The sequence below is a fragment of the Lagenorhynchus albirostris genome, chromosome 11, assembly GCF_949774975.1.
Source record: "Lagenorhynchus albirostris chromosome 11, mLagAlb1.1, whole genome shotgun sequence".
Classification (NCBI taxonomy): Eukaryota; Metazoa; Chordata; class Mammalia; order Artiodactyla; family Delphinidae; genus Lagenorhynchus; species Lagenorhynchus albirostris.
Window position 1 is genome coordinate 53707991 of NC_083105.1, and position 288358 is coordinate 53996348.

The window sequence follows — 288358 nt, forward strand, 5'->3', positions numbered from 1 at the left end:
TTTTTCTCTGAGATAGAGAGCTATTATGCAAAGATCTGACTTCATGCGCCATCTGACTTAGGTTTAAACAGAATCACTTGGGCTGCTGTATTGAAAGTGGACTGGAAGGGGGCATGGATGGAAACAGGGAACCAAGTTAGGGGGCTACATTGGTAATGAGAGATGGTGGCTTGAAATAGAATGTTGCTGTGGTGGTGAATTCTGGATATGTTTTTAAAGGCAGAGCCAGCAGGATTTGCTGACAGATTGGATGGGAGGGGTAAGACTAATAAGAATTCAAGAGTGACTCCAATACTTTTGGCTTCAGGAACTGAGTGATATATATGTGGTAAGACAAATAACAACAAAAAAGGGAGAGATGACAGCAACAAACTTGACTGCAGTATTTTTCTCTGGAGGTTAGTAGGGGTTAAGACTAGGGAGGATCCCACATACAACTTCAAATATTGATAGTGGTTGAGTTCTGAGATTGGATAAAGGGTTCCATGGTGTTTATTTTCTTCTTCTTCTTTAAACTTACATAGTCATTATATAAATATTCTTTTATAAGTATCAAACACTACATACTTTTTTCTAAAAATAACAATAAAATCCCAACAGTAGATAAAAGTGAGAATATAAAAACTAATCACATGTAGGACTATTTCCTAAAATAATTAGCAATGTGCACAAGGGTTTATATACAAGGAGATTCCCTCTTCCTCATTAGAAATAAGAGTAATACATTGGGGGAAATAGAGGAATGGTTAAACTATGACACAATAGAATATTATACAGCCATTAAAAACCATATTTTCAAAGCTATTTACATGGGCACTGCTCCCCTATTTTAAGCAATAAAACTATGTGGTAGGATGATACTTATTGTACTATATATATATATATATATATATATATATATATAAAGAAAAGAGACTGGATATTTGAATGTAGTTATAGAACTACATATAGATCTAGCATACTAGTTTGAACGAAGTGTGGCTGTGAGTTACAAAAATACACAAAAAAAGTGACTTTAACAAGATTGAGGTTTACTTTGCCCTCATGTAAACAGAATTCCAGCTTGGGACGGTTGTTCCAGGGTAATCAGAGACACAGGCTCCTTGCATGTGATTGTTCTGTAACCTTCAGCACGGGGCTTCTTGCAGTCTAAGCTGGCTACTCCAGCTCTAATCATTATGTTTGCATTCTAACTACGGGAAAGGAAGAGAAGGAGATGGAAGGGTATGTCCCCGCTTCACGAAAATCTGCTAGAACTTTTCATCATTGCACTTGTAGCCCATTGGCTAGAACTTAATTTGTATGGCCACACCAGGCTGCAAGTTGAGGTCATATGGTGAGCTAAAAGCTTGAGATCTTACTATATAGAAAGAAAAGGAGAACAAATCCTGGGAGACAACTCTTAGTCTCTGTCACATCCAGTGTGATTCCACTTTTCTTAAAGACAGAGACAGCCAGACCAGAAAGTTGTAGAGCAAAATATGAGTGCTGGTTATCACTGGTTGGTAGAATGTTGGACAATTTTTGCTTTCAATCTTGTATTTTTCAAATTTTTAATATATAACATGTACTATTGTTAAATATTAAAAATAAAATACTTAGAATTAAGAAGAAACTATATAACAAAAACAAGGAAATTGAAGAGTATTCTTCTCTGTACCAAATCTGTTTGTTTTAAGGAATGTTTAGAAAGCACCAATAAAGACTATAGAAAGCACCTTGAGTGCTAGAGGATAATTTCCATGTTGAATAGAAACTCAAAACATATCTTTTGTAAAACAAGTATCAAACAAAGGGATAAAAGGTAAGTTCCTTGGAAACATTCAAGAACCCCAACTTTTTAACACAGTTGAGGTGGGTCTGACTTTTGGGAAGGCCCCTGTTGTGACAGCTGTGAGTGCAGAAAGCCAAGAGATTAGAAAGCAAGGTCATACCCTTGGCTTAGCCGTTCACTGTCAACTGGACATGTCTTCCTAATGTCCACAGTCCCTGAAGAGTGTGGTTCCCTGGGCAGTCCAATATAGCCTTCACCCTGGTCTTTGCAAACTTCTTCAGTAAAAACTCAGGGAATTTAAATGAGAAGCCCAAGATTGCTGGTGAGGCCTGATGTCTTGGGAGTGTAAGTTTTTCCATCCATCCCTGTCTCCAGTTGAAATTATCTGCTGAATATAAAAAGGCAGAAAATTTTGTTATTTGGATGTCTAAGGAGAGGCTAAATCCTTGTGTGAAAACAAAATCAACATTCATGATCAGTAGAAACTTACTCCAATTTGCCAAATTGGAATTGTTTTAACATGACAATACCAATAGTCATTTTTGCTATGTAACAATTATACAGCTTAAAAATTGAAAGAATTCCACAGAACAAATTAAAAGAACTTTTTTTTTTAAACTAACTTATGGTTACCAGGGGGTAAGGGGAGGAGAGATAAACTGGGATATTTGGATTGACATATACACACTATTATGTATAAAGTAGATAACTAATAAGGACCTACTGTAGAGCACAGGGAAGTCTACTCAATAGTCTGTAATGGCCTATATGGGAAAAGGATCTAAAAAAGAGTGGATATAAGTATATGTATAACTGATTCACTTTGCTGTACACCCGAAACTAACACAACATTGTAAATCAACTATACTCTAATAAAATTTTTTTTTAAAAAGCACTTTTTAAAAGTAGGTCTTAGAAACATTTGAGTAACTGCACTGATTTATACAGCTGGTCACTCCTGCCCCCTGCTGGCTAGAATTGGCTACAACCAGACTATCCCAGGTTAACTGTACTCATACAGTAAGTTCTTCCTGTACTTTGGGAAATCTCTTAATTTCCTTCAAGAGGCATACACACAGAGACAGAGGAAGAGAGGGACAGAGTCAGACAGAAAAAGAGACAGAAACACAAAGAATAGATAGACACAGAATACCTTGTGTTCCTGCCTTCCCCTCCCTCTTTCTACCTTATTGCACTGCAATAGCCTGCTCAAGTACTGATTTGTTTCATTATATTGGAAAAAGGGAGGGAAAATGCTTTTCTGATTCAAAATATAATCATCAGCCTAAAATAGTGCCTGGTACGCAGAAGGTGCTCAGTAGATATTTGTTGAGAGAATGAGAGGGAGCCAGAGAAAAAGTTGCAGAGGGATTGAGAGAGAGGAGGAAGAGAGACAAGACCTATTCTTTCAAGGACTCCTCCCACCTCTATTTGAGAGACAAATTTATATCAGAAATACTAACATCACAGTACATTGCAGACATAGGAAATAGGAACTCAATTAAGTTGGCACACACAGGCATTGACCTAAGCCTTTTACTATTATTCTTATATTTTCCTTATAATAATCCTATAAAATAAACACTATTATATCCACTTTAGAGATGAGAAGCCTCAGGCAGGAAGAGGTTAAGTTAAATTTCCCGAGGCTACTAAGTGGTGGGGCTGGGATTTCAACCCAGGAAGTTTGACTCCACAGTTCACACTTTTAACCAGCAGCAAGGTGCCTCTTCAAAGGATGTGAAGAAGAGGGCAGAGCAGAGATAGAGGAAAAATCTATCGTTGGGAGTATTGTACCAATCCTTCCATGTAAGTCATCTGCCTGCTGGAGAATAATTTTATCAGAGATGACATAACTATAGCAGAGAACCAACTTCTTCAATCCAGTGCTTCTTACACTTGATCACTAAAGGAGAACTAATAGCAGAGGTGGATCAGAGTGGTTTAAAGGACCCGAAACAGTCTCAGGGGAGAAATTTCTTGTTAGTTTTCTATTATAGCCTAAAAATTCATTAAATCTTTCAACTTTCAACAACAGATAGTTTATCCAGACAGAAAATCAATAAGGAAATGTTGGACTTAAACTACATTTTAGGTCAGATGGACCTAACAGACATTTACAGGAAATTCCATTCAACTGCAGCAGAATCTTCTTCTCAAGCACATGTGGAACATTCTTTAGGATAGATAACATGTTAGACCACAAAACAAGTCTTAATAAGTTTAAGAAGATTGAAATCATATCAAGTATGTTTTCTGACCATGATGGTATGAAACTAGAAATTAATTATAAGTGGAAAACTGGGAAAATCACAAATATGTGGAGATTAAACAACAAGCTCCTAAAACCAATGGGTCAAAGAAGAAATCAAAGGGAAAACCAAAAAATATCTTGAGACAGATGAAAATGGAAACAACATACTAAAACTTAAGGAATGTAGCAAAAGCAGTTCTAAGAGGGAAGTTTATAGTGGTAAATGCCTTCATTAAGAAAAATAAAAGATCTCAAATAAACAGCCTAACTTTATACCTCAAGGAACTAAAAAAAAGAACAAACTAAGCCCAAAGTTAGAAGGAAGGAAATAAGGATCAGAATGGAAATAACTGAAACAGAGACTAAAAAGACAATAGAAAAGATCGGTGAAACTAAGAGCTGGTTCTCTGAAAAGATAAAGAAAATTGACAAACTTTAACTAGATTCACCAAGAAAAAAAGAGAGTACTGAAATAAATAAATCAGAAATGAAAGAGACCTTACAAGTGATAGCACAGAAATACTAAAGATTGTAAGAAACTACTATGAACAATTATATGCCAACAAATTAAAAACCTTGAAGAAATGGATAAATTCCTAGAAACATACATCCTACCAAGCTTGAATCATGAAGAAACAAACAATCTGAACAGACTGATTACTAGTGAGGAGATTGAATTAGTATATAGCATAATGACAGAAGTAAGTCCTTCCTTATCAGTAATAATTTTAAATGTAAATGGATTACTCTCCAATGAAAAGGACAGAGATTGTCAGGATGGTATTATGCCAGATGGATAAATACACATGATCCAACTATATGCTGTCCGTGAGAGATTCACTTGAGATCCAAAGATACAAACAGGTTTCAAGTGAAAGGATGGAGAAAGATATTCCATGCAAATAGTAACCAAAAGAACCACTCCTGTTATGCTAATACCAGACAAAATGGACTTAAATCAAAAAAGGCTACAAGAGACAAGACATCATGCATTAATAAAAGTTTAATACAGCAAGAAGTTATAACAATTTTAAATATTTACACACTTTATGAGAGACCATCAAAATATGTGAAGTGTATTGTTCTGTAACAGATCTCTAGGAAATTTTTCATTTTGGAAAACCGAAATTCCATATACACTGAGCAACAACTCATTGATTTTTTAAATAACCTTGCATTTCTGGGATAAACCCTACTTGGTTATGATGTACAATTATTTTTGCAAATTGCTGGAGTCCTATGCTAACTTAGTGTGTGTGTGTGTGTGTGTGTGTGTGTGTGTGTGTATTTCTGCATTTATGTTTATTGGGTTTGACAGGTTTTAGTATCAAGTGGCCTTATAAAATGAATTGGAGGGTGTTCCCTTTATTTTCTGGAAGAGTTTGTGTAAGATTAGTGTTATTTCTTCCTTAGTGTGTGATAGATAGAATTCAAAAGTGAAACTTCAAGCCTTTTGTTTGTTTGTTTGTTTTTCTGGTCAGTTAAAAAAATTTTTTTTATAGTTAGGTATAATTTATATACAGTAAAAGTAACTTTTTGTGTGTATACAACTATGAATTCTATGAACCTATTAATTAAATTAGTTTTCATTTCTCCCAAGTAAATACTTGGAAATGGGATTGTTGGGTTGTATGGTTAACTTTATAAGAAACTGTCAGACTGTTTTCCAAAATGGCTATACCATTTTTTCTGCTCTGTTCAATTTATTCTTTTTTAAAAAAATTTTATTGAAGTATAGTTGATTTACAATGTTGTGCTGGTTTCTTCTGTACTGACTCAGTTATACATATATATTCTTTTTCATATTCTTTTCCATTATGGTTTGTCACAGGATATTGAATACAGTTCCCTGTGCTATACAGTAGGACCTTGTTATTTATCCATCCTATATGTAATAATTTGCCTCTACTAATCCCAAACTTCCAATCCTTCCCTCCCCCTTGGCAACCACAAGTCTGTTCTCTATGTCTGTGAGTCTGTTTCTGTTTTGTAGATATGTTCATTTGTGTCATATTTTAGATTCCACATATAAGTGATATCATATGGTGTGTTTCTCTTTCTGACTTACTTTTTAGTATGATAATCTCTAGGTCCATCCATGTTGCTGAAAATGGCATTATTTCATTCTTTTTGATGACTGAGTAATATTCCACTGTACATATGTATCATATCTTCTTTATCCATTTATCTGTTGATGGACATTTAGGTTGATTCCATGTCTTGGCTATGGTAAATAGTGCTGCTATGAACATAGGGGTGCATGGATCTTTTCAAATTATAGTTTTGTCTGGGTATGTGCCCAGGAGTGGGATTGCTGGATCATATAGCAACTCTATTTTTAGTTTTTTGAGGAAACTCCATACTGTGTTCCATAGTGGCTGTACGAATTTCATTCCCACCAACAGTATAAGAGGGTTCCTTTGTCTCCACTCCCTCTCCAGCATTTGTTATTTGTAGACTTTTTAGTGATGGCCATTCTGACTGGTGTGAGGTGATACCTCATTGTAGTTTTGATTTGCATTTCTCTAATAATTAGCAATGTTGAGCATCTTTTCATGTGCCTATTGGCCATCTGTATATCTTCTTTGGAGAAATGTCTATTTAGGTCTTCTGCCCATTTTTCGATTGCGTTGTTTTTTTGTTGTTGAGTTGTATGAGCTGTTACTATATTTTGGAAATTAAGCCCTTGTTGCTTGCATCGTTTGCCAATATTTTCTCCCATTCTGTAGATTGTCTTTTCATTCTGTTTATGGTTTCCTTTGCTGTGCAAAAACTTGTAAGTTTGATTAGGTCCCATTTGTTGATTTTTGTTTTTATTTCTATCGCCATGGGAGACTGACCTAAGAAAACATTGGTACAATTTATGTCAGAGAATGTTTTGCCTATGATCTCTTCTAGGAGTTTTATGGTGTCATAGATTATGTTTAAGTCTTTAAGCCATTTTGAGTTTATTTTTGTGCATGGTGTAAAGATGTGTTCTAACTTCATTGATTTACATGCGGCTGTCCAACTTTCCCAGCACCACTTGCTGAGGAGACCTTTTCCCATTTTATATTCTTGCCTCTTTTGTCAAAGATTAATTGACCGTAGGCATGTGGGTTTTCTCTGGGCTCTTTATCCTGCTCCATTGATCTGTATGTCTGTTTTTGTGCCAGTACCACATTGTTTTGATTACTGTATAAAATGGCTATACCATTTTGCATTCCCACTAGTAGTGGTGTGTTCCACCTGCTCCACATCCTCACTAACACTTGGTATTTACTTTAGCCGTTCTAATAGGTCTATAGTAGTATCACACTGTGGTTTAATTTGCATTTCTCTAATGATTTATATTGAGCATCTTTTCATCTGTTTATAGGCCATCAATATATCTTCTTTAGTGGAATAGCTATTCAAATCTCTTGCCCTTTTTAAAAAAATTGAGTTGTTTCCTTCCTTACTGTTGAGTTTTGAGAGTTCTTTTTTATATTTTGGGTACAAGTTTTTTTTTTTTTACCAGATATATCAGTTGCAAAGATTTTCCTCCCAGTCTGTGGACTGCCTTTTCATTCTTTAACAGTGTCTTCTGCAGAACAGAAGTTTTACAATTTTTATAAAGTCTAATTTATCAAATTTTTTCATTTCATATTATGCATTAGCTGTCATAACTATGATATCTTTGCCTGACCCATAGTCAAAAAGATTTTCTCTTCATTTTTCCCCAAAGTTTATAGTTTTAGATTTTTACCTTTTGATCTGTGATCCATTTTGAGTTAATTTTAGCATAAGGTGTAAGTTATGGGGTGGGGTTTGCTATTTTCCATAGGAATGTTCCATTGTTCCAGCACTCTTTGTTAAAATGACTATCTGTTCTCCATTGAATTGCTATTAAACTTATGTAAAAAATCAATTGATCAATCAATTGATCTATTTCTGGACTCTATTCTGTTCCATTGATCTTTGTGTCCATCTTTTACCAATACTGCACTGTCTGATTATAGGGGGGTTTTTTGTTGTTGTTTTTTTGCCGTACGCGGGACTCTCACTGTTGTGGCCTCTCCCGTTGCAGAGCACAGGCTCCGGACGCGCAGGCCCAGCGGCCATGGCTCACGGGCCCAGCCGCTCTGTGGCATGTGGGATCTTCCCGGACCAGGGCATGAACCCGTGTCCCCTGCATCGGCAGGCAGACTCTCAACCACTGCACTACCAGGGAAGCCCTGATTATAGTTTTATAGTAAGTTTTACAATCAGGTTGTGTGAGCCCTCCAACTTTGTTCTTTTTCTTTTTTTCTTTTTGGCCTCGTTGGGTCTTTGTTGCTGTGTGTGGGCTTTCTCTAGTTGCGGCGAGCAGTGGCTAGTCTTCATTGCGGTGCAGGGGCTTCTCATTGCAGTGGCTTCCCTTGTTGTAGAGCATGGGCTCTAGGTGCACAGGCTTCAGCAGTTGCAGCACGCAGGCTCAGTAGTTGTGGCACGTAGGCCCTAGAGCATGTGGGCTTCAGTAGTTGCAGCATGTAGGCTCAGCAGTTGTGATGCATGGATTCTAGGATGTGCAAGCTTCAGTAGTTGTGGCATGGAGGCTCAGTAGTTGTGGCTCATGGGCTCTAGAGCACAGGCTCCGTAGTTGTGGTGCAAGGGCTTAGCTGCTCTGTGGAATGTGGGATCTTCCTGGACCAGGGATCGAATCCGTGTCCCCTGCATTGGCAGGCAGATTCTTAACTACTGTGCCACCAGGGAAGTCCCCTCCAACTTCGTTCTTATTCAAAATTCTTAGGCTATTTCTTTTGATTTTCTATATAAATTTTATAATGATCTTGTCAATTTCTATTAAAAGTTTTGCTGGGATTTTGAGATTGTGTAGATTCTATAGATCTCTTAGGATAAAATTGACAGCTTAACAATATTAACATATCCATAAATATGATATATTCTTTTATTTAATTGGGTCAGAGATCATCAGTGTTTTATAGTTTTCACCATACAGTTTCAGCACATTTCTCTGAGATTTACTCTTGAATTTATACTTGATACTTTTACAAATGGTACTTTTAAAAATGATTTCCAATTTTCATTCCTTATATAGAGAAATACAACTGATGTTTTATACTGAATCTTGCAATCTTGTTAAACTATGTATAGTACTATTTTTTGATATTCTTTGGGATTTTATATGTAAACAATTATGCTCTCTTTGAATACAGACAGTGTTATTTCTTCTTTTCCAATCTATGTGTCTTTTATTTCTTTTTCATGATTTATTACACTGGCTAGACCCTCCAACATGTGGGCACATTGAGAGGAGACATCCTTGATGTCAGGCAGAACACTGAACACTGGTTACCAATGTCAGGGGAGGTCTCCAACAACATGGAGGATAGCAAAGATCATTACTATGAAAATCACCAGGAATAGAAGCCCAAATACTTCCACTCACTTTCACTCCACTATACTTGGTAATGGATTTGCCAAGGAAAACATAACACAGTCAAACACTAGGTGGAACAACAATTTTACTTACATGGAGAAGAGACAGAGAAAGATCAGCTCCAATTGTGTGCATTGGTTCCCTGTGGCCAGTGGGTCCCACTAGGCAGCCAACACAGGGCAATTAGCCTGCATGCACCCCTCTTGTGCTGTAGCAGAAGGACACCTCTTCCTCCTTCGTGGAGTCTGAAATAAACGAAGGCTGGAGAGTGCCTGAGAGTCATTGACGCATTGAGTATAAATACTTAAGCAGAACAAAGGAATACACATTGAGTCTGAAAAAGAAGATATTCCCATACAAGGTGATAAATCTGGCACTGACTATATGGGTTCCTTATCTCTTGGTAAAGAAGTATTCCAGGCCCAAGCCCTGTTCTTCTGAAACTAGATGGAGGGGGGTCAACAGGCAGTGCACATTAGACTGCCTTTCCCAACATTTGCCTTGTTAGTCCTAGGGGGAAACCGTGGAATCTTTGATCGTTAAGTGTCCCTGCATCGGCAGGCGGACTCCCAACCACTGCGCCACCAGGGAAGCCCTGTGTCTTTATATTTAATGCAAGTTTCTCATAGGCAGCATATATTTAGGACTTGAATTTACCATCTATGAGTTTATCGTTTATGGGTTGAATTGTGTGTCCCCCAGATTCACATGTTGACATCCTAACTAGTACCTCAGAATGTGACCTTATTTGGAAATAAGGTCTTTGTGGATATAATTAGTTAAGATGAGACCACGCTGGTGTAGGGTTAAGCACCTAATCCAGTATGGCTGGTGTCGTTATAAAGTGGGTTGATGGAGAAAGACATACATACAGGGAGAATGTCATGTGAATACGGAGGCAGAGATTGGGGTGATGCAGACAAGCCAAGGAACACCAAAGATTGCCAGCTAACCACTAGGAGCTAGAAGGGGAGCAGATTCTTCCTCACAGCCCTCAGAAGGCTCAACCCTGCTCACACCTTGATCTCAGACTTTTAACCTCCAAAACTGTAAGAAAATTTCTGTTTGAGCCACTCAGGTGGTGGTACTTTTTTAACAGCAGCCCCAGAAAACTAAAACACCATCTAATCTAACAATCTCTATCTTTTAATTGGTATGTTTAGATCATTTATATTAATGTAATTATTGATATAGTTGGTTTAAGTCTTCTACTTTGTTTACTGGCTGTCTCCTCTGTATTTTGATCTTCTTTCTTACCTCCATTTCTATTATTTGAATACTCTCATATTCCATTTTAATTTATTGGCTCTTTGGCAATCTTTTGGGTTCTTTGTCTTAATGGTTTCTCTATAGATTAAATTACACGTACTCAACCTTTCCCACTATATCCAGGTTAATATTTTACCACCTCAAGTGAAATGTAGAAGCCTTACAACCATGTAGGTTGCTTTACCCCGCCCTCTTTATAGTTGTCATATCTATCTACATATATTGATATTCCTACCAGGCAGTGTTACAGTTTTGAGAGGGGATTTATTTTAATCGACTTTCAAGCTATTAAGTTAGCATGCTACCATTTCATGGATACTGAACACACTAGAATCCTAGGTAAGGTACACTAGACTGTGTACAGTAGACATGCACACTAGACTCTGAAACTTACGGTGACAGCAGAGGCAAGAGTATTTTTATGCTGATTACCTGAGCCACAAGACCCACAAGGCAATGCAGAAGGCCTGATGAAGCCTGCAAAATTAGTGGACTTTTGGGCCACAGGAAAGGAGCTTTAAGGGGTCTACCACTTTTATGGCAATCAGTAAGCAGATCAGCTTTTTATGTGATGGAAGATATTACCTCACCTTTCATACTTTCCAGCTGCAAAAACAATCCTGAGAAATGACCTGGATAAAAGAGTTGTCAGGGTCTTGCAATCCTTTACACGCTTAGCAACATGTGTCAGAGTTAGAGAGACCCATTGACTATGTCCCAATCATTATTGCTTTCATCAGTTATGCATATTTTAAAGAATCTAATAGGAGAAAAATAGACTGTTAAATTTACTCAGATCTTTACCATTTGTGTTGCTTTTCCTTCATTTTTCAACGTCTAAGTTTCTCTTTGGTATTCCTCTTTAGCCTGAATCATTTCCTTTAAGTATTCTTCTCGAATCAATCTGCTGCTGATGAATTCTCATAATTTTCTTTCATCTCAGAATATATTTATTCTGATGGATATTTTTGCTGGACATAGAATCCTGTGTTGACCACTCTTTTCTTTGAGCACTTTAAAGATGTTCTTCCATTGTCTGGGTTTCATGGCTTCTGATGAGAAATCCAAGAGCATCCCAATCATTGTTGCCCCATATGTAATGTTTCATTTTTCTCTAGTTCTGTTAAGATTTTTAAAAATCTTTTTACAAAAGTCTTCAGTAGTTTCATTAAAATGTGTCTAAGTATTATTTTCTTTATCTTGTTTGGGGTGCATCAAACTTTTTGACTCTGTAAATGTATGTCTCATTAAATTTGTGATGTTTGGGGCATTATTTCTTCAAATAATTTTTTTGGCCCCAATCTCTTTATCCTCTCTTTCTGAAACTCCAGGGGCAAGTATGTTAGATTTTTAAAATATTGTTCCATAGACCCGTGATGCTATGCTCTTTCTTTTCTCTTTCTTTCTTTTAAAAATCTTTCCCTGCTTCTGTCCTTCAGATTCTATAACTTCTGTTTATCACTCTTCAGGTTCATTGAGTGATTATATCTTTAATTTTTGAGAATGTTTTAATTTGAAATAATTATAGAATAAAAAGTTTCAAAGGTAATACAGAAAGGCACTATGCATCTTTCATCCTGTTTACCTCAATGGTTACATCTTATACAATTATAGTACAATATCAAATGACATTGACAGGAAATGACATTAATATGGTGTGTATATATAGTTCAATATCATTTAATCACATGTATAGATTTGTGTAATGACTACTGCAGTCAAGATACCAAACTATTCCATCACCACAAAAACCTCTCTGGTGCTATTGTTTTATAATTACACCCCTACCTTCACCAACCACTAATCTTTCCATTTCTGTAATTTTTTCATTTTGAGAACCATATATATATATATATGGAATTATACAGTATGAGTTTTTGGAATTGGATTTTTTTCTCACACAGTACAATGCCCTTGAGATTCAGTGAAGTTGTTATATGAAGAGATTGTTTTTTTCCTTTTTACTGCTGAGTAGAATTCCATAGTCTGCATATATCAGTTTAACTATTCACCTACTGAGAGATATTTTGGTTGTTTCAATTTTGGGCTATTACAAATAGAGCTATGAACAATCATGTTCAGGTTTTAATGAAGACTTATGTATTCATTTCTCTAGAATAAATGTCAACAGTGATTGCTGGGTTGTATGATAAATGTCTTTAAAGAAAATGCAAAATTATTTACCAGAGTGGCTGTACTATTCTATATTCCCATCAGCAATGTACAAGACTGTTTTTCTGTATCTTCATCAGCATTTGGAATTGTCACCATGCTTTATTCTCTTGTGTTATCTTCTTTTAGCTTTATAGTTTTATACTTTGCTTTTAAATCTATGATTCACTTCGAGTTAATTTTTGTATAAGGTGTGAGTTTTAGGTCTAGGCTTCTTCTTTTGCTTATGGATATTTAATTACTCCACACCATTGTTGAAAAGAGTGTCCTCTCTCCATCAAAATGCTTTTGCAACTTTGTCAAATATCAGTTGGCCATACTTGTGTGATGATGCTATTTTGGAGCTCTCCCTTCTGTTCCATTGATCTGTGTGTTTATTCCTCTGCCAATACCACCATCTTGATTACTACAGCTGTATGTCTTGAAATCTGTTGGTTGCCTTTGCCTGGTTAATTAGTCACTTTACTCATACTTTATATGCTAAGTAACTTTGAATTATATCCTGGAAATTGTGACTGCAATACTGTGTAGACTGTGGGTTCTCTTATAATCTTATGGAGGATGTTAATTTTTTTTAGCCAGTCTATCAACTCAGTTTAGACTCAGACCAAAAGTTCTGTCTTGCCATACAACCATCACCCAGGATTAGTCTGAGATTTGGGCCCTGGTTTAAATCATAGTTCAGGTCATAAAGCATTTGCCATACTGTTTTGGGTCCGACCTGCACATGTGCTTTTCAGGGGTTAGTATGAGTCTTGAGCAATGGTCAAAATGTTAAGTGTTATGATGTTTTAGATTTGTCCTGTCCATGCACAACCCAGGGGTGAGCCTGTTACACCAGATTAGGTAATCCCCTTCCCCAAATCCAGAATTCTTGTTACACTTTCTGACCTGCAAGTTTCCCTTTTTGTGGTTCCTTTGGACAGGAAAACAAGGTTCTATTGGAGGCTAGCCATCTACATGATCACACATTTCTACAACTGAGCCTGCCCTTGGGGGCATAGCTATAAAACAGAAACTCAGAATATTTACTCCTTTATGGATTGCTTTTCCAACTGCTGACTTCCTTCCACAATTTTTTGTTTACTTTTCAGAATGCTCAGGTAGTTGCTTATGAATATTCTCAAGAGATTTTAGTTGTAATTCAAAAAGAGATAAGCTGTAGTGGACTTCAGTGTCCCAATGGAACCAAAATCTTCCTTTTATCTCTCTGGGAAGGTTTTTAGATACAAATTCAGCGTGTTTAAGATGTAGAGCTTTTCAGAGTTTCTATGTCTCCTGTGTCAATTGTGATAAGTGGTATTTTTGTTAAGTTGTTCTCTTTAAGGAAACTGTCCATTTAATTGAATTTATTGTCAGTTGTTCATAATCTTTTATCCTTTTAATCTTTGTAAAATCTAGTCATGTCCTTGCTTTCATTCCTGATATTGATAATTTATTCTATCAGTGTTATGGGCTGAATTGTGTTCCCCTCAAGTTGAAGGCTTACCCCTCAGTACCTCAAAATTGACTGTATTTGGACTGTATTTTGAAGAGGTAATTAAGTTATAATGAGAGCATTAGAGAGGGCCTTAATCCAATTATGACTGGTGTCCTTATAAGGCTAGAACACACAGAGAGACACCAAGGGTACACTGCATGATGACCATGTGAAGAAAAGGCAAGAAAGTGGCCATCTGCAAGCCAAGGAGAGAGGCCTCAGAGGAAACCAACTCTGCCAGCACCTTGATCTTGTACTTCCAGTCTCCAGAACCATAAGAAAATAAATTTCTGTTGTTTAAGCCACTTACTCTGTGCTATTTTGTTATGGAAGCCCTAGCAAACTAATGCAATCGATCTTGCTAATTTACTGCAGGCATACCATATTTTATTGCACTTTGCAGATATTCCTTTTTTTACAAATTGAAGGTTTGTGATAATCGTTCATTGAGCAAGTTTACTGGCACCATTTTTCCAACAGCATTTGCTCACTTCATGTCTGTGTCAACATTTTGGTAATTCTCACAATATTTCAAACTTTTTACATTATTATTGTATTCGTTATGGTGATCTGTGATCAGTGATCTTTGAATGTTACTATTGCAAAAAGATTAGGACTTGCTGAAGGCTCAGATGATGGTTAACATTTTTTAGCAATATAAGTATTTTTAAATTAAGGTATACACATTGCTTTTTTTAGACATAATGCTAAATAGCACACTTAATAGACTACAGAATAGTGTAAACATAATTTTTATAAGATGTGTTAGCTTCACTCCGCAAATTTTCATGCAGTTTTCTTCTCTGACCCATGTTAATTTTCTAGGTATCTTGTATCTGCTGGGGATTGGTTTCAGGACACCCCCCCACATACACAAAAATCAAAATCCATGGATGCTCAAGTCCCTTATTATAAAATGGTGTAGTATTTGCCTTCAGCCTTTGCACATCCTCCTGTATACTTTAAATCATTACTTATAATACCTAATCCAATGTAAATGCTATATAAATACTTGCTGGTATGCAGCAAATTCAAGTTTTGCTTTTTGGAACTTTCTGGAAATATTTTTCAAATATTTTGGATCCTAGGCTGGCTGAATCCACCAACGTGGAACCCGCAGATACCGAGGGGGCTGACTGTATTTCTAATTTAATTATTTGGTCGTGCGAGAGCATATTCTATAGGACATCAATCCTTTGCAATACACTGAAACTTAATTATGGACCAGCATTTTGTCTTAGAGACTATTCCATGTGCATTTGTTGTGTGTAGTGTTCTATAAGTGTCAATCACCTTATATTAATATGGCCACACTAAATTCCCTATGCTAGGTGTATCATTTTCCATTTTTTACTTATAACTTGTTTGGTCTTTATAAAGTGTCTCTCGGAAAAAGCATATGGTTGGATCTTTCTTTCTCCTGCCTTATTCAGAGTTTAGTCCATTACATTTAATTAATAATATGGTTGGATTTAAATCTACCATCAACCTTTGTTTACCATTTGTTCTTTTGTTCCTTTTCCCTCCTTTTCTACCTTTACTTTTTTTGTGTGTGGGGGAGGGGGTGACATGAGTATTATTTATTATTACATTTTATCTGTTTTACTGGCTTTTAGTTATGCCTCTTGTTCTTTTTCTTTTTTGTGTGTGGTTGCTCTAGGGTTTATAGTATACTTTTTTTTCTTTAAGATTTTTTTGATGTGGACCATTTTTAAAGTTTTTATTGAATTTTTTACAATATTGCTTGTTTTATGTTTTGGTTTTTTGGCCACAAGGCATGTGGCATCTTAGCTCCCTGACCAGAGATTGAACCCACACCCCCTGCATTGGAAGGCGAAGCCTTAACCACTGGACCACCAGGGAAGTCCCTATAGTATACATTCTTAATATATCATGATCTTTTGCAATCATATTATATTAATTCACATATAAGAACTTTATAACAGTATAATTTCACATAAACCACTCTCCTTTGTCTGATGTCATATATTTTATTCACACGTTACAAATCCCACAGTACATTTTCATTCATTTTGTTTTGAACAACCATTTGATTTTTATCTAAGAAAGAAAAAATTTTCTATTTATCTACATACTCTACTCACCATTTCCATAGGTTTTATTCCTTCCTGTAGATCTGAAATTTCCATCTGGAAATTCTTTGAGCATTTCCATAAACACTTCTGTATTATGGGTTACTGATGGACAAATTATTTTTAATCTGAAAATGTTTAATTTGCCTTCATTTTAGAAGGATATTTTCTTGTGTATTAATTCTAAATTTGACAGGTTTCCCTCCCCCTTCCCCCACCTTAGCACCTCAGAGACGCCATTCCATTTTCTCCTGGCCTTTGTTGTTTCTAATGAAATGTCAGCTGTCACATTATTTGCTAGTAATGTGACTTTTTTCCCCCATGGCTGCTTTTGAGAATTAATTTTTATCTTGGATTTTTATTGACTATTTAAGGGTATGGATGTGGTCTTCTTTTCTTCTTATCCTGCTTGGGGTATGCTGGCTTAAGTTGATATTTTCAGTCAAATTCGGGAAAACTTCAGCCATCTGTTTTCAATTATTTTTTTCTACTTCATTCTTCTCCTGTTTGGTTCTCTCTCACAAGTCTTTGTGTTCCTGTTAATTTAGGGAAAAAAAATCTCTATGCCTTATTTTGGATAATTTCTAGACTTATTTTTAAGTTGTGTTCTGCATTAATCCCATCCAATTAATAGATTTTTGATTTCAGTTATATTTAGTTTTAATATTTACATTTGGTTATTTCTTATAGTTTTCACATGTATTTCCTGAAATTCCCTATTTCTTACGCATTCCATCTTTTCCTGTGGATTCTTTAATGTATTTATTATAGTCATTTTAAAGTCCTTGTTTACCAATTCTAACATCTGGGTTATCTTTGGATCTGTTTCCATTTACCATGGGTTTACATTTCCTGTTTCTTTATATTTCTAGGAATTGTGAATGATACATGTTATTTTCTATTTTACGACATATGGAGGCAATGTACGATATCAATGCCTCATCAAGGCAACTGAAATGAACATTTTAATGAATATTCTTGGAATGTATTTCTCATTTTTTTAATGATATACTAATTTTCATTGAATTATTTGGACCCTGACCTTTTTTCTCCAAGAACTTGGTTTTACTATATTTGAAATTACATGAAGAAAACAACAACAACGTGACAGTTGTGGAAATACATCCACAAAATATTTACTATAGAATAACATCCCTGATCCTTGAAGTTAACAGTCTAGTTACAGGGCGTGTAGTCTATTACAGTTCTCCTATGGGTTTCCTATGGGCAGATTTACAGAGTCCAAGAAAATATACCTTAGGCAAAGACAGAGAAGACAAAAAACAGTAACCTTGATTTTTGGGGTGAATCCCAACATTACATTTTGAAAAACCAAACCAGAACTGCGGAATACGAGCAAACATCAGAGTCTGAACAGATAAGCCATGCCCTTGGAAATCCAATGTAGCTGTGGAAACAGACAACAGTAACAGAAGGATGACTAGGTAAAAATTCAAGTTTACCAGCTAAATACCAGCTAAATGTAAGGGTAGAAACAAATAGGCCTTAAAAACTTGAAGTAAATAGAAGTGACCCAGAATCTGGAAAGAGTATGTGTGGGTCCAGTGACAGGAGAGGGAGATATAGCTAGCATCTAAGACAAGGAGCTGTCTTCTCTCTGCCCTGGTTTTAGGTTGTCTCACACTTTGAGGGCAGGCTGTTAGGACTCACTGAACTCTGAAGCTAAATTCTGTATTTGCTAATAACTGTAGTATGAAAGTGGTTTCCAGAGTTACACCAATTTCGCTAGCACCAAAGAAAACACCTGGTCTTAGCACCACTCATTGTGAGCCTCACATGTATTAAAATTACACAAATAGGGCTTCCCTGGTGGCGCAGTTGTTGAGAGTCCGCCTGCCGATGCAGGGGAGATGGGTTCGTGCCCCGGTTCTGGGAAGATCCCACATGCCGCGGAGTGGCTGGGCCCGTGAGCCATAGCCGCTGAGCCTGCGTGTCCGGAGCCTGTGCTCCGCAACGGGAGAGGCCACAGCAGTGAGAGGCCCGCGGATAGCAAAAAAAAAAATAAAATAAAATTACACAAATACTTCTGTACTATACTACTTATTTCTAGAGTATGTATCAATTAGATGGTTTGCCATGTGTTTCAAAAAGCAGATTTTGAACAAGCTAAGCAGTTTAATTTTCCTTCTGGGTCTATCAGTGGGGGTTTAAAAATCTTGTTAATGGATTGTGTACAAGTAATTCCGGTTGGGCTATTTTATTTTTACACAATCACAATTGGTGTCATTATATAGTTCATCTTTTGTGTGCCGTTTTTAAGAAAAGTGGGAAGATCCAGGATGTTCCCAGTCTACCTGGTTGTTTAAAGGGAATTTTGAGGAATCTGTCCAAGAAAATATTTTCTCTAGAGCTTAAACCACCCACGAAAGAAAAAAAAACACAGAAAATCTCTCCTTTCCAATCAAACTTGACTATCTTCTCTTTCCTTAACATTTGGCTCCTTTTGTTTTCAAAATTAATTTACCCTGTTGGGAAACTGAGTCTTACCCTTGGCCATCAACAAGACTCTTTTTTGCCTCAAAAGTGAGGTTTTTTTTTTCCCCCCACATTACTTCTTGTTTAATTTTTATTTCTTATCGGAGTAAAACTGAAAAATGATGTCTTTTTAAAATGGGAATTCAAGTCTGAAAACTATGGACTGTTTCACTTCCCAAATTAGTAATTTGTACACCTATCTTTGTATATTCCAACCAAATATTATATAGTATTTTTACTATTTCAATGTGCTTGAGGGTGATTTAGGGACTTCTATTTTGGGACAGCAGTAACAACTCATCCAGGCTTATTAATACTATACAAATTGTGGGCTCTCATGGGGATGGGGTCTCAAGGCAGTATTTGTTTAAAAATAGTATCACTATACAGGTTGCTTGGAAGCAATCAGTAGGTAAACTCTCATAAGTATTTAATAACTCTGAGACCCTTCTCAGAAGATGCATGAAGACAAACTTGGTGACTACATTGTTGGTCAATGCAGAGGCATAAAGGATCTAGATCTAACTTTTTTTTTTTTTTTTTTTTTTGCGGTACGCGGGCCTCTCACTGTTGTGGCCTCTCCCATTGCGGAGCACAGGCTCCGGACGCGCAGGCTCAGCGGCCATGGCTCACGGGCCCTGCCGCTCCGCGGCATGTGGGATCTTCCCGGACCGGGGCACGAACCCGTGTCTCCTGCATCGGCAGGCGGACTCTCAACCACTGCGCCACCAGGGAAGCCCTAGACCTAACTTTTGATAGTTGTTAATTCTCCTGGAAAACCTTGGACTCAAGAAAAATGGACAATATTAAGGGAAGGTAGACTTCAGAATGTTGTATATGTGATACTAGATAAGGAGGCTATGAGCCTAGTCACAGAATGGTTACTTTGCCATGGAAACCAGACAAAAACTGGGTTGGAAGACAGATTTCTTTGCAATAAAAATGTCTTTAGAAAATATAAATGAAATGTTGCTATTCTTTACATTTAATCTTGAATATTCTAAATTCCATAAATACTGAATTTATTATTCTTAATAATACTGAATTTAGAATGTTACTGTATTTTAAACATATCTATTTTTAATGCACATTCATAAGGTAAATTTACTTTGAAAGCTTTAAAAATACTCAGTAATACATCAGGGATAAAACAAAATCACAGTAATACAGTGATGCTTCAGATATTGAGGCAAATCCTTCATTTAATAATTATCACATTAGGAACACATACTATACCCAACACCATCTTAGCATCTTTGAACAAGACTCTTCCATCAGATTAATTCAGTCTAATGGGGGATGAGAGATATGCATAGCCCAAGGTGACAACTGATGTGTCAGGAAGAGCAAGCCAGTGTATGTTGGGATTGGTCCTGAAGAATGTGTGTAGGAGTCTGCCTGGTAGGAGATAAGGCAGACCATTAAACAGAACAGTATGTGGGAAAGGCCAGAGTTGTCAAATTGTATATGTTTGAGGGAAGGTGAGGAGTTCGATAAGGGCTAGTTCTCAATCTTTTCCCTCAAGCACCAGTTGAACAGGCAATCTGGGTGGAATAATTGTTACCCTATTCTTTGTTCTCTTGCTGAAGAAAGCTTATTGGAACTTGAGTGTGAATGATATTGAATAATGATAATTAGTCTCATTTGTAAAGAGAGAACAATCATTCCCACAATTGGGTGTACTTGTTAGTAATAATACCTGCTGCGTTCTTCATAATGATCAGGACACAATTTATACCTCACAATTATTCTAAAAGGTAGGGTAATAGTGCCAGGAGTGGATGGCTTAGGTAGATGGGGAGTTTGGTTTCCTCACAAATATCTATTAATAGCCCTCTACAACAAGTAAACTGTACATTTCAAGAAAAACCATGTGCTTGCTGAGCAAACATGCAGTTTTAAGAGTCTCACACTTCTTTCTACTCGGACTGTTCACCCCAAGCCCTCCTAGATGGAAATTCTGGAGCTGCTCTAGTTTGCAAATTGGGAATCAGAGAGGTAACAAGACTTACAGAAAAGTGGTAGGCCCAGAACTCAGGTGGTTAAAGTTCTAAGCCTATGTTCTGAACCACTCTTTTATTCATGGAGGGTCTGGAGGAGGACTTTAAGCTAAAGAGAGGAATAGAATCTGACTTTTACTAATTCTATCCCAACAATAAAATTCGTAACCTCTGAAGTTTGGATTTTACTTTACTCAAATGATTTTAGATACTGATAAATAAAATTGGAGGAAAAAGACAACATAATCCATGATTGCTGAAGGCAGAGAAAAGGGTTTTAAGTGTAAAATGTTTAGTTATGCTCATAAATAGCTTTAAAAAAACAAATCTGTTAGTATGGAACTGGATTCTAGTATCCGTGATGAAATTTTAATTTTCAAGCTTACCATCACATTAAGACTTCTGCTCCAAGTCTTTTAGAGGAGCTAGGAGAACATCTTAAAAAAAAAAAATGAAAAAGCAAATATTAATTTGATCCATCCTACTGGTTATTCTTCTGCTAAAAATATATACTTAACAATAACTTTAAAAGCTGAATTTGAGCCTTCAATTGAAGAAGTCTTTCATCAGCAATGATAGAGCACTCTAGTTTTCCATAATAGGAAATATGCCTTATTTTGCAAAACCTCGAAGTTTATACCTCTATATCCATTAACTCTTAATCCTCACAAGAAACTGGTATTTTATGGTTGAGAAAACTAAAATTCAGAAGCCAATGACTTAAGAGCTAGCTGTGGTAAAATGGTTTTAAATACAGAATGTTTCCTACCCTATCTCACTGTCTCCCAACAAACATCTTACCCAAGTATTTGTGATTATTGATGTTTACTGTTTGAATTTGCAATATTACAACTCACACAATAGATACATGGCACAAAATTGAAATTGTTTTATAAATCGAGTTTTATCTTACTGAAGTCACTCAGTATGAGTCCTACAGGAATAAAAAGATGTACTATCAATAATTTCTCCATATTTAGTTTATTTTTTGGTTTTCTTAAGTGAGGGCAATTCTAAAATAATTCATATATGCTTGGAGGTTGCTCTGTCTTAAGTAGTTTTCAGGACACTGATAATTCACTACAGGAGTTAGGGAGCTCAGGGGATGAACAATGATCTGGACGTCTGGAACTTCTTTGGGAAATGACTTAAAAAGTCATGATGTGATTAATTCTGACGAACTCAAGAGAATTTTAAAATTGCCCACTTCATATAATCAAAAGATTGTTTTCAGTATAGAGAAAGTGAAATACTTTCACTACTTATAGGGATAACTCAAGGTCAGAAGAAAAGCAGGCCAGATGAAAGAGTGAAGGCACACATGTAAGGCCAGACTAAGAAGAACACTTTAATACGTGAGTCTAAACTATTCAAAACCTAGCATACCTAAGAATCAATGAATAGAGGAGGAATAAGGAGTTACAATGCCTGTTAACCTACAATATTCTTTCATAAAGTTTAAAAGAAAAAATAAGTGTTAATGAGAAAACTTGGTTTGAGATATTACAAAGTTTAAGAATCCTGAAAGATTTTAACTAAGAATTAAAAAGCAAGGTAATACTTAAGGTTTAAAACAGTTTGGGAAATGTAAAGAATTTGTCATTACTGAGAAAAATGTAAGAATACACATTATGGGAAAAGACTGTTGGGATGTTTCCGTATTTATTGTTTTACTTGTATGTATGTAGATTTAACTCCTAGCAACGGATTTGAAGGTCACAGCAAATAAAACTATTTTTTTTTTGTTTCATCAAACTATACAGAACAAACTACAAGTTCCTGATATGAGGGAAAACTTTGAGCAAAATGAGCACCAACTTCAACCATGATTTTCTACAGTAGAACATAGTTAATTACCAAAACAATTTAAACATTTAAAATATTTGATTTTGTGCATACTGAAAATGTGCAGTCTTATTTTTACAGCATTTCCATTTAAAAGAACGATTTCCAAAGAGATAGCTGTATTTTTAGCTGCTTTGTATAAGATTTAATAGGCATTTCTAGAAAAAAAATGACATCAAAACCCATTTGACTGATTTTTCTCTCTGTCCTTTGAGACTCTAGTCCACAATATTATGTCAACTCTTGATTTTCCCTGAATGGTTTATCCACTTTCTGGATTCTCTTAATAACTCAGAGTCTCTTCCCTTTCACTATCCTGGCAATTTCCAGGCTTCCAAAGATAGAGCTGATTATAATTAGATCATGGTATGATGTAGTGTATGTTTCCCAATGCATATATTTGCCAAAAATAATTTTTGTACTGTTTTATATTATCCATTTAAAAATTCTTTACCCCATCATTAGTGCAAATAAGGCTTGATCAATATTTGAATTTTTACTATGTACGTTTTACATGTATATTTTATCTTCCTGATTCTGATATTTAAAAACCTATTCTATGCTGATTAAAAATTTGAATATACCTAATCCAGTTTTAAATGAAAGTGTTATCTGAGCTATTTTGAAATTCTTTTGCTTTAATATATGGTAAATATGAATTAAACACATGAAAAATTATATAGAATTGAAATGCCCAACCTAGAATAATGCTAAGAAAAATTATACATGTTTCTCATTAAAAAACTCTGATAATGAAACAATAGACTATATAGCTCTACAACTTAATACATGTCAGCAAGAATATAAATACACTCTCCTTCCCCCTTTCTCTTACCTCTGGCACTTAAAAAAAAGTATTTGTGAGTTATCAACATAGTTACCTTTTCAAGAGAAGCTGTTTCAAATAAAAATTTAAAAAATTACTTTATTGTAGAGCAAAAAATATGACCAAAGATTTCCACTATTCTTCTTTGGCTTCAGAAATAAAATTTATTTTCCTTTCCTTCTCACTCCTCTGAGATTTTAAAGACTTTTGGTTCCTTCCTCTGTATACAAGAATTCTCCACATTTCTACCTTACAAACTAAATTGGAGAGAATGTGCTCATCTATACTGCACAAGCAAAGATCAGAACCATAGCTACAAGTAGGGAGGATGGGAAGCAGGCAGTAATGAAATGTATTGTCTGTAAAGTACTTAAAGATAATAAAACAGACTAAAAGTTGGCTTACTTTTTGTTATCACCATGTACCAGTGATAGTGTCAGAGACAGTACATTCTTCTCTGGGGTGAAAGGTTCCTACTGGCATGCTCCCCACCCCCGCAAACCATGCCCCCTCCCCCCAACTCCCTTTCATAAGCCACTGAAGGAGACTCTACTCATTTTATCTCATAGTCTCCTGGCTTAATTCTCATAAGATGTCCTCACCTCAATGAAATTAGTTGATGAACAAGCACTGTCTTTATACTGTAGCAATGGCTTTGACACTTAACTAATTTTCTTCATACCCAAACCACTGTTTTGTGTGGCTTTATATCTAGCTGCCAGAAAAGCAAGGACAAATATAGGACTAAAAGAATACAGATTATAAGAGAAAGCAGGATATTTAAATAAAACATTAGGCTGCAGCTTTTTCATATAGATTAATTAAAACTAAATCATAGATGAAGGAAAAAAGTCCTGAAAATCAGGGTTGCATTTGGGGAAATGTAAAGAAGGGCACAGTTGAGTTAGATGAACAAGGAAAAAAATGTCACATTTAAAATTTAATTAAAATTGTAATAAATGTATGCAAGTTGAATGAAGTTAGTTTTAAAAGGGAATGGTTAGTCAATGTTTCAGCTGGTATTTTTCTTATTCAGTACTCAGATATTCACCTGAAGTTACTTTTGGGAGCAAAGTTATTAGACTTCAAGATGACTTTGTATTCAGACTGAAAAAGTCAGTAATGAGTATACCACATAGCTTACAAAGCACCTTGCCATAAAATGCATTATCTTGTTTGAGCTCCAAACAATCCTGTGAGTCAGACACTATAACTAGTGGGAAGTAGCACATGTACCTGAGGATAGAATATTGGCCACCACATAGCAATTGTGTGAACTTGGGAATATTGGCTGCTTTGTACCTTGGTTTCTCCGTATGAGAAATGGGGATGATGAATGTTCCTACCTCGTAGCTATTGTGGAATTATATGAGGTAATACATGTAACACTTTAATATAGTACCTGGTCCATGAAAATGCTCAATAAATGCTCCTATTATTATTATTATTTTACCGGCCAGGAAACAGACCAGGAGAGATTAAATTCAAAGTCATGTGATTACTGAGTAGCAAAGCTAGAAGCAGAATTCTAGACTGGATATATTCCTACTACCCTGTACTATCTATGAATATCTACTTTTAATTAGAGTATGGATTAGCCTTTGCACTATTTTTACAGTTTTCTTTTTTGCAGCTGAAAATGCCATTTGAGTTTGACAAATTCAATGGTATTATTAACATCATTTTCTTTTCTTTCAGTGGGAATATAAGTTAATCACAGGAAAAAGGAATGGTCCCTATGGACAACTAGGGTAGAGACTACAATCTAGAGCTAGAAAAAATTTTGTCTTTTCTTTAAACCTCAGAAAAATGGAAATAAAGTTTGCTAGTTGGTAGGTAGCAGAAAGACTGCAAACTCTGTGAGCACAGGGATATTTGGTTACTGCTAAATCTCAAGACTCTAGATTAGTAGGTATACAAACAAACATTTGCTCAATGACTAAATATTTAAACTGAAAACGTCAACTTTAAAACATGTCCTTAACAGTAGGATTTACTTAGCTATGACATGCTTTTCTTTCTATTTTTAACGGTATAACTAAAAAGTCTATGGTCACCTACCATAAAATAGAGGATTTTTATTAAAAGATTCAGAGTAAGAAATAAAAGACTAAATAAGGCCTTGAATAGCTTTATTGAAATCTGTATAAATAAACATGCACATTTCAAATGTAAACGCAAGTGAACTCAAGTGCAGACAAAATTTTAACCTCTGTCATGCAGGAGGTTAGTTTACATTTAAAAAAAAAAAAAGAAAGAAAAAAAGAAAAGAAAAGAAAAGAAGAGAAAAAAGGAAAAACCCAAAGCAGCTTTAAAAATACCAGGATGAAAAACCAGCTTTAATATCACGGTATAAAGCAAAGCCATGATCAACATACCTCATTTATCCTGGTCAAATGCATTTCTCTTTCACTTTTAAATGCTAACATAAATAAATAATTTACCAAAATGTGCACTCACAGAGTGAACTTTTATTTACAATACACAATTTATAATCTATTGTATTTGATTAGTTCAAGTGAAGAACATTATACTTTTTGCTTTAATAACAGTGGGACACAAAGCAATTTCTCAGGTAGTCGATATGTGAAATGTGCCCCAGCATTTATTTTCTATTAAAGGCAGTATTGTATGCCAACTGACAATACATTCTTTCAACTAGATCAAAGGGAAAAAGCAGCAAATGAAAAATGTTTCAAATGTTCACACATATTTTTGGCATCCTGGATCCTTGAATGTGGTGAACTAAAATAAAATTCAAGGTTTGTATACTTTATATACTGTACAGGTTCTGACTCTGGAACATGCAAATGCCAATTCTCTTGTAACAAGTTACCTTCTGAGAAAAGCTGTAAGGCTATGGTGAATTCCATCAGGAACACACAAAGAAAGTTAACAGACCTACCTGTAAAGCCAATTGTCCATTAGTGATTTAAAGGCCAGTATATGAAAAAAAATTCTCATCTAAGCTTGATGTAATTATTACTATGGATACAGAATACTATTAAGTTTGTCCTTATATTACAATACTTGGGAGAGCTGAAAGTTGCCAAATTACCAAAAAATGGGGTAGAGAAAAACAGACAGCCAAAATTTTAATTTTGGACCAACACCAGATTAAAGATATGCATTTTAAAGCAAGTCAAAAAGAATTTGAATATCTAGGGATAGATCCCAATAGCAGTAAAAAATACTTACATTTAACTGAAAAGTGACTTTCGATGAAGTGTGAAATCTAGAACCTGTTTCCACAGTAGTAATAAGATGAACATAACATTCTGGATTTTTTATGATACTACAAAAGGAAATAACTTTTTCAAGATTATTTCTTGTATCATGATTTGGTTTTATAACAGGCCCACATTGACTACCAGGTAAAGATTTGAAAATTTGGTTTTCCAAGAATACTACTGCAGTATTTATGCCACATGGATACCGCAGCTAAATATCATAGTAGTATATGTGGCAGCTTAATGCACATGAATTAATTATCCAAAAACTAAGTTCAGCCAGTTTTCTTGCAGTATTATTTGAGCAAAATAAATGACCAACATCCACAAATTTAACGTTTGTCATCAATTAACTCACATCCAAAAAATTAAAGAAAACATAATTCATCAAAACAGCAGCAAACTTAAAAGGGATTTATTTGTGATTTCCTATATATATTTAGCTTGTAAATACAAGACTGTAAATGTATTAAGAGACAATTTCTGTTAAAGTTTTCATTGTGTTTCACTTCAAGTACTGCACAAGTTAAAATCTGATAAAGGATTTACATTCAGTTATCTGAAACTCCCCATCTCAGACTTTTGTTTAATGTGGTGGGTAACTTCATCATTTTGATACCACCAGCAGGAAAGTCTCTCTTTTATGGCTTCTAGGACTTTCATTAGTTAGTGTGCATACAGTTTTCGTTTTCTATATCATTGTCATTATCATTGCTATCTTCATCACTTTCTAATGGGATGCCTGTGGCAGCTGAAGCACCTTTAGTTTCTCGGTCAAGAGGAAAAAAGCCAGTTCCACTGAAAGTGTCTTGCCTCTGGTAGAAGAGTACATATGCTGCTTTGGACTGTTAAAACAAACAAAAAAAAGAATGTTAAAATGGTTATGATTCTTAAAGGTAACATTAAATACTGTATGAATTTTTAGCTGGTAACCAATTTTGGTGACAGGACATAAATCAAGAAAACCACACATGGTCAAATGGGGGTTACTAAAACTGAGTAAATATAAGATGACTTCTATATATAAAGGAAAAATGGTCACTGGATTTAACATTTTTTATTCTCTTCTAAGTTAGCTGGATAGATAAATAAATCCAACTGTATCACAGATTAACCTAGTTACTCTAAAATGAAATAGAATTCTATGCTTTCTTCCCTTCTGTCTCTAAGAGAAAGGTAAGCTTCTTTCTAATAGTAATAACTTCATTCTGTATTTGCTCTAGATTCTAACTTTTCTTACCATCTTAAGGATATTGCTCCATCAATCATCACTGTGTTATCTTTAATGAGTTCTTATCTACTGGACTTTTGGGCATAAAAAATACTTAAGTCTTTTCCCATCATAAATCCCTCTCCATTCTACCTCTTCTTCTAGCTGCCATATACCTCTTCCTCTTCCTCACAGCCAGGCTGGAGACAGAAAATCTAATATTCATCATTCACTCTCACGTACACTCCTCAATTCAATGTGACTGCCGCAACCATTCTAATGAAATGGCTTTCACTAGGCTCAAAAACCTCCTATTAACAAATTAAATGGATGCCTTTTTTAGCTAATCTTTCTGTAGCATTTAATGCTTTATTACTCCTCTTTCCTGCATAAAAGCATTTTTGGCTTCTGTTACACCACTTTTCCTTAGATCTTCCATCTCTACAGTTTCTTCTACTTTTCTGTGGGCTCTTTAAATGCTGACCTTCAAAAAAAATCATGTTCTGTCCTCAGCCTACTGCTCTTTCTCAATCTGTATCTTCCCATAGGTGACTCATTCGAAACTATGGTTTTAACTGCTACCTAAGACAGACAATTCAGATTTATAACTGAAGCCAGATCTCACCCTTGAGTTAACTCACCCTAGTTCTATTAGTCCCATTTCCAAATGGAAATTTCCACATAGCTATTATACATGTATCTCAAACTTCACAGCAAATTTTCTTCCTATGTTTACTACCTTAGTGAATGTTGACGAGTCATCTTCATCTTCTCCCTCTCTACATCTTTATATCTAATCTTAATCAAGTTCTATTATTTCTATCCATTAAGTAGCTCACAAATCCATTCTCCCTTTGTCTATATACTTACTACCACTACTTTAAATTTAGAAGCTCTTGTTGCTTAACTTACATGACAGCCTCCTTTCCTCTGGAGACAATAATGACCTTTCTGCTTCTTTACTCAGTGCCCTCCAACCTGTCTTCTAAAGTGTTTGTAAGACATGTTAAGATGCAAATTTAATAATGTTCTTCTATTACTTAACAACCATCCAATATTTCTTACAAACTTTAAGAAAAGGTCTAGGGCTTCCCCAGTGGTGCAGTGGTTGAGAGTCCGCCTGCCAATTCAGGGGACACGGGTTCGTGTCCCGGTCCGGGAAGATCCCACATGCCGTGGAGCGGCTGGGCCTGTGACCCATGGCCGCTGAGCCTGTGCTCCGCAACGGGAGAGGCCACAACAGTGAGAGGCCCGCGTACCGCAAAAAAAAAAAAAAAAAAAAAAGGTCTAAACAACGAAAAATGTCATCTTTCTTGATCTGAGTGCTAGGTTTAGCCCCAGCCTAATTTCTGCTCCATATCCCCAACAAGAGTCTTTCCTTTCAGTAACACCAAATTATTTGCTGTTCCCCTAAATGCTATATTCTGTCATGCCTCCTTGCTTTTGTAGGTACTGTTCTTTTTGCCTAGAATACCTTTGCATCTTTTGTCTCATTTACTACTATTTGTATCTGTAACTCAGGTCAAACACCACTTTCTCTATGCAAACTTCCCTGCACTGGCCCTGTCTCCTTAAACCCCAAATCAGTTGAGACAGATGCCTCCAACCTATACAGCCAAGATACTTAATAGTAATTATTATATACAATTGTCAATTCATTTCTCATCACCTTTAGATTGTAAGCCTCTTGAAATCACAGATAGCTGTCTTTTAACCTTGTTTAGAATAAAGCGCTATATATATAGAAGGTACTCAAGTACCTGTTGACTAAATGAAGAATTGTCATTGTTAAAATGTAAGGTAACATCAAATTCACTTACTGTATATAAACAAGATATATTATTTATTTGAAAGCAAGATTAGGGCAGTGTTGTCAAATAGACTTTGAAGGACAATGTAGGCAACTTCAGGATGTTTTGTGTTGGTAGATTAAAAAGGAGAACAGAATTGAAAAGTGAGGGATATGATATGAAATTAGAAGTCTAAATATAAACTGAAAATGTAGTTAACTTAGGCATATACACATTTTAAAAAATATTAAAATATTAAGAGTTCAAAAGTCTTTTTGTTCTTTGTTACAGCTGTAGGGAGATAAGCAACGGTACATAATTTAATATATAAATATATATAAATTATATACACATATATAGATAAAAATATGAAACATCTACAGAGAAACAATTCAAAATAATTTCATATCTGTTCATCCAATGACCAATTAAAACTATGCCAGTAATTGGGCTCAGAAATTTATTAATTTATTAAATTGAACAATTTTAGTTGAAGACCTTTAAAGCATTATAAACTAAAAAAGTAAAAAACTAGTCTCTGCCCTCAAGGAATATATAATTTGAATCATGAAATAAAGTAAAGCAGTCAGTGCTCCCCCAACATCACCAGAAAACCTCTGTATAGGAAATATCATCACATAAGCAAATACCTTAATTCTCATACTTTGTAATACTGTCATCAATAAGTAAAATATACAGAAAGGCAAAATTTATAGAATAATAAATTCTTATCAAGCAATTCTTAGTTTTCTTCTTAGAACATACCAGTTGTCTGTTCATCAATCCATATCTGATAATAAAAATGTGCTCTGATGGGAAACAAAACAAATGCCAGTATTTTGGCTCCAGCTGTGGCTGATAAACTGATGCACGTGTGACTAGATGTTAACTTCCTAATTTTTCTACTATTCAGAAAACATCAACGTAACAAATACACAGCATTAATTTTTTTAAAATCTGTAATTTGTTTTATATAACTATATCATTTTGAGTTTGAATATGTAATTGTCAGAAAGGATAAGACTTTAAAAATCTGAGGTATGGTAAGGCCCTTAAAGATTTGTTTTTTTTTCTACTTTAGCATTCTGACTTTAAGCAGTCAATGTCTAGAATGTCTGAGCCTATTTTTCAGGGGAAAATGTAATATTTTCATTAGAACTCTCCAGTTTTCATGTTGAAAACCAGAAAAATTTTCATGTTTCAACTTATGCTTCTGTTAGTGGGCAAATTTAGTAGACAGATTTCCACTTAGAGGACAATTTTACATTTCTTTAAAGCAGAGCAAGTCTCTCACCTATTAGAATTGCTAGAATATAGACTATAGTGTTCCATGGGCCCCTTTTAAAACAGTAGATTCCTTGATTTTCAGGAATAAAAGACACACTTACCACAATCTGGTCTTCAGATGCAGTTGAGACACTACTGTCATCGAAGTAGTACCATTTTCCATCATCTTTATTTTTTGCGAAAGCAGTATCTAATGAAAAAATATAATCGCTTCTGTGACTTAAATGAGCTGTGGTTTCCTGGGAGGGAACCCTCAAAACTTTAAAACCATCTAATATAGGGAATACCTATTAAAATTACATGATAATCATCTATATAAGACCTGTCTATCATGTATTTAACTGATTCCAATGATTAAAGGTTTTTAGAATAATTTGCTACAAACTAGAAGCCTACGATACTTTCATATAAGTTGAAATATGTGACTTTTTTCATCCCAGGCACAAACAGGACAGATTTATTATTTTTTAATTCACCGAATAACAATACTAATGACAATAACTTGTGATTAACATTTATGTAGTGCTTCTGGTGTATCAGGCATAGTGCTATGTACTTTACATGTATTATCTCAAAAGAAGGTACTATGATTACTATTCTTCTGATTTTAGAGATGGGGAAAGGGAGGCATCAAGAGAAGTTTAATTTGTCCAACAGTATAGCGGTTAGGTAGCAGAGTCAGGATTTAAACTCAGGCCTGTTTCTGATTCCAAAGTTTGAATTTTCAACCAAAATTTAAATTTTCTATGACTAATATTTTTCCAACAATATTATCTCATTGATTTGTAGAGGTTTTTACACCAGAATCTTTTCCAGTCTTTAACAAAAGTACAGAGCAAAGGAAAGGTAAAAAACGATCAATTGATCTGCACAAATTTTAAAGATCTACTTTATCTTTAAGTTAAAAAAAAAATGCCCACTGTTCCCATCCATACTTTGTATAAACTATCCAGTAACTGAGGAAACAAAGTTGCAAAATGTACTCAAAACAATTATTTGCTGTCATAGTTTCTAAAAAGTGACTTTATAGGCTTTGTCTTCTAAATAGTTCTACCCCTCTTAAAATTATTGTTCTTTTGGGTGGAGCCCAATATGTATTATAAATTTGTCAATCTGAAATCAAGACCACCACACTCCCAAATTTAAAGAAACATATTTTCAGACCAATAAGTCTGAAAATAAAAAGATAAGATTTAACAATAATATAGATTTATAAGAGACAAATCTAACAAAAAGGCACACAGAGTTTGCAAATGAAATCATGGTATCAAAAGAAAGCTAAATTAATATTTGTAATTCTGAGAAAAAGACAAAACGAAAAATGAATATCAAATTCTGGTAAAAGGAACAATAGAGAAAGAAGAGCTACCCATTTTAAACATAAATGCAACTAATAATGCAAAAGAATTAATAAAACTGTTAGAAGAAACAGATAAATCAACACTTCAGTAGGAGTCCTGACAAATTCCTCTCAGAAAAAGAATGAACATCAAAAATAACCAGAGATAGTAATGATTTGCATACAACTGATCAGATTAACTGTAACGGAAATACAGAACTCTATGCTTAAATGGGGAATATGTATGCTTTTCAAGTACACAAACATTTAAGGAACAGACCATATATTAAGCCCCATGGAAGCCCTAATAAACTCCTAGGATTAATATAATATAGATAATGCCCCTAAATGCTATGAAATAAAATTAAAATTAAGAAACAAAGGACAGCTTTATAAAACCATATATTTGAAAAAGCATATGATGAGATAATCTTGGGATAATCAGAAAATTATAAAGGAAACTAAAGACATATATAGAATTGAAAGACAATGAATACTACATTTCAATATTTACGGAATAGTGATAAAGGAATATTTAAAGGGAAATCTACAGCTTTAATTATAGCCTTCAATAGAGGGGAACAAAAGGAAAACAAAAAGTTAATAAGCATTCAACACAAGAAGCTGGAAAAAGAGAAACAGAGCAAACCCAAATTAACAAGAAGAAAAATATATCAAAGGGAAGAGAAGAAATCAATGAGATAGAATACATACATGTATAACAATAAGAAAAATGTAATAAAATAGAAAGCTAATTCTTTGACAAGACAGAAAAGAACAAAAAAGGGACAAAAATACAGCACAAGGGCTTCCCTGGTGGCACAGTGGTTGAGAGTCTGCCTGCCAATGCAGGGGACACAGGTTCGTGCCCCGGTCCGGGAAGATCCCACATGCCGCGGAGCGGCTGGGCCTGTGACCCATGGCCGCTGAGCCTGTGCGTCCGGAGCCTGTGCTCCACAACGGGAGAGGCCACAACAGTGAAAGGCCCGCGTAACGCAAAAAAAAAAAAAAAAAAAAAAAAAAAAATACAGCACAAGAGTATTACAAACAACTACTCTCAAATATATTGGAAAACATATATTTTTAGAAAAATGGAGAATGCCAAAATGTACACATTTTGGAAAAAGAAAACTGAATATACTTCAGTAAGCATGACATAAATAGAAAAATTTATGACTGTAAAGCCCAGATAGTTTTACAGGTGAATTCTACTAGACTTTCATGAATAGTTAATTCCTATATTATACTAGCTGCCCCAGGAAATAGAAAAAGTGTAAAGTATCCCAGCCTGTTTCATTAGGCTAGACTGTAATCTTGATTCCAAAGTAAGAACAATATAAAAAAATTGCAGTATCATTTCATTTATGAATTAAATTTTAACAATCCTAAATAAAATCAGCTAACCAAATCCAACTGGGTATACTAAAAAATACTTCAAGACTAGGATTTATCCCAGAATGCAATGCTGGTTCAACAGAAAAACCTATCAATTGGAGAGCACAGACTGGTATAACCGTCCTGGAGAGCCATCTCACAGTACTTTACTCTATAACCCAGCAATCTTACATCTGGGTATGTAGCTCAATGAAATTCTCACGTAGGAGACCATAATGATGTTTATTGCTCTTGTGGTGGTAGAAAGTTAAAGGTAATTTGGATGTCCACCATGAAGCGAATAGAGAAATAAAATATGGTAGATATATAAATCATGAGTGGTTAGAAGCAATGAATTAAATTGACACAAAGTAATATGGAGAAGTCTTAAGTGTCAAGAGAGAAAAGTAAGATCCACAGCAGAGTAACAGTCATGTAAATTAACAATGATGCACGATTCAGGAGAGCTCATACATCAAACAAGTTAGAAACGGAAGGGGAAGGAGAATGGGGAAGGACAGGAGCTCTGAATGGACCAGTGATTTCCTGTCCTTTGAACTATGGAGTATGATTAACTCAATCCTCTACTCTTGATGTTAAAAAAAAAAAGGTTCAAAAGCTGATTCATTCATTAATCAATATCTATTGAATGACTACTATATGTAAGACACATCTCACATTTTCCCTTTAAGAAGTAATAAATACCTTAAGGAAAAAAGTCTGGAGTTATCAAACACCATGATTTTAGTGAAACGGTAAACTATCAACTTACAGTGTCCTCCTCCCATCCCTCCATAGTGGTTGGAAACAGCAATCAAATTATAGCGGCAAGGACCTGCATTTGGGTTAATTAGGAATTCCGACATATCCAAATCACTGTTTAAAAAAGAGATCAAGTTAGTTTTATGTTTTTCCCTAAATGTAATGAATTCTACTCTCCTTTGTCAGTGTTGTTTGACTCTCATTTAAGTGTATTCCCATCTATCTATCTCACTAAAGAAATTACTAAGAGCCAAATAACTTTATAAAACAAATTATATAAATACCCTTGAGATTTGAATGTTTTGGCAAAAATTTTCTTAGGGATTGAGAATTTAAAAATTCTCCAATGATTGTTGTTATTCAGATTAATGTTTTCATGCTAATACATTTCTCTCTTAGTATATGAGGAAATACAGACATCACCATTTACCATTTGGGTTCTTTTATTTTTTAAAGTCATTTTCAGAAATGATTTATTTAAGGAAGAATAAAGGGACAGTGAAAAACAACTTTTTTAGAAATTTTATCATAATTTAAATATAAGTATATATTTAAATATAACCCCAATATCTATTCTATATTTTTCAGGTTTTGATGACCTCTGTAACCTAAACGGGTAACATTCTCTGCAATACAACCCACTGTTTATATAATCTAGCATGCATGAAACTGGAATATGACCATTTTATAGCTTATCATTATTTCTGGTTATTCTGCTTGTATTTACATAATTAAAAAGCAATTATGATTCTAAATTTCAAATACAGCTCTAAAAGGTCCTAGCTTATCATTACTTTTGTTTCATCTTGTACTCACATTTTCAAAATGCTGTATTCTTGAAAACTTTGATGGCTCATAATTTTGTTTTGTTAAAGAGAAAATTAGCATTTTTTGTTCTATAATTGCAAAACGTTTTCAATTTTAAATTTATAAACACCAATTAGAATAAGCAATCCAAAGAATGTTTTCAATATTACATCACCTATTTCCTTCTAATCACCTCTGCATGCACACACACCTGCCTTCAGTATTTGTTTACTTACTAACTGTATTAAGTAAATTTGGTGCACAAATATCATGAAATATGAAAGAATACTACCAATTTTTTTTTAGCGAAATGGGAGAGTAGCATGTTCTTGTCACAAGATAGCGTGTGATAAAGTCCTGGACTCCATGAATGAAGATACACTATTCCCTTTTTGTCCTTCTGAATTCTCAATTATGTTTAGTGAAAGCTTAAAAGAAAAACAAAAAAGGCTACCAAGATGCTGTCTCCAGACTTCTTTACACATTTTTACAAATAGGATGTCATACTCTGGATGCTGCAATAAGAATACTGAAGGATGACAATAGGGATGACTTACTACACTACTGCATCATCCTCCTTCTAAGCAATTCCATTATTCTGTTTTCACATTAGTCTTTTTAAAAAATCATTTAGAAATAATTGAGGAGTAATGATGAAATAAGTCCTGGGAAAAAGAAAATCACTAAGATCCCATGAAGTATCTTAGATTTATAAACAGGGCCAGTGAACTCATAAGATAATGTAACATAGAAAGAGTCTTACTCTGTTTTTTTAAAAAATATATTTTCTCTTTGATCTTTGAAAGATCTCTTAAGAAGGAATAAAAATTGTTACCGATCCATACAAATTGTCAGAAGTACCCAAAAATACACTCAAAAACTGAGATTGGACGCTAAAAAAACAAACGAGCAAATATAACAAAACAGAAACAGACTCACAGATACAGAGAACAAACTGGTGGTTGCCAGAGGGAAGAAGGTGGGGGGATGGGTGAAAAAGGTGAAGGGGATTAAGAGGTACAAACTACTAGTTATAAAATAAGTCAAAGAGACTTAGTATGTAGCACAGAAAATATAGTCAGTAGTATTATAATAATTTTGTATGCTGTGTAAGGTATAAAAACATCAAATCACTATGCTGTACACATGAAACCAATATAATATTTAAAGTCAACTATATGTAAAAGTAAATAGACAAAAAAAAAAAAAACCCCTAAAATTTGTGTGCAAAGTTACCTAATGTCTAAAAAAAAGCTAGAGGTGCCCAATGTTTATGAAGCACAATCAGAACTTACTTGATAGGAAAATCAACTAAGGTATCCAACTTGTCTCTCATGTATCGACTGTAAGAAAATCGCTTGAGATGTACCACAAGTACTGGAGGCAGGGACCATAAATCTAATTTCTTTGTGGCTTGCTGATGTTCTTTACAATTTGGACAATACCTAAAAATAAAGAGAAATATTTAAAGCTTGTTAGAGATAATGTTAGAGGTAATATTAGGTAATGCCTAATATATAACAGATAGGAACTTCTATTTTTATCATCAATAGATTTTCCAAATAGATTTAACTATTAAAAATGAATATGTAAATAAGTATTCAAAGAAATAATGAGGGCTAGATTATTTACATTACAGTATGCTAAAAAGACATGGATGTATTATAAAACTGTGCTGAGATACAGGCATTAGAAAAATCTCAAAACTTCTGGACTCTAATGGAATTAGTAATACCACAAAACATATTGTGATTTTCCTAAAAAAGCTTCTCTTAAAATAGCTGCAGAGCTAAAAGTTCTTGGGAAAATGTAACTAAAATTAATTATTCACAGTAAAATGGCTATTATGGAAAATATAGTAACAAAATTAAAGCTTAACATTATAATAATACTTTTAAAGACATTTTCATCCCTCTTAATACATTATTAGCAGATAAAGAAATGCTTATTGTTAAAAATATCAAAGGGAATTTAATTATCACTTTTTCAATTTGATGTACCACATACCTCAGTATAAATCCTTAAAAAATAATTAGAAACAATTATTTAATATTGTCTCTTACCAGGGATCTTCAGCACCCAGCTTTTCTTTTGTTGTAAAAAGCTCAATGCAATCTTTTAATTTCACAAAGGGTTTTTTAGGAGGTTTGTATTCCACACTTTCATGTTTTTCAAAATCCTAAAGAGAAGTATTTCTTGAGTTAAGAAAACAAATGAAACAAAACTCATTTTAGTGATACCATATTACTATGAATAGTAATGAAAAACTCCTAAATGTTCTCAAAAAACAATCAAAGCATATTTCAGCTGAGATTTACACTACACTTCTAATAATTCCTGTATACACACCTATATGGACAACCAGGAAGTTTAAACAGAAAGCAGTTTCAAAACCAACAAGCCTTTTCTCTTTTAGTACATAACCAATTTTTTACTGCAAAATAAACATAGCTGGTAGAAGCAAAAGAGTGTAACAAAACAGTGTGATCAACAGGGAAAGATAAAGAAGGAATGATTGATGACTTACCTCAGCAGCATTTTCATCAAAATATCTTTTTTTCAAATCAGGATCCCAATCCAAAGCAAGAAAAGATCTTTCTAAGGTGGAAAACATATTTTTTCTTTAAGATTTAATATGCCTTAATGTTAAAAACGAATATATTTTAATGTTAAGATATATACCAGAATAAACAAATAGCAGTCTCTTCTACTTGCACTAGGTGATCAGGGTAAATAGCTGTTTCCAAGCCATTAAGATACTTTAGAGCTAAAAAAAACTTAAGCATAAGTCCAACCTTCATTTAATAAACACCGACATGTGTTTTAGTATACTTAGAAATGAAGGCTTTTCATTTAAAAATGTAGATAGATACATAAATGTTATTTTTCATGATAGTGTTGAATTTCATGGTTTCACCTAAAAAAAGTAACACGCGCTCAAGTTTAGTGTTTAAGCCATTTTCCACAAATACTTACCATCTAGCCTAAGCTGCCTATCATCAAATCTTATATGCCTGGTATCATCTTTGATGTAGTTGATATCAGTATTGCCTAAGTTGTTGAACTGGAATGTAAACAATCGTTTTTTGTGTCCCATGAGTTGACCTTTGCAAGTTTCCTCAGTACATAATCCATTTTCAGAATCATTATCTCCTCCAACTGAATCTTCAGACTGACTGTTTTCATTCTCAGAGGGAAGTTCTTGATCCTGGCTGGATTCATCATCTGGCTCATCTGTTTCCATTTCACCTAAAATTAGATATTAGAAATCTTTAAATAAACCCAATGTTACATTTAAAACTTATTAATACTAACACTGTTTTTCCCAGGCTTGCAAATATTGTTTAGTTCCTTAATCCCCATCCTCTTAATTTTTCTCTGCAGCAATAACCCAAGTGAAAAGTTTTTACAATTTAATAGGGAAGTCTTACTTGGTGAGCCTTCTTCATGTATGCCATTTGGGCCATTCCCATTAATATTTTGGTCCTTACAGCAGTGTAGGGATCCTTCGGTTTCTTCAGAGTCCGTAGATATTTTGACATATCGGCTTAAATAAAATCAGAAATCAAACAAGTTCAGTTCTATAAAGGCAAAAACTTAAAAAAAAAGTTTTTCATTCTTTTAATAAAACAAAATCTCTAAATACAATTAACAGTGGTCATTAGTGGATTCAATGATAAATTCAAACTCAAGATATGATACTGTAATCATTTGTGTTTGGCTGTCTTTATAAAAATAAGTTAATTTGTTACTTTTAGGGTTTTAACATCTTTCTATGTTAAAAGTTTGTGGCAAATAATTTCTTGACATAAAATTATTTTATAAAGATCCTCATTTAGATGATATATATATATTATTGCTAAGACCACTTATAGTTTATAATGTCATCTTTATGTATGGTTTATGGGACTACAATATTAAAATAGGTATGCAAGAAAGAAAACTAAATATGTTAGCTATAAAGGATAAAAGAAAGGGAGCAAATGGCATTCTTGATTACGTTATAATTCAAATCAAGGTTTTAGGAAAACAAAAAGGTGTTGCCTTGCAAAAGGATCAACCATGAAAGTTTATCCTTTTAAATAAAAATATTTATTAGTATGAGTTCTTGTTATCAGTATGAGCACGGTGTATAAAGAAATGAAGCACATGACATTTGTTATGATTTCAGAGTGCAAACATGATAAATTCCTATTTTCTTCCAACTGTAAACTTTTGGTGTAAAACAACTAAAAGAATTTATGCTTCCTGGGTTTAAAATTACCTCAGTAATGTGGTTTACATGATCAAGAAACTGGATTAGACTATAATGTGATTTCTTACGTTGCTACCCATCTAAACAAAGCTGAAATAATACAGACAACTAATTATATTCTGATAGTACCTTGCATGTTTACCTTTATTAGCTATTTAGTATTTTATTTTGTTAATGTAGACTTGTTTGGCACTTACCACATTCTCACAAGCAGAAGATTATAGAGTTTATCTTCAGTGTTGTTTCGTGGTACAGCCATAAGAAAAGGCTGACCAAAAAGTGAAGAACCAGTATGGTGGGTGTAACTTGAGTGTCTAAATTTTTCTCTCAGGCAAACAGGAATAATCACATGCTCTGTATCTTCTGTTCTATTGATGTTAATCTCAAACCTACAAGGATAAAATTGACTATAAACTCTGAAAATTTTATGATATTTCTTTTCAATTTTTTCTCAAGTAATATTTGCACAATAGATTTCATACTTACACATAAATATCATCCCGTTCCATAATACTACTAAGGTTTTCATCCATTGCAAATATTCTGTGAAATCTATGATTGTATATATCAGTAACTATCATCTAAAAGGAAATAAATTTCTATTAAGCTGGTTTTACAACAGTGAAAAACTAAATTCCAACTTACATACTTTAAACCCAGGAACATCCTACCTTATCTGCAGGTACTCCTGACAAAGCAGACAACGCTGTACAAAGATCAAGTATGTTTCCAATTTTGGGGACAACCACTTTGTACTAAAAAACAAAAAAAAAATTAATACATTTATTACTTTGGAAAATATTCACTAGGTGAGATGGACCTTTTGGTTGCTTCCTCACATTCACGGTGGCATCTGGCTCACTGTGTCTTGTCTCCAATCTTGGCATCATCCTGGGTGACAAAGTCCACATGGATGGTTTATCTTATTGTTCCCTGACTCCTCAATTCAAAGACCTATACTTGCTTCAACTGTAGTTCACTTCCTGGACCTTGCCATCTCCTGCACCACTTCTGACATCTTAGACTCTTAACTGTTTAATCACTATTTACTTTTCCTGGAAACTCATTCTTTCCTATTCTTGGCTTGCACTGAGATATCTAGTCCTTCTAATTCTCAATTTTCTCCTAGTTTATCAGCTCCCTACTATGTCCATGCCCTTCCACCCCCATGATTCATCCCTTTAACCACTCATTGCAAAAACTTTACTTTGTTATTCAGTTTTATTCCTGCTATACTTTCTCAGAGTTGTTTAGATTGCTGGAGTAAACTGCTCAACTTCAGAGACTGGTGTACTACAGACTCACAGTGCTCAATCTCAGCTGATCCTTCAACACCAGCCAGAAATTCTTCTGTGTAGCCTTTATTCGCTTATTCTCTTATTTTTCTCAATAACTATTTAAAATCTTCACCATTTCTTAGGCTTTTAATTTTACCACTTCTCCCCTCACTATCAGCAGAATACCTATTTCACTGAGAAAAATATAGGCTACTGGATAGGAAAATCTCCAACTTACTGTTCCCCTTACAAACTTGAGTCTAAAAGGTCCTTTTCTCTGTCTCTTTTGACACAAGGAAAGAGAATCAGGTGTTACTCTTCCCCATTCAAGGCTAACACTGGTATCTATCCTTTTCTGCCTCCTCTAGAACAGGGGTCCCCAACCCCCGGGCCGCAGACCAGTACTGTTCCGCAGCCTGTTAGGAACCAGGCTGCACAGCAGGAGGTGAGCGAGCGAAGCTTCCTCTGCCGCTCCCCATCGCTCCCCATCACTCCCCATCGCTCACATTACTGCCTGAGCCATCCCCCACCCCATCCCACCCTTGCCTCCATTCCGTGGAAAACCTGTCTTCCATGAAACCGGTCCCTGGTGCTAAAAAGGCTGGGGACCGCTGCTCTAGAACATAAGCCCAGCAATTATCCTTTATTTCATTTTATCTTGACTTATAAAAGCACTGAACTGTATACAAGTCTCAAAAAACAAAACAGTCTCTCACTGTTTTCTAATAATTTTCCACTAATTATCTCCCTTTCTCCTCTGCTTTATAAATAACCTTGTAAAGTAATGTCTACACTGACTATCGTAACTTCTTTATCTCTCATTCACTTATTTATCCACTCCTGGCTTTTGCCTTCACCTCTTTATTTAACCTGTTACCAAGGCTGTCAATACTATCATTTAACCAAATCTTTACCAGTCCTTACTTTATTGAACTCTCTGCAGCATTACTGCTGACCACTGCCTCCTTCAAAATTTTCCTCTCCCTCTGACACTACACTTCTTATTCTTTAATGTCCTGGCCACACCTTCTTTTGAGTAAAGAACTATCCTCTAGCATTATCCTTCAGAGTTTTATCCTCAGCCTTCTTGATTCTATATGCTTTCCTTAGACTAGGTGACAATATATCCCAGTTTGCTTTGGCGAGTCCTAGCTTAGCCTGATGTCCTGGTATAATTATTAATATGGCCCTTTTTTTTTTAAAACAGTTCTGATTTAGATGATCATTTGGGTGATCTCATCCTTCTAAGACATTCACTACCATCTTCACAGAGCTCACCACCCAATTTATATCTCAAGCACAGACCTCTCTCCTCTAGTCTACATACATAAAGTCAAGTCTTATTGATATCTCTCCTAAATTTTCCTCATGAATCTCAACTTGTCCAATGCTAAACACAGATTTAGGTCATGTTAGGCCAACATATCCAATACTAAAATAGGTTTCTTCTTAAACCTTTCTTCCTATATCTCCCATTAAAACAAATAGTACCATTCTCTCTCAGTTTTCCAATTCAATAAACTTGAATACTCTTAATACATTTTCAACTCCTATATTCAACTGGTTCTTCTATCTGACTGCCATCCTGCCACTTAGCTTAAGAGTTCAAGCCCTTGTCCTCTGTCATCTCCTCACTGCAAAAACCTCCTACCTGGTCTTAGTACATCTGATCTAAGCCCATCCAATCCAATCTCTGCACTAGCCAGAATGTTCTTTCTGAAATACAAATCTGACCACACAATCTCTTTATACTTAATACACTTTAATGGCTCCTTTAGTCTTTTAGGATGAAGTCCAAACTTCCTATGAAAGCATCAACGTTCTTTGTGATCTAGCTTCTGCTTACCATATTATCTGCTTGTAGTTTCCAGAAGTGGGCCACATTCTCTTTTGCCTTCAGCCCTTTGTACGTGTCACTCTCTTGTTCTATATAATACTTTATTCCCAACTTTCATGTGATTAATTTTAAAACCTAATCACACTTCAGGATTCAGCAAAGGCATCATCACCACTTTGGGTAGGTTATTCCTTCTGTATATCCCTACAGCACCCTGTCAGAGCACTTTTCACACTGTATGAAAAGCTTCTTGAGAACAATGACTAGGAACACCCTTGTACTTCCAGCATCTTGCACAGTATGTGAGTCCAATACATAACACATGTTCAACACAATTACAAATAAACTTCCATGACTCAAATCACCTTCAGTGATGGGAAACCTCATCAAGTGGGCTAACCTAGCTAATTCCCTTTTCCTCTAGAGCTGGTTAAAGCACAGTGTTAATGAGGTGATCATTTTGTATTTGAGTTGTTACTGTCTCCAAGAGGAAAAAAAAATCACAATTCCTCTGTGCTGATCACGGCTCTAACCTCCACAAATTTATGTTTCTGGTCACCAAGTGAGAAAAGAGGTAAATTAGTGAAATTCACATTGCTGGAAAAATAATTTATAACCCAAATTACAGAAGACCATTCAACACATACTTTCCAGGTTAATCTGTAATTTGATTTCAATTTGCTTCTACATAATAGATGTTATATTATTGGCATGGGAAAGTACTATCTTTAACAAATGAGTATAGAGAAATAGAGTACATTTATTTTATGTTGCAATAAATTTTTACTCATTTTTTATACTCCTCTCTTATTCCATTATACTCACTGGCATATATTTGTAAAGTTACAAACTAGAGAAGTTAAGGATGTAGTTTAGTATTGCTATACCTTCTCTCCATTGAAAAGAATGTTAAAAATCCTATACTTCCAAACAAGTGAATAAGTGAGTATCTAAAGGATGTGATTTTAGACATGTGAACATATATGCCCCTGGCCAAAAATAAAAGCAGGTATTTATTAACCTTGCTCATGGATAAGGGCAAGTGCCATGTCTCTCTTATTCTCTAAAATATTCTCAGCACTGCTGGATGAAATACTGACATGAAGATACCAGGTTCAATGAGCTCATGAAGCAAATAGATAAATAGCAAAAGAAATGGGTGAAATTTGCATAACTGAGTACATGACTAGTCTCTACCAACTTTAATTATTTTGGATGAAAGTACTATATTTTTATGAATACTTCATATTCTGTGCCCTGTTGACAGTAAACCCAAACACTTCCACTAAATGAATGGCACGATGACAATTTTGTTCAAAGCATACTTTTCATAAAGATTTCATGAACACTGCTATGGACTGAATTCTGTCATCTCAAAATTCCTATGTGAAGCCCTGACAACCAATGTGATGGTATTTGGAGATGGAACCTTTGGGAGATTTAGATAAGATCTTGAAGGTGGGGGCCTCATGGTGTGATTAGCATCCTTGTAAGAAGAGACACCAGAAAGCTTGTGCTCCCAGTCTCTCTCCCTGCCCTGTGAGGACACAGCAGAGGAGGCAGCCATCTGTAAGTGAGGAAGAGTCTGCACTAGAAACCACCAGGCTGGCTCTCTTGTCTTAGACTTCTAGCCTCCAGAACTGTGGGGAAATAAATTTCTGTTGCTTAAGTCCTTCAGTCTATGGTATTTTGTTATGACAGCCCGAGCAGACTAATACGACTAACAGGCTCTAACAAACTGCACTTCTGGCTGGAACCCTAAACTAAGATCTTTAGTAAAGAATCTTCTAAAGTTGGAACTATGTCTGTTTTGTTTACCAGAGCTTTACAGTCAGTAGGTGCCCATTTGAATGAATAAAATTTTTGAACACTTCTAAGTCATGAGGGTTGGAAATACAAAGATATACAAAGTCCTTTTCTTCAAAGAATTCATGGTCTGGGGACAAAAGTTAAAGTAAACCAAAGGTCATAATAAAATTTGGTAAGTGCTATAATAGAAATTAGGGTAACAGAAGGAAGAAAAGGAACGAAATACTTTTATTAGGGAGGGTCAAGCATCAGAAAACGATTAACTGATTAATAAAGGGAGAAAATATAGTGTTTTGCTCCATAAAATATAAAATAATCCAATTATAACACTAGGCAATGGAATCAGGCAGACAACTGATATTAAGGTCTAAGACAGGGCTCTTGCATAGACTAAGTGTTATTTGATAACCTAAACTGTTAAAAGATTAGAACATTATTGAAACAAGTATTTTTAGCCTAACTAAATTTCCACTTCTTTTCCAGGTTCTTAAGATGCCTAAAAATTACAGGTATTTGAATATACCATTATCGAAACCATTTCCTCTAAGATCAGGAACAAGGCAAGGTTGCCCACTCTCGCCACTATTATTCAACATAGTTTTGGAAGTTTTAGCCACAGCAAACAAACAAAGACAAAGAAATAAAAGGAATCCAAATTGGAAAAGAAGAAGTAAAACTGTCACTATTTGAAGATGACATGAAACTATACAAAGAGTCCTAAAGATGCTACCAGAAAACTACTAGAGCTAATCAATGAATTTGGTAAAGTAGCAGGATACAAAATTAATGCACAGAAATCTCTTGCATTCCTATACACTAATAATGAAAAATCTGAAAGAGCAATTAAGGAAACACTCCCATTTATCACTGCAACAAAAAGAATAAAATACCTAGGAATAAACCTAAGGAGGCAAAAGACCTATATGCAGAAGACTATAAGACACTGATGAAAAGAAATTAAAGATGATACAAACAGATGGAGAGATATACCATGTTCTTGGATGGGAAGAATCAACATGGTGAAAATGACTCTACTATCTAAAGCAATCTACAGATTCAGTGCAATCCCTAACAAACTACCAAGGGCATTTTTCCCAGAACTAGAACAAAAAATTTCACAATTTGTATGGAAACACAAAAGACCCTGAATAGCCAAAAGCAATCTTGAGAAAGAAAAACGGAGCTGGAGGAATCAGGCTCCCTGACTTCAGACTATATTACAAAGCTACAGTAATCAAGACAGTATGGTTCTGGCACAAAAACAGCAATACAGATCAATGGAGCAGGATAGAAAGCCCAGAGATAAACCCACCCACATATGGTCACCTTATCTTTGATAAAGGAGGCAAGAGTATACAATGGAGAAAAGACAGCCTCTTCAATAAGTGGTGCTGGGAAAACTGGACAGCTACATGTAAAAGAATGAAGTTAGAACACTCCCTACTACCATACCCAAAAATAAACTCAAAATGGATTAAAGACCTAAATATAAGCTCAGACACTATAAAACTCTTGGAGGAAAACACAGGCAGAACACTCTATGACATAAATCACAGCAAGATCCTTTTGACCCTCCTCCTAGAGAAATGGAAATAAAAACAAAAATAAACAAATGGGACCTAATGAAACTTTAAAGCTTTTGCATAGCAAAGGAAATCATAAACAAGACAAAAAGACAATCCTCAGAATGGGAGAAAATATTTGCAAATGAAGCAACTGACAAAGGATTAATCTCCAAAATATACAAGCAGCTCAGGCAGCTCAATACAAAAAAACAAACAACCCAATCCAAAAATGGACAGAAGATCTAAATAGACATTTCTCCAAAGAAGATATACAGATTGCCAACAAACACATGAAAGAATGCTCAACATCACTAATCATTAGAGAAATGCAAATCAAAACTACAATGAGGTATCACCTCACACCAGTCAGAATGGCCATCATCAAAAAATCTACAAACAATAAATGCCTCAGAGGGTGTGGAGAAAAGGGAACTCTCTTGCACTCTTGGTGGGAATGTAAATTGATACAGCCACTATGGAGGTTCCTTAGGAAACTAAAAATAGAACTACAGTACAACCCAGCAATCCCACTACTGGGCATATACCCTGAGAAAACCATAATTCAAGAAGTCATGTACCACAATATTCACTGCAGCACTATTTACAATAGCCAGGACATGGAAGCAACCTAAGTGTCCATCGACAGGTGAATGGATAAAGAAGATGTGGCGCATATATACAATGGAATATTACTCAGCCATAAAAAGAAATGAAATTGAGTTATTTGTAGTGAGGTGGATGGTCCTAGAGTCTGTCATACAGAGCGAAGTAAGTCAGAAAGAGAAAAACAAATTCTGTATGCTAACACATATATATGGAATCAAAAAAAAAAAAAAGGCAGGGGCAGGACAGGAATAAAGATGCAGATGTACAGAATGGACCTGAGGACACAGGGAGGGCAAAGGGTAAGCTGGGATGAAGTGAGAGAGTAGCACTGACATATATACACTACCAAATGTAAAATAGATAGCTAGTGGGAAGCAGCTGCATCGCACAGGGAGATCAGCTTGGTGCTTTGTGACCACCTAGAGGGGTGGGATAGGCAGGGTGGGAATGAGATGCAAGACAGAGGGGATATGGGGATATATGTATACATATAACTGATTCACTTTGTTATACAGCAGAAACTAACACAACATTGTGAAGCAATTATACTCCAATAAAGATGTTAAAAAAATAAATATACCATTATCTTATCATTATATGAATCAAAATGTATAGCAAGTATTAGTTTCTCTTCCAACAGCCAGCAGGAAAAATATTACAATGAACATTAAAGAAAGTTCAAGTTGGAAAACTGGGAAATTACTATGTTATTAATCTTTGTAAGCTAATATTCATACCAATATTGTAAAATCAAACCACCTCTCATTTTTCTTTGGTAAGAAAAAGTCTTTGAGAATTTTGTTTTTACATGACAAATAATGGTACTTTGCACATCCCTCACCCTTTCAAGGTTCTGAAAAGTTGTACTAATTAGTGTATAAAAATCTCTTATGCAAAACAGCTTATTATCGAATTGTACTTGAGGCATAAGGACTCAACACTAATCTTTTATAAAAATAACAAATGCAAAGAAATTAATCACTTCCTACCTGCATAGGTTTCGTAAGTGGATCCATTCTAACTAAATAAACTTCCAAGGTACGTTCCTTTTTCATGGGCAATGGAAGTGTCAAGTAACAAAAAGGATCAAATGTTACTGAAATCTTAGCACATTCAGGACAAACTAAAGTTGATTTAAAAAGGCCATGAAATATATCTACTATGATAGAATCATTTCTTTTTAAATGGTTTTCCCAGGCTTCTTCAGCAACTACCTGTAAGGAAAACAGACACATATTACAAAGAGATACCACATTATTATAACAATGGTGACAATAATATGGTTAAATTTACCTTATCTGGTCTTCCATCAGCATCTTTTAACTGTATATATGGTTTTTTCCTAATTCTATTCAAATCCTCATGTAGTCCATCTAATAGGAAAGCTAATAGTTCTTGACAGTCTTGTTGCTGGTATCCAGAGAACTGAGGTGCAAAACGTCCTACCTGTGTCTGTAAGAGAAGCAAAACTATAAAATCAGTTCTAGGGACAAGATTGATTTAAAAAATATATAGTCAATTTTCATTATTCACAGATTCCATATTTGTGAATTCACCTACTTCCTAAAATTTATGTGTAACACTCAAATCAACTTGTGGCGCTTTTGCAGTCATATGCAGATATGATAATTACATATGGATAAATACATGTAAAGAATTACATATCTAAAAATATTTTAATAATGATAACTAATCTGTAAAATAGAAAAGAAATGCTGACCTAAGGAGAGAACATTGAGAAAATATGGTATAGTTTTGTACGAAAGATTGGGAAACACTAAAGACTTAAAATTCAGTAACATTTCTGGGTCACTTGAAAAAAGTACAATGCAAAAAAAAAAAGTACAATGCTCTCATTTAAATTTTGTGTGTAAAGAGAGGATAAATCTCATAGAGATAAAAAGAATATTCATGTTCATATATAATTTTCCTAGTCTTTGCAGTGCTAAGTATTTTTTTGATGAGACTGAAAAGAAATGCAAAAGAAAAAAGTCAGATATCAAGGACCTATTTACACATAATTGAGAACATCTTGTAAAATGAAACTAATTGGAATCACGGATAAGGGTTGAGAAATGACTTGTCTGAACTAGTTTGTCCTAAGTTTGGAAAGTTAAGGAAGATAAATGCAGGACTTCTTTTGATTTGTCTTTTATTTTTTAAGAACTAGTACATAGTTAATAAAATGTGGCCCAGTCCATGTTCTATATGAACATCATTTAAGTTGTATAAAAAACGGTTGAGGGCTTCCCTGGTGGCACAGTGGTTGAGAGTCCGCCTGCCGATGCAGGGGACATGGGTTCGTGCCCCGGTTCGGGAAGATCCCACATGCCGCGGGGCGGCTGGGCCCATGAGCCATGGCCACTGAGCCTGCGCGTCTGGAGCCTGTGCTCCGCAATGAGAGAGGACACAACAGTGAGAGGCCCGCGTACCACAAAAAAAAAACAAACAAAAAAACGGTTGAAAACTGCTTATTTTCTTCAAACGTTTAAAATCTCATAAATCTCACCCATGTAATTAATTAGGAAAACTTCAACAATATAAAGCTAAATTTCAGTTCAATTCTTATTTGAATGACAAACTAAATTACTTGAGATTTTGATTCTAAGAATTAACTACCTCACAAATAAGAAAAAACATAGAAGTTTAAGAATTATATTGAAAATATATTTAATTAACATTTAGTGCTCACTTTGCAGACCAGTTTCATTTCAATAATTTTTCAAACCAATAATGACTCGCAAAATAGAGTTCTTAGAGTTTAATGACATGCCCAAATTTAGTCTTTACATTTGTATAAAATATTTATATAGGTTTCTTAGAGATGTGCTGTATTCTAAAACAATCTGCAAATGCTCACTGCTGTCTGTAGTCATTTTGAACCATACCAGTGTTTCTCAAACTTTATTTCATTATTTCCTTTACCAACCTCCAGAACTCTTTTTGGACAGTTTAAATTAATCATCTATTATGTGCCCCACCCTGAAACTTTAATACCATATATGCTGTGTATGTATTTATGTGCTGAGTCCCTTTGGAGGGCCACAAACCATTGTAAGCTATGATTTTTTACCCCTTTCCCAAAGATTTTTGTCCTCTTGGGTGTGATATAGGCCTTGTTGAAAATGTATTTACCATACTAACCTTAAAGGCTCTTGGTGTGACGTAGCTAAATTTTCCAGACCACATTTGCTTGATCAATTCAGCATAAGATTTAGCTATTTCACCTCTCATTCCTAAGGGATTGTCAAAATTCAGTTCTTCTTGATACTTATCATTCAGGAAATATTCAGTAAGTGGAGGTGTATTGCTCAAACACTGCAAAGAATAAAATATATTTTCAAGTAAAAGAAACCACACATTAAACATGTTAAAATGTAGAGAGAAACAAAGTGATAATATACAGCAAAAAATTTACATGATGGCCTCTTGCACTAATAAGTAACTGATCAAATAAGCACTCAAATGATGTACTCAACTATTCATTTCCCAAATTTCAAGTCAATTACTTATAGTAAATGAAAACGCTAATATTTGTTGCTGTAAAATCTGCATTAATTTTAACCACAGCAAACTACTGGTTAACTGGGAGAGAAGCTCAGAATTTTCTTTCCTTCTTTTACTTGACTGGTAGAAATTATGGATTGTCTAATCGTCCCAGGCATCTGCAAATTAGCCTGAGTAGGTAAAAACTGAGACAGAGGGCAAGCAAGAAATGAACTTTAAAGAGGTATTTACTGCTTCCATTGTCAGTTCCTTATCATGAAAGTGCAGCCTTCTAAACTTTCCTTTTGGATCAACCATTTTTAGAAGGGAGAGTACAGATCAGCTGAACCTCAGAAAACAAACTTTTATGTGAACTCTGGCTGTGTTCTTACTTCTTCTAGCTCTTCTTTAATAACACAACAATCCAACTTTCCTTTATGGCAAGATTAAAATTATGAATAAATTAATTCTCCAGCTCTGTTCCATTTTGAATTAAATAATTTAGGATTTAAAATAAAATAGACGGCGGAGGTAGTTTTTCCACAATATTTTATCTCAAGATGAAATAATTTTTTAAGTTGATAATACCATAAAATGTGACTTCATTTTGAACCGAATATTACTTTATCAAGTAGATGTCTAGAGCCATTAATTAGAACATGTAATGACTGACACAGACATACGGTCATATAGGTTAACTTTTTTTTGGCTGCAGGAAGATATTTGTCTTGGAGTAAAGTGACAAAGTGCCTTAAGTGAAGCTAGTTGCTTGCACATAGAGTAGTAGAAACCTGTTCTTATGACAGTTCAGACTTATATTAATGGAAATAAAAGTTTTTCAAAGCTTGCTTACCACTCATATGGAATAAGTTAAATAGTTTTGGTAACTATGAAAGGTTCAGCCTGCTGAGTTCATGCTGATAACTTGGATGCTATAAACTATGACTATATGTCATATACTGTTTGGCTAAAACTCCAAAATTAAGCATATTCAATTCTTAAAAATAGATTACGGCATTATATTTTGTGGTTTCAATTATAAATCAATTTATGTGTACTCATGTAACTATGATATCTATTTTGGAATTTTCTAATAAAAATAATACTGTCCAAACTGGTAGTCTGGCCCCTACCTCAAGGTAAAAGGGAGAACCCTTTATAATATCATGGAACTTGTTATTGTATTATTCTTAGGCAATAAAAATATTATCAACAGTTAAAAAATGTTTGAGGTGGGCTATACAGCCTGTAAAGTTATTTACATGTCTTTTTCAACAGTAAAATATTTTATGTGAACAAGAGGTAAGCTACAGTGTAGGAAGTAATTAGGGAAGGGACTTTTTTTCTACCTTTCCTCTTAATTCCTTTTATATCTCAAACTTTCATAATCTTACAGGCCTTCTGAGTTTCATTTTCTCTTTTCTTTTTGTAATATATGTCATTTTAATTATAAACCCAGCTCTGGAGGTAGGGCCAGGCAACCTAGAATATACCATGACTACATAGGGCATAAATGCCATCACTTAGCAGTATCATCTCATTTAGTACAAAAAGGACCAACACTAAATAGTCGATGAGGCAAACTGGAGGTCAGACAGCATTTACAACAATTATTAATTAGTTTTCAAATCCTTATATTTGATCAGCTCAGGGTTATACTAAGAATATAATATTCTACTACTGCGTGTAACAATTATATAAAGAACCTAATGCTTTACCGTTTAAACACTTCAAAAAATCAAGTTGTGCAAACATGAATAATTCTTGAGCTTTGTTTTTACCTAATTATTCATGTTTATCCTTATCTTGCAAAGAGCTTCCAAATATAATTGAAAATCTTTTTAGCTTTCCATAGCATCCAGAGTGATCTTTCTAAAATTTGTCACTAAAATTTATGACTTAATTATGTCACTTCCTTGCTACAAATCCTTTAATAGCAATTTCAGATTAAAATTTCAAATCTTTAGAAGGGTCTGTCTTTTGCCCATCTATTTAGCCTCATCCCTTGTCAATAAAATACCTTTAAAAAAACAAAAAACAAAAAAACTTCCATCCCAGCCTTATTTGATTACTTGTGGTTCTTTGACCTCCATGCATTCTCTCACTTTTTAAGTTCTCATTACTCTACCTATATGAAATATACCTTCTTTGCCTTACTAACTTCTACTAAACCATTCAGGTATCCTGTCTGGGAAGGATTCCCAGGTTCCCTTATAGCGTTTCCTCCTGTATGTTTTCTTATTGCTTAGTGCTTACTTTTATTACAGCATTTATTTTATAATATAGTGTAACTTTAATTTTTAGGTTGTCTGTCTTGCCAAATAGACTGAGACTTCCACGAGAGCAGGAATCATGATATCCTTTAAATTCATGTCTCTAGCACTGAGCACAATGTCCCTTGGCATTTAGCATGTATACAATAAATGCATGCTTAGTTAAAATGTTTTTTGCCTATATTTACTAATGTATTTATCCTCCATTTCTTCTTCTTCTTTTTTTTAACTCTTTTCTTTCAATGTTTGGCACAGAGTACTCAAATTTTGTTGAATGATATATCACAAAGTAAGGCAAAAATATTTTTGCTTGTAATGAATAATTTCAAAAGTTTCTTCAAGCACTTCTACCTGAATACTAAATCCAAAAAGACAGCACCTATTAAAAACTCCCTGGTCCCCTTTTGTTTGACTTTCATTTAATCTACCATCTGCTTTGTAGTGGGCCTCTACTTGGATTTTTAAAAAGTCAATGACACAGAGACCAGTGCTTATTTTCATAGTGACTCATGCCAGTTTGAAGCTGATTATAATTCACTGATAACAAACTAAACAACAAAGCACAAATAGTCTTAGTAAGTAACTGCCTGTATTTCCTGTCAAGATATCATAACCAATATTTTGAGATAAACTTTATATTTAAATGTAAACTATTAAATCCTAAATGGTCCCCCAAAGCAACTTATTTGCTGAACATAATGTTTTAAGGAACTCACAACCTTAATTTTTCTAAAAATTTTCTGAAACACAAATACAGAAATTCAATAGCCAGTTTAACTGTTCTACTACATAGATCATAATAGTTTAAAAACTAAACTGATGTTAGACTTTTTTTCCTCATCTTGAAAATACCATAATTTTCTCCTTCACCTTGAATATAATGTTATTATAGGAGTCACTATATTCTTGAAATAATATGAAAACCAGTTAAACATTAAAAGTTCTCTTTTGGTATAAATTTCAAGGAACTATTGTAATAAAGCTCAAACAACTAAAATATTTCCTCCAGGTGACATCAGTATTCAATGCCATCATTCTGGTAGAAGAAAGAAGCCCATTTCTTAAATTTGGTCATAATACAGCTTGATTTTTAATTTATGCAACTCATTATTCAATCTTTTAACATGAGGCTATCTTAGAAACATGAACATCTTCGACAATTACAAGAAAATTGGATACCTGGACTGGCTGCCATTAAATACAATGTTTTAAAGAATAAAAATAACTTTCATTAGTTCAATAATAAAAACTATAACCAGAGTTCTGAAGCATTTCTCTCAAAGATTCTTCTATTATAAAAACATCACTTTCCTATCTGATTGGGACTGTTCCAGAACAATTCCTTTCTTAAGGCATATATATATATATTAGAAGTCCTACATATGTAGACATAGGAAATGTCCTTTTTAACTCATGATACTTTACTCCAGTAATGTAATATGGACTAGAAATCATACAACATATGTTGTGCCTATGTGGATATATCTCTTATTCTCAATGTTTCCTGAACTGCAAAAAAAAAAAAAAAAAAAAAACCCTCATCCTTAACATACATGGTTTTCTTAGCAAAAACTGAGAATAAAAACCCCCCCACAAAACCTGAGAATATATATGAATGTATGATAAAAGCAAAAAGGATTATATAAACCATGTTAGTATGTTATTTTTATAGCTACTTATGAGTTTTGTGACATTCTAATAGTCACAGGCTATTTTGAGCTTCACCTGTTAATTCATTTGATTTCAACTGCCTGACACTGACAAATGCCAACACTTTCATAGTTTAAGAACTACCTCTTACAAGTCATCACCAAAAAAATGAGGTCCATATATGAAGTAATGTGACTGATCATAAAACACATATCTCAAGCCACATTTTGTTTGTATGACAATTGTGTCTAGAGTTGGTCCTAATATTGGGTAGAATTCTGTCAAATACCATGTTAAAAATAAAGCAATAATCAGACTGAAGAAAAAGATTCTGTACTAGTAGTTTCAATTCTTGATGCAAGAGAGAAAAAGTAAAAAAGCTACATTAATCAACAGGCAAATGCACTTGTTAACTAGGCAAATTATTTATTTAAATGATTTTTATGATCCTTAGGCAAGTTAATAGTGTGCAAAACTGACAAGAGCATTTGAAGATCTAAGGATTAAAAAACTAAATTTCACATTTAGTATATGGTAATATGAAATACTAAAATTTCATATTTAGTGTATGGTAGACTTTTGGCATTCATTAATTTAGCCTTTGTGATACAGCATCTTCACAGCTGGCTAACTGGAAGGTTGAGGATATAAGCTAGCATGAAAAGATGTTGATCCATGAGGAATGATGAGAATGGTGTATTATGTGCAAGCCAATCACTTTGTGAGCAAATGTATCTGTTCCTCAAAATGGCTTTGTAGTTCTCTACTTGTGCTCACATATGCATTTAAAATGGAAATTGCAAGTAAGAGTATTCTTGAATGTGAATTTGAATAAGGGGTCTTAAGATATATTCCTTAGTTTAACCTATTAAGACTGAGCCTTAGCATGTACTCCTCCCCTTCTTAGAACATTCTTCCCCTGTAAGAAATTCCTATTTATTCTTTAAAACTCATCTTAACATCTCAGCACCTCAAGGAAGAACTAACATTCCTTCTTCTGGACTAATGCTGTACCTTGAACTCACTTAGACTGTCCTTATCTTGAGAGCAGAGTCCATGTCTTATTCACCTTTGTAACTTAGCATCTAGCACAATGCCTGGCACATACCGTAATAAAGGTGTGATAAATGAATAAAAACTTATACAGTAAATCAGTCCTTAGAGACTGAGAACACTGGGAAAACACTTGACTAAGATCTGAATTGCACCCTGTTGTATAACTATAACCTGTTTAAAGTCCTACAAATTCAAAAATAAAGTCCAAATAATGCCTAAAGAGGCTTTCCTAATGAAGGAAAAATAACTATTGTGAATACTCCAAAAAATAACTGTCAAGATAAATCCATATAAGTAAAAGATATGTGAAAGAAAAATATTTGGTAATATATTTTCATGAAGACTCTTTTTCCCAAATCAACCTGGAACTAGACACCACAATTCTTAAAAAAATTCTTCTAAATAATCAAGTATCTCATCCAGTGGACATTCTATATGGCTCAATGTATAAAGACCTTTAATCACTGTCACCATGAAGAACTTTTTTAAAAAGAATGCATATACCATTGGACTATTTTATAAAGTATTAATTATCTATGAAAAACTCTCTGGTTATAAATTTCTGCCCTTAACCCAACATCCTAAAATTGGAGTATTATGTGAAGTATGATTCTCTCTCATTCCAGGAAAGACTACAATGTTTTGTACATAACTTTTCCTTACATACACATGCAAAAATCCTATTCCTCTTACATTACTTTCAAAAAGTTCTTCCATTAAATATGTTCTGATCAGTAAGACTGATGTTTCTCGAGTTCTTTGAAAGAGTGACTCATGTAAGAGTCTCAATTTTGTATTTCACTATAAACTTCTATATATTTTAAAAAAATTGATGAATTGAAATAAAGTTCTACTATATAACCAAATCTCAAGTCTATAATCAACATATTTTAGGAAATGAATAATTAATAGCCATCCCAATAACTTGTAATGAATCTGGAATTTCCCCAGTACCTGGAAAATAGTCAAAGTAATCCCCTTCAAAAAGAGAAAGTTGTCTTTTGTAATGCTGAATATGAACCACTCCCTTTCTGTTCAGGTGCTCCAGAAGCCCAATTTTCAAGTGATCATGTATGCTCACTATTTTAGTAAACCGGTAACTAGAACAGGAAAGAAAACAAACTTAATTTTTGATTACCTAAAGCCTTTGAGTTGTGTAACTCATTCTGTAACTGATCAAAATGTAACGCCACTCACAACTCTTAAAGTAGCTACACTTTCAAACTGACCAATACTAAAAACCCAATCTAAAATGAGGAAACCATTTTATTTTCTTATGATTTAAAAAATAAAACCTAAAGTAATCCATGGTTAAAGTAATCTTAGAATTCCCCCAAATATCTTATTTTGGATTTTAAGATTAGATGGATAAAGAATTTTCGAATTTGTCATGTTATTTTTCAATTCGTCATGACAAGAGTATAAACGTTCTAAAAAGGTACTGTATAACTCCAAAGCATTTTATTAAAACTGGGATACTGGCTCAAATTCTGTAAAAAAATAGTGGATAAGACAGAAAACTATGACGTAGACTTTTACAATGAAGAACTACAAATATAAGCCTGGCCCCTCACCACGGAGGTTTGGAAAATGAGATATTTTTAAGACACTTCATGTTTTATTTTTTTTTTCCTAGGAAAGGCAAATCTCATTATATTTGAGATCAATTCTGAAGTTTCTCCATATATTTTAGGAAAACAAATACAACTATAGCTCTATTTTGCTTTACATTTCCATTCTCTCTTCAAGCTTTCTTTAAAGAACAAATTTGTGTAAGTAAAATATAAGTGGATATAACTTTCTTTTTATTTATTTAGTTTTAAAAACTTTATGTTTTCTTCCCTCTCCCACCTAGTTAGTGAAGAGAGAACTGCCATACACTTGACTTAAAATATTGAAATTTTACATAAAGTAGTTCTAAAGGCAGTATTTTTGAATTGGACAAAGATGTTGTAACATTTTCATGTTTATCATTAATCTGGTCACTATGCTTTGCACATGAATAAAATTAAACTTCATTTAAAGTCCCTGCTGTCACCCCTTCTTCAAATTCTATTTAATCTCTCTTCACACGCTACTTGAATTTAATTAAGAATTATTATGAAAGCTTGGGAAGTATGAGAACTAATGGGAAACCTTTTGGCTAGCAAAGAAATGTCAATGCCTATCCCCTCCTCATCTATGGGATTGAGGAAGGAAAATTTTGTCAAAAGGACTACCCTGTTACTTGCAGTGAGTAAGTCCTATAACTAGAGATGTCACGCTTAAAAAAACATGATTATATAAAGACCAGTGATTTTTTCATATTAAAAGCTAAAAGTAGAAACTGGATAGAAGATCCACTTGCAATAGAGAGAAATTTGAAAGTTTCTGGGATAATGATTAGATCAACAATTGATGCTAAGGTAAGCTTAGGTAGTTGTATGATGCTTTAAAACTACTAGATTGTAACAGCAATTGTTTAATTTTTTTTTTTTAAGTAACAGGCGATTTATTGAATGATTTTTATGTTTAGATATTCAGTTTATGGGAAGCATGCTTAAGCTAAATGGTTCTAATAACATTAATAAATATTAGCATAAGTTATATTTATTTTAAAGAACTAAAGCTTATTAGTTCAATTTTAATGTTTAGTAGCTTATTAATTACCTATTAATTACCCTATTAATAATTTAAAACTGGCTCACAATGAAATAAATTCCAATATTTTAAGCAAGCAAGATAGTGAAAGGTTTTAAGAAAAAACAAGTGTTTTAAAGTTTTGTTCAGTCCCCTGAACATAATATTCAGTAAAGAAACATTTTCGAATAAATTAGTATTAAGAATTATGTGATTTGTTCATCTTTTAGTTATCCTGCTAAGGCATAAAGAAAGGGACAGCAGAATTTTTTTAGAAAGTTTAACTGACTTACTACATTCTTTGAAAGAACTACCAAGTCATATACTTCTCTGCATCATTTCATTACACTAGGCCCATAATTGACAAGGCTGAGTTGAAACAGAAATTTAAGGACTATGTGATGACATAACTATGAAGGTTTCTAATTATTTTCATAATAAAAGAGAACTTTAAATTTATTTGATTAATCACTCAACAAATATTAAGAACAGAAGACCATTATGTTAAGAGACTAGAAATACAGAAATACTGTTCTAAAATGTTTTCATGCCATTCACTGTGAAATCGTTCAAGAAACAATTTGCAGAGTAGTAGGGTATGTTCTGCCAAGCTGTGATTAACATGGCAGCCCAATTCAAGTACTATCAGACTGGCTACATCGGCAGAACATAAGCTGTAGTGTTTATTAGACTTTATATAAATTGGTAGGTCTTTGCAAGAAGTAAATATATATATTAAAAGCTATAATTCTTTTAAAAATTGTTGTGCTCTTTGACATTCAGACAGCTCCAGAAATATCATTAATCTGGTACAGGTCAAGTACTAAATATTTCAGGTAAATTTTCCTAATGCAGTGCTTCTCAAATCATCTATGTGGAAGGACTAGTATCTTTTTAAATTTTCAAACTGTCACAGACTGATACTTCTATAAAGATTTTTAGAAAATAAAAATGAACCACTAGAAAAATGAAGAAATAACATACAGAAAAGAAAGACCCATTTTAAAATTATTAGATTTAATAGATATGAAACTAACCTAACTGCTATAAAAGTTCTGGATCACTCACTTATGCTTAATTTCTATAGTTATTTTATTGTTGACCTGCACTGTCTCATCCAAACACTGTGAGAAACACTGTTCTAATGTAGTTACTATTATGTGGCATTATACCAAACATTGGGGATATAAAAGAAAACCAAAGATAGCCTCTAATTTCATGATTCTTACTGTGTAGTAGGTATTTGTCCAGAAGAGATAGAGGAAAAGGGGTGTGTGTGTGTTTGTATGTGTGTGTGCATGCATGCATGTGTGTGTGTGAAAGGCAACTAGGGAAGAGGTAACATTTTATATATAAAGAGATTTGAAACTTAATGAATTCCAAGAACTTTTAGTTTTGGTTAAAGAGCTAGGTAGGGTCCGGTTTGGATTTTATCCTTTAGGTGATAGGAAATGAGGTTTTTTTTAAAAAATTAATTAATTAATTTTTGTCTGCGTTGGGTCTTCGTTGCTGTGTGGGCTTTCCCAGTGGGGGTGAGGGGGCTCCAGGTGAGCAGGCTTCAGTAGTTGTGGCACGCAGGCTCTAGAGTGCAGGCTCAGTAGTTGTGGTGCATGGGCTTAGCTGCTCTGTGGCATGTGGGATCTTCCTGGACCAGGGCTCGAACCCGTGTCCCCTGTATTGGCAGGCGGATTCTTAACCACTGTACCACCAAGGAAGTCCTGGAAATGAGTTTTAAGCAAGGAGGTATTTGCTTTTAAAAACTGACTCTGGGAGGAGTGTACTAAATGGATTAGAAGAGGATAAATGATGGAACAAAGAGATGAGTTAGATGAATTTTTCAAAAGTTCACTTAAAAGATACTCAAGTGTTAAAATACTGTACTGACAGGAAAGGAAAAGATAGATACAAGTGACACTTAAGAGGTAGTAGAATGAATACAACTCGTGGTAAGTCTCAGGTTTTGACTTGGGTTAATTAATGGTTGCATCTATAAGGGAGTATAATAAATAAAAGCATCGGGTTTCTAGGAAATACGTTTAGTCATACACATGCTGAGTTTGAGTTATCTTTAATATTGTTTAGGCAGAAATGTCCATCTAATAGTTATATTTTGGAGGAAAACTCAGGAGGGAGAAGTATGGTGGAGACAGATCTGGGATTTGTCACTTTTAAGCAGATGTCAACTTCTCAAAGGTAAAGGGGCTACAAAAAGCCTAGGAAACGGAGTCAAGAACGACCTTACCAAAAACAATTTCTGTGGGGTGGTATGATGGTCACAGTGATGATATAACAGCAGTTGATACTTGCACATTGTTTGTTATGTGCCAAGTACTTAAGCATGTTATCTCCATTTAACAGATAAACTAAAAAGTTTCTTATCCAAGGTCACACAACTTACAAGTAACAGAACTAGGATTTGAATCCAAGCAGTCAAGTTGCAAAATCTAAGCTTTAACTACTGTGCTGAGCTGCAGACATGAGGGCCACTGAATGGGACATGAGAAAGTAGGGAGGACAGACCACCCTCTTCAAGGTCAAGGGTACTCCTCACTCCATCTCCCTCCCACCCCATTAAAAAAAAAAGAGTTGACCATGCATATACGAGGAGAGGAAGACAGTGAAGAGGTGAGGTTAAAGATATAGAACAAAGAAGAGACAATTAATGGAACAAGTCTCAGGGAAGGTAAGAGAGGTCTCAGGAAGATGGTGGCGTAATTATGATGATATAGATACTTTTGGTATGGTATTCAATAAATGTAAGAGGAATCATAAAGTATATTATATCTTGGTATTAAGAATTTCCTTATGAACAGTTAGTAATATTTTGGTCAAGAACTTGTTTTTAATTTCTTTTAAAAACAGTTACTGAAAGCTTTCTCTTGGGCAAGGTACATAAGGCTTAGAAAAGCCCTGGGCAATTACTGAAGAATTACACAAAATACCTTAATCATATACCAAAACTATTTAAAAATATATGTATTCATTCATATATGCATAATAAATATGTACATGTGTATGTATATTGGTGTGTGTGTGTCAGTCAATGATTGAGTTTATATTCAAAACAAAACCTCTCTAAATAGGACTTCCCTGGTGGCACAGTGGTTAAGAATCTGCCTGCCAATGCAGGGGACATGGGTTCGAGCCCTAATCTGGGGAGATCCACATGCTGTGGAGCAACTAAGCCCGTGCGCCACAGCTACTGAGTCCCTGTGCTGCAACTACAGAAGCCTAAGCACCTACAGACCACGCTCTGCAACAACAGAAGCCACGGCAATGAGAAGCCCGCACATCGCAACGAAGAGTAGCCCCCACCTCGCCACAACTAGAGAAGGCCTGCACACAGCAATGAAGACCTAAAGCAGCCAAAAATAAATAAATTTATATATTAAAAAAATCTAAATGAAGACATATTTTTAATTATACATGGGATTTGATTATAAAGCAAAGAGTGATTTTTCCAGTAAACACTTCAAATTCATATGAACATCATTTTTGACTTAATTACTTTAGGAGACTATATGTTTGTTTCATTGATATTGTCACTGCTCAAAATATTTAGGTACTTCTCTTTTTAGAGTTGGCAGACGTATGAAAAAGCATTGCTGTCTAGCACCCAGGAGGTGTATGTGTTTATTGAGTGTATGAACAATGTGGTTTTTACTATGGTAAAATATGATTTTTTAAAAATATTTTTATTGGAGTATAATTGCTTTACAATGGTGTTTTAGTTTTTGCTCTATAACAAAGTGAATCAGCAACACACATATACATATCTCCATATCTCTTCCCTCTTGTCTCCCTCCCTCCCACCCTCCCAATCCCACCCCTGTACGTGAGCACTGAGCTGATCTCCCTGTGCTGTGCGGCTGCTTCCCACTAGCTATCGGTTTTACATTTGGTAGCGTATATAGGACCAACCACCTCACTACAAACAACTCAATTTCGTTTCTTTTTATGGCTACGAAATATTCCATCGTATACATGTGCCACATCTTCTTTATCCATTCATCTATTGATGGACACTTAGGTTGCTTCCATGTCCTGGTTATAGTAAATAGAGCTGCAATGAACACTGTGGTACATGACTCTTTTTGAATTATGGTTTTCTCAGGGTATATGCCCAGCAGTGGGATTGCTGGGTCATACGGTAGATCTAGTTTTAGTTTTTTAAGAAACCTCCATACTGTTCTCCATAGTGGCTGTATTAATTTACATTCCCAACAGTGCAAGAGGGTTCCCTTTTCTCCACACCCTCTCCAGCACTTATTGTTTGTAGATTTTGTGATGATGGCCATTCTGACCGGTGTGAGGTGATAACTCACTGTAGTTTTGATTTGCATTTCTCTAATGATTAATAATGTTGAGCATCCTTTCATGTGTTTGTTGCCAATCTGTATATCTTCTTTGGAGAGATGTCTATTTAGGTCTTCTGCCCATTTTTGGATTGGGTGGTTTGTTTTTTTGATATTGAGCTGCATGAGATTCATCCTTTTGTCAGTTGCTTCATTTGCAAATATTTTCTCCCATTCTGAGGGTTGTCTTTTCGTCTTGTTTATGGTTTCCTTTGCTGTGCAAAACTTTTAAGTTTCATTAGGTCCTATTTGTTTATTTTTGTTTTTATTTCCATTTCTCTAGGAGGTGGGTCAAAAAGGATCTTGCTGTGATTTATGTCATACAGTGTTCTGCCTATGTTTTCCTCTAAGAGTTTGATAGTGTCTGACCTTACATTTAGGTCTTTAATCCATTTTGAGTTTATTTTTGGGTATGGTGTTAGGGAGTGTTCTAATTTCATTCTTTTACATGTAGCTGTCCCATTTCCCAGCACCACTTATTGAAGAGACTGCCTTTTCTGCACTGTATATTCTTGCCTCCTTCATCAAAAATAAGGTGACCATATGTGCGTGGGTTTATCTCTGGGCTTTCTATCCTGTTCCATTGATCTATATTTCTGTTTTTGTGCCAGAACCATACTGTCTTGATTACTGTAGCTTTGTAGTATAGTCTTATGCCAGGGAGCCTGATTCCTCCAGCTCTGGTTTTCTTTTTCAAAATTGCTTTGGCTATTCGAGGTCTTTTGTGTTTCCATACAAATTGTGAAATTTTTTGTTCTAGTTCTGTGAAAAATGCCCTTGGCAGTTTGATAGGGATTGCACTGAATCTGTGGATTGCTTTGGGTAGTATAGTCATTTTCACAACACTGAGTCTTCCAATCCAAGAACATGGCATATCTCTCCATCTGTTTGTATCATCTTTAATTTCTTTCATCAGTGTCTTATAGGTTTCTGCATACAGGTCTTTTGTCTCCTTAGGTAGGTTTATTCCTAGGTATTTTATTCTTTTTGTTGCAATGGTAAATGGGAGTGTTTCCTTAATTTCACTTTCAGATTTTTCATCACTAGTGTATAGGAATGCAAGAGATTTCTGTGCATTAATTTTGTATCCTGCTACTTTACCAAATTCATTGATTAGCTCTAGTAGTTTTCTGGTAGCATCTTTAGGATTCTCTATGTATAGTATCATGTCATCTGCCAACAGTGACAGCTTTACTTCTTTTCCGATTTGGATTCCTTTTCTTTCTTCTTCTTCTCTGATGGCTGTGGCTAAAACTTCCAAAACAATGTTGATTCATAGTGGTGAGAGTGGGAAACCTTGTCTTCTTCCTGATCTTAGTGGAAATGGTTTCAGTTTTTCACCATTGAGGGCGATATTGGCTGTGGGTTTGTCATATATGGCCTTTATTATGTTGAGGTAAGTTCCCTCCATGCCTATTTTCTGCAGGGTTTTTATCATAAATGGGTACTTAATTTTGTCGAAAGCTTTCTGTGCATCTATTGAGATGGTCATATGGTTTTTCTCCTTCAATTTGTTAATATGGTGTATCACATTGATTGATTTGTGTATACTGAAGAATCCTTGCATTCCTGGGATAAACCCCACTTGATCATGGTGTATGATCCTTTTAATGTGCTGTTGGATTCTGCTTGCTAGTATTTTGTTGAGGATTTTTGCATCTATGTTCATAGTGATATTGGCCTCTAGTTTTCTTTCTTTGTAACATCTTTGTCTGGTTTTGGTATCAGGGTGATGGTGGCTTCGTAGAATGAGTTTGGGAGTGTTCCTCCCTCTGATGTAGGGATTTTTGTGGTGGAAAAATGTGGTAACAAGCATGAGCTATAATGTTATAGTTGTACCTCTGGTAAGTCACTGCTATTTTTATAACCAGATGAACCAAACATAAGTCATAATGAATAATATACTCAATCAAACGAAATCAAGACCCAACTCAAGTGTCACCTCCTTGGTGAAGCCTCACTTATTTCCCAATGGCTCTCTTTTTTTTGCTTTCAAAACATTTGGCTGATCATGCTTTCTATCATGTCACATATTACATCTTATTTATTTATATGGCTATCTCATTCACCACAGCACGACATTCAAGAGGATAGGCACAGTCTTGTTCAACTCTGTACCACCAGTGTCTAGAACAATGCTTGGCATGGCGCAGGTCTCAGTGGATGTTTACTGGATTAGCTAAATAAGAAAATTCGTCTAGTTGCTCTTAATTCCTTTGACCTTTTCTCTCTACAGCCCTAGATGAACCCAATCATTTTCATGTATGAACCCATCTATTTTATGCACCATGTAGCTAAACATTAAGATCTCAAACAATGAGATCTCAACATTGCTGAGCAATCTTATTCTTTCATTCTTAGATTATGATCTGGTCTCGTACTTTTAAGATAATGGAAGTCATTACAAAATCTAGAAACTACTTGCGTCCATAATCCATTTCTTTTTTTCCTGTTGCAACAGTAGTGTCTTTCCTCCTTTCAAATGTTAGATTCAAATGTTAGATTCAAATGTTATATTCAAATGTTATATTGTAAGGCTTAGTCCTGGGATGTCTTTTTCACAGATGGCCTCACTTCACAGATGCAATCATTTCCCTGATTTTAAATACCATCTACAGTCATATTTTTATTTCTAACCTAGGCCTCTGGTCTATATTCCATACTAGAATATCCAACTGCCTATGATATATCCACTTGGATGTTTCATTGGTATGACAAACTGAACATGACTAAAATTAACTCATAATCTTCTCCTTACCCCAAACCTACTTCTCCTGTGTCTCTCCTCCCACTGTTACCATTATGTTCTCATTATGACGTACAAGCCAAAAACCAGACACACACTTGTGATTTCCTTCACTTTTCATTAATTTGAATGCCTTCTACAATACATGCCAGACACTGTTTGAGGTAATGGGGCTATAGCAGTGACTAAAACAAAACTCCTGTGCTCATGGAGCATGAGTTGGGAGTAGAGGGAGGCAAACAGATAAACAAAAAACTCAAATATATATATACAGCATATATCAGGTGGTCATGGAATGGGAGAGGGCAGTTACCATCGTATACAGTGAGTGGGGAAGGATCTGACTGATTAATAGAGACCTAAAGGAAGTGAGAAAGAAAGGATATAAACATTTGGAGAAAGAACATTCCAAGTATAGGAAATTATAAGTTCAGAGACCCCAAGGCAGGAACATTCGTGCAATATGTGAGGGGGGGCCACTGAGGATGGAGCAGAGTGAGCATGGAGGAAAGTGGTAGAAAATAAGACAGAAGCCAGATCATACACGGCCTTATATGCCTTATATTCTCTTTTAAGAACTCTAGCTTCTGTTGAGTGAAATAAGGCGGCATTTAGTGATATGGACAAAGGGTGACAGGTGCCTTAAGTTTAAAAACATCGCTCTGGCTGTTCTTGTGAGGACAGACCATAGGAGTTAAGGGTATAAGCAGAGAAATCAGCTAGAAGATAAATTCAATAAACCAGATGAGATGATAGCAGCCTGGAACCTTCAATGCCTTTTAATACATTACAATCCATATTCCCCCACATGATCTGGCTTTTGCCTATTTCTCTGAACTCATTTTATCCCACCCCCATTTAAATATTATCTCACAGGTTACTCATCTTTGGTTCCTCAAACTTGCCCACCTTAGGGGCTCTGCACATGCTGTTGCTCCATCTGACTTCAACTCTCACCTGCCCAACTAACACCTATTTTTTGGTCATAGCTCAAAGGTTACTTCTGGGGAACATGGTATCCAATATAAATTAGGTGCTCTCCCAGCTCTTGTTATACTCAGAGCACTCTCCATGATTTTTTCTTTTCATGATGCTTAAAATATTCACAATTTATTTAACGTTTATCTCCCCTACTAGACTACGATCCATGGAAATAGTACTGGTTTTGTTCACCATGGTATAGTTATTGCCTATCAGAGTGAAAGGCACTTAGTGGGCCCTTGATGAATATTTGCTGAGTAAATGAATGGATGACTGCACAAGTATATTTATTATTTGAAAAAAATTATCTAGCTTGATCACCTATAATATTCTGCAGATAATGCTCTGAATAACATCAGGTTTTTGAAAAATCAACTTTGTCATCAAAGGAAGAGAAATATCCATCAGTGAAATTCAGAAGAATGAAAGCAATTCCAAAAGGAGTTCTTAAAATATTTCGAACACACCATCAAATGAGTAAGTGTGTAAATAACCTCCCAGGGAAACTGTTTGAATCATGCAAACAGTTATGGGAACACCTTATGGGAACATCTTGTATTATGGGGGCCATATATTTGGCATAAACATAAAAACATTTTTAATGGTTGCACAACAATGTGAATATACTTAATACCACTGAAGTTAAAAATAGTTAAAACGGTAAATGTTATGTTATGTATATGTGACAATAAAATGAAACATTTTAAAAGCATTTCTTACAAGCTGACTAGTATAATTATGAAAGATACATTATCTCAGGATATCTGAATAACAGCCCAGTTTTAACTCATTTATTAACTTGTCTTAGTGAATGACAAGTCACTTAAACTTTCCTTGCCTCAATTTCCTCATCAGTGAAATAAGGATAACAGATGCCCTAACCCAGGGGTCTCTGTGAAGAGGAAATTAAGAAAGTGACAATGATAGGAAAAACAATCTTTACTATGCAAAGAAGGATACTGTTACTATCAGATACTGCAAGTTCATTACTGGGCTATTAATATTTTAACATGAATTTATAAGAATTAGTAATTTATTTTAAATGTTATTATTAATTAAGCAATGGTTTTCAGTAACCAACTCACTGACACTCTCCCAGTATAGTATAGTTTACAAATTACTGTAAAGAGGTGATTGGTAACACTTAGCAATTGGTTTCCATATATACACTACTAAAAAAAAAATACTGAACTAAGCATCCATTATTGGCAAAGTGAAAACACTAATGAAGTTGATCATTGGTAACATGCATCACCACAAACTATTTTTACTCACAAACTAATATAGAAAGATGATCTTAAGTGTGATATTAGAAGCAAAAAATCTAACAGACAAGGGTCTTTCAGTAATTAAAACAGCATAGCCGCAACTGACCAGAATTTAAATGTATACGTTAGAACAAATAGGCAAAAGACAACAAACAAGGCTTTAAGAGAAATTTAGCATGTCTTTCTCCTTTGAAAGGCTCTATCAGTCCAATATCTTATATTTTCTAGTGACACTATTCAATAATACCAATTTATAAAATTTAGAACATAACCCTGATATACTTAAGAATATTCCAATCATAATGTGTTGAATGATATGCATAACTTTATTAAAGGAAGAAAATGTATTTTAGAAAAGATTTTGACATCAAGAAAATGAACTGTTTTTGATTTTTAGGTAACAGAAGTAAATCTGGAACCGCTTTTTCTTTTCTTTTCTTTTGTTAGAGGGGTCAAGTTTGTAGTTACCATTATATATTAAAGATGAACATTTCTTATGTTTTCAATTACAGATACTTTGAGTAGTTATTAAAATCAATACAAGATACTTCAGTGTGATTATATTAAAAACTGCTGCCATAAATGTTAGCACTGCAAGTAATTCTACCTAGTGAATATAATGTAAAACAATTCTGTATTAAAATCAGATATAATTATTTACAACTCCTTGAAATAAGCCTTTCCCCTGTAACCTCATTTCCTATTATAGAATTAGGGACTGACAAAACATTAGAAAGTTTTTATTAACAGAAATAGAAGCATTAATCCTAGAGAAATTTGTATATTAATTTGGAAGAATGTGAAGAACAGACAAGTAAGACTGTTGGTTAAGAAAGGCATATATTTTCATGACTAGAAATCATTTTAGCCAAGTTACACAGGTACAAGGCATTCTTTCAGAGATACCGTTTCTACTCCAGTTATGAAAACTAAATACTTACAGAACTTTGCTATATATACTCTTTCCACAAATAAGCTGCCTGAGAATTCAGGTTCTCTTTTCCCAGCCCCTTTTCTTTTTCTAAAGGGAAGGGATACTTCTCCCTTTCCCTGCAAACAAGGGAGAAGTAGAAACATTGGTATCTGTGATGGGAAAGTGAATGGTTCTAATACAAGTAAGGCTGTTTCCATTTCTTTACCTTTATCAAATTGGAAAGATCTGATTGAGTTGTCATTTGATAATTAAACATATTTTTGATGCTAGTTTGCCATGTAATTTTTGGCACATGGTATGGAAGAAACTCAAATAATTGAGTTTAATTGCTTGGATAGATAAAAATCTGCCCTAGGAATATTATTTGAACTTTTAATCAGCCACATTCTCAGTTTTATCAGAAGTCATTTTCTTTAAAATCCTAAACTGTTTTTTAAAATTCTTATGTCTCAGGGGTTAGGTGTTTCTTTTTGTGATTGAAACTATGTTCATTTATTCAGCTGTAAGTTTGGTTAATTTGAATAAAATTACAAAGCTTCATGTTAAAGTGTGTTTCCAAGAATTTGTTCCAATAAATGCAAAATGAGTCTCAGGTAAGTGTAGAAAAGCATTACACTTAGTCACATTCAAAGCTATGAAGTACTAGAACACAGAAATAATAGCTTTAGTAGTGCCTTTTTTACTGTTTTACATTATAATGAGAATCTAGTTTCCTAAAAGAATATTATTTCTGTGTAGTATCACTCATTCTCTTTAATTAAGTCTTATAAAAAAACTTTCAATATTCTTCTGAATTTACAGAAAGATTTTTTCCCTAACCCAACAGATCACAGGAAGAAGCTGACCTTAAAAATGCCTGGAATTTCAACTGACTTTGCATTGTGTGACAGGGATAATGAACAGGTCCCTTGATTACTATCAGTTTTTTCAGTGAATTCCTAGAGTCTATTTAAGGAGACCTATTACTTCCAAGTAAAGAGTTTGAAAACAACTATCTCATGCCATGCAGCTTTCCAGTGAAAAGGACCATATATCACTCCCCTGCTTCAAATCCATCTGAAGAGTTGCTTCTTTCAGGAGGCCAATCATGAGCCTCCTAGGCCTTGACAATGAAAAAGACAAGGGTTGGAGTGCTCCTGAAATCTACTCAACTAATGCTAATTAAAATTACCTCCAATAATGCAAATTTCAAAAACTAGACATTCTCTCAATGGAATAATACATTTAGGGCCCTAGAAGAGTACTTTGTTAACTTATTTGTACCACTGGGACACGGTGGTATATGCCTGTAATCATAACTACTCAGGAGGCTGAGGCCAGAGATAACCTGAACTCAAGAATCTTAAATTTCCTGCAGATTGCTTATTCATGAACAGTTCTATGTTGTTATATCCCTTGCCTATCAGTATGCCTAGGAGAGCTGAATTAACACAGCTCAGAAATGGATAATACTGATTTATAATGATAAATACCATTATTGTAATACTACTAAGCCAAAAAAAATTAGAAGTACATTCAAGTCTTTCTTCATTCACTAGGTCCTGACAAAGTGGAATAAGACTTGTAGGAAAGGAGAACAAATAAATACAGGAACTATGGATGGTAGAATTTTCCCGAAGTCATTCTGCTTGACTCCTTCAATTTAAAAAGATAAAATAATATGAAATCTAATACCTATTCGTTTACAATGTGCCAGTCACTATCCTAAGAGCTTTATATTCATCAACTCACTTAATCCCCACAAAACTCCTAAGATATGGGTACTATTATTTTCCTCACCTGAGGAGAAAAATGAGTTATAGAAACAACTTATACAGGGCAGCACAGGTGATCAGTATCAATCCAGATAGTGTAACTCCATAGTCTGTGCTCTAACTTTTATTGCTAATTTTTAATGTGTTGTTTTCTTTTCTCTAGCCAGAATATGGTTTTTAAACTGTTCCTCAGAGCCCTGGGATCCCATGAGAATGCTTCTGGGGCCACTCAGTAGAAGAAAGCAGATGGGACTCCGGGCACTTCACTCAACCAAAGCAACTTCACTACATCTGTTTAAATATTGAGGATACAATTAAACTTTTCAAAGTAATAATTAAAAAAAAATTTTCATGCTAAAAGTAAAACGTGAAAAATCACAGTATCAAGACTATACTCTTCATAAGTCAGGATCTATGTCTAAAAGTATCTCACATGTTTGCCATTCAGTAAATATTAACTTGATAAATTGAAACTGTATGGCAGTACTGTGCTCATCGGAAAAATTTAATACTCAGTTGTACCATTAAAGCAGAGAAAATCTTGAATATCAATATAATTCAATTGAATAATAACAATAATGATATTAAATCACACTCAGATTGGTGCTTCTTAAGTTTTTGATCACAAGCTATCAAACAATTTCATCATCTTAAGGCTACTGATGGGTTAAGCATAACCCATTCTCACAAAGAAAAAATAGGTATGTTTTCATATCCATATTGTTAACAATATATCAATAATTACACTGCCTGATGTACTAAGGACCACTCATATTTTTAGAATTATTGAATTAATAAAAGGAATTATATTAAAATACAAATTATCAGATTTTTTTAAATAATATTTTCTGAAGTTCATGAATTATCTTCAGTTTCACAGAAGTCACAGAAGTCACTTGAAAAAACAGCATAACTGAGGAAACAGTATCTAAAAACATTATTTTAAAAAATCTACTCTATTAACTATCTTTTACCCTTTTCATCTGTGGACCTAAGAACTTACATGGTGTTCATGAAACAGAATAACATAGGCTACTGCCACCATTTTATATTCCCTCCTATGGTGAATTTTCAACTTGAGAGCTGACATCTAAAGCAATTAAAAATCACAGATGCTTTCAGAAAATAAAACTGAAGTACTAGCTTTTCTAATTCTGGATTTGGATTAAAAGTCAAAAGCAGCAAAAATTGAAACTAATTTTTTCTCTTCTCCAACTTGATTGGAGAGTTTTATTTTAGAAAAAGTACAGTTTCCAACAAGATACAGACATAAAATAATATCCACTGCTTAAAATATTTTGCTAAAATTTTCATGAAAGTTTTTTCTTACTTTATGATATTATCAGAAAATTACAAACTATCACCCTAACAAACCTCACCCTCATGGCTATATCTCAGTTGAAATGAAACATGTAAAGATGAAATATATTAAGAGAGAAGGTCAGCATTAGACATACCTATTGTAATAAAATTGCTTTGAACAGAAGCAAAAACTAATAAATGAAGTTTCTTACACCTTAAACATACACAAAAAAGTTCAACAAATGCCAAATCTAGCTCAACATAGCTGATTAGAAGATTTCATTTTAATACTTGTTTTTGAGAAATTGAGTTAATCATAAGGAGACAACACTAAATAGACGAAAACAAAGGCACAGGAAACGAGAATGTAATATTGCCCTAGAAGGAATTTAGTTTGAATGTAAGCTAGAGACTACCATGAATGATTAGCAAGAACACTAACTCTTGTTCTAATAGACTCAAATTTTTTATGCTTATGCTATTAAAACTTTTTGAAAATCCTAGTCTTAATCCTTATGAAAAAGCACCAAGACCGGTTTTCCATACTACAATGTTAAAAAAAAAAACAAAACCCAAAAGACCTCAAGAATATCAAGCCTCCAGAACCAAAGTAATTTTGGTAGTGCAAGGATAAGCAGCTGTATAACAATTAATATGATTGGTGATATGAGAAAGGGTTTTCTGATACTGATGTAACCACCGATTATATAAAACATTTTTCAGAGGTGGTGCTGAAGATGATTTTTCAGTGATTAGGCAGGGTAGTCCAACAGATATACAAACAAAATTACAATATGTCTGCCCTGTTCCTACTCTGAAAGCTCAGCACCCATGCACTTTACTTTGTTATCTAAATAACTGCCAGGATAACAGTATGTTTTGGCTTGCTCTTCTCAGATGAGTTCCCTTTCTCCTCTTCCAGAAAATAAAGATAAAATATTTTAAAATTTAATTGTCTAGTGCTAGGATCCTAGAAAAAAATTTTGGATAAAGTAATTCACATTAAAGTATAAGCAATATTACTCATCAAAGAAAGTTTATAAAGGAATAGTTTATTAACCTATACAGTATCTGCTTCAGCTATTTCCTGAGTGGCTCAACTCTAAACCAAGATATCAGGAATTAATCAATTATACATCCCAGTGCATGTCTAAGAAAAGTTGCCAACTCCTGGGTCAAGAGTTATGACAGTTAAATTTCTAGTTTTTCAAGAATGCTATAAAGACAATGGTTCATTTAGGAAACAACTGGATTAATGACTATGTACAAAGGATTTATTTTGAATTTTGGATGATAAAGAGTCCTATACTTTTCTCAGATAGTCAAGATTTGCAATAATGTCGTTATCAATCCATAGCTGTATTTAATTTATATCTTTGGAGGGTGCCTCCTGGGCACAGGAGATTCAGTATTAAAATATAGAGAACAGAATACTGCAGATTTAAAAATAGAAATTCAGAATTGCACACACACACACAAAAAAAGGAAAGAAACAAAAAAAAGACTTCCAAAAGAAGGTTAAAATTCAAATATCAAAATAGTATACCATTATTTTGGGCTTTTTGAAATACAGAATTTTATTTGTAAAAGGGGAATAAAATAACCAGCTCTAATTTTATGCACAGTAACAGTGATATTAAAGTATACATGGATCTTGTTACTTCACAATCAATCAAAGACATAAATATTTCACAAGTAAAACTGGAAGAAGGTACAGACAGAGCAGGAAGAAAAGGGAAGCTCTATGGAGAGACAAAGGGAAAAAAAGGGCAGTGATCTGTTATATCCCCAAATTGAAAGAGTATTAAGGGAAAGTGATTTGTTAAAAATATGTATACAAAAGGTTCATAAAATTTTCTAATTTTTACAAATCTTAATTTCACATTAAGGTAAAAAAAAGATTTAAAATTAATTTTATTTAGAGTTAGAACACTGGTGACCATAAAATAATCATTCTCTGAAACTCCCACCAATGTCTAAAGAAAGCAAGAGACTTCATATAAAGGAGAGATCTCACTAGCTTTATTTTCTTCTCAGAGAGCCTAGGTTTTCTGTTTGGAATTATATTTTTTGTATGAACTTATATTTAATCTTCTACTATATGATAATCAATCACATGCCACCTAACCGAGAATCATGATAAGATATTCTTAGAATGAATGATTCAAATGTGTATGCTTAAATCTTCCATGAAAACACAAACTCTCCAAACACATATAATACTCATATTCTGACAAGTAAAACCCAACTCTATTCCTCTTGTATTATTGATTACCATAAAACATATGAGTTTCACTTTGTTTGGAAAGACCTACCTGAATAGCTGAGTTCATGAAACACGTATTTCCCAAGTTACTTAGGCCACAGAGGCCGGGCTGTTCATTGTTTCTTCCAGGTTCTGAATAATCATAGTTCTTATAAGCAGTATATGATGGGAGACAATAATTTGAGTTTTTCACACTGGAAGAAAACAAAAAATCTTTTTCATAATTCAGCCAATTATCATCATATAGTTATAATGAACAGAGTACTTTAAACCTATTTGAGATACGTGGTCAGTCATTAATTTTTTTATAAAGCACTTAACTCAGGTACTTTTAACATGAACCTAAATCAAAATAACCCCCTTAATTAATATACTCCTCATTCAATCAAGAAAATCACGGCATCATATACCACACCAACCAATACAAACCACATTATGTCTTTCTACCCTTGATTAACTGGAGCAGCTTCACAGCTTGCTCCATTCTTCATTGCTCCATCAAATGTAAAACATTCAGATTTTAAACACCACCCGCAGCAATAAATCATCTCACTGATGTCCCTTTTACATCCTGCTACTGTAATAGAGTGAGAACAGTAGAAGCAGGAAGAGTTGTGCTTTAGTTACAGGTGAGAGCAGAGATTTCCAGGGCCTTTGTGACATCACTGTTCTGATGCACTGAAGATTCTATTTATAGTATTCTACGCTAGACCAGCAAAATCTGGTATTCAAATGCAGAAAACAGCCTGGGGTGATCAGCAATGCAAAAATGAAATGATTCGAAGCGAGTACACACTTCAGTATTATTATTATTATGGAAAGAATCTTCTAGTTTGTCAGATTAATGCAGTTTATTTAACTAGGTAAATACAACCTCAGGATAATTTGTACTACGAGTATAATAAATATTAATCTTAAAAAAAACCCTACATAATATTCAACCTTAGAGAATCAGGGTAATTTTACAAAGAACTAAGAGAAGTCAATAAGTTAGATCCCTCTTTCTTTTTACATGTAACTAAAAAAAATTTTGTGGAAAAGGATAGATTCTTCCTTAATTTTTAATAGGTTATCTTATAAGATATTTATGATGGATGCTTTGGATATAATTCAAAAGCATACTTTCAATCATTATTTTTTTTATTCACTAGAACAAACCTGAACAAGAATCAAGGTTATTTGCTAAAAGCAAATAATGATGTAAATAAATGAATACAGTGTTACAAATAAACATGGTAAATCAGTAACTCTGACAATCTCAATTGGCTATAATTTATCCCTGGTATTATTTTTTTTAAGTTTTTACTTATAATTTCAAATACTTCCTATTGTAGCTTCTATACTCTCACTTTATAACAGTTAAAATGAACTGTACTACTGCTTGTTCTAACAAAGCCTTTAGTAAACATACACACCCTAACAAACCAACAGGTAAAACACACAAAACCATATCAACCAAAATTTACGCACACAATGCTATCCCACTAATATTTTTGTATTTTTAAGAAAACACCCCCCTTCATCACAAATAAAAGATCAACTCTCAGACTGAAAAACCAAGCTATCGCAAAGTTAAACAAAAAGAGCAGGCTCCAAAGAAGTGCAACCTTGAGCAATTCATAGACTTGTAGCTATTTACTTGTTTTAAACTTAAAGAAAAAAAAAAAGGGTTCAAGCATCTTTTGGATTTTGCAGATCACTAGCCTTATAACTCATATTTTATTTTAGATTAGCAGTAACAAAGTTCAAGGCACCTATCAGCAATTCCATATAGTCACTCAGTGACTGGATTCTTGAATCTAACTTTGAGGACATGTAACAAGAAACTGAATCCTGGTTTTCCTTTTACCCCATTAAGAAGTGCTTAGGGGGCTTCCCTGGTGGCGCAGTGGTTGAGAGTCTGCCTGCCAATGCAGGGACACGGGTTAGAGCCCTGGTCTGGGAGGATCCCACATGCCGCGGAGCAACTGGGCCCGTGAGCCACAACTACTGAGCCTGCGCGTCTGGAGCCTGTGCTCCGCAACAAGAGAGGCCGCGATAGAGAGAGGCCCGCGCATCGCGATGAAGAGTGGCCCCCACTTGCCGCAACTAGAGAAAGCCCTCGCACAGAAACGAAGACCCAACACAGCCAAAAATAAATAAATAATAATTAAAAAAAAAAAGTTAAAAAAAAAGAAGTGCTTAAAATCAAGGTCTGCTATATATTACAAAAATGCAAGGCCTACACATTTTCAACATGTTAAAAAAAACCCATATATATCAGCTGTAAAATTATAATAAAACTTAAGTCAGAGTACAGAGGGAAAGTATGCCCAAATATATGCTCATGCATACACCCACACCCACACCAACACCCATGCAAGTGATCCGAATCCTTAAAGGATATCTACATTTTAGTTTAAGTGACAGGATAAGTATAAACCTTGGCCAAAGAGTAAGATGGCAGTCTACATGCTCAATGATAATAAAGAAAACTAACAAATTAAAAATATTTTAATACTATCTTCATTGGTCACTTATAATCCACATCTTATGTGTTCTTTAAATCAAATAAAGTCTGTCGTGGAAAATATCAAAACCAACGGCTCTTTAAACACTTCGACAAAGTACATGTAAACCTAAACCCAAAAGACAGCCTCTGTATCTTTCATGACTACTGCTGCTATTTTTTCTTCTAAAGGTTGTAAGCTAGTCCTTATCCCATAAGGTTATGTTACTTTGTAAAAACAAATAAATTTGCCAGTAATCTTAATGGGAATTTTAATGCTATGCTAGATTAATTCATTTTAAATGAATATACATTTAAAAATATAACATTTTATAGCAACCGAGCCCTTATCTTTCTATAAATATTTGAAACTTTTTAAAATTTAATTTTATGTATTTTTATACAGCACGTTATTAGTTATCCATTTTATACATATTACTGTATATATGTCAATCCCAATCTCCCAATTCATCCCACCCTCCTCTCCACTTTCCCCCCTTGTTGTCCATACATTTGTTCTCTACTTCTGTGTCTCTATTTCTGCCTTGCAAACTGGTTCACCTGTACCCTTTTTCTAGATTCCACACATATGCGTTAATATATGATACTTGTTATTTTCTTTCTGACTTACTTCGCTCTGTATGACAGTCTCTAGGTCCATCCACATCTCTACAAATGACCCAATTTCATTCCTTTTTATGACTGAGTAATACTCCATTGTATAGATGTACCACACCTTCTTTATCCACTCATCTGTCGATGGGCATTTAGGTTGCTTTCATGACCTGGCTATTGTAAATAGTGCTGCAATGAACACTGGGGTGCACGTGTCTTTTTGAATTATGGTTTTCTCAGGGTATATGGCCAGTAGTGGGATTGCTGGGTCATATGGTAATTCTATTTTTAGTTTTTTAAGGAACCTCCATACTGTTCTCCATAGTGGCTGGATCAATTTACATTCCCAACAGTGCAAGAGGGTTCCCTTTTCCCCACACCCTCTCCAGCACTTACTGTTTGTAGATTTTCTGATGATGCCCATTCTAACTGGTGTGAGGTGATACCTCATTGTAGTTTTGATTTGCATTTCTCTAATAATTAGTGATGTTGAGCAGCTTTTCATGTGCCTCTTGGCCATGTGAATGCCTTCTTTGGAGAGATGTCTATTTAGGTCTTCTGCCCATTTTTTTGATTGGGTTGTTTGTTTTTTGATATTGAGCTGCATGAACTGTTGTATATTTTGGAGCTTAATCCGTTGTTCTTTGATTTGCTTGCAAATATTTTCTCCCATCCTGAGGGTTGTCTTTTCATCTTGCTTATAGTTCCCTTTGCTGTGCAAAAAGCTTTTAAGTTTCATTAGGTCCCATTTGTTTATTTTTGTTTTTATTTCCATTACTCTAGGAGGTGGCTCAAAAAAGATCTTGCTGTGATTTATGTCAAAGAGTGTTCCTCCTATGTTTTCCTCTAAAAGTTTTATAGTGTCTGAGCTCACATTTAGGTCTTTAATCCATTTTGAGTTTATTTTTGTGTATGGTATTAGGGAGGTTCTAATTTCATTCTTTTACATGTAGCTGTCCAGTTTTCCCAGCACCACTTATTGAAGAGGCTGTCTTTTCTCCATTGTATATTCTTGCCTCTTTTATCAAAGATAAGGTGACCATAGGTGCATGGGTTTATCTCTGGGCTTTCTATCCTGTTCCACTGATCAATATTTCTGTTTCTGTGCCAGTACCATATTGTCTTGATTACTGTAGCTTTGTAGTATAGTCTGAAGTCAGGAACTCTGATTCCTCCAGCTCTGTTTTTTTCCCTCAGGACTGCTTTGGCTATTCAAGGTCTTTTGTGTCTCCATACAAATTTTAAGATCTTTTGTTCTAGTTCTGTAAAAAATGCCATTGGTAGTTTGATAGGGATTGCAATGAATCTGTAGATTGCTGTGGGTAGTATAGTGATTTTCACAACACTGAGTCTTCTAAGCCAAGAACATGGTATATCTCTCCATATGTTTGTGTCATCTTTGATTTCTTTCAGCAGTGTCTTATAGTTTTCTGAGTACAGGTCTTTTACCTCCATAGGTAGGTTTATTCCTAGGTATTTTATTCTTTTTGTTGCAATCGTGAATGGGAATGTTTCCTTAATTTTTCTTTCTGATCTTTCGTTGTTAGTGTATAGGAATGCAAGATTTCTGTGCATTAATTCTGTATCCTGCAACTTTACCAAATTCACTGATTAACTCTAGTAGTTTTCTACAGTAGTTTTCTAGTTTTCTGGTGGCATGTTTAGGATTCTCTATGTATAGTATCATGTCATCTGCAAACAGTGACAGTTTTCCCTCTTCTTTTCCAATATGGATTCCTTTTATTTCTTTTTATTCTCTGATTGCCATGGCTAGGACTTTCAAAACTATGTTGAATAACAGTGGCGAGAGTGGACATCCTTGTCTTCTTCCTGACCTTAGAGGAAATGCTTTTAGTTTTTCACCATTGAGAATGATGTTTGCTGTGGGTTTGTCATATATAGCCTTTATTTTGTTGAGGCAGGTTCCCTCTATGCCCACTTTCTGGAGAGTTTTTATCATAAATGGGTGTTGAATTTTGTCAAAAGCTTTTTCTGCATCTATTGACATGAACATATGGTTTTTATTCTTCAATTTGTTAATATGGTGTATCACATTGATTGATTTATGTATATTGAAGAATCCTTGCATCCCTGGGATAAATCCCACTTGATCTTGGTGTATACTTTTAATGTGTTGTTGGATTGTTTGCTAGTATTTTATTGAGGATTTTTGCATCTATATTCATCAGTAATACTGGTCTGTAATTTTCTTTTTTTGTAGCATCTCTGTCTGGTTTTGGTATCAGGGTGATGGTGGCTGAAACTGACTTTTCAATTAGCATTTATATTTAACATTATAAACACTATAAATTTATAATTTAATCCTCATAACTGTAATTATGCTCACTTTGCAGTTAATGAAATGATACTTTCAGCAACTAACTTGTCAAAAGCCAGATGGCTAGTCTCTGGCAGTCTCCAAAATCCAGTTCCTTTTCATCGCTTAATCTCTTACAGGGAATCATTTCCATTTCAAATAAAAGAGCTTTAAATGAATTAACAGAAAAATAGAATGTGCCCCAATGTGGAATGCCAAGAGTTGAGACAATAAATACATTAAAGAGATTTTTTCAGAGGAAGTATTATAGTAAAGCAAATGCAGCAAGACAGAAGAAAAATGCGGAGAGTGGAAAGATTTTGGTACATATTAAAAATGTACTTAAATTATAATTGAGGCAAGAATTAATACTGTACGGATTAACAAGTAAAACTACTACACAGGGTGAATGAACAATATTCTGGCATCTGATTCTTCATAATATTAGTCTTTAATAAAAACTTAAACTTTATTAAACTTCAGTGAAATAATTCCAAGTACACTTTGTTATTACTTTTATAACAAATATTCTTATTTCTGGAAATGAAAACTTTATATCTTAATAATGCATCAGTTTAAGTCTTGAATTTGTAAATAAATGCCATATAAACGTTGTGTCACAACTACTGATTTTAATATGCAGTTTACACTTGGAGTATTATCTCCACATATATGAAGTTTCATAAACGTATTTAATCTTAAAAGGTCATTACCCATTTTACATACTTTTAAAGAAACTATGCTATTTCCATCTGAAGTCTTAAGCAGCTACTTATTTCCAGAAGTCGAAAAGAAAGTCAAGAAATAAATTTTATGTGAAATAATTGTTATAACATTAATTCAAGTTTTTTAAAGTAAAAAAAAACTCTCCATTTTGTAAATGTTTAAATTTTGTTCCTTACTAAGAAAGGTTAAGTTTTACTTTTAAGTAAGGTGGTACCAGTAGCTGTTTGCTATTAAAATTTCCTAATATGAAAGGACTATTTTAGTGTCTAAAATAGACAAATATAAATAGCTAACAATATAACCTAGTCATAGAATCATTAATTAATCATGTTCTAAACTTTTAAGACAACACTCCAATTCCTCTCTTAATATTTTCTGCAGTCAGAGGTTTTGAGATCAAATTGTACTGTCATATTTTTACTGTGAGAGGGAAATAAGACAAAAACAGAAGCACCAGATCACATATACTAATATAGCAACTCTGGTCAAAATACAGCCTATGGTCAATACAGTCTATATACAATGCTAAAAAATCTCTCCAAAGAATAACTAACTATAAATACATGTTATACCTGGAACCAAATTCTTTTATAGTAAATGTGGGAGCCATCTGCAATTAGTAGAAACACAGATAATATTTTATCTCATATGAGAAAATGACTTTTGATGAATTACATTAAAAGACACCATGTAAAATACAAACCAGATTACAGGAGGATATTTCCCTTTACTCTTTTGCCTGTGGATATACATTTTTAAATAGAAGAGAACACACTACACTGCAATTTTGGATATCCAGTGTCTTCAATATTTCACCATTATACTACAGTGCACGTATCTTGTTACTACTGAAGTAAGGAATTAGTGTTTTAAATCTTCCTGATATATATAGCAAACTCTTTTCTACGAAAGTTGGACTAATACTCCAACCACTCAAACAGAATCCTTACAATAACAGATACCATCACTTAACTTTTCCCAATGAGACTGAGGTGGGGGAAAGTGGATGGAGTTGTTTATGTTTTTAATTTACATATCCCTAGTTAATAGTGAACTTGAACATTTAAAATGTTTGTTTTAATTCTCTTATTTTCATTGCCCAGCTGCATCATTTAACTACTTTTCAAGTTGTCTTAAAAAATTTCTCACTGATTTTTATGAGCTTGATATACTAAGAATATCTGCCCTTCCTTTGTCATTTGTAGCAAGAATATTTTCCATTTATTTGCTGTTTAATTTTTAATATGCCTGACAATTAAAATTTTAATTTAATTTAAAGTTTTAAAGAGAAATAGCAATCCAATTTTTCCAATAGCATTTCCTGGATAATCTGCCCATTCTCCATTAGTCTAGGATACTTTCTAATCACATTATATTCTTTTATATATAAAGGTCTGTTTCTGGGCTCTCTTTTCTATTCCACTGATCTGGAGGTATATTCTTGGGTCAGTACTATGCTGTTTGAATTCTTATATCTTTATAACAGGTTGTGCTATTTAGTAGGATTAATCCTTTCTCATTGTTTTTCCTTTCCAAAGTTATTTTGGCTATTATATATTTATAATCCAAATGTATGTTAAAATTAGAATCATTTTGTCAAGCCCCACCTCTCCATATGAATTTTAAGGGAACACTAATTAAACCTATAAATTCAATTAATGGTGCTTTTTAAAAGATTATTTCACGAATAGTTTCAGTCCTTTTGAATTTACCCTTTGGAATAATCAGATGCCATTTATGAACTGGACAAGTAGTGTAAATATTTAACTACATAAATCCTGTAAACCTAATACATAAACTACAATGTATATCTCCAAGAAGTAAAAGGACAATAATCATCTCTGGATTAAAATTCTTCCCATAATTGAATGGACTAATTATAAATAGAGTTTTCTTTTTATCCTTTTATATAAAACCATGCCAATTTTCAAGGTAATACATCCATGTCAGACGTTATAGTGAATCCCAAGTGACTTTGAATCCTTTTTCTTATAGCAATATGGCACACATTCTCATGTAATTTTTGTAAATCCTAAGAATCTGAATACTATTCCTGATGGAGCAAGGGAATTGTTTCTCCAAACTTTTTCAGAAAAAGTAATTGTCTTTTTGATAAACATAAAAATTTGTATGTCTTCCAGTTGAGAATCACTGATAAACACTTTTAAAAAACACTATGTATTGTCTGTGATTACATGTCTAGTTCTAAAATGACATCTGAAATTTATACTGTTCCTAAAAATTTGAATTCTAACAGACTTGTACATATATTTCAATAATTAGTGTTTAGAATATGAAATTCTGAAAGTGCTTTATTTCTCTTTTAGTAAATTATTGTAGTATATATATTAAATCAAGAAGTTTATACCTCTGCTTGCTTTCTTGTGAAGTTACTCCTTGAAGAACTGACCAGTGATTTAAAAGAAAATCAATTTTAATGCATTAAGACTTTTATCCTAAATTTTAGATACAAGAGATTTTTTGCAACCACAATAGGGCGATCAATTAAACAAAGAGTTTTTAAGATTCAGTGCTTACTTTCTGTTGTTGATGTTGTTATAATTATTTGATAGAGATGAAGGAGAGATCTTTGGTAAAGTTGAAAAATTGGATGCACCTGGGGACCTTTAAAAATATGAAAATGTTAAATTAGATAAAAAATGCTGAATTTTGAAATTAATTATGAAATAAAGAAAAGAACTACAGATGACAATGTATGTAGTAAATGAATGCTGGAAAACAGATTTATGAGCAAAATCACCATATACCCTTTGGTTTTCAATTTCCAATGTATTTGTTCATATAAAAAGTAATAGTATATAAGGGAACTATTTTCAAAGGAAATTTATCAAATTAAATATAAAACTTGATATTATTCTTAAAAATCTACTAATGCAATACACCCAGTTCTGAGTTCAGGTAACCATTATTAATATTTTACAATCAATAATTTCCTTAAATCAATGGAATTAAAATATTAATTTTTAAAGGAAGCATGTAAAAGAAATCCACTCTGTGTCTCAGTAGGTACTATGGCATTCCAATTATATACAACACAGACACAGATATCATAGATTTTACCAATTTTTAAAACTGTAAGGCAAGAGGGATGAAATAGCAAAGAGAATTCCAAACATAATCCTGAGATGTAATTTTTGGCCAAGGTTATCCCTGCAAAAACTGAACAGATATAAATCTCACTATCTATTACACACCTCACTAATTCAGAATGTTTTTGGAGAAATCTAAATTACTAATGGCTTTTAATCAACAAATATGCTTTATAGGTATGATTTATAGTAAACAAATCCATTACATAGGAATGATTATTTTAAAGTAGTACTTAAAAGTCTCTAAAAGATTTAATTTCCCTTGTAATTTTGTATACAATTTTAATTTACTAGGCAACATCTAGGTCACGGGCTGTAAGAGGCTAATACTTTCAGTCCAGTATCTCAGTCATCATAAATTCTAAATTAGTGAGGCCCAAAGTGATTACTGTTTAAAAATTATTTTATTTCCTCTACTAAGGTGCTAATGAACAGCAAAATGGTCATTGGGCAGGAAAGTGTAACCTACAAAATTTGCTTTTAGGTAATTTGGATTTTGCTAAATTAAGTGGTGGGTAATAAAATTTCTTACATATAAAATTTTATTTAACTTTTGAAGTTTTATATATTATGAAATATTGGTAAAAGTTTTTCCTTCATTTTAAAGGAGAGTTTTTTTGTTGTTGTTGATGCAAGTTATATACAGGTAGATTACATTAAGTGGGACTTCTATTTAGCTGCCTTTCTGATGGAAGACCCTTACAAGATTTTATTTAACTGTACCACCCTCAAATCCAAAAATACAAGCAACCAAGTTTTAATATAAAACAATGTCGAAAACAAATTTAAAAGGTAATTTTAATATACTAATATTTTAAGGTACTAATTTTAAGATATTAATAGAATTAATATTAATATAGAAGTATTCTGGCATTTTCTGCCTTCACATTAAGAATGCTAACTTAGGAAAACAATCTAAAAACACCGAGACTGACTTATAATCAATGAAGGAGGTTAATTTTTCAAAATGTATCCATCTGACTACTATTTAATTCAATTCACTACAACTTTTCAGGTATACAGATAGAAACTGAAATATTCCCTTGAATTTTACTTATAGTAAAAATTATGAAAATAAAGATTATTTTATTTATATTATATTTATTACATATTATATATGGCTGAGGCATATATATATATATTTTTTCCCTTTTTCTGCCCATCTGTGGCCTTTTTACTATTCATTAGCAACTCTATCCCAGAACAGTAGTAGAATTTTCTATGAAATTCATTAAAACACTCAAACATTTATTAAATGATTACATTATGCCTTGCCCTTGTTAAGTACTAGGAGTACAAAGAGAGAGACAGTTCCTGATCTCAAATAGCTCATACTCTAATAGGGGAAAATGATACAAGCAAAATAACTATAAAACAGTATAAGTCCTAAAACAAATTTTAAAATTATAACAAAAAGGGCTTCCCTGGTGGTGCAGTGGTTGAGAGTCTGCCTGCCGATGCAGGGGACACGGGTTCGTGCCCCGGTCCTGGAAGATACTACATGCCGCCGAGCGGCTAGGCCAGTGAGCCATGGCCGCTAAGCCTGCGCATCCAGAGCCTGTGCTCCGCAACGGGAGGGGCAACAGTGAGAGGCCCGCGTACCGCACACACACACACACACACACACACACACACACACACACACACACACAAAATCTAATTTTGTGGGTAGTAACATGAAGTGATTTTAAAACGATGTGCACAGTTGGAGGGGTAGTTGGAAACTGGAAAGTTAGAGTACTCCACGTGGAAAGAATAGCATGTGAAAATGTGTGGGACTATAGAAAGCATGATGTGTTTAGGGAATTACCAATGAACTGGCTGAAAGAGTAGGGTGTAGTGATAGGCACAGAGGTTAGTAAGGTAAGTATGATAATGAAGAACCTTTTTATGTTCTCTGAAGGAATTTGGATTTTATCCAATTGTGCTGTGGCATGTTGAAAGATTTTAAGAGTATCAACATAATCAGATTTGTATTCTAAAAAGGTAACTTTTGAGGAAGAGAAAGAGACTGAAGATTGGAAGAGCATTTAGGAGACTATAAAAACAACAAAGGTGAGAAGTAATAAAGGCTGGGACTAGGACAGTGGAGTGGGCAAGGGCAACATGTCTTGGAGGTTTAGGAAGCAGTTCTCAAAGTACAGTCCATGGACACTGAGGGGGATACAAGATCCTTTCAGGGTAGCTGTCCATGATCAAAACTATTTTCATAAAAACACAGACGTGTTATTTATTATCTGACCTCCTTCACTATACAAAAACAATGGCAGGTAAAACTGCATAGTGCCAAGGAGGTAGCCGTGAAAAATTGTGGTATCATGGATTCAAAATAAGAGAATTTCTTTAGGAGATAGTTATCAAAAAGAAGTATTAAAGAGAGGTCAAATAAACTAGGTTTAAAAAAAGTTAAATAAGGACTTCGTTAAATTCTGAATATTTGGTAAGGAATGGTAAGCACTGCCTTTTTAAAGAAGTTGGCTATTAGAAGAAAAACTAAGTGGTATTCAGAAGAAGCTGATGGTCTTGTTTTAAAAGATGGGAGAGATCTGTTTATATCTATAGGTTAGCAAGGAAGATGATACTGGAAAAGAAACAAAAGCATGAACTAATGTTAACTGAGTGTCTACTATACATGTGGCAGTATGCTAGGCATTTATATGTACAGGAGAGAGGAGATAACGAAGGAAAAACGAGGTCTAGGAAACATTGAGATAAATACTATTGGTAGAGAGATTGTTCTTAAAGAGCATGGAGATCAGAGAGAGCAGGATGGATGTGGTGATCCACAGCTAAATAAAAGTATGATAACACTTTTTACCTCCTGTTACAGACATTATGGTTAATAGTTAGATCACTTATCTATTGTGATTCCAACTTCTGACCGAGATTACACACAGCCCAACCTAGCTAACATTTGTGGAGTTAGTGCAGGGGTTGACTAGTCAATCTGTGGATTATAACCTGAGTTCTTTAACTCTCTTTCTTTGATATAACTTGGAAATTACACTGTTTATTAGCAACTTCGCACTAGTAGCTTTCTGAAGAGACGAGTGAAGAAAATGCTTAGAATATTATACATAAACTAGATATTAAGCCATTTATCTAGTGTTAAAGTAATTTTGGCTAGTTTGGGCTAAGTGTAATATAAGGCAGTGAATCGTCTCTTAACAAGACAGAAGGTAAAACATGAGTTTAGCTGAAATGATTTCATGAAGAGAGAAAATTAAACTTCATCCCTGACAACTGAATGCAGTATTTTAATTTCCCTATTCCCAATGTTTCAACTAAAAGCCTGCAATTCAAGGCTAAGCTGAACTTCTTACTTGAACAGAAAAATACAGCTTATTCTTTGTAAGTTACCTACATAGTCAACATACATGGAAATCTAATACCATGCTGAGCAATCAAAATATAGAGAAATTAAGTCTGAAGGCTGACATAGCAAAAACAGTTATTTAAAACTTTTTATAGTTATTTTCAAACCTGATATAAAACAACCCGAATTTGTAAATTTTGACATTATAAAACAAAAACTATCTTATTAAGAAAAACAAGACCAACCTTAAACTTTCCCCATTTCTAACAATCATCCTAGGGTAAGTTCTTAGAGAAAAAGAGAAATTTAAATCTCTTGAAAAATTAAGCACTTTTACTCTTGTGAGATACAGATTAGTTCAGTTCAACAAGCATTTGCTATGTGTCTCCTCTGTGTCAGGCAGGGTGTTAAATACTTAAACAAAAGACAATTTAAGGAAATTTATATATAAAGTGTTTCTCATAACCTGATTTTTGTTCCTCGTTTTGACTGCTCTATATGGTATTTGACAAAACATTCCACTTAAAAAAAATAAAATTAGTTACTCTTCTTTAGCCATTATCAATCTCAACACCAAAACTGCAACCCATTTTTATTTTTGCTGTTATTACAGATAGCTCCAAACATACACAAGTCCTCATGTACCCAATATCAGTCATTCAGCTTCAAAAATTATTAACATTCTACCACTCTTGGTTTATTTATAATCTCCTTGGCCTCCACATTCCTTCATGTTTTTGCTGGACAATTTTAGAGCAAATCCCAGACACTTATAATTTCACCTGTAAACACTACAGTATGCATCCCCAGCAGGTAAGAAATCTTTTTTTGATACTATTGTCCGTCCCAATCTAATAGTCAGTTCATGTTCACATTTTTTCCCCAGTTGTCTCAAAAACTGGGTAGTTTGAATCAGGATCCAAAATAAGTTCATACATATGCAGATTAATTTTAGTAACTTCAAAAGCCCTTACTGTTCCCTACCAGCTAACTTCTCCGGTTTCATCTTACTATGACAATTGTTTATTTTCCATTTGTTCTGACTTTTGTATCTATTCATATAGTTAACTTTGACTTACATGTGTTACTGTAAATTGCTCAAATCTTTTTTAGAACAAACCAGGGGAGAAAGGAAGAAATAAAATAACCAATAATTATTTGTGAGTACCTCTGAATCAAGCATCTATATGAGAACTGAATACTTAAGTTACATTCATTTATGCATGAAATATACTATGTAAATGTCTTAATTTCAATTAAATTTGGATATGGCTTTTAAATATTGAAGCTAACACTAACTAAGAAGCTTGACTGTGACCATGCTATCTTTGGTAAAACTTGGAGACACAGTACTAGGTTATACATTATCTTATCACAACAGAAAGTAGGTAACAGTGTTTACATGAAGGAAAGATTTATTTAATCAATGTGCATTTTCAGCATTTCAAAGGAAAATCTGCATACACACTCAAGATCTTAATGAATATTAAATTGAGGAACCTCAAAGTACAGAGTTACGTGAAGTGTGTGTTTATGTACAAGCACAAGCTTTTCCAAAGATTTGGAGTTTGGACCACCAAAATAAAATAACCAGAAAAAACCAGTTTATCGGTAAATACAGTACACAAGAACTTCATTCTACCATTATGCTGCCTTCATCGTTAGGTGACAAACACCCAGGAAAGGATGTGTATATATAAATAACAAACAGATTTACATACAGTTTCTTTTTCTCTCCAGGAATCCTGCCTTTCCAACCAACTACACCTTAGTTATCTTTCTTCTTTCAGTACATTACATGATGAATGATCTATACCAGGTGTTCCATTTTCTGACTAGGTATTCATCCCCTCTTTTCCTACTATTTGTCATTCTCATCATGCTGACATCATTTGTCAAATACACCGAATCTCTTCTGTCTCCCCCCAATTTCTGCATCGTTTAGCACTGCTTACCATTCCCTTTCTTCTAGAAGCTCTTTTTTCCTTTGGCCTCTATGACAAAACAGAATCCAAGTTTTCCTTAATCTACACGATTACCTATTTGATCTTTGTTTTATATCATTACTTAGGGATACCCTTTAAGGTTTAGTGTACAGTTCTTTACATTTTTAATTAGATAATTCACATACACCTTATATTTCTCACTTCTAGGAATATAACTCCATACCTGCAGTTCTCATTACTCTCCAAGCTTTGGCTCCCTATATTTAACTTCATCCTAGGCAGTTCTGTTTGGCTGTTCCATTACCTCAAACTTTATAGAGTCTCAGAAAAAGTCATTCTATGTCTTCTTCTTTAAAAAAAATTTTTTTTGGAGTATAGTTGATTTACAATGTCGTGTTTTATGTCTTTTTCTTAATGAGACCAATAATAAGAATAAGATAAAATGAGATGAAGCATGAAAGAAAATTTATAAAGACTCAAAATGTCTTTAAGGGCTTCCCTGGTGGCGCAGTGGTTGAGAGTCCGCCTGCCGATGCAGGGGACACGGGTTCGTGCCCCGGTCCGGGAAGATCCCACATGCCGCGGAGCGGCTGGGCCCGTGAGCCATGGCCGCTGAGCCTGCGCGTCCGGAGACTGTGCTCCACAATGGGAGAGGCCACAACAGTGAGAGGCCCGCGTACCACAAAAAAAAGAAAAAAAAAAAAAAATGTCTTTAAAAATGACAAGAAATTGCAGGTTTTAGAATGTTACCCTAGATTTATGGCTCACAGGTTGCATTTCAAATTGAAGACATGTTATTAACTTAAAATATATGAATATGCATGAAGGACAAGAAATGAAAAACTGGCTCTTGAGCCATCCTCTCGACCGCTACATCCAAAATCACTCAATCCCCCATTTCCAGTATTTGAACAAGGTTAAAATTGGTAACAAATTTGTATACTTTCATAGAAACTTTAAGAATGCACTTTCTGTGAACTACAATAACCTGTTCTTTTAGTACCAAAATAAAACTGTCATAACCAAATCTAATCTTTCAAGTAAGCAGAGACTATCATGCTTATAAATACTTAAAAAGTCTCTGTACAGTTTATTGTTAAAATGAAAACACTTTATCTGACAAGAGTTTCCTAATATGAATTTTCAATCTAATAGGTCTATCCACCATTTCTGAATCCATTTATACAGTTAACTGTGCAATTACTATATATGCAAATTGGGCTTAATAACTCTTTAAAAAATTCTAAAGTATATGCTAAGTTTTTCTACCTGTATTTAAACAGGTACAATAGCATAACAGCTGGTGTAAAAAAAATAAAAACAATACTGCAGAGTCACCTAGATGTTTATTATTTATCCTAACTGAAAAATAGTATGCAATGGTTTTATTTATAAAGTGCTTCCTCTCTCCAAGAAGAGCACTCAGGGACAGAGTGCTGTAAAAATACTAATATGCCACTAGATTAAGTTTACACTTAGTGCTTCAGTCACTAATTTGGAATTCTGTTAATCAGAACACCACAGACGGCAGGGGGACAATATATGAGTTAAGAACTACTGGCTTAGTTTTCTATTTGATTTTTTTTTAGCCTCTCATGCCTTACCTTGTTGATTTTGGATTCTTCTCTGAATATTTTCTAGCCCATGAAAACTGCCTCTTCAGTTATCAATGACGCTTATCTTCCTCCACCAGATTTTTACTCACATGTCTCGTCAATATTTTTGAGCAATTAATGAAAACGTCTGAATTAAATCAACTTCTCATGTTACCCTCAAGAATTTTTACTTATTTCAGGAAAACAGCAAAATTTGGACCTTTTTATTTCCATAATGTTAGTAATCTCAAAGGCATTCTTTGAGATAGTTATACCTAAATGAAACCATACAGAAAAAAATTAATAGTACAATTTAGTCAATTAATGAAGTTGTACTGCTTCTAACTGAGGAATAAGGTGTTAACATTAAAAAAATTTTCTGGTAAGTAAGGGATAATCTATTGATTAGGTTTCTCCTCTCTTCAGGAACACCCAGGATTCTACAATTATTCTACTTTAAAATAATTAAAAAAAAAATACAGGATGTGGGCTTCCCTGGTGGCACAGTGGTTAAGAGTCCTCCTGCCGATGCAGGGGACACGGGTTCGTGCCCCGGTCCGGGAAGATCCCATATGCCGCGGAGCGGCTGCGCCCGTGAGCCATGGCCGCTGAGCCTGTGCGTCCGGAGCCTGTGCTCCGCAACAGGAGAGGCCACAACAGTGAGAGGTCCGCGTAACGCAAAAAAAACCAAACACACACACAAAAACAAGATGTAACTAGCCACACATCTCCAACTGAGTAATCAGACTATCCACCCAATGCCAACATCTTTGGAAAATAGTCAAATTTAACAGAATAGAAAAAAAGTTAGAGTGGTTTAAGCTTTTCTAAGGTATCATTAGAAAATACCACGTTTTTGAGAGGTTTTAAGAAATGAGATGCTTAAGAACTAGATTAGAAATGCACGTTCTTGGTTTTCCCTGGTGGCGCAGTGGTTGAGAGTCCACCTGCCGATGCAGGGGAGACGGGTTCGTGCCCCGGTCCGGGAAGATCCCACATGCCGTGGAGCGGCTGGGCCCGTGAGCCATGGCCGCTGAGCCTGCGCGACCGGAGCCTGTGCTCCGCAACGGGAAAGGCCACAACAGTGAGAGGCCCACGTACCGCAAAAAAAAAAAAAAAAGAAATGTACGTTCTGATTAACAGAATAGAAAAATAGAGTGGTTTAAGCTTTTCTAAGGTATCATTAGAAAATATCACGTTTTTGAGAGGTTTTAAGAAATCAGATGCTTAAGAACTAGATTAGAAATGCACGTTCTGAAAAAAACTAAGCATTTTAATATTTTAAAAATACAGCATGAATGTAAAGATGAAAAATTCAAATTATAAATTGATATCTAGCAGAAAAATCCAGATGGAAAACTTTTGAAAATTTTTTAGGTAGGTTCTTAGGTTTCTAATATAGATTTTGGATTGTCTTAGGGTATATACATTTTTATAAATAGGACTACATGTTTTGTTTTGTTTTTTGTGGTGTTGTGGAGCACAGGCTCCGGACGCGCAGGCTCAGCGGCCATGGCTCACGGGCCCAGCTGCTCCACGGCATGTGGGATCTTCCCGGACCGGGGCACGAACCCGTGTCCCCTGCATCGGCAGGCAGACTCTCAACCACTGTGCCACCTGTGAGCTTAGCATCACCTGTGAGCTCAGTAGCAATGCAAATTCATGAGCCCTACCCAGATCTACTGAAACAGAAATTCAGGGGATGGGGCTGAGGAAACAGTGTTTTAACAAACTGAACAGGTGATTCTTCGTTCTATCACCATATTATAGCTTTTAATGATTTTTCCTTGGCTTTTGACACTCTAGGTAGGAAATGGTTATGTGCTAAGCAGTATGAGCACTGGACAGACCCCAGGTTAGTGATTTTATTAGAACTAGCATCTTCATACCATGTTGAGGACGAGGGGTTGTCTCCTGACAGATATGATGACAATTATAAGCATATAAAACAGGCTGTTCTGTATCTTAATAACTTGAAGTTTCTTTCTTGAGGAACTTAAAATTACATGCCTTCTGCTGGAGTTGAATTTGTCTAAGTTACATCTGCTTGTAATGTAACTTCAATGAACACACACAGAATTCTACTTTTCTTTTAAAGTTGCCATTTACCCAAAAAAAAGAATTTGCATCCTTACTTCAATTATATACATATAAATAAATGTTAATTCCTCACTTTTTTAATCTATACTATTTTCCTCCACTACAGGTGTTTTCTCAATGTTCTTGAATATTATAATTTTACACAGTATGTTCTAAGTTTACCTAAATGGTACTGAGTGCAATCTCATTTTGTTTTTATTTTTTCTCTCAACTCTATGTTTTAAAGTTTATCCAGTTTCAAAGATCTCACCACTGTTACTTCTATCTGCTGCACTGGCATTCCACAATATATCACCATCATTTGTCTTATTCACTCTACCAGAGACAGATACTTAGCTAGGCTGTCTTCAAATCCCCACTACCACAAACAACGCAGCTACAAAGATTGTATATTCAGGGACCTGTGAAAAATTCCACTGAGTGATGGGTCAGAGGGATTAAGCATTCCTGATTTAATTAAACACTGATATATAGCATGGTAGTAGTTTGTACTCCCACCATCAGTACTAAGACTTCTCCTACAACCCTCCAAACACTTTTTATTAGCATCCTTTTAAGTTTTTGTCATTCTGATGGCTATTAGATTGTATCTCATGCTTTAATTTTTCTGATTACTAGTGAGTTTGTGCATCTCCTCAGCTACCTGTCAGCACTTGGGCTTCCCCTTCTTTAAACTATTTATATCTTTTATTTTTTAAAAGCTTGTTTGCTTTGTTTCTGTTAATTCACAGCAGTTCTTTGTACACTGTGGGTATTATTCTCTTGTAGGTTTTAGATTTTCTAAAACCGACATTTGACTTTTAACTTTGTATATCGTTCCTTTAACAGAAATACTTAATTTAATGCAATCAAACATTAATTTTCGCACTATGTTCTGTGATCCCTAAGTCACAGATATTTTCCAAAATATCTTATTAGCTTTAAAGCTTTACATTTCTTATTTGAGTCTTTAGTCCTTCTGGAGTCTTTGTATGTAATGTGTAAGGCAGTGATTCTGCTTTCTTTTCTCCAAATAGTACTCCTAATAAAATCTAAGCACCTATCTGCTTTAAGCAACCTGTTTTTCACTGCCGAGCAGTGCCACTTACCATACATACAGGAGTTTTTCTTAGCTCACTAGTTTATTCCAGTCTATTTGCCTTTCTTTTGCTAGTGTCATAGTGTTTTTATTACCATAGCTTTGCAGTAATCCTCACTATCTAGTAGGTAAACACTTCCCTTCCTCCTCTTTGTCAAAACTGACTTAGCTAATCCTGGATCTTTATTGGAATATGTTAATTTTAGAATGAGTTTCTGAAGTTTCTCACACACACAAACAGAGGGAAAAAAAAGGTCAGGATAGAATTTTGTTTCTGTGTTTTAAAATTTATTTTATTTCCTTTTGGCTGCTATGGGCCTTCGTTGCTGCGTGCAGGCTTTCTGTAGTTGTGGCGAGCGGGGGCTACTCTTCATTGCGGTGCGCAAGCTTCTCACTGCAGTGGCTTCTCTTGTTGCGGAGCACAGGCTCTAGGCATGAGGGCTTCAGTAGTTGTGGCACGTGGGCTCAGTAGCTGTGGCTCGCGGGCTCTAGAGCGCAGATTCAGTAGTTGTGGTGCACAGGCTTAGCTGCTCCGCGGCATGTGGAATCTTCCTGGATGAGGGCTCGAACCTGTCCCCTGCTTACTGCTATATCAGTAGTTATAGTTGAGTCAGACCCTATGGCCCATAAAGCTAAAAATACTTAATCTGGTTCTTCATAAAAAAGAATGCTGACCTATGGGTATGGAAAACACCTATTAATTTTTACAAATTAATCTTGTATTAGATAATGTTGCTGAATTCTCTTAGTTCTAGAAGTCTGCTGATTGTTTTTGGATTTTATGTAGATTGCATCATATGTAAATAGTGAATTTTATTTCTTTGTAAAATTCTAATCTTATTTGGTTTGTGTTCAAAATTTCTCAATTAAATGTTTGCTACAGATTTTGGGTTTATAGGCTTTAACAAGTTAGGAGAATTCCCTTTTATTCTTAGTTTTTTGAGAGTCTTTTCACACACTAGATACTAATTAAAATTTTTTTTGTATTCTAATGAACTATCACTTGGCAATTTAGTTTATTAGCTAGGTTAGCAATTACTAAATTATTTATTTATTTATTTAAGAATCATTATTTTAAGGTTTCAAAACACAAATTCACAACCTCTTATCAGAAAATCTGAAATTCCAAAGTTTCTGAAAACTTAAAAAATTTTTCATAATTCACTTCAGGGCAATCTAACCTGAACTGAAATGATGCTATTTACACTCCTTCTTTATCTTACTTAGTGTGGATACTTACTGAATATTAATGTGCTTCACTATAAGAGTCCCCCTGGACTCTACAAAAATAGTAAAATAATAGGTGGCACACGTACCATATTACTTCTCAGAGGTTTAGAAAGTCCAAATATTGAAATACAACTAGCCCTAAGTGTTTCTGATAATCCTAAAACCCTTAAAAATATTTCCTCCCATTCGTCATGTTGCCTTTTCACTCTGTTAATTGCTTCCTTTACTGTGTGGAAACTTTTTAGCCTGATGTAGTCCCTTTTATCTATAATTGCTTTTGTTGCTTGTGCTTTTGGTGTCATATTCATGAAATCACTGCCTAGACCAATGTCATGAAGCTTTTCCCCTAAGATTTCTTCTAGATGTACAGATACAGGTTTTTTTTTTTTAACATCTTTATTGGAGTATAATTGCTTTACAGTGGTGTGTTAGTTTCTGCTTTATAACAGGGTGAATCAGTTATACGTATACATATGTCCACATTATCTCTTCCCTCTTGCATCTCCCTCGCTCCCACCCTCCCTATCCCACCCCCCCATCACACCCCCCCCATCCCACCCCTCTAGGTGGTCACAAAGCACCGAGTTGATCTCCCTGTGCTATGCGGCTGCTTCCCACTAGCTATCTGTTTTACATTTGGTAGTGTATATATGTCCATGCTACTCTCTCACTTCGTCCCAGCTTACCCTTCCCCCTCCCCGTATCAGGTCTTATTTTTAAATCTTTAAACCACATATCTGGTAAGGGGTTAATATCCAAATATATAAGAAACTCATTACAATTCAACAGCAAAACCCCCAAATAACCAGATTAAAAAATGGGCCTGAGACTTCTTTGAATAGACACTTCTCTAAAGAAGGCATACAGACAGGTAATAGGTATATTAAAAAGATGTTCAACATCAGAAATCATTGGGGAAATGCAAATCAAACCACAATGAGATACCACCTCACACCTGTTAGGATGTCTATTATCAAAAGAACAAAAGATAATAAGTACTAGCAAGAATGTGGGGAAATTGGAACCCTTGCATACTGTCGGTGGAAATGTAAGATGGTGCAGCTGCTATGAAAAACAGTATGGAAATTCCTCAAAAAATTAGAAATAGAACTAGCATATGATTCAGAAATCTCATTTCTGGGTATATATCCAAAGGAAATGAAATCAGTATCTTGAAGAGACATCTGCACTCTCAAGTTCACTGCAGTATAATTTACGATAGTCCAGATAATGAAAACAACCTAAATGTCTATTGACAGATAAATGGATAAAGAAAATATGGTATATATATATACAATGGAATTTTATTCAGCCTTAAAAAAGCAAGGAAATCATGCCACATGTGATAACACTGATGAACCTAAGGGACAGTATGCTTGGTAGAGTAAGCCAATCACAGACAAATACTGTATGATTCCACTTATATGAGGCTATGTAAACTAGTCAAACTCATAGAAACAGAGAGTAGAACGGTGGTTCCCAGGGGCTGGGGGAAGGGAGAAGTGAGGAATTACTCTTCAACAGGAATAAAGTTTGTTATACAAGATGAATAAATTCTAGAGATTTGCTGTACAACAATGTGCCTACAGTTAACAATACTGTAAGCGCACATTTAAAACTTTGTTAACAGGGCAGATATTAAGTTATGTTTTCTTACAATTAAAAAAAAAGTTAAAAAGGTTTCTAATCACTCATTTATCATCAAAAGCAATTCTTATACTCCTTTATCTCTACTTGTGCTGTTATATTCTAAAACACGTATCTAAATAAATAAAATATTGCTTTCACGATTAGATTTAAAATATGTTGCTTTCACATCAGATTCATTTTCATAAAGAGCATTCTTTTAACAGACACTTTTAAAAATACCACAAAATGCTTGAAAAATATTAAATAAAATGTTTAATAGTGATTTGATTGTATTAGACAATGCACCATTACATTTATAACGTATTTATACTGTACCTTATTCTAAAAGAGATTAGAATTGGAAGGCTTTTAAATTACAGCATATTCATTTAAGTGCAAACTTAGATAACTTCTATACGAGAATAAAATATTAAAATATAAAGAAGTTATATATATTTACAATTGCAATACACAATTAGGTTCTTCTATCATTCTGGATTTTATTATCTGAAATCAAAGCTTCAACATCATGCACTGAGCCATAAAAAGTGGGAGCACTTACTTAGGAGTAGAAGGACCCCTTGGCCATGTTCCGTCTTCATTCTTCTGTTCTATCACTAACACCTGCAAATAAGACACAATAAAAGTGTTTTTCCTTAACCCTGAAGTTAAAATAGCTTTAGAAGATTAGCTGTATATGCTAAGAAACTAAAGTAACTCTGCGATGACTTAAAGGACACAGTAGACAAGGTGAAGAGGTATTTGCATTTTGATTCCAAAGCTGGCCAAGGGAGATAAAGAGACCTTAAATATAAGAAGTCAGCAATGACGGTCAGAAAGAAAGAAGGTAAAACACTACAAGGAAAATCATTGGTTCTATGACTTTAAGTATAAAAAACTAGATGCAATATAAGTTCCTTGAGTTTAGGGCACACTTTCTATTTCTTTTCTATTTGTAGCTTGTAAAAGTACTGTGCAAAAAACAGATGCTGAATAAATGGTTATAGTTGTTGTTAAACATACTGATGTATGATCTCAGTCAGCTATTATTATGCAAATACTGAGGAACAGTGGCAAAGATAATCCCAAATTACAGAGTATACATAATTACACATAATTTGTTTGGGGCTTTGAAATTTGTCTTTATTTACATTATAAAATTATAAAATCTTTTAACATAGAAACGATAGAGCCATGTGTGTGAGAATCAGACTAAGTTCCCTACTGCAGCATGGTCAGGGTAGACAAAAAACACCTCTAACAAATGAAAAGTACAGGCTAAGGTGAGCTATACTTTATTTTAAAACATCCCAGAATCTTTTTTCATATGTTTCAGTCTAAAAAAGAAGGCTTTCTTCTAGTTTTTACTAGGGGCAAGTCTGTGCAAAGAAGAAAAACTAACCAAAATAATTAAGTTAACAAAAGAAATATGTGATCATCTCAACAAGTTAATACCTAAATTTCCACAGGAAACCTATAATATAGAAAACATGCCTTGAAGTAAATTAAAGGCATTAAAAATTTGTATATATTCTACATATTCAGTTTCATTAACTCTTGTTTCTTAAAATTGCAATTTTGTAACCTGTTCTGTATACTCTTAGTAATATACTTTTGAGTATATGTTTCAGGCAATTTATAAGCTGGCATTTGGATCTTAACCATGTAAACTGTAAGCCTGATTCAGAACACATATACCAATGAAATAGCGATTTAAAAAATTCATGGAATCTTGCTGTTGAAAGAGTATGCTAATTAAAATACTAAAGTTGTCTTTTAAAAGAAAAAGTTATTTCCTACATTCAAAAAACACACATGAGGGACGTCCCTGGTGGTCCAGTGGTTAAGACTCTGCACCCCCAGTGCAGGGGGCACGGGTTCAATCCCTGGTCAGGGAACTAAGATTTCTGCATGCCACATGGTGTGGCCAAAAAAACAAACAAAAAAACACACACACATGAAGTATATGTAACATATAATGAATAAGTGCACTGTATACCTGCCATCCTGATCCCTCCCTGATCATATTTCTCTCCTTACCTACCACAGACAATTAACCATTATGCTCAACTGGCATCATTCTGATATATATTTACATATTTTTACATATTTATAAAATTAAATTTAGTGAGTAGTTTTTAACTTCTGAAGAAAGGTTTTCCTTTGCTACAACTTATAACTCTACAGACATCTACATAGAAATTATATTATATAAAAAAAGATATATACATACATACAAACTTTGTCTCTAGGAGGACTTAAACCAGTTATAAAACAAAAGATTTTACCTACAGAAAATTTCAAAGTTATGCATTTAATATAATTATTTATGGCTTGTTATTTAAAGGAAGGTCTTAAAGCTGAAGAATCAAGTAAATATTTAAAGTTCAACTGTAACCTTTAATTCCTAGCAGTATTTGTACTTTAAATTCTTTTTGTCTTTTTTATCTTCCCGGACTGGGGCACGGACCCATGTCCCCTGCATTGGCAGGCGGACTCTCAACCACTGCGCCACCAGGGAAGCCCCAAATTCTTTTTGTCTTTACAGTCACAGATATTAATGTTGAATGCCACCAGAAATGTTAAAACTCACTTGTTTATTCAAATGTATCATTTTCTGAATAAAATTTTGCTCATGGTTAAAACTTTAACTCAAAATGAAATTATTTTTTAAAAGATTTTAAGATTTAATTAAATTGAACACACACATACAAGGGAGAGAGATAAAGACCACCCATTTTGGGAGATAAACTCTTCAATAATGTATCTTCGTTTCACTTTCTAATGAGGATACTTTTATTTCAGTAAAAAAACAAAACAAAAAAAACCAAACTTCTTTTAAGTCTAAGATAGTGTTTAGTTCATTTATCATCAGTCAGAAAATAACTGGTACAAAACCTAGAAAATTTAATCCATGTTCTTTGAACCATTCCTATTTCAAAAGATCAAATGTCCCTAAAGATATTTTATAAGAATAATATATTTAATAAGATAATCTTCTTATTAAAATAATTTATTGTCATCTTCATTCTGATAAATGCATTCCTATCAAGAATAACAAATTAAATTCTCTAAGCCTTGGTTTTCTAATGTACATGATGAGTAGAATAACAGCCATTACTCAGAATCAATTACTGAAAAGATTTAAAGATATAATCTTATATATTTTAAATTGTACTCCTGGAGCTACCTCAAGGCCTGATGGATGGTAACCAAGGAGAGAAGTGTATGTCTATTTGGAAGACAGAAAGAGGAAGTTGGCTGGCTAAGGAGGGGAGTGTTGACTAACCAGTAGAGTTCCAAATGTCTCACACACTCAGCTTCAACTGGGTAACTCTTTTTTTTTTTTTTTTTGCGGTACGCAGGCCTCTCACTGTTGCGGCCTCTCCCGTTGCGGAGCACAGGCTCCGGATGCGCAGGCTCAGTGGCCATGGCTCACGGGCCTAGCCGCTCCGCGGCATGTGGGATCTTCCCGGACTGGGGCACGAATCCCAGGCAGCAGGCGGACTCCCAACCACTGCGCCACCAGGAAAGCCCTGGGTAACTCCTTTTAATTGTAATACATATTATTAGATTTCATAAGATTTCACGTAAGAATATAATGGCTAAAATAAGTCTGAAAATCACTGTTTTATAGCCGAGTACAATACTTGATATATAGTAGGCATTTGCTAAAAAATTAATTTCCTTCTGTTCCTCTGAGTTTAATAACTTACATCATGTATCAGTATCAATTTTAAATAAAACAGAACAAAACAAAACAAAAAACTTCCATATACTAGAGTGGCAGGCTCTGGGTTAGGTACTAAAATAAAAATAAATAGGACACAAAGTCCAACTAAAAACAGGACCTCACAGTCTAGTTGGGGAGCTTAATATATAAATAACTTAATGAATGATACAAGACACATATGTAAATCACTATGGAAGTTAAGGGAGAAATTTCTTCTCCAAAGTAAAACAAATCCTATACCTCAACTAGATACTGAGATAAATAGATCAGGGAAGGCTCAAGAAATGATGTGACAAATTTTGAATTGGAATTTGAAGGATGAATAATCTGATCTGGTTAGATTATATGAAAGGATGGGATGCTTAATTTCAATATTTGGATGTTTAAAAGGACTTTTTCTGGATGAATGCAGGGACTGGGGCAACAGGCAGATGGAACAACATATATGAAAGCACAGGAGTATGGAAAAGCATAGCAGGCTTAGGGAACTATAAGTAGTTCAGTTTGGTATTATTAGAGTGTAGATCTAAAGGCAAGGATAATCGAAAGATGCTGGAAGACTAGGCAAAAGGATAAACCATGACTTGCATGCTGCATTAAGGTGCCTGGACTTTATTCTACAACTATTAAGGAGCCAGGAAAGGTTTATGAAAAGGAAATAATAAGGTTTACATTTTAGAAAGAGTATTCTGACAGAAATACGGAAGACTGAGAATGAACACGCAAAAGACTGGAAGCAGAGGGATTTGTTAAGAGACTATGGAAAGATAAGGGGTGAGAATGGGATACAAAGATTAATTAAAGAGATATTTAGAAGGTGGAAGCAGTAGAACTTGCTGATTGTGTCTAAAAGTCTTCATTTCTCAACACATTCATTTCTTTAGATTCTGTCATAAAGAAAGACCAAACTGGGGGTTGATACCTTCTAGCGGGGGTTGGCAAACTAAGTTCACTTAGCTCACTGACTGCTTTTGTAAATAAAGTTTGTTGGAACATAGCCATATCCATTTTTTACATATTGTTTATGGCTACTTTCTTGCTACTACAATGGCAAAGTTGTAGTCGTGACAGAGACCTTACAGACCACTGAGCCAAAAATATTTATTTGATCCTTTACAAAAAGTTTGCTGACCCCTTATTAGCTATTTTTCAATGGAAAATAATTTCTTTTTAAAAAGTAGGTTATTCTCAAGCTCAAGGAGAGAAGCAAAAGTTATAATTAGTGACCAGCAGGGATAGAGAAGAGTTAGAAAGAGGAAACCAGAAACAGTAGAATCCATTATAGATTGTCAGGATAGCCATAAAGTTTGTGACTCCCAAAAACTTCATGTATAATATGCTTAAAATAAACAGTATTGCTAAAAAATACCTGTCCTTGGTATAAACCAGCATCCTGAATGGTGCTGTCTGGTTTATTCAGTGGTTCAAATGTATTACTCATGTATTTGTTCCACAATCTGGTCTCCTTTTCATCTGGAATATTGAAGATTTTTCTTATTTCCTTTTCAATTGTATCTAGATTTAAGGAGGAAAGATACGTAAATATAATATTTAAAAATATACCACAGAGAGTTAAGTGCTCACTAACATAAAAATCCTAAATTTAAATTACTGATATAATAGCAAGAATAGATGAACAAATATGTAGGAAATACATAAAAACAATAAAGAAAAATTTTAAGACCAGGTATACTTTTTAGGAACAAAATGGTAATTATAACTCAGATGATTACTTTGGGAAATTAAGACCTCAAAAGGTAAGAGTTCAATCATATAACACTAAAATATAATTTATGTTATACAGGATGAACTTTAACTTTTTACACATTATAAAATCAATATATTTTCTAATGATATGTTGGAGTTAGAAATTAAAGTATGACTCAGAGATGCCACAGATAAAAAATATTTTAAGTTATAACCAATTTACGAATAACTTATATTAAGTTGAATACAATTTACAGTTTAAATAGCTAACTAAAATTAAATAGAATATAGGGACACAAAGAAAAGTGCCTTCTTTGAAGAGAGGTCTGAATTGGTCAAAATTTCTTGTTTCCAAGGTAAAGCCATATATTTTCTTTATTTCTAAGCCAATTATCTGAACGGAAGAAGTCTTTCTTTTAAAAAACTGGAGCAGCTTAATCTGCTGTAAAATAAGATATAGGAGTGTCTACATGTTTGAGAATAATTAAGTTTCGGTACCATATTTAGACGAATCTTTTAAAGTACATAAACATTAGAAAGAGATATTAGAAAATATTACTATATCTATCAAATTATGGTCAATAACTTACCTAACTTAGACTCAAGAAAATTACACTTAATATATTTTATGACATATAAAGAAATATGAAATACTTCTAAATTTTAGAATACTTGATTAATTTTGGAAAAACCATTATTTGTAAAATACTAAACCTAAAAATACATGTTCTCTTAAAAAATATAAAAACCCACATCTATCCTACATAATTAAACTTAGTCCAATAACACTGTTTATGTTCTACTTAGCAGCTAATGTTCTTTAATAGTCTTATAGTCAATGACAGTTTGATTAAGGCATTAAATAAGTAGTAAATACTATAGTGTATTTCAAAACCTAATGCAAACTAGCCAGAACATTTAAAAAATTACATTAAAGAAATATAAATATACTGTAAGTACTGCTTTCTATTTTGGCGGCATTAATTTTTTTTATTGAACTGTAAATGTATACAGAAAAATGCACAAATCGTCAGTATATAATGATAAATTTCCATAGTGGATACACCCGTGTAAGCAGTACCCAGATCAAGAAACAGAAAATAACGTAGGAAGGACGACAGAGGAAGAAGCCAAGGAAGGGAGGTCATTTTAGTCTTTCTATAAAAATGAATACTTCTTTCCTGATTGAAGAAATAAATCTTGCTCATTGCAAAAATTCAGAAAATACAAGTACAAATAAAATGTCCACCTAGAAATAACCACTGTTAACATTTTGATACTTCTTCCAGGCATTTTTTTCTATTAATACATACATATTTATATACATAATATAATATATACCAACACATATGGAAATGCCCCCTTTATTGAGTTTTGAAAAGGGTAATGCAAAGACCCTGAGATGGGAATGTATTTGGCATGTTTTAGAAGAGAACGGTGCACCAATGTGGCTAAAGTGGAATGAGCAAGGTGGAAATAAGACCATAAAGGTACACATGTAGGATCATACAGAATTGAGGCAGTTATGAAAGTATTCTATTTTATCTGATTAAGAAGAGAAGTCATTTAGGAGTTTTGAGCAGAGAAGTGGTATGATCCAATTGACACTTCAAATGTTCACTTTTGCTGCTAGTGAAAACAAACTGCAGGATGTCAAGGGTGAGAGACTAGGCTACTACAGAAATCCAAACCAAGGTGGTAACTGTGGAAGCAATGTTAAGTGGTCAGACTGGGAATAGATTCTGAAGGCACTGCTTAGAAGATACATTGCTAAATTATATGCAGGGTGAGAAATACAAGAGAATCAGAATGATACCAAGGGTTTTGGCCTAAGCAATTAGAAGAGTGCAAGTGACGATTACTCAGATGAAGAAAAATGACAGAGTAGTAGCTTTTAGGGGGAAGGGAGAGAGTTTAGTTTCATATATGTTATCTTTAGATTCTCATCAGACACATGTGAAGATATGGAATGGTTGAAACTGGAATTAAGGGAGAGTCTGCGTAGGAGATATAAGACATCAATATACAGAAAAGTATTTAAAGCCAAGGGACTAGAGGAAGTCATCAAGGAAAAGAAAGAAGATCCAAGGACTGAGCATATCACACTGATGTTCTGAGGTCAGAAATATGAAGAGGATCTTACAAAGGACTCTGAGAAGATGCAGCCAGTGAGAACTTGTATCCTGGCAGCCATGTGAAGAGAAAATATTTCTAGATGGAAAAGTCAGTAAGTATGTTAATTTTTGCTGGCACATTAAGAAATGGAAGACTTCGACCACTGGATGTATCAATGTAGAATTAGAGACCATCACAGAAGCAGAACCAAGGAAGTGGTTGGTCTGATTTAGTGGGTTCAAGAGAGAACGGGAGCAGAGGAAGTGGTGGCCAGAAAGCAGTTTGCTTAAACTGAAATTTGGCAAGTGCAGTTGTAGATAATGACAGCCTAGGGTATATCTATGGGAACTGGTGGTTGAGGCTGGATGCAGATCAAGATCACTGGAGTTGAGAATGTCAAGGTATTGAGAACATGTGCATATTTTTCTGTATATTAATCCGACTCTATTAGGCAGTTAATGAAAAGCATAAAGAGATAAAAATATATTAACACAGATAACAGAAATAAAATTATTGTGACAAACATTTCTAGTAGGAACATTTAATAAGAAAGTTAAGCAGTTCTATTAATAAATTTTATAAACATTAAGCATTTTTCAAATTTTATAATAAAATTATTTTTCAGTGGTATCTTTAAAGAAAAAATAAGAACAAGTTTTATCTTCCTTATTGACACATATTCAATACCCAAATATATCAATTTAGGGAGAAAAATATTAAAAAGGCAAAGTATTTTGGCTCTGAACATGGTAAATTATTTAGATCCTACCTATGGCTACTATCATTTTTATTATAAATCAATGTAGGCATTACTAGCTGAAAATGGAACATTTTATTATTTGGTAAAAACAGAAAACAGGTGCTTATATTTCTTAATTCCATTTACAAAATTTGTATACTGTATTTCATGTACATAGCTATTTTGATCCTTTTTAATCAAGATTGAAAAAACACACAGGGAAAAATATACATCTCGTATTTCCTTTCTTATCAAATTCTTTGTTTCAAAACTCACTTCCTAAAGAAACACAAAATCAACCCAATTAACATTTGCACAGATTGTATAAGGCAGCAAATTAAGAAGTGAGACTCTGGTATAAGAGGCTGGGTTAAGGAGTTAAAATACTGGCTCTATCACTTGGTACCAGGGTGCACCTATGTAGGTTACTTAACCCTTCTTAGCCTAGGCTTTATCACCTTTAAGATGAGGGTACAGTAATGTTGAGGTTTAAATAAGAAATTTCCTGTAAAGTGCCTAAAGCATAGTAAGTATTCAATAACTGCGAACTATTATAACCATAACAATGAAGTTTCTAAAATTCCTGGCTTGATTAATTTTTGCAAAACTTTTTGCTTAAAAAGCAAACTTGCTCTAATATAGATTTTCAAATTTTTAAAACTACAGTAAGGAATTGTGTCCCACTATACACATATATGTTGATATTTTCTATTCTGATATTTTCCATTCCATTCTCTTTACTCCACAAACTGCTTAATGACCACGAAAGTATAGACAACACAGTTTGAAAAAACTGTTCTAGTAAGAAATGTTAGCTATATGAAAAAATTTATTCATATACAATTTTAAGGCATATAGCCAATGTATGTAGCATTTTAAAGTATTAGTAAATTTAAGCTATGCTAATTAACATCTATGTAAATCATAAACTTTTTGAAGCAGAGATTCTTTACAAATCATCTCCTTGATAATTCTTACCTAGTACTTAATGTAAAAACTCCAAAATGCTTGTTTTGAGTTCAGAAATTAAACCTTAGATCTTCATATAATGAGTTTTAAAATATTTTTCAGTGAACTAATGTTCTAAAATAAGTTTCTTATTGTCTCATATAACTTTTATATATATATATATATAATTTTCCTATAGAAATGAGGTAAGAAACAAAGAAACTTTAATACCAAAAGTTTAATACCAAACTTTAACTAGAAAATACCAAACTTTAAAATAACTAGAAAACATTACCTACATCAAGCATTTAAGAGGTAGCTTATTTATATTCCAATTGGCTGAACATTTCAGAAGTTAGTCTCTGAATTAATTTTAATAGGTCATCTTTGTTGGACAGACTTACAGATTCTTAAAGATTCTTATTGTGTACATTTTAATATCATGATTAATGTAATTTTATACATTTAAAACTTTCAGTTCTTAGGATATAGAAATGTTTTACTTTCCTGAATATGTTCCAAAAATCTAGAACTGAAAAAGTTAAGTACTTTATCCATAATAATACTTTATACATAATAATGTAATGAAATGACATTTATATGGAGTTCCTAACATTTTAAGCATTCATTTTAGAAAGATGACTGTGTGAGTTTATTGAAATTGCATCTCAACTTACAAATGCTCTAGGTAAATAAAGAGAGGGAAAATAAAAAATCCATACATAATGTCTGGCAAAAACATTAGGATTAACCAAGCATTAGAAATTGAAGAATGGTACTATTTCATGAAAATTATGAGTTAAAAGCATTTTCCTGCAGTGAAATGCCTATGTGGTGAAAGTCAAATGTACTTAAGAAATTCAGAAATATTTTTATTTACTTTTAATAAAGTGTACTTAATGACTGGTTCCAACAAGAAAAGCTATATGGTGCTATAATTCATAAATTTTCTAATCTTTCTTTCTAAGTTCTACATTAAGTGTTATGTCCTTCTCCAGTGTCCATTTGCACTTTCCAACAAGATCAATGTTATTGCCATTAATCTTTTGTTCCAAAAACTTTATTTGAACATAACAACCTTTTATAATTTTTATTTTGAGTTGTGTCTTACCAAAAAGTACTGCAATTCTGTTATTAAATGCATAATGATTTATTTAAAAAACATTTTATTCAATATATTCTTTTTTTAAATTGAAGTATAATTGACATACAACATTGTGTTAGTTTTAGGTGTATGACAGAATGGTTCAACATTTGTATACATCACTAAGTGATCACCACAATAAGTGACCATCTGTCACCATACAAAGTTAGAAAAACTTTTTCCTTGTGATGAGAACTTTTAAGATTTACTTTCTTAGCAACTTTCAAATTTGCAATTCAATATTATTGACCATAGTCACCATGCTGTACATTATATCCTCATGACTTCCTGGAAGTTTATACCTCTTAATCCCCTTCACCCTATTTCACCCAACCTCCAAGCCCCTCCCATCTGGCAGCCACCAATCTGTTCTCTGAATCTATGAGTTTTATTTTGTTATTCAATACATTCTTGATCTTAAATTAACATGTGGCTTTTAAACAGAATTATAAATTTACATGTATTTAAATATACATTTATATGTATAGATAGGTAAATATATAAAGATATATAAATACATAGGAGTTAGGCACACTTATATTTGATATATAATTCTGTAACCTACTCATTATTAAAAAAAAAATCAGTGAGTCATATTAATGCTAAGCCCGCTGCTGTAAGTAGCTACTTAATTTTGTATTTATAGAGTCCAAAGAATAAACTGTGAGAAAAAAGAAAATAAATGGTCATTTTTCATGCTAAGAATGGTAAATTATCATTATTATTATTGATATATATATTACATTACCCAACAAAGTTTTACCTAAGCAAGTTTTTATTTAAAGTTCTACTTCAATTTATAGTCATGTTACAAACATGATATGTATTTTCAAATGCTAAATTAAAACAATTATTTGATTTTTTTTAAAAAGTAAAATGGCACAAATATTAAACTCATTTAATAATGTAAAGTAGACCTAGAAATGATAAATAATTCAACTCTAAGCTAAGACATATTGAATGATGCTTGGAAACCTGTAATGTCTAAGGATAAACCCTTAAAATGGTTATCATCTTCGTAGCATATAACAAATAGAATTTTAAATAAATTTCTAATAGCAATGGTTTAACAAAGAAACAGGATCTTGCATTACCTATTGTGTCAGCTTTGCTAAATCTTCGAGTTACAACATTGTTCATGTTTCCATTTTCACAGAGCTTCAATTCTGTGAGATATACTTCTACTTTGCAGTGCTTTACAAACATACCCTGTTCAACCACCTAAAAAACAAAACAAATTGGTTTCAGCTATAGCTTGATATATTTCACTGTTTTGAAATAACAATACATTTCTCTAAAGAGGCTTTAGAAAAAACCTACAGATCTCCAGTGAGAAACTAGTAACTATTAAAACCCATCAGTAAAAAATAATAGATATTGGATAGCTGAAAAAGAAAGGAACATTTTTGGAAATTTTAATATTTAACAGAATTTGAATAATCATGACACAAACATTAACAGACAGTTTAGAAAGGCATTCTACTACTCTATGAAGATCCTTTGGTATACTATAAATAATGAATACATTTAGTATTTATGATGAGAAAGTGAATGCAAAGTGTAAATACAGCTCTGATTAAAGATACAGACATACTTTCAGCTTTTAGTACTTGATCTCAAGCAGAAAACCTTTAAAAATTGTAAGTTTTATACAATTTCAGTTAGCAACAGCTATAATATCATTCTATACGTTAAAATAAATCTTTTAAAACAATAACTACAAATTACTGTTGCCAAAATATCCAGCTATGCCCTGTAACTGATACGTTAGTTTTCCATCCTAAGATGACTTTGTTTGACCTTTAAATACATACTCAGTAATTCTATGCAACAAATGAAGAAAAAAAAAGCTGCTAAACATGCAAGCAATAAGGCAGAAAAAGAGAAAATATGTATACATTAGGTTCACCTTACTAATAAGTATATTTCCTTTTGATCTTCTAAAGGTTAACTGTAGGATTTCAGCCATGAACACTGTTTCTGAAAATAGTAATCGGCCTGATATGTGATACATTAGACAAATATGGCAAAAGGGAGGCTCCAAATGACTGTTGTACTCACACGCTTTGCATCAATTCAATAAGGGACTCATAAATTTGTCTTTCACTTGCAGGGAATTGTTTTAGCTCAAAAAGTTCAAATGTAGTTTGTCTAGTATTTAAAATATCCAATCCAATGCTAATTTTTATGATACTTTGTCACATATATTCTCCTAATTATACTTGTTACATTCACATTTCTAAAACAACCAACAGCATGCACTTCCCATGTTAACTTAACCCATTTTACAAACTAATATACAACTGTTTAACCCTGAACTAATTAAATTTGTTTTATACTTTATTTGAAGGATTTTGCTTTATGCTTATTTGAAGTTACGAAGGAAGCAAAGGATATTACATCATTTCTAAGATTACTTGAAGCTGTAAAGCTAGGAATCAAATATTCTTATTAATCAGAAATTTCTGCTCTGGGAGTCAATATGTGAGTAAGAATCCTAAAATAATATATCAAGTTAGTTACTAATCATCGGTAGGTTGCCAAAACTGAGGTACCTACAGGTCTCATTTTATTGGCTGGGGGGCGGGTGGGGGGGGAATGACTAACAATACAGCAGGTAATGGGATAAAGAAACAGGATAAAATAACAAAAAATAAGAAAATCCCAAACTGAGGTACCTACAGGTCTCATTTTATTGGCTGGGGGGCGGGTGGGGGGGGAATGACTAACAATACAGCAGGTAATGGGATAAAGAAACAGGATAAAATAACAAAAAATAAGAAAATCCCTCATTATGATTTATATTGAGGTATATATTTTCTAAGTAAGCATAGTTTTTTAAAAAATGAGAATCTTCATAAAACTAATAGATATTTTCCTGGAAAGAATCTGGTGATTTAACTGTCAGAAACTCACTGTCAACAATGAAAACAAAACATCAGTTCACTATTTCACTATTGTATGTAAGACAGATAACCAACAAGGACCTAAAACAAGGGCACTCTACTCAATATTCTGTGATAACCTATACGATAAAAGAATCTAAAAAAGAATGGATATATGTATAGGTATAACTGAATCACTTTAATGTACACCCGAAACTAACACAACACTGTAAATCAACTATACGCCAATAAAATTTAAAAAAAATCAAGATTATTTCAAAACCCATTCTTTATTGGGATTCAGAATATTTCTCATTTTTCTTCTTTTCTCCAACAGTATCTTACATTGCTAAAACCCTCATTAACATTACTCAGAATACTACTACTGTATTTATAAGATATTTTACTGTTTCCAAAAGTAGTGTATTAAAAAGCAGTTCTTTTAAGGAAGATATGAGTTTGTTCTCAAACAATTTTTATTTGAAAGAACCAGACTGTATGAATGATTAAAGCTTGAATACAACAGCATCACAGCAGAGAAAAATAATTAGCATATTTATGTATGTGTCATAATCATATGTATATTACTTGTTCATATATAGCAACTCCTTTATATTTGTTTATATAAAGTATCCTACCTTCATTAAAAATGTTTGTGTTGAAAATAATCATTTAAAATGATGGCTATTAAGACTGTAACAGGAAGAAACAGGCTTAGAAAAAACAGGATACAAAGTTTTACCTAGTTATTATAACTATTAAGATATACATTTGAAATAAGACAGGAAGGTGAATATTCAGAAATAACAGTTATGTTTCAGAATTAGAGGTGACAGCTAAAGTGTTTTTTTCCTAAGTGAATATAATGTTGTTGAAATCTGTGCTTGGATTCTATTAATTCATGGCCACAATGAAGGTCAAGTTTTTTTACTTAGTTAGGGAAATATGTTTATGCTAAATTAAAATAAATATTATTTCCATTTGTTCATTTTGCTGTGAATATTAGAGAGCATTTTGACTAAAGCTATGAAATATACCTGATAAAGCTAACGTAGTCTACTCTTTATATTGGCATATGACTGCTCCCCCCTTGGAAACAGAAAGTAATTTCTAAAGAAATCTAGCACTTTAAAACAATTTGATAACACTGGGCCTAAAAGACACATTTACTATTTCTGAGGAGTTAGCTACATTCACTTTGGCAGCACTTACTGAGCATCTATGCTTAGTGCTAGAAATACACAGGTGAATTAGACCCAGTCCCTGGAATCAGGGTGAGAACACCCAGTGGTAAAGACAGAGAGACTAGTAGAGAAAATATAACACAACTATGAAATCACAGGTGTTAACGTATAACAAACAAATCCTACTTGTGATATTTTATACAAATATTTCAAGATATATTTCTTCAGAAACAAGGACACAAACATAACCATAAAATAATTATCACACCTAAAATATTAAAACTAATCCCTTAATATCGAATATTCATTACATTAAAATTAAATTAATTAAAATCATTTTTAATATAGATCCAAATAAAACCCATACACTGCAAATGACTGATAAGTCTCAAGTGTCTTTTTTTTTCAAGTGTCTTTTAACTGAAAAGTTCACCATCAATCTTTTTATTCTTGCAATTTTTAGTAAGACTAGTTCATAGGGATTGTGAGATATATTCTAAACAAGATGCAAATAATATCTAGTTGCCCCTCTTTTTATGATGTTGGTAGACATTAATTAACCAGCACCTAGACCAGGAGTGGGCTAACTATGATCCACAGGCTATATCTCGCTCATCATCTATTTTTGTAAATAACATTTTACTGGAACACAGTTATTCCCATTCATTTATGTGTCACCTATGGCTGTTTTTGCACCCAAAACAGCAGAGATGAGTAGTTCCACAGTGACCATTTTGGCCCACAAAGCTGAAAATATTTGCTATCTGGCTTTTTACAGAAAAAGTTTGGTGACCCCCTAACCATCAACTCATTAGGTCTTCTTTAATTTTGCTCAGTAATGTTTCATAATTTTCATTGTAGAGAAGTAATTTTGTAAGGTTTATTTCTATGTACTTTGATCTGTTGTAAACATTATTTTAAAATTCAACTTTATTTGTTGCTGATAAATAACTGGTTTTTCTATATTTACCTTTTATCCAACCACCTTGTGAAACTTAATTATTGATTTTAATGGTTTGTTAGTACAACTTTTGGAATTGTCAACATATAAAATCATGTCTTCTAGAACATTACAATTTTATTTATTTTCAATCCTTATTCTTTGAGTTATTTTCCCTGCATTATCACACTGGCTAAGACCTCTAATATAGTTATCCTTGTCTTGTCCCTGATCGGAGAGGAAGAACTTTGAATATTTTACCAATAAGTATGTCTGAAATCGGTTTCTATTTCTAGCTTTTCTTAAAAAAGTCATACATAGATATTGAGTTTTATCAAATGCTTTTTCTGCATCTACTGAGATGGTTTTTCTACTTTACTCAGATAATACAAAAATTATAATAAGTGATTTTCAAAGTAAAACCAAAATTGCATTTGAAAAAATCCAGCCTGGCCATTTTTTAACTCCTTTTTTGCATACTGCTGGGTTTGGCTTGCTAATATTGTATAAATTATTTGGTATTGTGTTACTAAATATTTGGTTGAATATTTACTGGTGATGCCTTCTGGAGCTACAGTTTTCTTTGTGAAAAGATTTTTATTTAATGATTTAATTTCTTTATTCAGATAGGGCAATTGAGATTTTCTATTTATTTCAACACTGTTGTATTTTTCTAGAAATCTGTCCACTTCACCTAAATTTTTAAATTACATAAAATTATTCAAAATTAATCTTTTAAAAAAGTCTTTAGACTCTGCTATGATGTCCCCTTTTTCATTCCTAATATAGGTGATTTGGGCCTACTTTCCTTTTATTCCTGATCAATCTTGCCAGGACTCATCTTTATTTTACTGATCTAATTCGAACGTTCTTTATGATGAGCCAACTTTGTTCATTTAATGTAAAAAATTTTTTTCTATTTTATTAATGTCTACTTCATATTATTCTTTTTGTGTGTGTGTGTGGTATGCGGGCCTCTCACTGCTGTGGCCTCTCCCGTTGCAGAGCACAGGCTCCGGACGTGCAGGCTCAGCGGCCATGGCTCACGGGCCCAGCCGCTCCATGGCATGTGGGATCCTCCCGGACCAGGGCATGAACCCGTGTCCCCTGCATCGGCAGGCCGACTCTCAACCACCGCGCCACCAGGGAAGCCCTATTATTTCTTGATTAGGCTTAATTTCCTTTTCTTCTCTTCTTGAGAACAGTCTTTCTTCTTTTTCCAGTATTTACATTTAAGCTATAAAGTTCCTTCTAAGAATGACTTTAGTCATTCTTTTATGATGCATCATTATCACTCAGTTCAAAATGTCTAATTTTACTTTTTATATCTTCTTTGACCTAAGGATTACTTAGAAGTATATTGTTCCATTTCTAGGTAGCTGAGAGACCATCTAGTTGTCTTTCTGTTACAGACTTGTAAATTCCCGAGGACAGAAAATACACTGAATAATTTCTATCATTAGAAATATATTGGAATTTGCTTGATGGCCCAGCATGTGGTTAATTTTGGTAAAACTTCCAGTTACAAAATTTTTGTATTCTGCATTGACTAAGTGCAACGCATGTCAATTAGGTCATGGTGGTTAATCATGTTGTTCAAATCTGCTTCCAAGTTCATTCGTGTGTTGTTGGCAGGCCTCCGTTCCTCTCCAGCTGTTGGCAGAGACTTTTAGTTCCTCATCATGTGAGTCATTCCATAGGCTGCGTGCATGGCATATGGCTTCACTCAGAGTGACTGATCCAAGAGAGAGCCAGAGAGCACTCCAGTATCTTTTACAAACTCAGAAACAACATACTATCACTTCTGCCATATTTTACTGGTCACACAGACCGACTCCGGTATGATGTAGATTACATAAGAGTGTGAATAACAGGAGGTGGTGATAACTTGGGAGCATCTGTGAGGTTGTCTACCACAGTAAAACCTCTGGTACCCAATAAGTCACAGACCCTCCCAACAACATGCAAAATACACTCCACCCCCCACAAAGGCCCCCACTAGTCTCATCCTATTACAGCATCAACTCAAAGTTCAGAAACTTGTCATTTATATCTGACTAAGGTACAGATGAGGATCCTTGGGCATAGTTCCTTAAGCATCTCGGGTATAGTTCCTCTTGATCTACAGGCCTGTGAAATAAAAGAGAAATACTGAAAGTTCCTTGGTTAGGGCTCACTTTTGCCTTGACATGAAAATGACTCTTCATAACATTTGCTTCTGTTTTCTGAGTCATCCTTTTTTTCATGTAAGTTAGCACATGTTTACAGTTGAGTAAATTCTTAGTCTGATTCCTGCTTGTAGCAGTCTGCAAGGGCAAAGGCTTCTTTAATTTTGTACTGTCTCTGCAGTCCAAGATGGCAGTGGGTCTTGAAAACACTGTGCGTCTCCAGTGGATCCCACTGGAGTTCAACCTAGTAGGCAAAAGTCACAACCGCAAATGTCCTCTAGCTAAGTCCTTTCTACCTTGGGTTTATACTGAGAAGGCTCAGGGACATTGCCCTAAAGCTTCTTAGAAGCCCTACTGTTCCTAGAAGCCACATATTGAAAGACGGTATAAAGTACACCCTGAAATCCTTTAAAGGGCCCTTTTTTCTGAAGAGTATTGTGAGGCACCACCTTCAACTTTTCTGAGGTCTTAACAAAGAAATTTTATAGTCACAACCTTGGCTTCAACTTTAGAACTGCTTTCTTGAGAGTGCCTTGAGTTTGATCTTTGCTTGGAAATATTTCTTAGTTTTAGTGTTGTTTGTCATCTGGAGAGGCTAATTTTCAAAACTAGCAAGTCTTGGCTCTTTTTTATTTAACAGTCCTTTCTTTAGCTTCTCTTTTCTCGTATCTGACTAAAGGCAGCACAAGAAGAAACCCAGCAGTACTTTCAACATTTTGGCAGATCGTTTAGTTCATAAATATATTTTTTATCTTTCAGTTTATTGCAGATTGACACGTTGTTAAACTTTCTGCCACCTTATAACAAAAATCACTGGGTTCCAATAAGATTTTCCTCACTTTCCTTTAAGATCTCACTGGCAGCCTCCTCAAAGTCTAAAATTCTACTACCAATTTATTCAAGGCACGTTAGGCTTTCATTAATACTCTTAAAATTCTTACAGCTTCTATCCACTGCCCAGCTCCAAAGCCACCACCGCATCTCAAGTTTTTGTTACGGTTGCATGCAACTTCCAGGAACCAAAATCAGTATTAGCTACCTACTACTGCATAATAAATTACCCCAAGTTGATCAGCTTAACAAAGCAAACATTATCTCACATAGTTTCTGAGGGTCAAGAATCTGGAGCAGCTTAGCTGGACTGTTCCGGCGTGGGGTCTCTCACGAGGTTGTTGTCAAGCTGTGGATGGGACTTCAATTATCTGGAAGCTCAAATGAGACTGTAGGATTCACTTCCAAGCTCTCTCACATCGTTGTTAGCAGGTCTCCATTCCTCTCTATTGGCCAGAGATCTCAATTCCTTAACATGTGAGCCCCTCCATAGGCTGCCTGAATGTGCAGCTGAATTTCCCAGACTGAGAAATGAGAGAGAGCAAGAGGGCGTGTGCATCCAAGATGTAAGCCAAGGTGTCTTTTATAATCTGATCTTTTCTTTTTTAATAAGGTACAACTGACATATAACATTACATTAGTTTCAGGTGTATAACACAACTATTCAATATTTGTATATATGGTGAAATGATCACCACAGTAAGTCTAGTTAACATCCATCACCCTACATAGTTACACTTTTTTTTCCTGTGATGAGAACTTTTAAGATCTTCTAGAACTCTTAGCAATTTTCAAATATACAATATAATATTTTTAACTATAGTCACCATGCTGTACAAATACATCCCCATAACTTATTTACTTTATAACTGTAAGTTTATCCTTTTGACCTAAAGCTTAATCTTGAAAGTGATATACTTTACCATTACTTCTGCTATATGTCACTGGGCACAAAGACCAGTACAATACCAAGATGCTGGTACAAAGTGGATGGGGACTATCCAAGGCTGTGGACATGAGGAGGTGGAGATAATGGGGGTTGTCTTGGGGGCAACTATCTTAACGTATATTCTAATATTGTTATACACTTTAATTTTATACATATTTTCACCCTCATAAGGAATTATTACTATTTTAAACAGCGCGCCTTAACATCTATTCACAGTATGTGCTTTTGTCAGTCAACATTTTTTCCTGTGTCTCCAAGATTCCATACGGAGTAATTTTTCATTCTGAAGACTGTTTCGTATTTCCTTTAGTGCAAGTCTGCTGGTAACAAATCCTATCAATTTGTTTATCTGAAAACAGCTTTTGTCACCATTATTCTGAAGGATCTTTTCCTTGGTCATAGAATTCAAGGTTAGCAGTTATTTTCTTTCAGCATGTTGAAGATACACTATTATTTTCTTGGCATTCATTTCTCTTGAGAAATCACTTCATTGTCTTACCCTTACTTTGAAGGTAATATATCTTTTCTTCTGGCTACTATCAGGAATATCTTTGTTTCTCAACAGTTTTACTGTGTATAGTTTTGTTTGCATTTTTTCAGCCTGGGATTCACAGCATTTCTTTAATGTGTAGCATGATACCTTTCACCATTTTTGGAAAATTCTCAGCTATTACTTCCAGTATTACCTCTACCCCATTTTGTCTTTCCTTTTCTTTGAGGAGTCCACTTGTATGCTAATCATATTCACTGTATTCCATGTGCCCGTCTGCTTTTTTCTTTATTTTCCATTCTTCAGTGTCTTTACGCTTTGGTCAATATATTTTCTATTGATGTTGTCATTTAGTTTACACATTCTCTCCTTATTTTTAGCCTAGTATTTCACTCAAATAATATGTCCTTAATACTTAATATTTTCATATTATTGTTCAGTTTTAAAATTATATTTGATTCTTCTTTTCAACTATCTTTTATTTTTTTTGAACATAACAAGCACAGGGTTTTAAGGTTTCTGTCTGATAATTCCATTATCTGGATTCCTCACGTGTCTGTTTCTATTACCTATAGTTTCCCTTGGATTTTGGTCCCATTGTACTTCCTCCTCATTTACCTGTTTTGTTTCTGTTTTAAATTGAACGCCTGACATTTTAGGTGAGACAGTTTAGTGATGATTTTAGGTCCAGGAAGATGGTTAACTTTGTTTCTACATGACAGTAGGAGCACTACCAATTCCAGATTCCTCAATGCAATCAGAGATTAGTAAAATTCAAAGCTGGGGCTTCCCTGGTGGCGCAGTGGTTGACAGTCCGCCTGCTGATGCAGGGGACACGGGTTCATGCCCCGGTCCAGGGAGATCCCACATGCCGAGGAGTGGCTGCGCCCGTGAGCCATGGCTGCTGAGCCTGCGCGTCCGGAGCCTGTGCTCCGCAACAGGTGAGACTGCAACAGAGGAAAGCCCATGTACTGCAAAAAAACAAAAAAAAAACAAAGCTGGGCTTCAGACTCTAAAAACCAGTCTATTCTTTTAAGTAGGTTCCACTGGCATAAGAGTCTGTTATTTGAGTTCACTGGCATCAGAAATATATCAAACATGGAAATTCCCAGACTTACTGATTTAATTTTGGAGGAAGACACTTTTTAATAAGTACTCTAGGTAATTTTATACACACTAAAGTTTTTTTTTTACATCTTTATTGGCGTATAATTGCTTTACAATGGTGTGTTAGTTTCTGCTTTATAAAAAAGTGAATCAGTTATACATATACATATGTTACTATATCTCTTACCTCTTGCGTCTCTCTCGTTCCCACCCTCCCAATCCCACCCCTCTAGGTGGTCACAAAGCACCGAGCTGATCTCCCTGTGCTATGTGGCTGCTTCCCACTAGCTATCTATTTTATGTTTGGTAGTGTATATATGTCCATGCCACTCTCTCACTTTGTCACAGCTTACCCTTCCCCCTCCCCATATCCTCAAGTCCATTCTCTAGTAGGTCTGTGTCTTTATTCCTGTCTTGCCCGTAGGTTCTTCTTGACATTTTTTTTTTTTAGATTCCATATATATGTGTTAGCATATGGTATTTGTCTTTCTCTTTCTGACTTACTTTTCTCTGTATGACAGACTCTAGGTCCATCCACCTCATTACAAATAGCTCAATTTCGTTTCTTTTTATGGCTGAGTAATATTCCATTGTATATATGTGCCACATCTTCTTTATCCATTCATCCAATGATGGACACTTAGGTGGCTTCCATCTCCTGGCTATTGTAAATAGAGCTGCAATGAACATTGTGGTACATGAATCTTTCTGAATTATGGTTTTCTCAGGGTATATGCCCAGTAGTGGGATTGCTGGGTCATGTGGTAGTTCTATTTGTAGTTTTTTAAGGAACCTCCATACTGTTCTCCATAGTGGCTGTACCAATTCACATTCCCACCAGCAGTGCAAGAGTGTTCCCTTTTCTCCACACCCTCTCCAGCATTTATTGTTTCTAGATTTTTTGATGATGGCCATTCTGACTGGTGTGAGATGATATCTCACTGTAGTTTTGATTTGCATTTCTCTAATGATTAATGATGTTGAGCATTCTTTCATGTGTTTGTTGGCAGTCTATATATCTGCTTTGAAGAAATGTCTATTTAGGTCTTCTGCCCATTTTTGGATTGGGTTGTTTTTTTGTTATTGAGCTGCATGAGCTGCTTGTAAATTTTGGAGATTAATCCTTGGTCAGCTGCTGCATTTGCAAATATTTTCTCCCATTCTGAGGGTTGTCTTTTGGTCTTGTTCATGGTTTCCTTTGCTGTGCAAAAGCTTTCAAGTTTCATTAGGTCCCATTTATTTTTGTTTTTATTTCCATTTCTCTACGAGGTGGGTCAGAAAGGATCTTGCTGTGATTTATGTCATAGAGTGTTCTGCCTATGCTTTCCTCTAAGAGTTTGATAGTTTCTGGCCTTACATTTAGGTCTTTAATCCATTTTGAGCTTACTTTTGTGTATGGTGTAGGGAGTGATCTAATCTCATACTTTTACATGTACCTGTCCAGTTGTCCCAGCACCACTTACTGAAGACGCTGTCCTTTCTCCACTGTACATTCCTGCCTCCTTTATCAAAGATAAGGTGACCATATGTGTGTGGGTTTATCTCTGGGCTTTCTATCCTGTTCCATTGATCTATCGTTCTGTTTTTGTGCCAGTACCATACTGTCTTGATTACTGTAGCTTTGTAGTATAGTCTGAAGTCAGGGAGCCTGATTCCTCCAGCTCCGTTTTTCGTTCTCAAGATTGCTTTGGCTATTAGGAGTCTTTTGTGTTTCCATACAAATTGTGAAATTTTTTGTTCTAGATCTGTGAAAAATGCCAGTGGTAGTTTGATAGGGATTGCATTGAATCTGTGGATTGCTTTGGGTAGTAGAGTCATTTTCACAATGTTGATTCTTCCAATCCAAGAACATGGTATATCTCTCCATCTATTTGTATCACCTTTAATTTCTTTCAGCAGTGTCTTATACTTTTCTGCATACAGGTCTTTTGTCTCCTTAGGTAGGTTTATTCCTAGATATTTTATTCTTTTTGTTGCAATGGTAAATGGGAGTGCTTTCTTGATTTCACTTTCAGATTTTTCATCATTAGTGTATAGGAATGCCAGAGATTTCTGTGCATTTATTTTGTATCCTGCTACTTTACCAAATTCATTGATTAGCTCTAACAGTTTTCTGGTAGCATCTTTAGGATTCTCTATGTATAGTATCATGTCATCTGTAAACAGTGACAACTTTACTTCTTCTTTTCCGATTTGGATTCCTTTTATTTCCTTTTCTTCTCTGATTGCTGTGGCCAAAACTTCCAAAACTATGTTGAATAAGAGTGGTGAGAGTGGGCAACTTTGTCTTCTCCTGATCTTACTGGAAATGCTTTCAGTTTTTCACCATTGAGGATGATGTTGGCTGTGGGTTTGTCATATATGGCCTTTATTATGTTGAGGAAAGTTTCCTCTATGCCTACTTTCTGCAGGGTTTTTATCACAAATGGGTGTTGAGTTTTGTCAAAAGCTTTCTCTGCATCTACTGAGATGACCATATGGTTTTTCTCCTTCAATTTGTTAATATGGTGTATCACATTGATTGATTTGCATATGTTGAAGAAACCCTGCATTCCTGGAATAAACCCCACTTGATCATGGTGTATGATCCTTTTAATGTGCATTGGATTCTGTTGGCTAGTATTTTGTTGAGGATTTTTGCATCTATGTTCATCAGTGATATTGGCCTGTAGTTTTCTTTCTTCGTGACATCCTTGTCTGGTTTTGGTATCAGGGTGATGGTGGCCTCGTAGAATGAGTTGGGGAGTGTTTCTTCCTCTGCTATATTTTGGAAGAGCTTGAGAAGGATAGGTGTTAGCTCTTCTGTGAATGTTTGATAGAATTTGCCTGTGAAGCCATATGGTCCTGGGCTTTTGTTTGTTGGAAGATTTTTAATCACAGTTTCAATTTCAGTGCTTGCGGTTGGTCTTTTCATATTATCTATTTCTTCCTGATTTAGTCTTGGCAGGTTGTACATTTCTAAGAATTTGTCCATTTATTCCAGGTTGCCCATTTTATTGGCATAGAGTTGCTTGTAGTAATCTCTCATGGTCTTTCGTATTTCTGCAGTGCCAGTTGTTACTTCTTTTTTACTTCTTATTCTATTGATCTGAGTCTTCTCCCTTTTTTTCTTGATGAGTCTGGCTAATGGTTTATCAATTTTGTTTATCTTCTCATAAGAACCAGCTTTTAGTTTTATTGATCTTTGCTATCATTTCTTTCATTTCTTTTTCTTTTATTTCTGATCTTTATCATTTCTTTCCTTCTGCTAACTTTGGGGTTTTTTGTTCTTCTTTCTGTAATTGGTTTAGGTGCAAGATTAGGTTGTTTATTCAAGATGTTTCCTGTTTATTAAGGTAGGATTGTATTGCTATAAACTTCCCTCTTAGAACTGCCTTTGCTGCATCCCATAGGTTTTGGGTAGTCATGTCTGCATTGTCATTTGTTTCTAGGTATTTTTTGATTTCCTCTTTGATTTCTTTAGTGATTACTTCGTTATTAAGTGGTGTATTGTTTACCTTCCATGTGTTTGTATTTTTTACAAATCTTTTCCTGTAATTGATATCTAGTCTCATAGCGTTGTGGTCGGAAAAGATACTTGATACAATTTCAATTTTCTTAAATTTACCAAGGCTTGATTTGTGACCCAAGATATGATCTATCCTGGAGAATGTTCCATGAGCACTTGAGAAAATGTGTATTCTGTTGTTTTTGATGGAATGTCCTATAAATATCAATTAAGTCTATCTTGTTTAATGTATCATTTAAAGCTTGCGTTTCCTTATTTATTTTCATTTTGGATGATCTGTGCATTGGTGAAAGTGGGGTGTTAAAGTCCCCTACTGTGAATGTGTTACTGTTGATTTCCCCTTTTATGGCTGTTAGCATTTGCCTTATGTATTGAGGTGCTCCTATGTTGGGTGCATAAATATTTACAATTGTTATATCTTCTTCTTGGATCGATCCCTGGATCATTATGTAGTGTCCTTCTTTGTCTCTTCTAATAGTCTTTATTTTAAAGTCTATTTTGTCTGATATGAGAATTGCTACTCCAGCTTTCTTTTGGTTTCCATTTCCATGGAATATCTTTTTCTATCCCCTCACTTTCAGTCTGTATGTGTCCCTAGGTCTGAAGTGGGTCTCTTGTAGACAGCATATGTATGGGTCTTGTTTTTGTATCCATTCAGCCACTCTGTGTCTTTTGGTGGGAGCATTTAATCCATTTACATTTAAGGTAATTGTCAATATGTATGTTCCTATTCCCATTTTCTTAACTGTTTTTGGTTTGTTATTGTAGGTCTTTTCCTTCTCTTGTGTTTCTTGCTTAGAGAAGATCTTTTACATTTGTTTTAAAGCTGGGTTGGTGGTGCAGAACTCTCTCAGCTTTTGCTTGTCTGTAAAGTTTTTAATTTCTCCATCAAATCTGAATGACATCCTTGCTGGGTAGAGTAATCTTGGTTGTATGTTTTTCTCCTTCATCACTTTAAATATGGCCTGCCAGTCCCTTCTGGCTTGCAGAGTTTCTGCTGAAAGATCAGCTGTTAACCTTATGGGGATTCCCTTGTATGTTATTTGTTGTTTTTCGCTTGCTGTTTTTAATATGTTTTCTTTGTATTTAATTTTTGACAGTTTGATTAATATGTGTCTTGGTGTGTTTCTCCTTGGATTTATCCTGTATAGGACTCTCTGTGCTTCCTGGACTTGATTAACTATTTCCTTTCCCATATTAGGGAAGTTTTCAACTATAATCTCTTCAAATATTTTCTCAGTCCCTTTCTTTTTCTCTTCTTCTGGAACCCCTATAATTCGAATGTTGGTACGTTTGATGTTGTCCCAGAGGTCTCTGAGACTGTCCTCAGTTCTTTTCATTCTTTTTTCTTTATTCTGCTCTGCAGTAGTTATTTCCACTATTTTATCTTCCAGGTCACTTATCCGTTCTTCTGCCTCAGTTATTCTGCTATTGATCCCTTCTAGAGTATTTTTAATTTCATTTGTGTTGTTCATCGTTGCTTGTTTCATCTTTAGCTCTTCTAGGTCCTTGTTAAACGTTTCTTGCATTTTGTCTATTGTATTTCCAAGATTTTGGATCATCTTTACTATCATTATTCTGAATTCTTTTTCAGGTAGACTGTCTATTTCTTTGTTAGGTCTGGTGTGTTTTTATCTTGCTCCTTCATCTGCTGTGTGATTTCCTGTCTTCTCACTTTGCTTCTCTTACTGTGTTTGGGGTCTCCTTTTAGCAGGCTGCAGGTTCGTAGTTCCCGTTCTTTTTGGTGTCTGTCCCCAGTGGCTAAAGTTGGTTCAGTGGGTTGTGTTGGCTTCCTGGTGGAGGGGACTAGTGCCTGTGTTCTGGTGGATAAGACTGGATCTTGTCTTTCTGGTGGGCAGGTCCACATCTGGTGGTGTGTTTTGGGGTGTCTGTGGCCTTATTATGATTTTAGGCAGCCTCTCTGCTAATGGGTGGGGTTGTGTTCCTGCCTTGCTAATTGTTTGCTATAGGGTGTCCAGCACTGTAGCTTGCTGGTCGTTGAGTGAAGCTGGGTGTTGGTGTTGAGATGGAGATCTCTGGGAAATTTTCGCCGTTTGATATTATGTGGAGCTGGGAGGTCTCTTGTGGACCAGTGTCCTGAAGTTGGCTCTCCCACCTCAGAGGCACAGCACTGACTCCTGGCTGCAGCACCAAGAGCCTTTCATCCACACGGGTCACAATAAAAGGGAGAAAAAGTAGAAAGTAAGAAAGAAAGAAAGAGGATAAAATAAAATAAAATAAAATAAAATAAAGTAAGGTAAAATAATGTAAAGTGATTAAAATAAAAAATTATTAAGAAAAAATGTTTTTTAAAAAGTAAAAAAAACAAAACACGGATGGATAGAACCCTAGGACAAATGGTGAAAGCAAAGGTATACAGACAAAATCTCACACAGAAGCATACACATACACACTCACAAAAAGAGGAAAAGAGGAAAAAAAATCATAGATCTTGCTCTCAACGTCCACCTCCTCAATTTGGGATGATTTGTTGTCTGTTCATGTATTCTACAGATGCAGGGTATATCAAGTTGATTGTGTATATTTAACCCTCTGCTCCTGAGGCTGCTGGGAGAGATTTCCCTTTCTCTTCTTTGCTCGCACAGCTCCTGGGGCTCAGCTTTGGATTTGGCCCTGCCTCTGCGTGTCAGAGGGCGTCTGTTCTTCGCTCAGACAGGACGGGGTTAAAGGAGCCGCTGATTCGGGGGCTCCGGCTCACTCAGGCCGGGGGGAGGGAGGGGTATGGAGTGTGGGGCGAGCCTGCGGCGGCAGAGGACAGTGTGACGTTGCACCAGCCTGAGGCGCGCCGTGCGTTCTCCCGGGGAAGTTGTCCCTGGATCCCAGGACCCTGGCAGTGGCGGGCTGCACAGGCTCCCCGGAAGGGAGGTGTGGAGAGTGACCTGTGCTCGCACATAGGCTTCTTGGTGGCGGCAGCAGCAGCCTTAGCGTCTCATGCCCGTCTCTGGGGTCCGCGCTGTTAGCCGCGGCTTGCGCCCGTCTCTGGAGCTCCTTTAAGCAGCGCTCTTAATCCCCTCTCCTCGCGCACCAGGAAACAAAGAGGGAAGAAACCACACTAAAGTTTGCAAATTATTTTACAAGTTGAGTCAATTCTAACTATCTTATTAAAAATAAATATATAGTCTCCTAACAGACTTCTTAAACTTTTTTTTTCTCCCTGTATGAATTCTTCATGATTCTTTATCTTCTTTAACTTGCTTATCAGACTCAGATTTCAAGAAATGCCAGTAAGCCCTCTTTCAAGAAGAAATGCAAATGGAGTCCACAGTTGACCTGTTTACTGTACTATATGATATGCTACACTTATTAAGAAAAAAAAAAGTATGTCATTCAGGTTGAATTAATACAGTTTAACACATTTGAAGATACTCCAGACATATTACAGATTTTCCTTTATCCCAGGAATGAAGGTCTTCTTCTACATAGTTTTACAGCTGAGTAGTTTATCCTTCAAATAGTCAAAACACTCAATTCTCCAGCAATTATAGATAGAAATGATAGGCCATTACATATATATATAAATATATATAATTTATGGCTAGCATTCTTAGAAGATATGAATCTTAACTTTGAAATGGCTATAAGGCAAGACTGAGTGAAGTTAAGGAACAGAATTAAACTACACTAAACTAAATCAAAGGCACATTCACATTCTATTTAGAAAACGAAATTCAATTCTATACCTAAACCATAGATACACAAATATAAACTGTTAATATATTAACTTTGTAGGATCAGTTGCAAATAAATCCAAATATGGTTTGGACTATCAGAGGTTTATACCCTTGTGTTACATAATTCGGGTTTTTAATCGTTTTTATGTAGAAATAAAAAATCAGATAAATAATTCTGCTCCACCCAAATACACTATCAAATACTTGTGTAAGGCTGACAGATCTACTTTAAGCAGTTGGTATTATTCTACTATGGTGATACTGATACTTTCATAAATGAATTTTTAGTTAATCAAAAAATTTAAAAAGTGGGTCATTTTTAATTTTTCTAGACTGTAAGTGTAAAACTTAAAATAGGGATAAGAAAAATATCTGCATTTTCAAGTTTTAAGAAAATTGTATGCTGTAAAATATTTCTACTTTTAGTTTCTTCATTATTTAAAAAATTTTTTTCTTTTTAATCAGAAAAAAAGGTCAGAGTCAGGCTACTTAAGTACGTAAACTCATGTGGCTTTCTGAAAGACCCTGCACCTCTCTACCTCTGTCCTCATTTCCTCATCTATAAAATGGGGATAATACTTACCTCAGAATTTTTTATGAGGATTAAACTAGTTAATAATGTATATGATGTGCTTATAACAGTGGCTAGCATATAGTAAACCCTCTATGTGTGTTAGTGTACAGTAACATTCTGATGGTCTTTTTCTCCAAGATAATTGAGGAGGCTTCATTAGTCACTGAAATTAACAAGAAAATGTGAACTAAGAAAAATATTTCTATTCAGTTATTCTTAATATGTACCTTCCGTGCTATTGGTTCCTGACCTTCCATCAATGTGTACCAGCTGACAAGTTTATTCCAGCCCTCAGTTGGCAACAGTATGTAATCCAATTCATCAATAAGATGCTCCTTAAGTGACTGGGCATCACCATCTACAAAAGGAAAAATAAACTCAATACATAAAAAGAAACAATACTACATAACTCTAAATACTTTGGTTGTACACATTAAAAATTACTTAAATTCATGGAGACTAACTCAGGTATTTAAATAATGAGTTTTGAAGAAAGCTCTGAAGAGGTTCACATCTAAGTCTACATATTCCAAAATAAACTGTTGCTTTACAAAGTTTCAATGTGTACCAGGCAACCAACAGTGTTAAAAAAATAATTTTTCTTTTATTGGGCTCTTAAAAAAAATACTAAAGTGTAACTGTTAGCCAAAGGATCTGAATGAAGACTGTTTCCCAAATATTTTAAGTATCAGAGATTCCTCACATGAAAATAGTGATCGTTCTAGCATTAGCTGATGAAGAAAATTCAGAAGCAAATCAATAACCTTTAACAATGATGCCAAAGCACATGGGCTGGGAACCATGATGGAAATTACAAAAGGGCATCTCATTACTCCAGAGGGCCCATGATCTAGATTCCTCCACAGATCTAAAGTAGAGGTAGTTGTTCAGATATGGTTCTAATTCTATGATCCATTTTCAAAATTCCAGTTGAACTAGAAATGTAGTATAGGACAGGCCAGAGATAGATATCTATTTTAGATCAAAAAATATATTCAAGGAAATTGAGTAACTTGCCCCAAATCATTCAGAAAATTGCAGGTACTATGAAAGGTATTATTATGGAAAACCCTTTTATCTCAGTTGATTTTCAGAACAATATTATGAAGTAGATAGCTACATTTTACTTAGTAAATAGATTCAGATATTGATTAACTTGCCCAAGTTCACATATAGAAAACTGTAGAGACTGGACTCAAACATGTATCTGTTTATGCTAATATCCATTTTCTTTCCACTATAACAGACTACTTTGAAGTAAATTTAGGAAAAGAAAAAAAGTTTAAAAATTAAGATTTCTATGCTATTCTCCACAATAATTCAAGATTTTGAGTAAATGATTTTATTATGTAACAGAATCCAAATAGTAATTTATATCTAGTGGATAAAATAAAATGATCAATTTTTGGATCATTTTTTTAGGAGGAGAACACCCCTAAACACAGAACCCCTAATTTTTGTTACTTCTGTGCTTATTGATATAAAATTGATATACAACAAACTGTTGCAGATTTAAGGTGTAAAATTTGATAAGTTCTGACATATCACTACAAGTGTGTAACCATCATCACCAAAACGATGAAGAGATCTATCAGTATCCCCCCCCCCACCAAAGGTTTCCCTGTAGCGCTTTTTTGTAATCTCTTCTTGTCCGTCCAGGTCTACTGTCCTGTCCCCTGAAAACCACTTATCTGTACTTTGCAAGTGTAGACTAATTTGCATTTTCTACAATACTATATAAAAAATAGTATGTACTGCTTTGTTTGGCTTCATTTATGCTGCATCATTATCTTGAAATCCGTCCATGTTTTTATGTATCAATAGTTCATTCCTTTTAATTGCTGAGTAGGATTTCATTATATGGGTATTCTATAATTTGTTTATCCACTCAGCTGTTGATGGGCATTTTGGATTGTTTCTAATTTTCTCTACTACAAACAACAGTGATGTGATCACTCATGTACAAGTTTTCATATGTAGAATGGTTGGTTCCTATGGTAAACGTATGTTTAGCTTTTTAAGAAATTACAAGACTACTTCATTCCCAAAAACAGTGTATGAAAGTTCTACTTGCTCCACATCCTTGTCAATACTTGGTATGGGCTCATCTTTTAAATTTTAATCATTTTAACACATGTATAGTAGGACCTCATTGTGGTTTTAATCTTCATTTTTCTAATGACAATTGACGTTGAGTATATTTACACGTGCTTTTTTTCCTTTAAATTTTTATTTATTTTTGGCTGTGCGTGGGCTTTCTCTAGTTGAGGCAAGCCGGGGCTACTCTTCATTGTGGTGTGTGGGCTTCTCATTGCGGTGGCTTCTCTTGTTGTGGAGCACAGGCTCTAGGTGTGCAGGCTTCAGTAGTTGTGGCACACAGGCTCAGCAGTTGCAGCTTGCGGGCTCTAGAGTGCAAGCTCAGTAGTTGTGGCACACGGGTTTAGTTGCTCCATGGCATGTGGGATCTTCCTGGACCAGGAATCGAACCTGTGTCACCTGCATTGGCAGGCAGATTCTTATCCACTGCGCCACCAGGGAAGTCCCACATGTGCTTTTTGAAAACACTATCTTCTTTGGTGAGGCATCTGTTCAAACCTTTTGTCTACTTTTTCCACTGGGCTTTATGGAATTGCTTATTCTACATATAAATATTTTATCAGCTAGGTGATTTGCAAATATTTTCTCCCACATTGTGCTTTATTGTTTCATTCTCTGAACAGTGTCATTTGAAGCGTTTGTTAATGATGAAATACAAGCCAACAATTTTTTTCTTTTATCAACTGTGCTTTTTAAATTCATATTTAAGAAAACTTTGCCTAACACAGTGTCACAAAATTTTTCTCCTATTTTTTTTATAGTTTTAGTTTTTACATATAGCTCTACGGTCTGTTTTGAGTTAATTTTGTATATGGTGCCAGGTATAGATCAAAGTTCACCTGTTTCTGGCAAATAGATAATGCTCAAGCAGCATTTGTTTAAAAGACTATCTTCTCTCCACTGAATTCTCCTTACAACTTTCTGTAAAATCAATTGGTCATAAATATGTGTGGATCTACTTATGGATTCTCTACTCTGTTCAACTGATTCTTACCTCACACCATATACAAATATTAACTTAAAATTGATCAAAGACATAAATATAACAGTCAAAACTATAAAACTCTTAGGAAAAAACGTATGTTTTTTCTGATCTTGGATTAGGTGATGCTTTCTGACACCCAAATCACAAGCAACCAAATGAAAAAAACATAAATTGGACTTCATCAAAATTAATTTGCGCTTTAGAGGCACCATCAAGAAAGTAAAAGACAATCCACAGGTTAGGAGACAATTTTTGGAAATCATATGTCTGATAAGGGACTAGTATTCAGAATACATAAACAAGTCTTAGAACATAATAAGTAGACAAATAACCCAATTAAAAAATGGGCACAGGATCTGAATAGACATTTCTCCAAAAAAGATATAAGCAGCACAGACAAGATACTTAACATCATTAATCACTAGGGAAATACAAATCAAAATAACAATAGATACCACTTCATACGCATTAGGATGGCTACAATAAACGAACAATGACAAGTGTTGGCATGATGTGGAGAAACTGGTACCCTACTTCTTGCTGGTGGGAATGTAAAATGGTGCAACTATTTTGGAAAAGTCTAGCAATTCTTCAAATAGTTAAACACAGAATTACTATATGACCTAGTAATCCCATGCTTAGGTATAGATCCATGAGAAATTAAAATATAAATCTACACAAATATTTGTATGTGAATGCTCAGAGCAACATAATTCATTATAGCCAGAAAGTGAAAACAACCCAAATGTCCATCAATTGATGAATGGATAAATTAAATGTGGCTTATCTCCATACAATGGAAAATTACTCATCCATAAAAAGAAATGAAGTACTGATTCATGCTACATGAAGACACTTTAAAACTTTGTGCTAAGGGAAAGAGGTCAAACGGTAAGGCCACATATTGTATGATTCCATTTAGATGAAATGTCCTAAAAGGCGAATCCATAGAGACAGAAGTATACTAGTGATTGCCTATGGCTGGGTCTTGAGTGGGGATGGAGCGTGTCTGCTCATGGATACGAAGTTTCTTTCTGGGGTTACGAAAATTTTGTGGCATTAGACGGTGGTGATGGTTGTAAAACTTTGTGAATATACTAAAAAACAGTGAATCACAGAATTTAAAAGGATGAATTCTATGGTATGTAAATTCTGTCTCATTTTTAAATGAGAGAAAAAAACCTACTAGGAATGTGATTTGGAATTGTGTTGAATCTGTAGATTGAGTGGAGGAATTTAACAATATTGAGTTTTCTGATCCACTAACATAATTTCTGTCTTTATTTAGGTTTTATTTATCTCAGCAATGTCTTATAGTTTTTAGTTTACATGTCTTGCACATGTTATCAGATTTATCTGTATATTTTTGGTGCCACTATAAAATGTACTTTTAAAATTTCAATTCATGTTAGTTCATTTTTAGTGTACAAAAATACAATTGGTTTTTGAATAATGATCTTGTATTCTAAAGGCTAATCTCATTTATTAGTTCTAGAAGTTTTCTTTTTATAGATTCCATTAAATTTTCTACATAGGTGTATGTGAATAAAGGAAGATTTATTACTTCTTCTGATACAAGCTGTATGCCTTTTAACTCTTCTTCTTGCCTTATTACACTGCCTAGGCCCTCCAGTACAATCTTGGCTTGAAGAGCTGAGAGCAGACATCCTTGCTTTTTCCTGATTTGAGAGGGAGAGGACTCAAGTCTTTCACTGTTGAGTATGTCTTCTGTAGGTTTTCCACAGATGTCCATTATGAGGTTGAGGGAGTTTCCTTGTATTTTACTCTTTTGTTTTATATGATATATTATCTTTGTAATATTTATTTCTCTATTTATACTTATGTTTATTTCTATATATATCCTCTTTATTGTTGGACTTGATTTACTAAAATTTTGTTAATAATTGATTTATCTATGCTCATGAGGGATAATGGTCTAGAATTTTTTCTCTTGAAATGTCTCTGCCAGATTTTGGTATCAAGGTAATGACGGTTTCATAGCATGTATTGGGATGTATTCTCTCCCAATTTTCTAAAAGAGCTTTTGTTATTCAGGGCTATTCAGAGAATCCATTCTTTTGGAATGAGCTTTGGTAGTTTTCATCTTTCAAGAAATTTGTCTTTTTCATCTCATTTGTTGAATTTAATGGCATAAAGTTCATAATATTCTTTTATTCTCCTTTTGCTGTTTGTAGATTTCTGTATTGATGTTACCGCTCTTGTTCCTGATATTGGTAGTTGTGTCTTTTCCCTTTTTCTGGTGATCAAACTAGGTATTTATAAATTTTATTATCTTCACAAAGAACCAGTTTTTGGTTTCATTGATTTTCTCTATTTTTCTATTTTCTCTTTAATTTCTGTTCTGCACTTATTAGTAGTTCCTTTCTTCTGCTTGATTTAGGTTTAATTTGTTCTTACTTTTAGATTGAGTCAGAAACCAAGGTCAAAGATTTCAGACCTTTCTTTTCTTTATAGATGTTAAGGGCTATAAATTACCCCCCCACACACTATTTAGCTACCTTCCACAAATTTTGATATGTTTTGTTTTCACTTTCATTTAGGTAAAAATACTTGCTAATTTCCCCTTTGAGTTCTTTTTGACCCATGGCTTATGCAGAAGTATGTTAGTCTCCAAACATCTGAAGATGTTCCAACTGTCTGTTATTAACTTATTTATTCCACTGTAGTAAGAAAACATATTTCATATGATTTAAATCCTTGTAACTTTATTTATTTATTTTAAATTTATTTATTTATTTTTGGCTGCGTTGGGTCTTCGTCGCTGCACGTGGGCTTTCTCTAGTTGCAGTGAGCTGGGGCTACTCTTCGTTGCAGTGCACGGGCTTCTCATTGCGGTGGCTTCTCCTGTTGTGGAGCATGAGCTCTAGGTGCGTGGGCTTCAGTAGTTGTGGCACACAGGCTTCAGTAGTTGTGGCTCACAGGCTCTAGACCACAGGCTCAGTAGTTGTGGTGCATGGGCTTAGTTGCTCCGTGGCATGTGGGATCTTCCTGGACCAGGGCTCAAACCCGTGTCCCCTGCATTGGCAGGCGGATTCCTAACCAATGCACCACCAGGGAAGCCCCCTTCTAACTTTATTGAGACAGGTTTTATGGCCCAGAATATAGTCTATCTAAATGCTTCATGTGTACACCTAAAAAGAATTTTCATTCTGCTGTTATTCAGTGGAATATTCTATAAATGTCAATTAGGACAGGTAGGTTGATTTATTTCATTACTACTTTTCTGTCTACACATTTTCTATCACTTATGGAGAGAAGAATATTGAAATATCCATTATATAATTGTGGATATTTTTCTATTTCTCCTTGCAGTTCTATCAGTTTTTGCTTCATATATTTTCAAGTTATGCCATTAGCTGGGTATATATTTAGGATTATTATGTTTTCTTAACAAATTGTCCTGGCCCATTTATGATCATGAAATGAACTTTTATCCCTGGTAATGTTCTCCATTCTAAAACTTAACGTCTAACATTAATATGGCCATTCCAGCTTTCTTTTGATTAGTGTTAGTATGTGTATTAGTTTTCTATTGCTACATAACAAATAACCATAGTAGTTTAAAACAACACCCATTTATTATCTCACAGTTTTATGGGTCAGAAGTTCAGATGGGCTCAACTGGGTTTTCTACTTACAAGGAAGAAATCAAGATGTCACCAGGCTGGTCTCCTATCTGAAGGCTCGGGGGAAGAATCTACTTCCAAGTCCATTCAGACTGTTGGCAGAATTCAGTTCCTCGTGGCTACAGGTATGAGGTCCCTGTTTCCTTGTTAGCTGTGGGCCCAATGACTCTCTTTGTTCCTACAGGATGCCTGTCTTCCTTCTCACGTAGTCCCCTCCATTTTCAAACCAGCAATGAGTCCTTCTCATGCTTTGAATCATCACTCTACAGCTACCAGCCAGAGAAAACTCTGCTTTTAAAGGGCATGCACGATTAGATAAAGCTCACTGGGATAATCTCCCTTTTGTCATATAATATAAATAATCACAGGAATGATATCCTATTCTCAGGTTCCACTCACACTCAAAAAGGAGATGATTATGTAAGAGGAGGGTCACTGGAGGTCAGTCTTAAAATTTTTCAATCTCTTAATCTATTTGTATCTTTATATTTAAGGTGGGTTTCTAGTAGTATACAGTTGGGTCTTTTTTTTTTAATGCAATCTTACAGTCTCTACTTCAAATTGGGATATTTACATTAAATACGACTGTTCATAGAGCTGGGTTTAAATCTACCATCTTACTATTCGTTTTGTATCTGTTTCATCTGTTCTTCGTTCTTTTCCGCTTAAAAAATATTTTTTTAAACATTGCTATTTCTCCTTAGTATGCACTGTATTTTTCTGTTTCTTTGCATTCCAGGTAATATTTGGTTGTATCCAAGAAATTACAAATTTTATCTTGTTGGATGCTGGATATTTTTTGTATTCCTACAAATACTCTTGTGTTCTGTTCTGAGATGCAGTTAAGTTACTTGGAAATAGTTTGATACTTTCAACTTAGAAGGATAAATTTTGCCCTTCTATAGAGGCAAACCCATTCTCTGCAGTCTACCCCGTGATTTATAAGGTTCTCCACTCTGGCTACTGTGAACACATTATTCCTGGACCTTTATGAGTGAAACGGAGGATACTCATCAGTTAGATCCATTAAACTATAACTGTAACCTGCCTTTACTGATCAAGCACACTTTAATTGTTTTTATAAAAACTTGCATGTCCTCCAAGCTTTGCATAACCTAAACAATAAGATAGTTGTCTGAGTTGTTCTTCCGGAAATTGAAATCAGCTGTGTTCAGTTCTAGGTGGAGCTAAGACTGGTTAAGACCACCGACTGTCCAACTGGGCTTGTGTGAGTGTCCGCTTGGTGACCTTTTGACATGAAAGGGCCAAAAACTCCACCCTCAGCACCTGCTAATGCCTCCATTTTCTGAACATGCATCCCACAGAGAAGCAAGTAGCTTAGTTGCACCTGCACAGAACGACTATTACCTCACTCTTTCCTTATCACCAATTACCTTTTCCCACGCTCCCCACACCTCAGACCACCCTGCTTCTTTGTTCCCATAAATACCCTGAGCCTCTTGCCATCAGGGAGGCAGATTTGAGATTTGTTCTCCCGACTCCTCACTTGGTTGCCTTATGAATAAACCCTTTCTCTGCTGCAAACCTTGGTATCTCAGAATTTGGCTTGCTGTGCATCTGGCAAATGAACCTGATTTGGTAACATGAACCTAAACGATTGTTCCTTCTAATGCTTTTTTTTGTGTGTGTGTGTGTGTTATGTGGGCCTCTCACTGTTGTGGCCTCTCCCGTTGCAGAGCACAGGCTCTGGACGAGCAGGCTCGACGGCCATGGCTCACGGGCCTAGCCGCTCCGTGGCATGTGGGATCTTCCCGGACCGGGGCACGAACCCGTGTCCCCTGCATCAGCAGGCAGACTCTCAACCACTGTGCCACCAGGGAAGCCCCCTTCTAATTCTTTTGGATGGTTCTTTCCTTGGCCTTGGGTAGCTTCCTCACATACATGCACTGGTCAACAGTCAGCTCTAGACTTATAAGAGAGCTTCTATAGATCTCTAGGTCTCTCTCTCTCCTTGTGTGCTGCTCATTCCTCTCTGGTACTCTGCCCTGAGAACTCTGGCTGCCTTGGTCTCCGTGGACTCCAAACTCTTTCCTCAACTAAGGGAGGTTGCCAGGCTTTGCGTGAGTTTCTCCTTCTGTGCCGTGTCTTGGAAACTCAGTGCAGTAAGCTGAGGAAATCACAGGGTTCACTTCATTTGTTTCATACCTCTCAGGGATCACTGTTCTTTGTTGCCTGATGTCCAATGTTTTGAGAACCACTGTTTCATGTTTTTTGTCAGGGTTTTAGTTCATTCAAGTGGAAGGATAAGTCTAGTCCCTGTTATTCCATCCTGGCCAGAAATGGAAATTCTGGTACTTATGTTTTATTTTCTTTAAATGTTATGCGAGTTTTAGAAGAGGTGGCAAGTAGTAAAGGTTGTATAAGATTAATGAAAAAATCCAAGAATGTAACCATATACCACTGATCCCCAACTTAAAGAGAGAAGTCATGTGCCCATTAGCAAAATAATACACAATACAGCATTTCCCCCAAACAATAAGATAGTGCTTTCTAATTTACATTCTAGGTTTAAACGATAATAAACCCTTACTAATCAGAAATGACAAACAGGATTTGTCATGATACAGAATATAACTAATTATAACAAAATAATCTGAATTCATTAGGTCAAATCTATAATACAGTCGGCCCTCTGTATCCATGGGTCCTGTATCTGCAGATTCAACCAACCCTGGACAGAAAATATTTGAGGGAAAAAAAATTTTCAGAAAGTTCCAAAAAGAAAAACTTGAATTTTCCGTGTACCAGCAACTATTTGCATAGCATTTATATTTTATTAGGTATTACAGATAACCTACAAATAATTTAAAGTATATGGGAGGATACACAGATCATATGCAAATATTATGCCATTTTATATAAGGGGCTTGACCATCCATAGATTTTGGTATCTGAAAGGGGTCTTGGAATCAATCCCCGCATGGACACTGGGGGATGACTACACAAAGAAATTTCTAATTTACCAATTTATTTACATTAACATTTTCCATATTACTATAACATACTGAAACGAACACATTTACAACCTGACTGAAAGAAGGAAATAATACCTTTAAGAAGCCCAGAGTTATCAATGGGTCCAGGATATACATTTTGATCTCCCATCTGGTATTTGTCCCAACTGTCAAAGCCAACATATTTTTTCCACTGTTTGAACCAGCGACTATCGACTAGGTACCTAAAAAAGAAGAGAAATCGGTAAAGGAAAATACCAGGAACTATAGGAATAGCAGAAAATCTGCCTATTTTTTATATTTTATTTTATATCAAAGTACATGTCTACTTCCAAGGATTACTGAGAATAACTATAATGTCACAGTAGTAGAAGAAAAATATTTCACTTGTGTAAAGTATTATTTCTATTGTTCTGTAAAGTATCTACTAAAGACAACTATTAACATATACAGGGCTTCCCTGGTGGCGCAGTGGTTGGGGGTCCGCCTGCCGATGCAGGGGGCGTGGGTTCGTGTCCCGGTCCGAGAGGATCCCACGTGCCGCGGAGGGGCTGGGACCGTGGGCCATGGCCACTGGGCCTGCGCGTCCAGAGCCTGTGCTCTGCGGCGGGAGAGTCCGCGGCAGTGAGAGGCCCACGTACCGCAAAAAAAACAAAAAACATATACATTAAAAAAAATCCTTAACAGCATTTAAAAAAAATGAAATAGCTATTCAACAGAATATTTACCAACTGAACAAAAATTCAAATGGTAATTATAAGAATCAGTCAAAATAAAATTTTAAGTGCAACATGGTAAAATATAAATATGGAAAACGGTTCTTTTGTAAAAAACTTACAGTATGTTAATTTTATATATTTAACTGTATCTTTTATGGGGTAAGGAAAGCAATTATTAAAGGTTTCCAAGATTGATTTTAGTAATTATAATCAAAGCTTAAAAGAAACTTTAAAAATAATTAGCTTCTTTACCAACAAAAGTTAATAACAACAATACTGTCTCCAATTGTTTCTCATACATTAGTAAAATCTGCTGGGGCAAGAAGGACTGGTTTTTAATTGATTTCAAAAGTGTGATACCAAGCACTATAATAAGCATTACTGAAACTATATTCATCTTACTTTCAAATACCTAAATTAGTTTCTCATCAGATGACCAGTGACAGAAAAAATAAAATAATGGTTCTCTAGCAAAGAAAGCATAAAAAATTATAAATCTGAAAAACTTTACGAATTGATTTATATTATACCTACTATGCTTTGCCACTGGTTCATAATTATTTTAAATTTTTTTCCAGAAATACCTTCCCCACACTTAACCAGATTCAATCACAAACAAAAGCAAAAGTAGAGATTAACAAGATGTTTAAAGCCCACATGTATAACCAAGTTTTTCAGAAGAACATCATTCTAATATTTCTGTGCTTATAGCACTATACATATAGCACTATAGGAATGAAACACTACAGTTATGTTTGAAGCAAAGGCACCAACATAGCAAAACCCCACAATTCTTAAATAATATTCATCAGCAGTTTAATTCCCTAACTTTTTAAAATTTAATTCCTTAAATCCCTTCATGATTTTAACATGAAGTCTAAAATGCTTAACACTGCCTAATAGGTCTTGCATGATCTGATCTGCTCCTACTTACCTCTCCAGTCTTAACTGGTACCATTTTTCTTTGTGCTGAGATCTAGTTCCTGGACACACTTTTTTCTGCCTCATGGCTCCTTCTGCCTCAAATATTCTCCTACTGCTCTCAACACCTAGTTAACTCTTATCATCTTTCAGACAGTTTAACCATCACTTTCTCAGGGAATCCTTCCAAAAGCTTCTCCCCATTTCCTCTTAGTTTGGAAAAGGAAAAACAAGATGGCAATCTCAGTCTACTAGATCTCAAGACTCTTTATTAACTAACAGGGATTACTTTTAATAATAACAAAATAACTAACATTTGAGCTTTACTCTTGGGCCAGGCACATACTTCTAAGCACTTTAATATACTGGCTCATTTACTCCTTTAACTACCCAATGAGGTAGGCACTATTATAATTTCATAGGCACACAGAAATTAACTTGCCCAAGGTTACAAAGTTAGTGCCAGACCTGTGATTAAGCAAATGTGTTATTAGCATAGGGAGAAGTGGAAAGACCAATGAAAATAGCACAAAGAAACAAGAACCAGGCTCAAATATACGTGGAACTATGTTGCATGCTAAAATCATTACAAACCAGTGTAGAAAGATCTGGCTATACATACGGGAAAAATTAATTAAGAGCTCTATACCTCACATATGTAGTCAGTTCTATTCAAAAAAGCTTCTTACGAAAGCCTGAATGTGTTCAACATGATTGATATACAAGGGAACAGTAACACAAATTCAGTGCATGCTTAAGCACTACTTCACCCATAAGCAGTGCAAGGACTAGGGTGAGGCAAGTGAGATGCCTAGGGACCCTAACAGGGAGTGCGTCCTTAAATTTTACACTCTAGGTGCCTTGCTTGTCTCACCCTCGTCCTAACTGAAACAAACACTAGATATATGTGGAAAATTTCCCAGCTACACTGAGCGGCACAGGTATGCACAAAACATACATTTTAAACATCTACCTACATTCACCATGTGTGTTATGAACCACACTCTCCACATCTGGTGTTACAACTCCTTGGCAGATTTCGGATAACCCTCCTACCATTTCACAATCCCACTTCAAGCAAGTCTCATCTTTTTCAAAATAAAAATACCATATTTACTGCAGTATTAATGTATTTATTAACCATTTAAAATGTGTAAAACCATGCTACCATTTTATTATCTTTTTTAAAAAAAAATGGGTCCCTGAAAAATTTTTTAAAGCTCTGTGCCCCAACCCTATTTTTCCCGTATGCCCTGTGGTTTTTATTGCATGATTTTGCATATAGCACAGTGATTCTTAGGTACACATGCTGCATTACAGCAGAAACTTACAAAAATACATTGTAGTTGGATTAAAAACATAAATGTGAAGGCAAAAATATAATTTTTTAAAAGATAGAGAAAAAAATCCTTATTACTTCAGAATATAGGAAGAGTTAAGACAAAAAACAAAAAATCTTAAAGGTAAAAGCTGATAAAATTGCGAGATTAAAATGAAAAGTTTCTGTTCAACAAAGGCACCAAGTAAAGAAAGATACAGATTGGGAGAGATACTTATACTGCCTATAACCAACAAAGGATTAGAGCATGAAAAACTCCTTTAAATTAATTTTTTAAAAAGAGAATGCAAAAAAAGGGCAAATCACAGAACATCAGAATGGCCTCTACACATATGAGATGTTCAATCTCATTAGCAGTATGAAAAATACCAATTAACACCATACCACATCATTCTCATGAAATTGGTGAAAACACAAGCACATGCACATGTGTCAATAATATTAAGTGTGGAGAAGATGTGTAGTAACTGCAACTCATAAACTACCAACTGGGGTATAAACTAGAATCCTCATTTTGGAGAATTTGGCAATATTTATTAAAGATGAAGATGTGCATACCATAGAATCATGTATTGCCATTGCTAAGTTTTACCCTACAGAAACTCTTGCACATATTTACAAGAATACAACTGAAGAATACATAACGCAGCATAATTTGCAAATGGAAAATTGGAAAAAAAAACCCAAACCAATATTCATCATTCCTACCAAGAAATACTACCCAAAAACTATAATGAAAAATACTACATGTACTAACATGGATAAATCTCAAAACTGCAATGTTGAATTAAAAAATACAAGCTACAAAAGGCTACATGTAATATAACACAAACATATTAAGATAACATAGATATGCACACACAGTACAACTATATAAAAATTTTAAACATGCCACAAATAATATTATTCATAAATCCATGCATATATTAAAAATATAAGCAAAGAGAATAATAAAAATCAATTTCTGGATGGTGGCTCTCTCTGGCAAGGGAGGGAACGGGTTAGGATTAGGGAAACATGTACAGGGAGATTCAACTGTATCTGTAATGTTTTATTTTTTTAAACTAAGAAAGGTGTACACAGGTGTTTTGTTATATTTTTCTTTGTATTCTGAAATATTTACTATGACTAATATGTTTTCTATTTAATATAGTTTATATATATCTTCATATATATACACAAAATGAAATGGAGTCAAATGTACAGACTATGAATAATGCTGCAGTCAACAAAGCTGACAGATTCAGCAAATGAAAATTTCAAGCATAAAAATAGGATAAAAAATATGTACAGCAAAATGTATAAAATGCATAGCTTTAGTTTTATTTTTTAAAGAAATTTATAATTTTCTATTACCTCATATTTATCTTTTACATTTTATATTACCTCTTCCAAATCCAACAGATGAATTTGCATTAGATTTGAACAAAAAGCTTACATAAACTTTGAAGAATTTTCTTTAGAGAAACATGATTTATTTATTTCCAAATTGATCAAATTATGATTCTGATATATAGTAATGTATTCATTTTCAAGAAATATTTCCTTTTGGTAACTAACGCCTAGTAAGTAAGCCAGAAAAGTAAAAAATGACTGGCTGACATCTCATAAGAAAAGAAAAGCACAAAGTACAGAAAGTAGAGATTATTACCCTTGATATCTGGGAAGATAATATAAGCAAATCAATAAAAAAAATCCTAAAACTGACAGAAATACTGATTTTGAGCTGATCAAGCTTTAGTATCAAATATTACATTAAACTATAGACTTGCAACCATCTAAAATTCAAGTAAGTACTAATGTGCAAACATCTTGATAGCCCAAAGTACAGAGTAGTTATTAATCGCTTTACGATAAACAGACTAAGTTTCTTACACAAAGGAGTCTATACCTTATAGATGAAACTAAAGGTGAAATATTTCTGAATAATATTGAGCCACCTGACTGTTCCCATATAAAAAGTTATGAAGCAAATGTACCAAAATATGCTCAAGATCATTTTACTTTTGACTGAGGCCTCTGGCTGTGGCTTAATCACTGTCATTCCCCTGTTTCAGTGGATTACAAGGGATTTTATGACGATGCCTCACACTAGGTCACAACTGATGATTCTCAAACACTAGTACATCAATATGAAAATATTTTGATCATGTTATTATCTGAGTTCAAAAATTACTAAAGAAAATTTCATGGAGATTAAAGATCTATGGTCTTCAATCAATATCTCAAGTCCTTTAAAGATGACCCACAATCCTCCAGCATGTCTCCATTTAGCCTTCTCTATTTCCAATAATTTGCCAGTTTCATTAAGTCTCTAGCCCATTAGGCTGAATAGGCAGCCTTGCTGCTTACTTTTCAAGGAAGTAAAAGCCCCAACTTTCTTACTCTTTTGTTCCACACCTTTATCATACCTGATTCCCTTATATATCGTGGAGGATATAACCCTCCTTAAATCCAAGGCTAATAATTTTTGTTCCTAGTCTTTGGATCTAATTTCCTTCTGCCTCCTTGGAGACTTACGTCATTAACAGCCCCTATTCCCCTTGTTTCTCCCTGTATCTTTTCTCTCTCTTTTTAACTTAGCATATAAGAGGGGCCAACTCTTTTCCCCATTCCCCCCACATAACCTCGCAACTCACATATTCATTTCCTCTTCTATCTACCCCCATTTTTCTGACTTGTCACCGCAGCCAAGCTCTCCTCAACCCTCACCTGCTCTTCAACCTAGCACAACAGATCTTCCTACCTCAATGGGCTCTCAAGAAGGTTCTCACTAAGTTACCAATGGCCACCCTAACAAATCCAAAGGATCCATAATTTTATTACTATATCAATGCTTTTAAAAATAATCTGTGATTCTACCTTTCTGGGTGGGAGGAATATATATATATTATATTATATATTATATCTAATAATAGTATAATATAATTAATATTGTATTAATATGATAACAGTAAATATATATTACATATAATTATATATATGTAATTTAACAGCATTCTCTTCCTCTGCTTAAATGTTAGTATTCCACAGAGCTGCTCTCAAATTTCTTCTTCTCTCACTGTTAATACTCTCAGTGATATTGTAACTCATACCAATGATTCCAAAATTTGCATCCCGAGGCCAGTCCTCAAGTTCTTTTTCACTCATGAACAAAATAAGTATTTTCAAAGTGGGGGCACCTTTTGGTAAATGTTAGATCTTTGCCTATCAGGAACTTAGCAGAAAAGCACACCCAATAGCAATTTGTTTTCATGATTATTTTTGCTTATAAATTTTCTTACCTCCTGAAATGAGACTTAAGTAGATGTGAATTCTAAATTTACTGTAGAAAAAGCACTAGACCAAAGTTCTCTTCCTGACATTACTTGCTGTGAGGTCTTAGAGAAGTTACTCAATGCTAAACCTTTAGATTGTTCATCTTAGAAATTGAAATACATTCATTCAAAAAATATTTATTGGAGGTCTACTACATATATGCTATTCCGTATGCATTAGTTGTTAGCAAAATAGCCAAGAACCCTATGTTCATGGAATTCAGAGTCTAGTGAAGGAAAGTGACAGTAAATAATTAAGACGTAGTAAAATGCTGTAGTAAGTGCTATGACACATAGGGAGCTATGAAAGCATAATAAAGGGGTCCCTATTCAGAATAAAGGAAAGCCTTTTTGAAAAAATAATATTTTAGCATATGGACAGGAGTTATTTCACGAAGAATAAGATAAAAAGCTATCTAGACTGAAGGAAAAGCACGTGCTAGGGCCAGAACAACTTTGGGAGTTAGGTATGCTGGAGGAACTGACTAAATGCAGTTGGAGTTTATGACAAAGGGAGAAGAGATGCTAGGTAAGGTAGGCTGGGGCCAGACTACATAGAGTCTTTAAGGTAACTAAAGATTTTATCCTAAATGCAATGAAAGCCAATGAAAAATATTTAGAAGAGATATGATCTGATTTACATTTCATGATGACCACTGGCAGTATCTCACAGGATTGGTGGGAGGTTCAAATACTCATGAAATGTTTAATAAATCAAAAACTTACATAAAGTTATGGGTACTTCAGTTGTATGGTGCTAAATATTCTAATGGCATCAAGAAAGACAATTTGTACTGTGGTCTGGAAAGAATAATCTTCAATGGCTCCAGAGAAGCGGGGTCAATTTTAGGACCCAAAATAAATCTGAGTCAATTTTAAGACAGTCCTCAAATGCAGAAAAGCTACTGCATTTTAGTAAGAACTAAAAAAGCCAGGTTGTAGGTTTTTTGTTGTTGTTGGGTTGTTTTGGGGGAGATGATAGTGGGGAAAGATAGGAGAGTCTCAAAAGTTGTTTAGTGTTTTTATACACACTAGAAGCAAATTTAAGAAAGATATAAAGGGATCAATAAATGACTTAGAAATAGTCCTAAATACAAAGACATTTAAAAGCAGTACAGGGAAATGGGGAAATCCCAAAAGCTGGATTTAGAAAACCACAGATCTGGTGAATGTATAGTTGTGTGTTGTTTTTTTTTTTTTTGATTAGTACATGTTTATGCTAACAACTTTCAGATAAGCCGTTCCTTCTTAATTGCCTAATACTGACATAAATATGACGTTTATTTTTTTAAAAAAATCCTACCTTTTTCTCCTCAAAGTAGACATAATACTGTCACTCTTTTACAACTAAGAAGATACATAAAAATTTCAGCCTAATCCAATGTAGCACACTTAACCTGAGAACAACATGCGTAACTATTGTGCGTAGAATTAACAGCATAAACAATTTTGGATATTCACTCTATGACTAATCCTCTCATTTAATAAAATACTGTTTAAATTACATGAGTTGCAATAGCATAAACCATTTTTAATACTAAAAGAGATATTAATAGTATCTAGTATTTTATTTATTTTTTTGATGTGGACCATTTTTTTTTTTTTTGGTACACGGGCCTCTCACTGTTGTGGCCTCTCCCGTTGAGGAGCACAGGCTCCGGATGCACAGGCTCAGCGGCCATGTCTCACGGGCCCAGCCGCTCTGCAGCATGTGGGATCTTCCCGGACCAGGGCACGAACCCGTGTTACCTGCATCGGCAGGCGGACTCTCAACCACTGCGCCACCAGGGAAGCCCAGATGTGGACCATTTTTAAAAGTGCTATTGAATTTGTTACAATATTGCTTCTGTTTTATGTTTTGGTTTTTTGGCCACAAGGCATGTGGGATCTTAGCTCCCTGACCAGGGAATGAACTCACATCCCCTGCATTGGAAGGCAAAGTCTTAACCACTGGACTGGCAGGGAAGTCCCGTATGTAGTATTTTAAATCGTTATAAACTAGATATTTCACTGAATTTTTTTAAGTCCCACAAACTAAAACTCATCAGTAAAACATAACCAAAGAAAGCTATGAAGTTCTTTCAAATAAACCATCAAATAAACCAAATAATCATCCCTTTATATCTTAATTTTTAGATCTGAAGCGTTTCCAACCTATTTTCTGCTCTGCACATTAAATTCATCAGTTGGCAAGAACTAATTTTTATGACCTCTTTTTACATCTAAACTAAGAGACAAATAAAGAACTCAGGAAGGAGGCCAAGTAAGATTGTGAAAGTGAAAAGAAAACCCACAGAATCAGAGAAAATTCTGCAAATCATCTATCTGATAAAGAATTTGTATCCAGAATAAAGAACTCTTAAAATTCAATAATAAAGAACCAAATAACCAAATTGGAAAATAGGCAAAGGATCTAGACAGACATTTTCCCAAAGATATACAAAGGGTCAATAAGCATATATGAAAAGATGTGCAACATCATTAGCCACTATGAAAACTGAAATCAAAACCCCAATTAGATACCACTTCACATCCACCAAGATGGCTATAATCAAAAAGACAGGCAACAACAAGCACTTCAAGGATGTGGAGAAACTGGAGCCTTCATACACTGCTGGTGGAAATGGAAAATGGTGCAACTGGTTTGGAAAAGAGTCTATCAGTTCTTAAAAAGCAAACATAGAGACTCGGCAATTCCATTCCTAGGTATACACCCAAGAGAAATGAAAACTTGTGTCTAGAGAAAAACTTGCACACAAATGTTCATAGCAGGATTATTTGTAACAGTCAAAAATTGTGAACAACCCAAATGTCCATCAACCGATGAAGGAATAATTCAATGTGGTATATCTATACAATGGAACATTTTTTGGAAATAAAAAGAAATGAAGTACTGATACACACAACAAAACAGATGAACCTAAAAAACATGTTAAGTGAATGAAGCCAGGCACAAAAATCACACATATTGTATGATTCTATTTACATGAAATATCCAGAAGGCAAAATTATAGAACAAGAAAGATTAGTAGCTGCCAAAAACAGGGAGATTTGGGTAGAAAAGGGGGCAGGGGAGACTGCTAATAGGTATGAGGTTTCTTTTAGGGATGATAAAAATATTCCAAAATTGATTGTGATGATGGTTGCACAACTTTGTGGACATACCCAAATCCAGTGAACTGTACACATCAAGTGGGCAAATTGTATGATATGGGAATTATATCACTATAAAGCTCTTGTATTTAAAAAAAAAATAAAGAAGAGAGTGAAAGGGCCATAGATCTGGATGGAATTATTACGGATGATTTTACAGAGATTGGTTTTGAAGAAACGGAAAGTCAGGGCTTAGTAAAATGTACTGGAAATAATATGAATGATGTGTAAAGTCCTATAAGGTAGGAGCATGTAAAGACTTTGCAGGAAACGGGAAGCACCATCTGTATCAAAGAGCTATATTAGTTAGAAATGAGACTGCTACGACTAGAAGGCTAAACCAGAAAGACCTAGAAAATTCTAGAGGTTCCTCACATGGATAACTAGATGAATATGGTGTTTTACTAATATGACAAAGCTGTCACTTCTTGATTCTAATACTTTCAAGTATTCATCCCTCAAAAAAATGCTTCCATAAATGGCTATGGCTTATCACTCATAGGCAGGCAGTACAGTTTAAAATGCAGGCATTAGAGTTGACTGCCTAAGTCAGAATCTCTGCTCTACCACTGACTGAGTATATTACCACGTGCACTTAACTCTGTACCTCAGTTTCTGAATCTGTAAAATGACAACACTATCACTATCACTTCATACATGCAAAAAGCTCTTAACCTTATAAAAGAGTGGTAATATTTGTAATCATAGCCACAACTACACAGTACATATACTTAGCTACATCTCTCCTGAGAATCAAGTTTCTTCTGCTTGATATCCAAAGTTACAAAAATACATTTTCCATCTATATCAAAGAAAAATTTCTTGATTAAACTGTTAAAATTTGTCAAGCTGTTATATTGCTAAAAAATATAAAGCAACCCAAATTATCAGGTCTCTTTAACCATGATCATTTAACCCTTATCATTCTTTTTTTCTTTCCTCCAGTTTTACTGAGATATAATTGACATACAGCACTATATGAGTTTAAGGTGTACAGCATAATGATTTCACTTATATGCACTATGAAATGATTACCAAAATAAGTTTAGTGAACATCCATTATTTCATATAATACAAAATTAAATAGAAAAAAACTTTTTTCCTTATGATGAGAACTCTAAGGATTTACTCTAACAACTTTCATATATAACATACAGCACTGTTAATTATATTACAATGGAATACTACTCAGCCTTAAAGAATGAAATTTTGCCATTTGCAACAACATGAATGGATGTAGAGAGTATTATGCTAAATGAAATAACTCAGACAGGACAAATATGTATGATTTCACATATATGTGGAATCTAAAAAATGAACAAACATAACAAAACAGAAGAGTCACAGATACAGAGAACAAACAGGTGGTTGCTAGAGGAAAGGAAGTTGGGAGGAGGAGAGAAATAGGTGAATGAGATTAAGAGGTACAAACTTCAAGCTGCAAAATAAATGAGTCACCGGTATGAAATGTACAGTGCCAGAAATACAGTCAATAATTATGTAATATCTTTGCATGGTGATAGATCATAACTAGACTTATTTTGGTGATCATTTTGAAATGTACAGAAATATCGAATTGCTATGTTCTGCAACAGGAAGTAACATAGTGATACAGGATAATTATACTACAAAAACAACCAACCAAACAAACTCATATAAAAAGAGTATGGTTACCAGAGGCAGGAGTGGGGGGAAGAAGAATTGGATGAAGGCAGTCAAAAGGTACAAACTTAACAGTTAGAAAATACATACATACTAGAGACGTAATGTACAACATGATAAATATAATTATCACCCTACCATTCTTAATCTTATTGTTTTTTTACTACAGGAACTTGATGCTTTTTTTAATTTTGTCTCTAATGCTCCCAGGTTTTAACTGGCTCTCTATACTAAGTGAAGTCAGTAAGACAAAGAAAGACAAATATCAGATGATATCACTTACATGTGGAATCTAAAAACACGGATACAAATGAACCTATTTACAAAACAGAAACAGACTCACAGACATAGAAAACAAACTTATGGTTACCAAAGGGGAAAGTGTGTGAGTGTGTATGTGTGTTTTTGGGGGTGGGGTGGGGGGGTAAATTAGGAGAGTTTGTGATTAAAATATACAAAACACTATATATAAAACAGATAACCAACAAGGACCTACTGTATAGCACAGGGAACCATATTCAATATCTTGTAATATCTAAAATGGAAAAGAATCTAAAAAAGAATGGATATATGTATAGGTATAACTGAATCACTCTGCTGTACACCTGAAACTAACACAACATTGTAAATCAACTATATATCAATTTAAAAAAATAACAAAAACTGCCTCTCTGAAACTCAGAATAGCCTGGTCTCAGAGCCACATTGGACTTAACTTGTGAGAGCCTTTAACTTCTTTCACAGAGGAAGTCTTTTCTATGGCTACTTCTGCTAAACCATTTTCCTGAACCACAAGGAATTATCACACTAATATGTGGGTCTTCTCAAAATTAAAAGGAGAGTGGAAGGGACCGTATTCTTAATTCTCCTCCTCATGAAGAGGAAAAAGTAGTCATTACCCTCCTTTTCTTTTTGGAGAGCTATAAAGAAGCCATGCAGAATCTTACCGACAGAAGCAGTATTCTAGGCATAACCAAATATAGGTTAATCCTACAGAGGTTTTCTGCCTTATATTAGAATCCGAGCTGCTTCTTTTTGAGGAGCTATTCTTGATTGTTCCCTCAGATACATCATTTTAATCTGTATCCAAAACTGAGGTCACTTACTACCAATCAGTCTTATTCTAGGTTTCTTTAGTAGTGGCTTCTATGTAAACTGGATGATAAAGTTGAAAGGAACTACATTCCCTTTGTTTTAAAGAATAGATGGTGAAAGAATCTGGAAAAACGACTTCAAAGGAATAAATATAAGATACAGAGTGTGAATTACAGTAGTAACTAAGGAAATGAAAATAAGAGGCACAAACCAGGCTGACATTACGCAGGGAAGGAAAAACTAGTAATCGCTGAAAAATTCTATATGGAGACTAAGAAGAAATAGTTTACTGCCTTATGAAACACGGTTTGAATTACATGTAAGTAGTGACAGCACAAAACATTTTTAATACTAAGGAGATACTGGTAGGATTTAGTATTTTAAATCATTATAAGCCAGGTATTTAAAAAACCAGCTCTGAAATCATCACACACCCGTAAAATGAGGTAAATAAGAGTACTTGCTCTTATTATATGCTGCACATGTATAAAGCATTTAGAATAGTGGCTGGAACAGAGTAAGCACTCAATAAAGGTTCACTAGTGGTGGTATTATCACCTGTGAACCACACGCAAACCAAATGATTCCTCTGAGTTCAGACTTCTCATCTACAAGAAAGGAATATAAATACATACTTTGATCCTTATTTTGAAAATCCAACCAGATAATGTATGCAAACACCTCCACCAGTAGTTCTCAACCTTCCCTTTATCTCCCTGCCAATATGTCTGATGGTGTTTCAATTCACTTTTATAATAATTATGCTTTTTTTGTAAAGTGATTCTCAAAGTGAGGAAAAGAAAAATCACTCTAAACTCATATAATAAAACAAATATATCTAATGACTAACATGGCAAAATTGATTTTATTAGCAGTGATGTTACATGGACTGTCAGTTTTCAGGAAGATGTTAAAGAGCTATCAATATGGTTATGTACCTTCCACTGTCTTAATTCAAATGTGCTTTGACTTTGAAAATTCACAAAAAGTTGGTAAACATAGAACATAAAATATCGAACTTTCACATTTGCATTTTCTGTGTTGGGCTGTTCCTATGGATTCTTAGTTGAAAAAAAGTCTTATGTATTTGTGGTTTATTGTAAACCAAACACTTTTAAAAATATGGGCAAAGTACTAAAACAAAATATCCTACAAGTTCTTCCTATCTGCTTGATATGCTGTTTCTGTAAAACTATATGAAAAGGGGCCATATGGCCTCTAACAAATCACTTATGATTACTGATAAACAATTAAAACCCCAAATCTAAATAATACACGATCCCAGTTTCTTTTGTTTAAATGTACTTTTGCATCAAAATAATATTTATTCTACATATTCAGTAAATAACCTATTAATCTTTAAACATATTTTAATTTCCAAAAGCAAGATGTTAAGATTTTCTACCATATCTAAACTGAACAGTCACAAGAAACAAGTGTGGGATAAAATGGAAGAATTCTGCTGCTAAATATAAAATAGACTCCATTTAAAGAGAAAAGAATGTCCATTTTTTAAAAAAGTGGAACACTTTAAAATGCATCTTTAAAATAAAAGGCAGTGTAGAACAGTAATTTTAAAGCCTGAATTAAAGCCCCAGACTGCTTGGGTTCGAATCTCAGATATATCAATGTGTGAACACCTCTTTGAGCCTATCCGGGTGAATTCCTATTTTGGCAAATGTGAATTAGAGCACATTCACATTCTAGTACCCTAGAATTGTGGTGATGAGTAAATAAGTTAACATATGTAAGTACTTCAACAATACCTAGCACAGTGTTTTTAAATGTAATATGATCGGTCATAGCCTGACAATTTTTTTCTTATTATACTTTCATGCAAGCAAGATTAATAACTGTCACAAAACTATTTTCTAAAAAGAACATCTAGTTAATACCTTGTATGTGCTAATAAAAAAAATGGTATGATTTAGGAAAAAATAAAGCCTGAATGTCACTAAGTAGATAAATGAAAACACTGACTAAAGCTCTGGATCTTCTTGGCCAATTAGGGTACATTAATCTTGGCTTCAGTAACCACTTACAAGTGATTTTAAAACTTATGAAAACAATTAGGAAAAATTGCTTTTCTCGATTTTAAGCAACTAAAATGTGAAAAATACACTTTAATGTCCCTATTTCTGTCCTTATTTTCATCAATTTACCAACACTAAAAAACAGTTTTGCTTTCTGGTTTCATTTCCTGCAAATGATGTAATATATACCCTAGTTCAGTGGTAAACACTTTGGTACAACTAAAGTTAACAGTAACAGTAATGTAAAAACTTCTCAACAAGTACACACTAAACAATTTGGAGTTCATATTGATTAATAGTGTCCATTTACATTATTAACTGATTTTTTGACTTAAGATTATTTTCTGTTAGTGTAAATCTAAGTCGCAAAAACATAAGGGACCATATAAAATAAAGCCTCAAAGACTTCTAGGTAAAAGAGTAGGAATGGAAGGAAAGCTCTGAAATTGAAATTAGTGTCTCTCCTATCTAAAAACCTGACTGATGTGATTCCTTGGCAGTTTATTGAGACAAAAACATCATACATATTTTAAATGACTCTAAATGCAAATTAAAGCTACTCTCCAAAGTTACCTTAAACCTACTAGAGTTATTTTATTAGGGTTTATATAAAAATGACATGCAAAATTTAATTTATAAAGTTAGCTTTGAACATAAAAATTAGTGAAAATGATTGGTAGATGAATAACATTTAATAAAATGGGGAAATAAAGCAGTGATTTTGGTGATTTGTAGTCATCTGTTTATTTACTCATAATAAATCTATTTTAAAAGAAATCTCCAAAGAGAGTATTCCACAACCCACAACATGCCTTTGTACATTTATTCATTTAACTATTATCCCCTTCAATAGGTTCCTCCATCCCTAATATACTTACATGCAATGAACTTTAAACAAATTTTCCTTTTATCTTATCAGGAGAAACTACCATGTATCTGAAAATTAAATTATCTTTCATTCATCCTAAGCTAAACAGTTCTAGTTCCTTTATTCTTCCTCTATAGTTTCTAAATTCTAACAGTCTTGTTCCTGGTTTTCTGAATCTCTCCTTGGAGCTAAACACAGATCAAGAAACAGCATACAAGACCACTGCTTTACTCCATCTAATGCAGATCTGTGTTACTTTTATACCCAACCTTTTTAAGAGGTACAACTCTCTTGCATCAATTTTGACATTACTGTCACTATGAAGTCTAATACCAAACATATCATAAGGTTTGTTTGTCCTCATCTCAGACATGTGTAACTTATTTTCATTTCTAGAAGGTTAGCTTCCAGATAAAATCATTCACCATTTACAAATAAACAGAAATTCATGTAGAAGCAAATTTTTATCCTTGCCCAGGTGTTAGCATTAATTACCAGCGTACTAAGAGGCAGTCCTTATCTGCAAAGTGCTCACAACCTAATTAATGAACTTTATTCATCTGCACACATTTCATTGTAACATCAAACATTAGTATTAAAATTTCAAGAATAAACTCATGGTAAACCTACCATTTTTTCTCAATAGTCCTTATCAGTCTTTCCAAGATAGTTATATACATATACCAAGACAATGTTCCATTTGCATATGGCCCATTTCAGCTATAAAATAACAAACAGGATTTGCCCAAATACCCATAAATGACTAATCCAACGATTTTTTAAGACCTTAAAAAGAGAGATAACTTTTTAACAAGTTTTAATGAGTTCCAAAAACATGAGCCCAAGTTACAACTAAATTATTAAATATCTTTACTAATTCTGTACTCATGAATACATTATCAAATTTGTACTTATGAAATTATTCTCCTTAAAACTCTGAATCAAACTTTTGTTAATTCCTTTTTTGACAGGTTTCACCTGCTAATTCCAAGAAAACTGGCTCGCATATAAACCAAACTATATAGTTTCTGCAGTATCCCAGTACCATCTTTTTCCTGCATTTTTTTCTTTAAATAAGAGGGGAAATCAATTGTGAGGATAAAAATTTGCACATTCTGCTGTTACCTAAATATCTGGGCCTCAGTTTCCTTTTCTTTAAAATGGAAGCACTGAAATGACTCATTTATAGACTTCCTGTACTCTTTTAAATAGATCTTTTAAAATGATTTACAGTAACTCTGTCAAAAAATAAAAATGCTAAACTTTAACATTTAGTGCTCAAAATACTCATATTGCTCCCATCATCCTGTAGTATCAACACCACCAATTATTACTCAGTATATCAAAACCACAACAACATTAAAGAGAATACCCATATAAATAATATCTATATATTAAATTATAGATTTCTATTTTGTGGAAATCCACATTTATCTTTTTATGAGGTGGTAATAGGCAAGGTAAATTAAGAATTTTAAAGTGTTCTTTAACAAACAATAAGAATCAAGGATTCATTTCATCTTTAACAATCCACAGGCCAAGGTAAACATAAATGTCCTAGGAAGTGTCTTATTTCCCCACAGTAATAAACATCTTAGGAACACTGCCATATGAACAATAATTATTAAATATTTTTTGCTGTAATGCAGCAAGTATATGTTTACATCCTCAGGGGTTTTTATCACATAAACATAGTATGCAGCCTAACAAAGTAGGAAAAAAGTACCAAGACTTAGATCAAAGTACTTAAATTCAAGTCCCAAGTCTGCCATCTACTAGTTTACTTGAAAATGATTCTAATACCACAGCATTGTACCAGAAATGGCGGTGATAAGAAGGTAACTAAAATTTAATGTTATCTCATAAATAATCTTTTAGAATATTTCACTGACTCAGGATAAACCCCTATAATGAAATTATTCTGTCCATTTCATAGATGAAGGTACTGAGGTGCAATGATTTAAAGTAACTTTTCTCAAAGTCATACTGCAAACTAAGTGGTGAAAAGGTCTAATTTGGGTCTAAATCTTATGTTCCTTCCACTAAGCCATATCGAGTAAATGAAAAAACACTCTGTAAATTATATACCACTGTATGGTGATGATAAGAAATGAAAATAACTTTTATTATAATAAAGAAGCGCATTATACTTCCTAATAAAACAGAGCACTTTATGTTACATATTCACATACTGAAGTTATTCTGAATACCACTTGATATGGCCCACAAATATTAAAATCTCCAAATACTTCCTTCAGTATTTTAAGTATATCCTTTCGTATTTTATAAGTTTGAACGTTAACAAGTGACTTAAGCCTCAAGTGGACTTATCTACTTTTTGCAGGCCTGCGTTATCCTTCAAACAGGAGGGAAGAGCTGCACTTCTAAGAGAAACCCTACCGGCGTCTATCAAGCCTCCAAGGCACAAGACCACGTGGTACCACTCAGAAGCCTAAGGTTCCGTACTCCCCTCCCTCCTTTTGACAAGGAACTAGGAACTAAGGTTCCTTTCTCTTAAGTGGCGCCCTGACACATGCCACCTGTGTAGTACAAACCGCAAACATCCTGCAGCCGGCCTCCCGGAAGAATATGAGAATCAGAATAGGGAACTTGGAGGCCGACAATGCCGGGAAAAGAAATGACTAAAGAAGTAGAGGGTGAGATCCTGATCAGCTGCGGGACCAGGACCTGTCAAACATTAAGAGACTCACACCAACGAGTGTAACCTATCGTTCGGGAAGGCCTGGGGTGGGAGCGGCACTACCAGAGGAAGAAGGACGAAGAGAACTGCACGAGCCGCCGGCGCCGCCGCCGCTCCCCGCAAGCCTCTTAGCATGCCCCAACGAGCCACGAACCCTGTCCCTCACTTCGGGTCCAATCTTTGCTCCAACCTTTCGGGAGCGGCCAAAATCCTGCTGCCCGAGGCGGCCGCCGCCGGACCTGCCCGCACCTGTCACCACCGAGACACCAGACCGCAGTTCTCGCCCAGTTCTCCACCACCCTCGAGCAACCACAGCCACCTCAACCCCTTTCCCTCACCAGGTGTCCCCTTTCCGGAGCGGGGTTTTGAGCAGCGTCGCGATGTCAGACCGCTGGATGTCCAAATCCGCCGCTCCGCCTTCCGCCATCTTCTTCCACTAGCGGTAGCGGAGGCGGCAGCGACGGACGGCGGCACGCCCCAGAGCATTGTGGGAATGGCGTCCCGCGGCCCCTCCCAGTCGGCAGGTCGAAACCAAAAGAGACGTAAGGTTGGGGGGGTGCGCCTCCGGAGAAGCGTTGGGCCCGGGCGGAGTGAGTGCGCCGCGGTGGTCTGCTGCCCCCCATCGGCTCCCGCCCGTCCAGCAGCTCGCCTCGGCCTCCTCCGGCTCGCGACCGCCTGGTTTTAACTCTTGTATGTGGGGCCTCGGTCCTCTCGCGCTTCAGTGGTGCCACCACCCCGTCCGTCCTCGACTTCTGCCTTCCCCTCCCTCTTTCCCACAGACGCCTGAAAACCCTTATTTGCGCATTCACTCACGCTTGAGGGTGGGGCGGGGGGCGTGGGGACGGCTAAAATATGGCAGAAAATTTTTAACAGGTCCGTGACTCGAGTCTTTTCGTTGCGAGTCGCGGAACCTAAACTCGGTGAATATTGGGCCAAACAGAGAACAATACGAAACCGAACGCTTAGCCGCAGTGATCTGCCTGGGCTCTTTCTTGCGCTTCTACTCCTGCTGTAGGTGGAGACCTTTTACAGGTTCTTTGTGACGCCTCCCCAGGCACACCCAGATAGCTAAGCTGCAGTGAAAAACATGTTCCAGTTCCTCGGTGAACAGTGTAAAATATGTATCGAATAATGCCAGGTACTAAAGGGGAAAAAACGGGCGAGAAACCCATTCTTCTAGATGTTAGGAAGTAACATTTTCTTAGGCGCACCTTCGCATGGTGTGTGCACCTGAAAGTAGATAATACCAGCTATTATTTGAAGCTAGTTGTGTTATAAATGGGAAAATCGAGTTTCTCAAAAGTCAAATGCCAACGTCACACAGTAAGTGGAGAGGCAATCCAGCTTCCAAAGCCCACTGGCTATCTATACACTATAGTACACTAATTACCACTCCGTATGAAAGCCTAAATTAAAATGTAAACTGAGCTGCACTAGAGTCATAAAACAACCCCCCCAAAACCTTTGTACAACTAGCGGCTAGCACAATGCTGCCTAACATATAAGAACCACCCAAATATGTGTTTCATAAATGAATTGTGGCAAAACTGCTTAAGTAATTCCAAGCATGAAGATGTCTGGAGATTTGACTTTAAGATAACACGTGATGTGAAAAGACTAAACGATGGATAAGAATTCCTGCATGATCTCTCTTGTTTACTCATTTTCAACCTCTACCCTAACTCATTTGGTGAGTGCAGTAACTGGGTGTAATATGCTACTAAGAAGTGCTAAATCCTTCCAAGGGTAGTGTATATTGGCATTGTAATTTGTGTGTATCAGCGTTATTACTGCTTATTTTCTTTGAAATAATACTATTTTGTATTATCGTATCATCCTTGATTTGAAATTCTGGAAACAGCTTCCAATTACTGCTATTTCTTATACATTTGACTCTTGACAAGTTAAAAATTAGAGTTTGTTTAACTATGAATACCATCAAAAAGTTACGTTTCCCTCCTTTCCCACCCAACCTCTGAAAGAGAACTAAGTAGTTTTCCAGAGAAAGGCAGCATGATATGGGAAAAATAGTGGAGTCATATGAACATGAGTTCAAACCTCATCTCAACCTCTAGCTGCAAAGTGTTTAACTTATAGTTTAGTCATTAAATTGGGAATAACAGTACCTATGTTAAAGAATTTTTATAAAGATTAAATGAAACAATATGTTTATTACTGGGACATAGTAGCCAATCAATAAACACTAATGTTCACTATTGACAGGATGAATTGTAATAATGTGTAAATTATATCTCAATAAAGCTGTTGGAAAAAAGTTACGGACTTTGAAGGCAAACATACTCTCCATCATTTTATAAACATAGCATAATTGAGAAGTGATGCCTCATGCACACTCTGCTGTCCAATTTCCTTTCAAAGAAAGTGCATTTTTGATATGTTGAAGTCTGTAGCTATGCAAAAAATGAAATAACCTTTTCTTCATTTGCACCATGTTCAAGGCAATAAGTTAATTGGATATAGATGTGTAAGTTCAATGTCAATTTGAATTATATGTCAGATTTATGAGGTCATTTTGTAGACCTAACTAGTTGCCTTCAGAGTCAAGAAAGAAATAATAGTCATAGTCTTTTATTTAACAAGCACTTATAAAGCGCCAAACCAGGTTCTAAACACTTTGATGGAAGTATTATCTTGATCCTCATAACAACTGCATGAGGCAGGTATTATTATTATTACCATTCTGTAGATGAGGTATTGAGGCAAGTGGCAGAACCCAAATTTGAAACCAAACAGTCTAGCTCCAGAATCTAGAAGTTTTGAGTAAGCTTTTATTTTTCTACTGACCTTCATGATCTTGATTACAGCAATCAACTTTCTAGTGACTTCAGTTTACTAATCTATGGAAATTCTGCTTATTTTACTTATGCTTATTCTACTCTCAATTATGAAGAGAAATAAGATACTGTTTATAAATACTAAATTGGTTAAGGTCCACTACTGAATATTTTCTCTACTGAATAGCTAAGTAGATAATTGATGAGAAATGTTACTTTCCCATGAATCACACAGATAATTGAATATAAGCCAGGGGTTACATCAGCTTGTTTGGAATAAGCATCTTCATTGATGCTTCCCTTAGTTAATTTTATAAAAATGTAGTATTTACTTGGTGATTGCCATTGCCTTCTCAGACTCTGCACCTTTCTTGTCCATTAAAAATTTAACCTAGGGCTTTGAATAGGGAAAGGGGGTATGCTGGGTACTTTAGAAATTAGGCTTGATATGAATAAAGTGCACCTTACATAAAGGCAGGATTCCTTCATCTTCAAATAATTTCCTCTCTGCTCGCCGATGTTTAAATGATCCCTTTCAGAAAGGTTCTTGTATCCTGCAATTAAAAGATAGGACTTCAAATGTCAACAGTCCAGGAGAGAGTAAGTCTTAAAACTAAGGTGTTAAATGAGAGCTGGTTTTCAGCCTGAGATGGATCAGAGAAAGAAGGAAAAGCACTGCATTTTTTTAAAAAATAGAGCTGAATGCAAGAAAGTACAAAGAATTCCAAGAGGAGCTTTGCATACTTCACAATTTTGTTTGGTGCTGGCTACATGAACCTAAGGAAAAATATGCTAGAATCAGCACATCCCCTAAAGGAACAATGATTGATGACCTAACTGTCTTTATTTCTCAACACTTCCTATCTCAGGTCTTCAGGAACCACTGTTTCATTTTTTCCTTCTTCCTTGTCCTTCCTCTACAGTTATTCCCTCCGATAACGCCCCACTCCCCCCCATGCCTGTTCAACTATCTAAACCCTTCATTCTCTTCTCTTTTGTAATTTTATAACTCTCTTTTCGCTTTACTAGCTCTCTGGACAGCTAAAAGGCAGTGGAAAGGCGGGGGAGTAGTGCAAACACCAAAACAGCATGTAGTAATGTGCTTAATCTGTTAATGATATTTTTAAACTTGAGATATGAATAAAAATTGTAAGTGCCACGATGCAGTTTTTAAAACTTAAAAAAAAGCAAAACCCACAGAGGCTTCTTATTTCAGATAAGTGTTAGGTGCTGATAAAGAGAAAGAAAAAGTAGTGAAATGAATACAGTGCCTTAGAAAAAAGGCCAGTATACTTGGACTTTGACTCTGGCTCAGTGCCACTAACTAGCTGGGTCACCTTGGCCAAGTTATTTAATCTCTGTGAACATTTGTTTTCTAATTAAAAATAAGGTGATTAGACTCTTCTGGGGCTGAAACTCAAATGCTTGCAAGGGTTCAATATAGCTAATGTAAATGGGCGAAGAAAAACTGTTAAGACAGTAAGGAGTTGCAGGAATGCTAATGAATGATCTGCCCTAACTAAAGTTACTTAAATTAAAAAAATTAGAACAAACAAAATTATACCTTCTACCCTAAAGGATCTAGAAAGTTTAATTTTAACATGGGCATGAAGTCTGCTAATGAATTAATCTGAGTTGCTACTTTTTATTCTCTATTTTGGAAGATACACAAAATGCTGTGAAAGCTGACACTACTCTGAAGGCTGATGTCAATCTATAGTAGATACTAAATGATCAGAGAACTAAATTGAATTGAATCAATAAACAAGTCGAATAGTCTTATACGTCTAGAATTATAGCAAAAAAATTCTTAAGACATAGTATAGTCTGTGGGTCCTAGATATTTCAAAATGAAATGTACCTGTATGGTGGGAAACTTTTCCAAGAAAAGACTCTGGTTATCCTATCCAATCAAGAGTAATATAGATTAAATCAAGGTTGATAGGAGGGAAATCTGCCTGTTTTATTTTTTCTTTATTTGTTGCTTATATGGATTGACAGGTTAAAGGTTGAATATGTTATATTTATATATAGACTTCAAGGTTGCTAAAGAACCACTTCATGAAAAAATAGAAATGCTAAGCAGCTTCTGGGTCCTTTTCCCAAGCTTCATAATAATAGATGGACTTTAGAAATCTAAATCATTTCAAACATGCTGATCTTTTTTTTAAAGGACAGGTTAAATTAAACAAAATATTGATCTTAACATTATATACTTGATCATACTTACATAAGTTTTGTGCACGAGTTTAAAAATGTTTTCTTTTATGCCCATGGGTCTTCAATATCTACACATCCAAAGTGAGGTAGAGACTTGTGTAATGATCCAGTGATTCTTCAACTATATAGAGTCCAGAGAGATTAACTTTGTTTCCTTCCAAGAGAGGACTGAATTATTCAGATTTTCTGTTTGAACAATCCTTCTCTTCATTTTGGCTTAGGTAGTGAAAGGATTTAAACTGCTTACACAGAGTTTTAGAACAATATAATAGCAGTTCTTAAAGAATACATCTGTGTTCTGGGAGTGATATAAACATTGTATGAGGAATTTTTCATGATGTTGTCTTCCAGGTATCTCTAAGCAATAGGGGCACTACAGACCACATGGACGGTTTAGTCAAGTTAGAAGACATCAACAATGAAGGTAAAACAAGTCTAGTGATTTTATAAAAATATTTACTATCACTTTTTGTTGCTAGCCAGTATGCTTCTGTCTAGGCCCTTTGAACTATGTCAGTTGTGCATTTCTAAAATTATTTGTGGCCCAAGACCACTATGTAATACATTGGATGTTTGTTTAGCATGAGGAATTCATGATATGTGCAGGAAATAACAATATACCTCCACACATAACTTGATTTACTTAATGTTTATGGAAATTTAACACAATATAGTGGAAAATTATATATCTTAGAAAGACCTATATTTGAATGCCCCACTCTGCTACTTACTAGTTCTGTGATACTAGAAACTTTAGTTTCCTCATCTGTGAAATGGGAATAATAGACTTCTTTTATAGCATTCAGTCAAAAAGAGAATGAAGTAATGAATGTGAAACTCATAATAGAGCTCAATATATAGTACAGATACTATATATATACATATATATATATATATACAGATACTTATGAAATATCTGTCCCTCTTAGACTGGGGCAGATACTAAATTTGAATGTTTAAACAAATTCATTAAGATCACAAAGCTGTATGCAGTAATATAAACAATTCTGTTAAAATTAGTAGTATCCTATGTCAAAGACACCCAATCATTAAAGTGGCCAAGAAGGATAATATTAAAAGTCCAGCTTTACTCACAGCCTTTTCTGTGAAGGTGTTCTTAAGGGTAAAACAATGTACTTGGAAGCCAATAGTGGAATATGATACAGAAATATTTTCATATGATTATGAATGTCCTCTAATTATAAATATAGATACATAATAGATCAAATACATGTGTTATAGTCATCTTACCTGTGGACTGAGACTGACAGCACAGAAGGCAGAGTAGTGGCTCCCCAAAGATGTCCAAGTCCTAATCCTGGAACCTGTGAATATGTTACCTTATGTGGCAACATGGCAAAAGGGACTTTGTTGATTTGATTAAGGTTGAGGACCCTGAGATGGGGAGATTATCTTGCATTATCCAGTTGGGTCCAATCTAGTCACATGAATCTACCGCTGACCACAGCCAGAAACTTTCCTGGCTGTGGTCAGAGGTAGATATGACAACGGAGGAGCAGCTTTGAAGATGGAATAAGGGGACCATGAGCCAAGGAATGTAGATGGCTTCTAGAAGCTGGAAAAGGCAAGGAAATGAAGTCTCCAGAAAGGAAGGCTGTCTTGATTTTAGCTCAGTGAAATCTGTATTCCACTTCTAACCGATAGAAATGTAAGATAAAACGTGTGTTGTTTCAAGCCACTAAGTTTGTGGTTACTTGTTACAGTAGCAATAGAAAGCTAATGCAGATAGTTAGTAGAACAGCCTATCTTGAGGAAATTAAGACAAGGCAAAATATTTTCAGATCTAAAATTGACCACTGTATCCACCTACTGTAGCACTACACAGATATGTTATGTCGTGGATAACAAGAAATTGGGCTCAATAAGATATATTCTCTGGACTATTGGTTCACAAAAGTATGGAAGATATTTTTAGCAATGAACTGTAAAACTGACACAATATAGAAAGTAATAGCTATACTAAAGTCTTCAGTGATTATGAGATACTTTTTAACTTTTTAGGCAATGTTGCCTAATTCTTAACATCAAATTTTAATAAATATTCATCAAGAATGATGACATGGAGTTTGTAAATTATGCTGATTACATTTCCACTGGGTCAGGTATAAGCCATGGATACATGACTGTAGATACAAACAGCTTCTGGACCAGTTGTAGTAGAATAATTATTGGCATACTATGCAGAGAAACGCTATAAAGACTCACTAATAGAGACTCTGAAACAGTTCAGGGAAGCAAGAGCACCAGTTAAGCCAACCTCATGTACTACAATCAGAGGAAACTGAGTCAAGATGACTTATGAGGAGTAGAGCTGTAAATACATATGAGCTGGATAATACATATAACTGCTAGCCAAAATAGATTACAAATCCGTACACGTGGTCAAAACTTTGTTTCCTTCCTTCCTTCTGCCCTCCTTCTCGCCCTCCTTCCCTTCTTCCCTGTCTTCCTTCTGATCTCCCAAGGTATTTGACACAGGTCTATGTGGACAATGGTTCTTTGATAAGTATATACTTACTGAATGAAATGGCTTTGCAGGCAAGTTAAAACTAAGGATAAAACCCATGTCTACTGACTACTTAAAGTGATTAATGGAAAACAGAAGTAGATCAAGGTAAGGAGGAAAGTGCCCTGTCTTTAATAGGCAAGAGCTGAGTGGTTTTAAGTAATGCCCTTTAGACTCCATAATGCTCTAACCGCTTTTGAATAGTTCGTTTAAATGGTGCTATACAGCAAGTTTCTTTTAGCCCTTTCAGAGAAAAATGAATTTCAATTTTGTTTCTCTTGAAGTGGAAGTAAAAGAAACTAGGAAATTAAAAGACAGTTCAGAACTGTCAGACTTCCAAAATAGAGGAATTTTTCTCCAAATTCTTCTACTGTTAACATGGTTTGCATTTGTAAGCTTTCTATTTTCATATTGCATAAATTAATTCAGAAAACAAATAATAACAATTTATAAAGATGTGAATACTTTTTTGTCTGAAAGAACTTTAAAACTATGTTAAAGAGAGTAAATACGTTTTTTTAAAATATAGAAAGACTCATCTAAGGGAAATGGTAATTCACTGGGAAGGAATTTTTACTGACAATGATTTTTTTTTAAATTAAATTAATTAATTAATTTATTTTTGCCTGCATTGGATCTTTGTTGCTGTGCGCAGACTTTCCCTAGTTGCAGTGAGCGGGGGCTACTCTTCGTTGTCGTGTGCAGGCTTCTCACTGCGGTGGCTTCTCTTGTTTTGGAGCACGGGCTCTAGGTGTGCAGGATTCAGTAGTTGTGGTTCGCGGGCTCCAAAGCGCAGGCTCAGTAGTTGTGGCGCATGGGCTTAGTTGCTCCGCGGCATGTGGGATCTTCCCAGACCAGGGCTCGAACCCGTGTCCCCTGAATTGGCAGGCGGATTCTTAACCACTGCGCTACCAGGGAAGTCCCTACTGACAATGATTTTATTACATGTTTGCTATCATGATATGGAAGAACATTTGTGATGAAATCAACTCAGGAATTAGGTGTTTCTTTAAAAGCTATAGAAATAGTATTTGCTGATTAAGAATAGACTTGGGTACCTCAAATTAAATTCTAGGGCTTCCCCCTCTAAAAAGGAACTCTTAAATTAGGTAACAAGGAATCTAAGAAGAGAATGCAGTCCTTCATATGAACTTCAGAAAGGGATGATAGAACTCATTTGGAATTTATTCTTCCTTTTCACCACTGAAGGTATATTACTTATCCAACGGACTGTTAATGGCTGGAGGGTTAAAAAAGAAAACGGGTGTTTCTAAACTAGCTCAGGCAGTGTTTCTAAAAGTCTGGTCTGTAAATTAGCTGTATCACAAACACTTAAGGTGCATTTTAAAATGTGGATTATTAGGCCCAACTCCAGACACAGTGAATCAGAATCTTTAGGGGATCAGGTTTAGAATGCTGCATATTAACAATCTCACAGGTGGTTGTTATGCTCTCCAAAGTTTGGGAAGCATTAGTGTAAAGAGATAGGTTAGCTTCTTGAATTAATTTTGCCGAAATTCAGGCAATGACCTTGTGATAAGAGTGCAGTTATATTGTAGCTGTAAGGCTGGATTGTCAGTTCTTGATAGAAAAATTTCTATCCCCAGCCCTCTAAGAATATTTAGTTTCAGTAAATTAAATGAACAAACTCTAGTATAACTCTCATATACTGTAACTGGCATCACTTCATCTAAGATTCTTTTCCTTCCTAAAAATTATGGCAATTTCTTTAATAAAAATGCTGGGTTGTATCAGTGGATTGATTTTATATTGAATCATTTCTTCTTTTTGATATCTCTATATTAACCATTTATATTCCATTTGGCTTCATTTTTTTAGTAGATAAATCATATTTTAGTTAAAGCACAATAAACTAAGAATTGTGTATCTAATTGATGATAACTATCTTTAGTAAGCAATGTAAAAGTAATTTATTTTTATGTTAAAAAAGTTGTACTGGGCTTCCCTGGTGGCGCAGTGGTTGAGACTGCGCCTGCCGATGCAGGGGACACCGCTTCGTGCCCTGGTCCGGGAAGATCCCACATGCCGTGGAGTGGCTGGGCCCGTGAGCCATGGCTGCTGAGCTTGCGCGTCCGGAGCCTGTGCTCCACAGCGGGAGAGGCCACAACAGTGAGAGGCCCGCGTACCGCAAAAAAAAAATTTTTTTAAAAATAAAAATAATTTAAAAAAAGAAAAAAAAATTAAAAAATAAAGTCAGGGTTTTAGATTTGTTACCCTGATCTAATTTAGCCCTAAGTCTATAATAAATATTAGGGAGAAAAGCTCTCATTCACTTTCAGTGCCTCAAATAGTAAAATGCAAACTCTTGAATGGAGAATCAAAGATGAACTATTTGAGAATGAGAAGTAAATATTATTTGAACAATATTTACAGTAGTCGTTATACATGAGGGGGGCTCCTGGGAACACTGTAAGCAAGTGCTTGACTCTTGAAATGACAAATAGGGAGGAAACAGTCTGAAAATATCCATTTGTAGAGTTGAAATCAAATGTCCTTAGAACTCAATGGACGTAGCAATCATCTCATTTAATCCTTACCTTTTGGATGAGCAGTTTAATACTTAGAAACATTGCAACTTACCAAGGTCATAAAGCTAGTAAAAGGGTAGGGTCAGGACTAGCATCCAAATAACCTTACTCTTACTTCGTTGCTCTTGCTATAATGTCACATTAATTCAGTAAGTCACTATATTAATGATATTGGGCATTCTTAATGTAACATGATTTGCTACTAAATTGGAAACTATACTAATAGTGTCAAATATCAGAGTACTCCCTATGGCAGAGACTGCTTACTGTCTCTAAATGTATACTTTCCTTTTCTTCCATAGCAATAGAAGTTTCAGCTGAACACATGGCTACACAACCAAACACTCTGGATGTTTTTTTCTTTTTTAAAACCACTTTGACATATAATTCACATACCGTACATTTGACTCCTTTAAAGTGTGCAATCTAATGTCTTTTAGTACATTCACAGAATTGTGCATCCATCGCCCCAATATTAGAATATCGTCATTACCTTCCCCAAACCCCATATCCCGTAGCTGTCACCCCAATCCCTTCAGCCCTTCAGCCCCAAGCAACCATGAATCTATTTTCTGTCTCTATAGATTTGCCTATTTCGACATTTCATTTAAGTAGAATCATACAATATATGCTCCCTTGTGACTGGCCTCTTTGATTTTGCATAATGTTTCAAGGTTCATCTATGTAGCATGTATCAGTATGTCATTTCTTTTTATTGAATAATAATAATAATAATTCCATTGTATGGATATACCACACTTAATTTAATTCACTCATAGTTGATGGACATTTGATAGGTTTCCATTTTTGGACTACTATGAATAATGATGCTGTGAACATCACGTACAATTGTTTGTGTGGATATTTCCACTTCTCTCGGGTATGTACCTAGGAGTGGGATTGCTGGGTCAAATGGTCACTCTATGTCTAATCATTTGAAGAACTATCAGACTGTTTTCCAAAGTGGCTGCAGCATTTTACATTGCCACCAGCAGCAGTCTATGAGGGTCCCAATTTCTGCACATCCTCAGCAATCCTTGTTATTATCTGTCTTTTTGACTATAGGCATCCTAGTGTGTATAAAGTGATATCTCATTGTGGTTTTGATTTGCATTTTCCTGATGGCTAATGATATTGAGCATCTTTTCATTTGCTTATTGACCCTTTGTATATCTTCTTTGGATAAATGTCTATCTACATTCTTTGCCCATTTTATAATTGGATTTTTTAATTACTGAGTTATGTGTTCTGTAAATATTTTAGATCCTAGACCTTTATCAGATAGATGATGTCCAAAAATTTTCTCCCATTGTGTGGGTTATCTTTTCACTTTTTTGTTGGTGTCCTTTGAAGCAAAAGGTTTTAAATTTCATGTCAATTTTATCTGTTTATTCTTTTTTTGCTTGTTCTTTTGGTGTTCTAAGACATTGCTTAATCTGAGGCCTAAAGATTTATACCTATATTTTCTTCTCAGAGTCTTATAGCTTTGGATCTTACATTTAGTCTTTGATCCATTTTGAGTTAATTTTTGTATGTGGTGTGAGGTAAGGGTCCAATTTATTTCTTTTGTATGTGGAAATTCCAGCACTATTAGTTAAAAATACTATTCTTTCCCCCATTTAATTGTCTTGGCACCCTCTTTGAAAATTAACTAATGATAACTAGGAAGACTCTCCATTTTATTCATCTCTGTATTTATCCTTATGGCAGTATCACAATGCATTGATTAATCTAGCTTTGCAGTATGCTGTGAAATCGAGAAGTGTGAGTTCACCAACCTTGTTCTCTCTCTCAGGATTGTTTTTGCTATTCTGAGATTCTTGAAATGCCTTAATAATATTAGAATTAGCTTCTCAATTTTTGTAAAGAAGTCAGCTGGGATTTTGATAAAGATTGCTTGGGATCTGTAGATCAGTTTGGGAAGTAATGTCATCTTAAGAATATTGTCTCTCAATTTATGAACATGGTGTCACACCATGGTCTATTAATCTCCCTTGCTAATACATGTGGTCATGTTCTAGGTTGTGGTCAATAGAATGTGAGCAGAAGTGATATGTGAAACTTCTTATTCATGTTCTTAAAAGGAAGGATCATGTTTATCACTCCCCCGTTTGTGTTCTTCCTTTCTGGTGGCTGAAAATTGGAGATGTTAGTGGGAGTTAGAGTTACCACCTTTTCCATAAATTGGAGTAGATGTCCTGTCTCCTCTTTTTATAAGGGCTTTAATCCCTACATGAGGCCCCACCTTTATGACCTAATCTAACTTTAATCACTTCCTAAAGGTCCTACTTTCAAATACCATCACACTGGGGATTGGAGCTTCAATATGTGAATTTGGGGGCCAGTGGTACACAAAAACATTTCAGTCCATAGTATTCTGCCACTGGCTTTCCCAAATTTATATCCTTCTCACAGGCAAAATACATTCACTCTACCTGAATAACGCCAAAACTCTTGACTCTTTCCAGCATCAATTCTAAAGTCCATCTAAATTACATATGGGTGAGACTCGAGCTATGATTCATCTTGAGGCAAAAATTCCTCTCCAGCTGTGAGTGAACATGTGAAACCAAGCAGTTCTGCACTTCCGAAATTCAATGTGAGACAGGCATAGGATAGACATTTCCATTCTAAATGGGAGAGAAGGAATGGATGCTGGGTCCCAAGCAAGTTAAACTCTAGCAAGGCAAATCCCAATGGATTTTTTTTTTAGTGTAAAAATTAATTAAGCGTTTATTTAAGTTTTAGTTTAATTAAGTTTTTTTAAAATTAATTTTTATTGGAGTTCATTGGATCTTAAGGTGAGAGAATAGTCCTGGTTGGATGCTCTGCCCTCCAAATCTCCTGGAGTGGCCAATACCATCCCCATGGCTCAGTGGGAACACGCAGTCTACACCACAGTTCTTCCAGTGGGCCTCATGCCCCCACAGCTCCAGGCAGTCCCACCCCATAGCTTCCCTCCGTGGCTGTCTGGCCTGTTGAAAGTGAGGTGGTGGCCCTGAAGATCTCTGAATCACCCTCAGGGCCATTCTTTTTTTTTTTTTTTTTTTTTACATCTTTATTGGAGTATAATTGCTTTACAATGGTGTGTTAGTTTCTGCTTTATAACAAAGTGAGTCAGTTATACATATACATATGTCCCCATATCTCTTCCCTCTTGCATCTCCCTCCCTCCCTCCCTCCCTATCCCACTCCTCTAGGTGGTCACAAAGCACTGAGCTGATCTTCCCCTCAGGGCCATTCTTCCCTTATCATGAAGAATAACACATGTTCACAGCCTAATAGCACTATGGTTGAGGTCCTGTAGGGTCTAAGAAGTCTGACACCCTTCCTTCATTTTGTCCCCTCTCCATTACTTTCAGTTCAAACCGGCAGTGCTGCTGCTGGGATGGTTGATTAGATCTGTGATTCACACCCATGTTAAACTCCTAATTGAATGGTCAGTCAGCCATACCCTTAGCATTCTCTTCTGAACACACTTTCTCATTTTTTTTATGGACAGGCTGAGAATTTTCCAAATATTTAAGTTCTAGTTCCTTTTTGCTCAATAATTCTGTATTCAATTCAAACCTCTTTTCTTATATTTCACTATATGCAGTCAGAAGGAACCAAGCTACTCCTTCACATTTTTTTGGAAATCTCCTCAGCTGAATACCCAGTTTTATCATTTGCAAGTTCTACCTTCCACAACACACTAGAATGCAAACACAAGTTAGCCAAATTCTCTGCCACTGTATAATGAGGATAGCCTTTCCTACAGTTTCCAATAATCTGTTCGTCATTTCCATCTGAGACCTCATCAGAATGGCCTTTTACCATCCACATTTCTACCAGCATTCTGTTCATGATTATTTATGTATTCTCTAAGAAGGTGGAGGCTTTCTCTCTAGTTTTCCTCTTTTCTTTCTGAGCTCTCACCAGCATCACCTTTAGCAGTCTCTTCATGACAGTATGAGATTTTTCTACCATGCATTTCAAAATTCTTCCATCCTCTACCCATTACCCAATTCCAAAGGTACTTCCACATTTTTAGAAATTTGTTACAGCAGCATCCTACTTCTTTTTTTTTTTTTTTGCGGTATGCAGGCCTCTCACTGTTGTGGCCTCTCCCATTGCGGAGCACAGGCTTCGGACGCGCAGGCTCAGCGGCCATGTCTCACGGGCCCAGCCGCTCCACAGCATGTGGGATCTTCCCAGACCAGGGCACAAACCCGTGTCCCCTGCATCGGCAGGTGGACTCTCAACCACTGCACCACCAGGGAAGCCCTTCATCCTACTTCTTAATACCAATTTCTTTATTAGTTAGGATTCTTCAGAGAAACAGAACCAATAGGATACACACACATATATAAGATATACATATACATATATATAGGATATACATATACATAAATTTATTTATTTCTTTATTGGCTTATGCAGTTATAGAAGTTGAGAAGTCCTATAATCTGTCATCTGGAAGCTGGAGGGCTAGGAATGCCAGTGATATAAATTCCAGTCTGAGTCTGAAGACCCAAGAACCTGCAGAAGGTGCAGATGGTGCAAGTCCCAGTCCAAAGACAGGTGAAGACTGATGATTCAATTCAAGCAGTTAATCAGGGAGAGAGAGCCATCTCTTGTTTCCTCCTCTTTTTATAAGGGCACTAATCCAATCATGAGGACCCCACCCTCATAACCTCATGTAATCCTAATTGCTCTCCAAAGGACCTACCTCCAAATTCCATGGTGCTGGGGGTTAGGGCTTCAAAATATGACTTTGGCTTGGGCACCACATTCTGGTCATAGCAAAAGGTTAAATTACAGCTAAGATGCAAATGAAGAAACAATTCATAAATTGAATCCTTTTAAAATTTATTTTATTTTTTATTGAAGTATAGTTGATTTATGATATGATATTAGTTTCAGGTGTACATCATATTGATTCACTATTTTTATAGGTTATACTCCATTTAAAGTTATTACAAAATAATGGCTATATGTCCCTGTGCTGTACAATATATCCTTATTGCTTATTTATTTTATACATAGTAGTTTGTATCTCTTAATCCCCTACCCCTACATAATTATTTTTCCCTACATAAATTAAATTCTTGATCTGAGAAAATCTCCCTATACTACTTGGCTTTTGCTGTGCAACCAACTACCCATATACTTGGTAGCATGCAGGGAATATAAGCTTTCATTTATTTCTTACACCTATTGTTACTAAGGCTTGACAAATCTAGTTTAGACTCAGCTGACCTTGGCTCTAAGCTGCAAGTTGGGTCCAAGTATGCCCTACATTTCTGTTATCATAAAGATCGGTGTACCTGAGGCATATCCTTCTGATGTGAAAAGCTGGAATGCAAGAGAAAAAGCTCAGTCATATAAGCACATTGCAAGCCTCTGGTCCTGTCAGGTCCATTAACATTCAATTGGCCAAAAGACATTAAATGGCCAAGGCCCAAATTAAATAGGGGCAAAATATACTCCTCTCCAGAGGAGGAAGGAAAAGAATGACTATTTGTTGAACAATGTTTTAAATCTAATCTACTACAGTCTACTTTTTCAGTCACAAATTTTTATTCACCAACCCTATGTAAAATACACTCACTTCCATTTCAAGACACCCCAAAAGTCTCATTCAGTCATGACATCAGATTTAAAGTTTAGGATCACATGATTTATATAAGTTTTAGAGTATCTCTTTGTGATTCAAAGACCTAGAAACTTAAAGGATACGGTATCTGCTCTCATACATTCAACATATGATGGTGGAACAAGGACAGGATAACTATAATAGACACTTACATTTGAAAAGGAGAAGAATGAGATACAGATAGGAGTCACTGGCTCATACCAATTTTGAAATCTTGCTAGACAAGTATTTCCAAGTACCTCCACCTTGGGGGTCTGGGATGTTCCTTGATGAAGTCCTAGTTCCGTCTCTTGGAACTAGAGTTCTGTGTCTAGTCCTAGTCCCATCTGTGCTTCTTCATGGCTCTTTGCTCTGTCCTCTTGTGGCGAGGAAGGATCTTTATTTTTTTTTTATCATCCTCCTCAGCCACTTCTGAAGAGGGCTTTTCTTTGTAGCTAAGATGATGTCATGGTCTGGTCCCTGCCTATAGAAAGTTGGAGCCCAAAGTTCTTTTTACATTTGAAAAGTCTCAGTTTCTTTTAGCTCAGGCCTGTGGTGCTTTGGCTAGAATAGCTTTCAAAAGCCGTCATGGATTTTCTATGTATTGATTCCAGTCAATGCTACATACCAAAATGCTCCACAATTCTCTTTGAGATATGGTCATCCTACTTTATAGACTTAATTACAGATATTTTGGGTACCGTCAAGGTTTTCTGGGACCATATCCTTTATTTCTTTAGATCCCTTTGAAAAGATTTAGTAGATAACATCTGTAGTAGACACTGTCTACTTAAGCTCATCTCTGTGGCTGCATGATTGATACCTAATTGTTAGTTGATGATAAAAGGAAAAAGTTGAGGTTTATTTATGAATGACTTAGCTCAGTATGTGGGTCAAAGCCAAGAAAAGGATCACGTCTGCACTACAGATCCTTTCTTGGGTGGGCTTAAAAGAAAGCAGAGAAATTCTCCCAATAATCAGAACTTTGGGTGGTACACCTGGTCATCGACTTTGCATGGAAAGACAAGTTTGTTCAGGGGCCTGCAAAGAGAACTATTGTTAGACTGAGGGCCAGGAAGCCTGAGGAAAAGTTATATGGATGGACCTAAGGAGATGGGCAAAAGTGTCAAGAGTTTTGTATTACATGTGAGCACCAACCATAAAGCATACACCACAGAGGAAGTATTGAACAAATTGACTGAATGATTACCACAGTTGGCATCAAATAGCCTCTGTCCCCAGAGGTGGAACAATGAGCACATGAATGTCATAGCCACAGGGGCAGGGATGGTGGCTATACAAGGGGCCCACAGCACAGTTCCTATTTACCAAGACTGAGCTAGCTGTTACTGCTGCCAAATGTCCAACTTGCTGGGAACAGAGACCAATGCTGAGCCTGTAATATGGAATCATCCCTAGAGGAGAAACAAATGGTGGAAAGTTAAGTACCTTGGACCCTGATTCTGGAAAAGGCAATGACTCATCTTGATTACAATTGATATTACATGCATGAATTTTCATTTCCTGCCAGCAGTATCTCCACCATCTCCACCATCAAAGGGCTTACAGAGGGTTTGATCTCATGGCATAGGATCTTTTATAATATATCAAACAACGGGCCACCATGCCTAGGAGATGCTCCATTCTAGGGGGCATCTAGTGTGTAATGACTAGTTGATATGGGGTTTTAAAGGTGTGGCCTCAGTGCCTCAGTTTGGAACAACTCAGAGGAGCCATTTAGTTTCAGTGGATTGAAGTCTTTTTGTAAATGCATTATAGCCCAATTTCTTTCTCTGCTCAATCTTGCTTGCTTCTTTTCTTCCACAGGTTTTGATCCTGAGAGCACTTCTTGGCAGGCTAATCTCCATGTCAGAGCTGACTTTCATGGCAGTTTGACCTGCAATACCACCTTTATCTTTTCTGAGGTTTTAACAAAGCGTGTTGCAGTTACACCCTTGATTTTGTCTTTACCCTGAGGTCAAGTATTACTGGTAGTAGCCTAGACTTGCTTTTTCTCTGAAGTTGGAATTTGGTGATAAACAGTTTCATTTCTAACCCTGCAAGTTTCAAAATTTCCGGACTGTATATTTTTTCTCAACTATAATACAGGCCGGTCTTTTTGAGTTCATCTCTTTATTATGCCTTTTCAAGTACAGCTAGCAGCAACCCACTTTTTAACATTCTGCTTTGAAATCATCTCACCTAACTTCACAAGTTTATTAAGTACATGTTCTGCCTTCCATGTTATTGCAGGTGACAATTTTCCCAAACGTTTTTCCACTACATAACACTGCTGCCATTTTTCCACTCTCCTATGACAAGTACATCATTGCCTGCTGCCTATTCCCAAGACCAGTGCTGCACAACTTAGGTTTTTGTTACAGCAGCACTTTAAATACCAAATTCTGTATCAGTCAAATTTTTCTGCCTTTCAAAACACTCCAAATCCTAGTATCACACAATAATCTACATATATTTCTTATACGTTTGTGGGTTGGATGGAGTTTGGCTGATCTTGGCAGGACTCAACTGGTCTCTAAGCTGCAAGTTGGGTCTAAGTCTGCTTCACACATATCTCATCTTCCTCAAGCCAGAAGCTAGCCTTGTTCTCATGCAAAAAGCAAGAGACCAAGAAACAAGCCCAACTATGCAACCCCACATCAGTAGTAGAGAAGTGTATTCCTCCTGTGGGGCAAGGGAAAGGGAGTGATCATTTGCTGAAAAATCTTCTATCTACTGTATTACCAGAATGCAGAATAGAGAGATAAAGTATGGAAAACATGAAAGAACAATAATTTAGTGGAGAATGGATAAAACACAACATATGTCTAATAGGAGTTCCAGAATAAAAAATAAGCAATATTCAAACAGAAAATTCCTATGATTTTTTTCCAGAATAAAAAACAAAGTCTTCAGATTCAAAAATTAAAATGAACTTGATGCAAGTAAAACTAAATAAAAACAACTCTCTCTTTCTCTATACACACACACACACACACACACACACACACACACACACACACTCTTTCTCTCTCTAAAGATACACAAACACATACCTATATGTACAGAAATTAAAATGTTTGATAAGAAAAAGAAAAATAAATCCATACATATACATTCATACCTATAAATACCTAGACCCATTTTCATGAGCATAAAAATATGAATCTCAGAGAAAATCTTAAATACTAAGAGAAAAGACAGTTCCCTATTAAAGAAATGCCATTTAGGTAGAAAACTTCTCATCAGCTACAGTGTATGCAAGAAGACATTGGGAAAATATCTTCAAAGTGCTGAGGGGAAAATTACTATCAGCTTAAAATCCTGTATGCAGTTAAATTATTCAAGATGAAGGGAAAGAGATTTTTAGGAAAAGATTGAGTTTACAGCATACTGACCTTCTCACAGCTTCTCACACAATGTACTTCAGGAAGATGAAAATTGAATTTAGAAATGAATGTAAGAAGCCATTATGAATGAGAAAATAAATACACATAACCATTGATTAGACTGATTTTGAAGGAGGCGTGTTTTAAAAAGTAGTTGTGTGGACTTCCCTGGTGGTACAGTGGATAAGAATCCTCCTGCCAATCCAGGGGACACAGGTTTGGTCTCTGGTCCGGGAAGATCCCACATGCCGCGGAGCAACTAAGCCCATGCACCACAACTACTGAGCCTGTGCTTTAGAGCCCATGAGACACAATTACTGAGCCCACATGCCACAACTACTGAAGCCGGTGCCCCTAGAGCCTGTGATCTGCAACAAGAGAAGCCACCACAAGGAGAAGCTTGTGCACCACAACGAAGAGTAGCCCCTGCTCGCCGCAACTAGAGAAAGCCCGCGCGCCTCAACGAAGACCCAATGCAGCCAAAAGTAAAATTAAATTAAATATTAAAAAAAAAAGTTGTTGTATGAATGACTTTTTTTTTTTTTTTTTTTGCGGTACGTGGGCCTCTCACTGTTGTGGCCTCTCCCGTTGCGGAGCACAGGCTCCAGACACACAGGCTCAGCGACCATGGCTCACGGGCCCAGCCACTCCGCGGCATATGGGATCTTCCCAGACCGGGGCATGAACCCGTGTCCCCTGCATTGGCAGGCGGACTCTCAACCACTGTGCCACCAGGGAATCCCTGTATGAATGACTTTTGAGGACATGATGCTGAGTGAAATAAGCCAGTCACAAAAAATAAATACTATAGTATTCCATTTACACAAGGTCCCTGGAGTAGTCAAATTCATAGAGACAGAAAATGTAACGGTGGTTATAAAGGGCTGGGGAAAGAGAGGAATGGGGGGGGCTGTTATTTAATGGGTATAAAATTTCAGTTTTGCAAGGTGAAAAGAGTTCTGGAGATTGGGTGCATAACAATGTGAATATAATTAACACTACTGAACTGTACACTTAAAAATGGTTGTGACAGTAATTTTGTTTTGCATATTTTATAATTAAAAATTAAAACAAAGAAAGTTGAAAGGAAATAATTTTAACAAATACAATAAATGGTCTAAGTGTAGCAGTATCAATTAACTTTAGACCGTTTTAAGAAAGTATGTTAAAAATTAAGGGTAACTGTTACAAAAAGGAAAAAAAAAATAAGACAGTAAATTAAGCCAATCCATTAGAAGGGAAACAGCAATGACAGCAGCAACAATAGCAAATAGGGAAAAACTAAAAGAAGCAGCAATGGAAGGCATAGCATATAGAAAGCATAGCATATTTATGATAGTAGAAATAAGGCCAAATATAATCACAGTAAATATGAGTGATTGGATTTGTTAAAAACCAGAGGTTTTATACCTATTTAAAAAATAAAACAGCCTTAAGCAATTTATGAGGTACCAAAAACATGAAGACATACAGAAATGGTGAACATGAAATGATCGAAAATAATATGCCAGGAGAATACCAAAGAAAGTTGGTTTTGCTGGTAGATCAAAACCTATTTTGAGTTGTCTTACCATCTATTATCAATCAAATTTCTATCAATGTAGACTATGAGGCAAAAAAGAAAATAACTTATTAGAAAAAAGTCACTATTTAATGATAAAAATAACAGTTTATAAGGAAAATGTAGCATCTTGAATCTTTTCGTATCTAGAGGCATGACCTCAAAACATATAAAGCAGAAAGTCTAAAGAATTGTAAGCAGAAAAAAAAAAAAGAATTGTAAGTAGAAATTGAGAAACTCTTTTAAAAGATCCCAAATGCCGCAACTAAGACCCAGCACAGTCAAAATAAATATTTTTAAAAAAGCTGATGGATCAAGCAAAAATCAATAAAGATAGAGAATATTAGGACAACATAAGCAATACGCTTGATCTAATAATCATATATAGACTCTTCTGGCCAACATTTAGAGAATACAGATTATTTCAAACATGGGTAAAACGTTTACAAAAATCAAGCAGTACAAAGCCATAAAGAAGATTTCAAAAAATATCAAACAATCCATGTCATAAAGAGCTCCTTTTCTGAACAAAATCAGAAATTTAAAGAAAAAGATGGCCCCAAATACTATGTGTTTGAAAACTAAATGGTTCATGGCTACAATAAATCAAATTGGAAATTATATAACATTTATAAAGGAATAACAGTGAGAATAGTCTGGTGGTAAAACAGAACCAAGAGTGACATGTAAGGTCTAAATGCATAAATAAGAAAAAAATGAAAACTAGTGAGCTAAAATTTCATTTTAAAATATTGAAAAAGTACAACAGAATAAGTCACAGAAATTAACAAAATAGAAAATACAAACAAAAAGAAGGATCAAAAAAAGCCAAAATCTGGTCCTTTGAAAAGGCAGGGATATTTTATAAAATGAGAAGAATGATGCCAGTGTGCAATGAATGTTAACTAATAGCTATAATCATTAAGAGAAGATTGCTACTGAGCCATCATCTTAGTTTTCTGGGTTTATACCATGTAGTTAGTTTTTGCTGGTTCAAGTCCCTGGCATTTAACCACACAATAAAACAAAAAATCAGTCCATAAGTGATAACCTTTACAAATAATCATGAGTATATATTGTTGCTTGGTTTAATCGACTGCATAATGTTTTATAAAAATTACTTCATTTACTTGATAAACTGAAACGGCTATGGGGCTCGATTCCAGCCTAAAGGTACATGATATGCACCTATAAATATATAATTAGGCAGTTCTTAAAACCAAATTTGCTAGTGCTACATTGCAGGTCCAGCATCATAAGTACTAAAGCATTTTCCTGCTAGGCTTCCTTTATCAGCGTTATTACTAAGTGGAGAAGCTTGGCATTCAAATGTAGTCTCTATATGAGAATACGTAATGGAAAATTGATATCCTGGATATATCCTATATAATATCCTCTTACTATGTAAATCTTTCATAACTAAGGGTGTTTTCATTTTCTTAATATCTTGAGTATCTTAATATTTAAAAATCTTAATAACAGCTTAAAATCAATAATTTTGCCTGTAGTTGTCAACACAATTTTATGTAAAACATATTTATTATCTACTTTTCAGGTCAGTGACTCATTTAAAAAGACTTTTAAGTGAATCTAGCTTTGGGGAAGAAATGTGCTTATTTTTAAATAATAGGTTTTTGATTAGAGTTTTACAAGGTGGTTGGTTATCACAGATTACGTTCACATAAGGTATGTGAATTTCAATCTATGTGAACTTTACTCCAATCAAAGTACTGTGTTTCCTTGGACTAAGAAGACTTTGCTTTTTAATCTTATACATGTATTAGGCTAGGTGCGTGTGATGTTAAATTTGTGCAATTAAATTTTAAAATTTGAAATATTTTAAAAATATAGGAAATTACACAAAGTAATAAAACATACAGTAGAAAATGACCATAAAGAATCCTCAATAGTTAACATTTTGTCATAATTGCTTTATCTTTTTATAATATAGTGACTAAAACATTAAGGATAAGTTGGAGTCTTTGTCCCCCCAATCTAGTCCCATTTCCTTCCCCTTTCCCTATAAATTCAATGTGTCTTTTCTTTCTTTCTTGTTTTAAATGTCTCTCTATATTTATTTCTCTGTGTCTTAGACTGGAACACAAAGCTTTAATTTTAGTTTGAAGATAGGTGAAAATCACAACTTGGACTTGGTTCAAGGCTTTTATATTGGTGTACCACAAAAGCAGTTAATAAGCAGTGCTAAGGATATAAATGAGGTAAGGATGCAGGTAGGTGAATTCATCTGCCCACTTCCTGCTTGTTTGTATATCACAAAAAATTTGGTGGCTTCAACAGCTCTAGCAACTTAGCCAGGCTAATCTTCTCTGTATTGTTCCAACTTTAATATATGTGCTGCTGAAGCAAGCGCTCGATGTGTCTTTTCATTCAAATTTTATGCCTTTACACACGTAAAAATATATTCAGATAAAATTTAGAGTATTGTTTTATGTTTTAGACTTTACTTAAATGAATTCATCCTGTATAAATTATACTGCAACTGCTTTTTTTTTCTGACAGCATTGTTTTTTATAATCCACTAATTATGTATATATGTGTATATATATATATATATATATAATTTGTGGGTTGCTTTTACTTGCTGTATGATATTCTATCATTTAAACATACCATATTTTAGTTATTTTCCTTCCGATAGACATTTCAGTTTTGGTCAATATTTTGCATATGTACCCTCTTATAAATGTGTGAGAGTTTCTCTAGAGTATGTATCTAGAAATAGGAATGTTGAGTTTTACAGTATGTTCATGTTAACCTCCATGTCCTTTATTTACTTTTTGCCAATGTATTATACCTAAATAGTTAAAAATTCAGAGTATAGCATAAAAATTGTAGACTAGAGTATAGCATAAAAGTATAGCATAAAAAATTTAGTCCCCTTTTCTACCTTCTCTCATTCTTCTCCCTGGAAGCCACCACTTCCAACTGTTTTAAAAGTTTATTCTGATATTTACCTCCATTTATATACAATATGCACATAGAGCCATTGCTTGATTATTAATCGTAAACATCTGTTGTCTTCTTGCTTTGTAACTTAAAGACTTTAGCTCATTCATAGCTTCTTATTCCTTCCTTCTATTTTTCTATATAATTTTGTATCTCAGTTTTTGCTTATTAAATCTCTAACTGTGTCAGCATCTTTTGACTACGTAAATATTGATCACTGTTGGGCCAAGCATTAGACTATACTTTTATTTCCTATCTTTTTTTCTGAAGTTGATAATTGCTTGATTTTTTATCTTCATTCATTATTTTTCTTTGAAAATTTGAATAAAGTTTTCCCATAGTTCCAAAACTGCCATAAAATATATCTCAATATAATTTTCATCAGGCCTAAACTTCAGGACAACTTATTTGTTCTATTTCCCCCCTGGAAACATCAACATTGGACATATCTGATGTCCTGACAATCTGAATTGGTTGCATTCTCAGCTTTGATGTTCACTGTTATCTTGGAACTTTCTTTCGTCACCATTTTTGGAATTTTGTTTGCTTTCCTTCTATCTTCTTTCTGGAGCCAAAAGGAGGAAAGAGGAGAAGGGTCCTACTGCTCAGTATGAACTCTTTTCACCACCTTTTCATCTATGCCTGGTCATCTTCCAACTGGGACCTCTCTGTATTTCCAGAGAACAAATACTTGTTTCCCTGCAGGGATTGGGGAAGTTGCCTGGCTTCTTTGAGGATGAGAACTTGGGAGTTTCATTACAAGCTGTACAGTCTTACAAGCAATCTCGGTGTTTTCAGCCCCTTCTCTGCATCACTGCCTCCAACTCTTGAGCCATTCTAAGGTTCTGAGGGCTAAGGCAGCTTGCTTATCTTTGCTTCTCCCAGTATAGGCAAAAATGTTGTATTTCTGTTTCTTTTTCTTGTTGTTTGAGATAACTTCCAAATGGGGAAGCAGTCAGAAACGTCTTCTGTTCCTTCTACTGTGATATACTGCTTCCTCCGAGGACACAGAAGTTAGACTTCCACATTCCCAGTAACTATTGTGGCAGCAGTTGCTGGAACCAAGTTAGGAACGCCACTGAGAGATCGGGAAATTAGACTGAAATTAACTGAAAGAGCTAGATAAAGCTTATCTATCAGCCAGGATAAGGACTTAATGTTAGAGAATTAAATTGAGTGTAAAAAAAGAAAGGAAAGGGTAGCCCCTTTTCAAGGTGGCAAAGATATTTCTGAGTCCTCCTTTGGAAAATTCCTTCAACACAAAGAGAAGAGAAAAATGAAACTCTGACTTTATCTGTGATGAAAATAGGAGACATTTGTATCTCTGAACCATCTTAAGTGCTTACAGGAGAAGTACCGATGTGAGGCAGGTTTGCTGCATGATCTGACCCCAATCTAACCTTACAAGATTATCTTTTATCACTTTCTTACATGTACCTCATGTTTAAACAAAAATGGGTCGGTCCTTCAGTTTCCCAGAATATATCTACCTTTCATATCTTCTTGTTATGCAGGACACATGCTATTCTCTCCTCATAAAATAATGGTGCTTAACATTGGCTTGTGTATGTGTCAGGAGAGGTGTTGAGAATTAAATCTCCTCCTAGTGAGCTAGTATGCAGTTAAGATTAAAAACCACTGGTCTGGAATGTCCGCACCACCCCTTTTCTCTTCTGCCCTCAGGCTTTTCTGTAGCCAAACTCTACTCATTGTTTCTGGTCATCTCAAGGTCCACCTCAAACTCTTCCTGACCCTCCTCACCCTCCATTCCCCTATCCAGATATTAGTTCTTCCTCCAGTGATCCTCTGTAGCTCTTTATTTGTACACTTCTTCTGGCACATATTATATTCTTGAACATGGAGGAATGACACTTGTTGTTTGTTTTTGTCATCTCTAGACTGTAAATCTCTGGAACGATTGAGCCTCTTCATGTTTACATCTTTCAAAGCATCTAGCACAGGGGCTTTCATATAAGTGGCTACTCAATAAACATTTGTAACATTGAATAATTCACCTTTGATGAGGTGCATTTTTTTTAACTGAGAAAACTGAGATTAGAAGTCTGTGGGATGTGAAAATAAGGGCATATTCAGTGACAGGTCAGGATTAATGAGTATTTCTTCCATGTTTGAGTGTATGGTTTAAAGGACTAAAAGTCTGGCTAGCTATAATGTTTCTAACACAGAGATAAGTAATATACACATCTTCAAAGTTTTACCTAAGTTTACAATTTCTAATTTTCTGTCAGAAAACAACTCTGAAAAGAGAGCCACCTTAATTATTGTATATTTCTAGACCCAATAATTAGAGAGCCAATTAAGTAGGATTTGCTGACTAAAAAATTACACAACATAGGAAACAGGAAATTATAGTGCAATATATCAAAGCAACAGTACTTATAAATTCAAATTGCTTGAGTCTGTCAGCCTTTACCTGGTGCGTTTTAGATATTCATTGTTTGAAGGACTTAAATAATACAAAGTGAATTGATGTAAAAGTCTGAAGATGGGGGTCAATGCTAAAGATTTGGGGGAGGGGGCAGTAATATACTGATGGTAGCTAAGGCCCAGAGAATAGATGGGATTGCTTCAGAAGAGTATGTCAAGAGAAAGATGTGGACCAAGAATGGCATTCTAAAACTCAATAACATTTAAGGGATGTCATAGGAAGAAGAATTTATTAAGGTGAATGAGGAGGATAGGTCAGACAGGAAAAGGAAAAGCAGGAGGGAGTCAAATTTCAGAAGCCAAGGGATTAGAGAATTCAAGGACCCAGGAGGACTTCTGGTTTGAAGATGGTATCATATGTAGTTGGCATTTTCCTTTTCTCTTACTAAAAGTCATCTGAAAGCAGCAAGGAGAATGAGAAAATAAAAGAACACAAACCAGGAGACAGCTAAAACCCCAATCCACCAGATAGGTGGAAATGGTGATGAAAGCTTTAAAAATTAAGCAAAAGTAGTTGTAGGAGGAAGCAGAGAGAGCACACCATTATCTTAGAATATCTTAGAGCCAGCAAAGTAAACTTCTCAAAGGCAATAAGCATAGCCTAGGGAACAAAATCTAAATATGTTGTTTGGGAATAGGGTGTATGTTGGTTGGATGAGACTGCCTGTAGGATCAGTTGTTAGAAGTGGGATTGCTGGGTCAAAATGCAGGAACCTTGGAATTTTTGTTAAATATTGCCAACTTGTCTTCTACAGATTTTAAACTCATTTACACACCAACCAGTAATGTATAAAAATGCCTGCTTCTCTATGCTCTTGTCAAGAGTGTGATATTAAACTTTTGAATCTTTGCCAAAGTTATAGGGGAAAATTGATATTTCAGTGTATCTTTATATATGTTTCTCTTCCTGTGAGTAAGTTGGAACATCTTTTCATATGACCAAGAACCCATGAAGTGTCTCTAGATTTTTCCACAATTTCCATATTTTTCTCTATAATGCTGATTTGGAGACACTCTTACTATATAAGGGAAATTAATCATTTGTCAATGAATAAATTGCAGGTTATTTCCAGCTTTGCTCTTTTTAAAAAAACTTTAGTGGGTTTTCCATGTAATTTTTTTTTTTTTTTTTGCGGTACGTGGGCCTCTCACTGTTGCGGCCTCTCCCGTTGCGGAGCACAGGCTCCGGATGCGCAGGCTCAGCGGCCATGGCTCACGGGCCATGTGGGAACTTCCCGGACCGGGGCACAAACCCGTGTCCCCTGCATCGGCAGGCAGGCGGACTCTCAACCACAGCGCCACCAGGGAAGACCCATGTAATTTTTATAAAAATTAATTGTAGTCAAATTAGTTTTTTCATTTATGGCTTTTCATTTGGAAGCATACTTAGAAAGAATTTCCTTATTTCAAGATCGTAAGTTTTTTTTCACATGGTTTCTTCTAGCTCTTTTATAATCTATTACTATTTGAGTCTTTGATCAGTCTGGAATTTTTCTTATTTTAAAATGGGAAATATGAATCAAATTTTGTTATTTTCCATAAGGCTAGTCCAATAGCATTTATTAAGTAATCATCTTTCTCTTAATGACTCAAAACATTTACCTTTTTTTTCTTTGTCCACTCTGTGTTGCTTGTGGGGATCTCAGTTCCCTGACCAGGGACTGAACCTGGGCCACGGCAGTGAAAGAGCCGAATCCTAACCACTGGACCACCAGGGAACTCCCCTTCATGACTCAAAACGTTTAAATTCTCATTTTATTTTATCTGTTTCGGGACACTGTAGTCTATTTCTTCTATCTGTTGGTTTATTATTATGCTATACCACACTGTTTTAATTAACTAGTTGGTTACTTTTTTAAATACTCTTTTTCAGAAATGTATTGGGTATTACTTATTTTTTAAACTTAAATTTTTGTTTAAAAATTGTGGTAAAATGTACATAACATAAAAATCACTATTCTGACCATTTTTAAGTGTATAATATAGTGAAGCTAAGCACATTTCCATTGTTGTGCAAACATCAACACATTCCACCTCCAGGAATCTTCCCAAACTGAAACTTTGTACTCATTAAACAATAACTCTCCATTCCTCCCTTCTCTCAGTTGCTGGCAACCATGGTTCTACTTTCTGTCTCTATAATTTGACTACTCTAAGTATCACATGTAGGTGGAATCATATAATATTTGACTTTTTGTTTCTGGCTTATTTCACTTAGCATAATGCCCTTAAGATTCAAACATTTTGTAGCATGTGTCAGAATTTCCTTCCTTTTTAAAGGCTGAGTAATATATAATGATACATTATTATTGTCATATATTATCCTTCTGTTCCATTCATCTGTTGACGGACACTTGGGTTGCTTTTACCTTTTGGCTATTGTGAATAATGCTGCATGATCATGGGTGTACAAATACCTGTCTGAGTCCCCGCTTTCATCTCTGTTGGGTATATACCCAGTAGTGGAATTACTAAATCGTATGGTAACTCTATTTCATTGTTTTGAGGAAAAACTATACTGTTTTTTGATGAAAAACTATACTGTTTTTGACAGTGGCTGCATCATTTTGCATTCTCTTTTCACTCTGTTGATAGTGTCCTTTGCTCCACAAATTTTAGTTTTGATGAAGTCCACTTTATCTTTTTGTTTTCTTTTGTTACCTGTGTTTTTGGTGTCATATCCAAGAAATCATTGTCAAATCCAACGTCATGAAGGTTTCCCCCTGTGTTTTCTTCTAAAGAGTCTATAGTTTTAGCTCTTAATCCATTTTGAGTTAGTTTTTGTATGTGGTGTAGGGTGACAGTCCAACTTTTTGCGTGTGGATATCCAGTTCTTCCAATACCACTTGTTGAAAAGATTGTCTTTTCCTGATTATGGTCTTGGTACCCTTGTCAAAAAGCATTTGATCACATATTATTTGTTTATGTTTTATATATAAAATTTAGAATCATCTTGCTAATGGAAGAATCCTGTTAGTATTTTTTAAAATTGAGGTATAATTGACATACAACATTATTTTAGTTTCAGATGTACAACATAATTGTTTGATATTTGTATATATTACAAAATGATCAGCACAATAATTCTAGTCAACATTTGTCAACCATACGTAGTTATAGAATTTTTTTCCTTGTAGTGAGAACTTTTAAGATTAACTCTCTCAGCAACTTTCAAATTGCAATACAATATTATTAACTGTAGTCACCATGTTGTACAGTACATCCCGTGACTTAATTGATTTCATAATTGAAAGTTTGTATCTTTGACTCCCTTCACTCATTTTGCCCACTCCCCATCCCCCACCTCTGTCAGCTATCTTTTCTGTATAGCTGTCCTGTTAATATTCTTATTGGGATTGCACTGAATTTATACATTAATTTAAGGAGACTTTATATCTTAATAATGTTGAGTCTTTCTAACGAAGAATATGGTATGCTTCTTCATTTGTTTAAGTCTTCTTTTGTGTCCTTTAATATTATTTTAAAAGTCTTTATATAAATGTCACATACTTTTTACTTAATAAAATCTTAGCTGTTTTATCCTTTTTTATTGTTATTATAAGTGAGATTCTTTCTTAATATTTTTAAACCAATCACAGTATGTATATATGAATTCTTCTGTTTTCAGTTCATGGAAAAAATATGAATATATATATTAATTTCATGGTGAAATGCGTGGGTCACAATTTTTGCTTATCCTTCAGCAATATTTTCTGGAGAATGTTCTTCATAAGCTTTCCGTATTTATTTACTCTGGTAGAATCTTTGTACAGATCTTGTGCTGGTTCTTTATTGATTACTCATTTTGAAGGAGGTAAGTTTTTGCTGGACGAGGTATGTGTGGGTGGCTCATGTTGGGAAGGAGCCAGAGCCGTGTTGAGGCTAGCTGGAATTTCCTTATGATCTAGAATTTGTGTGTGTGTGTGTGTGTGTGTGTGTGTGTGCGCGTGTGTGTGTTTTAAAGCCTTTACTTCTCCCCAGTCAATGGAGATAGGCATGTATATTCAATGGAATAGAGGTTTTCACAATGCAATGTCTCTCTTCACCCTTCTGTCACAGACACAGACCACTTCCTAATATGTCTTGCTTGTTTTAACCCTTATTTAGCCCCACTGCATCTTTTTATTGGGCTTAAACTCTTTGTTTAACATGGTTTAGGAATCTTTACTCTGGAAGTCTCCAACTTAGGGATTTGTAAGAGTTTTTATATATTTTGGATAATAGCTCTTTTTTGCTTATATGTGTTGAAAATATATTCTTTCCTCTTGCTATACTATTAAAAATATTTTCAGTAATTTCCAAATCTTTTTAAAGATAGCATAGGTAACTTCTGGTTATAATATATAATAGCAATACATGTGTATCATAGAAAATTGGAAAATACAGAGAAGTATAAAAAAGAAAATAAAAATGACCTATATTTTAACTACTCAGAGATGATTACTTTTTAAAATATTTTGTTTCATTTCTTCCAGGCATTCTCTTTTTCTCTTTCTTTTTAAAAAATAGACTTTAGTTTTTAGAGTAGTGTTAGGTTTACAGCAAGATTGAATGGAAGGTACAGAGATTTCCCATATACTCCCTACCCCTACACATACATAGCTTCCCCCACTATCAACATTCCTTACCAGAGTGGTACATTTGTTACAACCTTCATTGACACATCATTATCATTCAAAGTTTATAGTTCAAATTAAGATCCACTCTTGGTTTTGCATATTCTATGGGTTTTGACAAATGTATAATGACATGTATTCACCATTATAGTATCATACAGACTAGTAGCACTGGCATAAAAATCCTTTGTGCTGGGGCTTCCCTGGTGGCGCAGTGGTTGAGAGTCAGCCTGCCGATGCAGGAGACACGGGTTCGTGCCCTGGTCCGGGAGGATCCCGCGTGCCGCGGAGCGGCTGGGCCCGTGAGCCATGGCCGCTGAGCCTGCGCGTCTGGAGCCTGTGCTCCACAGGGGGAGAGGCCACAACGTGAGAGGCCCGCATACTGCAAAAAAAGAAAAATCTTTTGTGCTTTGTCTATTCATCCCTCCCCCCAAGAATCCTTGGCAACCATGGATCTTTGTACAGTCTATATAGTTTTGCCTTTTCCAGAATATCATATAGTTGGAATCGTATAGTATTTGGCCTTTTCAGATTGGCTTCTTTCACTTAATAGTATGCATTTAAGCATTTAATATGCTTCTTCCATGCATTTTCACAGCTTGGTAACTCATTTCCTTTTAGCACTGAATAATATTCCATTATCTGGATGGACAACAGTTTATCCTTTCACCTACAGAAGAATATCTTCATTTCTCCCAAATTTCGGCAGTTATGAATAAAGCTACTATAAACATCTGCAGGTTTTTGTGTGGACATAGGTTTTCAACTCGTTTGAGTAAATATCAAGGAGCATGATTGCTGGATCACATGCTAAGAGAATATTTAGTTTTATAAGAAATGGCCAGACTGTCTTCCAAAGTGGTTGTACCATTTCGTATTCCCACCAGCAATGAATGAGAGTTCCTGTTGCTTCACATCCTCATTGGCATTTGGTGGTGTCAGTGTTTTGGACCTGTCATTCTACTAAGTGTGTAGCAGTATCTCATTGCTGTTTTAATCAGATATTTTTCAAAATCTTTTGGTTCTTATGTTTAGTTTCTCAACTTGTTAAATTGTATTTTCTTCCTTTTCACTAATTGGCTTAATTTTGTAATTTCTTTTCAAAATAATTATTAGTGTTTTTCTTTATTGTATTTATATTTTTCCTCGTAGTTTATTTGCACTGCTTACTTTCACATGACTTATACTTTGTTTTTTTTTGTTTGATTGTTTTTGTTTTTGTTTCTTGCAGTATGCGGGCCTCTCACTGTTGTGGCCTCTCCTGTTGTGGAGCACAGGCTCCAGACGCACAGGCTCAGCGGCCATGGCTCACGGGTCCAGCCGCTCCGCAGCATGTGGGATCTTCCCGGCGGGGCGCGAACCCGTGTCCCCTGCGTCGGCAGGCGGACTTTCAACCACTGCGCCACCAGGGAAGCCCATGACTTATACTTTGTTCTAGTACTTTTTTTTTCGTTCCGGTAGTTTGTTTCTGTCTCTCATTAGGTTCTGCCTTTAATAAAGGCATTCTCAACAGTTTTTTAAAATGACACTTCAGTAATTTAGCTGTTTAATAATACTGCATAATTTTGTTTTAGATTTTTTCACTTTCTGAAACTTAACAAGTATTTTCTGTTTCCATCTCACATTCTCTTTGATCACTAGGTTAAAAAAAAATTCCCAAATCCATAGGTTAGCTTGTTGAGTAAACCCTGTGACAGAATGAGATTTTGTGTTGTGTTTTAAAGTTAACATGTTAGAATAATTTAATTTAGCAAGTTATTCAAGGAGGAAGACTCGCTGATACAATTCTAATTTAATAGAAGAAGGCACAGTTTTATGTACAGGGTAGGTGGGTCATTTATAATAAGAGCAGTAAGGTTATATTTAGTGATTTAATTGTCGTAAGTTTAGTGAACAAATTCAACCCCTTATGACAAATATTGCTTACAACTTTAAGTGAAAAAAATTTTTGTTAGCAAATAAATCTCTTATAAAAAATATGTCTTTTCAAAGTTTCAAGTCAACAGTCCTAAAAATTTTACTATTAGAACTAACTTCTGAATATTTTAGAACAACTCTGTCCTTGGTATACAGAAATTCAGGTTTATATTGGTTTAGACTAAGTGTAGATTTAGTTTATTTTGTGGTTACTGTTTGTAGATATTCTCTAGTCCTCTCTTGTATCTACCAATGCTTTGCATTCGCCAAAGCACTTGTGTTAGCAACGTCTTCAAGTTTTCTATTAAATACAAGTAAAATTGTGACCTGAGGTTTCACTTAAATTTTAACTAAACCTAATTTCTTCATTTCACACTTCAAATAACCAAATTAATTTCTTTTAGGTCTATATTTGAACTCCTATAAATCAACCAAGTTTTTGTTTTTAGAGCTGGAGCATATTTTTATTCATCGATTTACAGAGGTATAATATTAATAAGAGGGACTTTTAAATTGGGTCTTTTCAAAAATATTTTTCCATAAAAATGTTTTCTTTTGCTATACTCACCTTGACATATTCATTAATAAAATATTATTTTGTCCTCATCTTTTCTCATGTAGTCCAAATCACAGTTTTCATATACTGACATTTTAATCTCATCATTTCAAATCCCAAATGCCAAAATGTCTAGCTACTTTGCAAGTATGATATTATTGAATGTCCTATGTAAATGTGTAACTGCTTGAAAAAAAATGTCCTTCAGGATATCTTTGGTAAATAGATGTTATCTACTCTGATTATTATTGCTTTATTGACTTTGTGACTTACAATGAGGTATCAACAAAATGTAAAAGAGAAGGAAAATAAGTGGCTAGGAATAACATTATATCTAATAATACTTGAAATATCTATTTGGCTTATAGATTTAAGAGTGTACATAAAAATAATACTACTATATTTTAGAAATAGATCAGTGCTTGACATATTATAGGTGCTAAATAAATATTTATTAAGTGAATGAGTAAAATTCAGAATTTTCACAGGAGGTAAAAACAAGTACAGTTTGGGTTAAAATGTTTGGTTTCTTTGCTGAATAGCAAATGGTAGTGTTTTTCTGGGATAATATCCTCCACGTTAGTAACTGGTAAGTGAAAGGCTACACAACTGACTACATAGCTTTTCAAGGAATGGGGAAGATGTGTTTATCAAACATGAGGAGGGGAGTCTCTTTTACCTTTCCTTTACCTCCCTCTCTTCCTTTCTCCCACTCTTTTTCTTTATAAATTAGAAATCAATTCAATTCAGATTTATTTAGAAAAATCCAGAAGTAAATCTTCTTTATTCCCCTTCCCCACTTTCACCTAACTGAGTAGAATTTTGGTACATGTATCTTAGGTAAGTTTTCCTGGGGAAAAAGATTCTTAGATGCACATTTGTTTGCCAGAAATTTATTGAAGAATGTCCTTGAGATTGATATCCATGGGGGATCAAAGGAAGTAAGAATGGCAAGAGGGAGGAGTTGAGCTGTGATTCAGTTGTGACAATGGCCTCAGCCATCTCAAGGGGAACTCTGGAACTAGTATGGCCCTTCAGAGGTGTTCTACTTTGAAGGAAGTGCTGAGCTTTTATACCCTTGTATCTGGATTAGACATTGGAGGCAGGTGGAACCCAGGAAAGCGGTTTGATCTTGGCCAGATAGCTCTCTTGAACTGACTTAGGAGAGGTCTGGCAGAACCCACCTATAATGAGCAGTTCTGGCCCACTGGTCACTTGATCTCCCATGGTCAGGCCTCTGTCTCTACCAAGGTCCAGTAGCATTCCAGAGACCTTTTATAATTTTTTAAAATGCTGTATAACTCACTACTACAGATGGCATAGTTTGATCAGAACCCTAAGGATGTACATTTGGGAGCTTGTCATAAACTCCACATGATATCTTTTCCCATCCCTGATACCTTGAATACTGAAGGATCTGCCAAATCATATGGTCCAAGCACTCAACCTGGACCTGCTGCAAGTCTCTTTCCCGCTTTGAGTCTCACTCACACTTTCATGGCACCTGTAAAGTGCATCAGAGCAGTATTTACTAATGTGTAATATGTTACTTACAGAACCAAAAGACAAATACAGGGCATTATGCTTCCTTCTTTGTGCAGGGAGAGACAAGATGCAATAATTTGTTCCTTAGTTTAGAAAGAATGTCATGACTTGTCCCAGAGCACTGGACTCCTACATATTACTTATATGGAATTTTCCTGAATTTTCATATAGTTTAACTCCCACTTTTTAAAAAAAATTTATTTTTTTTAACATCTTTATTGGAGTATAATAACTCCCACTTTTTGGAACACATATGTTATACCAAGGCCTATTATATGTGTGCAACATTTTTTTTTGTATGCAACTTCTTGCTCATCCAGTCTGATTAGCAAGGTATCATCAATAAAGTGAACCAGTGCCGTATCTTGCCAAATGACCAGTTCAGATCTTTATGACTATATTATGTCAGAGGGCAAAAGAATTAATCTAGTTCTGGTTAAGACTGTAAATAAATACACACATTTGCTTCAATTGAATTCAAACGATTTCTCATCTTTCCAGTAGGGATGGGAAATGACATGTTCATCAGATCAATGAGAGTATACCATGCACCCAAGGCCATGGTAATCTGTTCTAGCAAAGAGGTCACATCTGGCATAGCAACTGCAATTGGGGTTGCTTTCTAATTGAGATTGCCTTCCTTTCCTGTCATTCTCCAAGATACATCTTTTTTTTTTTTTTTTTTTTGGTAAAGTCCAAAGGCTGGTTAATGAAATGGGGATATGATGAGAACCAGCAACCATGCATCCTGAAGGTCTTTAATGGTGGCACTAGTCTCTGCTACTCCCCTCAACTCCCAACCAGGGATAAAATACTTAAAAAAACTATAATCTTGATGAAGGTGGTTTGAAGCTGCATAGGTCTTATCCCACAGTCCAAGGAACCAATATGGAGGTTCTGCTAATTACCAAATATGTTCATAATAATTATGCCTTTAGGAACAGGAGGGGGACAAATAGGCACTGGAGCGCTCTGTGGACCCACTGTTAGCAGAGGAATTTGACAGGACTGGATTTATTACTTCACCCCCATATTCTGGTACTCTAACAGGGGGAACATGATGATGTTTCAGTGTCAACTCAAACCCTGTGTCCAAAAGCCCTTGAAATGTTTGGGTATTTTCTTTGTTGACTAAATGGTCTTAGGTCAGGTCCCTTTGGGGAAGAATGGTTGAGAAAATTGTTAACCTATTCACTTGCCAGGGTGATACAGGTCCTTGGGACTCGTTCTTTCAGTGGGTGAAACTTGCCAGTCTTCATAATTATATAAGTTTATTTAAGGCTCACCACAATCCCTGTAATTAAAATAGCTGATATTATATAGGTGCCCTGTCTAAACAGATAAGTTTCAGGGAATTTAGATCTCACAAACAGTAAGTTGCAAAACCTATGTTTGTACCAATATCTTTTTTGTTTGTGAAAGTGTTCTTTTTCTTAAGCCAAATACCATCCTGGAGAGGCTGTGGCTACAATAAATTTACCCAGAGCAAGATTATATTCAGATAATTCTTTGTATCTGAAAAGCAAAGCTGAAAGGCAAAAGAATAGGTGAAAATGTCAGTACTTCCCTAGGCTGTGGTATGTGTTGGTAAATTTGTCATTCTTGTATCCTATGAAATGAAATGAAAAAATCCTAACCTTTTTCCACTTCAGGATATTCCCACTGTTAGGGCAACTACTGAGAAGTGAAAACTTGAATGACCTAGGTATGGTATAACAGTGATTGTTTTGGTGACTGAATATCAGCATGCTATTAATAAATACTTTATGAAAAAAGACATCAATACTTAGAAAGTTTCAGTGTCCTATGCGAATATACAAAGGTATCTTATGCAGAAATGATTTAGCTTTTTAGTAACCTCTCTTAGATGTGTTCCACAACTTACTTCCTTTTCTAGACATGCCCCCTTTTTGCCTTGAATCAGGAGAGTGAGTCTCAGTATTGCTGAAGGGGTATGAGTGAACATTCTTGTCTTGTTCCTGATCTTAAAGGCTTTTAACTTTTCACCATTGAGTATGATGCTGTCTGTGGGCTTGTCACATATGGTCTTTATTATGTTGAGGTACATTCCATTTATACCTAATTTTTTAAGAGTTTTTATCATGAAAGAATGCTGACTTTTGTCAAATGCTTTTTCTGCTTCTATTGAGATGATCTTATAATTTTTATCCTGTACTCTGTTAATGCGATGCATCATATTCATTGATATGCTTATGTTGTGCCATCCTTGCATCTCAGGGATAAATCCACCTTGATTATGGTCTATGTTCCTTTTAATATGCTGTTGAATTTGGTTTGCTTGTTTTTTTTTGTTGTTGGGGACTTTTGCATCTATATTTATCAGGCATATTGACCTGTAATTTCTTTTCTTGTAGTGTCTTTGTCTGGCTTTGGTATCAGGGTAATGCTGGCCTCTTATGAATTTAAAGTGTTCCCTCCTCTTCAATTTTTTGGGAAGATTTTGAGAAGAATTGGTATTAATTCTTCTTTAATGTTTGGTAGAATTCACTAGTGAAGCCATCCTTTCTTTGTTCTTAGCTGCCCCCAGGTGTTCTAACTATGGTAGTTGCTTCAGCACACTGAATGAATGAAGTGAGACAGAAGTAAATCTCTTGGGCAGTTCCCTGGAAGGCTGCAGATGCTGCATGGGCATGTCACTCATTCTTTCCCCTGAGGAAGAAATTGCAGGCTGAGTGATCTCAGCCCTGAACTGGGTGGCTTGAGGGAGGGGCTGACATGAATAAATTGAAACCACTTTATTTTCTTGATTTTGTGCTCTTTTGGGTGTTGCAAATTCTTAATTGGATTCTGAAAGCCTTATGAAGGTATTTTGGCCCAAGTATTGTTTTATCGATGTCTCGGTCAGGGGGACAAGAGGTGAGACTTTCTTTCCACCACCTTGTTGATGTCACTCATATGTCTAAGTCAACCCTTCTTAACCGGGGGCTCCTGGGTGGTTCAGGGGATCACCAGACTCCTTGAAACAGTTCATTAAATTTTAGAAGTATGTTCTTTCATCAGGTTCTTATTCATTCCCCTAAGTGTTAAGAGTCCAAAGGGTGTTTACATTCTGGTAGTGGTATCAACTGGGAACTTGATTCAGTATCTCTTTGTTTAATGTTTTTTTTTTTTTTCTGAGCTTTTTATTTTGGTACACAGGTCTGGGAACCTAATTTCCATTTTAATCATTGTTTCCATGGGATGGGGACATTCTGAATTTCAAATAACATATAAAGTCTTGAAAGACATCCCATTGTAAGTTGAAGCTACCTAGAGTTGAGGTAAAGAATAACTGATTTTAAAGGATTTCAGAGACTGATAGCATTTTTATTCTCTGGCTTGGATTATAAATTCTAAAAGACCAGACGATGTATATTTAAAAAGCCCTGTACTACACAAAGGAGCACCTAATAGCAACTTTTACTTTTAATAATTATTAAACAAATTGAACTTACGTTGTTCAAATATTCATACTGAAAACTATGCAGATTGTTTATAAACAGATTACAACCAGGGATTTCTCCCCTGAATTCTAAGTATGACTTAGAACTCTTTTATTCTTTCTCTTGTTGGGAAGGGGGAAATATCGCCCTCTACCTCTCTTGAGTTCTTGTGGCTGGACTAATAATAAAATGAACACAAGACAGATTAACAGGAGAAAAAGAAACACATTTTAATTCGTGTGTATGGAGGTCTCATAAAAATGGGACCTAAGAAGTGGACAAAGCAGGAAGCTTTTACACTTTTTAGACAAAGAAACAATACATTTGTAAAGAACAGGACAGGACAAAGAAATGTAGCCTTTGGGTACTTAATTAGTGAAGATTCTAAACCGAGTTTGGGCTTGGGGTAGTAAGTTAAAGAAGTAACAAGGTTTGTTTACACAGGCTTCTTGGTCCTGAATTCCCTTCTCTGGTGATAAGAGTGTCCTTCTACTTCCAGATGCAGGGAGTGCACCTTTCACATGAGAGATTTATTTTCTGTTTGGGGAGACAGAGAGGAGGGTTAAATCGTCCCTCTTCTATCAGCTCTTTCTTAAGTAACTTTAATTCAAAATAATTAATATGCCATTGAGGCACATTTTGGGGCAGTCTTCTCTGGGCTCCAAGAGTTCCCTGCTCTGAAACTTCCCTGGAAGTTTCACATATTAAAAGTCGAGCTGGTATATTTTTCCATCTCATTGAACCAGTCTCTTAGTCTTGACAATAGGCCAGTTCACTTAGACTCATTTGAGTAGGTGGGTTCCAAAAGTAAACCTATGGTTCAAGCAATCGTGTATTTAACAAGTATGTCAATGGAAACAAAAGAAAAACAGAGATTAATGATTGGAGCAGATTATAAACCAGTTTCTGAGCCCAGAGTCCAGTCAGTCAAAAAGATTTCTAGATATTAGGGTTGAAGCATCTTTTACAGTTTGAAATGTCTCTGATGATGTCATCAATAAACTTTCTGAATGGCTCCTGCAGCAATAGGCATGAAGATTGTGACAATTTCTCCGAAGTTTATATCAAGTCACCTAGCTTCAGTTTGCAGGCCTTCAGGGAAAAGGGCAGTTTTAATTCTCAATGATTTCAAATGAAAAAAGGTTAGGAGAAATTTGGAAATGTTAGTTTGGAGAGTCATAGTCAGATGTTAGAGGAAACTAGAATAATTCGGGATCCAGTTCAGTTTACAGGTAAATAACAAAAACCTCAAAGACAGTAGTTAACAGAACTAGAATCTGGTATCTATAGTATATATTACAATTTCTGCTGAAACATATTTTTTTCTCTCTACAATTACCCCCATTTTTACCAAAGATAGCCAAATTAAGATTAATTTATTTGCAAAATAACTCTAGTTTCAATAAACTTGGCCTAGTTATTCATATAATTACAGCAAGAATAGTGATTGGACCATATAGGCTTTTTTTTTTTTTTTTTTTTTTTTTTTGCGGTAGGCGGGCCTCTCACTGCTGTGGCCTCTCCCGTCGCGGAGCACAGGCTCCGGACGCGCAGGCTCAGCGGCCATGGCTCAGGCGCCCAGCCACTCCACGGCACATGGGATCCTCCCGGACCGGGGCACGAACCCGCATCCCCTGCAATGGCAGGCGGACTCCCAACCACTGCGCCACCAGGGATGTCCCACATAGGCTTTTAAAAATCTGCTTTGTCAGAACTTTAGAAGGAATCTCAGATTGAACTTTTAATAGCCTCTCAAAACTAAGAAGCCAAGCCAAATATCAATATTTGCCATCAGACGTTGTTTGCAACATGTATAGATTTGGGTTAATTCCTCTCTTCTCAAGGTCCCCCAAATGTTTTGAGGATTCTGTACCTGTCAGGAAGTGAAATTTCTTACTCACCTGGAAAGACTGCTGGGAACCCTGTAAACAAAGCACCAGGCTGTTTTTCCAAGGGGCTTTATTGGCTCCATAAAGTCAACCTTAGTTTCTTAAAGCTGTCTGGTCATATCTGAGTCTAGGCATGTATCTCTCAAATATGACATTCCAGTCAAAGCTTTGGTAATATAATCAATTGTTCCAGTTGTGTCCTGTTATAAGGACAACAGATTCTTATTGAACATATGCAAATAACTATATTGTCAAGAAAATAAGAATACTCACTGAGAGTTTCTGAATTCTGGAGGAATCAAATAGAGAAAAACAGATAAATGTTTTGATTTTTGATTTTTTTTAAGAGGTATAATTTACAAAATTGCTCCTCAAATCTGGAGAAGTAAAACATTTAAAAAATCAGTGATGTTGCAAAAAAATCATAAAAAATTATAATCATCTTCCTCAGTTCATTTAGTCCCATGTAATTAATTCTTGTTCTCCTTAATCTTTTGTTAGCAATTTTATGAAGGCATCAGTTTCTCCATTAGGGCTCTGTAAATTCTTACCCAGTTCATTGGTTTTATTTGAAAGACATCAGAAACTTGTATTCTAGAGTACTTGTTAGATTCCTTTCCATGCAGTTCTTTGAAGATAAAACATATTTGCAGGAAACTTTTGTAAAAATATGAGTAAGACAATAACTGTCTGTAAACGATAAAAAACTTAAAAATAGCTATTATTAAAGATCTGATTCATTATAATGGAATTGAGAGGAAATTTAGTTATCTCTGTGACACACATTTTAAGATAATAACTAGAATTATGACTGGTAACATTATACTAGGGCATATCCAAATTTTAGAAATTTCATATATTTTCTAGAACATTTATATTAATAACATTTATTCATACAATATAACCTAAGAAGGCTTATCATCATCTATTTGACAATGCTTCCTATGTAATTTAATAAATATGAAATTTTACAAATAAGCCTAATTAATTTAATATCTCCCTTTTATAAGAAAAGAAAATAAATCTTTTGAGGCATTCTAGGGACCTTTAGAAAACCCCAAAGTTACTTCCAGGTCATTTAAGTCTTCATTTAGAATTTTATTTCTGGAAAATTTATTTTTGGGAAATTTGTCAAAAATATCAAAAGTTTTAAAAACACTTGGTTAAGTAGGATCAGAGGTCACTATGAAGCAATACTTAGTTATACTTTTAATCAAAGTGACAAAGACTTCACAGGCAAATAGAGAAGTTAAATAGTTATAAAAAGCCCTAGCTCTTTTTTTTTTTTTTTTTTTGCCGTACGCGGGCCTCTCACTGTTGTGGCCTCTCCCATTGCGGAGCACGGGCTCAGTGGCCATGGCTCACGGGCCCAGCCACTCCGCAGCATGTGGGATCTTCCCAGACCGGGGCATGAACCCGTGTCCCCTGCATCGGCAGGCGGACTCTCAACCACTGCGCCACCAGGGAAGACCCCTAGCTCTTTTAATATTGAAAAAATTCAGTTTCTTTCCTTTTCTTCTAAATAATCAAAGACCTGTTAAAGACAAAATATAGAATTTTTGTTTTTCTAGACAAATTATATTAAAGGTAAAGAAAACCTTCGTCTACAATTTTTTATTAAAACCAGACTAATAATCTAAGAAAACGTTGTCCTTTTCACAGACAGAAAAATCAAATTTTAATTTTGTACCAGCTTACTTTCAATATTAAGATTTATTTATTTAAATTCATTTCAGTCTTAGCCAGTCCTTACCACAGATAAAATTCCTTTAGAAAGATTCCTTTTTTTCCCACAAACCTTTTACAATTTTCCATGTCCATTTTATTTATCACTTGTTTTTTTTCCCATTCAGAAATAAGCAGCTTTAGGACAAAATCACTTTCTTTTTCCTTAACAAAAACATCTCCATACCTTATAGCTTTTCTTACCCCAAAACACATCTTACCTCACTTATTGTTTCTGGTAGCTTTAGCCACATGTGTTAATTAGAATTCTTAATCCCTTGAAATCTTAATTTTTTTAGTGAAAATAAAGAAGTAAACAATTGTGAACTGTATTAACATTTTGTGGCTTGGCAAACTTATAAATATATTTTATAATTTCTAGAAACATATGCTATTTCATAGTACAGTCTTTCAATAAAGCATAAGATATATTTACTAATAAACCCAAACTTATTTAGTCTCTGTAATAGAGGTCAAAAGTAGGTAAACTTAGACTTGTTTAGCAATAAATGTTTCATATTTTATCTTATTTGGAAATGATGTAGACATTCAGTGAATCCCCATCATTTAATTTAACTTTGCAAAACTCTAAGGGTATAAATTACCAAAGAGATTTAGGAAACAATTTAAATAGACATATCATAAAATAATTATTGTTAAAAATTTTATCTAAAACTCTTATCTCATTTACGTCTATTTAAGTCATTTGTTTTTAATGGTCATACTTAGATTACTCATGACAATTTTATGAGACACTGAAGCAATTAGTCATTACCTTAAGTTTTTTTGTTGTTGTTGTTGACAAACTGCAACAGAGACTACATGACACCATTTGACTAGTATACCCAGGTAGAATAAAAGTTGTTTATCTGCATTGTATTTAATGTTGATAACTCTGAAGACATACCTGTATTAATTAAGCCAACAAGGTTAAAGTTAGCTTTTATTCACCAAAGATTATTCTAGATCACGTGAACTCGAAAAATATTTGTGTTAGTCTTTATTATACTTTTGAGAATTTTAATAAAAGCACTTGTTTGTTTAGGTCAAAGAAATAGAGCTCTTTTACAAATTAATCTTGTCAAATCATCTGATGGTAGAAAAATACCATATCTACAATGTACACATATAGACATGTAGACAGGCACAACCAGAGATCTCATAGTTTTCATTTTAAAACTTTAGCCATGAATCAGGTACAATACAAAACTCACTATTTTATAAATAACAGTTGGAATAAATGAAGTTCACTTACTCAGATGGCTTAAGTCTTTTATTATTTGTGGAGAATACTTTTATTTTAATTTATTTTTTATTGAAGTATAGTTGAATTACAATGTTGTGTTAATTACTGTTATACAGCAAAGTGACTCAGCTATACATATATATATACATTCTTTTTCATATTTGTTTCCATTATGGTTTATCACAGAATGTTTAATATAGTTCCCTGTGCTATACAGTAGAACCTTGTTGTTTATCCATTCTATATATATACCAGTTTGCATCTGCTAATCCCAAACTCCCACTCCTAGCCTCTCCCACCCCCCACCACCTTGGAAACCATCAGTCTATTCTCTATGTCTCTGATTTTGTTTCTGTTTCATACATAGGTTCATTTGTGTCATATTTTAGATTCCACATATAAGTGATATTATGTGGTATTTGTCTTTCTCTTTCTGACTTACTTCCCTTAATATGATAATCTCTAGTTGTATCCATGTTGCTGCAAATGGCATTATTTCATTCTTTTTTATGGCTGAGTAGTATTCCATTGGATATATGTACCACATCTTCTTTATCCATTCATCTGTCAACTATAGGTTGTTTCCATGTCTTGGCTATTGTGAATAGTGCTGCTATGAAGATAGGGGTGCATGTATCTTCTTGAATTATAGTTTTATCTGGATATATGCCCGGGAGTGGGATTGCTGGATCATATGGTAATTCTCTTTTTAGTTTTTCTGAGGCACCTCCATACTGTTTTCCACAGTGGCTGCACCAACTTACATTCCCACCAACAGGGTAGGAGGGTTCCCTTTGTGGAGAATACTTTTAAGATATATATTTGCCCTTGACAAGCAATTATAAGGAGGTTGTGATTTGTTAGAGTTTGAGCAAGAGAATCCTTTTAACAGTTTGTATTTAAAAAGTCCTCTTTCCTTTTGTTTTGTTTTGTTTGTTTCAGGTTCTACCAATTGAGCTAATCTGGCTCAGTCTCAGGCAATGTGGACTGTGTTTACATTTCAAAGATGTGATAAGATTTATGACTTTAAGGGACAGAGAAAGAAAATACAAGCTTTCTCCTAGGAGTTTTGGAATATATTTGTCTATTATAAGCTTAGGGTAGTTATTATTATAAAAAATTTTTTAAAGTATGGGACAGTTTTGCTCCAATATCCTGATCTTTTATAATATCAACAAGCATTTTGAGAGGAATAGGTGAAGTTTTGGGATTGGTAAAGATAAGTGGGCCTTGACTTGTTTCTAGAGTTGCATTTCTGATTTTGTAGAGATTTGTAAGACAAAGACAGTTGTTTCTAATAACCCTTGAATATTGGCTTCCAGATAATCTATTTCTTTTCTTTTCTTTTTTAAGAAGAGGAATTTATGTTGGATCTTTAAATCTAATTTTTGTTTTTTTCAGAATAAGGGATTCCCGAAGGCTAGCCATTATACTTTTTTTCCCTTTCAATTTGATCCTCCTGAAAGTACTAATATGACAGCTGTATATAATATGCAGCTCAATATCAAAAAAAACCCCCAACCCAACCAAAAAATGGGCAGAAGATCAAAATAGACATTTCTCCAAAGAAGACATACAGATGGCCAAAAAGCACATGAGAAGATGCTCATAATTATTAGAGAAGTGCTAATCCAAACTACAATGAGGTATCACCTCACACCAGTTAGAATGGACATCGTCAGAAAATGTACAAACAGCAAATGCTGGAAAGGGTGTGGAGAAAAGGCAACCCTCCTACACTGTTGGTGGGAATGTAAACTGGTATAGCCACTATGGAGAACAGTATGGAAGTTCCTTAAAAAACTAAAATGGAGCTACCATATGATCCAGCAATCCCACTCCTGGGCATATATCTGGAGAAAACCATAATTCAAAAACTTACATGCATCCCAGTGTTCACTGCAACACTGTTTACAATAGCCAGGACATTGAAGCAATGTAAATGTCCATCAACAGAGGAATAGATAAAAAAGATGTGGTGCATATATACAATGGTATATTACTCAGCCATAAAAAAGAATGAAATAATGCCATTTGTAGCAACATGGGTGAACCTAGAGATTATCATACTGAGTGAAGTCAGACAGAGAAAGACAAATATCATATGATATCACTTATATGTAGTACCTAAACAAAGATGCAGATGAACTTATTTACAAAACAGAAACAGATTTACAGACTTAGAAAACAAGTTTATGGTTACCAAAGGGGAAAGGGCTGGGGAAGAGGGATAAATTAGGAGCTTGGGATTAACAGGTACACACTACTATATATGAAATAGATAAACAATAAGGTCCTAATGTATAGCATAGGGAACTATATTCAGTATCTTATAATAGAAAAGAATCTGAAAAAAATATATATAACAATCACTTTGCTGTACACCTGAAACTAACATGACATTGTAAATAAACTATACTTCAATTAAAACAAAAGAAAATCAGAGACCGTATCTGGGAGGAAAAGGATCCCCAGGAGTCACTAAGTCCAGCCAACTAGCTCTACAAATATTTTCTCCTGCTCATCTAAAATTAGAGAGAGAGAGAAAAGGGACTCTCACCACTTTGCTTCCACCAGACCTTGCAGGCATTCCGTAAGAAATCTTACCTTTTACCACTTTTGTCAGACGTCTCATGTTCTCTCAGCTGCAGAAGTCTCAGGGTGGGAAGTGGGGAGTCCACCTAGCCTCCTGATGGCTTACTTACTGTCCAGGAGGGAAAAATTTGCCCCTCTACCCCTCATGAGTTCTTGTGGTCAGACTAATAATAAAATGGACACAAGAGAGGTTAACAGGAGAAAAAGAAACACAATTTATGTGTTTGGAGGTCTCATAGATATAGGACCTAAGAAGTGGCCAAAGCAGGAAGCTTTTATACTTTTTAGACAAAGAAACAATACATTTGTGAAGAGTGGACAGGACAAAGAAACGTAGCCTTTGGGTACTTAATCAGTGAAGAATCTAAACAGAGTTTGGGCTTAGGGTAGTAAATTAAAGAAGTAACAAGGTTTGTTTATGCAGGCTTCTTGGCCCCAAATTCCCTATCTCTGGTGATAAGAGTGTCCTACTTCCAGATGCAGGGAGTGCACCTGTCATTTGAGAGGTTTATTTCCTGCTTTAGGGAGACAGAAAGGAGAGTCAAACTGTCCCTCTTGCATTGGCTCTTAAGTAACTTTAATTCAATATAATCAATATGCCATTGAGGCACATTTGAGGGCAGCCTATCCTGGGCTCTAACACACTCCACTACTTCTCCAGCTGTGCTCCTTATCCTAGTGAGGAGGGATTGAGGGATGTGTTGTATACTAGCAGTTGCCTGGTGTAAATCTAGAAGAGAAGACAGACATTTATAGTAGCTTCTGGGTATAAATTGATTAAGAGACAGGGGCTAGAATAAAATTTGTGGCTTCAAAACTTCCTAGGTTGCCAGTATAAATTATACTTATACAGTTATTTCACAGCCTTTAATATAATTATTTCCACCAAAGAGGACAAAATATGTTACTTGAGGCTTCCATTTTATATAATTTCATAGTTGCATTTTTTTTTAGAACTAGAATATAAGGCAAAAACTTCACGTTTCAATCATTTGTTTGGGCTTATTTTCAGGCATCTTCAGGAGCTCTGATATTAAAGTTTTAATCATTTCTACATATTTTTTTTTACCTTGGAATTTACATCTCTTGGACTCAGTTGGTTAAGTGTGTTTTTTATTCTCTTTAAAGTAACACAATAGTTGAGAAACCTATTGCGTCAGCACAGGTGCAATTTATTTTCTTCTCTTGAGAACTGGATTACAACTTTGATAATTTAGAATGCCAAATGAATAAGGAAGAAAGATTGTTCAAATATTTCATTTTTATTAGAAATTTTTTTGGTGGTAGAGCATATTACAATCTCAATTATTCTAACAGGTGTTTTAAAGGAAAGCAGTTCTATCTGCCAAGGAGAAAAGAATCAACGTTTAGAGAATGGTTATTAAGCAGAGAGGAGTAGAGTGACTTTTCCTCCATGTATGTCAGCGAACTTGGATAGGCTCAGCTTTGACACCTTGTCAACTTGCAAAACATCTAATGGTGGCTTGAGCCACAGGGGTTAATTGAATTATGGTCGTTAACAATATTTATTGCTTGACTACTGGCTTCATACAATTTGGTGATTTTTTGCGAAGTTAGTCATTAATAATAAAGTGACTTAATAAAGCACAAAGCTTTGGGAAGTATTTACTTTGCAGTGTAAACTGGAAAAGTTATCCCTATGATTGTCCTTTATAATTGCCCTGTTTACTCACTTGTATTAGCTATGCTTTGTCAGTGGGAGAGAAAGGACTTACAGTAAAGAAGCCAAGAATTTTGAATAGGCCTGGTACATTTATAAGAATGCTTTCTATCCCACACATGGAAACTAATTAAAATGTTGAGAGCTACTGGTCCAATCTACAACATTGTATATTTGTGCACAGTGTTGGGGCCAACACCCTAGTAGAGCTAGGATTTCACAGCTGAGGTTGACCCAGAGAGCCCAAGCAGAAAACCTGAATAATTATGAAATAAGACATATTACCATTAACAATTCTTTCCTTTTCTTACTCAGAGTTCTATGGCTATTTTTCTAGTTTTAAAATTTAAACTATACGCCATCTCTAAAATTCACTCCTCTTTGCCATTCATGTAACTGGATTAATGAGCTACTAGCTTCATTTGTAGTGATGTTATCATTTTGCTCTTTTAGATTTTCTTGAAAGGGCAGGTGCTATCTACATACAATTAAGTGTGTAGTAAATCCACTTAGATGATGATGATGTTCTAACATTAGTCTTCATAGATCTCTTGCTGCATGTTGTTTCCTTGTGTTTGTCATTAAGACTCGAGGGAACTTGATATCTATGTTTCCCATCGGTTGTCAGGCTAGAGATTTCGTTGAATACCTCCAATATTGGCAAGTCCACTAATTCTTTTTGTAGCTCATTACACTGTCTAATTAACCTGTACATTAAAGTATGTTAAAAATGTGTTAAAAACAATTTACCTCCTCTTATTTTTGACTGCTTCTTTACATACAATTAAATTTTATTATCTCATTTCCTTTTATTCCATTTTTTTCTAGGATTTTGGAACAGGCATATCTTCACTTACACTATTTAAATTCTTCATTTAAAAAATATTGGCTTCTCATTTTCATGTGCTTCTTTCTGTTGTGGGAGTGTCTTCTAAATGTACAATCTTTACCATTGAAAGACTTCAGAACCTCTGTCATGATTTATTTTTGCTGCGGTAAAGCAGACAGTATGTACTATCATGCCTGTCTGTAGAAACATCAGCACCTGCCTGCAGTTGCTCTGTTTTGACACTGGATGGCTGAAATACATAGTGAAGTTTCTTGAAACACTTATACCTTTGCAGGCAATATTTTGATCATGTTGGGTGACAGAAGTCATTTTATATTATACTAAAAATAGGAGAAAATTTTGTACAGAAATCCAAAGAGAGTTTGAATGGAGGAATTTCAGGGTTTGCGCTTGAGCTTTGTGGAAATAATTGAATCAGAACAATATGTAAAGTGAAAAGAACAATGGACTAATAACTAGGAGACAAGTTCTTATTAATGCTCTTGGGTCAGATCTAATTGTAATTCTGGCTGCTCTCACTTTTTAACTGAATTTTTGGGCAATTTACTTAATCTCTGAGCCTTAGTGTGTAAGTCATAAAATGAGATAATATCTGTTTTATAGAACTATTATGAGAAGAAAGAAATGTGTTAGTTTCTTTTCTTTCCCATTTCTGAGTAAAAACTTGTAAACCTTATCCTCTACTTAGCTTCAGTGAAAAATAACCTTTGATGCATGGTCAATTTGTTCAGTGGATTTTGCTCTCCTCCCCCCTATTCTTAGCTACATTCTGTGGATGAAAACTATGGATTATTAATATCTAGTTGGCAAGTAATACAGGGAAATGGGACTTTGAGCTAAAGACTAGGAAGACCAGGCTCTTAAGCATGGTACTAAAACTGACTTTCATCTTGGTTTGTACCTTCAGAATGTACCTTGTTGTGTGGAATCTTTGGTTCCCTGATAAAGTGAGAGTCTGTCTGCTTCCACAACCTTGCAATGGGGAAGTGGGGGAGGTAAGAGGGCAAAAAGGGAATGAGAGGCCAAAAGCAATCTAGTTAATCCAATAAACCAGGCAGGAAGAATGAGGATTAGAAGAAACATTGATTACCCATGATTACTACAAGCATGATAAAATCAAGAGAGAAAATCTGGAGCCGGTAGTATTGTCATGAGGCTGTGTATCACACCTCAGGTAGAGACTGAAGTACAACTAGGTCTTGGTAACTTATGAAAATCTTATGAATGAAGACAGCCAATGACTTAAATGAGGTAAAGTTGTTAAAGACCCTGGACTTCCTACCCCAAACCACTGGAAATTTTAATTTCTGATGGAGGAAGGGAGCAGTTTAGTAAGACCACATTCTTTTTTCTTTTTTTTTTTTTTTGCGGTACGCAGACCTCTCACTGCTGTGGCCTCTCCCGTTGCGGAGCACAGGCTCTCGACGCGCAGGCTCAGCGGCCATGGCTCATGGGCCCAGCCGCTCCGTGGCATGTGGGATCTTCCCGGACCGGGGCACGAACCCGAGTCCCCTGCATTGGCAGGTGGACTCTCAACCACTGCGTCAGCAGGGAAGCCCAAGACCACATTCTTAATCCTGATGATCCTGCCCTCTAACCTATACTGCTGAGACTGGTATATTCACTACATGGATCATTAATTTCTCAGAGATCTGGAGTGTGTCAGTCTCTGCCTAACCCTAACCCCATGCTAGCTGTTCATAATGATTTTATAGCTACTTACTTGCTTCCTATTTAGTTCTAGAAATCATTAGGTCTCAGCCTACCACGATATTAATAGCTTCTTTCTACTAACAGGTAGTATCTATAAATAGTTTCTTACTACCTTATGCTACAGAACTAACATGCCCCGAAAGCCAATATTCATAGAACCCATGTTAGCCCATAAATAAACAGAATGGGTACAAATTAAGTGCAATCAATAAATAGTTTTACTTTTCTTCCATTGCTTTGATGACTCAGGCCACTACCTTTTGTGATACCCACTTGGTCCATGGAACTAGTATGTCTTTGGCCCATGAAATGGTAGATTTGCCTCTTCACTATCAGATGACCCTCTTTTTTGGACTGCTGTCCTTGGTCACTTTAGCTAGCCTCCTACCTTTAGATTTTTCACACAAGGAGCAGGCACTTTTCTCTAATTTCACATTTTCCCCCAAACTATTGGGAAAAAAATGTTAGATTCTCCTAAGGGCTCTTTTTCACCCTGGTCTCTGCAACTCAGCAAGCATCTGGCCAAGGAGTGAGACCAAGATTACCCAACTCACCTCATCCCTCCCTATGGTCGACCTCAGGTTCACAAGGAATGAGGATGTCTAGACACTAGAGACCTGGGCTAAACACCAGTATCTAAGTTGTCACAGGGGAGGGCTTATACTGGATGCAGCACGAAGCTGATACCAGCTCTCTTTCTTACCTAGCTACTCTGGCAGTGTGGGCACACCTTGGGGAAAATGTCTATGTGCTTTTAGCTTAAGTTGCTCACCAAGAGATGGGTCTTCTACAGTCTAGGGCTATTTTTCTTTGGTCTTGGACTGAGTATAACATTGTGGAGAAGTGAAACTTTCCCTGTACTCAAGGAATCACTGCAGTTCAGCTGTTGGAGCAAATTGAACTTCAGTTACTATTCTGAAGTGGGGCTTAGTGCGAAAATGTGCATAGAAGCAGCTGAATGTAAGAAATAGAAACAGGCAGGTGGAGCTCTGGAGGTCAGCAGGACAAGATAGACCTTAAGGAGTGCATCTGAGCTCCTGTCTCTGGTGTGTGTGCAGGTGCAGTAATGAAGAAGACTAATTTTATAAACCATGTCAGCATTCTTCAAGAGTGCCCATAGCCACTTGGGACTCTAGTGTCTAGATGCATGTAATGCTTGTGATCAGCAAGATGGAGGCCTAAAGTAATTATTGGATAATAAAATAAATGTGACCATACATTGCTCTACAGTCTTGTGAATCGAGATATATTAGTTGCTCATCCACTCATGTCTGTAGCTTTCGTAGATGAAACAAGGATGAACATGACTGTGGACCTTCAAGAGGGATATACTCTAATGTAGGATAATCTATTAAAAATGACTCAATTACAACACAATGTGTTAAGTATTAAGATAGAGGGATCTCAGGTGTTTGGGAGCACAGAGGAGAAATGGTTAATATAGTGGATTAAGGGAATTATGGATGATTTTTTAGAGAAGATTACCCTTGTCCTGAGTCTTAATGAATGAGTTGGAGTTAACCAAGTAGAGATTGTTTGTAGATGTGGTGAGGTGGTGCCCAGGGTTTCGGTCAAGTCCATTTGGGAAGCCGTTATAGTAGGTTTTACTCATCTCAATTCTTTGGAGTATGATAAAAAAATCAGGAAGTAAACAAAGTCTCTAACCGAAATAGATGCTATCAGGTCTGTGTACGAAAGATGATATAATCACTGTCACGTAAAAGCGGCTAGTGATTTCTAGCTTAACAAGTGGAACTTTTATAATACTGTTGATAAATCTGAATTGTAAATTAAAGCCCTGAGATTAATGCAATGGCTAATGTGGAAAGTGTGTTAAATGTTGGAACATTTGTGCTTTCTAGTGAAACAGAGAATTACAAAAACATGTTGCATTGTATTGGTGAAAGGTGTTGGATGGACTATTTCTTTTAAATTGATAATGGGAACAGTCCAGGGACTCAATAATCTGAACAAACAACTTGTTCTTACCCAAGACAGGTGTCCTTTAATCTATAATGGGAATACTCTGCTGTGCACAGGTCAGTCCATAAAACGCTTGATGGGTTAAGATACTGTGCAAGATGCTAGCTTCCTGGGATAGCTATCATGCTAGATTGCAAAAATGAAAGCAAATACTTTTTCCCCCATACCAGGTTCTTTAATGTACCAGGTTTTTGTAGCTCTACTGATTAAGAAATGGAGTCTTTCTTCACCCCTTGAATCTGGGCTGGTCTGATGAACTGCTTAGCCAAGGAGACTGTAGCAAACATCACGAGAGCAGAGACTTGGAAAGTGCTTGGGTATTGAGGCTTCCCCTATTGCTACTCTTGGAAGCCTGTGATTGCCACCATGTAAACAGCTAGTGTACCCTGTTAGATGATAAGGGACTAGCAGCTTAGTTACTCTCAAATACTCCAGCTTACAGTCAGCTTATAGTGAGGCACTATAGTGCCAGTTGACCACAGGGACACAAGTAAGCTCAGCTGAGTTCAGAGGAACTGCCCAGCTGACTAGCTGAGCTCAACCCATAATTGCCAATCCCACAGAAATGTGAACTAAATCAATGCTTGTTCTTTAAACCACTAAGTTTTGGAGTGATTTGTTCCATTTGCCTCACTACTCCATATAGGGCAGTTTTCCTACCTCAGTTACTTTCTCCTATGGCTCTGTGGAGTAATTCTCTTGGTTTATCATCATGGTTTCAGTCTGCTCACTTGACCAATTTGGTTTCCTGATTACTGACCATAATGTATTTATAGAGTATTTATTGTGTATTAGGTACTATGCTAGGTGATGGGGATTCTAAGAGTTAATAACGTACACATGCCACCTTAGGTTATGTGAAAGGGATTCTGTGCTTCCTTCTGTTTACCTAATTACATGAAAACAAAAGTGAGTGAGGGAGACATTACTGAAAAAGATATCAGTAGAATGAGGTGGTTAGGACCAAATAAACAAAACAAGAGGAGACGAGGAAGAATGAACGGCACTCCTCTTCACTTACACACTAGGAATCAGAATTTTTTTGTTCATTTGTTTTAATATCCTAGACCCTGGCTGAGTGCTGAGGGGAGCTGGTGCTAATTTTTCTTCTCTCTTTCCCATGAATAACTTCTTTCTATTCTTATTAATGGACCCACATTCTTTAGCTAAGTTTTTTCTATATCCAGGTCCAAATGATTTTTATTTCCCTGTAATATAGAAGATAGCCTATTTTAGTGGTGGTTCTGGGGAGCATAGAAAAAAAATATCAAAGCCAAAACCAAACCAAAAACTGGTTTTGGATTCAGGTAGAGCCATCTGGCTTGATTCCCAGCTCTTCCACTTAATCACGGTGAAATTGTCTCAATGTTTTTCATGTGTAAAATTTTTTTGATGTGTAAAATGGGGTTATATCAGGTACTTTATGGCATGTTGTGAGGACTTGAGATAAGAATTTGAGATAATATAGAAAGCCTCCAGCAAGCTTATAGCGCCCCAAAGTGATGTTTCAATGAGCTCTCAGAACATGAAGAGCTATGCTCCGGGTTACTGTCAGTGAAGTTCTGCATTCCAAGTAATTATTTTTTACTGTTTATATGGGAGGAGGCAGGCGGTTTAAATAAACAGAAGATAAGAAGTATCATCTCAAGATTTCTATTAAACTAAGGAGGTATTTGCCATTTTGTTTTGGAAGGAAAACAAAATATTTGACTTAAAAGTCTAGGAGGTGCTGGAAATAGGAATACCTTGATCTAAAAATCATTAGAAATTATCTGGATCTGTACAAAAAGTACAAAGGTTATTACAGAATTTAAGTATCATATGACTTTGGATAAGAAATTCTATTATATTTTGTAATTAATTTACACATTTATTCTCTTTACGAACTTTTTTTCTTTACATTTTTGTAAAAACATGATGGGTTTAATTAGGAAAATAAGGATGAAATGTCATATATTTTAACAATAAAAATTTAACAATATGATAAAATGATAGATTTTCCTATAGTCACAGAGAGCTACTTGAATTAGAAGCTAGAAGGGTTATAAAGTATACTTTATATTTCTTATAAGAAAGGAAGGCCAATATTCTAAAGTAATTTTGTAAATGGCTATTCCTCCCAGCACAGAGCCCAGATTTCCAGTCATTCCTGCTTGGATTCCATCCTACTACTTAACATAGCAGACTGAGAATTACTGTAAGATTGGCAATGAAAGAGCGCCAGGTGTTTTAAAATGTCAACTTTGCTCCCTGGGGAAATAAGTTGCTAGGTAATGAAACGGAGCAGGACCCCATGGTCCTTCGCACCCCCCACCATGCCCTCTGCCTGCCTTTTGCCTGTGCGAAAACTTTAGCCAAAGAATAAGTTTAATCAGAGAAGTGAGAAAATGCAGAAACAAAGGAAAACAGTAAAAGGAGTCCAAATAGTAATAGTTTTGTCATTAAGTATAGTCAAGGACCTTTGGTTCCTCCCCAAGGGCTATAGATAATATTCTGAGCCACATCCTGTGAGCTGCCTTGTAGATACTGAAACTGCCACCAGGTGGAAGAAGTTAACCACATGCTGACCAGACTGTAGCCATGACATAAGCTGCCACAATTCCAAGAACTGGCCTCAAGAAAATGGGAACAAATTGACCCTGGAACTGAAGATTAATTGTACTTAAAACAATCAAGATAACTTTGGTCAGACCACCACATGACCAATTTCAAGATGACTGTCAGAGCTGACTGTGCTGTTCCTACACGTAGCCCCCTCCCTCTCTCCATAAGAGCTCTTGCCCACTGATTGTCAGTGGTTGGGTCAAGTTGGCCTTTAGACAGGAGTCCGCTCTCCCCCCCTTGTTGCTGGCATCCGAAATAAAGCAAACTTTCCTTTCCACCAACGTTGCCTCTTTTTTGGCTTTTGAGTGGTGAGCAGCCAGACCCCACTTTCATTAACAGTAAGAGGAATGAAATAAAAATCTTTGACCATATGACATGAATCTTTTGAAAGAGACCAGGTGAGGGTACCTCACTGCCATGTGCTCGACTGATTCAAATCTACTATAGTACAATTAGCCAAATAATAAAACTACATGACTTAGTTTTGGCTCCTTGTTTTAAATGACTTCAATCAGTCTAAGCTATTTCTTATAAATTCTTTTCTTTCTTTAAGCCTGTACTAAATTAGATTATCAAGTTAAAATATGACTACTTCAAAAATTCAGAGTGAATGGGAATGAGTTTAATAAAAACTTGAATACACTTTTTATAATTTTTAAACATACAGAATTTTTGTTTTATTATTTTTATTGTTTATTTTTAAGTTTATTTTAAAAATTTTTGTACAGTTTTTAAAGGTTACTCTTCATTTACAGTTATTACAAAATATTGGCTGTATTCCCAGTGTTATACAATACATCCTTGAGCCTATCTTATACCCAGTAGTTTGTACCTCTCTTTCCCCCAGCCCTGTATTGCTCCTCCACTGCCACTGATAACCATTAGTTTGTCCTCTATATCTGTGAGTCTGCTTCTTTTTTGTTATATTCACTAGTTTGTTGTATCATATAGAAATATTTTGAATGAAAACTTTCAAATAGTTCACAAAATCTAAATATTAAAGTTATGGATGGAACCTAGCTTGGACTTGACTGAAGTAACAAAACATTATAACATCTATGACACTATTGTGAAACTTGGGTCCACTTGCCCTAGTGCAGTAAACCCAATCCACTGACACCAGGTTTTGGTGAAAGAAAGTGCAATGTTTATTGTAGGCACCAGACAAGGAACGCCAGCAGCTGATGCTCAAAAAACCCGAACTCCTTGTCTGGTTAGTTTAGTTGACAATGATTAGTTTAGTTAAATAAGAGGTATGAATATTGGCTCCAAAGCAAGATCCTTGAGATATCCCTAGATGTAAGGGGCTCAGAAGATTTCCTGGATCAGCATGCTATTTCTTTGCTTTAGATTTTCTTTTCTTTTTCTAAATTCATCATTACTACTTATTCATTTTTGCATAATCCTCTAATCACTAGATTAAGGTATTGTTCATCGCCAGACTTGATCAAAGTGAGTCTAAGAAGATTCTTCACTTGAGTTCGTATGCATACTGCTTAAACCAACACCCAAATTGACCAAACCTGTAAGGACATGACCTTCCAGCGTCTTGCTATTAAATTTCTGTAACTATTGAGAGGTTCCTTTAGCAAGGACTCTGCTTACATAAGCCTGCAGTGCAAATCCTCTCTCTAAATCCATTAGAGGTTGGAATTTGTAAAACTACAAAATTCCCTGGAACCGATATTGTTTTCTTTTTCTTTGTGGAGAGATCGGAGTCGTAGTCAGTCAGTAAAGCTTTCTAACCCGAGCCTCCCTCTAGAGGGAGACATAGTCCAGCTTTTATACCAATTGCCGCCCTCTCATCTTTTACTGCCTCTTTCTTTTTCTGCGAGACCGCAGTTTCCTCTCAGAAGCAGCTGCGGCTGCTAACAGAGGTGGCTGTTGGGAGAGAGACAGAGGGAGGCAACGCCGCCTGGTCCCGCCCTCGCATTTTCCTGCTTAACTCAACCTGGAGTGTTGGCACCTGTTTCCTCCCTGCGTTCTCCTTGTACTATACAGGGAAGTCAGTCACTCCGGACTCTCTGGACGTCCAGGCTGGGTGGAATAAGGGGTCTGGGTGGAACAGGGGGCTCTGCCCTCTACGGTGACTTTCTAAAAGGTACCACTAATGTTTTTTGACAGTGCAGCGCCCTAGGGTGGGCGGCGGAGAGGAGGCTTCGGTTACTAAACCGCTTAATTCTTTTTATTCTGGTGATCGGATTTGTTTCCCCGGCCTCCTCCCCTGCCCCATCTCCCTCCCCTCCTTTAGCGAACTGACACAGGCAGCCCCTGCTCGCTTGTGTTCGATGTTGGAACACGCACCTTCTCGGCGGTGACTGTGCCCAGCGTACTGGGGACAGGGGGACAGCGGCGGTTTCCCTTCCTCCCAGCCGACGATGCCCAGAGGGGCAGCGGTTGGGCTGCGTGGGGCTCGGCCCGCAGCACTTCGAGGCGGGATTGAGGGTCTGCAGCTGGTTAGGAGTTGCTGTTAATTGCACTTGGCGCCAAGTCTCCGAGAGGGCATCAGCTGGGACCTATCTGCTAAAAGCGGGAACAGGGGCGCCTGACGGAGGAACTCCAGCGTCTCGCGGGCGGAAGACTGCCGAGCTCAGAGCCTCTCCTCCTTCCTGCCCCGAACCTCCCCAGCAACTCTCGCACAACGGAGACCCGGGACCTACGAGAGCCAGGAAACTGGAGAAGTACGTGGCGGAGGCTGCTTTTCTGAAGGTGAACTGTTCCGTCCAATTGCTTTTCCCCAGAGAGCAAAAAGGGAGGGCGGGGGAAAAGGAACCGAGTATGCGTGAGTGTGTGTATGTGTGAGAGGCAGAGACGACGTGTGGCAGGAAGAAAAGTCTTTACTCGGCGTTCAAAGCAAACAAATCAGAGATGGAGTAAGAGCGGTAACTGCTGCAAGACCGCCTTGATTCTCGCATTGTGAGGAGCTGAGCGCACCGCGCGCATCCGGCGAGGACCGCTGGCGACCGTGGGCGCTGGCAAGGGCTGCGGGACTTCGGCGTTTCCCCAGTAAACAAATCTTTTGATTACTTTGACTTGTGAAAAACGAGAGGAGGAAAGAAACGAGGCTCCCGCACGCCACCTTCCACCCACTTTAAGGGGATTCCAGTTTGGATGTCTAGAGATTCCTGAACCCTCTTTGCTCTCGGAGGAGGAAACGCGCGCGCGCGCACACACGCACTCTTGGGGCCACACTCACACGCCCTCCACGAGCACACACCACCAGACTTCGGTTCCCTATGCCCCAGAACGGTGACAGCGGATTGGCATCTTGGAAGCGATGCAAGAGCGATAAGGCTGGCGCGGGCCCGCGGAAACTGCAGGAGCATCGCTAGGTGTTGCCGCCACCAGGAAGCCGGGCTGCAGGTAGGTGCCAGCCGCGCCTGCCGCCGGCGCTGGGGACTCGGGCGGCAGCTGGAGGACCCGGGGCCCGGAAGCCCTCCCTTCTCCGGGGGTCGGGGGCTGTAGGGAGCTCGCCCGGGGAAGGCGAGAGGTGATAGCAGATGCTGGTTGGGCGTCCAGAGTATGGGCGGGGGTAGAGGAACGCCGAGAGGGGATCTGAGCAAGTGAAAGGCGGTTCCGAGAGCCTTGCCCTCCCTCTCTTCTGTGCCCCATTTCTCTTAACACAACGGGCGACCCGGCCGAGGTTGAAGTGGGTTTTAATTCGATCCCTCAACCAAACCAATCTCGGTTCGTAACCATTTTGGACTCCTAAAAAGAAGTTGGGGGTCGCGTTCAAGGGAGGATCAATGGGATGTCAGGTCGCCTTTCTGAAATCTCCACTTTCTGTCCACTTCGGGCCTGTCTGTAGAGGGTGGCTATCGATTTCTCCACGTCTAACCATTTTCATAAAGAATCTTCTTGATAAGTTCTGGAGCCTCATCTGTGTAAAGGTTTATTTAGATTTGGTACCGGACGCTTTACTACTGAATGAGATAAAGCTTCAGTAAAGGATACTACAGGAGAGCCTTAGGACAAGGAGCATTTTAGGAACAGCGTTCAGAAAAAGAACAGCTTCGAGAAACTAACGGTTTTTCATTTATTTCCGCATAGATGGCTCTAGAATCTTGCTAATAGTACACGGTTTTTCTGCCCCACTGCTTTCCTGTCCCTTCCCCCTTCTATTCCAAAAGGCCAGGTTCCACCAAGAGGTGTTTTCTTTAAGCCACTGATCTTCACTTGTCAGTGGGGAACGTGTTATTTCCAGAAACTGCCTTTGTAAAGGAAAGTTTGAGATCCATTGCCCTATTTCTCCTAGAACTGCAGGCTGAGCTATCTAGTCCCCACTTGAAAAGGAGGAACTGTAGGTGCTTGCAGAGCCCCGTGGTAGACGTGATGCTTTCTAGTTAGTATTCCACCTCCTGAGCAAGTGTTAAACGATTGCCTGAAGTGTGTGGAATCACAGGTGTAGTCACTACAGTGGATAGAGTGGATAGCTAGCCTGTTTTCACCTGGTGCTGGGTGAGTTTGGCTTGTGGCAATAAGACAGAAAATATCTTCTTTTTGTGAGTGTTAAATACCCTCTTGAATTTTGCAAGCATCATTCTTGAAAAAAACAAAACCAAACAAACCTGTGTGCAACCTTTGCTCTGAAAAGTACCCGCAAAGCAGTCGGTGTATAAGGGTCTTTTACTCGTGACAGGATGAATTTTAATGACCATTGACTGCATGATAATTATCTGGTTCCTGTCTTCCCCAACTAGATTGTTTGAGACATCAACATTCAGACTATTATCAATTAACACTTTAAAACTGCTCTGTTAGGCAATGTAAGTTAAGACAAATGAGTAATTAATTTAAGATTTCTGGGTAAAGTCCTAAATGGCAATAACTAGCAAAGAATTCTGAAGACACTTCTAAAGCTTTAAAAACCAGGGCATTAAGATTATTTGTATTGATTCCAGCCTTCCCATGTTTGCACATGTACTCTCAGACTGGTCAATCTTTTACAGTTTCAAATTTGGCACCTGAGATCCTTAAAAATGATCAGACACATTTAATCTTCCCTTTTTCCTACTTTGTTCTGGATCTCTTCCCGGGTCAGTTGGTTGTTTGCATACTGACCTTTTTAGAGTCCTGATTTTTAAAACCATCTGTAGCCATTGAAAGGCCATTACGAACCACACTGGAGCTCATTTTATTTGCATTTTCTTAATTTTCAATGAAAATAATTAGATTGCATTATTTATAGACATAATACTATGAAAGCAGTGTCACACTGCCAACTGCTTAGACACAGTACTTTTAAGAGGCAGAACACAGTTTTAGTGTGTTGCTTTATTCAAATCAGGCATTTTTTGAGACTGAAATCTTGATTCTTGCCTTTAATACAGTTTTGTAATTTAGGATGCTTGAATTTACATATTTATACATAGTGCTATGATATATGTCTCTTAAGGAAGAACCAAAAAACCTCGACGTGAAAGCAAACACCTGTAATGCTACAAGTTGTGCTAAAAAGGAACCTAAGCTTTCTGAGTATGTGTGATTTTGAATCTGAAAAGTATTAGCTATTTTAAGTGACAAACCGGAGAGTGAAGATTCACTGAGATCCCATGGATCTATGTCAAAAAAGGTACATATTGCTTGGAGACTGCATTACAGTATTTACTAACCACCGAGTTATAAAAATGTGATGACAACAGCTGTAAAAAGATCTGTTTTTAGACACGGCCACTTTTCCTTTTTAAAAATTTATGAAGTGATGAAATTCAGGGGGTGATAGAAGATTTTATGGAAGTTATTTTTTATAATATCAGAAAGGTTTAGTCATCCTGGATTCGGTATCTTTAGTATTTTAATGATGATCCTTTATAATGTGTTTTTGAATATGTAAATGTTGAAAGTGCATTTTAAGTTTGATTTGTCACTAATTGCAGGTTATGGATTATCCTATACAAGTAGGGTAAGGTGTGCCTCTCCAGCATTTTCCAGACTTTTTTTTTTTTTTTTATCATGGGCCCTAATAAAAGGTACTGTCAGATTCTAAGTCCAGCTGTGGCAGCAAACTAATGGGCATTTGCCTCTTTAATGCATGTCCCAAACTAGGAATGTTCCCAAGTGTCATCAGTTATTTCTAATATATTTGAGAAGATGAAACAACCAGAAACAGTTCAGTGCCCCTGCTTTTACTTCTCCAGTATTTTATTAGGAATGCCTCATTAAATCGCATTATTCTGCAGCTGTTTTGTTCATTGAAGAGTCAAGTAAAAATAAGGAACTTTACTGTGCAATGCAGTTTTGTTTTCTAGGTGAAAAACCATAAGTTGAAGTAAAATAAGCATCTAACATAGACCCCTTTGATCTATAACTGATATTTACAAATGCAGTTCATCAACTTGTTATTAGTAGGGCTCCACCAAAACAAAGAGAAGAAACGCATTAACACAGATTGCTGCTAGATATGAAGGCCAAGCCAGCCGAATCAACCTCATGTCTGGTCCACATACCTGCACAGCATTTCACATCCTGTATCTTGCTTATGAATCATTGATTTTAATGTCGTGTAATATGGTGACTTTGCTATTTTGTTGGAAAATTCTTTGGTTTAGTTTGAATTACTTAGAGCACATGGAACTGTATCACTGGAAGAGGAGGAATAGTCTCACAATGAGTTACTGTAAGTCTTTTTAGAGAACAGTTTTACTTTGGGTTTGGAGTGCAGTCTGAAACAGGGGAGGTGGAAAGGTGGGCCTAGCAAACAGAGACCTAGAAATTAGTTTTGGTTTTTAGTTGTCACTGACCACTGATTTACTGGGTAATTTTTAGAAAATCTGATTCTATTCATTCGGCACAGTGATTCAGTGCCCTGTCAGTGAAATATAGCTAACAATTCTTATCTTCTGCTTATTCTTATCAGAAATTTTAAGAGGAATGGTTAGACTTCATTGGAATGTGAAGAAAAGTGGTATTTAAATACTTTTCTCTGCAATATGAATCTAATCTCTACTTCTATACATATATATGCACATGCATACATACATACATACATATGCTTTTAATGGAATCCATGTAAAATACTGGTTTAGTATTGAAGGGGGAGGGAATGACTTTTTAAAAAATGTCTACGTTTTTAAGGTACCTAGTTTTTCACTATTTTACGTGATCTGACCTACAGTGCAACTGGGTAACCATGGTTTAACAACGTCATTTATAATTGAGTTTTACTCTTTGAGCCACTGTTGCAGGCAGTATTTTTTCTCTTCAGTTTTTCGGAGATATTTTTATTCATTAGGCTACAAATGCAAAAAAAAAAATCAATTTTGTTCTCTGTGTAGGGGTGCTTTGGGATGTTTATTGACACTATGACTAGAAATCTCAACACATTTTAAACAGTGAATATAGCTGTATTCTGTCTTTATTAAATATGTGCCTCCACAGTCAAAACAGAAACCGTGTGTTACATTAGAGCATACTATTCTGGTTTCAAATGGTATCTACAGAATTTCCAGAAACATATTGATATTATACTCCAAATTTGTTAAATTTCCTAAATGCACCCACTTCCAATGTGTATACCACGTCTTTGTTGGACTTCATCCTGTGCTGTAACTAGGCCACCTAGTCACTGGAATCAGTGAAAATCTAGCATATTTAGGCAATTGATTATTATTACCATTGAAAAATATAAGACTTTCAGGTAACTTGGGATTCAGATGAGACATGACTCTATAAGCTATAAGGAGAGTATTCCATTTTATTCACAATTATCCCTATAGGGTATGAAATATAGCTAGGGAATCATAGTTTATATGTTTATATTAGATAAAGTCCTTTTAATCACTTCCTCAGTCTCCTAAATTACTCCATAGTACCTGTAATTATTTTATGATTTCCCCTGAATGGCCAGTTAGCAAAGGTACATCTCCCTTTCCCCTAGCAATAGCACAAACATACTTATCAATTAAATTTATATTTATAATGCTCCTTCTACACAGTAGATTTTGGAAACTCTTTACAGAGAGACTGAATAATGTGATAATGTTGCCTTCTTAGCAGTTCTGGTGGTAGGCTAAATTTAGTACTTTGACAAAATGGGGACAATCTGCCAAACAGGTCTTCTTTGCTCTTTTATCCTTGTGCTACGTAAAGCTAACTCTTCACCTAAAGCCCGGGGAGTGCAAAGGTTTGTTTTACTAAATATTTTTATGAGTTTTTTTTTTTTTTTTTGCTGCTATGAACTAGTCACTGTATAATTGCATGCATGTGCATGCAAAGATTCTAAACCTTACAGTTTGCAGTGTTAATTGCCTGTGGCCTCCTGTCGCTGCATATAGAGCTTTCTGTTGAGTTTAATAATACAGAACAGATCATGGCAGATTATGCCCCTCTTTATAAGTGAATTCATGAAGGTATCCACAGCAGGCACTATGACAGAAGATTTTTGGAAAAGTGTATATGTGCTTTGGAATGAAAGTTTTCAAGCAGAATGGCCTGGGCTATGAAGATACAAATGGATTATTTCTGGTGCAAAAAAACTGACCACTGAAAATTATTATTTATATGTAAAAACTGTGCCATGGTTTTATTTGGTTCTGGCTGAGTTGTTCTCCCTTTTTTTTTTAACATCCTTCTTGGAGATTCCAGTGAGAATTGTACTTAAATATTGGAGGAAGTAAATATGCTTTCTCTCTCCTGCTCTATTATGAAAAAGACCATCTATATAAGAAACGCAAGGTGTGTTATTTGTCCTAGTCTGCATTTTTCTGGCTTCATATTTTTTGTCTTGATGGATTGGAGTAAGCAAAGGCAGGCAACTAAAAATGGGCTATGTGGTCATAGGAATCTTAATAACAAAACCTCAACCTATTAATAGAGCACTGAGACTTTGTTAGAATGGGTTCTTCAAGAGAGCAGGCCTTTGACAGCCCTAAAACTTGGGTCTACTCAAATAATAGAGCTTTATGGACCGATGTAGCAATTTTGTGATTGATCAGAAGAATTCAGAAGTGGTCAATTCAGATCATTTGAGGAAAACAACATATGTACTTATATTTTTAATTTATTTTAGTTTACGACAGTTCCAAATTCATTTAAGGTGGAAAAACCTAGCTATTGTTACCATTTCTTTCTCAGTTTAGTTTTCCTTGTTGTAGGTGTATGATGGATGGCATACTCAAATTTGTTGGTGCTGAAGAGTTCAGGAAATTCCTCCTTAGAATGGCCATCAGACATATCAGTAGCAGTGACGTGGTCCTGCTTTTGTTTGTATTTTCTTCAGAAAGTTGAGTTGAATTGAGCGAAACAGCTCTAACTTTAGCTCTCTTTTATGGTATAAAAGGAGAAAGGAGATAGATGATCCACCTTTAAGTCAGGCAATCCAAAGCCCAAGGGGAGAGTGAAAGGGCATTGAAATCTCATACTCCAGAAACCAGAGGCCCCATTTGGGGCAGCTTTAAGTTCGAGGAAAATTCTAACCTAATTTTTTTTTTCAGGCTTAGTTCTTGAAATGTTGTATCATAGTAGTTTCCTGCTAAGATACATATTTAGCATTATTGCAAAGTCCTTTTAGATTGATTGTTGTGTGTTTATAAATACACCAGAACTGGGTCAAAATTTAGACTTTGCTGTTTGAAGATATATTTGCTCATCACATCATTTGTTGAGTGGTTAAAATTCATTGGCTTGCATTTTGTTTAGCAGATAAATTTTGAAAATGACTATTATAAAACCAATGTGGTGCAGTGGTGAGAGCTCTGTAGATGCTTTTCTAACTCTACCAATAAATAAACATGTAACCACAAGAAAATCAATTTATTTCTCTGTGCCTCAGTTTCTCAGCAGTATATTTTCTTCAGTCAAATTTTCAAGATAATTAAAAATGTAATTTTTTCCTGTATTCTGACCTACTAAACATCGTGGTATGGGAAGTATAACAGTATTCCAGGATATACCTTTATTCAGAAAGTCAAGGGACATCTAGCACAAAAAGTTCCTGGAGCACCAGTAAAAGTTCCATAAATGCTTTTCAGTAAGCAATTTGTAAAAGTTAAGCTTTATTTGATTGGGATGATGATGTTAATGATGATTATGGTGATGACTAAAGACTATAGATGTAGGGATATAAAATTGAATCAGACTATTATTCTGTTTATCCATTTTGCCTAGTTTGCATGATGCTGTTTTGTTGCAAAACAAGTTGCGATAGGCCATGAGTCTTAGGCTTGTTGACGTTACATGTCTCTTCTCTACTGCTGGTTTTCATAGTCACTGAGGTAAAATGGTTTGGTTGATTAACCCAAACAGAACTAGTTAGCAAATGAATAATCTTCATATACCTGTTGATAATTAAACACATTCATTCAAAATCTACATATGAACTTTAGAGAATTTATAATCCTTGGGAAAGTTCATTCATTTATTCAATAAATATTTATTGAACACTCTCTAGGTGCTTGCAGTATTTCAGTAAACAAAAAAGACAAAGATACAGAATTCACTGTTTTAGTATAATACTTGAGGTTTTGAGATGAATCTGGAGGAATGGTTCAACAGTGTATTTGTGTTATATCTGCTCTTACTATTAATTCTTATTTGTAACTGTGAAGTACAGTTCTGAAAAGAGTTAAAATAGTTAAAATGTCTGAGTTGGAATGAGTTGTGAAGAAAAATATCACAGTGTGTATTTAAGGTGAGGTAATAATGTAGTTCAGTGGATTGATTCCAGCTCACAAGATCAATGATCAAACTAAGGGTGACACAAACCATAGCTCCTTTTCCTGAGTTACGTACCTGAAAGAAAGAAATTCAGATAGGCTGAATGACTTGAGATCAGTGACATGATGCTTCCTAGAGCGTCTTAAAGGGGTTGCAAATTCAAATGCCTATAGGAGTCAGGCTGGGAATGTGAATGAATGAAGCAGACCAAATGGAAGATGACAAATGGCCACTGACACATAGCCTCAGCTACAGTGTTGGGGAGACTGTAGGGAATAGTGGAGAGTCTGGTATTCTGAGTGGGATAGCCGAACCTTGGCTCCACTTGTTGCCATGCCGGAATGTGGGTCTGGTGTTGCCATGATTTGTAGAAGAGAACTTAGATGTGCAGATTTTTTAGTGTGAAAGTTTCAGATTTATAAATGATGGTAATAAATTCAAAATTGAAATACTGTGTGGGCCAACAGACATATCTGTGGGCCATATGCAGGCCAAGGGCCTGCAACATGACTCTGTCACTGTTGACAGAGGAATGTGTGAAGACAGCTAGCTAGGGAGATATGTGTATGCCTGCCCTTCTGTCCTCTGTAGGCACAATCCTCCAATCCCAGTTGCATCTGGAGCCAGGGTGGTTGACAGTAAAAGGCTCAGCTGGAGATGCTGAATGATAATAATGAGTGGTTCAATCTCACCGCTGTTTTTATTTTTCTTCTGATTGACTCATTGTTGCTGAACTCACCTTGAAGCTGGTGGTACCTTGGAGGGTTTAGGAGATGTGCTGGGAAAACAGAAGTTTAAGTTTATGCCAGATAGTTGGAATGGCTCTATAGTTAAGTAAAACCTATCCCTTTAGATCGGTGCTTCTTAAACTTTGACACGCACACTAATCATCTGGGGGAATTTTGCTAAAATGCAGGTTCTGCAGTGGGGCCTGGAGATTCTGCATGTCTAACAAGCTCCTGGGTGAAGCTAATGCGGCTGGTACTTGAGTCACAAGGCTTTAGAGAGCTTCTTTACCACTGAGTTTCATTTCACGCACACAGAAAGGTTGGAAGCCTCCAATTCTTACTTCTCAGACAGGTTTCTCCTTGTAGTAAGCAGCATAAACCTGGCCACTGGCTCTAAACACTTTTCTCAAAGGCTCTTTAATCTGAGCACAGAATTCATAAGTGTTCAATTTAGTATTGAAAACATAATAGCTTATCATTTAGGGATTTTAACTTCTTCATATTTTATTAATAGTATTTTCACTAAACCAGTTTTACCAATGCCAGAAGTGTCGTAGCTCAGATGTGTGACTCTACTCTATTGAGAAAAGACCTGGGTCTCATGTCACGAGCTCAGTTCAAAAAATTTTGTTGCCAGTTTTATCAATGCCCTGGAAATTCTTACATGTTTTCTCATTCTGGTATATTAATTATAAACTGAGATTAGATTTAGACACGTCAGTCTGAGAGAGTGAAGCAATTTGTTTTCTTGCAAGTTGTATGATTAATATAGTTTGTAATAGTAATGCTATTAAATCTTACTCAGTTTCTTTTAAGTGCTTTTAATAGACGTTTCTGTTATATTGAATAGCTTTGCTTATAGCTGAGTAATGATATGAATTGATTTTACTGAGTCCATTAGACTGTAAGCTCTGTGAGGCAGAACCATGCTTAACATGTTTCTATTGATTCCTGGTGCTTCGCACAGTGTCTGGCACGTAGCAGTACCTAATAAATTTAATGGGAAAATGATCAATAGTTCATATTGATAGAATGTCTTTTTGTTTGTTTCTTCAGTGTGTGAGGAAGTATTCTATGAAGAACTGTCATTTATTCTAATTGTGTGTTTGTTGTGTGTGTGTGTGAGAGAGAGAGCATTTATTTTGACCCGCACTTCCCATCTCTAACCTGAAAGGTATATTAGCATTAAAAAATAAATACATTCTAGGCAAAACAGCAAGGACAAAAACAAAATGAGCATGCTGACCGATATTCCCACTCTTTCTACAATTTATTGTAACCTGGAGGTTTAGAGACTACATATGCTTGTGATTCTACTGTTGTTTGAATTAAATAATATTTGTCAATGTCAGATTTAAGTGTTGTTAATCACATATGGAATATATTTTGATTACTCTTGTCAGTGACTTGACTTTTCATTAGGGAATTTAAAGCCATTTATTCTTATCTACATAATTACCATTTTCATAATTTATCATGAACCAGATTTACTTATTTCACCTTCAGGAACACTATTGACTGTGATATCATTGTTCTTGGCTTCAATGATGTTGAAAATTACTGGTGTTATAATTTTAAATGCTATTTAGTACAGATAGTATGTATTCAAGTATTGATTTTATTTTAGTCCTTCGGGGTTAAGCAAAGCTTTTAAATGCTCGCACCATAGATAATTCCACAAAATTAAAATTCTTTGACTGTATTTGAATATGAAGCAAACTCATGTGTATTATAAAACCAAAAAAAGCCAACTCATTATATCATTAAAAACTTAAAGTTGAATTATTACATTGTCTTTATTTTAAAAGATTGCATTAAACTGGTTATATTAGCATTCCTATATACTTAAAAAGCTGCTCAAAACCCTTAAATATAATGTCTTCACTCTTTAAAATATAAAGTATATTTTTGGAACTTTTTAATGAGTCAAAGGACAGAGTTTAAATTGAAGGGATATGATTTTTCTCTGTATTGTCCAAAAACACTCATACTTTTATAATTAAGATCTAAGGCTATTGAGCTACGGACACTGTGGAACTTATTGAAAAAGACAGATCTATACTTCTTTCCCAGCCCAATCTCAAATATGAGATTAATGAAAAATTTAGGTACGGTATAGTACTGAAAGATTTTCAAAATCCATAAGTAGAATTAAAATCAAGCTTATTGTATATTGGTGAAACTTTACCTTGGAGCAAAGTTTCTGTTATATTTCTGGGAAGACTGTGTGAGCTATGGTCTTCCTTGACTAGAATCTTTTCCTAGCCGCTGATTACCTCTAGTCTTTAAAATGGGCCTCAGGGTTTGTGGCTAATATATCATTTTGTATTTTGTGAAATCTGCTTCAAGTTCACTGGGTAGATAGTATGGCAGACCGGAGTGAAAGGAAAGCAAAAAGCAGACTGAATAACTGGCAATCAGGGATTATAAAGGTGGCAGGGTTAGCATTTTGTAGGATATGATGGGGAAAAGGTATTAGATAGGAGGTCAGATGGAGTGAAAGGGAAGGAAAAGGGTCAGAAGAGAGGTTCGTTCTCGCTAGAATTTTTATACAACAAAAAGAGGAAATAATTGACCTTTGAGAGAAGGAAAAAGACAAAGAGTACATCCATTGTAATCCTTGGGGAACAAAGAGGTAAAGTGGCAACAAGCTAAAGTAAAGTTACAGAGGAGGGAAAGATGTATGGTGCCAAACCAATTTTTCCCTCTTGATCTTGTCAAAACTCTGTCCAGGAATAAGAAATTTCTGTCAGGTTTTTTTGTTTTTTGTTTTTTTCGTTTTTTTAAACCAAACTAAAAGTCAGAAAGAATGGATCCTAGTTCTGACCTCACCTGCATGTAGTCAACCCTGAAAAAAGTTACTGAATATTTTTGTCATCAGTTTTTCTCAGTGGTAAATAAGATGATTGGATTTAATGATTACTTAGATCTCTCTAAGCTCTATAAGTCAGTGATGACCAGAGGTCATCCTTCTGTGCTTCTATTCTGTCCCCTGAACATATCTTAGACACTGCCCTGTCTGCTTCCTTCCTAGACTGTGAAATTTTTGATCTAGAAATGCGTTTTATTCTTCAACTTGTACTACCTAAGCCTACTCTAGAATATTCAGGCGGTTACTAAGTGTGTTATTAATTGATCTTTAATTTTGTTATACTATATTTTTTATCTTCATAATAAACAATGGTGTGTTCTAGAGGCATAAATAATAACATTTGTATGCTGCTGTATTGTTTATAAAAGTTTAATGCATGTGATTTCATTTGATGTTTAAAATGGCTGTGAGTTAGGGATAAGTGCTATCCTCAATTTCAGGTGAGGAAACTGATAGAGACTGGTAAAAATCATACAACTAGTGAATGCCAAGAGGTTGGCTTGAATTCAAAGCCTATCTGTTGGGAGAAAATTCTCCCTGGGTCTCTCAAAACACTAAGTACGCTTTTGTTCCATAATGTCTTTTTAAGGATGTTTAGAAAGTGATCAGTCTTGTATGATAATGTCTTCCTCTGAATCACAGGGCAGATTTGCTTGCTGTCCAGCATAATAAAATAATGTCTCCCTCCAAGGCAAAGGGCATGTCTGCTTGTAGCCCATCATAAAAGATTTCCTAATCTCAAGGTTCCACAAACCAAGGCATGTGCAACATTCATATGGGCTGCTTTGTATCACACCTATGGGACTTGCGGACAAAGGGAACTGACTCGAAAGTGATGTTCGTGCTTCTTGCTATGTAACAAGTCCTCTGACGCAGAAGTCTTGTGTCTTTTGCCAGCATCCATAAAATATGGCAGGCTTCCAAGTAGCATAAAAAATCTCAGACCCTTTGTAGTTCTTAACAGTACATCTTTATGTTACATTAAAGAAAGTCTCTTTTTCTTTATGTAGTTTATGTCCACTTTCATAGCCTCTCTAAGAAGAATTGTAACAAAATTAATGACCTATTATACACACTGCCAGGCTTTTAGTTCTGAGGACCCTCTTCAGACCCATCCTCCTCTGATATTTAGAAAGATCCTTTGATGGCACTATAGAGGGGAGTTTCCATGGCGTCCAGAATAGGAAGCCAGGGAGACCAGCTAGAGAGCTAGTGAGAATTGGCAAGAGTTTGACAAAAAATGTTGGAAGAAGGGAGGAAGAAAAGGCACAATTTGGAGGTAGGAGATGGAACCAATTGGTCCTGGAGATGGAATGTGCCGAAGAGGGAAAGGGTCAAGAATAGGTCCTGGCTTGGACGACTGGTGCTGTTTATACAGTGAGATCCCCAAAGCTACTCTAGTCTATTTAGATGAAGATAGTTGGTTTAATTTTAAGTATTCTGAGTTTGAGGTGCCCTTGGGATACTCAAGAGGAAATCTAAATAAGTAGTGGTAAATTTGGGTTGGGTGTTCAGGACAGAATTACGGTTTAGACATAGAGATTTGGGAGTCATCAGTGTACATGTTGCTGTTGAAACCTAACTAGATGAGATCTCCAGGAATAGTGTTGTATAAACACCAAGGAGAGAGCCCTGGGGAGCAATAACATATATAAAAGAATCTCAGCTCTTTCTAATATCAGAAAGAAGACTCACCTTTCTCTCTGTTGTTCTCTCTTTGGGCTTTTGTTCAGCTTGCTGCAACTTGGCCTCATAAACCATGAGGTCCACCTTTCCTGTAATGATCTGCTGTGTAGAGAAGCTGATGATAGCAGGAAGAGAGAGCAATGGAGGAAAGTGGGGAGGATGCCTGGCATTTCTTATTTGTATTTTCCCCTCTGCTAACCCTGGAGATCATTGTATTAAGGCTGTGGCCCTGCAGAGCTGTCATGGACAAGCACACTGTGAGAGGATAGAGACTTTCCCCTGTGGTCTTTACTCTTTGTGGAGATCTGTAGACATTTGAAAAATTAAAAAGTTGAGCATTCACGATGTTCCAGGCACTGTGCCAAACACTTTACATGAATCCTCTCATCTAGTATACACAGTAATTCCAGAAGACGGTGCTACTGTTCTCCCTATTTTATAAATAAGTGACTTGACCAAGGCTGTATAGCTTTTAAGAATCAGACAAGTCTTGAATCATACACCCTAGCTTCAGAGCTGAGTTTTTAACCATATAGTACTGCATCTCAGTCATACTTCTTAGAATAGTAGACTCATTCTGCTTAACAGACTGCTGGTTAAAGAATTGTCTTGTTTCAAATTATTTCTATCTAGACGACCTAAGTAGGTCCTACCTCTCTAGGTTTAGAATAGTATCATTAAAATTACACTGTAACGTCCATAGCATTCTTTGAATATCTCTCAGATTTCCCATATGTAGCCTTCTATGATTCTCTAATTCCATTTGATAAGAAATTTTATTAAGTAATGAGATAAAGATCTAGCATTCAAGAAAATTTGAAAAATTCATTCACATACTCCTATATTTGTACCTTTGAATTGACAAAAACTCTAACTTCTAAACAAATGTGAGCTAAAGTGTGTCTTTTTCTGGAATTTAAATTCAGGCTGGAACATTCTATTATATTTATCTTAGAAAAATCTCTCTTCGCTCTTTGCTATGTAAGAAAATGTGTTTCTTAAGGGTAGGGTGGGAATAGCCTATGCAGCAGTCCCGGATGTAGAGCTCAGTTGCCTCTGTAGAACAGCAGTATGAGACTAATTAGATGTTAAATGCTTGGTGAGTATTGAACAATGCATTCTTCTAAATTTCTGATTAATGACAAAGCTTCATGAAAACATTAATTGTATTGGAAGAATTCAGATAATCCCTTTTTGAGTAAAACAGAAAATATATCTGTAAATGGACTTTTTTCCTAATAATATGATAATACAGGCAGCAGACATTCTATGGTCATATGAATAGTAGGTTCCTATTCTTGAATTACGGATGTGTTTTATATGAGGACCAAGTCAAAGGAGGAGTACTGTATTATGCAATAGCTACATTATATTTTCTTTTGAATCTGTCTTTTAAACTCAGTGTTGGAAAGGGATGGGAACATATTGAATCTTTTTTATTTTTTAAATGAGAGGTATCATGCAAAGTAAGCATATATATATTCAGAATATATATATATATATAATGTTTTATATGCTCTTTGTTTACTTCAGTTTCTTAGTCTGAATTATTGATATAATTATTGCTTCTAGAATGGATTAGTAGTTGGTGATAATTTATCTTAATTATCAATAATTTAAGTATCATTATAGATTGCACTCTAAAACTATAAAAAGCCCCAGCTAGAAAGTTTTGTTATACTAAGAGAAAGGCCTCTTGTGAAAGATAAGATTTAAAATCATAACAAACAACAATGTACTTTCATTTGAAGAGCCACTTTGTTGAAGATGACAGGGCAGTTTTTTTCAAATGACTGGGGATATGGCAAAGTTAAAAAAATGTGGTATAAAAGGAGTTTATTGTAGATACACAATAACTTTAGAAAGGAAGAAAAATGTGAAGTTTAAAGAAATGATATAATCAGAGCAATGAGTAGGCATTTCAACTATTTTTCTATTTTTATATATTTTCTCATTTTATTATAACATTTACACCTGATTCAACCCCTCCCCCTGCCATAATCTTATAGTTTTAAATCAGGAAAAAACCTTGGAGTATATATAGTAGAATCCAAAAGCCTCACTTTATATAAATGAGTTCTCAAGGACCAGAGAAGCAGCTAGATTTGCTGAAGAGCACAGAACTAGTGGCAGACCCAGGTCTGGAACCTCTTTTTTCTGATTTCCCAATGCTATGTTTCCACTACAGATAATCTTTGTCAGCTTTTATAGAATCAAAGTTCTGAAAGGGCATTTCAGAGGGCACCTAATCTGTCTCTCTTACACTGATTTAGAAAGTTATGTGAACATTGATCACATAACCTTGATCCAATTAAGGAAAAAAAAATCTACAGAGAAAAGAATGCTAAAATTTCATTCAGTAATTTATTCTAGAGTTTAATACACTATTTGTCAATATATGTATTCATTTAATCATTGTTTATGTGATTAAACTGCTATGTGTCAGGCACTATGCTATGTGATACTTAGTAAAGCAGAGAGTTTCCTTACTTCTTGGAGTTTATAATCTAGTAGGAGAGATAGCCAATACACAAACATGTTATGTATATATATACATATACACACAAATATATTTGCCATTCAGGGTAAGGCTGTATCTTCAAATATTTAGAAAATAGTGTTGTATCAGTGGAAAGACATATAAGGAGGAAGATTTTGATTCAAAAGGGGAAAAAATTTGTAATATTTAGAGCTGTCTAAAAATTAAGAGATTTAGAAAGTGGTAAATTTCTAACATTGGGGTGTTCATGAAAGTGCAACTGGACAGATTCCAGGAGAGCATTATTTTGGAGGCATTCAAATGGTAGATGGACCTTTTATTAAGTTAGTTTTCTTTGAACTTCTTTATGGGAAAATTAAAGTTTTGACCCAGTGGATTTTATTTAGGATTCATTTTATTTGATTTCTCTGACATTTGATTTAGATGACCATTACCTTCTTTTCCAACTCAACTTCCCACCCACCACAGGCTGATTGAACAATATTTGTGGCTCTCTTCCTACTTCTATGATCATTCTTTTTTTTTTAACATCTTTATTGGAGTATAATTGCTTTACAATGGTGTGTTATTTTCTGCTGTATAACGAACTGAATCAGCTATGCATATACATATATCCCCATATCTCCTCCCTCTTGTGTCTACCTCCCACCCTCCCTATCCCCCCCGTCTAGGTGATCACAAAGCACCGAGCCGATCTCCCTGTACTATGCGGCTGCTTCCCACTAGCTATCTATTTTACATTTGGTGGTATATATAAGGTCATTGCAACTCTCTCACTTCGTCCCAGGTTACCCTTCCCCCTCCCCGTGTCCTCAAGTCCATTCTCTACTTTTGCGTTTTTATTCCTGTCTTGCGCCTAGGTTCTTCAGAACCATTTTTGTTTGTTTTCTTTTTTAGATTCCATATATATGTGTTAGCATATGGTATTTGTTTTTATCTGACTTACTTCACTCTGTATGACAGACCCTAGGTCCATCCACCTCACTACAGATAGCTCAATTTTGTTTCTTTTTATGGCTGAGTAATATTCCATTGTATATATGTGTCACATCTTCTTTATCCATTCATCTGTTGATGGACACTTAGGTTGGTTCCATGTCCTGGCTATTGTAAATAGAGCTGCAGTGAACATTGTGGTACATGACTCTTTTTGAATTATGGTTTTCTCAGGGCATATGCCCAGTAGTGGGATTGCTGGGTCGTATGGTAGTTCCATTTTTAGTTTTTTAAGGAACCCCCATACTGTTCTCCATAGTGGCTGTATCAATTGACATTCCCACCAACAGTGCAAGAGGGTTCCCTTTTCTCCACACCCTCTCCAGCGTTTATTGTTTGTGGATTTTTTGATGATGGCCATTCTGAGTGGTGTGAGGTGATACCTCATTGTAGTTTTGATTTGCATTTCTCTAATGATTAGTGATGTTGAGCATCCTTTCATGTGTTTATTGGCAATCTGTATATCTTCTTTGGACGAATGTCTATTTAGGTCTTCTGCCCATTTTTGGATTGGGTTGTTTGTTTTTTTGATATTGAGCTACATGAGCTGCTTGTAAATTTTGGAGATTACTCCTTTGTCAGTTGCTTCATTTGCAAATATTTTCTCCCATTCTGAGGGTTGTCTTTTCATTTTGTTTATGTTTTCTTTTGCTGTGCAAAAGCTTTTAAGTTTCATTAGGTCCCATTTGTTTATTTTTGTTTTTATTTCCATTTCTCTAGGAGGTGGTCAAAAAGGATCTTGCTGTGATTTATGTCATAGAGTGTTCTGCCTATGTTTTCCTCTAAGAGTTTTATACTGTCTGGACTTACATTTAGGTCTGTAATCCATTTTGAGTTTATTTTTGTGTATGGTTTTAGGGAGTGTTATAATTTCATTCTTTTACATGTAGCTGTCCAGTTTTCCCAGCACCACTTATTGAAGAGGCTATCTTTTCTCCATTGTATATTCTTGTCTCCTTTATCAAAAATAAGGTGACCATATGTGTGTGGGTTTATCTCTGGGCTTTCTATCCTGTTTCATTGATCTATATTTCTGTTTTTGTGCCAGTACCATACTGTCTTGATTACTGTAGCTTTGTAGTATAGTCTTATGCCAGGGAGCCTGATTCCTCCAGCTCTCTTTTTTTCCCTCAAGACTGCTTTGACTATTTGGGGTCTTTTGTGTCTCCATACAAATTTTAAGATTTTTTGTTCTAGTTCTGTAAAACATGCCATTGGTAATTTGATAGGGATTGCAGTGAATCTGTAGTCTGCCTTGGGTAGTATAGCCATTTTCACAATGTTGATTCTTCCAATCCAAGAACATGGTATATCTCTCCATCTGTTTGTATCATCTCTAATTTCTTTCATCAGTGTCTTATAGTTTTCTGCATACAGGTCTTTTGTTGCCTTAGGTAGGTTTATTTCTACATATTTTACTCTTTTTGTTGCAGTGGTAAATGGGAGTATTTCCTTAATTTCTCTTTCAGATTTTTCATCATTAGTGTATAGGAATGCAAGAGATTTCTGTGCGTTAATTTTGTATCCTGCAACTTTGCCACATTCACTGATTAGCTCTAGTAGTTTTCTGGTAGCATCTTTAGGCTTCTCTATGTATAGCCTCATGTCATCTGCAGACAGTGACAGCTCTACTTCTTTTCCGATTTGGATTCGTTTTATTTCTTTTTCTTCTCTGATTGCTGTAACTAAAAATTCCAAAACTATGCTGAATAATAGTGGTGAGAGTGGAAATCCTTGTCTTGTTCCTGATCTTAGATGAAATGCTTTCAGTTTTTCACCATTGAGAATGATGTTTGCTGTGGGTTTGTTGTATATGGCCTTTATTATGTTGACGCAAGTTCCGTCTATGCCTACTTTCTGGAGGATTTTTATCATAACTGGGTGTTGAATTTTGTCAAAAGCTTTCTCTGCATGTATTACAATGACCATATGGTTTTTCTCCTTCCATTTGTTAATATGGTGTGTCACATTGATCAGTTGGCATATATTGAAGAATCCTTGCGTTCCTGGAATAAACTCCACTTGATCAAGGTGTATGATCCTTTTAATGTGCTGTTGGATTCTGTTTGCTAGTATTTTGCTGAGTATTTTTGTATCTATGTTCCTCAGTGATATTGGCCTGTAGTTTTCTTTCTTTGTGACATCTTTGTCTGGTTTTGGTATCAGGGTGATGGTGGCCTCGTAGAATGAGTTTGGGAGTGTTCCTCTCTTCTGGCTTACAGAGTTTCTGCTGAAAGATCAGCTGTTAACCTTATGGGGATTTTTGTATGTTATTTTTCCCTTGCTGCTTTTAATATGCTTTCTTTGTATTTAATTTTTGATAATTTGATTAATATGTGTCTTGATGTGTTCCTCCTTGGATTTATCCTGTATGGGACTCTGTGCTTCCTGCACTTGATTGACTATTTCCTTTCCCATATTAGGGAAGTTTTCAACTATAATCTCTTCAAATATTTTCTCAGTCCTTTTCTTTTTCTCTTCTTCTGGGACCCCTATAATTCAAATATTGGTGCATTTAATGTTGTCCCAGAGGTCTCTGAGACTGTCCTCAATTCTTTTCATTCTTTTTTCTTTATTCTGGTCTGTGGTAGTTATTTCTACTATTTTATCTTCCAGGTCACTTATCCATTCTTCTGCCTCAGTTATTCTGCTATTGATTCCTTCTAGAGAATTTTTAATTTCATTTATTGTGTTGTTCATCATTGTTTGTTTGCTCTTTAGTTCTTCTATATCCTTGTTAAACGTTTCTTGTATTTTCTCCATTCTGTTTACAAGATTTTGGATCATCTTTACTATCATTACTCTGAATTCTTTTCCAGGTAGACTGCCTGTTTCCTCTTCATTTGTTTGGTCTGGTGGGTTTTTTCCCTTGCTCCTTCATCTGCTGTGTGTTTCTCTGTCTTCTCATTTTGCTTAACTTACTGTATTTGGGGTCTCCTTTTTGCTGGCTGCAGGTTCATAGTTCCCATTGTTTTTGGTGTCTGCCCCCGGTGGGTAAGGTTGGTTCAGTGGGTTGTGTAGGCTTCCTGGTGGAGGAGACTGGTAGCTGTGTTCTGGTGGATGAGGCTGGATCTTGTCTTTCTGGTGGGCAGAACTGTGTCTGGTGGTGTGTTTTGAGGTGTCTGTGACCTTATTATGATTTTAGGCAACGTCTCTGCTAATGGGTGGTGTTGTGTTCCTGTCTTGCTAGTTGTTTGGCTTAGGGTGTCCAGCACTGTAGCTTGCTGGTTGTTGAGTGGAGCCGAGTCTTAGTGCTGAGGCGGAGATCTATGGGAGAGCTTCCGCTGTTTGCTATTTCGTGGAGCTGGGAGGTCTCTCATGGACCAATGTCCTGAACTTGGCTCTCCCACCTCAGAGGCACATGTCCGACACCCAGCCGGAGCACCAAGACCCTGTCAGCCACACGGCTCAGAAGAAAAGGGAGAAAAAAAGGAAGAAAGGAGAAAGAAAGAAAGAAAGAAAGAAAGAAAAAATAAAATAAAATATAATAATATAAAGTTATTAAAATAAAAGGTAATTATTAAAGGTAAAAAAATAAAAAACAATAAAAAAAAGAAAAAAAATGTTAGAAAGAAGAGAGCAACCAAACTAAAAAACAAATCCACCAATGATAAGAAGTGCTAAAAACTATACTAAAAAGAAACACAAAAAATGGACAGACAGAACCCTGTCTGTCCCTAGGACTAATGGTAAAAGCAAAGCTATACAGACAAATCACACCAAGAAGCATACACATACACACTCACAAAAAGAGGAAAAGGAAAAAAAAATACATCGTTGCTCCCCGTGTCCACGGGCTCAATTTGGAATGGCTCATTGTCTTTTCAGTTATTCTGCAGATGCAGGGTTCATCAAGTTGATTGTGAAGATTTAATCTGCTGCTCCTGAGGCTGCTGGGAGGAATTTCCCTGTCTCTTTGTTCGCACAGCTCCTGGGGTTCAGCTTTGGATTTGGTCCCGCCTCTGCGTGTAGGTCGCCTTAGGGTGTCTGTTCTTACCTCAGATGCGACGGGGTTAAAGAAGCAGCTGATTAGGGGGCTCTGGCTCACTCAGGCCGGAGGAGGGAGGGGTACAGAGTGCGGGGCGAGCCTGCGGTGGCAGAGGCCGGCGTGACGTTGCACCAGCCTGAGGCGCGCCGTGCGTTCTCTCCCGGGGAGGCTGTCCCTGGATCATGGGACCCTGGCAGTGGCAGGCTGCACAGGCTTCTGGGAGGGGAGGTGTGGATAGTGACCTGTGCTCGCACACAGGCTTCTTGGTGGCGGCAGCAGCAGCCTTAGCATCTCATGCCCGTCTCTGGGGTCTGCGCTGATAGCCGTGGCTTGCGCCCATCTCTGGAGCTCGTTTAGGTGGTGCCCTGAATCCTCTCTCCTCGCACACCCCAAAACAATGGTCTCTTGCCTCTTCGGCAGCTCCAGACCTTTTCCCGGACTCCCTCCCGGCTAGCTGTGGCGCACTAGCCCCCTTCAGGCTGTGTTCACACCGCCAGCCCTCTCCCTGGGATCCGACCGAAGCCCGAGCCTCAGCTCCCAGCCCCGCCCGCCCCAGCGGGTGAGCAGACAAGCCTCTCGGGCTGGTGAGTTCTGATCAGCACGGATCCTCTGTGCAGGAATCTCTCCACTTTGCCCTCTGCACCCCTGTGGCTGCGCTCTCCTCCGCGGCTCCAAAGCTTCCCCCTGTTACCCCCACCCCCGTCTCCACCCGCGAAGGGGCTTCCTAGTGTGTGGAAACCTTTCCTCCTTTACAGCTCCCTCCCACTGGTGCAGGTCCAGTCCCTATCCTTTTGTCTCTGTTTATTCTTTTTTCTTTTGCCCCACCCAGGTACGTGGGGGGTTTCTTGCCTTTTGGGAAGTCTGAGGTCTTCTGCCAGCGTTCAGTGGGTGTTCTGTAGGAGTTGTTCCACATGTAGATGTATTTCTGATGTGTTTGTGGGGAGGAAGGTGATCTCCACGTCTTACTCTTCTGCCATCCTGAAGGTCGTAGTCCCATGATCATTCTTTAGAACCTCTTTTGCTGGCTCCTCAGTATTTCCTTGAAATATGATGTTCCCTAGTATTCTGTCCTTGGCACATATATGTATTTACATTTTCGTGTTGATCTTATTTACTCTGATCACTTAACTAGTGCCAATGTGTTCATGATTTCCAAATCTGAGGTTCATAGCAAGAATTTTTCAGTCTGAAAATCCAGTGTATACTAGGCCTCTCCATCTGGATGTCTCCGATTGAACTCATTCTATACTCTCTCAAAACTCTTCTATGTTTTCCTTTGTCACCAAATATTTAAATCTGAGTAAAGACTTAAAAGTTGTCTCAGAAAGTGGTGAATTTCCAATCATGGAGGTTATGGACACTTATCATTCACCAGGTTATCTAGATCAGAAACTCAGACACAGGTTTAGAAAATACTGGTCTGGAACGAAGTCCATTGCATGTGGTAGGTACTTCATAATAGTCAAATAAATGAATGGATGAAGTTTATGCTTGATACTGAGACCAGTTTCTTCTGCTCCTAAAGGAGATTAAACCATTTGATAAGGACGGTTGCGGAATCACCTTTTTCACTAAGTTCAGAATGTCTTAAAGGGAAATTGAGGAAGAGACCCTTCAAGGTCTTTTCTAGTTAGGAAACCTCACTTTTTCCATGTATGTAGCGAAGACATGAGACTAACATTTATTGAGTACTTTACATTGGGCGATGCCCTGAGTTAGGGACCTTTATATATGTTAGTTTATTTATTCCTCAGAATGACCTAAGGGCCCCAGGGATTAGTATCGATATCCTCATCCTCATTTTATGGCTAAATAGTTGATTGTCAAAGAGATTAAAGAGTAGCCCTGCTGAAGGCCACTAAGCTTATTAGGTGACTGAACTCAAATTTGGACCCAGATTATTTGAATTCAAAGGCAAAGGCTTGCTATAGCCTTTATTTGTTTTCTGTTGATTATTTTCAATTAACCAAGGTCACTGACATTTTAATTTCATCTTTATATATGAAAACACTGTGCATGTTCATCTAGCTTTGAGTGTGAAATTAATATGTATTAAGCACCTACTCTGTGTTTTTTCTGAGTATTATATGCAGTAAAAGAGGGAGAAGTCAGCCCTTGCCTTGAAAGAGCTTTTGACATAGCTGCTCACAGTGTTATGAAGCGTGCTGTCTGGGCCATTATGGAGGCTGTGGAAAACCATTTAAACCACTCTGGATCCAAGATTAATTCCTGTAATGCTTCATTTTTCTTGCTGAATTCTTGTAGTTACATGATCTTGGAAATACTTTTTGGTATACTGATGAATATATCACTGAAGTCATGTCAAGAGAGTCTTCTATTTAGATGGAACTATTGGGGCCCTCTTTTAAGCACTCACAACTTTGATTTCCATCCCTTAATGCCTCCACCTTATTTTGATGAAATTATTTGTTTGCCTTAAACACTAGATTATGTGATTCTTGAAGGCAGGGGCTGTCCTTTGCCTATTTCCTGGCATGTTGTTGTCCCTTAATAAATGTTTGCTGGAGAAGGAAGGGAGAGAGGGAGGAAGGAAGGAAAGCATCCTTGTTTTTTATCTCCTAAACTTATAATTTTGTTAAATAAAAATGTTAAGTCTGAAATGTTTTCTTTCTTTTTCTTTTTTGGCCATATCATGTGGCATGCAGGATCCTAGTTCCCTAACGAGGGATTGAACCCACGCCCCTGCAGTGGAAGCACGGAGTCTTAACCATTGGACAGACAGGGAAAACCCTGAAATGTTTTCTTTTTTAAAGAATGGCCTTACTACATGATCTATGCTGTTTTTCTTTTTGATAAAGATTTTATGATGATTTGCTCTGATAGGTTTCCAGTAACGTTTAAAAAATATATATATATGAGAGACAATATAGTTATACTCTATCTTCCTAATCCTCCATGGATTTTTAAAAATAATAGGTGTGGATCTGTAGCCAGTTTCTTAATATAATAATAGATGAAATATATTTATTCTTAAAAATAAATTTTATTTATTTTTGGCTGCATTGGGTCTTGGTTGCTGTGCGCGGGCTTTCTCTAATTGGGGCGAGCGGGGGCTACTCTTCATTGTGGTTTGCAGGCTTCTCATTGCGGAGGCTTCTCTTCTTGCAGAGCACGGGCTGTAGGCACGCGGGCTTTAGTAGTTGTGGCACATGGGCTCAGTAGTTGTGGTTCACGGACTCTAGAGTGCAGCCTCAGTAGTTGTGGCGCACGGGCTTAGTTGCTCCGTGGCATGTGGGATTTTCCTGGGTCAGGGCTTGAACCCATGTCCCCTGCATTGGCAGGCAGATTCTTAACCACTGCGCCACCAGGGAAGCCCCGAAATGTATTTATTCTTACTTTCTCAGTATTATCCGTATGCAGCACATCAAAAGGGAATAAAAGAGGTCCTTTGAAGTCTCTGGTGAAATTCTTGTTTTGGGGAGTGTCTGTTCCCAATGATTTATTATAAACGGAATGTCATGCAGCAGAAGTTTCTTCTTATCGTTCAAACTTTGTTCTAGTCACAGCTGTAGTTTTCTTTCAATACCATCAAAGTTCAGGGACTATATTTCAGAATCTGGAATTGTTCTGTAATGTAAAATTTTAGCAAAGCAGAGCTGAAGAATTGTGTATTAAGGATTTGCTTACTTATGTTCTCTTTTCAAATACTGTATAGCTCATCTGCACAAATCAGTTATCAGTAACAAGGTGATGGCTAATAATAAAGCAATAATAACAGTAATTAATACTAAAATCATAACAGCAATAATACAGTGTGTAATCAGAGAGATCATGTGTTACCTTAAGTGTGATGGGTCATAGCAAAGTGAATAATATAATGTTGCTAGGATGCAAACTACTTATTGTTTTCAAAATAGAGGTCAATCAAGAATCAATCTAAAAAAAAAAAAAAAAAAGAATCAATCTATAGCAGCCTGAATATAAAAGTAAGAATAAACATACTTTTAAAAATTGTGGATACAAAATGTTGATGGGTAGGGCTATAACAATAGGCCAATAGCCAAACTAGTCTGCTATCTGATAAAGCCCATATTGCAGTTGAGGTTTATAGCTCTTGGTGGTCCCTATTGGGTAAATACTACAGAAGTAATAAACAAGTACATTATTCTGGTAGAGCAAATGTGGAAATTGAAGAACATAAAAGCAGAGTTATCTATCTCAGGAACCTGGCTGACTTGAGGTACAAGTTGGACAAATTTCAAAACTAGTATTTCTTTCATGTTTTGGCAACATTTCAAGAGAAGGTGCATCTTTGTACTCGCTATATCACTAGGAGATTTCTTTCCTCAAAGAGATTTGTCTAAAGTACTCACCCAGTGTGATGCTGTGACCTATTATCTGATTTACTTCGCTTTAAAAGTACCTTTACTTACTATTATGATGATGATAACACTGTTCTTTGACATATAGTTTCCTTTGTTTGGCATTTAAAAAAAGGATATCAATTATTTTAGGCTCAAGGGTGCGATTAAGTCTTGCCTTAGGGTCCTTGGGACTGCAATATTCTCTTCTACCTTTCATAAATCACTGGCACAACAAGACAAACAAGACAGTTATGCTGCTTGTAAAGAACTTGGAAGCTATGCAATAAGGGAGTTCTCTTAGAATCTTAATTGAATTTTTAGATTTGTGCTTATACTGTAAACTCGTTTCTGTTATGCATCTCAGACTCATTTCTATTATTTAGGTGCTATCAGTTATGAATAGAATATATTAACAAAAACACTAATTAAAAAGACCTGTTACTTAGTTTAAAACATCTATTGTGCTTTTTTTCTAAGTCTAATTTACCACTCTTCTAGTTGGCCTCACTTTTTGTTATAATAGGTACACACTTATAAAACTCTCACTAAATGCATAATTAAGTCATGGAGAACCCTGAAAAGCTAGGTAATGTAGGTAGTCATCAATTTACAAATGGTCATGTGCAGGCATCTGTGTGGTGCATTTGAGAGAATCTCAGTGACCAGATAGATCACAGACTTTGGCATCATACAACTAAGATAAGAGTTATGTTGCTTACTAGGTGTATGATATTGGCCAAATCACCTAGCTTCCACAAAAACCAATTTATGGCTGTTTTTGTTCATCTATACCTCCATCCATTCCTCTACCCTGGATTAGAATGTCCAAGATAGCTATCATTTCTTCTGAAAATATTTCAGTATTTCTCTAAAAGATAATGAATTTAAAAATTTTTTATATATTTTGAATATTAACCCTTTATCAGATATATGATTTGCAAATATTTTCTCCTGTTCCATGGGTTGCCTTTTTATTTTTTCAAAAAACTAAACAGAAGCTTTTTAATTTGATGTAGTGCCACTAGTTTATTTTTGCTTTAATTGTCAAACCCAAAAATTCATTGTCAAGACTGAAGTCAGTAAGCTTACCCACTGTGTTTTCTTCTAGAAGTTTTATGGCTTCAGGTCCTATGTTCAGGTCTTTAATTCATTTTGAGTTGATTTTGTGTCTGGTGTAAGATAGTGGTCCAGTTTCATTCTTTTGTATATGGCTGTCCAGTTTTCCCAACACCATTTATTTCCTCATTGCATATTCTTGGCTCTTTTGTCATAAATTAATTGACTGTATATGTATGGATATATTTCTGGGCTTTCTATTGTATTCTATTGATCTATGTGTCTGTTTTTATGCCAATACCAAACTGTTTTGATTACTGTAGCTTTGTAATATAGTTTGAAATCAAGACACATGATGACTCCATCTTTATTCTTCTTTCTCCAGGTTGCTTTGGTTCTTCAGGTCTTTTGTGGTTCCATACAAATTTTAGCATTGTGTGTTCTATTTCTGTGAAAAACGCCATTGGAATTTTGATAGGGATTGCATTAAATCTGTAGACTTCTTTGGGTAGTATGGACATTTAAATAATATTAACTCTTCCGATCCATGAGCATAGAGTGTCTTTCCATTTATTTGTGTCTTCCTTAATGTTTCATCATTGTATTGTAGTATGCAAGACGTTCTATACTGTATATAAGACATTATATGCTGTATATAAATGTATATATGTAATATGTGTATATACACATATAAATGGATATATTTAAATATATAAATATGTATGCATACATATACATATATGTGTATGTGTATAAATAACTCCTACAATTCAATAGTAAAAAACCAAACAATCCAATTAAATAATGGGTGAAGAACTGGATAGACATTTTTCCAAAGAAGACATACAAGTGGTCAACAGGTACAGGAAAAGGTCCTCAACATCACTAATTATTAGAGAAATGCAGTCAAAACCTCAATGAGATACTACCTCATATTGTCAGATTGGGTATCATTAAAAAGAGAAGAAATAAGTGTTGGTAAGGATGTGGAGAAAAGGGAACCTTTGTACACTATTGGTGGGAATGTAAATTGGTACAGCCACTATGAAAACCATATGGAGGTTTCTCAAAAAAATAAGAATAGAGCTACCATATGATCCAGCAATTCCATTTCTGGATATATATCCAAAGAAACTGAAATCACTATCTCAAAGAGATATCTGCACCCCATGCTCATTGCATCATTATTTGTAATAGCCATGGCAACAACCTAAGGGTCTATTGATGGATAAATGGATAAAGAAAATGTGGTATATTTATACAATGGAATATTCTTTAGCCATAAAAAAAGAATGAAATTTTGCCATTGGTGACAACATGGATGGACCTCAAGGGCATTATGCTAAATGAAATAAGTCAGACAGAGAAAGACAGATGCAGTATGATTTCACTTGTATTTGAAAAAAAAAAACAAAAACAAATGTATAGAAACAGAGAACAGATTGGTGGTTGCCAGAGGGAGGGAGTGGGGGAAATGGGTGAAGGGAGTCAAAAGGTATAAACTTCTAGTTATAAGGTAAGTAAGTTCTGGGGATGTAATGTATAGCATGCTGACTGCATTGTATATTGAAAGCTGCTAAGAGAGTAAATCTTAAGTGCTCTCATCACAAGAAAAAAGAATATGTAACTATGTGAGATGATGGATATTATCTTATTGTGGTGATCATTTCACAATATATACATATATCAAATCACTGTGATATACACATTAACTAATAGTGTTGTATGTCCAAAAATTAATCACAATGATATCATCACACCTAAAAATTTAACATTAATTCCTAAATATTACCAAATATCCAGCAGTCAGTGTTGGAATTTCTTGCGATGGGAACTTCTAAGATCAGGATCTTAAAAGAATATAAACAGATATCTTGGATCAGGATATACATAGAGTTTGTTTGAATTGGGATCCAAAGCAATCCATCCATTCATGATTGATGCCTCTCAAATATTTTTAAACCTGCATTCCCTCTCCATCTCTTTTATTCTTCTTCCTTGTAATTTATCAGTGGAAGAAATCAGGTCATTTGTCCAGTATATTTCCTATAGTCTGGATTTGCCAGTTGAATCCTTGCTATGTTTTTAACCCATTTATTTGTTCCCTATATTTTTGGCAAGTTGATAATTCAAACTAGAAACATGGTCATATTCAATTTATATTTTTTGGGCAAGAATACTTCACACATGGTGTTGTACACCTACATAATATCTGGTTGTCGCTCTTTCTTGATGTTAATATCACTGATGCTCAGTGCCTAGATCTATTAATTTATGAATGGTTACAAAGTAGTGATTTACTAATTTAATTATTCCTTTTAAATTTATTGGCTATACTACTTCTATAAAGAGAAATTTCTCCTCAACTATTTGCTCACACAGAGGTATAGGTAGAAAAGGCAGGATAAAAGTGTGATTTTTTTTTTAATTTACAAATTTTCAAATAATTGTTATATTTTTAGCATCTTTCAAAGGTGACTATTGAACCTTTTAAAAATTATAATTATGAACTTATATTTAATATGTTTCATTCTACTGCAGATATTATACTTATTAATGCTCAAATTGCCCTATCTTTGGTCAGTAAGAACCTTTTCAAGTTTTCTCATGAGGTTTTTGAACAACCCTATTTTTAGTGTGACAAGATGTCTCAACCTTATCTTATACTTTTCCTTCTCCAAACCTGGAATGAACTATTTTCTCAAGAAGCCCTGCTTCTTTTTGTTAGGAAATGGCACTTAGAACTACGATCTGGGAACTAGGCTTGCCCATTGCTATTGGGTTGAATGTTGTTTCAAAGCCTTTCTGGTGTACAGAACTAGGAAATATTAACTTTTATGATGTTTTATTATAAATTCATAATACCTCCAATTAAAGTTTAGGACTATAGAGTTTTCACTTAATTTCTTTGATTTTATGTCTTAACCCATGGTGGAAAGCCTTTTTACCAATGACAACAATATAATTGTTCATTTGTTTCATCAGACAGCATACACACAGCAGTCTCAGGAGGACAATACCAACTCTATCACCAATGAATGAGTACTGAAAACATCTAATGTTAGTTAATAGTTTCTCTCTGTCCTTATGCTACATAGATTCACTGGTTTCATATTGCTTTTAGCTTTCAGAGCTTGCTTTTGAAAATTTAAAAGTAAAATATTTGTATCTAACACACAAGGTATATTCAGAGAAATCTAGTTTCTATCCCTGTCCCCTTCAACCACTTCCCTCCCTCCCCCTATATAAGTAACTGTTAAAAAATGTTTGGTTCTTATGTATTTTTAAAAATAATTAAATGCATGTGTATATTTATATACTAAACCCTTAGGTAAATGGCAGCATATTGTACTCCACTGATTTTTTTTTCACTTAGTATTTCTGGAAATCATTCCATTGTAGTATATAAAGATTCCTAAGCCCTTTTTACACTTGCATAGTGTTCATTTGGTGGATGTAATATAGTTTATTTGGTCAGTTCCTAAAGATGGACATTGGGGTTTGTCAAAGAAAATAATAGCTAAAATGATTCAGGTAGAGATTATGAGCTTTAGTTAGCTGATGTTCACTGGGAAGTACCTGAAACCCAAATAATTCCTCGAGTGGTATTGGGCCTGGAATTTCACAGTGTGAGAAGTGAGGAGTACATGTCTTGGTGGTTTGGCCATTTTGCTTCTTCACCTTAACTGTTGGGGAACTTGTGGTTGGGACAGTTGGAGGTTGTTTTGGTTCTTCATGCCTCATGTTTGGGATCATGGGTGTAAATCTCCTCCTGGCAATTGTCAGAGCAGTTCTTAAGGAGGTATTTTGGAATCCTTGTAGTTTGTTAAGGTCCAGGGGTGGAGGTGAAGGGGAGGTAGCAAACAAAGGGGAAAGGGAAGAAGAGAAGAGGAAAAAAAGAAAAGGAAGCAAAGGTTGAAAAAGAGAAAATAGAGTCTGTTTAATTCATTTATAAGTTATTTCCATTCCTTTGCTATTATTAAATAGTGCTACAAAAATGGGCTTTTGTGTGTTGCCAGTATTACTTTGGGATAGATTCTTAGAAGTGAAATTGATGGCTTATAGGCTAAAATCACATGTAATTTTGCCAAATTTCCCTCCTTAGGGTTTTACCATTTTCTGTTAACACAGCATTGTATAAAGTGCACATTGTTCTACCAAATTGCCAAAAGAACATGTTGTCAAATTTTTTGATTTGTGTCAATTTGATAGTTAAGAAGTGGTGTTTCAGTGTAGCTTCAGTTTGCCTTAGATAATTTTTTTTAAAGAACGAGGGATACATAAAAGAAAAAGAAACAAAATATGAGAAAAATCAAAGAATTGTTATTGTAGGTGTATTTCTTTGCAGAGGGATTTAGCTAATCGCCTTCCCAAAAGAGCATTCATGATACTAGTCCCTGAACATCCTGAGAAGTCAGAATGCAGGTAATGTTTGTTAATAATATGGAAGAAAGAGAGACTGACTGAAGTAAGCTTAAGTAACCACCAATTAAAAAAAAAACAGCCCAGCTGGCAAAATGTTAAATTCTGGGTTCCCTAAGCGGTAAGTTTTGGACAGACCTCCTTAACATTTTGTTGGAGAAAAATGAAACAGACTTCCTGCTTTTGTTTAGTACTATTATTGAGACTGTATTTTAGCCTGAATTGCCTGTGGAAGACAATGATAATAAAACCTTTCTAGAAGGTAAACTTCTTCATTTGGAAAATGTTAATAGTGAGTGACGTCAATTCTAAAAAAGTATTAGGTTGTTTAAATTTAATTTTTGTTCATAAGAAAGAAAAACCATCACATTAATTCTGAGCACTGTACACCTTTTCTCATTGCCTGAGTAATGTCAAAGAGAAACATTAAACGTACTAACTTGGTATGTAACTTTGTATTTTGCTGAGAAATTGAATGAACATAGTGGATAACAGGGCAAGATGGTAGAGAGTTCTGATTGCAAAGCCAAAGCATTTAGATCCTATCTTGTAGGTGCAGTGAAGTGGTTGGACAGGTTTGATCTGAGGAATAATATGATAGAATGTGACTCAGGAAGATAAGTTACCCTCAGGGAGTTTGTAAGATGGTGAGGAGTAAAGGCGGAGCTGTCAGTTAATAGGCTCTCAGAGTAGTTCTGGCCTTGCTGGTGAGGAACTAAACTAATGTGATATTAGTGGGAAAGGAAAGGAAGGAAAAAAGAAAAGATATAATAGAATTTGTGATCGATCATGTCCAAAGGGTGAGGAGACTCAACGATGTCTTCATGATTTCAAGACTGGAAGAATTATGGAACTGTTAACAAACTTTGAAAATGGAGATTTTGAGCTTCTTTAAGGGGGAAGATGATAATTTTGATTCCAGATATAGTAATTTTGAGATAATATTGGAACATTTAGGTAGTAACATCCAGTAGGAAACTGGAAATTTGCTGCTAGATTTCAAGAAAGACATGAGGGCTGAAGACGTTTTAGAGTTAGCTGCATAGAGAGAGTCCTTGGGAATACATGTGATCTCTGAAGGAGAAAGAACAGATTCAAGGGTTCAGCTCTAGAGATTCCCATACTTTGGGTACATGAGGAAGGAGGGAGAAAGTAAACCCAGAAGGAGTAAATAGAGAGATAGGAGTTGGTTTACTGTGGTGTCGGCTCAGGCTAAAGGACAGTGTAGTGATGGTGTGAAAAATAGCAGAGGTTAAAAGAAGGTGAGGACTGAGAAAAATCCCATCACATTCTGAAATTACAAGTTTATCAGGATAGAAACTGAGAAGGCTTGCCACCGGAAGATAGAAATGAAGTTTAGCCTTTCTCTCTAAGGATCTTTTATATGACAAAAGAGCTCATTATAATTGAAAAAATTATTCCCCCCAAGGTATTGGGGAAACAATATTAGACTTGTAAAGGGGCCTGCATTCCAATTTCAGCTCTGCCACTAGCCAGCTTTGTAACCTTGGGCAAATGATTTAATTTTTCTGGGCCTCATCTGTAAAATGAACTGCTCGGTGAGGAGAGGGTAGATGACTAGTGCTATTGCTACCACTACTGCCCTACTGAATTGCTAGCTGTTGTTTATTGAGCCCTTTGTGCCAGGCTTTGTACTAATTACTTTATCCCTATTCTTTCATTTATGTGATATTTAATGTACCTTTTATGAAAAATATCATGATTTAATCTGAAATGTATTGGAAGCTCTAACATTTGGAAACTACTCTGAAATAACCAAGATTATGTCTGAATTTTTCCAGTTGATTAATTTTTCCAGTTGATTAATTGCTGGGTGGATTTGTAAAACTATTTTTTTAAATCTTGAGTGAATCTTGTATGAATGAATGTCTAAGACCTGAACCTTAGCTAGATTTAAAACTTAGACATTCCCATGGGAAGTAACACTTGTATTTTTAGGCCTATTTCTTTCACTAAAGACAGACATGCTCATTAAGAAACTAAATGAAATATTTCTTTAAAAAGAACTCAGTGTCTCAATAAGGCTGCCTGGCTTTTGTCTGCAAGTCACAATGATGTCCGGAGTATAAAAATGTATCTTAAGTTCTCCAGGAACAAGATAGATGTTCTTAATTTCTCAACAACTCTCTCAAACCTAAGTGAAACTTTGGCTGCCCTTCAAAAACCTCAAGTTTACCAAATTGCAGATCAATGAACTCAGCTCTTACTAAAACTTCTAAGGGAGAGTCCTATACAGAAGGATTTGAGGCATAAGCACAGATGTTCTTTGAACCATGCTTGTGAAAAACAAATCAAATACTAGATTTCTTGTTCCACTCTCTTTGATTGCCTGAAATAAGACTATTCATAACAGTTTCATTTTCTGTTTTCCAAAAATAAATTAGATCTCCGCTCTGATTATAGAAACATCTGTTGAAGTGAAAATTCTTTTTATGAAGTCACAGGAAAGAGTTAACATGAAACTTTCCCCCACTTCTCCATACCCTTAATCTTTGTGTTTTTAATATACTTATCGAAAGAAATATGACATGTTAATACAAACGGCTATTGCTGACATCCATTTCTTCCTTTGCCTAGCGTTTTGAAGATCCATTGCAATTATGATAGGCCAGTGAGAGATTTATATTACTTGGAAAACAAACAGATGTATTTGCTTTACTTAAATAACAGCCTCTCTTTAAAAGTCTCTGTCTTTGAATGCAGATTTTACAAATGAAAGAGGACGTTCTGTGGGTTCTTACATTTCTGTGACTGCTCATTTGGTTTCAGCAAACCATCTTTAAATAGGTAAGACACTTCCCTGAAAATGAGAAGGAAGGTCAAATATAAACTGGAACCACTGGCCTCAGCCACTGTGAGTGGCAGCATAAGAAAAGTGAGAGCAATGGTTGCTCTGGCCCAGAAGATAAGGAGTTGAAAACAAAGGAATAGTTCTTCTAAACAGCCATGCCATCTTAATAACAACACCCCAAAACTGCTGTTATGGAGATAAAGCTGATAACTGTGGTCAGATAAGAGACCAGCTCCTAAGAGCAATGAAAAGTTGAGATTTATCTTTTCTTCTAGTGTTTGAAGATTTAGTCTGGAATTAAGGATAATTTTTAGAGAATTGTAAAGAGAGTGTAGCATTACCCCAAGGTTCACAGCAGCACTATTTACAGTAGCCAAGACAGAGAAGCAACCTAAATGTCTGTTGACCTATGAGTGGATAAAGAATATGTGATATATATATACAATGGAATATTACTCAGCCATAAAAAAGAATGAACTATTGCCATTTGTAGCTACATGGATGGACCTAGAGATTATCATACTAAGTGAAGTAAGTCAGAGAAAGATAAATATCATATGGTACCACTTATATGTAGAATCTAAAAAAATGATACAAATGAACTTATTTACAAAACAGAAATAGACTCATAGACACAGAAAACAAACCTATGGTTACCAAAGAGGAAAGGTGGGGGATGATAATTTGGGAATTTAGGATTAACAGATACACACTACTACGTATGAAATAGATAAACAATAAGGACCTACACCTATTGTATAGCACAGGGAACTACATTCAATATCTTGTAATAACCTATAATGGAAAATAATCTGGAAAAGAATATATATAAATGTATATGTATATATGTGTATATATATGTGTGTATATATATATATATGATTCACTTTTCTGTACATGTGAAACATCAATCAACTATACTTCAATAACAAAATAAAAACATTAAAAAAATAAAAAGGGAGTGTAGCACTGCACATACATTTTTGTATTTATCATGGAAGATCCTTGCTAAATCATATGTTGCTCCCTTCAGAGACAACCTGCGTTACTTTTTTAAAATTTAATTTAATTTTTACTTTATTTTATTTTATTTTTAACATCTTTATTGGGGTATAATTGCTTTACAGTGGTGTGTTAGTTTCTGTTGTATAACAAAGTGAATCAGCTATACATATACATATATCATGATATCTCCTCCCTCTTGTGTCTCTGTCCCATCCTCCTTATACCACCCCTCTAGGTGGTCACAAAGCACTGAGCTGATCTCCCTGTGCTATGCGGCTGCTTCCCACTAGCTATCTATTTTACATTTGGTAATGTATATATGTCCATCCCACTCTCTCACTTTGTCCCAGCTTACACTTCCCCCTCCCCGTGTCCTCAAGTCCATTCTCTATGTCTGAATCTTTATTCCTGTCCTGCCCCTAGGTTCTTCAGAACCATTTTCTTTTCTTTTCTTTTCTTTTTTAGATTCCATATATATGTGTTAGCATACAGTATTTTTCTCTTTGTGACTTACTTCACTCTGTATGACAGACTCTAGGTCCATCCACCTCACTACAAATAACTCAATTCCATTTCTTTTTATGGCTCAGTAATATTCCATTGTATATATGTGCCACATCTTCTTTATCCATTCATCTGTTGATGGACACTTAGGTTGGTTCCATGTCCTGGCTTTTGTAAATAGAGCTGCAATGAACATTGTGGTACATGATTCTTTTTGAATCATGGTTATCTCAAGGTATATGCCCAGTAGTGGGATTGCTGGGTCGTATAGTAGTTCTATTTTTAGTTTTTAAAGGAACCTCCATACTGTTCTCCATAGTGGCTGTATCAATTGACATTCCCACCAACAGTGCAAGAGGGTTCCCTTTTTTCCACACCCTCTCCAGCATTTATTGTTCATAGATATTTTGATGATGGGCATTCTGACTGGTGTGAGGTGCTACCTCATTGTAGTTTTGATTTGCATTTCTCTAATGATTAGTGATGTTGAGCATACTCTCATGTGTTTGTTGGCAATCTGTAGATCTTCTTTGGAGAAATGTCTGTTTAGGTCTTCTGCCCATTTTTTTGGATTGGGTTGTTTGTTTTTTTTTGATATTGAGCTGCGTGAGCTGCTTGTAAATTTTGGAGATTAATCCTTTGTCAGTTGCTTCATTTGAAAATATGTTCTCCCGTTCTAAGGGTTGTCTTTTCATCTTGTTTATGGTTTCCTTTGCTGTGCAAAAGCTTTTAAGTTTCATTAGGTCCTGTTTGTTTTTGTTTTTATTTCCATTTCTCTAGGTGGTGGGTCAAAAAGGATCTTGCTGTGATTTATGTCATAGAGTGTTCTGCCTATGTTTTCCTCTAAGAGTTTGATAGTGTCTGGGCTTACATTTAGGGCTATAATCCATTTTGAGCTTATTTTTGTGTGTGCTGTCAGGGAGTGTTATAATTTCATTCTCTTACATGTAGCTGTCCAGTTTTCCCAGCACCAGTTATTGAAGAGGCTGTCTTTTCTCCACTGTATATTCTTGCCTCCTTTATCAAAGATAAGGTGACCATATGTGCATGGGTTTATCTCTGGGCTTTCTATCCTGTTCCATTGATCTATATTTCTGTTTTTGTGCCTGTACCGTACTGTCTTGATGACTGTAGCTCTGTAGTATAGTCTGAAGTTTGGGAGCCTGATTCTTCCAGCTCTCTTTTTCTTTCTTAAGATTGCTTTGGCTATTCAGGGTCTTTTGTGTTTCCATACAAATTTTTCTTTCTCAAGATTGCTTTGGCTATTCAGGGTCTCTTGTGTTCCCATACAAATTGTGAAAATTTTGTTATAGTTCTGTGAAGAATGCCCTTGGTAGTTTGATAAGGATTGCACTGAATCTGTAGATTGCTTTGAGTCATATAGTCATTTTCACAATGTTGATTCTTCCAATCCAAGAACATGGTATATCTCTCTATCTGTTTGTGTCGTCTTTAATTTCTTTCATCAGTGTCTTATAGTTTTCTGCATACAGGTCTTTTATCTCCTTAGGTAGGTTTATAGCTAGGTATTTTATTCTTTTTGTTGCAATGGTAAATGGGAGTGTTTCCTTAATTTCTCTTTCAGATTTTTCATCATTAGTGTATAGGAATGCAAGAGATTTTTTTGCATTAATTTGGTATCCTGCTACTTCACCAAATTCATTGATTAGCTCTAGTAGTCTTCTGGTAGCATCTTTAGGATTCTCTATGTATAGTATCATGTCATCTGCAAACAGTGACAGCTTTACTTCTTCTTTTCTGATTTGGCTTCGTTTTATTTCTTTGTCTTCTCTGATTGCCATTGTAAAACTTCCAAAACTATGTTGAATAATAGTGGTGAGAGTGGGCAACCTTGTCTTTTTCCTGGTCTTAGTGCTAATGGTTTCAGTTTTTCACCATTGAGAATGATTTTGGATGTGGGTTTGTCATATATGGCCTTTATTATGTTGAGGTAAGTTCCCTCTATGCCTACTTTCTGGAGGGTTTTTATCATAAATGGGTGTTGAATTTAGTCGAAAGCTTTCTCTGCATCTATTGAGATGACCATATGGTTTTTCTCCTTCAATTTGTTAATATGATTTATCACATTGATTGATTTGTGTATTTGAAGAATCTTTGCAATCGTGGGATAAACCCCACTTGATCATGGTGGATGATCCTTTTAATGTTCTGTTAGATTCTGTTTGCTAGTATTTTTTGGAGGATTTTTGCATCTATGTTCATCAGTGATATTGGCCTGTGGTTTTTTTTCTTTGTGACATCTTTGTCTGGTTTTGCTATCAGGGTGGTGGTGGGCTCGTAGAATGAGTTTTGGAGTGTTCCTCCCTCTGCTGTATTTTGGAAGAGTTTGAGGAGGATAGGTGTTAGGTCTTCTCTAAATGTTTGATAGAATTCGCCTGTGAAGCCATATGTTCCTGGGCTTTTGTTTGTTGGAAGATTTTTAATCACAGTCTCCATTTCAGTGCTTGTGATTGGTCTGTTTATAATTTCTATTCTTGTTCATTCTCTGAAGGTTTTCAAAGAATTTGTCCATTTCTTCGAGGCTGTCCATTTTATTGGCATAGATTTGCTTGTAGTAATCTCTGGTGATCCTTTGTATTTCTGCAGTGCCAGTTGTTAGTTCTCCATTTTCATTTCTAATTTTATTGATTTGAGTATTCTCCCTTTTTTTCTTGATGAGTCTAGCTAATGGTTTATCAATTTTTTTTATCCTCTCAAAGAACCAGCTTTTAGTTTTATTGATCTTTGCTATTTCCTTCATTTCTTTTTCATTTATTTTTGCTCTTATCTTTATGATTTCTTTCCTTCTGCTAACTGTGCGGGTTTTTTGTTCTTCTTTCTCTAATTACTTTTGGTGTAAGGTTAGGTTGTTTATTTGAGATGTTTCTTGTTTCTTGAGGTAGGATTGTATTGCTATAAACTTCCCTCTTAGAACTGCTTTTACTGCATCCTATAGGTTTTGGATTGTCGTGTTTTCATTGTCACTTGTTTCTAGGTATTTTTTGATTTCCTCTTTGATTTCTTCAGTGATCTCTTGGTTATTTAGTAGTATATTGTTTAGCCTCCTTGTGTTTGTATTTTTTACAGATTTTTTCCTGTAATTTATATCTAGTCTCATAACATTGTGGTCGGAAAAGTTACTTGGTACTTTGGGTTTGTTATTGTAGGTCTTTTCCTTCTCTTGTGTTTCCTGCCTAGAGAAGTTCCTTTAGCATTTCTTGTAAAGCTGGTTTGGTAGTGCTGAAGTCTCTTAGCTTTTGCTTGTCCGTAAATGTTTTAATTTCTCTGTTGAATCTGAATGAGATCCTTGCTGGTAGAGTAATCTTGGTTGTAGGTTTTTCCCTTTCATCACTTTAAATATTTCCTACCACTCCCTTCTGCCTTGCAGAGTTTCTACTGAAAGATCAACTGTTAACCTTTTGAGGTTTCCCTTGTATATTGTTTGTTGCTTTTCCCTTGCTGCTTTTAATAATTTTTCTCTGTGTTTAATTTTTGATAATTTTATTAATGTGTGTCTTGGTGTGTTCCTCCTTGGATTTATCCTGTATGGGACTCTCTGTGCTTCTTGCGCTTGATTGACTATTTCCTTTCCCATATTAGGAAAGTTTTCAACTATAATCTTTTCAAATATTTTCTCAGTCCCTTTCTTTTTCTCTTCTTCTTCTGGGACCCCTATTACTAGAATGTTGGTCCATTTAATGTTGTCCCAGAGGTCTCTGAGACTGTCCTTAATTCTTTTCATTCTTTTTTCTGTTCTGTGGTTGTTATTTCCACTATATTATCTTCCAGGTCACTTTTCCGTTCTTCTGCCTCAGTTATTCTGCTATTGATTCCTTCTAGGGAATTTTTAATTTCATTTATTGTGTTGTTCATCATTGTTTGTATGCTCTTTAGTTCTAGATGCTTCTTAAACGCTTCTTGTATTTTCTCCATTCTATTTCCAAGATTTTGGATCATCTTTACTATCACTACTCTGAATTCTTTTCCAGGCAGACTGCCTATTTCCTCTTCATTTGTTTGGTCTGGTGGGTTTTTACCTTGCTTCTTCATCTGCTGTGTGTTTCTCTGTTTACTCATTTTGCTTAACTTACTGTGTTTGGGGTCTCCTCTTCTCAGGCTGCAGGTTTGTAGTTCCCGTTGTTTTTGGTGTCTGCCCCCCATGGCTAAGGTTAGTTCAATGGGTTGTGTAGGCTTCCTGGTGGAGGGGACTGGTGCCTGTGTTCTGGTGGATGAGACTGGATCTTGTCTTTCTGGTGGGCAGGACTGTGTCCGATGGTGTGTTTTGGGGTGTCTGTGACCTTATTATGATTTTAGGCAGCGTCTCTGCTAATGGATGGGGTTGTGTTCCTGTCTTGCTAGTTGTTTGGCATAGGGTGTCCAGCACTGTAGCTTGCTGGTTGTTGAGTGGAGCTGGGTCTTAGCGTTGAGATGGAGATCTCTGGGAGAGATTTTGCCATTTGCTGTTACATGGAGCTGGGAGGTCTCTGGTGGACCAGTGTCCTGAACTCAGCTTTCCCACCTCAAATGCACAGTCCTGACACCTGGCCGGCGCACCAAGACCCTGTCAGCCACATGGCTCAGAAGAAAAGGGAGAAGAAAAAGAAAGAAAGAAAAAATAAAATAAAGTTATTAAAATAAAAAAATTTAAAAATTAAAAAAAAAGGACAGACAGAACCCTAGGACAAATTGTAAAAGCAAAGCTATGCAGACAAAATCACACAACGAAGCATACGCATACACACTCACAAAAAGAGAAAAAGGAAAAAAAATTTTTTTATATATAAAAAAAAAGGGAGAGAGCAACCAAATCAATAAAGAAATCTACCAATGATAATAAACTCTAAATATTAAACTAAGATACCAGAAACAAATTTGATGCATAAAGCAAACCCCAAATCTACAATTGCTCCCAAAGTCCACCTCCTCAATTTGGGATGATTTGTTGTGTATTCAAGTATTCCACAGATGCAGGGTACATCAAGTTGATTGTGGAGATTTGATCCGCTGCTCCTGAGGCTGCTGGGAGAGATTTCCCTTTCTCCTTTGTTCACACAGCTTCCGGGGGGGGGGGGGGGGGGGGAAGCTTTGGATTTGGCCCCGCCTCTCCATGTAGGTCGCCTGAGGGCGTCTGTTCTTCGCTCAGACAGGACAGGGTTAAAGGAGCCGCTGATTAGGGGGCTCTGGCTCACTCATGCCGGGGAGAGGGAAGGGTACGGATGCGGGGCAAGCCTGCGGCGGCAGAGGCCGGCATGACGTTGCACCAGCCTGAGGCGCTCCGTGTGTTCTCCTGGGGAAGTTGTCCCTGGATCACGGGACCCTGGCCGTGGCGGGCTGCCCAAGCTCCCGGGTGGGGAGGTATGGGTAGTGACCTGTGCTCGCACACAGGCTTCTTGGTGGCGGCAGCAGCAGCCATGGCATCTTATGCCCGTCTCTGGGGTCCACGCTGATAGCCGTGGCTCGCGCCCATCTCTGGAGCTCGTTTAGGCAGTGCTCCTAATCCCCTCTCCTGGTGCACCCTCAAACAATGGTCTCTTGCCTCCTAGGCAGCTCCAGAGTTTTTCCCGGACTCCCTCCCGGCTAGCTGTGGCACTAGCCACAGATCTAGCCACTAGATCTCCCTAGGATCTGACCTCCGAAGCCTGAGCCTCAGCTCGCAGCCCCGCCCGCCCCAGAGGGTGAGCGGACAAGCCTCTTGGGCTGGTGAGTGCTGGTCGGCACCGACCCTCTGTGCGGGAATCTCTCCGCTTTGCCCTCTGCACACCTGTTGCTGTGCTCTCCCCCGCGGCTCTGAAGCTTTCCCTTCTCCGCCACCCGTAGTCTCTGCCTGCGAAGGGGCTTCCTAGTGTGTGGAAACATTTCCTCTCTCACAGCTGCCTCCCAGCGGTGCAGGTTCCGTCCCTATTCTTTTGTCTCTGTTTTTTCTTTTGCCCTACCCAGGTACATGTGGGAGTTTCTTGCCTTTTGGGAAGTCTGAGGTTTTCTGCCAGCGTTCAGCAGGTGTTCTGCAGGAGTTGTTCCACATGTAGATGTATTTCTGATGTGTTTGTCAGGAGGAAGGTGATCTGCACGTCTTACTCCTCCGCCATCTTGAAGGTCTCCGCCTGGGTTACATTTTGATCATCAAGTGGAAACTCTTCCTCCTGGCATGTAGATCTCTGCACTATTGTCCTAACTTACATTACTGGTTCTGTCTTCCAAGGTCCTACATGCATTCAACTTTTCAATGTGATCAAGCTTTAGTGTTCTCCATTTTCCTCCTTTGTACTTTGTTCACGCTGCATCTTCTACTTGCAGTGCCATCTTCCTTCATTTCTGTCTTTGAATAAGTCTTCCCTTTCCTTAGATCTTAAAAGATCTAAACCTTAAAAAAAAAAAGCTGGACTTTTTTGTTTTTTGTAGAATGCCACATAGGGACATTCACATAATAGATACCAAATTCTTAGTTGACATCTAAATTCCTTCTAAATGGTAAGATTTTATTACTTTATGACTTCAGAATCCAAAGAGGAACCCTAATCAAATAAACAAGGCAGATTTGCTGGTGACTAGAGAAAGGCTGCAATGCACTGGGCATTTCAGTGTTCATGCTGGATGCTGTTGGGGAAATAAAATTAAAAACAACATATCCTTCCAACTTAGGAAACCTCTCTACAAAGGTAGAGAGAATGACAACACTCTTATTACTGAATAAGTATTAAACCAGAATGTCATGTGTATCACAGGTGATCTGTTAAGAGATTATAAAGATGGAGACAGGGCTTCCCTGGTGGCGCAGTGGTTGAGAGTCCGCCTGCCAATGCAGGGGACACGGGTTCGTGCCCCGGTCCGGGAAGATCCCACATGCCGCGGAGCGGCTGGGCCCATGAGCCATGGCCGCTTAGCCTGCGCGTCCGGAGCCTGTGCTCCACAACGGGAGAGGCCACAACAGTAAGAGGCCCGTGTACCGCACAAAAAAAAAAAAAAAAAAAAAATGGAAACAATCTCAGCCTTTTGTATAGCTAAGCAGATACAAATCATTATGTGTCCTCCAGATAAATAGTAACTAGTCCTCAAGTTAGGAGACTAGACAGTACCACTTGTCAAGCATAGTTTATCATATATTCACCTGGTAATTGAGGTGACCATCTATGTTAGCTAATTGACTTTATCCAGAGGATATACGCTCTTCTCATGACAAGAGGTAGTTCTTGCAATTTGGTACGAATTTCCCACTGAAGTTAGGCTCCTGCCCTCCCAACAGACATAGGAAGATGGGGTGCTATCTTCCTAGATAATTACATTTCAGAGAGTTGGTTCCCAGGTCTTTGAGGAAGAGGTTCCTGGGTTTTAAAGTTAGCAAGAGATTGACTTACCTTTTAAAAAGATTTACATGTATTTCGAAGAGAGAAAGAACTTAAAATTACAAATCTTCGAAAGTAAATAAGGAAAGGGATAGTGAGTGGGGGTTGGGGAGGATGTGTCTTCTCTTATTTTCTTCTTCTTAAAAAAATTCCAAAAATTTCAACTTTCTTTAATATACAGAAGAGCAGTCCTCTCATTCACTGTGCTTTTGTTGTAGATATACATTCAGACATTCTTCACTCTCTGAAGTATTTTTCTTTTCTGGTAGTATTTTATACATCAGATTATTTTTTATTGTGGTAGAATGCACATAATATAAAACTTTCTATCTTAATCTTTTTAAGTGTACAGTTTGGTGGTATTAGGTACCTTCTTATTGCTGTGCAACTGTCACCACCATCCATCTCCAGAATTATTTTCATTCTATAAAACTGAAAACTGTACTCAGTAAATAATAACTCCCAATACCCTCTTGCCCTACCTCTTGGCAACCACTATTCTACTTTTTTTTCCTTCTTCGTTTGAAAAAATCTCTCCCTTTTCCCCTGTGCCTCAGGCTCTGGTAACTGCTATTATACTCTCTGTTACTATGAGTTTGCCTTAAAAGTACACACACACACACACATATTCCACATATATGTGACGTCATGCAATATTTGTCTTTCTGTGTCTGGCTCATTTTATTCAGCATGATGTCCTCAAGTTTCATCCATATTATCAGAAATGGCAGAGTCTCCTTCTTTTTAAAGGCTGAATAAAATTCCATTGTTTATGTACACCACATTTTCTTTATTCATCTGTTGCTGAACATTTAGGTTGTTTTCCCATCTTAGCTATTGCGAATGGTGCTTCAGTGACCTTGGGAGTGCAGATGTCTCTTTGAGATAGTGATTAAGTCTTATATTTTAAATGTGTATTTGCCCTTGAAATACCACTCTGAGAGCAACAAGACCTAATTTCAGACCCCTCTCACAGGTAAGGACGCAGAGCTGCTCAGGGACATACCTATAGGAGACACACCTGCCTTCACACTCATGCGCACTTGCAGCTGATCATATTGAAGTCAGAAACTGGCAGTAAGTGTTTGTACCTTTCTCTTATGACACGTTACTCTCTGTCATATATCAGAGTTATCTATATGCGTGCCTCATCTCCTTTGCATGACTTGGAGCCCCTGGATGGCAGTGAAAAACAATTTCTCATTGTTTTCTAACCCATTCATATTTAGCAACATTTATTCAGTATTTTCTGTGACAGGTACTCTGCTAAGGTAAGGGCACAGAGATGAATATGAAGAGATGACACTTTATTAGGAGACACCAAATAATTGCAACTGGCCAAGGCCTTTAAGACAAGTGTGAACAGAATGTAAGAGTGAGAAACTACCTGAAGGATTTTGGGAAGATTTTCTTAGGAGGTGTGATGGTTAATTAATTATATATGTCAATTTGAGTGGGCAGTGGGATGCCCAGATTAAGCGTTGTTTCTGGGCGTGTCTGTGAGGGTGTTTCTGGGTGACATTAACATTTGAATCGATGGATTCAGACAAATAGATTGCCCTCCCCAATGTGAGTGGGCATCATCCAGTCTTTGGGGGCTTGACCAGAACAAAAGTGAGAGGAAGGAGGAATTTGCCCCTTTTTTCTGCCTCACTGCTTGAGCTGGAACATCTCATTTCATCTTCCTTTGCCCTTGGACTGGGATTTCCCTTATTGGCTCCTCTGGTTCTCAGGCCTTAGGACTTGACCTGAGTTATACCACTGGCTTTCCTCAGTCTCCAGCTTGCAGACAGAAGATTGTGGGACTTCTTAGCCTCCATGGTTGCGGGAGCTTCCAGTTCCTCATATTACTATGAGGAACTCTCCTTTTATAATCCATTGGTTCTGTTTCTCTGGAGAACCCTGACTAATACAGGAAGTGACACTGAACCTTGGTAGAAATCTCTTTTATCAGCTGGCTACATGCCTGCTCATAGACATATTGACTTTTTCTTGTACTTAATTATCATCTGGGATCATAGAGCTGTTAGGGAAAGAGGAAAGGTCAAGAGAGATATTCCTGGTGGGGGGGAAAGGGCAGTTGCATGGCCAGGTTCCCAGGAGATTTTCAGGAAGGACTTCAGATATATCCTTAACACCAACCACCTTGCCCTCTTAGCTCTAAAAACATGGGATCTGGTTGGGACCTGGCACACAGAGGATGTCATATTGCTTGAGTTGAATGGGTTGGGTAAAGGTGCAGAGGTGAGAGGAGATACTTGAAGATACAGAGTTCCGGGGCAGTGCATCCAAGAATGTAGGAATAGGAATATCATGGGGCAATCTAAGAGCATCAAACATTGTCTTTCTCTACTACTTTACTTTGTTTGCACTGAGCTTAGTTAGAAAGCTGAGACTTGATAGAGAATTCAAGCCTATTATTCAGATTCTGCCATAAAAAATATTTATTGTTGCCTTCTATTAAAACAACCTGGAGTTCTGACACTCAAAGGAACAGGCTGTTCCTTTTAGAATGTTTCTTCCTGAGTTGTAATCCCTAAATGGGGAAATGCATCCTACAAGATACTTAAGAATTTTATGATGCTCAGTAATTCACCATAGTCTCCTCAGTTTATGGTGGCAGTTCTGCTGGTAATGATAGCATGACTATTTTTATTAATGGCCATTACCTCAAATGTTAGTTTCTTCAGGATTATTAAAATCCATTGTTTAGTTTCTGTTTTATTCTCCCCTGAACCCATCTTTTGGCAAGTGATTGACTACAACACTGCATAAGCCAATACTTTAAGGAAACAACTTGAGTGCTAAAAAAATGTCTTTTAGCCACATCTGATGCATGTACAGAAACAGAAGAATTCTTCAGTGCTATGCCAACTTATACCATGGGACAGGAAGAAATTATGGTTCTTCTATAATGAGTTTTTGACAACCTGAACTCTAATAATTTTTTTAGAACTCCGTATTAGATTAAGAATTCAGTTGTCATACCTGTATAATATGTGAAGTTATTACCTTTTACTTCTAAACTGGAGTATTTCAGTGAAAGATGAACATTTCCTCTTTCTTGCTTTAACTGAGTTGAGGAAGGAGTCGAATGCTTCCTATCTTCCAGTGCCTTTTCCTTTGTACTGGAAGTACATGAACCTTAAGTGTTGGAGATAATTAAGGAGGTTAACGTTCTGTTTTGCTTTTAATTACATATATTACCTTTACCATCCTGTCTTGGAAACTAAAGGTGAGAAAAAGAAGAAACGTCCAAAATAAGACCAGTTATAGTTTCACAACTATGTCTTTATAACTGGGTTGGGTAGGGGAGAAATGAATCTGAAGAACAGAGATCTAGATCTAAGATACAAGATGCAGATTTAAGGGGACATAGCAATTTGAGAGTCCTTTGTCTAAGGAATTTAGCTTATAGATCTGAGAAGACTTTATTCTGTTCCCATGGAGAGCTGACAGTGCCTGGAAAAATATGTTCTTATATGCTAATAAATTTTGAAGAACTCACCAGGGGAATGTCTGGGTCAGCTCTTCAATTTTCCTTAGGTACTTAAAGTCCTTCCCTCAGTAGAAATGTGCCAATAGAATATGTTTTAATGAACTATTATATAAAAATTACATTTATGATTTGAAATACTACCTACTATGTACACCTATATGCAGCAACTTAGTCCTTGCCAAATATCTAAAGTGGTTATATAAACTTTTGGTTTATAGAATGCACATATATCTTTTTTCCCACCCAACAAATATTTATGGAGCACTTACTTTGTGATGAACCCTGTTTTAGGTACTAGAGGTAGAGCTATAAACAAGACAGACAGTGCCCCTGATTTTGTGGAGTTTATATTCTAGACTAGTGGGGAGGCATAGGATAAACCAAATAAAATATGTCAAGAATTGTAAATGCAATGAAGAAATAAAAGTGAGATGATGGTGAGTGACTCTTTCGGGGTGGGAAAGGCTGGAGGAGGTCAGCTCTTTAGTCAGGATGTTCCCAGAAGGCATCTCTATGGAGGTGACATTTGAATCAGCACTGGGATGATGAGAAGGAAACAGCCATGTGGAAAAATGAGGAGGAGACAGCAAGTGCAAAAACCCCGAGGTAATAAGTGAACTGATGAGACTCAGGGAGGCAGACTTGACTGCAGAGGTATTGCTGCTATGGTTAGGTGTAGGTGTGGGCAAGGTGATTTCTGAGGCCTTCTAAATGTCTACTTCTTAATGTCACTTGCCACTTTAACATCATGCACATTCAAACTGCATTTTAATATCTATCTATGCTCTGATAGTCAATAAAAATCAAGTAACTGTGCCAACTGCTTCTTCATAGGGCACTATAATTAGTTGTCACCGTGACAGAATATTTTGCTAATTTCTTCTTTCCTGCATTGATTTTTTTATTAAAAAAAATGATCTTTTTCCCAAACCATTTTCTAGGATATGAAAAAATTGACTTCTTGAAAGAAAAAATACATTGTCTATTATATATTTTTGGATACTGAAGTTAAATTATTTAAAATTTTGTGCTTAAAATTTTTTATAGTTGTATTTTTATTTTTTGAGGGAGAGGATAGTGTTTCAAGGCATTTTAATTTACAAACTGCATAATTACTATTCAGTTTTATAACATGTAAATGAAGTAAAGGCATATATACTCCATTTTTAGGCAAAAACCTGAGTCATCAAAGATAAATAATGTGTTTACATAAAAAATTAAGCAAAACTTAAAAAACTCCTATACTTTGCATTAATGTTATAGACCATAACTGAATCACATATGGTTTTAATTTACATTATTATCTCAGTACATAAGGAAAAGAAATTAATTCCTCCCATTTGCTTCAGGTGTGTGTGTGTGACCTAATATACTATATATTAGTTAATATGCTTATATGTTAGTTAAAATATAGTATATATTTTATCTTAAGGTCATTTTCCAAGATACTGTATGTACATGAAAATAGTATAATATTTATTGCCCTTAAAAAGAGTTCAACTTTTGGAATACTGCTCAGCCATAAAAAAGAATGAAATTCTGCCATTTGCAACAACACTGATGGACTTGGAAGGTATTAACCTAATTGAAATAAGTCAGACAGAGGAAGACAAATACTGTATGATATCACTTAGATGTGGAATCAAAAAAGTAAACTAGTGAATATAACAAGAAAGAAACAGGCTCACAGATATAGAAAACAAACTTGTGGTTACCAGTGTGGAGAGGGAAGGGACGAGGGGCAAGGTAGGGGTAGCGGATTAGGAGACACAAACTACTATGTGTAAAATAAATAGGCTGCAAGGGTATATTGTACAACACAGGGAATATAGCTAATATTTTATAACTATAGATGGAATATAACCTTTAAAAAATGTGAATGACTATGTTGTACACCTGAAACTTAAATAATATTGTACATGAACTACACCTCAATTAAAAACCAATTTTGTTTAGCTTTATGGTTAACAGAACGTTTTCAAATATGTTATCTCATATAATCCTTAACACCAAGTCTCTAAAGAATGTTGAGGCAGACACTGCTAGTTACCTATTCATTCCAATCTCCCTTCTTTACTAACATAACCCCAATTGTGACTGGACTGGAAATGTGTCCAGCTTAAAAACACCCTACATTTCCTAACCTCCTTCGCTGCTGGTGGTATGTGACACAGTTGTAGCCAATGAACTATAAACGGAAGTCTTACTTGGGTCTCAAGAGCTTTTTCTCTTCCAATGAAACTTCTGTCCCCTTCTGTCCCCCTTCCTCCTCTCATAACAGACATAACTGTTAGAGCTAGAGCTATCACAGATTTCTTAGGACCAGAGGGAAAGGCCAAGAGAACTCCAGTAACCATGACCCTGGCATCCTTAAATCACCAAACCAACTCCCACAACTCCATACTCCTGGACTTCCTATGTGAAAACAGCACTCACAGTTGTTCACCTGCAGGCAATCCATTACTAATAAAAATATATTACCAGTTAGAGTTTCAGTGATTTGACTAAGAGCACATAGCACATAAATGGCAGTCCTTGGGACCTGAACATGTCTTTATACTCTATATCTTACATTCTTTTCAACTATAATACATTGCTTTGTTTGTATCACACAATTGCTTTAGTGTTTTGATTTTATATCCCTGTTATTGTTCTTCTCAGAAATCTTGCCTAATTAGGTTGCAGTATTTTCCAGAGTAGATACTCATGTTCCTCTTCACCTGATAGAATAGCGTAATGTGATAGGTCAGGGGGTCAGTGTGCCAAACATATACCAGAGGTAGCAGATAAATCCAGTTTTGTTGTAGTCACCACTCTGCTTTGGACAGCCTTCACCAGCCACCTCTCGGAAGAACCATAGCTGGTCCTTCTACCTTCAGATCCCAAATTTCCAATTTAAATTGTAGAAATTAGAAGTTATATTCATTCATTACAAACAAAATTATTGAATGCCAGGCACCAGGCGAGGTGGTGCTACTAGAATTATTAATGTAGTCTTACTATAGAATATGCAGCTAGCATCCCTCCTCTGTTTGTCAGGCTAGACATCAACATATCACAACATTTTGGCTTTTTTATTTTTGCCCTAGAGCAAGGGTTCAACACATTCTTGGAGCTTGATTAAAATTAAAACATGAATATTTTCTAGAGAACTGGCTCTATTTTTGTAATATAATTTGACACTTCAGTGGCTTTCAAATCTATGTCTTTAGAGCCACAATTATGCTGGTGATTTGGGCAAAAGCAATTACCCATGCAAGTAGCTGCAGCTGTGTACAAATAGCCTAAAATTATACACTGCCCCCATCACAGCTCTATGCCTCACTTCTATGGGAGAGTGACCCTGAATTTCAGAATAGCATAACACAGATCTTTAAACAGGAGATGAATTACTATGCAGAGGAAGACATTGTCAGAATGTTCATATCTATCCTTCAGATCTGGATTAGACAATTTTGGGTTCCATGTTTACAGAGAACTTGAGACCTCTTTGTGCTACAGGCAATCAACAAATAAGTAAAATCTCTAAACAGTGAATGTTTTGTCACATTTTAGTGCTACCTTTTGGGTCAAGAGTGAATTCCTGAGTTTAAGGGGCGTCAGGGTGCTTCATCTTCTTGGAGGTCTTCTTCTTCCTCAGCTGCTTTATCCTGTGTAAGGAATTGACATAAGTTCACATTTTTCTCAGTAGTTTGCAGCAAATCATATCCACTTTAAGGTTTTTTTTCTCTCCGTTGTTCACTGTGCATACAAATAACTAATCTGAGAATGTGAATGTAATTAAAAAATGCTCTCTAATGAGCATGGCAGGAAAAACCTTCCAGCCATCATCTTTTTTTTCCCCTCCAGATATAGTTGATTGCAGTGTAAGGTGTTTGTACATTTTCTAAAGCAACATCACTATGCTGTATATTTTACGATTGGCTTGCTGTTACAGAGGAATGTACTAAATCAGAAATGTCTGCTTTATTGAAAATATTTTGCAGTACAGTCTTGCATTGTGTTTCCTATTTGTCCCTAGAACCATAAACATCTAAAGGCTAACATCATTTTTTTTCTGTAGTTCACTGGGTAACTGTATCTGATAACTAAATTAAATGTAAATGAAGAATTTATTTCTCAAGTCTTGTTAGTATTCCTAACCCCATAAATATACTTTTCTAAATAATAGAGTCTATTCTAATGTATGACATAGAAGTCCTACACACGCTTGGGCTCAAGGGTGTGTAGAAATAGAGATTTCTGTTCTATGTACTAGATACACAAATCTGGAGGAGAAAGAAATTAGCTTCCCTAACACATTTTCTGGCTAGAAAAGTGGAAGAATTACAGTGGAAATCAGAGTAAACTGGCTAAAGGATTTTCTTCTTAATGATAACATATAATTGGGTTATGAAATTGCTATTTAAATCTTATCATAAGGTATCAGGTCTTTTCTATATGACACTAAATAACTATAGACACATCAGATACTGCAAATGGGCCATATATATTGTCATTCTGGGCAATCTTGTGCATTTAAAATAAAGAAAACCTTCCTTTATAGTTTTATAGAGAAGACATCTTAGACTTTTCTGAAAATAACAAGATCTAGGAACACCATCTTTCTCTGTGGAAACTTTCAATTAAGGACTGTCTGCAAGAGAATTGCACTGATGGGTGGTGGACAGTCACCATGGACTGCTTTCCTGTAGTGGCTCATGGGTTGGCATTCTTCTTCAGAGAGGTACCATGGGAGGAAGCTGAAACCAACAATATAGGTGCTGATTGGCTGGGTGACCTTGAAATTTGGTTTGCTAAAGTTGTTGAATTTATAAAGTGTAAAAAGAATGCCTTTCCTGACTAAAGGAAAGAAGCCAGTCTGCATCTCAAGGGACCTCTTAGAGCCCCTATGTTTCCAGGAGTCAGATTTTCAGGCACGTTTGAAACTAAATTCGAAACTGCAAAATCATTCCTCCCTTCCCCCTTTGGTGGTAGTGGTGATGATATGAATGTGGGCAAAACTGGGAAATAAAGTGAATAAGTTACATGGTGGTTATAAGATCCCAAATGGACAAAAAGTTGAATTTTAGGCGAAAGTACACATGTATCTATTGTAATCTTTTTTTTTTTTAATGACAAGGCCTTAGTTGAATGTGCCTATTTTAGTCTAGGAATGGGTTACCCATTCCCATCCACTCATAAGTACATATGAGGGATGAAACATTTAGGCAGGTTCCATATTCTTAAGACTACCTCTGACTTGCTACTGTTTTTTGTTGATTTTATTTTGAGGACAAGTGTGTGGTGCGGCAGTTAATACTTTTGAATAGATGAGTGATGTGATCAGAAAAGGCCTGTTAGGAAAATTAATCTGATTGTAGGATGGATTGGAAGAGAGGTTCAGTCTGTGAGATGATTCAGGAGGCTAAGAGAAAACAATATAACTTACCTACCCCTGTAGGCAAATTTAAATCAATGCCTTCTCTTACCAGGTCATGCTAATTCATTTATTTGCCTGTGATACCATATCTGTTTTTGAAAACAGATATGAGATAGGTTACAAATTAAAGTAGATGTATACACAAAGATCATGAAGATAGAAGAACAACAACCATTTAACCAAGATCTCTTTCAGGGAAAGCATCGTGTTAATCTTTGTGCCCTTGGTGCCTACCACAGTACTCGGCACCTAAGTACTAAATTAATGTTGGCTGAATTAATGAAGAGCCGGATGGTAATTGATAATTGGGTCAGAAAACACAGCATCCTGAATATAGGTCCTCCCTTCTGATCCCGTGCCCAGATTTAACTTTCAGTTTTTTGGCAGCTAAAGGCAAATCTAAATGACAGCTTCTTTGGTATCTTAAAAAAAGGAACATAGAAGATTTTTCTAGGCCCAACTCTAAGGGGAGTTCATGACATGTATCTTTATGTAAGGGACATGGACAAAGTCTTCAGCAGCACCTTCACAAACAAGGAAGAAATGTTGTCGTATTGAGGTTCCTTATATTGACCCCTGATAAAGGCCAAGGCATAATATTATAGTTCTGTAAAGGCATTTCTGTGGCCAAGTAAGAGCTGAAGGAAGTTATTTGGTACAGCTGAATACTGAAGAGTGAATTGCAAAAATGATGACTGCTTTTTGGCATAGTTAACACTTTTTTATGATAGTTGATTGGTAAATAAGTTCAGTTGCTCCTTCAGGCAGCTTTTATTCTTATTTGATAAGGCAAGAGAATATTTATTTGGTTCTGCTAAAGAAATTCACATAGAAAATGTTTATGCTGGGGTAGCAAAACCATTTTTCCCCCATACAAAACATTAAGCCTCATATACAAAGCTGATGAAATCTGATTGAAAATGTGTAATTGAGAGAGAGAGAGTGGGAAGAGCCACGACCATGAAGGCTCTTGTGATAGCTCTGTGAAATGCTAGGGCTTTGTAGAACCCAGTTTTAAAACATCTTTCTAAAAGCTTTAGAAAGTTGCCTAAAGATCTATGTCTTATCCCTTGTTCTCCATCATTTATAGGATCTGAATTTTAAGTCTCAAGAGCTAATTCCTATCCATGCTGATTCTTAAGAAATTATGATAAAGAACCTGAGGGAATATTACTGGGATTTGTATCCAGAACACATAGTAGGTTGTGAATGTTTTTGTCTTGGAATCAAAAGCAAATGATACATTAACAACCACTGTAAGTCTGTGCTAAGGCATAGCTCAGGGTCAGGCTGAGGGTGTACCCACTCCAGCTGAAGTGTACCAGTGAGGCACGGTCTAGAAAAGAATTCCAAGTCATCCTAAGATTATAGTGTCAGGTAAAGGGATCATAGATAATAAAAATTTTGCAAGACTGTCAGGTTGGGATGTCTGAAAAATCCTTGAACACCTCAACAAGAAGAGCCCAGCATATACATTAAGACATATTTGCAGAAACTAACACACCACTGTAAAGCAATTATACTCCAATAAAGATGTTAAAAAAAACAGTTTCATATATAAAAAAGACACATTTGATCTTCTTTTATTGGGGAGGAGTTCATATTGGCATTAGAAGGAATGACTTCTAATTGGTTATATCAGGTAACTAAGAAAAGTCCTTCTTAATGTTACCAGGATCAGTGACATCAAGCCCCCTTGTCTCTACATTGCCCAGTGATCATATTTTAATAGACTCAAACTTTAGCAAGAGGCAGTCACTCTCTAGATCTCTGGCTCTGTTTAAACAAGGTTTTAAAACCCCCAAATGAAGATTATCAGGTCAGAGTCTGTATTTGACTTTATCTTGTCACATCCTAGAGATTTTTAGTCCTTACCAGATATATTCCAGAGATCATGGAAAAAGCTGCCCTTTGCCTCCTCAAACCTTGGACCATGTTTGTATATGTAACAGGATGTTCAGTGGCATTTTTTGCCTGGGACATAGAGACTAGATCTCAAAGCTAGGTTAAACCTCTATTCTATATATATATATATATATATTTTTTTTTTTTTTGGTTTGGGGGGGCATGCTGTTCGGCATGTGGGATCTTAGTTCCCCAACCAGGGATTGAACCTGCGCCCTCTGCAGTGAAAGCGTGGAGTCCTAACCACTGGACCACCAGGGAGTTCTCTAAACCTCTGTTCTTGAGAGAGCCATCATAATAGAGAGCCCCCACCTCACTCAGGGCTAAAGGGCAGAAGCCTTGCTACCTCCAGTCATTACCCCAGCCTTCTGGTCCCCAATTCCAGTCTATGAGAGATGGGATGAGGGAAGGGGGAGCTTTGCAGGCACACACAGCATAGCCCTGAGGAGTGCGGTGCTGTGATAGTTGGGGCAGGGGATGGGAAGAATAACGCTAAGCAGAAGAAAGGTGCTTCGGCTTCTCAAGGTGAAATGGGGGGACCTGGGAAAACTCCTCTGAGACACTTGAGGTGCCTGCAAGAAGGGGAAACTGTCACTCAAGGATAGAAGTTAGATTTGTCAAAGGACTTGGTGTATCCCTGTGCTTATCTCAGCAGGGAAAAGGAGAACTGATGTGAAATAGCAGGGCTGAGAGGAGGCAGGGCGGGGAGGGGGGGAGTAGCCTACCTTCCCAGCATTCCGCATGGCAAGGAAGGACGCGTGAATTTCTCACTGGTCACAGAGGTACCAAGGAGTAGCTGGGCTTAAGCTGTCTTCTCTGGACCCCACAGAGTATGAGGGGCAACCCTACAAAAAGGGCTTTAGGGTATACCACTCTGTTGAGAGTGGGCCAGCAAAGAGGTCAGGCTGGAACCATATTTCCTCAGGTCCAGGGACTGTACATGGAGGACACCTTGCAGAGTCAGCTGAAAGATTCACACGTGTGTCTCACATGTGAGGGTTTGGACGTTTTCTGCAGATTGCACATCCGTGGCCAGTGGTACCCAGTAATGCCATTCAAGTAAGAGATGCTTGTCCCTTTCATCTGAAGGGGGAGAGACCCAGTGGAGGAGGGAATGTCCTAGAGGGAGGTCGCTGATGTTCACTCTAAGGTAAAGGAGGAAGATAAGTTAAATAATATATTTTCCTCTACTTCCTTCACATCCATCCTACCACAGACTGAGCAATAATGAGTGGGGAGAGCTTTAAATATGAGATTGGAAATCAGATTGAACAAACTATTGAAAACAAAAGGTGATTAAGAAGTTATGGAGCCTTCCCAGGACACTGTTAAATGCTCTGCTACACTGGAGAAGAGGGGAGCCACTTAGGAGGCTTTGGAGAGAAAGAAAATAACTTGTTATGTTTATACCCCACCGAGGAGAGGCTTTTAAATAAACTGGTTCATGTAGGTGATGATTTACTAACACTTCCAGGTTGCACATCAAGGCCAGATCCATCTGGCTGAGTCATAACCACCAGATCAATTTCTTATGAGATGAGCATATAGACCTCCTTGACCAGTCCATCTCGAGAGGTCAGTGGCTTAATGAAAAAACTGCCGGCCGTGGGGCGATGCAGTGACATTCTATGGCCTTGGATGTAGGTGTTCTACTGGGATAAGAGTCTGGGATATTGCTTTAAATGATGCCAAATATTAGGAGTATCTCCATTTGGGTTAATTTTAACATATATTTGAAATTAAGAAAAAGAAGCAAATCTAGTTACCTACAGATGTAAATCAGCAAAAGATTATTCTTCTGATTCTTTGTTCTGTATCTAAAAAAGGATAACACAGCATTTACATATTACCACATTGGATCAGCTCTCTTTCTGGGTTCTTTTTCTTAATTTTTTCTACAAATGTCCAGCCATATTTGGCCCCTTCCTTTTTATTGATGGAGGTGAGGGATAGGGTCATTCCTTTGTAGGGTTTTGGCAATTTTACCCTTTTGTTGAGCTCTTCTGAACAGAAGTGATCGGCAGGAATGATATCCAATCATAATTGCATGCCTCCATAGAGGTGCTTCCAGAGGCAGGCCACTTTCTGCTTTTTAGTAGCAATATTAAATAGGAAGCCGGTATAATTTTTTTTAATTTTATTTTTTTAAATTAATTTTTATTGTGTTGTGTTTACAATGTTGTGTTAGTTTCTGCTGTGCAGTGAAGTAAATCAGCTCTATGTATACATATATCCCCTCTTTTTTGGATTTCCTTCCCATTTAGGTCACCACAGAGCACTGAGTAGAGTTCCCTATGCTATACAGTCGGTTCTCATTAGTTGTCTATTTTATACATAATATCAATAGTGTATATATGTCAATCCTAGTCTCCCAGTTCATCCCGCCCATACATTTGTTCTCTACGTCTGTGTCTCTATTTCTGCTTTGCAAATAAGATCATTTATACCATTTTTCTAGATTCCACATATATACATTAATATACGATATTTGTTTTTCTCTTTCTGACTTATTTCACTTTGTATGATGGTCTCTAGGTCCATCCACGTCTCTGCAAATGACCCAGTTTCATTCCTTTTTATGGCTGAGTAATATTCCATCGTATATATGTCCCACATCTTCTTTATCCATTCCTCTGTTGATGGACATTTGGGTTGCTTCCATGTCCTGGCTATACATTGGGGTGCATGTGTCTTTTTCAATTATGGTTTTCTCTGGGTATATGCCCATAGTATAATTTTGGACAAAGATATTTCTTACAGGTACTTGGCTAACATTTCATTCTTTCTATATTGAACTGTATCTTCTAGAGAAGGACATACACATCTTAAGAACAATAGATAGCAGTCATCATTTTCTAGTTCCATTTGTTTTCCACAGGAAACAAAAAAAACTATCAATTATATGGTAAACATAAGGGAGCTTTAGAACTTTTTGTTTTTTGACCATGCCACACAGCATGTGGGATCTTAGTTCCCCGACCAGGGATTGAACCCCGTGCCCCCTGCAGTGGAAGTGTGGAGTCCTAACCACTGGACTGCCAGGGAATTCCCAAGAATTTTAAAGGACAATTTGACTAATGGTCTCCAAGAACTGGGTACCATCAAGAGGAGACTAGGTGAGTCAGACTGTGGGGCAGGCAGAGAAAATTGCTATGAGATTGCCGTTAGATGAGTTTGGGTTGTTGTTCACAACTGCTCAGGGTGAGTACTGCACCGATCCAGGCAGCTCCCTTCATGTGGATCACGTGAATGACACGTGCTGGAGTAGTGCAGCGTGGTGACTCTAGGAATGCAGCGTGGTGACTCTAGGAATGTTATCATGGGTAGGTTGTACAGATGGAAAAACAAGTTTCTAGTCAGGTAGCCTTTGGGCTGGTCAGATTCTTTGAGAAGTTCAGCTGGTGAAAACATTCCTGTAGATGATTAGTTCTAAGGTCTAAGCTCTGCACACTGATCACTTGGCTTTATAGAAAGTCAGGCGTGCCTTAACAGTGCCTGGTTCTTTCCTAAGTAAGTCTGCGAATGCAATTAGAGGCTCTCTTCAGATGACAGTCATGTATGGGAGGTTCTTCTGCCAAAGGGGGTTAGTATTTTCAAGGAGGTAAAGAGGGCTGTTAGTCTTGGAAGGCTACGGAGTTATGTCACAGGTGGATGGGAGGTAACCTAGCATGGTGTAGTCATCTCCTCATTGAAAAAAACTCATTAGGCACAATTTTAAACTTAGCCATTTCTTAAGTTTCTTTAAAGCAAAGGAGTCTGGAAAGGCAGATACAGAGGGACTGTATAGCATAGTGGTCTCTGGCACTGGAATGCCTGGGTTTAAATCTCTGCTAAACCCTTATTCACAGTGTAGCTTTGAGCATGTTCCTAGACCTCTGTGTGCTTCACTCTTCTGCACTGGAAAATGAGGACACTAGTATTACTTAAACAGTAGAGTTGTCATCAGGATTAAAGATGTTAATCCACATGGAGTGGTTAAAACCTTGCCTTGAAAATAGTACAATTCAATAACTATTAACCATATAAAAAATCATCTCAGATATTCTGCCTTGACAAAAGGTGGATCTATTTAATTTGTTTTTTTTTGAGAATCCACCTAAATTTAAAGGGGATTCTACTAATTACAGACTGTTAATCCTTCTAGAAAATGTCATAGGGAACTTTGCTGGAAGCATTGCTGAGAAATTTCATTGAAAGGTCTGACTTGCGTAGAACTTTTCTCCTATTTTCTTCTCACCTTCTCTGATCAATATTGGGTGGTCATGCTTGGGAGACACTATGAACTTTTGCTATTGTATGTCTTTAGTCTCCAAATTATTCTGGAAACATAAGAATGCCATGATCTTAAACATGATACAGGATAGTGAAAAGAATTGAGGTATTTGGAGACTGAGAGACAAAGCTGGAATTCCTGGCCTGCTACTTACCAGTGTGTAACTCCGGATGACAATGATTGATCCACCATTTGCCACAGAATGTTCTAGTCCATTTTCATGCAGTGTTTCTAATTCTCATCACCTGTAGACCTTGTGAATTTCATTTGTTCAAGAAATGCTAATTGAGGGCCTAGTGTGAGCCAGGCAGAGGACTAGGGCTGTGGGTACTCTACAGGCTCTAGTAGTTATCATTTTTCCCATTTTATACTTGACAGAACAGGCTTGGATAGGTTAAATAGCTTTGCTAAGATCACAAGCTCATAAAGTGACAAGTTACTTAACCTTTATGAGCCCCTGTTTCTTTTATAAAAAGGGGAAAATAATACCTACCAGTAGCTAGCACACATAGATGAAAATGCCTCCTTCGCTGAGTGATGAGGATAAAATGTAAAGTCTGGCATTTGTAGGCAATCAATAAGTGGCTGATAATAACAACAGAAAAGATGATAATTTAGTGTGAAGTCCAGTTTCAATGCACTTCCATAGGAAAATTTAGTTTACTATTCTCCTAAATTACCGAGACCAGTGATGAGTGTGGCTCTGTCAGTCTTAATTGACTGAGTTTAATGTTTATTGAGGCTTGCCTAGGAGTCCCCCTTAGGGCTATAGGAAAAGCCTGTGTAGAACTAACTATAGAAAATAAGCACTTGGTTTCCCCTGTTTGGGGTATGGCTCTCCTCTCAATTGCTTTGCTTATATCATCTCATTATTTACAGTTTAAAAAATTTAAAAAGCAGGTAATATTATAAAACCAAATCAAAAGATTATTCACTAAAAAAGGTAAAACTGTTAAGCTGCAACATACAGCAAAATTTAAGCCTCGAAATAACAAAGGGCCAAGCAGAGTTCTTTGAATGCTGTGAGTACCAGGTCTGAGGTTAATCCTCAAAGCAGGGAGCAGAGGTAGAAGACTCCAGGTAAAGCTTCTGAAGGTTGAGGCTTAGATGAGAGCCCATCCAACAGCAGCAGGAGCTGGAACTTTCCAGGCTGGTGCCAACAACCTTGAACCACTTCAGACAAAAGCATACCCATTAGCCAAGGTTGAGCCCTCACACCTGTAATGTTCCTGTCAGGCTACAGGGAACACGCAGGCCCCAGAAGCCAGTCATCATTCTGAATTTTCCATCTCCAAAAATGCTTCAGGGCTTTAAACCTACCTTCTGTGTATGGAATGAAGAACTTTGTTTATTGTTAAAGGAATTTCAGGCATCTATGATCATGTTGGTGACCTTGAAGAATTTATGTAGCCTCTCTATTTCCAAAACTGTAAATCAGGGATGATAAAACCTACCTCAGAACAGAGGGTGGTTGTGAGGACTTGAAGAGGCAGCATGTGTAAAGCACCCAGCACAGTGTTGGGCCAGGAAAGCTGATCATGATAAAATGTGAACAGAGGGTCCTTCCCTGGTATCCACTTCACCAGGGACTCATCTGTCCTCTCTGTAGTCTAGGCTGTTTTCACTCAGCTCACGTGCTGACCTTTTGATCTGATGTGAGCAATGCCTATAGTCTTTGATCGTTCTCTCAAATTTCCCTGCTCCTATAGGAAATAACCCACTTCTGACAGTAGCAGTGCACAATCAGCACCTGGGAAGTTGGTGAGAGTATGAACTGGGTACCACCCTGGGCTGGCTGAAACCTTGTGGTTAGGGTGTCTGCCTGAGAAACAAAGTAAACATTTGTGGTAATTTGGACTGAGTTGGAGCAGATGTTGGGGCAGAGCTTGGGGTGCAAGGTATTTACTGGGCATCAACACCTGTGAAGGTTTCAGAAAGCAGAATTGGGTGGAGGGAGAAGTCGAACTGTGATGTAGGTCCGACAAAGCCTTGCTCCCCCTGGGAGTGAGCTCTGGAGCAAATACCGTGCCTCAGAATTGTCCTGCATTGGCCCAACTGTTTTTCCTACCACCTTGCTTGGACACCAGATTTGGGTGGTACCAGAGGGCTTGTGCTCTGGCGAGACAGTTTTCTGCAGCTGATGGGAAGCTGGAGGAGCTGATAGCTGAAGCTGTTCTTTCTTCTTGGGCAGGAGAAAGTCCTTCTTCGAATGTCTACCAAAACATTCTTGAATGAAGAATGCTGTCATTCTTGTTGCAGGCACTCCCTCACAAAACTGCTTCTAATCTGCAGACATAGGTTTGGGGAGGCTGGGATAATTTCATCCCACAGCAAATAATGGGAAACTGCTAAAATATTTACAGTAAAATCTGCCGAGTTCCCAGGACAAATTTCTTCATAAAACACACTCACCCAAGAGCCCATATGCTCTGGGGAAATGAAATACACACTGCCACTCTGGTATAGTCTTTTTAAAGACTTTATATTAAAAAAATACAAATAAACCATAATAAATGACAGTGTCTTTTCTCTGTCTTTCCTCCTGCTACTTAAAGGGAAACCAGAATGTCTTGAGTACTCACAATATAGTAAAAAGATGATTGATTGGTGGTTAGGAGACTTTATCTTAGTCCTGGCTCAGTCACTGTGTAAACTGCATTAGTCACTTCTCAAATCTAAACCTCAACTATCTTGTCTGTATAATGGGGAAATTGGGCTGGATCCTTTCCAGCTCTGACGTGTCATGACTTTAGAATAATGAGAAAGCTTCTCTCCAAAGTGTTGCTCCTTAGTCTTTTTATCACATGCTATGGTTTCAAGCAGTGCTTGTTGTTGAGACGTATCATTGGTCGCACAGCCTGCTCACTGGAGAAAATGTTTCTCTGGTGCAGATTCTGGCTAACATATCCTTCCTCTCCCCAGTTACGAATTCCTTGATTTGCTGTTTAATTTTATATTAAATCAATGAGTAAACTATAAAATAGTAGGTGTAAACTTCATATTCTCTCATAAAATTTTTTATTTTGTTTTTCCAGTAGAAACAACTTGTAGTGCTGATTCTCTGGGGTAGAATGTTTCAGTTTATCCTACTTCTTTGTAAATTACAATCCCTAAATAGGGGAAATGAATCCTACAAAACACTTAAAAATTTTATGACACTCAGTAATTCATTTTACAGGGCTGGATGCATTGGTTGTGACAGTACCAAGTAATTATAATAATGACTATCTTGCTGGCTCTTGCTTTCTTCAGGAGTGTTAAAACACATTGGCTTACTTATTTGTATTTATTCTATATTTTCCCCAAACTCACCTTTTAACAAGTGATTGACAAGACCTCTGCCTAGGTTGGTATTAAAGGTATTAAAGCTTTGGAAGAAGTCCCCCTTCCATGTCCCCACAATTTAAACACATCTAACAATTTCATAAAATCTTAGGGTTTCTTTTATTTGTCTAGTTACTCCATGGGCAAGGACAGCAATTACTTTTTTCACCCTATTGCTGGTCTTTGGGGGGCATGAAATCTATTAATTCTGTGGTACTCATTATTGAATTAAGGATTCGGTTGGCAAGCCTGTTTAAAATGGAAAGCTCACACCTCTTCTGAAAAAGGTTGTTTTAAATTAAAATGAACGTTTCTATCTCCACTGTTTTAGATGTCTTAAGTGGTGCACTGAACTGAAAAGAGACGTGAAGCAGACATTTGGTTGTACCAGGGGAAGCCAAAGTTTGCTGAGCGCCGCGTACACACTCAAAGGCTGCATTTAATTGGTGTGCAGTGGAGTGTAGCAAGGCAACCCTCCCATTACAGCAGCCATCATCCATGTAGGTTCTAGAAGACTGCACAATTCAATGCCTTCTGTTGGTCTGTCAACTGGGACTTGAAGTACCAGTGACCATTTGTTTATTCATTCTTTCATCAAATGTTGATTGTGCATCTACTATGTGCCTGGCATTGTTCTGGCAACTGGAGCTATAGCGATAAACAGGCAAGAATTCCTATTCTTGTGAAACTTACCTTCTACAGGGGACAGAAAACAGAACATAAGCAAACAAGCAATATTAATGGTAAGTCAAATGATAATAAGTGATATAGGGAAAAATAAAGACGGGTAGAGGGATAAGGAATGTTGAGGTAGAAGTTTGTATGCAATTTCAAATAGTGTGGTCAGGAAAGACCTTACAGAGGAGGTGGCCTTTGACACAAGATCTTAAAAGATGTGTGGGAGTTTGTGATAGGGAATCTGGGGGAAGAACATTCCCGGCAGAGAGAATAAGTAGGTACTGAAATCAAGAGGTACATCAAGGAGGCCATTCTACCTAGATTGGAGTGATCTGTAGGAAGAGATTTCAAAGATCCAAGGTGAGATCAGAGAGGCAAGGGTTGGGCCTGATGGAGTTGGACTTTGTAGGCTTTTGTAAGGCATATGGTTTTTATTCAGAGTATGCTGGGGAGACACTGCAGGCTTTGAGCAGAGAAGTGATGCTATAATCTAATTTATGCTTTAAAAGGACTACTTTGGCTGCTGTGTTGAAAACAGAATGTATGGGGGCAAGAATAGGAGCTGGGAGACTAGTGACAGGAGGCTATTACAATAACCCAGGACTTCCCTGGTGGCACAGTGGTTAGGAATCCGCCTGCCAGTGCAGGGGACACGGGTTTGAGCCCCGGTCCGGGAAGATCCCATATGCCACGGAGCAACTAAGCCCATGCGCCACAACTACTGAGCCTGCGCTCTAGAGCCCACAAGCCACAACTACTGAAGCCCACATGCTGTAGAGCCCATGCTCCGCAACGAGAGAGGCCACCACAATGAGAAGCCCACGCACCGCAATGAAGAGTAGCCCCCGCTCGCGGCAACTAGAGAAAAGCCTGCACGCAGCAACCAAGACCCAATGCAGCCAGAAATAAATAAATAACTAAATAAATTTATTTTAAAAAAACCCAAACATACAATAACCCATATGGAGTTGCTGATGGCTTATACCAGGGTGTTTGCAGTAGAGGTGGTGAGAAAGGGTTGGGAGACTTTTGACTAGATTAGGTGTGTGCTCCAAGAAAGAGGCCCTGGACTCTGTATTCCAAGCACTGTGGATGACCATGCCATAAACTTAGCTGTGGGGTAATAGAACATAAGAGAGAGCATGTGGGCTTTGGAATTAGAGAAATCTGAGTTAGAATCCAATTTCCATCACATATCAGGAATGTGACCTTGGGCAGGTTACTAACCTTATGGAACCACTGTCTTTGAATGGGAATGCTGTGGTCTGAATGTTTGTCTTCTCCCAAAATCCATATGTTGAAGTTTAACCTCCAAGATGATGGTGTTAGGAGGTGGAGATGATTAGGTCATGAGGGTAGAGCCCTCATAGGTGGGATTAGTGCCCTTATAAAAGAGGTTCCAGAAAGATCCCTCACCCCTTCCACCACAAGAAGAAGTGCTGGCTGGGAACCAGGAAGAGAGTCCTCACCAGAACACATCCATAGTTAATGTCTTGACGTGACATGTGAAAATTTGACACGTCTCCACTTGAGAGTCTTACGGTTCTGGTGCCTTGATCTTGGACTTCCAGCCTCCACAACTGTGAGAAATAAATTTGTTGTGTATAAACTACCCAATCTGTTGTATATTGTTATAGCAGCTTGAACTGACCAAGATAGGGAATAATAACCAACTCCAGGGTTCTTATGAAGATTTAATATCATGGTAGGGTGACAACAACTTGTAGATGGGTTAGCCTACCAAAGTGCTTCATAAGTATTAGTTTTCTTCCATTCTTCATTAGCTTAGGTATTGTCACTTATAATGTAAACTCAATAGATCATGGTTTATTTGCCCATAAACTATTGATACGTTACTTTGACTCTGGGCAGAATCTGTGCAGGGCGTTTCCCAGTACACTTGTCCTTGAGGTGACAGGGGTGAGAAAAAGAGGTTTTCTGGCCAAATAGCTGCAACTGTATTGAGGACAAATTCCTAATACAATGCTTTTTTCTTTAAGTTTCAGTCTCATGTTAAAGGTGAGGGTCCACTCCAAAGCAGAGGCTTCTCTTGGGGAATGGGGAATGGTTTCCAAGGATAGACTTAAGGGGCTCAGGGAATCTCCTCAAATTTTATGAAAATTTTGTGCATATGCATATTTTTTTCTGGGAATAAGAAATTGAAGATTATAAGAAAAAGAGGCCCATGAACCCCAAAATGTTACCAACCACTGTTCTATGAAGTTTTACTTAGCCAATGGCTGTGTTCTAAATACCGCCTCCCCATCCCCCATCCCCCCATGTAAGAGAAATTGTTGCCTACTCTTGCTGATTCTCTTAACAAATATTTCACCACAAAACACTTTGTGGTTAGGAGATGTTATCCTGGCTTCTTACATTTCCCAGTCTGTCAATATCTTCTGTCTTTGACTCCCTGAGCACTGCTAATTATAAACTTCTCTGCATATATACTGTATACGAAAAAAGCTTAGGAGGTCTTTATACTTTATACTTACTGTTGTGAATTACAAGGATAGCTTATTTTTTCTGTGCAGCGTTCTCCCAGAACCTGGGTGGGGGGAATCATATTCTGAAAGGTTTGTCCTTTGCTATTTGTAATTGTTGAATATTGGAATGATACAGTTTCCTAGAAGGCTAAAACAGATATCTTTGAAAATTATCAGAGTTGACAGAAGAATCACAGAAGAGATGAAAACTGCCACATTCTGATTCTGGATTTGTATCTCTCTAACCCATCTGTATCCATACTTACATTATATGATTCATAATAATTGTGGATCACTGTATTAAATAAAACAACTTTTAAGTTTCTTGGGTCTTCTAAATTGATGAAAGGAAATATACTTTTTCTCCTAATGGAAATCTCTATAATTTAAAAACAGAAACCTGTCCACTTGTAAACTAGGACTCATACCCCAGATACTGCTGTGTGTGCAAGCCAACGAATTTACAAAGTTGAAAAACTTCATGCAAAATAAGTGTCTAGGCAGTGATAAGTCAAATATTGTCTCATCGGCATTCATCATGATGATGCCTCTGGCATGAGAAAGAACGTTCTCCTGAGACACAGAAAGAACAGAGAAAAGTCAATCAGGGTGAAGGAGCCAGGCGTTCCTTCTATACATATATGACTTCTCCTGAGATTTACATTGTTTATCAGATAGTTCATATCGCAATAAGTTCTCATTCTTTAGCTACTGACCGGTTAAAAGATATGCTTTTCTAATAGCACTTCATATGATCTTTCACTGATTGCATAATGCAAGCTTTGTTACTAACTTAATTGAGCTGATGATATCCGTAAGTGGTATAATTCAGAGATGGTAAATCAGCCTCTAAATTTGCTTTCTAAACGGAAAGCTTGTTTTCTTATTTAACTTGGTGGTTTTACCATGCTATATAAAATCTATTTTCATTACATGTTTTTCTTTCTAATGTTTATTTTCATTTTCAAACAACCCTTTGCTTTATAGCTATGATGAATTTTCCAAATCTTTCTCACCTTGTAGTAGTAACACCCTGCTGGCTCTATAACCTTCTGAATGAAGAGATTTTTCCTTTTGTTGAGTAGCTGAGTTTCCAAATCATAAATCTGACGGCAATCTTGTGATACCTGTCACTGGATTGCTAAGCAATTTATTTAACTATCCAGTCCTTCACAACTGGCATTTTGCCTGATATGAAGCTAGAGGAGTCAGATTTTGCTAAGAATGTGGCTTTGCTTGGGTCATTTGGGGAACCCCCCCCCCACAACTGGCTCTTTTTTGTAACAGTCTCTTGAGCACAACCTCATATCGAGTACCAGACTTACTGAGAGAGGGAAGGGAACTGTTTTTGTCAAGCACCTACGATGTGACTGAAGCTGTGGCCAAGATATAGTCCTTATTTCCATAGGGCTTACAGGTTACCAGGGAAAAGAGATAATTAAGTAATTGTTATAGTACATGTGATTAGTATTGTGATTTGGCATTACTGCAGTGGGCAGTAGTGGGGGCTTTACTTAGTATTTTGGGCCAGAGAAGGCCTTCTGGAAAAGAATGATGTTAGGATAAGACCCTATAGAACAGTAGAAATTAGACAAGTGATGGGAGATGGGATCAGGAAGTGAGGTAGTAATGCAACACTGGGATGGAAGATGACTTTTGGTAGGTGGTGTGACATGTGCAAAAGCTTGTTTGAGGAATTTAAGTAAGTCCAGATAGCTACAGAATATAGAGTTTGAGTGGTATGAGGTGGGCTGGAGAATTAAGGACCATTCATTTCACAGTTACGTATTGACAATTATGTGCTAGGTGCTGGTGATAGATGAACTAGATAGACATACTTCCTGCCCTCATCAAGTTTACCTCCTAGTGAAAGAGACACTAGATAAATAAGGAAACAAATCAAAACCAAAATTAATGTAGATTGTGATACGTGCAATGGAAAAAATTAATGGAATGTGATAGAAATGTGGGCGTGGCTGCAGGGGTTGTCAGGATGACTTGGTAGAGGAAGTGACCCTCCATTGAAACATGAAGAAGCAGGGAAAGTCAAACATAAGAAGGGGACGAGAAAGAGCGTTCCAAGAGGAGATAACCTTTGTAAAGGCCATGACTCAGGAAAGAGAGTAGACTGTTTTGCAAGGAGTTCAATGTGGCTAACCATAATAATCTAGGGGTAAAATATTATGAGATGAAAACAGAGAGGTGAGCAGATAGAACTCTGTTCTCAGTTTTACAGGTAAGGAATATGGGAGGCTATTTGCCCAGGGTTATCCTAGGTAGTAAATGGCAAAGCTATGAAGATAGTGCAAGCCTTTATACTCCACGTTTGTTTGCCCAAGGCTCTGTTTGTTTGTTTATTCATTCAACTAATTAATATTTGTGGGCAGCTGGGCATCAAGCTATGCTTCAGTAACACAATATTATATCAGATATTCAAAATCCTTGCCTTCATGAGGCTATGTCTTGCTCTTTTCCCTGAGTCATGTTGCATCCTTGGAGGGCAAGGGGAAGACTTCCATCTGCAGGTAATGGAAAAACAAAGATTAATATGGCTTCTGAATTAAAGGGGAATTGTTTGCTTATGTAATTGAAATGAGGCTTCTAGGATGATTGAGTCAATCTCCATCTCTATTTTTTTCCCGTCCTTCTCTTAGTTCTTTTCTCTTCTGTGATTCAGTTTTGCCCAGTTCCAGATTTTGTATCCACATACCACACTGTACAAAAAGAAAAAAGATTCCAGAATTTCCACCATAAGTCCTGAGCTTTGTTCTAATTGGGTTGACCTTTATAGAACCAGGATAACATTCATGCAGACTGGCTTAGGCCTGGGCTCCATATTTATTCCTGAAATAATAGTTGTAGTGAGACTCTTCCCAGAGATTCTTAATGGGGAGTGATACTAACTGTTGTGTGTGTGTGCACAAAAACTTATAAGGAGTGCTGTGTTGTCACAATGAAGGGAGGGGGTTCAAAACTGACATTTAGTGGATGAAGACCAGGGATGCTAAAGGTCCTTCAGTGCATAGGACAGGCCTGCACCACAAAGAATTGTCCCATATTCTGCATACCTTTTGCATGTGCTTCTGGAAAATATATAGGTGAAAAATTTTATATAATCATCTGAATGTAGAGCTTAGCTGTGCCACATTTAAACACCAAGCGGAGTTTGGGGGGCAATATTTTAATATATACTGAATTTCCCAGAAACATATCTGTTGAGTATGTTGTGAGAATATTGTAGTTTGTTCAGAATTTTTCCAAGATTTGTTCATCCATTTGAAAAAATCACATCATTGTTGTTATGATGCCCTGGTTTTTGAGATGTCTGTGCAATACACCTTATCACTTGCGTATGTAGGTGTCTCATTTCATGGTGGCTCCGTGTAAAGGTATAGGCGTTTAACTACGTTATCATGTCTAAATATTTACATATTGAAATATATTTGTTTTATGAATTCCTTTTATTTCTACTTTGCCTTTTATTTTGAGCATCATACTAATTTTTGAAATTATATTTATTTATGAATTAAGTTTTTAGTATAGAAAGAGATATTACAAAATTATTATTACATAAAGAGGCCAATGGATATGATAGGGTTGAAGTCACTGGTTTAGACCTATCAGAGCCCACCCTGGAGTTGGGGTTGGGGTGAATACATGCACAACCTGGTTAATATGCACTAGGGAGAAGATGGGATGGATATTGGGGAGATACCCACAATGTCTACTGGATCCTCATTTTATTGTTAAAAATTGGCTTTTCTGAAGACAGAAGTGATTAGAGTTTAATATTTTTGTGTGTGTGTTTTATTATTTAATCTCATAAGTGACATACCATCGCTTTTGCCATATTCCATCGATTATACAGACCAACGTTGATACAGTGTGGGACTACACAGGGATGTGAGTACCAGGTATGAATACCAAGAAGTGATAGGCTACAATACCCTCTGACACCTGAAGTGCCATTCTAAAGTCTAGTATAAAACTAAGGTTTCTTTTTTTAAATTGAAGTATAGCTGATTTACAATGTTGTGTTAGTTTCAGATGTACAGCAAAATGATTCAGTTATGCGTATATATACACACATATATATTCTTTCTCAGATTCTTTTCCATTAGTTTATTATGGTATTAAATATAGTTCCTTGTTCTATACAGTAGGTCCTTGTTGTCTATTTTATATATAGTAGTGTGTATCTATTAATCCCAAACTCCTAGTTTATGCCCCTGCCCCTCCCCACCTTTCCCCTTTGTTAACCATAAGTTTGTTTTCTGTGTCTGTGGGTCTATTTCTGTTTTGTGTATAAGTGCATTTGTGTCTTTTTTTTTTTTTAGATTCCACATGTAAGTGATATCATATGATATTTGTCTTTCTCTGTCTGACTTACTTCATTTAGTATGATAATCTCTAGGTCCATCCATGTTGCTGCAAATGGCATTATTTAGTTTTAATCTTAAATGCACACTCAGGGAAAATCCAGATTAAGGTCACTTCTTGTTGTGAATACTATCCCAAAGTGTTTGTTTTAAAAAGCAAGTTCACCTTGGATGAAATGTGACACAAGTTTTATTTCATGTTGAAAATTTTGTCAGTGTAGATTTCATTTTTGCTTTTGACAATTCAGTTTTGTGTAGGCATCTCTCATTTGTTGCTTTAACACACCATTTTCCATTTTAATGTTGTGAACTAAATGCACGCTTCCAGCATCTAGAAGGGTTCTCAAACATTAAACCTGACCCGGCCATGAAGTTGTGAAAGAGGAATGACTGAAATGCTAATTGCTAGTAAAAGAACCATCATAGAAACAATGGAAGGATAGAAATGGAAGGCAGCAAGCACAAAAATGGAGAATAGTGGCTTGATTTGTTTAACAGGCGAAGCAGTTGAGATAGTAACTCAGATTAGAATTAAACAAACATATCTGGTTCCCTGAAAGCTAGGTTTAAAAAAGATAGAACATTTGAAAATGGCCACTTTAGATAGTGGGTATAGACTTTTTTCTGCTGCTACAAAATTCACACCTAAGTGAACCTCTCTTATCTGTTCCCTTGAATTAAATGAAAAACCAAAAAGGTGTTTCTATTGCTTTGGTCATAATGTAACTGGTACAGTGCACACACAGCCACTGGGCTGTTCCAGGAGCACAACTGAGAGCCATTTGAATTTTGCAGAGGGATTTGTGGAGAGTTATTAGAGAACATGCCCAAAGCTCTTCACTTCAAGAACTTTCTAAGTCTCTATAAAATAATTAATTTATATACCAAACTTCCTCTAACTACGTAGGAGTTAACTACTTGCTGTTGGGTAAGCTTGAGTGCATAGAGAAAGTGCAGATGTTACCTCTTTTTTCTTTCTCCCTTGTGGGATGCCAACCAAAGACTCTTTACAATTTCAGGGGTGGTAGGTGACCTCTTAATTATAATTACTTAGCAGGGAACCGGTGCTGACATTTTGCGTTTGTGCCCTACATTTCTAGCTCATCTAGTGAACTGTAGTACCGTATTGCTTCACATGTGACATTCTTTCCACAAAAGCCAATGAGCTCTACGGCATTGTCCCTTTTCATTAGTAAGGTTTTTCTGTTTTAACATGTTATTTTATGTCAGCTGGCTTTTTTGATTTTTCATCAACACTGTAACGGTAGCTACCTTTTTGTTAAGCAATTTGCTGATGCTTACCCCTTGTCAGGTTTTCAGTTTGTTAACCACTGACACGATTTTCACTTTCTTGTTCAGAAAAAGATTTTTACAGTTTAATAAAATGTTCCCAAACAGACCATTTTCTCTCCCCTCTCTTTTCCCTTTCTTGACACTTGCTTATAAAGAGGTATGTCCCTCTCAAAGAAAACATACTGTGTTTGGAAAATATGAACAACTAAAACATATCTAATATGAGTCAGTGGATTTCAAGCACCAGCTAGAGAAGACCGCTGTGTGGAGCACGTCATACATCTGTGTGTGGCAATGCTCTCAACCTCTGTGACTGGCTCTAGCGCAGTGCCTGCCACTTAGTGAGTGCTCAGGAAGCGCTAAATGAAACAAACTGAGGAATACACCAAATATTTTATTTTCTAAGTTTAAATAATAAGGAACTCTCATTTTCATTCATTTTCCTACCACAGTATATCGTGGCGATTGAGTTGGCCAGTAAAGATGTCATTAATATTAATTAATAATTAATATTAATTTATTTGTTCATTTATTCCTTACCCCTTGAATCGTATATTTTACTTTTGCCACTTTAATTTTGAGCTAAAATGTAATGCTTTTCCTCCTTCATGTGGGTTTCAGCAATAGCAGGAGAAATTTTGTAGGCTTCCTGATAGCAGTTGAAAAGATAATGAGTTACCTTGTTTCCCGAGAGAAAAAGAACAAGCTAAGGGGGACCTTTATGTATGAGGCTACAACTATGGTCGTAAAGTCCCTCAAGCCCCCAGTTACTTGTGACAACGGAGGCAATTTACCCGAAGAACTACCTTGTCTTCTAATTTATTGTTAAAAATAGCTGAATAAACACTGAAAATTCTTGAGTATACTCAAGGTATTAGAATACCTTGTCTTCTAATTTATTGCTAAAAATAGCTGCTAAAATGTAGAAGGTTAAGTTCATGAATAGATACTTTGGATTTATGTTTCTCATCTGTTGTAACAAGGAAATGGGATTTCTGGGTTAGTCTAATATGCTGGTTAATGGAGTGTTACCAAAGCATAACATTACAGACTTCTTGTTTATCCAGGGTGATTGGGAAATGGAATATTATGGTATTTTTGATCTTCAACAGTTGCCACGCATTATGCCTACTATAACGGTGGCTCTCAACTGAGGGCAATTTTGCCCCCTAGTGGACATTTGGCAGTGCGTGGAGACATTTTTGATAGGGTGATGGGAGGAAGAGGTGCTACTACTGTTGAGTGGGTAAAGCCCAGGGATGCTGCTAATTGCTAAGCATCCTACAACGCACTGGACAGTCCCCACAACAAAACATTATCTGGTCCAAAATGTCTATAGAAACTCTGCTGTGCAGGCTAGCACTTCTTATCAAATTATAATTCAGCAATATTCAGTTAAACTACAAGAGGACAGCGGATACTTTTGGTGGTTTAGATGATAATTTAGCATCTTACAGTGCTTCAGTGTCTTTATCAACATCAATTTCCACTGTATTGGTGAAGTGTAGAAGTGTCGTTCTATGAGGATTCCTGGTTGCTAGATGGATAAAGATGTTATGCTGTGGTACAATTATCTGAAGAGGCTCAATTAATTCTTGCGTCATAACAGTTATTTGAGTTAGAATTGCTGCTTCTTTCTTATAGGGCGGATTATTTACTTTTCACATTACAAGAAAATTGAAATATAACCTGATCTCTGTTAATGTGTTTTAAATACACTTTAAAAATAATAGGTGACATGGTCTTGGAATAATACTTCTGTCAACACAGCTGTTGTTACAATACCCTATGCTTTTATTTCAAGCCTACTAGGGAAACATAAGAAAGAAGGAAAGTTTTTCTTCTATCATTTGGATAAGGTTTATTTGTGGGCACAATCCAACAAAATGGGAAAGAAAAATGCCCACTTCTGGGTAGGAAAAAGAAAGGAATCTATTAGTCAATGAATTAACTATTTATGGAGGACTGTCTCGTTCACAGTCTGGGGCTAGCACAGCAAATCAGGTAGAACTTTTTATGATGTTGTTTATTGAACTATTTGGAAAATAATAAAAGTTTCAAGCATGAGACTAAAATTAATTTTATGTGTCTGTAGTAACTTCTTGTACACATGGATTCAGATGTGATATATGGGATTTACAAGTACAGAGACTTAAATAATAGAAAACACCTATTGTGTGACCCTAGTCTTATCCTCTGAACCACTCTTTGAGTTATGAGATGATTAAGTAGCTTATCATTAGTAAATGGGTTTATGCAATCAATGATTCCTTTTTTACTAACCAACATTAAACACCTAATATGTGCTATGCTATTCTGCAAAGAAGAGACTTAAACATAAATCAGCAATAGTCCCTGGCCTTCTGTGCAGTTGCTGGAGGAGGTGCTGGGGCCAAGGGAGAAAGAGTGGGACAGGGGATTATTGAGATTGTGGGGAGGAGCAGCGGGGAGTCATGTGAATTATGTGTTATAAGTGGTAGGAGGATAAACAAAGCATGAAAGGAACAAAATCTGTCACTTATACCTGTTTTGACCTCGTTTTTTATTTTTAACCTGGATTTGTTTTTTAACTCTTTCTGTTAGATACATTTTTTTAAAGGGAATTTTATTATTATTTAATTAATTAATTTATTTATTTGCGGTACGCAGGCCTCTCACTGTTGTGGCCTCTCCTGTTGCGGAGCACAGGCTCCGGACGCGCAGGCTCAGCGGCCATGGCTCACGGGCCTAGCCGCTCCACGGCATGTGGGATCTTCCCAGACCGGGGCACGAACCCGTGCCCCCTGCATCGGCAGGCGGACTCTCAACCACTGCGCCACCAGCAAAGCCCTATTATTATTTATTTATTTATTATTTTGGTCGTGTTGGGTCTTCCTTGGTGTGCGGGCTTTCTCTAGTTGCTGCGAGTGGGGGCTACTCTTCATTGCGGTGCGTGGGCTTTTCATTGTGGTGTCTTGTTGCAGAGCATGGGCTCTAGGTGCACGGGCTTCAGTAGTTGTGGCACGTGGGCTCAGTAGTTTTGGCTCACGGGCTCTAGAGCACAGGCTCAGTAGCTGTGGCACACGGGCTCTACAGCGCAGGCTCAGTAGTTGTGGCATGGGCTTAGTTGCTCCGCAGCATGTGGGATCTTCCTGGACCAGGGCTCGAACCCGTGTCCCCTGCATTGGCAGGCAGATTCTTAACCACTGTGCCACCAGGAAGCCCTCTTTCTGTTATAACAAGCCTTGGCAAGGGCAGGGTAAAAACATAAGCTTAATATATGTTTCACAACCTCTCAGTTTCCTAGGAAATGAATTCTCTGAGTGCAAACTCAGTGCATTGATTTTTGTCACACCTAACAATAAGCACGTGGCTCCCAGGGCCATGCTCTAAATAGATTAACATTGAATAAACATTGAAAATTCTTGAGCCCATATATTCTGCAGTTTCTGTTTCAAAGTGTAATCCTAATTCAGCTTTTACATATTTCTGTTTTGTCCTAGAACAGAGTGATAAAATTGACTGGAACAAACTACTGAGATAGAAGGGAAAAAAAAATGTAATTCAGGGAACTTAATCTCAACATGTCCAAAATAGAATGCATTGTTTTCCAACATACTCTTGCTTCCTATTCCCTACACATTTTTTCTTGCCTTGATTGTGCCTCCGGTGGATTTCTTTCTTTCCGGTCTTGATACCTTCAAATCTGTTCTCCACATTTGATGTCAGAGTGATGTACAGAAGCCACAAATATGAAGGGAATAATATTAGCAGGTAACATTTAACTGAGTACCTACGATGTACTTGGTATTCTTCTAAGTGCTCAAGGTACAGTAAATCTCCATTTTCACAATAATATGATATCAGAACTATTATTACCTTTAATGCACAGACAAGAAAACTAATGCACAAGAAGAAACTTGGGCTAGGTGACATATGTAATATGTAGTAGAGCCAGGTTTTAACCTTGTATTAAGACTTGGGAGCACTGGATCCTGACTCCTGTGTTATACTCTTCTGTTTAAGACATTCATTGTCTCCTCAGAGCCTACCACAATATTCAAAGTTTACTTAACTCTCATTTAATGACTTTAATTCATTTTCAGAAAAACCTATTGCTAACTGAAAAACTCAAAGTAAAAGAAATCCATTAGCTTTTCTTTTTAACATCTTTATTGTAGTATAATTGCTTTACAATGGTGTGTTTAGTTTCTGCTGTATAACAAAGTGAATCAGCTATACATATACATATATCCCCATATCTCCTCCCTCGTGCATCTCCCTCCCACCCTCCCTATCCCACCCCTCTAGGTGGGCACAAAGCACCGAGCTGATCTACCTGTGCTATGCGGCTTCTCCCCACTAGCTATCTGTTTTACATTTGGTAGTGTATATATGTCCATCCCACTCTCTCACGTTGTCCCAGCTTGCCCTTCCCCCTCCTCATGTCCTCAAGTCCATTCTCTGCATCTGCGTCTTTATTCCTGTCCTGCCCCTAGATTCTTCAGAATCTTTTTTTTTTTAAATTTCATATATATGTGTTAGCATATGGTATTTGTTTTTCTCTTTGTGAGTTACTTCACTCTGTATGGCAGTCTCTAGGTCCATCCACCTCACTACAAACAACTCAATTTCATTTCCTTTTATGGATGAGTAATATTCCATTGTATATATGTGCCACATCTTCTTTATACATTCATCTGTCGATGGACACTTAGGATGCTTCCATGTCCTGGCTATTGTAAATAGAGCTGTGATGAACATTGTGGTACATGACTCTTTTAGAATTATGGTTTTCTCAGGGTATATGCCCAGTAGTGGGATTGCTGGGTCGTATGGTAGTTCTATTTTAAGTTTTTTAAGGAACCTCCATACTGTTCTCCATAGTGGCTGTATCAATTGACATTTCCACCAACGGTGCAAGAGGGTTCTCTTATCTCCACACCCTCTCCAGCATTTATTGTTTGTAGATTTTTTTTTTTTAAACATCTTTATTGGAGTATAATTGCTTTACAATGGTATGTTAGTTTCAGCTTCACAACAAAATGAATCAGTTATATATATACATATGTTCCCATATCTCTTCCCGCTTGCGTCTCCCTCCCTCCCACCCTCCCTATCCCACCCCTCCAGGCGGTCACAAAGCACCGAGCTGATCTCCCTGTGCTATGCGGCTGCTTCCCACTAGCTATCTACCTTACGTTTGGTGGTGTATATATGTCCATGCCTCTTTATCGCTTTGTCACCGTTTACCCTTCCCCCTCCCCGTAGCCTCAAGTGTGAGGTGCTACCTCACTGTAGTTTTTATTTGCATTTCTCTAATGATTAGTGATGTTGAGCATCCTTTCATGTGTTTGTTGGCAATCTGTATATCTTCTTTGGAGAAATGTCCATTTAGGTCTTCTGCCCATTTTTGGATTGGGTTGTTTGTTTTTTTGATATTGAGCTGCATGAGCTGCTTGTAAATTTTGGAGATTAATCCTTTGTCAGTTGCTTCATTTGCAAATATTTTCTCCCATTCTGACGGTTGTCTTTTCATCTTGTTTATGGTTTCCTTTGCTGTGCAAAAGCTTTTAAGTTTCATTAGGTCCCATTTGTTTATTTTTGTTTTTATTTCCATTTCTCTAGGAGGTGGGTCAAAAAGGATCTTGCTGTGATTTATGTCATAGAGTGTTCTGCCTATGTTTTCCTCTAAAAATTTATAGTGTCTGGCCTTACACTTAGGTCTTTAACACATTTGGAGTTTATTTTTGGGTATGATGTTAAGGAGTGTTCTAATTTCATTCTTTTACATGTAGCTGTCCAGTTTTCCCAGCACCACTTATTGAAGAGGCTGTCTTTTCTCCATTGCATATTCTTGTCTCCTTTATCAAAGATAAGGTGACCATATGTGCATGGGTTTATCTCTGGGCTTTGTATCCTGTTGCATTGATCGGTATTTCTGTTTTTGTGCCAGTACCGTACTGTCTTGAGGACTGTAGCTTTGTAGTATAATGTGAAGTCAGGGAGTCTGATTCCTCCAGCTCCGTTTCTCTTTCTCAAGATTGCTTTGGCTATTCAGGGTCTTTTGTGTTTCGATACAAATTGTGAACTTTTTTGTTCTAGTTCTGTGAAAAATGCCGTTGGTAGTTTGATAGGGATTGCATTGAATCTGTAGATTGCTTTGGGTAGTAGAGTCATTTTCACAATGTTGATTCTTCCAATCCACGAACATGGTATATCTCTCCATCTGTTTGTATCATCTTTAATTTCTTTCATCAGTGTCTTATAGTTTTCTGCATACAGGTCTCTTGTCTCCTTAAGTAGGTTTATAGCTAGGTATTTTATTCTTTTTGTTGCAATGGTAAATGGGAGTGTTTCCTTAATTTCTCTTTCAGATTTTTCATCATTAGTGTATAGGAATGCAAGAGATTTCTGTGCATTAATTTTGTATCCTGTTACTTCACCAAATTCATTGATTAGCTGTAGTAGTTTTCTGCTGGCATGTTTAGGATTCTCTATGTATAGTCTCATGTCATCTGCAAACAGTGACAGCTTTACTTCTTCTTTTCTGATTTGTATTCTTTTTATTTCTTTTTCTTCTCTGATGGCTGTGGCTAAAACTTCCAAAACTATGTTAAATAACAGTGCTGAGAGTGGGCAACCTTCTCTTGTTCCTGATCTTAGAGGAAGTGTTTTCAGTTTTTCACCATTGAGTAGTATGTTGGCTGTGGGTTTGTCATATGTGGCCTTTATTATGTTGAGGTATGTTCCCTCTATGCCTACTTTCTGGAGGGTTTTTATCATAACTGGGTGTTGAATTTTGTCGAAATTTTTTTCTGCATCTATTGAGATGATCATATGGTTTTTCTCCTTCAATTTGTTAATATGATTTATTACATTGATTGATTTGTGTATATTGAAGAATCCTTGCCTTTCTGGGAGAAACCTCATTTGATCATGGTGTATGATCCTTTTAATGTGCATTGGATTCTGTTTGCTAGTATTTTGTTGAGGATATTTGCATCTATGTTCATCAGTGATATTGGCCTGTATTTTTCTTTTTTTTGTGACATCTTTGTCTGGTTTTGGTATCACGGTGATGGTGGCCTCGTAGAATGAGTTTGGGAGTGTTCCTCCCTCTCCTACATTTTGGAAGAGTTTGAGAAGGATCAGTGTTAGCTCCTCTCTAAATGTTTGTTGGAATTCGCCTGTGAAGCCATCTGGTCCTGAGATTTATTTTGTTGGGAGATTTTAAATCACAGTTTCAATTTCAGTGCTTGCGATTGGTCTGTTTATATTTTCTGTTTCTTCCTGGTTCTTCTTGGAAGGTAGTGCTTTTCTAAATATTTGTCCATTCCTTCCAGGTTGTCCATTTTGTTGGCATAGATTTGCTTGTAGTAATCTCTCATGATCCTTTGTATTTCTGCAATGTCAGTTGTTACTTCTCCTTTTTCATTTCTAATTCTATTGATTTGAATCTTCTCCCTTTTTTTCTTGATGAGTCTGGCTAGTGGTTTATCAATTTTGATTATCTTCTCAAAGAACCAGCTTTTAGTTTTATTGATCTTAGCTATTGTTTTCTTTGTTTCCATTTCATTTATTTGTGCTCTGATCTTTATGATTTCTTTCCTTCTACTAACTTTGGGTATTGTTTGTTTCTCTAGTTTCTCTATGCGTAATGTTAGGTTGTTTATTTGAGATTTTTCTTGTTTCTTGAGGTAGGATTGTATTGCTCTAAACTTCCCTCTTAAAACTACTTTTGCTGCATCCCATAGGTTTTGGGTCATCGTGTTTTCATTGTCATGTGTTTCTAGGTATTTTTTGATTTCCTCTTTGATTTCTTCAGTGGTCTTTTGGTTATTTAGTAGTGTATTGTTTAGCCTCCATGTGTTTGTATTTTTTACAGATTTTTTCCTGTAATTAATATCTAGTCTCATAGCATTGTGGTTGGAAAAGGTACCTGATATGATTTCAGTTTTCTTAAATTTACCAAGGCTTGATTTGTGACTGAAGATATGATCTATCATGGAGAATACTTCATGACCACTTGAGAAGAAAGTGTATTCTGTTGTTTTTGGATGGAATGTCATATTAATATCAATTAAGTCCATCTTGTTCAATGTATCATTTAAAGCTTGTGTTTCCTTATTTATTTTCATTTTGGGTGATCCGTCCGTTGGTGAAAGTGGCGTGTTAAAATCTCCTACTATCATTGTGTTACTGTCAATTTCTGCTTTTATGGCTGTTAGCATTTGCCTTATGTATTGAGGTGCTCCTGTGTTGGGTGCATAAATATTTACAATTGTTATATCTTCTTCTTGGATTGAGCCCTTGATCATTATGTAGTGTCCTTCTTTGTCTCTTGTGACAGTCTTTATTTTAAAGTCTACTTTGTCTTATATGAGAATTGCTACTCCAGCTTTCTTTTGATTCCCATTTGCATGGAATATCTTTTTCTATCCCCTCACTTTCAATCCGTATGTGTCCCTAGGTCTGAAGTGTGTCTCTTGTAGACAGCATAAATATGGGTCTTGTTTTTTTTTTTTTTTTTTTTGTGGTACGCGGACCTCTCACTGTTGTGGCCTCTCCCATTGCGGAGCACAGGCTCCGGACGCGCAGGCTCAGTGGCCATGGCTCACAGGCCTAGCCGCTCCGCGGCATGTGGGATCTTTCCAGACCAGGGCACGAACCCGTGTACCCTGCCTCGGCAGGCGGACTGTCAACCACTGTGCCACCAGGGAAGCCCCTGTGTCTTGTTTTTGTATCCCTTCAGCCAATCTGTGTCTTTTGGTTGGAGCATTTAATCCATTTAAATTTAAGGTGGTTATCAATATGTATGTTCCTATTACCATTTTCTCAATTGTTTTGAGTTTGTTATTGTAAGTCTTTTCCTTTTCTTGTGTTCCCTGCCTAGAGAAGTTCCTTTAGCATTTGTTTTAAAGCTGGTTTGGTGGTGCTGAATTCTCTTAGCTTTTGCTTGTCTGTAAAGGTTTTAATTTCTCCATCAAATCTGAATGAGATCCTTGCTGGTAGAGTAATCTTGGTTGTAGGTTTTTCTCCTTCATCACTTTAAATATGTCCTGCCACTCCCTTCTGCCTTGCAGAGTTTCTGCTGAAAGATTAGCTGTTAACCTTATGGGGATTCCCTTGTATGTTATTTGTTGCTTTTCCCTTGAAGCTTTTAATATTTTTTCTTTGCATTTAATTTTTGAAAGTTTGATTAATGTGTCTTGGTGTGTTTCTCCTTGGATTTATCCTGTATGGGACTCTCTGCACTTCTTGGGCTTGATTGACTATTTCCTTTCCCATATTATGGAAGTTTTCAACTATAATCTCTTCAATTATTTCTCAGTCCCTTTCTTTTTGTCTTCTTCTTCCTATAATTTGAATGTTTGTGCATTTAATGTTGTCCCAGAGGTCTCTGAGACTGTCCTCAATTTTTTCTTTCTTTATTCTGCTCTGTGGTAGTTATTTCCACTATTTTGTCTTCCAGGTTACTTCTCCGTTCTTCTGCCTCAGTTATTCTGCTATTGATTCCTTCTAGAGAATTTTTAATTTCATTTTTTGTATTGTTCATTATTGTTGTTTGCTGTTTAGTTCTTCTAGGACCTTGTTAAACGTTTTTTGTATTTTCTCCATTTTATTCCCAAGATCTTGGATCATCTTTACTATCATTCCTCTGAATTCTTTTTCAGGTAGACTGCCTATTTCCTCTTCATTTGTTTGGTCTGGTGGGTTTTTACCTTGCTCCTTCATTGGCTGTGTGTTTCTCTGTCTTCTCCATTTGCTTAACTTTCTGTGTTTGGGGTCTCCTTTTCACAGGCTGCAGGTTCATAGTTCCCGTTGTTTTTGGTGTCTGCCCCCAGTGGGCAAAGTTGGTTCAGTGAGTGTGTTCTGGTGGATGAGGCTGGATCTTGTCTTTCTGGTGGGTAGGACCAGGTCCTCTGGTGTTTTTGAGGTGTCTGTGAACTTATTATGATTTTATGCAGCC

The 288358-nt window shown here is 36.0% G+C and overlaps 1 protein-coding gene, 1 long non-coding RNA gene and 1 pseudogene across 12 annotated transcripts in view; all 3 read right to left on the reverse strand.

Moving 5' to 3' along the window:
- LOC132528948 (uncharacterized) overlaps nt 1-9776 on the reverse strand; it is a 12601-nt gene extending 2825 nt beyond the window's left edge. The window contains exons 1-2 of the long non-coding RNA XR_009543342.1: nt 9523-9776; nt 1935-2162 (exon numbers count right to left, since the gene is read on the reverse strand). This is a non-coding gene — a long non-coding RNA (uncharacterized LOC132528948). The remainder of the gene's footprint in view (nt 1-1934; nt 2163-9522) is intronic.
- A 16285-nt stretch (nt 9777-26061) lies between these two features.
- Nucleotides 26062-152301, reverse strand: USP15 (ubiquitin specific peptidase 15). Of its 11 annotated transcripts, XM_060165671.1 has the most exons (22): nt 152163-152301; nt 134113-134240; nt 124540-124670; nt 107079-107205; nt 100701-100846; nt 96161-96222; nt 82133-82219; nt 73498-73642; nt 49903-50076; nt 48052-48210; nt 47748-47972; nt 40336-40419; nt 40151-40245; nt 39862-40053; nt 38841-38956; nt 38386-38658; nt 37937-38007; nt 37473-37588; nt 36705-36854; nt 34613-34716; nt 31229-31317; nt 26062-27685 (listed from the first exon to the last, which is right to left on the reverse strand). In XM_060165671.1, exons 1-22 carry the CDS (start codon nt 152249-152251, stop codon nt 27503-27505), a joined length of 2946 nt encoding a protein of 981 aa, XP_060021654.1. In that variant the 5' UTR covers nt 152252-152301; the 3' UTR covers nt 26062-27502. The 11 variants fall into 11 exon arrangements, 10 of the variants coding, with proteins under 10 accessions (XP_060021654.1, XP_060021655.1, XP_060021656.1 ...); XM_060165672.1 differs by lacking the exon at nt 82133-82219; XR_009543420.1 differs by lacking the exon at nt 34613-34716 and having other exon boundaries at nt 27546-27685.
- A 22456-nt stretch (nt 152302-174757) lies between these two features.
- LOC132530091 (U6 spliceosomal RNA) lies at nt 174758-174853 on the reverse strand (annotated as a pseudogene).
- Between the last annotated feature and the right edge of the window lie 113505 nt (nt 174854-288358).

Coding starts and splice junctions, on each gene's coding strand:
- USP15 (XM_060165671.1), bottom strand. CDS start 152,251: ATGGCGGAAGGCGGAGCGGCGGATTTGGACATCCAGCGGTCTGACATC. Junction 37,589..37,936: donor TTGATGAAAATGCTGCTGAG/GTAAGTCATCAA, acceptor ACTTCTCTTTAG/GATTTTGAAAAACATGAAAG. Junction 31,318..34,612: donor AGGGATGGGAGGAGGACACT/GTAAGTTGATAG, acceptor TTTTTTCATTAG/ATACTGCTTTCGCAAAAAAT.